This window comes from Mesoplodon densirostris, chromosome 5, assembly GCF_025265405.1.
Source record: "Mesoplodon densirostris isolate mMesDen1 chromosome 5, mMesDen1 primary haplotype, whole genome shotgun sequence".
NCBI classification, from domain to species: domain Eukaryota; kingdom Metazoa; phylum Chordata; class Mammalia; order Artiodactyla; family Ziphiidae; genus Mesoplodon; species Mesoplodon densirostris.
Genome location: NC_082665.1, coordinates 122,038,045 through 122,326,402, shown reverse-complemented (window position 1 = coordinate 122,326,402; position 288,358 = coordinate 122,038,045). Strand labels below are relative to the sequence as shown.

General features: G+C 43.4%; 2 protein-coding genes across 3 annotated transcripts; one reads left to right on the top strand and one right to left on the bottom strand.

Annotated features, from left to right (window-relative positions):
- Positions 1-53,377: 53,377 nt before the first annotated feature.
- SH3BP5 (SH3 domain binding protein 5) lies at positions 53,378-134,377 on the top strand. The gene is made up of 9 exons (XM_060099449.1): positions 53,378-53,639; positions 55,356-55,418; positions 81,046-81,174; positions 120,461-120,625; positions 127,240-127,370; positions 129,705-129,747; positions 130,422-130,641; positions 132,261-132,521; positions 132,923-134,377. Exons 1-9 carry the CDS (start codon positions 53,505-53,507, stop codon positions 133,132-133,134), a joined length of 1,359 nt encoding a protein of 452 aa, XP_059955432.1. The 5' UTR covers positions 53,378-53,504; the 3' UTR covers positions 133,135-134,377.
- Positions 134,378-135,261: 884 nt separating this feature from the next.
- On the bottom strand, positions 135,262-173,847 carry CAPN7 (calpain 7). Of its 2 annotated transcripts, XM_060099447.1 has the most exons (21): positions 173,458-173,847; positions 171,079-171,187; positions 166,993-167,150; positions 165,414-165,481; positions 163,227-163,427; positions 161,383-161,469; positions 157,548-157,674; positions 156,680-156,765; positions 155,102-155,195; positions 153,095-153,241; positions 151,776-151,882; positions 150,538-150,658; positions 146,000-146,144; positions 145,772-145,871; positions 145,352-145,487; positions 144,622-144,697; positions 140,688-140,833; positions 139,860-139,922; positions 139,147-139,277; positions 136,510-136,602; positions 135,262-136,416 (listed from the first exon to the last, which is right to left on the bottom strand). In XM_060099447.1, exons 1-21 carry the CDS (start codon positions 173,557-173,559, stop codon positions 136,272-136,274), a joined length of 2,442 nt encoding a protein of 813 aa, XP_059955430.1. In that variant the 5' UTR covers positions 173,560-173,847; the 3' UTR covers positions 135,262-136,271. The 2 variants fall into 2 exon arrangements, with proteins under 2 accessions (XP_059955430.1, XP_059955431.1); XM_060099448.1 differs by lacking the exons at positions 140,688-140,833; positions 145,352-145,487.
- Positions 173,848-288,358: the final 114,511 nt, after the last annotated feature.

The window sequence follows — 288,358 nt, the reverse complement described above, 5'->3', positions numbered from 1 at the left end:
GAGTACAGTATGTCTTTCCATTTATTTGTGTCATCTTCAATTTCTTTCATCAATGTCTTATTGTTTTCCAAGTATCTTCACCTCCTTGGTTAAATTTATTCCTAGGTATTTTATTCTTTTTGATGCAGTTATAAATGGGATTGTTTTCTTAATTTCTCTGACATTTCATTATTACTATATAGAAATACAACAGATTTCTGTACATTGATTTTATATCCTACAGCTTTACTGAATTCATTTATTAGTTCTAATAGTTTTTTTGTGGTGTCTTTAGGGTTTTCTATATATCGTATCATGCCATCTGTATAGTGACAGTTTTATTTCTTTTCTAATTCGGATGCTTTTATCCTTTTTTTTTTCTTATCTGATTGCTCTTGCTAGGACTTCCAATACTATGTTGCATGAAAGTGACAAGAACGGGTATTCTTATCTTGTTCCTGATCTTAGAGAAAAAGATTTTAGCATTTCACTGTTGAGTATGATGCTGGCCATAGATTTGTATATATGGCCTTTATTATGTTGAGGTGTGTTCCCTCTATACCCACTTTGTTGAGAGTTTTTACCATAAATGGGTGTTGAATTTTGTCACATGCTTTTTCTGCATCTATTGAGATGATCAAGTGATTTTTATCATTCATTTTGTTAATGTGGGTGTCATGTTGATTGATTTGTGGATATTGAACCATCCTTGCATCTCTGGAATAAATCCTACTTGATCATGGTGTATGATTCTTTTACTTTATTGTTGAATTTGATTTGCTAATATTTTCTTGAGGATTTTTGCATATATTTTCATCAGGGATTTTGGCCTATATTTTTTTTTGGTAGTGTCTATCTGGTTTTGGTATCAGGGTAATGCTGGCCCTGTAATGTGAGTTTGGAAGCATTCCTTTCTCTTCAGTTTTTTGGAGTACAGTTGACCCTTGAACAATATGGGGGTTAATTCACATATAACTTATAGTCGGCCCTCCATATTCAGGGCTTCTCCACATACGTGGATTCACCCAAACACAGGTCATGTAGTACTGTAGTATTTACTATTGAAAAATATCTTCATATAAGTGGACCCATGCAGTTCAGACCTGGTTGTTCAAGGGTCAACTGTAGTTTGCAAAGAATAGGTATTAACTCCTTTAAAAGTTTGGTAGAATTCACCTGTAAAGCCATCTGGTCCTGGACCTTTGTTTTTGGGAATTTTTAAATTACTGATTCAGTTTCATTACTAGTGGTCAGTCTGTTCAGATTTTCTAATTCTTCTTTATTCAGCCTTGGCAGAGTGCATGTTTCTAGGAATTTATCCATTTCTACTAGATTGTCCAATTTATTGGGGTGTAATTGTTTGTATTAACCTCCTATGATCCTTAATATTTCTGTGGTGTCAGTTGTAACTTCTCTTTCATTGCTGATCTTATTTATTTGAGCCCTTTCTCTTCTTTTCTTGATGAGCCTAGCCAAAGGTTTATCAATTTTGTTTATTTTCTCAAAGAACCAGCTCTTAGTTTCGTTGATCTTTTATTTTCTTTTTTAGTCTCTATTTCATTTATTTCCATTCTGATCTTTATTATTTCCTTTCATCTGTTAACTTTGGGCTTTGTTTGTTCTTCTTTTTCTAGTTCCTTTAGGTGTAAGGTTAGATTGTTTATTTGAGGTTTTTCTTGTTTCCTGTTGGAGATCTGTATCACTATAAACCTCCCTCTTAGAAGTGCTTTTGCTGTGTCCCATAAATTTTGGAACGTTGTCTTTCCATTTTCATTTGTCTCAAGGTATTTTTTGATTTCTCTTTGTTTTTTGTTGACCCATTGGTTGTTCAGAAGTATGTTGTTTAGCCTACATGTGTTGGGTGAGTTGCAGTTATTTCCTTGTAGTTGATTTCTAATGTCATACCATTGTGGTCAGAAAAGATCCTTGATGTGATTTCAGTCTTCTTAAATTCTCTGAAACTTATTGTGTAGCCTGTCATGTGATCTATCCTGGAGAACGTTCCAGGATAGATCTTGGAAAGAATGTGTATTCTTTGAAAAGAATGTGTATTCTATTGAATAGAATGTATATTCTATTGTGTAGAAAAGAGTGTGTATTGAAAAGAATGTGTATTCTATTGTTTTCTGGTGGAATGTTCTGTAGATATCTATTAAGTTCATCTGGTCTAATGCATCATTTAAGACCAATGTTTCCTTATTGATTTTCTGTCTGGATGATCTATTCTTTGATTTAAGTGGGGTGTTAAAGTTCCGTACTATTATTATATTGCTCTCTGTTTCTCCCTTTATGTCTGTTAATATTTGCATTTTGTATCTAGGTGCTCCTACAGTTGGGTGCATAGATATTTACAAATGTTATAGCCTCTTGTTGGGTTGATTATTTTCTCACTTCGTAATGCCCTCATTTTTCTCTTGTTAAAGTCTTTGTTTTAGAGTTTATTTTGTCTGATGTAAGTATTGCTACCCTAGCTGCCTTTTTGTTCCTATTTGCATAGAATATCTTTTTCCTTCCCTTCATTTTCAGTGTCTGTGTGAGATCTGAAGTGAGTCTTTTATAGGCAGCATGTATATGGGTCTTGTTTTTTATTCATTCAGCTACCTGATGTCTTTTGATTGTAGCATTTAGTCCATTTACATTTAAAGTTACTATTGATAAGTATGTACTTATTTGTCATTTTATTAATTCTTTTAGGGTTTTTTTTTTTTTCTTTTTTTTTGCGGTATGTGGGCCTCTCACTGTTGTGGCCTCTCCCGTTGTGGAGCACAGGCTCCGGATGCGCAGGCCCAGCGGCCATGGCTCACGGGCCCAGCCGCTCCGCGGCATATGGGATCCCCCCAGACCGGGGCACGAACCCGTATCCCCTGCATCGGCAGGCGGACTCTCAACCACTGCGCCACCAGGGAGGCCCTAGGGTTGTTTTTATAGCGATTTTTTGTTCCTTTCTTCTTCTTTTGCTCTCTTCTCTTGTGATTTAATGACTATCTTTAGTGGTATGTTTGGATTCATTTCTCTTTTCCTACGTGTCTATCTGTCATACGTTTTTGGTTTGTGGTTACCATGAGGTTCATATATAACAATTTGTGTACACAGCAGTCTTTTTTAAGTTGATGGTCACTTAAGTTTGAGTGCATCCTAAAAGCACTACATTTTTACTACCCTCCCCATCACATTTTTTTTTTTTTTTTTTTTGCGGTACGTGGGCCTCTCACTGCCGTGGCCTCTCCCGTTGCGGAGCACAGGCTCCGGACACGCAGGCTCAGCGGCCACGGCTCACGGGCCCAGCCGCTCCGCGGCATGTGGGATCTTCCCGGACCGAGGCACGAACCCGTGTCCCCTGCATCGGCAGGCGGACTCTCAACCACTGCGCCACCAGGGAAGCCCCTCCCCATCACATTTTATGTTTTAATGTCACACTTATATCTTTTTATTTTGTATATCACTTAACTGATTATTTTAGACATGATTTTACTACCTTTGTCCTTTAACCTTCATACTAGCTTTATAGGTAGTTGATCCACTACCTTTTCTATATGTTTGCCTTTACCAGTGAGATTTTTTTTCTTTTATAATTTTCTTGTTTCTAGTTTTGGCCTTTGTTTTCTGTTTAAATAAGTCCCTTTAACATTTTTTTTGTAAGACTGGTTTAGTGGTGATGAACTCCTTTAGCTTTTGCTCATCTGGGAAACTCTAAATCTCTCCTTCAAATCTGAATCATAACCTTGCCAGGTACTCTTGGTTGTAGGTGTTTCCTTTCACCACTTTAAATATATCATTCCAGTCCCTTCTGGCCTACAAAGTCTCTACTGAAAAATTAGTTGATAGTCTTTTGGGTATTCCCTTGTATGTAACTAGTTTTTCTCTTACTGCTTTTAAGATTCTTTCTTTATTTTTAACCTTTGACATTTTAATTATAATATGTCTTGGTGTGGATCTTTCAGTTCATTTTGTTTGAACCAGTTCATTTTGTTTCATCCCTGGACTTGGATGTGTTTCCTTCCCCAGTTTAAAGAAATTTTCAGCCATTATTTCTTCAGATAGGTTTTCTGTCCCCTTCTGTCTCTCTCTTCTCCTTCTGGGATCCCTATACTGTGAATGTTAGTATGCTTGATGTTTTCCCAGAGATCTCTTAAACTATCCTCATTTTTTTAAAGTCTTTTTTCTGTTCCAGTTGGGTGATTTCCATTACCCTGTCTTCCAGATTGCTGATTCATTCCTCTGCATCCTCTAAACAAGGGGTCCCCAACCCCTGGGCCATCCACAGCCTGTTAGGAACTGGGCCACACAGCAGGAGGTGAGTGGCAGGTGAGAGAGCAAAGCTTCATCTGCTGCTCCCCATCGCTCGCATTACCGCCTGAACCATCCCTCCCCACCCCGTCCATGGAAAAATTGTCTTCCACAAAACTGGTCCCTGCTGCCCAAAAGGTTGGGGACCGCTGCTCTAAACTGCTGTTGATTCCCTCTCATGTGTTTTTCATTTCAGTTATTATATGCTTCAGTTCTGACTAGTTCTTTTTTATATTTGTATCTCTTTGTTGAAGTTCTTACTGAGTTCGTCCATTCTTCTCCCAATTTGGTAAGCATATTTGTGACTATTATTTTGAACTCTTTATCTGGTAAGTTGATTATCTCTGTTTCGTTTAGCTCTTTTTCTGAGGTTTTGTCTTGTTCTTTCTTTCAGAAGGTATTTTTCATCTCCTCATTTTGCCTAACTTTCTGTGTTTGTTTCTATGTATCAGATATATCAGCTGTGTCTCCTGGTCTTGAAAGAACGGCTTTACATAGAAAGTGCCCTGTGGAGTTCAGTGGCACAACCCTCTCCCTGCCATCCCAGTCACCAGAGCCAGGTGCTCCAGTGGTATTCCCTGTGTGGGCTGCATGTGCCCTCCTATTGTGGTTGGGCCACAATTGATGTGAGCGTGCTGGTGTGCAGGGCTGGCCCCCGGAGCAGAAGCCACTTTGGAGGGGCCTGGTTTCAGCTGGGGCCACCCACCAGGTGTGGTGGGGTGGGAGCCTTTAGGTGGGACAGGTCCTCGGGATCACTGTGGTGGGGTGCATGGTTTTAGCTAGACTGATGGAGAGTGATAGATATGGCGCCTGCCAGCACTGGCCCAGCTATGTGGAAAACCAGTTTTAAAAAATCGTGTCTGCCAGCACTTCCATCCCCGGAGAAAGTTCCACCAGATCCCTACCTCTGCAACACACATCCTAAGATCAGTCAATGAATCTTTTTCTTGTATGACCCAGGCGCTTTTCAAGCTGCTGCCTCTGCACTGTGGCATAAGGCCAGTGAGTTTGTACACGAGTCTTTCAAGAGTGGAGTATCAATTTCCCAATGCCCTCTGCTGTCCCAGATGTAAGCCCTGCTGGTTTTCAAAGCCAGACATGGGGACTCATCTTCCCAGTGTAGGTCCCCCAGGTTGAACAGCCCAGTGTTGGGCTTGAACCCCTTGCTCCTCAGCAGGGAACTCCGTGGTTGTGATATGCCTCCTGCTTGTAGGTTGCTGCACCAGGGCTGTGGGTGCTGACTAGACTGCATCTCTGCTCTGCTTACCCATCTCTGTGTGGCCTTTTCTTTATATCCTTAGTCATAGGAAATCTGTTCTGCTCATCTTTGGGCCATTCTCAGAGATAGTTGTTCTATATGTAGTTGTAGTTTTGGTGTGTCTGTGGGAGGAGTTGAGCGCATAAGCTTCCTACTCTTGCATATTGATCTGGAACTCAGTAATTGAAACATTTTACAATCCCACCAGTTGGAACAAGGATTCCAATTTCTCCATATCCTTGGCAACACTTGTTATTTTGTGTATTGTTGATAGTAGCCATCCTAATGGATGTGAGGTGATATCTCATTTTGATTTTGATTTATATTTCTCTGATGATTAGTGAAGTTGAATATTTTTTCCTATGCTTATTGGTCATTTATATATCACTTTTGGGAAAATGTCTCTTCCAGTCTTTACCCAATTTTAATTGGGTTATTTGACTTTTTTGTTGTTGAGTTATAGGAGTTCTTTATATATTGTAGCATCCCCTTTCGCTGGAATCCCTTCTTGGTTTTACAGTGGCCTGGGTGTTGTAGCTTCTCAGCTGGTCTCTAGAGTTCTCACAGAGGTATTCTGTTTCATATGTTGTAGGTGTCTCTGTGGGGGAAGGAGGGCCTGTAGCTTCCTAGTCTGCTATCTTGCTGATGTGACTCTCATAGGAAAATGTTTTTAGGATTTTAATAGAATGTTCATGTTCGTAATGTTAAGTTAAAAAAAGAAAATCCAAATATAAAATTATACAGTCTGTTCTGAACTATGTAAAAATATTCATAGAAAAAATACTGGTAAGAAATTCAGTACCATAAAATGTTACTACTTTTCTGTACTCTCAATATTTTACAACAAATATATATATATATATATATATATATATATATATATATATACATACTTTTATAATCAGGGAGGGGAGGAAGGCAATTAAATAAAACAACCAGGAGCTCAGAGGTAGACTTGGGGGTCAGATTAGGAAAGGAGCCTTTGTATTCAGTGATCCAAAGAGCAGAGAAATAGTGCTCTGAGGGCATGCAGGGTAGAGTTAGGAAAAAAGAACAGAATAGTGCAATAAGAGGAAATGAGTAGAACTCAAGCCAGTACCTTTGGGACAGAGAGGTGGGGAGAAAAAAAGTGACCTTCTAAGTCAGCCAAGATGTCTGAGGAGTTGACACTGGAACATCCCCACTAGAGGCATACTTTGAAGGGGAAGACTTCTGCCCACTCTGACATGGTCTATGCCCTTTAAACATAAGGGTTGGCACAAGGCAAGGGAACCACAGGGGAAGAGAAAGGGGAAATACCAGGAATTTCAGGCCTTCATGTAATGACAGTCCAAAGGTGCCTAACTTGAGGAAATTCCCCAAAGTAGGGTGACCAGCGATGCCAGTTTGCCAGGACTGTCCTGGCTTTAGCATCACAGTCCTGTATCACAGGACCCTCAGTACCAGGTAATCTGGACAATTAGTTACCCTACAAGCCATACTCTTACACACACACACACACACACACACACACACACACACACACATGGATACCTAGCTTTGGCAGACCTTTGAGGTAACTGAGAATGAATTCATCTTTTATTAGACCCTTCTCCAGTGGACAGTTTGGTGGAACTCCATTAATGAATGAGTACTTTTTTTAAAATTTTTTTTTATTTTTTATTTTTTGCTTTATAACAAATTTAATGAGTTATACATATACATATGTTCCCATATCCCCTCCCTTTTGCGTCTCCCTCCCACCCTCCCTATCCCACCCCTCCAGGCGGTCACAAAGCACCGAGCTGATCTCCCTGTGCTATGCGGCTGCTTCCCACTAGCTATCTACCTTACGTTTGGTAGTGTATATATGTCCATGCCGCTCTTTCACTTTGTCACAGCTTACACTTCCCCCTCCCCATATCCTCAAGTCCATTGTCTAGTAGGTCTGTGTCTTTATTCCTGTCTTACCCCTATGTTCTTCATGACATTTTTTTTTCTTAAATTCCGTATATGTGTCAGCATACAGTATTTGTCTTTCTCTTTCTGACTTACTTCACTCTGTATGACAGACTCTAGTTCCATCCACCTCCTTACAAATAGCTCAATTTCATTTCTTTTTATGGCTGAGTAATATTCCATTGTATATATGTGCCACATCTTCTTTACCCATTCATCCGATGATGGACACTTAGGTTGTTTCCATCTCTGGGCTATTGTAAATAGGGCTGCTATGAACATTTTGGTACATGTCTCTTTTTGAATTATGGTTTTCTCAGGGTATATGCCCAGTAGTGGGATTGCTGGGTCATATGGTAGTTCTATTTGTAGTTTTTTAAGGAACCTCCATACCGTTCTCCATAGTGGCTGTACCAATTCACATTCCCACCAGCAGTGCAAGAGTGTTCCCTTTTTTCCACACCCTCTCCAGCATTTATTGTTTCTAGATTTTTTGATGATGGGCATTCTGACTGGTGTGAGATGATATCTCATTGTAGTTTTGATTTGCATTTCTCTAATGATTAAAGATGTTGAGCATCCTTTCATGTGTTTGTTGGCAGTCTGTATATCTTCTGTGGAGAAATGTCTATTTAGGTCTTCTGCCCATTTTTGGATTGGGTTGTTTGTTTTTTTGTTATTGAGCTGCATGAGCTGCTTATAAATTTTGGAGATGAATCCTTTGTCAGTTGCTTCATTTGCAAATATTTTCTCCCATTCTGAGGGTTGTCTTTTGGTCTTGTTTATGGTTTCCTTTGCTGTGCAAAAGCTTTTAAGTTTCATTAGGTCCCATGTGTTTATTTTTGTCTTTATTTCCATTTCTCTAGGAGGTGGGTCAAAAAGGATCTTGCTGTGATTTATGTCATAGAGTGTTCTGCCTATGTTTTCCTCTAAGAGTTTGATAGTGTCTGGCCTTACATTTAGGTCTTTAATCCATTTTGAGCTTATTTTTGTGTATGGTGTTAGGGAGTGATCTAATCTCATACTTTTACATGTACCTGTCCAGTTTTCCCAGCACCACTTATTGAAGAGACTGTCCTTTCTCCACTGTACATTCCTGCCTCCTTTATCAAAGATAAGGTGACCATATGTCCGTGGGTTTATGTCTGGGCTTTCTATCCTGTTCTATTGATCTATCTTTCTGTTTTTGTGCCAGTACCATACTGTCTTGATTACTGTAGGTTTGTAGTATAGTCTGAAGTCAGGGAGCCTGATTCCTCAAGCTCCATTTTTCGTTCTCAAGATTGCTTTGGCTATTCGGGGTCTTTTGTGTTTCCATACAAATTGTGAAATTTTTTGTTCTAGTTCTGTGAAAAATGCCAGTGGTAGTTTGATAGGGATTGCATTGAATCTGTAGATTGCTTTGGGTAGTAGAGTCATTTTCACAATGTTGATTCTTCCAATCCAAGAACATGGTACATCTCTCCATCTATTTGTATCATCTTTAATTTCTTTCATCAGTGTCTTATAATTTTCTGCATACAGGTCTTTTGTCTCCTTAGGTAGGTTTATTCCTAGATATTTTATTCTTTTTGTTGCAGTGGTAAATGGGAGTGTTTCCTTGATTTCACTTTCAGATTTTTCATCACTAGTATATAGGAATGCCAGAGATTTCTGTGCATTAATTTTGTATCCTGCAACTTTACCAAATTCATTGATTAGCTCTAGTAGTTTTCTGGTAGCATCTATGTATAGTATCATGTCATCTGCAAACAGTGACAGCTTTACTTCTTCTTTTCCGATTTGGATTCCTTTTATTTCCTTTTCTTCTCTGATTGCTGTGGCTAAAACTTCCAAAACTATGTTGAATAAGAGTGGTGAGAGTGGGCAACCTTGTCTTGTTCCTGATCTCAGTGGAAATGGTTTCAGTTTTTCACCATTGAGGACGATGCTGGCTGTGGGTTTGTCATATATGGCCTTTATTCTGTTGAGGAAAGTTCCCTCTATGCCTACTTTCTGCAGGGTTTTTATCATAAATGGGTGTTGAATTTTGTCGAAAGCTTTCTCTGCATCTATTGAGATGATCATATGGTTTTTCTCCTTCAATTTGTTAATATGGTGTATCACGTTGATTGATTTGCGTATATTGAAGAATCCTTGCATTCCTGGAATAAACCCCACTTGATCATGGTGTATGATCCTTTTAATGTGCTGTTGGATTCTGTTTGCTAGTATTTTGTTGAGGATTTTTGCATCTATGTTCATCAGTGATATTGGCCTGTAGTTTTCTTTCTTTGTGACATCCTTGTCTGGTTTTGGTATCAAGGTGATGGTGGCCTCGTAGAATGAGTTTGGGAGTGTTCCTCCCTCTGCTATATTTTGGAAGAGTTTCAGAAGGATAGGTGTTAGCTCTTCTCTAAATGCTTGATAGAATTCGCCTGTGAAGCCATCTGGTCCTGGGCTTCTGTTTGTTGGAAGATTTTTTATCACAGTTTCAATTTCAGTGCTTGTGATTGGTCTGTTCGTATTTTCTATTTCTTCCTGATTCAGTCTTGGCAGGTTGTGCATTTCTAAGAATTTGTCCATTTCTTCCAGGTTGTCCATTTTATTGGCATAGAGTTGCTTATAGTAATCTCTCATGATCTTTTGTATTTCTGCAGTGTCAGTTGTTACTTCTCCTTTTTTATTTCTAATTCTATTGATTTGAGTCTTCTCCCTTTTTTTCTTGATGAGTCTGGCTAATGGTTTAACAATTTTGTTTATCTTCTCAAAGAACCAGCTTTTAGTTTTATTGATCTTTGGTATCGTTTCCTTCATTTCTTTTTCATTTATTTCTGATCTGATTTTTATGATTTCTTTCCTTCTGCTAACTTTGGGATGTTTTTGTTCTTCTTTCTCTAATTGCTTTAGGTGCAAGGTTAGGTTGTTTAATGAATGAGTACTTTTATGCAAAATAGATAAAGGTATTTATCTGGGCAAATGCAGCTAGAGTGTAGCTTGGGGTAGTACCTTTGTGTAGAAGGTGCCCTCTGGCAGACAGAGCTCCTCTCTAGGGTACACAGCTTGGCAAGCAGAGCTGTGGCTGTTTTCTAGGCTCCCATCTTCTTAGCGGGTATTTTTATGTGGTACACAAACCACACAATCATTGGTGGTGGGCAGGCCTGCCACTCAGACTCCAAAGGATTTGTTTTCTGTCCCAGATGTCTCTAACATCAGCAACGCCAGAAAAAAGGAAACACTTTCATATTCACTGAACTATATATTTATTTTTTTGCCTAGGGACTTTGTCTGCCATGCGTGTAAAATCTAAAATAAACACTGGATTTAAAATTTTTTTCACACATAGAATAAGGACCTACTGAAAATAGATGAAAAAGAAATAAAAAGACATCTGGAGGGGAAATGCTGTAGCCAAGGATGAGACTAAAGGTGGAACTCAGCCCTTTGATGTGTTTCTCTGATTCCAAGGAGAAGGAATTCATCCATATGCACAAGCATGGAGACTACCTGTTTCTTTTCAGCAGGCCCTTGGCTCAGTCAGTGCTATAAAGGTCACCTTGTCAGACCTTCACTACGTCTTTCTCCTTTCAGGCCTCTGATAAAATGTATGGTTAGACTTTAAAAATATGTTTTCTATGTCTCTTCTATATTTTCCATCTTTTTATCTCTTGTAACGACACTCTGGATCATTTCTTCAGATCTGTCTTCCAATTCTCTAATTCCTTCTTCAGTTGTATTTATTTTTCTGTGAAGCTTCCATTGAGGTTAGTATGTATGTATGTAGGTATGTATTTTGGTTATTGCATTTTTTTTTGTTAGAAGTTCTACTTAGTTCTGGGAAGACTATGTCACATGATGGAGTTTCCTATTCCCAAGGATATCAACAAACCTGCCTTGTTAATTTGCCTTGTTGAATTATTTGAGGCTTATATTGAAGGTTCCTTCCTTCAAGAAGTATTTGCATTTGCTCCTGCAAGGTATATAGAGGCACCAAGAGTCTCAAAACACCTTCAACCAAATTCAAGGATTGATATTCCCTGACCCAGACAATTAACAGTGTCTACCATATGAAGAAATGAACCAAGGAAATGAGAGAAACACACGCACATTTAATATGGAAGATGGGAGCATGCTGCAGCCAGAGGCTGTCCCTGGGATTGCAGTCTATAGGATGCACTTAATTTCTTCTGTGTAGCAGCAGCAATTGTGTCAACAAGGGCAGGGAGAATAGTGAACTCCCAGGAGAATACAGACATGGTGGAAGCCTGCCAGAAATCAGTCAAACCGCCCCAAACAGCAGGCAGAACACTGTCAACAGAGGAAAATTTTGGGGTCCCCCAGTGCTCACCTGATTGGCTAGAGCTCCTAGTGAGTCCTCCAGGACTTGTTGTGTAGAAATATCAGCATCATTATGTGATGTGAATGTCTCAGACATGCCAGTCCATGGAAGAAAGGCGTTTGCAAGCTGGGGATTGGGGGCTTAGATTTGGGACTTTTTTTTGTTGTTCTAAATGATATGTCATCATCATGGAAGGATCACTTCCTCACTCTGGGCCTTGGTTTCTCCAGCTGTGAAACAACAGCATTGTGTTTGATCACTGTTTCCCAGTTTTTAATGGTCACACAAATCCCCTAGGGATCTTGTTAAGCTGTGGGTTTTGATTCGGTGAGTCTGGGATGGGCTCTGAGATTTTGTGGCTGTATAAGAAGTTCCCAGGTGATTCCAGTACTGATCCATGGCCCACAGTTTGAGTAGAAACTTTTAACACAAACTCTAAGCTCCCCTCTCAGGTGGGTCTAGGCAAATAAGGATGCTTTGGAGCCTTCGGAGGCTTGCTGGTTAAACAAGCCTCCTCCTCCCTGATGGGATGATATTTCAGGGCTGGGCAGGGTCACCTTCTCTAGGAAGCGTTTCTTGGACTCTCTGTCCTCAGTGCCTCTGACCCCCAAGCACTTTGATGTCTCCCGGATGGCAAAACCCTGTCTCCAGTATCAGCACAGTGCCTGGCACAGGTGAAACTCAATTATGTTTGAGATATAAATGAATGGAAGGACAAAATAAATTTAATGGTGGGGTAAGGCAGTTGGGGGCAGGGGGTGACTCAGCATATTCCTGACCAGGCCTTAAAAGCCAGGTCTCTGTTTATTCTCAGAATTGCAAATATCCACTTGTCTCCTGTTATTATCTGAATTGTGTCTCCCACCCCACCCCACCCCCACCCCACCCCCACCCCAATTCATGCACTGAAGCCCTAGCCCCTGATATGACTATATTTGGAGACAGGGCCTTGAAAGGGCTAATTAAGATTAAATGAGGTCATAAGGTGGGACCCTAATCCAATAGGACTGGTGACCTTATAAGAAGAGGAAGAGACACTGGGGATATGTTTGAAGAGAAAAGCAAGAAGGCGGCCGTCTGCAAGCCAGGGAGAGGGGCCTCGGAAGAAACCAAACTGCTGGCACCTTCATCTTGGACTTCCAGCCTCCGGACTGTGAAAAGATAAATGTCTGTTGTTCAAGCTGCCCAATCTGTGGTGCTTCATTTTGGCAGCCTGAGTTGATGAACACGACTCTTGGAATGAATCAAGCCTCCATTTCTAGGCCAACTGCCTCTACGTTAACAGGAGACCTTCCACCCACAGAGATTTCCCTCTGGGTGTGCTCAGCAATTTTCAGCCGTCCCAGAGACCAGGAGAGGAGAACCTCCTCTGGGCTAGGTCATTTTTGTCGGAAGACCAGATAAAAGGACTGTGCCAGATGGAATTTGTGATACCTCCACTGCTGGCTGGTTCTTTTTTTTTTTGCGGTATGCGGGCCTCTCACTGTTGTGGCCTCTCCTGTTGCGGAGCACAGGCTCCGGACACGCAGGCTCAGAGGCCATGGCTCACGGGCCCAGCCGCTCCGCAGCATGTGGGATCTTCCCGGACCGGGGCACGAACCCGCGTCTCCTGCATCGGCAGGCAGACTCTCAACCACTGTGCCACCAGGGAAGCCCTGCTGGTTGGTTCTTGGTGGGACACATTTGAACCCCAAGACGTGACTTTCAGCTGCCACATGCTTGCCTCACCCCTTCCTCTCGGTGGCTGTACCCGGATATTGTCTGGACCTCCTCAGCCTGGTTCCTGCCTTTCCACATTCTACTCTGTATCTCGGGGGCTGGCCGCCTGGAAAGTGCATTTCCCGAACTTCCTTGCCAGCTGGGTTCCTTGCCAGTTAGGTTCTGCAAGTGCAGGGCAGCAGTGTGAGGTTGATTGGAACTGCAGGAGGAAGGAAGAAACCTTTTTTCTTCCTGTTTATGACATCAGCAGCTGTGCTGAGGGGTTGTGGGCTCTGCACTGGTGGGTGCTGGGGTGGGGCAGCAGTGGGGGGCTAGGTGACCACAGGCTCCCCAGCTCTGGTGGCAGTTTCAGTAGCATGAACCAGTGGCTTTGGCTTTTTTTTTTTTTTTTTTTTTTTTTTTGTGGTACGCGGGCCTCTCACTGTTGTGGCCTCTCCCGTTGCGGGGCACAGGCTCCGGACGCGCAGGCCCAGCGGCCATGGCTCTCAAACCTAGCCACTCCGCGGCATGTGGGATCCTCCCGGACTGGGGCACGAACCCGCGTCCCCTGCATCGGCAGGCAGACTCTCAACCACTGCACCACCAGGGAAGCCCCGGCTTTGGCTTTTTACTCAACAGGAGAGGCAGTGATTTTTTTGTTGTTTCGGCTGTGCTGTGCAGCTTGCAGGATCTTAGTTCCCCAATCAGGGATCGAACCCAGGCCCTTGGCAGTGGGAGCATGGAGTCCCAACCACTGGACTGCCAGGCAATTCCTGAGAGGAAGTGATTTTAATGGTCGGGGCAGTGGCAGCCACACTCTTGATGTGTCAGTGGTGAATGAGGGCGTGCCTGTGGGCTCTGCGTATAGCTACCCTCCCCCCTTTCCTCTGTGTTGCACGTATGTCAGAATTTCCTTCCTTTTTTAAAAAATTTTATTTATTTATTTTTATTTATTTATGGCTGTGTTGGCTCTTCGTTTCTGTGTGAGGGCTTTCTCTAGTTGCGGCAAGTGGGGGCCACTCCTCATCACGGTGCGTGGGCCTCTTACTATCGTGGCCTCTCGTTGTGGAGCACAGGCTCCAGACGCATAGGCTCAGTAATTGTGGCTCACGGGGCTAGTTGCTCCGTGGCATGTGGGATCTTCCCAGACCAGAGCTCGAACCCGTGTCCCCTGCATTGGCAGGCAGATTCTCAACCACTGTGCCACCAGGGAAGCCCAGAATTTCCTTCCTTTTTAAGGCTGGATAATATTCCATTATATGTATATGCTATGTCTTGCTTATCCATTTATCTGTTGATGGACACTTGTGTTACTTCCACGTTTTAGCTGTTGTAAATAATGCTGCTATGAACATGGGTTTGCAAATATCTCTTTGAGACTCAGCTTTCACATCTTTTGGGTATACACCCAGAAGTGGATTGCTGGATCATACGGTATATTTTCAAGTTTTTGAGGAACCATATTGTTTTTTACAGTGGCTGTACCATTTTACATTCCCACAAATGGTACATGAGTTCCAGTCATTGGTTTCTTAATAACAACACTTCCTCCTTGGGACCATGGGAAAAAGGTGTGAACATCACAAAAGCGGTCTGAATATAAAAGGCCTTGGGTGCCTTATACATCATTCACATTTGGTGATGTTCTTAAGTTGTTGAACTGTAGGAGTTATGCTGAGGACATAGAGGCGATGTATCTTCTACCTCTGATTGGGCTTCTATCAGAGGTGTAAGTCATATGCCTCTCTGGGCCTCTGTTTCCCCATCGGTATATAAAGTGATTGAATTATCAATACATAGCATTAAGCATAATTGAGCTCGGAAACTGTTTCTGAGATTGCCTCTTTGGTAGCATGTCTTAACAGAGTCAAAAGCTCAACTCAAAAACTGGAGAAATGATTGGAGTCATTGGGAGTCTTTGGCAGGGTCTCAAACTGGAAACTCAAGGATCAGTCAGCCCACAGATGTTTAGCTGATTGGATGAATATTTTTTAAACTATTGATTTTGAATTGCTGTAATTACAGATACAGGAGAGTTTAAAATCATGAAGGAGACTGTTAAATGTCACTCTATGGTAGCAAATTTGAAAACCTAGAAAAAAGATTTCTCACAAAATGTAAAATACCAAAAATTGGCATAGGAAAAGGTGGAAAATTTAAATAAATCAGTTATTATAGAAGAGATTAGAAATGTAATGAGATTTGATGTTGAAAAGGCATCAGGATGAAATGGCTGCATAACTGAATTTTATCTAACCTTTAAAATACAGATAATTACCATGTTATTCAAATCCTTGCTACTCAAGGTGTGGTCCATGGGCCAGCAGCATCAGCATCCCTGGGAGCTTGTTTGCCCCCATCCCCACCTACTAAACTAAATTCTGCATTTTTTTTTCTAAATAAATAAATTTATTTATTTATTTTTGGCTGAGTTGGGTCTTCACTGCTGCGCGCGGGCTTTCTCTAGTTGCCGTGAGCGGGGGCTACTCTTCGTTGCGGTGCACGGGCTTCTCATTGCAGTGGCTTCTCTTGTTGCGGAGCATGGGCTCTAGGCACACGGGCTTCAGTAGCTGTGGCACGTGGGCTCAGTAGGTGTGGCTCGCGGGCTCTAGAGCACAGGCCCAGCAGTTGTGGCACACGGGCTTAGTTGCTCCGCGGCATGTGGGATCTTCCTGGACCAGCACTCGAACCCGTGTCCCCTGCATTGGCAGGCGGATTCTTAACCACTGCGCCACCAGGGAAGTCCTAAATTCTGCATTTTAACAGGAGTTCACTCACCTAGAGAGGTGATGGCATGTATATCAGTGATTAAGAAGCACTGGGCTAGGGCAGTGGTTCTCAACCCTGGCTGAATATTGGAATTATCTGAGGAGTTTTAAACATACTGGCATTTGAGTCCCACCCCCAGAGATTCTGATTTAATTAATCAGGTGCATTGCCTGGGCATCTGCACTTAAAAATACTCCCCAGATGATTGAAAATCAGAGATTTAAACTGGGCCGTAGAACAATATGGAAAGCTTTAAGAAATAAAGCTGACAAAGAATGTACCCACAAAGCAAAAAACAAAATGAAACTATAGACAAATCTCATTTATGAGTAAAAATAAAATCCAGTAGTGATAAAAATACAGTAAGACCAAGCAGAGTTTATTTCAGGAATACAAACAGTAGTATGCTGGTTTAATAACCAGCTCTCTGGGAAAGATTAAAAAGGCCTGATTTGTAGCATTTGTCAATTCCTGTGGTGTAAATACTCCTACTAAGACTAATTTTAAGCATAGTTAATTTTAAGCTACCACCATGACCTGAACTGGCTTGAAAATTCCTGAAAATTAAACAACTGGCTCTCACAATCTGATAAGAGCTCGCTGACTCACACCACTGGAGGTTGATTCAAAGTTAGGAAATCCACCAATGAATCCATTCTGTCAGTACATTAGAGAAGAGTAACACGTGACATTAAAGAATGTCCCATCACAAGTGCACTCAGGATGGGATGTCTCAGGTGGGCTCCATCTCCACACAGGCCCAGGCCTTATCCCTGTGTTGTCTCTTACCTAACTGGCTTCACTCGGGTGCCCGACCTGCTGGTCCCTGAAGACATGTGACTTTCTGACACCTGCTTGGCTGACAGGATGGGCCTAGCCCAGACTTGCTGGGGCCACTATGCCCCTGTGGTCCTGGCAAGGCCCAGGCTTGATCAGGTCCTTTGGAGGTGGGTGATGAAGACGTGAGTGTCACCTCTGTTTTTCAACAGGCAGATCTGGCAGGAGAAAGTGCGCTGCTTCCTAAATCCTCAGACATCCTGCTTCAGACAAGGTTGCCCTTTCCCAACCCTGAAAGGAATAGAAGAGAGAAGGCAGGGGCCCACCTAATGTCCCTGGGAAACGGGATGGGTTTCCTGCCCCTGCAGCGTTCTTGGCTAGTCTTCATGTGGTTCATGTACTCCGCCCTGCATTTCCTTGCTTCCTTGGCTTAATCATGCCAGTCCATTTCTCCTTCTGGAACTATGAGCCTCTGATATCGTTCTAGTAAGTTCCCATTTTATTGAGATACCCAGAGTCCATTTTCATTGCTGCTGAACTATTCCTGGACAACACCATCACTCTTAACTGAGAGGGCTGCCTAGTGCAGGAGTCCATACTGGTGTTCACGTCAGCTGTGCTGACAATTACCAAAGTCATTTTCTGGGCCTTGTAATAGGATTCGGTGGCAGTGGGATCATCAGCAGCTTCTGGGTTTGCCAGCTCTTCCAGGTCACCTTGTGGTTTCAGGGATTCCTAAGGAGCTCCTGGAATCACTGTGCTGTGCGGAGTCATTGCCTCTTATATTCCGGGGAGAACGCTGGCCAGCCTGTGAGCTCTCCTCCACACACTGCCCTGTCCACCTTGCAGGAACGATGGCGAGAAGCTGGCAGGGACTCTGCCACACGAGCTTGTGTATTCTCAGTGGGACAGGTTTTATTTATTAATCACCAAACAAATAATGATTGAGCACCTATTAGGGCCACTTTGTGCTGGGGACAGAGCAGTGAACGAGTTGGATGTAAACCCCTAAGCCCTGTATTTCATCAGGGGAAGGGAAAATGAACAAAAAACAGACTAAAAAAAATCAACAGGGCTTCCCTGGTGGTGCAGTGGTTGAGAGTCCGCCTGCCGATGCAGGGGACACGGGTTCGTGCCCCGGTCCGGGAGGATCCCACATGCCGCGGAATGGCTGGGCCCATGAGCCATGGCCGCTGAGTCTGCGCGTCCGGAGCCTGTGCTCCGCAACGGGAGAGGCCACAACAGTGAGAGGCCTGCGTACCACACACACAAAAAAAAAAAAAAAAAAAAAATCAACAAATGAGGTGATCTTCGGTGGGCATAAGGATATGGAGAAAGTAAGAATGTACAGGCACAGAGAGGGGGCGGGAGAGAGCTCCTGTGGCTCAGAGAGTCAGGGAAGGGAATTGTGGGGAATGAACTGATCTGAGAGCTGAGTGAGGGGAAGCACCGGCCCTGTGAGGACAGGCAGGAAGAGCTCTGCAGACCCAGGGAGCCGCAGAGGCCGTGAGGGGCGTGGACTTGGAGTGTCTGGGGAGCCAGTGTGCGGTGTTGTTGTGCAGGGCCTGGGTCACCCAGGGTCTGGGTGCCGAGCACTGGGGAGGTGGGATTCGGCTTCTCATGGAAATAGGGGTGGGGGCTGGGAGGCAGGGAGGTTGATAAGATCTGATCGGGGCTGCAGAGGTCGCTGTGGCCGCAGTGTGGAGAAGGGACTGGGATGGCACAGCCAGAGGCAGGACACGGGCTGGGAGGCCAGGGACGCCGGCCACGGCAAGCCATGGTGACGCCAAGCCGAGCTTAGTCATCTGAGCTCGCTCCTCAAAGACACCTCCACAGTCAGAACCGTCGCTGCAGCCCAGAAACACAGCAGTCACCTACCAGAACAAAACAACAACAACATGTATTTATGCTGAAACAATAGTAATTACAGGGCAGCTCCTCTTCAGGCCATCCCTGCTGACTCCTGATCGCCCTGACAGCCCACTCCTGCAGGCGTGGGATCTGCTCAGCCCACCTGCTCTGGCTTTATGGGCCGCTTGATCTCCCCAGGCCTCGGCCACCTCTGCCCGCCTCTCCCCCTGCTAGCGTGGTGGACCTCCACTGCTGACTTGTCATCATGCAGTGTCAGAGGTGCGGGGAGCAGACAGATTTTTTGAAATAAGAGTCACATACTACAAATTACTTGATTGCTTTGACGTAACTAGGTTATTTATCTCCAATCCTTTATCATTCTGGAGGAATGTGTCCACTCGTTCCTTTATCCATTTATTCATTCATTCAGTCAACAGGTATTTGTTGAAGCACGACTATATGCCACCTGGCTAGGAGCTGGAGATACTGAGGCAAGGGCACCGAACCCCCCAGGGGCATGGCCACCTGCAGATTTCACTGCCACTGGCTCTTCACTGGGCACCAACACTAACCAGACTTTCAGACCACAGAACTACTCTCTCTCTCTAGTAGAAGGAAGGAAATGAAAATTCTCATTTATCATTTACTCTGCGCCAGATACTGTATAAGGTGCATCTACACACCTAACCTTGTAACATCCTGTAAAATAGGTTTGATTGTTCCCATATTTACTGATGAGTATACTGCAGCTAGAAGAGGTGATACTGTCTGCATGCTGTTATATAGCCAGTGAGTAGCAGACCCAGGCCTGCAACCAGCTTTACTTGGCTGAAAAACCCATGCTCTTTCCACTTCACCATAGTTAAAATGTAAAGAAGTAGATCAAACTCAAAAGGGAAAAACTTGAGCACATGCTCAGGCCCTCCTGAGTCAAAGAAGAGTTTGAGGACAAGAAGGAAGTCAGGGGTAATAAAGTCCCAACAGCAACCAAACAATTGTGAAAACAATAGTAACAAACACAAAGGGAGAGCATGGAAGAACCCAACCAGCTGTTTCATGTCACAGAGTGAGTCATCCCTGAAAGACTTCAGAGGAAGATGAGAAAATGGATAGGTTGTGGAATAATTACTCACTTGAACTTACTGCGAGGCAGAGTCCTTCCAGATGCGGTGTATTTAGCATTCAGCTGCCTGAGGAGGTGGGAGGAGAGCTCTCCTGGGACTTCTGGTTAAAGTCAGCCAAATGGTGCCCTCATCTCCGGGTCAGGAAGAGGAGTCCTAGGTGCCTGGGTACTTGCACCCACTGGATTATTGGCAGGCCAGGGGGTAGAAGAAACAGGAGAAAGAGGACAGATTTTTTTTTAGGAATGTCCATTTTTCTTAAAAATTTGAGCAAAACCAATGACATTACTCTGATAACAAATGTTAATGTATTATGAAAGAGACAGCCAGTTTTACAGGAAATTTGAAGATAACACATTTTCAAGGAAGTTTCATGATCTGGGTGGATCACTTCAAGCTTTGTTCCCAGACTCCTAACGATCCATTATCTTTGCTGGCAAATACTGAGATAGTCCACACGGTTATCTCAAACCTATGTCAAATCAACTACCCATGTCCCACCCTCAAATTAGTTTTAAACAACATTAACTGAATTCTCATTCTGGGCTAGATATTCTGCTGGGTCCTGTTTAAGACGAACAAGGTATTGTTCATGTAGTAAGCCAGAATGTATGCCCACAGTAACTATAACATCACGTGTTACTTATGCTATGGTAGAGGCATGTGGAAAGAGTTATGTGCGCTCAGAGGAATGATTAATTTTACCTGGGAGAGGGACCATGGCGGAAGACTTTGCACAGAAGTTTCATCTGAAGGGAAAGGATTCTGCCATGGGGCCCTTCCTCATTCCAGGCAGAGGAAGCAGGGAATTTACTGCAGCTGGGGTGTAAGGAACATGGGAATCACTGGCCGGGGGTTAGTAAGGTAAATTGTTGGGTTCAGATCATGCAAACCTTGAATGTCATCCTGGGCGTCCTAGACTTTATTCCAGAGCCAATGGAGGGCAGGCATTGAAAGGTTTAGAATGGGTGAGAAATACAATCAAACCTGTGTTTTAGGAAGTTAATGAAGGTGGAGGGTGACTTGGAGGGAAGAGGTCTTGTAATTCAGGTTCTGGAGCCAACCACTGAGGTCTATCCTGAAACAGCCTCTTGGGCAGCTCAGCCCATTCCTGTCACAGACAGATTTGACACATTTACGGAGCACATTGCAATGTGTAATCACCCCTATAGGATGAAGGTATGTATTGCTAGGTTACAAGTTGTGGTAAGATTTTGATAAATGCATTTCAATATAATTGGTTTCCTTTGTAATCTTATATGTTTTCTTTTATGCACTTAAAAATATTGTTTTGAGGGCTTCCCTGGTGGCGCAGTGGTTGAGAGTCCACCTGCCGATGCAGGGAACACGGGTTCGTGCCCCGGTCCGGGAAGATCCCACATGCCGCGGAGCGGCTGGGCCTGTGAGCCGTGGCCGCTGAGCCTGCGCGTCCGGAGCCTGTGCTCTGCAACAGGGGAGGCCACAACAGTGAGAGGCCCGCGTACCGCAAAAAAAAAAAAAAAAAAAAAAAAAAAAAATATATATATATATATATATATATATATATATATATATATATATATATATATATATATATTGTTTTGGGGACTTCCCTGGTGGTCCAGTGGTTAAGATTCCACACTTCCACTGCAGGGGGCACGGGTTCGATAGCCGGTTGGGGAACTAGGATCCCACATGCCGTGAGGTGTGGTATATTGTTTTGGGAAAGAGTCTGGACTTCACAGACTGCTAAAACGGTTCATGGTCAAACGTTCGAAGATATTACATAGACCGTCTTCTTTCCTTTCTCCACATGTAGTAACTCCCCAATCAAGCGAGCATTTATCAGACACCTCTCACTGGCTCAGGCCTGTGTCAGAGGCTTTACTCTGAGGATCTGGAGCCAGGCTGCCCGGGGTTGGAATCCTGCTGCTGCCTTTTCTAGGCAGCAGAAGTTAACTTTCACCTCCTAGTTTCCTCCTCTGTAAATGAGGACAACAGTAGTACTCACTTCAGGGGGCTGTTGTGAGAATGAGATCAGCTAATGCGTGTAAAGCTCTACACAGTGTCCAGCCTCCTAGTCCCAGACCACAGTGTGTTTATAGTAGAATTAGGGGGACATGATGACATCAGGTGACACTGCTCAAGAACACAGCCGCTATTTGGTGCGACTCTCATTGTTTTCATTTCTCTTTTCTGGGTCTTCCTAAGGATGACCTGGAAAATTCTGCTAAAAAAATAGCAAGTAGTCATAGAATCCCTTTAAAGTCTGTATTTATCTAAAATTTGTGTAGCTGTCTTAGTTGAGCTCCCACCAAAAGTGGACCCTGAGGTAAAGGATTTGTGGCAAGTCATCTTTGGGAAACGATCCCAGGAAGCAGAGCGGGAAGCGGGCAAGTGGGGGAGAGAAGAGAGCAAAGCTGAAAAGGGGGAGTTAACGAGCAGGTTGCCCATGAGGGCAGTGGGGCCTCAATCCTGCTGCGGCCCCTCTGAGAGGCTGTGCAGAACACGCGTCCAGCTGTCCCACTAGGGTGAGGGCCGGTGGGCTCATTCACCAGCTCCTCTCCCTCATCTCTGAGGCTGGCCTGGGGATCTTGTGTGCCGGCCCAGCCAGCTGCTGTGGCAGAAGCAGCCCGCAGGCGGCCACATGGGTGCCCGAGGGAAAGGCCAGTGTGTGCGGAGTTGCCTTCCAATGCCGAGGGGACCACACGGAAGGGCCCGGCCGGTGCTGCTTCAGTGGGGATGGCGAGGAAAACACACCCTAGTCTGCAAAAGAGACAGGAAACAGATGAGTTTTCCCTTTATTTGAATAAAAATGTTACTGAAGGAGGTTTGATCCCAGCCTGCATCTTTCAACTCCTTCCTGCCCACCCCTTGTTGTCACAGTCTGTGATTTTCACCCGAGGTTCCTGAGCAATTTTTGTGTGATTTGGTGTGTTTATCAGAAATCCCAGCCACCCACACTTCAAAGCCCACATATTATTGTGGGTAAACTTGTCAGGGATTTGAAGTGGGGGGAGAGGGTTGTGTCATAATTTATTCATTATTTTGGTACCTGCTTATTAGCAAAGAAAATTGAGTCCCTGGAGTGATTCTTCTTTGCTGTTGTCTGTTAATCGAACGAACACCAGGACTTGCAATGTAAAATCTTAGGACCGTGGAATGTTAGATTCCTCTGGTTAGATTTCAATGTAAGTAGAGCCATAAGAGCTCGCACTTCTTTGAATAAATGAGTGACTGTCACAGTGTTAAATTCCATAAAAAGCAGTTACATCTGCTCAGTTTCCAGGTGAGAGACCATGGATGCTGGGGAGCAAATTTATCATCGTTATTTTAAAAAGCACTCAGTAAAGGAAAAGAACTGTAGAATATCACATTTTTATCTATACTGTGAGTACAATAATGTATGAATTATGTAATTTTATGGGCAAGAACAGGAAGGTAAAATGGGGAAATGAATATGGTTTTGCCAATACAGTTCATTTTATTTTTAAAACAGAAGGAGGAGAGGCCAGCAGTAACCTATCATCACATCCCAGTGTGACATGAAACTCTCGGTGTCCTTTTATTACCCTCGGCAACTTTCCTAGGCTCAGATCAAATTACTGAGGAATTTCCCCAAATTTCCTACCACCCATTTCTGTCTCGTCTAAAAGTAGGCCAAAAAACCAGGGCTGGCCAGAGGGGCACTGCAAACACGGATAAACCTGGAAACCAGTACGCTAAGTGAAAGGAGCCAGACACAGAAGACCACATATTGTTCATCCCATTTATATGAAATTTCTGCAAAGAGGAGATACTATGGATATGGAAAGCAGATCAGCAGTTTCCTAGAGGCTGTTGGGAACAGGAATTGAGTATAAAAGAGCAGGAGGAAAATTTCCAGGGTGATGGAGTTGACCTAAAACTGTATTGTGGTGATGGCTGCATAGCTGTGTAAGTGTAGTACAATTCATCAAATTACGAATTTTATGATATGTAAATTATACATAAAGCTGTTTGAGAGAGAAAGAGAAGGAGAAAGGGAGGGAGGGAGGGAGGGAGGGAAGGAGGAAAGCACTGGGAATTGTGCACTGCTACACCATTTCTAAAATGCAAAAAAAGGTTAGACAACAACTTCTGGTTACTGTGGGGTAGAAAAGCTCCCTGCTGGACGAGTTATAACACCTTCACTCGCAAGTAACATCCAGCAGCCCCTGCACATAAACCTTTACCCCCAACATGCACTCGAGGGGAAAACTGACCTGTTTTGCAAGGGAACTTCAAGACAAACCTCCTGCCCTCCCCTCCAACAGACTGCCTGCCCCTCGGTCCCTTCGGAACAGATGAGCCAGCGCAGCACTGTCCCCTGGAAACACAAGGGGAGCCACATGTCTGTACTTCTACATTTTCTGGTAGACACATTAAAAAAGAAAGAGATGACATTAACGTTCATAATATATTTTCTTTAACCCAATGTGTTCAAAGTATGATCATTTCAGCATATCATCAATATAAAAATTATTGAGATGTTTTACATTCTTTTTTTCATACTAGATCCTCAAAATCTGATACGTGTCCAACAGCACATCTCAATTTCGAACAGCTGCATTTTCAAGTGCTGGAAAGCCACAGGTGGCTATTGCCTTGGACAGCACAGGCCTAGAGACATCCTGTTGATCATCCAGAGACTTCAGATTGTTTGAGGAAAGAATGGTTTTCATGCAGACTTCCACTGCTAATTAAACAAACAAACAAGGAAAGGTATATGTTGGATTGTATAAAACCATACTCATCTCTGTGATCCTCATTTTTTAAAAAAATTAATTTTTCATATGGTCCTGAAGAATTTTTTAATGTACTCAGTGAGTTTCATTTTCAGGTCTTGGCAGTTAAATCCCTATGGTCAGCACACATGGCAGTGTTTAAAATTAATATTGCAAAGGAGGCATTTTGAGACTAGGAATTATGAAGCAAGGATTTTAGTTAAGATTAAAGGTATGTCCTTTATCAGGAACCTGCATTCTGTCCTCGCAAGGGAACAGCTGTGATGATCTACAGTAATAAGTCTGATTATTGTAATTATTGAACTCTAAATATCAGCCATCTAGAAATGACGGCATCACAGACCATCTCAACCTACAGGTTGAAAGGGTCTCAGGTGGATTTTTTTGGTTTGGTTTGATTAGGGGTGAGATAGAGGTTGTCCAGTTTGGGATAATACAACCAGTTAAAGTACTGTCAAGATTCTTACAATATATATTCATTGATGGGTTCTAGTCTTCTGTCTCATTACAGGAGAATCTGATTAATTCTACAGTATTCGCTGTCCAAATTTGACAGTTCTACCTGGAGCTAACTACGCAGCTCTCTTGTGGAAATAAAAATTATTCTGCTGCTGGAGCACCTGAAAAAATATTTCTTTTCCCAGAAACACAAGAACTACATTTTCCCTGTCAACTCACAAATCCAAATAAGAATAAAGCAACCTCATAAAATCAGCTGGAGGAAGGCAAGTGATTGTTTGATTTCTCAGTTATTGTTGATTGTTCTTGGAAATCCCCCTTCGCTAATGGTGACCTTTTGTTCTGCTCTTCCTTTCCGTGGGTTAAAATTGTGCCCTTGGGATGCAGGTGTGTCCCTATTGGGCCCTATTGGACTGCTTTTTATCCCTGTCTCCTTCTCCTCATTTCCTGCCATACAAATAGCCCCACAGCCAGGGATGGTCTTGTCGTTAGAGCCACGGGCTGATTAGGGGTGTCGTTCCATGGCAGGCCCCTCACACAAATGTGGGGATGGGATAGAGGCCTTCACCCTTGGTCCCTGCTGTTGATCTAGACCACCTCCCCTTCACAAGTCTGCTCTGCCCACTTGTTCTCTGACCCTGTAACCTCAATTCAGGCCTCCCAGGCCTCCGTGGTCTGCTTGGAACATTTGTCTCTCCCTCAACCCACAGCCTTTTCCATTCACATCTTCCACACTAGGGCCGGGGATGTGAGATACATCCACGCCCAGGATCAGCCAGGCTGTCCTCCCCTGGCCTATGTCAAGAGTCAACCTGACAGCCTCACTTTGTTACCAGTGGGCAGAGCTGAACCCCACTTCTTCAGCTTCTGGGACACTCCTCTTCCCAACAGTGCAGCTTCCCTTTTTGTTCTTGTTCAGCAAAGGAGCAACTTTATTTCTGAACATTCAAGATAAACACACTCCCATCATGCTCACTGATGCATGTTTTAGTTTAGGTTCTCCCCCAAACAAACCCTCAGCAGAGACTTGGGTCTTGGGTGCAGGTAGCCTTTTGGGGAGGGGACCCGGGAGGTAGGAGAGAGGGAGTGGGGTAAGAGGAGAAAAAAGCCAGTAAAGGCTGTGTGCATCCACTCGTTATTGTCATGGACGTCAGGGGCGCCCTCTTGCTGGGGACCCTCCAAGGAATGGTGTAGAATGTCTTCCAGCATTGTACCCCTGAAGAACCAGAGACTGAGGCCACCGACTTTCCGTCCACCCCAGTGGTTGAGGGTTGCCCTGGGAATATTAACACCCCCTGTTCTTCGGGCTGCCAGTGTAAGGGCAAAGTGAACTATCGAAGCTTCAAAAAGCCCTGAGGAAGGAGCTCAAGGTGGGTGCTGGTGGTGTGCACAGAGAATGTCCCCTCAACTACAGCTGAAACCCTGGAAGGCCAGAGGGGAAGTGGTGGAGAACACAAAAGCACTGGCTTTTTCACGATCCTCCTCACCCCCTCAAAAAAACAAAACCCAAATATGTTTAAATGGAAATGTCCCCACAACCTGATGTAGCTTCTGCAGCTCTTTCTTCATTTCAAGAGAATGGAATCCTCTGGGCCTCCCTGGTGGCGCAGTGGTTGAGAGTCCGCCTGCCGATGCAGGGGATGCGGGTTCGTGCCCCGGTCTGGGAGGATCCCATATGCCGCGGAGCGGCTGGGCCCGTGAGCCATGGCCGCTGAGCCTGCGCGTCCGGAGCCTGTGTTCCGCAACGGGAGAGGCCACAACAGTGAGAGGCCCGCATACCGCAAAAAGAAAAAAAAAAAAAAAAAAAAGAGAATGGAATCCTCAAAGACAGCCAGCTTACACATGGTCAGGTCAGGGCCAAAGCAAGGGCCCTTTCCGCTGGAGGGCCTAGTCTTCTAACTCCTGTCTGTTCTTAAGTTAGATGTGTTTCAGTAGCCAAAGTCAGGCCAAAACGATGGTGATCCCTAGCCCTGTCGTCACCCTTCATCAGTCTATAAGAAGCTGACTCAGAGTCACACGGGGCTTGGGGATAGAACCTACCCCTCCTGTGCAAGCTGTGGTTTGGGGAACATTCAAAGCCAAGCTTCAAAGTGGCCCAAATGGGGACTGCCCTTATTTCCACAGCAGAGCAGTCCCCACAGTGACATCTTCAAATGTAGAGACGACGACGAGGGGAGAAGTTCCTCGTCTTTGGGGCAACCAAAACAAGTCCAGATGGCTGCTGAGGACTTCAAGTCTGGGAAGAGGAGAGCTTGGGGAGCTTAGCAAGGAGCCCTTGGGTGCTGCTTATGGGAGACACTTAACGTCAGCAGATGACCTTCTAAAGCCTGTGACTTTTGAAGATAAACTTGCTTAAAATTACGCTACTAATCACAGGATTCCCAAAGCATCAAGGTCATTCTTAAAACAGACACACAGACAAGCTGGACTGTAGGATAGGATTACCCAGGAGATCTGGGACCCTTCATAGTCATGGCATAGCTTGGCCTTTTTAGTAAGGGTTGGGTGTCCTAATAGATACTGTCCTTCAGCTGCCATTTATTGTACTCAGAATGCGTACACAGACCTTTATTTATATTAGCTTGTTTAATACATGACAGCAAAGTAGATCTATTATCACCGGTTGGCAGATGAGGCCACGGTGGCTTACGGAGGTTAAGGACCCACTCAGGGTCACACAGGCTCATAAGCAGCAGACCTGGGATTCTAAACCGGGCCATGGGCTAAGACAGCGATGTGGCTCGTGTATGATTGTACATACCCCTTTCTATGATCCGGGAAAACCGGCACCCTAAAGGATCAGCCTGCACCTCTATAAAATAGGATGGCAAACGGTTCAGAGCTCACATTTTGGGGTCACATCATCTCTTCGAAGACCCTCGGGGAATAGAATTAGATACAAAATTATCTCTGTGTCTTCTTTACAGTCTGTGATTAAATAGTTTAAAAAATAACAATAGGTTCTGTGTACATGAATGTGTGAGTGTTTTGTCCTGGATGTTTGTCATAAACGTTTCCCAGAAAAAAAAAATTGAAACAAAAATGATCCTTTGTATCCTTCTGCAAGATGCATTTGTGTCCCAATTTCAGAAATCTGCTTATCCTTTGGGCCACACATTTGTATTTGGCAACAGATTTCAGAAGTTTGTATGAACTAGCTTCCTTGGGAAAGTGAGGAGGGAAGAACTGTGTGTCCCACCCAGCAGAAATGAAACTGCTGGCCTTATGGGTTTGCAGCCTTCTGACAATGGGGAGAAACCCATGAAAATCTACACTCGTCTCTCTGTGGCTGCAAGCTTTCTTTTTCATTTTGGTTTTTCTTGAATCTCTATGCATGGATCTCTGTTTTGCTCCGTCCAACTTCCCAATGAACTATCAGGGAGAAATGCCTCATTAGCATCACAGACAAGTGATGAGCTGGCCCAGAGTAGGCGTTTCATGGAGCCAAAGCTCCACAGCATTGAAAGGGACTTTCAAGGCCATGAGCCTGCAGTGGAAATGCGTGGTTTTGACTCACTCGTTAGCAAAACTCGTCAGAAGAGGTCTCTATGTATTTGCTGTCTCCACTGGCCCACATCCCATGTTTTCCTTAATCCCGTCCAGTCAGTGTCCAGGACCCCTACTCACTGAAATTGGTCTGGTCAAGGTTTCAGACAGACCCCCTGTCACCGAATTTGGTGGTCACCTCTCTGTTCACCTGTCCCTCCACCACTCAGTGGCATTCAAGCCAGTGGACCACTCCTTCCCATCATCTCCCGGCTCCCTCCTGCCTTCCCAGACACTCCTTCTTAATCTCTCCCTTGATTTCCATGCCACAGACTGGCCTCTGGTTCTTGCCCAGCCTAGGGCTCTCTCCACACCACTTCCCAGGAGGTATTTCTTCCCGGCTTCTGGCTTTCAATACTATCTATTTACGGATGATTCTCAAACTTGGACTCTGAGCTCTAGACTCAAGTGTTTAACTGCTTACATGACTTTGCCTCTTGGATGCCTGACAAACATCTCAAATTTAGTATGTGCAAAACAGAACTCTTGAACACTCATTTCACCCAAACTGCTCCTCCCTGAGCCTTCTCCATTTTTGTTAATGGGACCACCATTGGCCCAGTTGTTTAAGCCAAAACTTAGAAGTCATGTTTGATTCCTCTTTCCTCTCATCTCTGTAGCCAATGGCTCAGCAAGTCCTGTGGGCGTCCTTTTCTCAACATGTGTGCCAAATTCATCTTCTCTTGGTTTTTTACTCTGTCCTTCCTCATCTGGATGGTTGCCATAGCCTGCTACTGGTTTTCCCGTGTTCACTTGTATCCTCCTATAATCCATTCCCAGAGCAGATCTTTTAAAAATGGAGGTCAGATCATGTGACTCACTGGTTTAAAACCCTCCAGTGGCTTCCTGTGACTTAGAATAAAATTCAGATATCTCACGAAGACGTATAAGGCACCCCCTGACTTAGCCCAGGGGTTGGCAAACTTTCCTGTAAAGGGTTGGGTAGTACTTATTTGGGGCTTTGTGAACCGTACGGTCTGTGTTGCAACTTCTCAGCTCTGTTGGACCATGACTGCAACTGTAGACAATATGGCAAACAAATGAGTGTGGCTGGGTTCCAAGAAAACTTCATCTACAAAAAAGGCAGTGGGTTGGATTTGGCCTGTGGGTCACAATTTGCTGACCCCGATCTATTATCCTGTTTCTGCCTTTCCAACCCTGTCGCACACCACTCTGCCCTTCACTGTGGCCAGCAGGGCCAGCTGGGATAGAAAGTCTCCCGAAACGGCTACCACCAGTTCCTTTGGTCCCTACACACTAAAGCCACAACCCCTGAATATGCTGGCCCTACCACTACTTTGGCCGGTGGAAAGTGGTGGGAGGGATGTTCTAGGGCTTCCAAGCTGAGGATTTAAAAAAATTGGCAGCTTCCACCTCCTGTCCTGGAGTCCAGCCACCATGCTGTGAAAAAACAAAAGCCACACGGAGAGGCCACACGTAGGAGAACGGGGTTCTGGGCCATCATCCCAGAGGCCCCCCAGCCGTGTGAGCGAGCCACCTTGGAGATTCCAGCCTTTAGATGACCGAGGTCGACTGGAGTCACACGGAGCAGAGAGCTGTCGGGTGAGTCTGGTCATTTCACAGACTGTGAGAAAGAAAATGGTTAGCACCTTAAGCCATTAAGTGTTGGTGCTTTGTCTTACGGCCATGGATAATGGAAACAACCGGCTTTCTTTCTGTCCCTCAAACCCATTCTTCCATCGGCACCAGCTGGTCTCTCTGCCTGGAGCACACCTCCCCCAGGTCTTCACGTGGCTGGTCCTTTTCATCCCTCAGTTTGGCCTGTAGCACCTCAGGTTTTGTTATTGTTATTGTGGTTATTGTTGTTTCTTTTGGAAAGTTGCCCTTTCTTTGCTCAGGCTGTGCGGCCAAACCCCCACTCTTTGCATCCCCCCATTGTCTGGACTCCAGAATCAACTTGCAGTAAAGGCCAAGCCAATCGGTCGTTCTCCCTCTCCCCACCCAGGCCCCCCAGCCTCAGTTATTGATTCAGGGATGGACGTGTGACCCAAGTCAGTTCAATAAGAGTCAGTCCCAGGAATTGTGGGTGAGGGTTGTTAGGCAGGTTTAACTCAAGCCTGGAGCTGCTGGTGCCCAACTGTCCACCACAAGGGGCAGGCCTGTCTGGGAACAGAGCAGACGCAGGGGAGAGCAGGGAGGAGAGGTGGAGATGGTGAGAGAGACGCCCGGATCGAGCCATACTTGACACTCGAATTTCCTTGGATTTTTTTTTTTTTTTTTTTTTTTTTTTTTTTGCGGTATGCGGGCCTCTCACTGTTGTGGCCTCCCCCGTTGCGGAGCACAGGCTCCGGACGCGCAGGCTCCGGACGCGCAGGCTCAGCGGCCATGGCTCACGGGCCCAGCCGCTCCGCGGCATATGGGATCCTCCCAGACCGGGGCACAAACCCGTATCCCCTGCATCGGCAGGCGGACTCTCAACCACTTGCGCCACCAGGGAGGCCCTCCTTGGATTTTTAAGTTACACAAACCAGTACATCTGCCACTCCACGGTCACCCCTCCCTTCCTTTCTTAAGTCAGTTTGAGTTGTATTTCTGCCACTTGCTCAATTATTTGACTCACCCTCCACCATCTCCACCAAGGGTTAGGTTAAGCCATATGAAATTTCTGTTCTTGTAGGTCAAAAATGACTGAACATCAGTAATTTCATCTGGCTAACTTATTTGAACAACTCCAGAGACAGGAAAATCACTACCTATTGTGGCAGCTCAACTGAAAATTAGATAAACTTAACTGACAGAAAATTATTTTTCTAAAATGAAAATCCATATCCCTGTCCCTTCACCTTCATCTGCTGCTCTCCTCTGAACACACTTCACATTTAGCATGGCACTTGACTGCAGACTCCAGGAAGGAGTCTCCCTTAGTTGTCTTCTCTCTAGACGCAGTACCTTCAGTAATGCAGCCTACAGCATCCAAATCTTTTCAAAAAATGTTATGTCTTAAGCCATGTTTCTCCATTTTGTTCTAGTTTATTTCAGACTAAGTTCAGGACCTTATATTTAGCCCCAGTGAATTTCACTCTGTTCTCTATGTCCCACTTACCCTAAAGGCTTCTGCCCCTGCCTGTTAGGTCAAAGTCTTGGTGAATTACTTTCTCTATAGTTGCCATAGTACAACAACACAATGGAAATCCAATGCCACGATTCGTATGAATCATGGTTGTACAGTCTGGGTATCCCTTCCAGCCTTGTGTATCCTGCAGGTTTGAAAAGCATGCCTTCTCTATATTCAGCTGAGTCATCACTACAGATGTTGAAAGGGACAGAGCTGAGAGTCAAGCCCAAAGGAGTATGTGTGGTTGGACAATGATCCATGAGGTATTGGGCTTGGTTGTCCAGTCAGTCACTACTTCTCTGACCTGGGCTAGCAACTGCCCATTTCTCAGTGTGTCTGTAGGAAGTCACATGACACCAGCTAAGTGTCTTGATGAAACACATAAGGGGCTCCTCATTACTGGGTATGCATGATCCCATTCCTGAAGGTAAGTAGAACCGTGTGTTATTTGGGATAGGCGAAGCCACGGTAGTAAACAGACCCAAATGTTGAATGGCTAAACACAGTGGAATTTTGTCTGTAGCTTAGGTAACAACTCAGGCACTCAGGTTGGTACTCTCTTCCGGGCAGCCCCTCTGGGACCTAGGTTCTCTCCACCTCATGGGTCTGCCATTCTCCAGGGCATCACTGTCATCTGTATCCAGCCCAAAAGAGCAAAGGGCATAACGTGGGAAGTTTTTGTGGGGCAGGCCTGAAAATGCCGTATCGCTGCTGCTCACTTACTCAGCAAAACCATGTTCAGCCAAACGGGTGGTAGGAAAATGCTGTTTAGCTAAGTGCTTAAAGAAAGGGAGAATGGATTCGGTGAACAGCTGGTGGTCTCCACTATAGGTAACTACGTCCTCATGACACAAGATTAATCACTAAAAAACTGACCTCATGCACATTCCTTCCTTTTAAAACCAAGCTTGTCCCTGTCTATTGGGTTGAAATCTTTGTCCAGTATCCCCTCTAGAGTTGTCAAGCTGCAACAACATAATGCAAGTACAAGGCAAATAACATCAAAATTGATGGCAAAGTGAAACTGTCGGTCTTGCAAAATAAGTTAGATTTCAAGATTAGGAAAGCTATTTTGGGGAACTGCCCTCATCATTTGAAAAGCCATTAACAAATGAGGAAATGGTAGTGTTAGATCAGAGAATGAGGATGAGGACCAAAAAGACACCATGAGAATGATATTAACATCAAAAGGGTAAGAGAGACAACTGGAAAAAAATCAAACGCCTCAAGTATTTTTGCCGAAGTTATGCTGTTTATGATTGTGCTGTTAAAGTCAAATCTTAATTGAAGAATTTCATATTATGTGATATTAAAAGTTTATCAGAAAAATATGCCCCCCCCAAAAATCCTCAAAGACGGCAGAGGAGTAAGAGGACATGGAGTTCATCTCTCTCTGCAGATGCATCAGAAGTACATCTATAGACTTAACAATTCTCACAGAATACCACCTGAAAACTAGCAGAAGACCCTGGACACCAGAAAGGACTATAACAATCCCTGCATAACTGGGTGGGACGGAAAAAGAAGGGAGAAGGAGGAGGAGAGGAAGTGGGATGGGACCTGCACCCCAGGGCAGGGGAGCTGAAGTAGAGGAGAGATTCCTGAATTCGGGGAAACCCCCTCTCCACTGGGGAAACCCCCGATGGGGAACTCGATTGGGACAGAAGGCAAGCATTTGAGGCTGTCAGAAGACGCTGAAACGGCCGATCTGTGGCAGACGGGACAGAGTGAGACACAGACGATCTGTACCGGGGCTCTAAGTGTCCCGACTGGACGTGTGTTCACAGGTGTGCAAGCGGGCTGGGAGCTGGCGCATGGGGACTGGAGAACAGGCCCAGAGTGAGAACTGCTGTTGGCTGTGGGGAGACGGACTGAGGGGACGGGAGGGAGGAAAGCCGCAGCAGGGAATGCCTACGGAGGAAGACAGGACTGCCATGGAAGCAGGCCCTATTGCTGAGTCACACGCGGGGGAGGAGCCACTATTGTAGTCTCTCTCTCCCTACACGCCAGCGCCTGCTGAGGACAATAAAAGAAGCCCGCTCAGGGCTGCCTGTTGCACGCTGGTTGCCGAGCAATAAAATAAAGCTCCCTCAGAGCTGGCCCTCACATGCTGGCTGCAGGGCAATTAAAAGAATAAACCCTCTCAGGGCTGGCCCTGCGCGCCTACTACCAGGTGCCAGAAAAACCTCAGCCAGGACTGGCCCTCACAGGCCTTATGCCGAGCACCAGAAAAGGCCTCACTTGGGCCACATCTCTTGCACCCGTGGCTGCCGGCTTCCTTGCGCATTTGGCGCTGCCCGAGCTCTCACAATCCAAGCAGTCATACCACCTCTGTGCCCTGTCCTCACTGGGGCAGACCCAAGAGCTCCAAGGCAGCTTCTGGACCAGACTCCTGTGGGTGAACCACACGCAGAGGTGGGGATAAACCAAAGCTGAACCCCAGGGACGGGGTGACTGAGGAAGAGGATTGAAAATCTTTTCATCAGCTGTACAACCTTCAGGTTAAATCCCCACGATCAGCTAGGTAGACCCTGCGTCTATGGAATATCTGTGTAGACAATGAGTATTCCCATGAAAGAAAAAGGTCTAGCTCTGGCAGCTGTGGACTTTGGGGGCAGCACACTCAGGAACTGGGCCAAATCAGAGTCTGAGTTGTCCCCACAGGCACCACAGCAGGTCCAGAGAGCAGCCCAGAGGCAGGACAGCCTCTTGGGGAGACGGAGGTGGGCTGTGGCTCACAGCGTGTGCAAGGACACTTACAGCGGAGACCCCAGGGAAACATAATTATTACTATTAATTTTATTATGTTTTGATTCATTCTGTTGTTGGGTCTGACTTCTTTTGTTGTTGTTTTTTCTTTCTTTTTTTGTTTGTTGTTGTTTAAGTACTCTTTTTATTTAGTCTTCTGGGATCTTCATGTTTCATAACATTTTTTATTGTTTTTTAAAATATATTTCTATTTTTACTTTGCTTTTCTGTTGTTCTGTGTTCTTTTCCCTATTTTTTTCTTCTTTTTCTTTAATATGTTTTTAATTTTTTTATACTTCCATTTCTATTTTGCTTTTCTGTTGTCCTGTGTTTTTTTCCCTTTTTATTTTATTTTATTATTTTTTTAAAATCATTTTTATTGGTTTGTTCTGTTTCCTTGCTTTATTCTTCAGTTGGCACACTGCTATGGTTTTGTTTATAGGTTTTCTGTTTTTGTTAGTTTTGGTCCTAATTGATTTCATTTTTGAGTTCTTCTATTTGTTTGGTTGTTCTCTTGCTTTTTGTTTTACCTGGTTCTGTTTTTGTTCCTCTTGCCTGTGTGTGTGTTTGCTTGTTTCTGTTTTTGTTTGATTTTGTTTCTACCATTTCTCTGGGGTTTTGTCTTTTTTTTTCTTTAATATATTTTCTATTTTACTTTTTTGTATTTATATATCTATGCTGCTTTTCTGTTGTTCTATCTTCTTTCCCCTTTTTCTTTTTCTTTTTTTTAAAATCATTTTTGTCAGTTTGTTTCTTTGCTTCATTCTTCAGTTGACACTGCATTGTTTTTGCTTTTTGGTTTTGCTTTTTTGTCAGTTTCCTATTTAATTGTTTGATTTCGTTCTTGAGTTCTTTTGTTTGTCTGGTTGTTCTCTTGCATTCTGTTTTATTTGGCTCTGTTTTTGTTTCTTTTGTGTGTGTGCATGTTTCCTTGTTTTGTTTTCTTTTGACTTTACTTTTTATCATTTGGGGTTTTGTTAGTCTTTTTCTTTTTTTTAAATCTCCTTTATTGCAGGGATGAGAGACTTGTGGGGTCTTGGTTGCTTGACCAGAAGTCAGGCCTGAGGCTCTAGGGTGTGAGCACCAAGTCCAGGACGCTGGACCACTGGAGAATTCCCAGCCCCAGGGAAGAATAATGGCTGAGAGCTCTCACAGAGGCCTCTATCTGAATCCAAGACCTGGCTGCACCCAACTGCCAGCAGCTCCAGTGCTGGAGGCCTCACACCAAACCAACAAACAAGACAGGAACACAAACCCACCCATCAGCACACAGACTACCTAAAGTCATACTAAGCTCACAGACACCTCAAAGTATATCACCTGACATGGCCCTGCTCATCAGAGGGAAAAGACTCAGCTCCACCCACCAGAACGCAGGCACCAGTCCCTTCCATAAAGAAGCCTACACAAGGCACTTCCCTGGTGGCACAGTGGTTAAGAATCTGCCTGTCAATGCAGGGGACACAAGTTCAAGCCCTAGTCCGGGAAGATCCCACATGCCGCAGAGCAACAAATCCCATGTGCCACAACTACTGAACCTGCACTCTAGAGCCTGTGAGCCACAACTACTGAGCCCATGTGCCACAGCTACAGAAGCCCATGTGTCTAGAGCCTGTGCTCTGCAACAAGAGAAGCCACCACAACGAGAAGCCTGCACACTGCAATGAAGAATAGCCCCCGCTCACTGCAACTAGAGAAGAGTCTGCACGCAGCAATGAAGACCCAATGCAGCCAAAAATAAATAAATGAATAAATAAATGTATTTTTTAAAAAAAGAAAAAGCCTACACAAGCCACTGGATCAACCTCACCACTGGAGGCAGAGAACAGAAGCAAGAGGAACTACGACCCTGAAGCCTAGGGAAAGGAGGCCTCAAATACTGTTAATTAGACAAAATGAGAAGACAGAGAAATATCTTGCAGGCAAAGGAGCAAGATAAAATCCCACAAGACCAAATAAACGAAGAGAAAATAGGCAAACTACCTGAAAAAGAATTCAGAGTAATGACAGTAAACATGATCCAAAATCTCAGAAATAGAATAGAGAAAATACAAGAAACATTTAACAAGGACCTAGATGAACTAAAGGGCAAACAAACAGTAATGAACAATACAATAACTCAAAAATACTCTGGAAGGAGTCAATAGCAGAATAACTGAGGCAGAAGAATGGATAAGTGACCTAGAAGATAGAATGGTGGAAATAACTGTCACAGAGTAGAAGAAAAAAGAATGAAAAGAATGGAGGAAAGTCTCAGAGACCTCTGGGACAGCATTAAGCACACCAAAGTTTGAATTACAGGAGTCTCCAAAGAAGAAGAGAAAAAGAAAGGGTCTGAGAAAATATTTGAAGAGATTATAGTTGAGAACTTCCCCAACATGGGAGGGGAAATAATCAAGTTCAGGAAGCGCAGAGAGTCCCATAGAGGATAAACTCAAGGAGAAACATGCCAAAACACATATTAATCAAACTAACAAAAATTAAACACACAAAAAAAATATTAAAAGCAGCAAGGGAAAAATAACATACAAGGGAATCCCCATAAGGTTAACAGCTGATCTTTCAGCAGAAACTCTACAAGCCAGAAGGGAGTGATGAAAGGGAAAAACCTACAACCAAGATTACTCTACCCAGCAAGGATCTCATTCAGATTTGATGGAGAAATCGAAAGCCATACAAATAAGCAAAATTTAAGAGAATTCAGCAGCACCAAACCAGCTTTACAACAATGCTAAAGGAACTTCTCTAGGCAGGAAACAAAAGAGGAGGAAAAGACCCACAAAAACAAACCAAAACAATTAAGAAAGTGGTAATAGGAACATACATATCAATAAGTACCTTAAATGTAAATGGATTAAATGCTCCCACCAAAAGACACAGACTGGCTGAATGGATACAAAAACAAGACCCATATATATGCTGTCTACAAGAGACCCAATTCAGAACTAGGGACACATACAGACTGAAAGTGAGGGGATGGAAAAAGATATGCCATGCAAATAGAAATCAAAAGAAAGCTAGAGTAACAATACTCATATAAGACAAAATAGACTTTAAAATAAAGACTATTACAAGAGAAAAGGAAGGACACTACATAATGATCAAGGGATCAATCCAAGAAGAAGATCTAACAATTGTAAATATTTATGCACCCAACATGGAGCACCTCAATACATAAGGCAATAAGGCAAATGCTAACAGCCATAAAATTGTCAGTAACTCAATAGTAGTAGGGGACTTTAACACCCCACTTACACCAATGGACAGATCATCCAAACAGAAAATAAATAAGGAAACACAAACTTTAAATGACACATTAGAGCAGATGGACTTAATTGATATTTGTAGGACATTCCATCCAAAAACAACAGAATACACTTTCTTCTCAAGTGCACATGGAACGTTCTCCAGGATAGATCATATCTTGGGTCACAAATCAAGCCTTGGTAAATTTAAGAAAATTGAAATCATATCAAGCATCTTTTCCAACCACAATGCTGTGAGACTAGATATCAATTACAGTAAAAAAAACTGTAAAAAATACAAACACATGGAGGCTAAACAATATGCTACTAAACAACCAAGAGGTCACTGAAGAAATCAAAGAAGAAATCGAAAAATACCTAGAAATAAACAACAATGAAAACATGATGACCCAAAACCTATGGGATGCAGCAAAAGCAGTTCTAAGTGGTAAGTTTATAGCAATACAATCCTACCTCAACAAACAAGAAACATCTCAAATAAACAACCTAAACTTACAACTAAAGCAATTAGAGAAGAAGAACAACAACAACAAAAAACAACCCAGGGCTTCCCTGGTGACGCAGTGGTTGAGAGTCCACCTGCCGATGCAAGGGACACAGGTTCGTGTCCCGGTCCAGGAAGATCCCACATGCTGCAGAGCAGCTGGGCCCGTGAGCCATGGCTGCTGAGCCTGCATGTCCGGAGTCTGTGCTCCACAACAGGAGAGGCCACAACAGTGAGCAGCCCGCGAACCGCAAAAACAAACAAACAAACAACAACAAAAAAACAAAGTTAGCACAAGGAAAGAAATCATAAAGATCAGATCAGAAATAAATGAAAAAGATATGAAGGAAACAATAGCAAAGATCAATAAAACCAAAAGCTGGTTCTTTGAGAAGATAAACTAATTGATAAACCATTAGCCAGACTCATCAGGAAAAAAAGGGAGAAGACTCAAATCAACAGAATTAGAAATAAAAAAGGAGAAGTAACAACTGACACTGCAGAAATACAAAAGATCATGAGAGATTACTACAAGCAACTCTATGCCAATAAAATGGACAACCTGGAAGAAATGGACAAATTCTTAGAAATGCACAACCTGACAAGACTGAATCAGGAAGAAATAGAAGATATGAACAGACCAATCACAAGCACTGAAATTGAAACTGTGATAAAAAATCTTCCAACAAACAAAAGCCCAGGACCAGATGGCTTCACAGGCAAATTCTATCAAACATTTAGAGAAGAGCTAACACCTATCCTTCTCACTCTTCCAAAATATAGCAGAGGGAAGAACACTCCCTAACTTATTTTACAAGGCCCCTATCACCCTGATACCAAAACCAGACAAAGATGTCACAAAAAAAGAAAATTACAGGCCAATATCACTGATGAACATAGGTGCAAAAATCGTCAACGAAATACTAGCAAACAGAATCCAACAGCACATTAAAAGGATCAGACACCATGATCCAGCAGAGGAGTCCCAGGAATGCAAGAATTCTCCAATATACGCAAATCAATCCATGTGATACACCATATTAACAATTTGAAGGATAAAAACCATATGATCTTCTCAGTAGATGCAGAAAAAGCTTTTGACAAAATTCAACACTCATTTATGATAAAACCTCTCCAGAAAGTGGGCATAGAGGGAACCTAACTCAACATAATAAAAGCCATATATGACAAACCCATAGGCAACATCATTCTTAATGGTGAAAAACTGAAAGCATTTCCACTAAGATCAGGAAAAAGACAAAGGTGCCCACTCTCACCACTATTATTCAACATAGTTTTGGAAGTTTTAGCCACAGCAATCAGAGAAGAAAAAATGTAAAAGGAATCCAGATTGGAAAAGAAGAAGTAAAACTGTCACTGTTTGTAGATGACATGATATTATACATAGAAAATACTAAAGATGCCACCAGAGAGCTACTAGAGCTAATCAATGAATTTGGTAAAGTAGAAGAATACAAAATTAATGCACAATAATTTCTTGCATTCCTATACACTAACAATGAAAAATCAGAAAGAGAAATTAAGGATACACTCCCATTTACCATTGCAACAAAAAGAATAAAATACCTAGGAATAAATCTATCTAAGGAGGCAAAAGACCTGTAGGCAGAAAACTATAAGACACTGATGAAAGAAATTGAAGATGATACAAACAGATGGAGAGATTTACCATGTTCTTGGATTGGAAGGATCAACACTGTGAAAATGACTATACTACCCAAAGCAATCTACAGATTCAAAGCAAGCCCTATCAACTTACCCATGGCATTTTTCACAGAACTAGAACAAAAAATTTTACAATTTGTATGGAAAGACAAAAGACCCCAAATAACCAAAGCAATCTTGAGAAAGAAAAATGGAGATTGGAGGAATCAGTCTCCCTGACTTCAGACTATACTACAAAGCTACAGTAATCAAGACAGTATGGTACTGGCACAAAAACAGAAATATCAATAATTGGAACAGGATAGAAAGCTCAGAGATAAACCCTCACACGTATGGTCACCTTATCTTTGACAAAGGAGGCAAGAATATACAAAGGAGAAAAGACAGCCTCTTCAATAAGTGGTGCTGGGAAAACTGGACAGCTACATGTAAAAGAATGAAATCAGAACACTTCCTAACACCATACACAAAAATAAACTCAAAATGGATTAAAGACCTAAATGTAAGGCCAGACACTATAAAACTCTTAGAGGAAAACATAGGCAAAACACTCTATGACATAAAGGTCCTTTTTTACCCACTTCCTAGAGTAATGGAAATAAAAACAAAAATAAACAAATGGAACCTAATGAAACTTAAAAGCTTTTGCACAGCAAAGGAAACCATAAACAAGGTGAAAAGACCACCCTCAGTATGGGAGAAAATTTTTACAAATGAAGCAACTGACAAGGAATTAATCTCCAAAATATACAAGCAGCTCATGCAGCTCAATATAAAAAAAAAAAACCCAATCCAAAAATGAGCAGAAGACCTAAATAGACATTTCTCCAAACAAGCCATACAGATGGCCAACAGGTGCATGAAGACATGTTCAACATTGCTAATTATTAGAGAAATGCAAATCAAAACCACAATGAGATATCACCTCACACTGGTCAGAATGCCCATCATGAAAAAATCTAGCAACAGGGGCTTCCCTGGTGGTGCAGTGGTTAAGAATCCACCTGCCAATGCAGGGTACGTGGGTTCGAGCCCTGGTCCAGGAAGATCCCACATGCTGTGGAGCAACTAAGCCCATGCGCCACAACTACTGAGACTGTGCTCTAGAGCTCACGAACCACAACTACTGAGCCCGCATGCCACAACTACTGATGTCTGCACGCCTAGAGCCTGTGTTCTGCAACAAGAGAAGCCACCGCGATGAGAAGCCTGCACAACAAAATGAAGAGTAGCCCCTGTGAGCCACAAGTAGAGAAAGCCTGCATGCAGCAACAAAGACCCAACACAGCCAAAAATAAATTAATTAATTTAAAAAAATCTAGAAACAATAAATGCTGGAGAGGGTGTGGAGAAAAGGGAACCCTCTAGCACTATTGGTGGGCATGTAAACTGATACAGCCATTATTGAGAACAGTATGGAGGTTCCTTAAAAAACTAAAAATAGAACTACCATATGACCCAGCAATCCCACTACTGGGCATATACCCTGAGAAAACCATAATTCAAAAAGACTCATGTACCACAATGTTCATTGCAGCACTGTTTACAATAGTCAGGAAATGGAAGCAACCTAAATGTCCATTGACAGATGAATGGATAAATAAGATGTGGCACATATAAACAATGGAATATTGCTTAGCCATAAAAAGGAATGAAATTGAGTTATTTGTAGCGAGGTGGATGGACCTAGGATCTGTCATACAGAGTGAAGTAAGTCAGAAAGAGAAAAACAAATATTGTATGCTAATGCATATATATGGAATCTAAAAAACAAGTACCGATGTACCTAGTGGCAGGGCAGGAATAAAGACACAGATGTAGAGAACAGACTTGAGGACATAGCGGGGGAAGGGTAAGCTGGGACGAAGCGAGAGAGTAGCATTGACATATACACACTACCAAATGTAAAATCGATGGCTAGTGGGAAGCTGCTGCATAGCACAGGGAGATCAGCTCAATGTTTTGCGACGACCTAGAGGGGTGGGTTAGGGAGGGTGGGAGGGAGGCTCAAGAGGGATGGGAAATGGGGATGTATATATGCATATCGCTGACTCACTTTGTTGTACAGCAGAAGCTGGCATGGCATCATGGAACAATTATACTCCAATAAAGATGTAAAAAAAAAATCCTTGTCAGTTGACTGATCATTTTTGTGGTGGTGAGTATTGCTATTCTGATGAGCTGGTGGCAATACTCTTTCCTGGCTTCTCCAAGGCCCTGCCTCTAGATGTTGGTGTGCTCCCAGCTTCATCCTGGTCCTTTCCCCTTCAGCATCCCCCCTGTCCTAAGTGATCTCATCCAGTTCCATGGTTTTAAATATCATCCATATGCAGTTGACTCTCAAATTTATATTTGTGGACTTGGCCTTCAGATGTGTATCCTCCTATCTACTTGACATCTGCATGTGTGCGTTTAGTGGCCTCTCAGAATTAGGTGTCCAAAAACACACCTCATTTTTTAAATAAATAAATAATTAATTAATTGTTTTTGGGTGCATTGGGTTGGTTGCTGTGTGCGGGCTTTCTCTAGTTGCGGTGAGCAGGGGGTACTCTTCTTTGCGGTGTGTGGGCTTCTCATCGTGGTGCCTTCTTTTATTGCGGAGCACGGGCTCTAGGCATGCAGGCCTCAGTAGCTGTGGCATGCAGGCTTCAGTAGTCGTGGCTCGTGGGCTCTAGAGCACAGGCTCAGTAGTTGTGGCTCATGGGCTTAGTTGCTCCGTGGCATGTGGGATGTTCCCGGACCAGGGCCCGAACCCGTGTCCCCTGCATTGGCAGGTGGGTTCTTAACCACTGCGCCACCAGGGAAGCCCACACACCTTTTTTTTAAATTTATTTTTTTGAAGTATAGTTGAATTACAATATTTTATTAATTTCTACTGTACAGCAAAGTGATTCAGTTTTTATATATTCTTTTTCGTATTCTTTTCCTTTATGGGAACCGAATATATTTCCTTGTGCTATACAGTAGGACCTTGTTGTTTATCATTCTGTATATAATAGTTTGCATTGGCTAATCCCAAACTCCCACTCCACCCCTCCCCCACCCCCTGTCCCCTTGGCAACCATAAGTCTGTTCTCTATGTGAATCTGTTTCTGTTTCATAGATAAGTTCATTTGTGTCATTTTTTTTAGATTCTGCATATAAGCAATATCATATGATATTTGTCTTTGTCTGACTTACTTCACTTAGTATGTGAATCTCTAGGTCCATCCATGTTGCTGCAAATGGCATTGTTTTATTCTTTATTATGGCTGAGTAGTATCCCATTGTATATACGTACCACATCTTCTTTACCCATTCCTCTTGTCAATGGACATTTAAGCTGCAAAACATACCTCTTTTTTTTTTTTTTTTGCTGTACGTGGACCTCTCACTGTTGTGGCCTCTCCCGTTGTGGAGCACAGGCTCCGGACGCGCAGGTTCAGCGGCCATGGTTCATGGGCCCAGCCGCTCTGCGGCATGCGGGATCTTCCCGGACCGGGGCACGAACCCGTGTCCCCTGCATCGGCAGGCGGACTCTCAACCACTGCGCCACCAGGGAAGCCCCATACCTCTTGACTGCAAACCTTTTCCTCAAGTCTTCCCTGTCTCGCTCAGTAAATGGCAGCATCTTTCAGCCACTTCTCACATCAAAATCTCAAGAGTCATTCTTAATGCCTCTGCCTCCGTCCGTTCCCACGTGTTGGATTTGTCTTCAAAATACATCCTCAATCGACTCACTCCATTTACTCAGCCTAGCCATGTCTCTTGCTGGGGCCCCCATGACAGCCTCCTAACTAGTGTTCCTGCTCCCCCTGTTGCCTTCATGGCCATCCCATTTCCACAGAGAAGCCATGGTCATCTTTTAAAAATACAAAATGGATCTTGCTATTCCTCAACTTCAATCCCTCCAGTGGCTTCTCATCACATTTATAATAAAATCCAAACTCTTTCCTGTGGCCTCCCAGGCCCCACATCATCTGATATGTGACCATGGTCATTTCAACACCCCGTCCTCCCTGTTCACTCTCTGGCCATCTCAAGGGCTGTCCAGCCAGCTCCCTGCTCAGGGTCTGTGTCACCCTGATCACTCTTTCCTTCAGAGTGTGGCTGCCCCACTCCTCCTCCTCATCAAATCTCAGCTCAAATGTCATATCCACAGAGAGCCTTCTCCATCTCCTGTCTGAGGCAGCCTCCACCCTCCAGCCTCTTTATTTGGTTTTCCTGTTTTTTGTTGCTCATCATGGCAATTATCATTATCACTAACTGCAACTATTTTGTTTACTTATGTATTTAATTTTTTTCCCTGTCTTCCCTTAGACTATAAACCACAATGAAGGCAGGAATTTTGTCTCATTTGTTCACTGCTGGGTCTTCATTGCCAGAGGCCATCACATAACAGATGCTTGGTAAATATTTGTCAACTAAATAGTCTTTAAAAGAGAAGAAAAAACGTATTTTCATAATTTTAAGTTTATTTTGCAGGGTAAAGCCCCAATAAAAGTCTTTTTTTCATTATTTAATGTGAAATTTTGGTTTCCTTTATAAGTGGGTTTATTTAAGTGGCCTTTTCCTCTAACCAGTTATCTTTGAATAATGAAGATATCCTGTCTTGCGTATTTCCTTCCTTGGCTAGACTAATAAACTTGAATAATAAGGAAGGGAGGGCAAGGCTGACATAATTTGTTCTTGGTTAACCCAAGCTAGATCACAGTGATCAATCATTTTTCTTCTGGGGCACAGAAATGACCTTTCCCTTTAAAATCCATTCTAGAATCACGCCTGCAATCTGTTATACTCACTGCTTTGCAGTGTATGGAACCCTCTTTTTTTTTAATGGAACACTTTTTTCTGTCTCCATGATTCTGGCACCATTTAAAGGACCTTGGCATCAGGTCCTTTAAGACCACAGATAAACACTGAAAGTTTCCTTGCTGGGTTCTCTAAGTACTCTGGCCTATAGTCCATCTGGGTCAAGACACTTGAGCTTAATTCAATTTAGGACACAAATAAAGGTTCTCATTAGAGGGGAGCAGCCACAGTGCAAGACAATTTGGCAATACTATATACCGATGTCACCAAGTCACAGAATTAAACAGATGCCTTGTGATCTGGAGGCCCTGATCCCTTTCAAAGAACTGGATTCTACGGCTCCTTGAGTTCTGAGAACCAGTCATCTGGGGGCGAAAAGCATTGTTGAAGGGTTTGAGGTCTGCTTTAGAGTTCTCTTCCCTCTTGCTGCGTGCCGTGGTCCTTTCGAGTTCGTAGGAAGAGAAGGGAGGGTGGGAGGAAGGCAGAGGGAACCTGCATCTCCTCGTCAGCTTACAGCATCGCCTTAGTGCCAGGGTGTGGCCTGTGAGACTGAGCAGGTCGGCCTCCAGGGCTCTGAGGCTAACATATCCTTTCCAGAGGGTCAGCCACTCCTCCCATCTCTGGATTCGCCAAATAGAGAAGTGTGAGTTCTCTTGTACTGCCTGGATTTTAACTGCTGCCTCCAATTTACAGAGCACTGTGCCAGCCAGACAACACGTGCCCTCCAGTCTGATCCAGCCAGGAGCTCCCAATTTGCCACCTCTGACATAAGGCAGCAGGTAAAGATGGCAGGGTGGCCAAGAGAAGATGCTGATGTCAATTTCTTCAGCCACTGCCACCAGGATGTGGTGTGAATGCAGATCCACTCTTCCTTAGTCCAGAAGAGCAGTTCCTATTTTATAGGGGTTAACAAGCAGATGCAAATAATTTTTAAAAAATCCATGTTGCAGGGAATCTTCATTTAAATGGCATTGAAGTTTGACAGGAAGAGCCTTAGTTTCACAGGAAGGAACCCCGTGATTGCTTCCTTGGGGCACAAGTTTGGTGGGGACGTGTCTCCCCAAGTAGGAAGACCCTATGACTTTGTCACCTCCATGTTTGGGGCCCTCAAATTGGCACCTGGAATTGTGCATCCATGTCAGAGGTGCTTAAAAACATATTGAATTCATTTTGCTGACCACTTTCAGCTTGCAGATTTCACTTTTAAAGACATTTTAAAAAATCTCTTGTGTAAAATACCTGTTCCCTCAGGTCTAAACCATGGGGCAGAGGAAGAGAAGACAAAGGAAGCACCATGAATTAAAGTTTTGTCTGGGGACTTCCCTGGTGGTCCAGTGGATAAGACTCTGAGCTTCCAGTGCAGGGATCCCTGGTCGGGGAAATAGATCCCACATGAACGCCACAACTAAGAGTCCACATGCTACAACTAAAAGATCCCGTGTGCCGCAACTAAGACCTGGTGCAGCCAAAATAAAAAATAAATAAACAAATATTAAAAAAAATAAAATAAAGTCTCGTCATGTGCCGGTAATTCTGTAAATACCATTTTATTTAATCTCCACCTCTCTGATCGGGAGGCACCGGTGTGATTACCCTTATTGTACAGGAAGGATATTAATGTTCAGCTTGTCTAAAGTCAGCTCACAAAGGGTTCATCTGGGATTTGAACCCAGTTAAGATATCATTTTTGTCATTGCAGCTCTCCAGGAGCCCCACCAAAAGAAGAGATTTCCACTGCACCTCTGTTTCCTGGAGGCCCCCAGTGTCAGGAATAAAACCGGTGTGATCCTTGCAGACCAGGTGAGCTGGACCCCACTTGCTATGGCAGGGAAGTGTATTGAGGCCATAGGAAAGGTCTTCCAAAGAGTTTTGTTCAACCCTTGGGTAACCTGGATCCCTATTTCCAAGTACAACAGAGAGTCGAACTGTCAGGGTTTTCCCTTTAAAATCCATATGTTCTAAAAAAATGATAATTTATTATCTTCCCAGCCCAAACTTCTATAGCATAGGTGCCAATTAATGGTGTCATCCAGTCCCTCAAACTGGAAAGTTTGGAATCATCTTTGACTCTTTCCCCTCCTTCCCTCCCTCCCTCCCTCCCTCTCTTCCTCCAGATCTTACCAACCACCAGGTTCCATTAGTCTCAGGTCCATTCCCATCTTTCTATCCCTTGATTCAGGGATGGATCATCACTCCCTGGAACTATTTTAACAGCCCCTGCCTCACCCCCTTATGCCCACCCTTCCCGTTTGATCCAGCTTAGATCCCATGAGCCACCATTAAATCCCTACACCTGCTGTCACCCATGATTCCCTCACCCCTCTTCCCCACCACTGTGGGAACCCAACATAATCCCAGCCCTGGTGAAATCTTGCGTTCTTACTACTTTCCACCTGTATGCTGACGCTGAAGTTGGGTAGGCAAAACCATTCATCCTGTGATGAGTGGTCTCATTGAGAATCTCCAGCCACAGATGGGTCCTCAGTGCAGCCTGACAATTATAATATATTCCCCTGGGCACTCACTTCCCAGCTCTCCTGGGTAGCCATTCACATCTCTCCTCTAACCGCCAAGGTTGCTCCAATGCCCCCCATGCCCCCCTTATTCACAGCCGATGACCTTGCTCACAATTTCACTGAGAAAAGGGCAGTAACCAGAAGAGGCATCCTCATCTCCCAGCCTAACTCTCTTGCTTTCTCTCCCACCAAGCTCCTGGGACCCCTACACATGCTTCAGGCGCTGGAGTGCTCTTCCCCAAAGGGACGGGGGGTTTGCTCTCTCATTTCTTTGGGGTCTTGACTCAAAGTGCCCTTCTCAAGGAGCCTTCTCCATAACCACAACAGCACCCCTCTTTCTCTGTCCATCTCCTACTTGGCCCTTGGCCCTGATCACCCTGACCTATTATACATTTATCTCCATGACAGCAGGGAGGTAGTGTCTTTTGTTCATAGTGATACCTTGGCCTCTGGTATAGTGTCTAAAACATACTAAGTACTCAGTTAATATTTGTTGGATGAATAAATGGACAAACGAGTGAACAGCATCTCATTGTCTATGGTCTGTAGTTCAAAGGTTGAGCCTGTCACTCATGGCCCTTGAGGACCTGCCCCAGACTCTACTTTAGGCTTCATCCCCTGCCCCTTCCAATTCCCACTGTCCCTCCTGGGTCCCAAGTTGACATGGTCTCTCTCTCCGCTATTCCTGACCGGTCCACCCCCTCCATGATTTCCCCATGTTATTGCCTATCTGGGAAGCCCTTTCTTTCTTTCTTTGGCAAAATCCTCCTCCCTTGTTTGAGGAAATTCTGTTTATTATTCAAGGCCCAGTGTCATCTTCTCTGTAAAACCACGCTGGCCCTTGCAGGCAGAAGATGGGATGACCTCTGTGTTCCCATAGAGTGTGACACAGCCCTTTACAGCAGCCAGGAGGGAAAGGGCTGCTCCTTCAGCCAGGTGAATGGTCAGCACTATCCCTCATTCTGCCCTAAACTCCATCCAAGCTCCCTGAGGTCAGCAGACCTCCTTACTTCCTCTCAGGCCTCCACTCCTTGGTGTTCATGAGTTTGGGGGAAAAGGTCACGTTTCTCTTTTCACAAAAAAGGCCGAGAACATTTTAAACACAGTTAGAGACCCTCTCTTCACCTGAAGACAGGAATGTGAGGTCCCTTGAACATGGCAGGATTTTCTTTGCGTGTTTATTAAATAAACCCAAGTTTCTTTCCACACCTATGGAAATAGAAACATCCCCAAATGCTCACTCCAACTGGGGGACTAAATAAGGAGAGGGTCTCCCTTTGCTGGACACTTGCTTGCTTTATAATTCAGGGAGGAGGAGGCTTGGATGATAAATGTGTGACACCAGTGAGGAGGTGGGGTTACAAAAGGAGAGGTTGACATTAATCCCATGAAAGAAACCAGATCATGACAAATAAGGACCCAATATGGAGAAATATGTAAACCTAGGTTCATCCTGCCAGATACCTTTTTCCTCCTTCTTTCTAAATGTCAGCCCACTGCGCTGGAAGAAAATCTTCAAGGAAGATTTTCAGCTTGAGGAAGTGGAGGGGCAGGGAACAAACACATATTTCCCCCCAGTTTAACCACACTACAAGGAGATAGTAAAAATAAATTGAACAGTGTGGACAAAGAATGTTGCAGCCATCAAGTCATCAGCCCTGCTGGCGAACCCTGAGGGGATTCAGGATGGAGAAAACCAGGGTACTGGCCCTAGATAGTTACTATGCACATCTAAGGAATAATTTCAATGAGCCCAGACACTTGCATCTTCACATACATAGAAAAGCATGAAAATCATTAACTTGAGATGTCTGTTTTTGTGATTAGCAGTCATCTTTTGATGTTTGGCTACGTGTTTCCCCCCACCCCCAGCAAAAACTTTTAAATGTCCTGGCTTCCCCCACCTCTTTGGAGCAGTTCCTTCAGAGCTGCCTGAGAGGCTGCCTCCCGGGCTATAGTCCTCAGGACGTTCCCCAAATAAAACATAACTCGCAACTTTCAGGCTGTGCATTTTTCTTCAGTGGACAACAGGGAGTATGTCTCCTAGTAAAGCAGTCCTCAGGATTCTGCTAAGATGTTGGCCATCCCCACTTTGCCCACATCACGCACCATGTGATCAGGCTGCCAAAAATCACAGCTCTGGTACAGGTGTGCCCCCCACCACTCGGGACCTCCCAAAGCCTGGCAAGCAGAGGCATGTTCTCAGAAACCACATCACACACAAGGCACTAAAAAGCTGACTGTTTCTCCAAAGGGGCAATGTTATAACTGGGTGATGAATTCTTCATAGGAATTGACAAAATATAGATCCCAGGAAATAACCATACATAAGCAGCACCTTATCTAATGATCTCAATCACTTAAATTATTAAATTATATTTAAAGTCTTTTGAAATGGACAAAAATGTACTGTGCCCCAAATACTCCACCAATGGGGTCTTGGGAGGGGTGATGAATCTTTTGAGTGAAGGAGGCAGTGGAACATTTATGGAAATAAAAATGGATAACTCAAACTGGAGGATATGTTTCCTCTAGCTCAGTGGTTCTCAAACTTTTTGTTGCTAGTACTTCTTTATATTTTTTTAAGCCATTGAAGATCTCAAAGAGCTGTTGTTTATGCGGTTGCATCTACAGGTGGTTACTGTGTAGAAATTAAAACAATTTTTAAAACTTTTTAAATTAATTCATCTAAAAATAACAACACATTCACTACATGTTAACATAAATATCATAATTTTATGAAAAATAACTCATTTCCAAAATGAAAAATAAAATTGTTTCCAAAACAAAACAAATAGTGAGAAGGGCATTGTTTTACATTTTTGCACATCTCTTTAACAGGTGGCTTTAGCAAGACGAAGCTGGATTCTCGTATCTTCTGCATTCAGTCTGTTGTATCATGTGCCATGTAACTTCTGGGAAACTCCAGTGAATACTTGTAAGAGAATGAGAGTGGGAAAAGCAAGTCTTGTCTAGTATTTGTCTAAAACTAGTTTTGATCTCATGGGCATCCTGAAAGTTCTCAGAGAACTTCAGAAGTCTCCAGCCCATACCTTTAGAACCACTCATCTAGATCAATATGGCAGCTAAAATAAATACTAAGCATTTGCTTGGGTTACGAGCCACTTACATGGCTTGCCTTCTTAGTATGTGAGGTAGTCAGAAGTATAAGATTGCCCCATTTCCTGCCCCCTGCTGTACATATTCCTGTAAAATGTGGGAGCTTGTAAATATGATGGGACAGTCACCACCATGATTAGGTTGTGAATATGGCACAGTTGACCTTATTCTGTGTGGACCTGACCTAATCAAGTGAATCCTTAAAAGGGACTGGGCTTTTCCTGAAGAGTAGATTGTAGTGTGAGATGGACTCAACCCAAGGAAATTCTCTGCTGCTGGCTTTGAAGATGGAGGGGGCCATGTGGCAAGGAATTCAGGTTGGCCCTTGGCTGAGAGCAAGGAAATGGGGACCTTAGTCCTACAACCACAAGGAACTGAATTCAGCCAGCAACCTAAATAAGCTTGGAAGGACTTTTTCCTCAGAGCCTTCCGAAAGGAATGCAGCCTGATCAACACCCTGGTTCAGTCTGGGAGACTCTGAGCAGAGAAGCTAGTCACACCCTGCCTCAACGTCAGGCAAGCTAGTCACACCTTGCCTCAACATCAGGCCTACAGAACTGTGAGGTAATGAACAAATGCTGTTTTAAGCCACTAAATTTGTGGTAGCAACAGAAAACTAATACAGTATGCATTATTTTTAATTTATTTTAGAATTACACAAATAATCATAAATACATCCTCCTTGTAAAAAATGAAAACATTATCGAGAGATTAAAAGTTCCCTTTGCCATGCCCAACCCCATCCTAGCCAATCTTGGGCCCCTCCATACTGCCTTTTCCAGGGCTAGCCACTCTTTGTTGGGTATGAATCTTCCTTCCAGACCCTTTTCTATGCATTGATGTGCATTTGTATGTGTCAATAGAAATATATAGTACTGCTATGGTTTATTTATTTTCCTTATTTTAACTTTAGAACATCATGCTATAGCTGGCCCAGGTCTTCTAAAAATAAAACAACAAAAGTCTACAGTGATATTCAGTGTTCAGGAGCAGTTTCCCTACATCCCATAAAGGCATTTTTTTAAAAGAGACTACATTTTATTTATGTATTTATTTTTATTATTATTATTATTATTGGCTGTGTTGGGTCTTTGTTGTTGCACAGGGGCTTTCTCTAGTTGTGGCGAGCAGGGGCTACTCTTCTTTGCAGTTCACGGGCTTCTCTTGTTGCGGAGCATGGGCTCTAGGCACGTGCGCTTCAGTAGTTGCAGCATGCAGACTCAGTAGTCGTGGCTCGCGGGCTCTAGAGTGCAGGCTCAGTAGTTGTGGCGCATGGGCTTAGTTGCTCCTTGGCATGTGGGATCTTCCCGGACCAGGGATCAAAACCGTGTCCCCTGCATTGGCAGGCGGATTCTTAACCACTGAGCCATCAGGGAAGTCCCCCCATAAAGGCATTTTGAACCACCCTATTGCTCTTAGATCTAAGCTTAAACAGTAATGTAATTTGGAGGCTATTGTTTGAATGGTGATGATGAGGTTCCACCACTTGGGAAGCATTTAGAATCAGGGCTGACCTCACTTGTTTTCAACCTCTGTCTCAGTCTGTGACTCTTAATGGCCATCTTGACCCTGCCTTCATCCATCCCTGAAAGATGAAAAGCAACTATGTCTTTAGCAGGGAACTTGAGAACATCTCACAAAAGAACTGCTGACTTTCACTTGATTTAAAGAACAGTGAACAGGTGTGACCTGTTCACAACCAAACCCATGGTGTACACCTGTGTTACCTCCAGGAGACAAGCAAGCTCCTGTGATGGTGGACCACAGTGCCAGAGTGTATAGGGTGGAACCTTGCCCAAGGAGTAACCCCCCCCAACTTAGCTTTTCATAAAACCATCATAAGCACGTTTCCCAAGGTTGGCTTTAATGACAGGCTCTCGGGAAGAAGCTCCTTTCTCAAGCAAGTCTGCCCTCCGAACTCACAGAGCCCACAGGCCACAAGCTTCTGTGTAGAAAGTGTGTATGCTCTGCATTTTTGTAGTGAAGGAGACATTAGCAATGGCCAGTGGCAATGTCCTTGCTTGCTTTGCTAAGGTCATCTGACCTTCCGCTCTCCTGACATCACAGTGGCCCTGCCATTTCATAAAAGCACAAACATTCCCCTTATTCTTTGGCTTTTTGTGATGTTGAATTTGCCAGGCAAGTTCTGGCTCTCTGCTCGTTCAGGGTGGGCAGGAAACCTCACCAGTTCACAAATCCTTGGATGGCGCGTGCCCATGAACAGGGGTTGCACTCGCATCTCCTTGAGAAGGGTGTACTGGCAGGCACCCACTCACCACGCACATCCCTGATCAATGGATTTTCCATGCTTCCTGCCTCTTCAGGTAGGGCCATCCCGCAACTGTGAAAGCACAGGAGCTTGCGTATGGAGCTCTGCTCAGTGGGGACCACAGCCTTTGGGCAAGGAATCCACGCAAGGAGCTGCAGCTGGCTCCCTTCTTTGTTCTTTTGTGTCTATGTAAGCATGTTTCAGTTCCCTTTTCTGGGGAAATCTTCAGGTACACACATTTCCCCAGGTTAACCCAAGGGGACAAAAGCGCTTTGAGTGTACACAGGGGTTTGAGTGAGTCTTGAAACTGGTCCAGGGTCACTGAGTACAAGCTTCTAAAGGTGCCTTCAGATGGTGGGAATACCCCAAACTTTCCTTGCATGCAGTCAATTGCCTTAGCAGAGGAGGGAGGGAGAGAAAAGCACCTTGACACCAGGCGGCCGACGTTGGGCAAATTGTGATCTAGTCGGGCTGCTATGGTAAAGGGGGGTGAGGGCTCCCCCATTTCACCACCCTCACGTGTTCCGGGAGTGAGGTTTTGTGACGGAGCCCCAGCTATCCCGGCCGGCCGGCCGGCCAGGTCTAGAGTCGGGGCCGCGCAGAGCCGGCGGGCTGGGGGCGGAGCGGGCGGCGCTGCGCTGACGGCCACGGCGGAGAGGGGGCGACCGCGCCCACTTCCTCCTGAGCTGGGCCCGGGAACCCGCGGCGGCGAGCGGCGCCTTCTGAGGGCGCCGGGCGGTGGCCAGACGGCTCCGGCCCAGTCTGCGGCCGACACCCCCGCGCTCCCAAGTCCGCCGCCCGCATGGACGCGGCGCCGAAGCGGAGCCGTCCGGAGGAGCCGGCCGAGCTGCCGCCGCCAGCCCGGGACTCGGAGGAAGAGGAGGAGGGGATGGAGCCGGGGCTGGAGGAGGAGGAAGAGGTGGACCCCCGGATCCAGGTAGGGCGCGCGGGGGTGCACAAGGACCCCGGCATCTGCAATGAGTCCACCTCGCAGCCGCCTCCCCCAACCCCCACCGGTGCTTGAGCCCGGGGGAGGTGGCAGCGTAAGTCCGGGGCTGGAGGAGAGGGTCTGAGAACCCGGTTTCCCCCGGTTCCTGGGAGGCTGCGGTGCCCGCGTGGACGCAGCCTGACTCTATCGCCGGGATTCCCCGGCAGGATCCGGGGGTCGCAGCAGCGTGCCCAGCGCTGCGGGCGGTTGCGCAACAAAGAGGAAAGGGGGCGGGGGCGCCACGCCGGCGTCTGGGTACCCGGCCGGGCTCGCGGCGCCGCGGGCTTTGCACAACCTCCGGGCTCCGGGAGCCGGGCCGGCCGCTTAGGCGCGGGCTCCCGGGGCGGTGGGCGTCGTCGGCCCCTGCAGGTGGGCGGCCACCCGTGCCTGGGGGTCGGAGCCTCCTGCTGGCAGAGGTGCCCGGCCTGAGCCATCTCCTTTCTCCTCTGATTCATTGTTAGCAAACCGAAGGGCTTATTGTCACCACTGGCTCAGCTCTCCGCTTGGCCTCAAGCGGTTTAAAACCCAGCTTTCCCTCCATATGAGGTCGGGTGTGAACAGAAATCTGGGACAAGCGGTGCGCATAGCTGACGCGCGAGAAGGCAAGAGGGTTGGCCCGGTTCCTGTGCCTCCATTTCTCTGGGAGATGATTAAAAACGATTTCCAAGCCGAGATCTCGGAGTGACAGCTTAACCTCTTCACCCTCCAAGCAAAAAGCACATCACATAGCTTTCGAAGACCCGTTTTTCTACCCTTTCCATAAAGCTGTTTTTTATTTATTTTTTATTTTAAATATTGCTTTTCAGCATGTGCTGCAGTTTCTGGAGACTTAATTGGTTTTTAAGCTCGCAGATCAATTAAAAGCTCATTTAACTCAGCTGTTGCATTTAAATGAATTGTTATGGCAGGTTAGCAAGATAAAAATCAGGTGGAAAAATCTTTGCATTAGGAATTCTATTAAAATCAGTTCGGGCTACTCAATTTTCTTTTCTTGGCAGGGGAATTCTGTTCACAAGGTCCTTTGTTTGCTGAGTAAAATGAGTTAACTTCACGCTGGGCACTTTTTTTAACAAAATGTCAGTGTGTAAATGTTTATTTAAAGGATCAGGATTAAAGCTAGTTTTAGTTGTTTGTTTTGTAAAACAGCCAGGTAGGTTGAATAACTGGCAGTTTGAAAAGACTTTTCATTCCTACAGAAAAATACTCAACCATGGATGAGATAATGCCAGAATTGTACCCTTGATTTAAATTATTTCATTGGGTTTATACTTTAGGCTTGGCTTTGTTTTCTTTTATTATCTTTTCTGCAAAATCCTTGCTCTAAAGCAGAAAGCATTGTTTTGATTCAGCCTCTAAACCATTTGTAACAGGTGGGTTTACCTGAAGGCACATACCTGGAATAGATAATTGACCTTCTAAGAGAAGACAAATTCCTAGGACCTTAAAGTCATTTTCAAAAAGACCACCATCAAGAAAAAGGTTTCAGAAATGCTGACATTCATTTGTTCTTCCAGCCAAGGCTCAACTGTTTTCCTTGAGAATTACCACTGACTCGTTCCTCTTCCTACAAATTGTGCCAGAGTAATTTGCAGGTACTGGGGCTGAGTCATACTGGCAACAAAAGACAAATCCCTGAATCTTTTCTCTGTCCCTTTTCTTCATCAGGGGGAACTGGAGAAGTTAAATCAATCCACGGATGATATAAACAGACGGGAGACTGAACTTGAGGTACGGAAAGCTGGGTCTCTTTTCTCAGTGAAGTGGCGTCTGTCCCGCTGACCCCAGGCTGGTTCATTTTGTTTTAATAGCTGGAGGGTGGTTGCTGGCATTCCGTCCTCGAAGTTGAGCAACAGCCTGCTGCTGCCTGACAGAATAAATTACACCACTGAGGCCAGCTTGTGGGTGGAACACGTGTGGATCCAGTTTCACGTGGTTTTCATCATGGAAGCTCCGAGGGGCCCAAACCAAGGGCATTACACACGCTTAAGCCCTAAAGTTAATGTGTCTGTGGAAAAGTTAAAAGGACTGAGGGGAAAAGTAGCTGTGCTCTTTAATGGACAAGAATGAATGAGCTCACAAAATCTTTTAAATATTTTAGGGCAGCTCCTTACACTGGTACTTGGAAATATTGTGTGTTTCCTCAGAAAGACTTAGACTTGTTTGACTTTCCGGCCCTAATCATTCACCCCCCCTTCCACTCCCCTGCTTTTTTTTCTTTATTGTCTGCTTGTGCATAGAATATAATGATCTTAATGGTACCGAAAAGCTGTTTAGACTGGGAAGGGCTTTCCTGCTGGGAAGAATCTTGGGAGCCGAGAACTTGATTTGAATTTCATGAGCATCTTCCAACCTGAGTGTAAACAGATTAGCATTCTTCACAGCTCCCACTTAGTCCGCATCCCTTTTCAGCACTGGTTGGTTTTACCATCCATCAAATTTGAACAACCCCTGCTTTTGTCTGAGGGCTGTGGGAGGACCCGTTTCTGTAGCAGGAGGAATGGCAGGGAAGGTCAGCGGAAGGGGCAGGACACCGCTGGTCCTTAGAGTGAGGGGGTGGGAGATAGGAATGTAATCTTACCAGCAACACCCTGGCAACCTTGATTTCTGCCTGCTTGTCGAGGCCCTGGAGGTACTGTGGCCCGGAGGGTTAAAGCTAGTTTTCTGAGCTGTGTGTGAAGCGTTCTTGCTCTGTTCTGATTACAGGTGTCTGTGAACACACTTCTCCCCCAGGTGAAGTACAATCTGTGTGTTTAAATTTTTTCACTTACGATGAATCAAGTTTCTTCGTTGGGCAATTGAAATCTCTCAGAATCTCGCATTTGTAATACATTCAACAACAAAACCCCTACCATTTCTGTCAGGATTTGGCATTTCCAAAGTGCTTTTTACAAGCTTTATCTCCTTCCTGCCTGTCGCAGCAGGCCAGAGCTGTGCTGTCCAGGATGGCAGCCTTTTGCCACATGTGGCTATTTGAATTTAAACTTAAATTAATTACAGTTAAATAAGATTAAATTTCACTTCCTCAGTCACAGTAGCCACGTTTCGAGGGCCCAGTAGGCACTGTAATGGACAGATCAGAAAAGACTCCCATCATCATAGAAAGTTCTACTGGACACTGTGGGCCTGGCAGGTAGGGACCGGCAGGGACCACCTCTTCTTCAGGGAAGGACACGGAAGCACAGCGTCCTCACAGTTCAGCGACATGGCAGAGCCTGGTCATTTTCCAGGTCCCCTCCAGCTCTTGTATTCTATCCCAAATATGAGCAGACAACTTAGAAATCGTTGTTTTTTTTTTTTTTTTGCAAAGTACTGGTTTATTCATTCAACACATATCTGTAGACCTGCTCGATACTGGCCCCTGTTATGGTGGTGCTCCCCTTCTGAGGGCACAATTGTTTCATCTCTTAACTCTTTTCAGCCTTGATTTCTGAGCCCTCTTTTGGAACACACTTAGGTCTTTGTGTGTCACAGGAAGCCACGGGACAGGTGTTTCCTGCCTGCCTCTGGAGAGTATTAGCCAGTAGCCGAGAGAGGTGGTCAGGGCTGGCCTGTGTCACTGGCTGCCCTTTCCATGGCATTATTATAACCCAGGTGTACTCAGACAAGTATAGTGCCAAGCTCTGTACGTCATGAAAACTTCCTAGCAGCCACGCTCAAAAGCAACAGGAAACAGGTGAAGTTAATTTTAATCTAGTTCCTTTAACCCAGAATGTCCAAGATACAATAATTTCAATATGGAATCAATACAATCATGAATGAGATGTTTTACATATATTTTTGTACCAAGTCTTGGAAATCTTGTGCATCTGTTACACCTAGAGCACGTCTCACTTTGGACCAGCCACGTTTCAAGTGCACAGGAGGTGCACGTGGCCCTGGGCCACAGTGGGCGTCTAATCTGTGGGGTTTCAGCCTCCTTGCAGGCTCTCTGGATGCTTGTCATGATCCCAGAACCCGCCAGGGACCTTGTGGCCGTGTGTGTGGTGGGCTGTGTCCCTTCAGACGGGCACTGGCCACCCACCTTGTGTTAGGCACTGTGGCCCCTGCAGATACAGGTAGATATGGGTACAAGACAGAGGCTTTGCCTCTGGGAGTTGACGTTTCAGGTTGGGGTGAGGCGTGGAGGGTTGGCTAGTACTTACTGATTGTGATGAGTCCAGTAGAAGAGTGATGTGACAGAGGAGTCTCCAGAAGACACCTGAGCAGAAGCCTGCTGAGCAAGGGGGCCCGTGTGTGGAGTGGCAGATGGAGAGAGCAGTGGGGATGATGGCGGGGGCGGGGAGGGGATGCCAGAGGACGCGGGGCAGGAAGCAGCCACCTTAGTATATGATCAGTTGTCCTTATTCGTGGTAGTTTTCACTAAGGTCGCCGTGAGCCTTGAATTAGTGAATACTGAGCCGTGGCTCCCAAGGGAGATGTTGTGACCAGCGGCTTTTGGGAACTTAAACCTCATTAGGCTCCTGTGAGCCTCTGGTCCCAACACCTTCATCCACTGATCAGTACGTAACCGTGTGTTATGTGTGTTTTTGTTTAAAGACACCTTACTTAATGCGTATTGTTGGTTGAACTTGGCCATCAGCACCATGGCTCAGCCTGATCGAAGCTCATTTAACACGTGTTTTCTCCATAATGCTCACCACAGCTTTCCTGGGCTTAGGACACTAGCCAGCACTTCAGCACTAGGCTTGAGGGCTGTTTTAAACAGCCAAATCACCAACACAAAGCACAAAAGTGCAGAAAGCGTGGCACTAAATGGACTGTGTAAAGGATGTTTGTTTACAGCATGAGAGCTGGACCAGGGTGGCGGGCGTCTGTTCATCCTCCCTGGAAGCCACTCTGTGCAGGTCCACAAATGACTGTAGAGCAGCACGGTATTGATTTTGGCATCAGTTTTAGTGAGTAAGCAGATTCACAAATTTGGGATCCACAAATAATGAGGACTGACTGTATATAATTCACAGCCACTAAGGGAGGGTCTTTTGCTGTCTGCATTTCCTTTCCTTTGCTTTTTGATTATGGTCTGCAGGGCCCAACACCCCTCCTGACTTTGAGTGATTAAAGCAGATTGGCGACCCCAATGTTCATAGCACTATTTACAATATCCAAGATATGGAAGCAACCTAAGTGTTCATTGACAGATGAATGGATAAAGAAGATGTGGTACATATACACAGTGGAATATTACTCAGCCATAAAAAATGAAATAATGCCATTTACAGCAACATGGATAGATTTGGACGACATTATGCTAAGTGAAATAAGGCAGACAAACACTGTATGATAGTGCTTATATGTGGAATCTAAAAAATACAACCAACTAGTGAATATAACATAAAAGAAACGACTCACAGATATAGAAACAAACTAGTGGTTACCAGTACAAAGTATTGGGTGTAAGAGAGGCTCAAGGAGGTATTGTACAACACGGAGAAAATAACCAATATTTGGTAATAACTGTAAATGGAAAGTATCCTTTCCAAATTGTATAAAAAAATTGAAAAAACAACGAATTGGTGACCAGTTTGTGGCGCAGTTGCCTCTGGGCAGCCGCAGCTGAGGTGTCAGCTGGGATTCGCCCTTGGATCCCATTCCGTGTCTCGGCAGTTTAAATGGGAGATGACCAAAGGTGTCTGATGGCTGGCCTGTTGTCAGGCAGACAGCTGCCCCTTCCCATGACCACGGTTTGCCTCTGACCTTGTCTGGATGGCATGGTATCCCCTTGGCACTCTGATTTGTGTTGAGAGAGCCAGCCTTTTCAAGCTGTTGAAGGGAGTAACCTTTTAACCAGAGAGGCTCTTGGATATAAGCCTGATGTTTCAAGTTAAGAAAGCACATGTATTTTCCCACAGGCGCATTGGTTAGTCAGCTTTAATTATTAACTCATGGAGTTATTTCTTGAGCATCTACTATTTGCTTCCGTGAAAGCCCATCTGGAGGGAGCGAGCCTCGGGGCCTTGTGTGGGAAGGGCGTTCCAGCAGCGGGAACAGCCAGTGCTAAGGTGAGAGAGAGAGAGGCTTGGCCCGGCCCAGGACCAGCCAGGGGGGGCAGTGCGCTGGGGGTGGGGAGAACGATGGATGGAGAGAGATAAACAGGTCATTCAGTGCCCAGCAGCCCTGCCAGGTGGGGCAGTCCAGGTAAATGTGCTGATGCCCTTTTACAATGCGTACCCAATAGAGCGATCTCTTCTCAAACGTTTGTTAAAACAAGAGGCAGCACAGAGAGTTTCTAAATCATTTTAATCAAGATTTGTAATAGTCCATGCCAGTTATTTATTTTTTACTATGATGTGTAGTGTTTTTGTATTCCCCCTGCTCCCTCTGAAGGCGGGCTGTTCTAGGGTGTGAAATGGTCCAGGAGGAGGGGGAAGGACACAGCCAGGCCTAGCTGTCCACAGACAGCTTTCCTGGCTCTGAGTAATCAATCACAAGCCGACTTTTCCACCCTGTCCTTCCCTGGGGGGAGGGAAGGGAGGTTGATTGTAAATGGCCGTGCGCTTCCCCTCAGTGCTTGGGTGAGGGCGGTTTGAAAAGCATTTGATTCTGGACATCTGTGTTCCTCAGACTCGCATAAGGCCTGCACCCAGAATCTGCCTTTGCCCCAGAAACCAGCAAACATTTTCTCTTAAATTAAAAAAAAAAAAAAAAAAAAGAAAGAAATTAAAAAGAAGACTGTCCTGAGCTTGGAAACCCGGGGGAGGGGGTGGGGGAGGGGGTGAATTGGGAGCAGCCTGGACTCGCTTGTAATGAATTTTTCACACAAGTCAGGGGGAGAGAGATTCTTTTCTGAGAGGACAGTGCCTGTCACATCTTAGCACTTTCCCCTTGAAAAGAGAGAGAGAGAGAGAGAGAGAGAGAGAGAGAGAGAGAGAGAGAGAGAGAGAGAGAGAGAGAGAGAGAGTGTGTGTGTGTGTGTGTGTGTGTGTGTGTGTGTGTGTGTGTGTGTGTGTGTGTGTGTGTGTGGTGGTGGTGCATGAGTGAGGCTGGGATCTCTTTTGTAGCCAGGTTAGATCTAGTTTGAGGAAACAGTGGCCTGGAGGCGTTCATGGAACCGGCACTGAGGGCCCCCTGCGGGCTGAGTCCTGTGTGGGGTTCTCGCCTTGCGGGGGTGGGGGGGCGGTGAGGGGGTCCTGGATTCAAGCCTTGGCCACAGAGCGAGGGACCCGGGCAGGGTCTTGGGAGCCGGAGGACGCTTTGCTGCAATAGGGGGTATTGGAGTCGAGGCCTTGCAGCCTGTGCAGTGCTAGGGGCAGGAGCATTGTTGATGGGACCCTTTGTTCATTGGCTGGTTGTAAAGATCAACACACTTGAGGTCTTTACTGGGCCTCCTGGGCCCCTGAGCTGGGGCTACTTCTGTCCCCACAGCTCTGACCTGAAGTTTGGCCATTGGAATAGTAGGCCTTAGGGCTTCCTGCTTGGGTGGTGGTCCCCACACTGCTGCTTGGATGTTGGGGGACAGTGACTTTTGACGCAGCAGTTGCACTTGTAAGAATTTATTCTAAGGGGTTAACTGGGCAAGGATGCAGGTCCAACAGTGCTCACTACAGCATTGTTTAAAAATGTTGGAAAAATTGTGAGTCTGCGTGACTGTCAGTAGGGGGTTGAGGAAATAAATGAATACCAAGCCCAGGCGTTAGCTAAGAGAATCCAGGCTTTTAGATGATGACACAGCTTGTTATTAACCTAGAAAGGCATCTGAATGGAAAACAGGTTCCAAAAGCTTGGAGTCATGATTTAGACTCATGATGCTATTCTAAAATATATGTTTATAAGCATAAAAATATCAGGAAAGGATTACATGCCAGTTATATCTGGTGAGAGTTGAGTAAGACGTATTCTCTTTCTACTTTTCTATATTTTCTGAATTATTTGCACTGAATTGTATTACTTTAGAGTCAAGGGGGAAAAAACCCAAAGTCATGGGGAAGGGGTGGGTGGAGGGACGTCTTGGCATCAGGTGACGTGGTTAGAACCCGAGCTCTGCTGACTTTTGGGGGCACTTGCCCCTTTGGAGCCTGAGTCCCCTCGTCTGTGAACTGGCGTAGTTATTCTTCCTGGGTGGCCTGGGGGACAGGAGGAGACACTGTGTGAGGGAGGGCTTTGCTAGCTGCACAGCCTGGGTGAGGGAGAGGCTTCCTGCGTGCGGGGATGGCAGCGAGCGCCGGGGACCGCCGGATGCAGAGAAAGTTCCATCGAGATGTGCATTGGAGCCAGGCCCACCGCAGCTCTGCCCTCTTCCCCTCAGGCCCTGCCATGACGTCTCTTTGTCAGAGACCGGCTCTGGGCAACGGGCCAGAGAGAGGGCTCGTAAGGCTAGGATTACAGCAGGGTGGACTCTGCAGTCTCTGGAGCAACAGGGCTTTGCTCTGTGGCTGGTCTGCAGGGTGTGGAAATCGGTTGTTTCCCTGCATGAGCCCTGCTGTGTTAGGCTGTCTTCTCCTGGTATTTGCCTGGCACATAATGGGTGCTCAGTAGATGTTTGAGTGGATGAATGTCCACAGGTTACCCCTTCGTGGCTGTGTGACCTTGGGCAAGTTACTTAATGTCTCTGGGCCTCAGTTTCCTCATTCCACTGCTGGTGCGTAGTAAGCCACGAATAAACATCATTGCTGCTGTTACTGCAGCAGGGCAGGTGAGGGCCGCAGCGTGGTGGGTACTTGCAGGAAGGACTTGTGTCCATCCTGGAATGTCTTTTCTGCTTGTTTTTGTCTGCTGTTCAATAATAATGATAGCTAATGATAATAACAATAATAATAATAAATGCCTACCATGTACCAGACCCTGTTCTAAGCACTTTGCATAAAGTCACTGAATGCTCAGCACGACTTTCTGTGGTAGATACTATCATCCCCATTTTGCTGATAACAAAACTGAGGCCTGGAGTTCAAGTGTCTTGCTCTCGAGGAGTTGCCCAACTGTGCTGTTGATATCGTCTATTGACGTTCTTTGTTGTGGGGGGCTGTCTTGCCCACTGTAGGAGGGTTAGCAGCATCGACTCACTAAAGGCCAGTCAACCCCACCCCCACCCCCCAGTTGTGACAGACAAGCATGTCTCCAGACTTGCAAGTGTCCCAGGGGAGGGGGGCAGAGTTGCCCCTGGTGGTGAACCAGTGCCCTAGAGTAGTGCCATCAAAGTGTGGTCTTTGCAGCGCGGGACCAAGCTGGAATTGCAGAGTCTTGGGCCCCACCCAGACCTGATGACTCAGAATCTCTCCAGGGGTGGGGGGGAGGCGGGGTGGGGGGGGTGGCGGTGCCCAGGAGTCTGTCCTCACCGGCACTGGCAGCCTCACGCATATCCATTAGGCTGTGTTCTGGTCATTTGTGTATTTGGTTCCCCCCAAGGGACTAGGCCCCTGGAGGGAGGGGCTTGGCCTCCCCATCTTTGTGCCCTAGTATCTCATGCGGTGCCTGCACACAGGGGTACGATGAATGTTGGAATGAATGGCTGGAGTTTGTGGTTAGAACCAAACACCTTGTGGACTCGTGGCTCTTGGCGTTGCCATACACAGTGTCCTGCAAAACCGGCAGGTCCCTTTTCCCTAGCGCCTGCTCTGGAAATGCACTGGTCCCTGGGCTTTCCTTAGGCAGGGCCAACCCTGGGCACAATGGCAACACTGCTAAAGCACAACCTGTGACCTCCTTCCCCTCCCCTAAGCCCTCACTCCCAGAGGTCTTAGCTCATGGAGGTATAAGATTCTGCCCTGCTTGGAGATGCCAGGGTTTGAAGAGTGTTTTGCATTAAAATAGGACGACATGTGTAGTTGTGGACCCATGGCCATGATCTATTTAGTGGAAAAAAAATCTAGTGGGGGAAAACATATAAAGCTATGTGTAGAGTATATGTAAAATCATATATACATACAGTAAAAGAACATGTATATTTAACAGAAAAAATGTCTAGAACAGAGATATTCATAGTGTGGTCCACAGGCTATGATCTGCTTGTTACCAGTTAAGGTGAAGTATGCAGAGAAATTGAGAGTAAGACTTTAGAAATTCTTCTCTTTAGCAGTTTGACATTGCTGTGACATCCAAGTGGCTTTTCACTTTTCTAGTTTATTTTTGTTGTATTCTACAGAAGTGTTGATTCATGTTGGTTGGTGATGGAGTAGAGGGATGCATTACCACAGAGTCTGAGAAGTATGTACCCTCAGATGTTACTAGTGGGTAGTGCTGGTTGCTAAGAATGCTGGTGAGTTTAATTTTTCATTTCTTGATGTTTTCTGAATTATTTGCAATGACCATATTTTATCATTTTCATAGGCAGGGCATGAGGGTGGAGAACAAAGCACTATTATAAAAAGATGTCTTTATGAGTCAAAGAGATGAATGTCTTTGGAAGGAATTTTAGGAACGATGAAGGCTGCTGGGAAAAAACTTTCAGATTGGTAGTCCCTGCCCTAATTGTAGATAAACGCAGATGTTGGTGGGTTTGCTTGCTGAATTACTGTATTGTTAAACTCTCATGTGGTAATTCACGGAGCGATGAAAAGTGCCTTAAAGGCATTTTAGAATTGTCTGCAGTCAAGAGACCCTCATTTATGAAAATACAAAACAATCACCAAGATAGAACAGTGGGAAACATTCCAAATATTAAGAATATTTAGATATTCAAACTTAGTTACTATATGGATTTGAGTAGTAGCATCCTTTCTACATGGATAAAGACTTGTGGGCACATATAAGTGGGCGTCATTCACTGTAGTCACTTAGGCAAAATGATATTAGTGTGGGCTGTTGGCTAGAATATAGAAATAACTGTCAATATTGAAATGGAGTCTACTGCTTTAAAAAAATCAGATGTGTCTTTCTTTTAAAGACCAGTGAGATAGTATGTAAACTTTCCTGGCCCCTTAGCTGGCACCATTGTTGGAACACAGGCCATTGCTGTTGTAGTACAGTGACATGACTGTGTCCCCATGTTTATCCGGGATACCTTCCCTCTGACTCCAGGGTGTCTAGGGGTGTCCCCGCCTCAAAAGAAGACAGGCTCTGAGGGTTGGCGGATCCATTGTTGTCCCCACGGTTGATAGAATCTTCAGATACCCTTGTTGGCAGAGAGCTGTGGTCCCTGTGGGCTGCAGCCTTTTAATATTGAGCTGTTATTTTTCCTTCTGAGCGTTTATGGTAGGAACTTTGAACATAGCGGTGTATTTGTATGTGTGTCGGCTGGATGAATTAAACATCTACTGAACCTCATCCTTTGGCAGCATCCCCGGTATCTTCGCCCAGCCCTCTTTTCCGAGAGTTACTTAATCTGCCTGTTGCCACATGGATGCTTCTAACAGTAGAGACTGTATCCCTTTTATGCAACACATCTTAACCAAGAGTCTGACGATAATTTGCAAATTTGCAAAAGCACTCTTAGAGAGCTCAGAGAATCAGCCTCTTTCATTTCCTTAAAGGAAGATGGAAAACAATTTCATTCTATTTTTGCCTGACTTTTTTCCTTTGCTGTGTTTTGCTGGAATATCCAAGAGATATTAATGTTTGCTCTGACAGAAAGAAACTTCCAGCAGGGAGACAATGACAGGAACATCCGCTGTTTATTCTCACTGCAGCCAAACCCACTTAATGTAAACGCATACTCTGTGGCATCAGACTCACCCGAAGCATGATGAACGGGGTTCGGGTATGTTCGTCCACCTGACCCTTTTGTTGCCAACACGCAAAAGACTTCAGCTTCATTCTGATAAGATATGAAACCTGCAGATTTGATGTTCTCTTCCCTGGTTTTTGGCTTTTTTAAAAAAAATTATTTTTGGCTGCGTTGGGTCTTCATTGCTGCGCGCAGCCTTTCTCTACTTGCGGCGAGCAGGGGCTACTCTTTTGTTGCATTGATTCTCATTGCGGTGGCTTCTCTTGTTGCAGAGCATGGGCTCTAAGTGTGCAGGCTTCAGTAGTTGCAGCACAGGGCTCAGTAGTTGCAGCACGCAGGCTCAGTAGTTGCAGCACACAGGCCCTAGAGTGCACGGGCTTCATTAGTTGTGGCACGCGGGCTCAGTAGTTGTGGCTTGCGGACTCTAGAGCGCAGGTTCTGTAGTTGTGGCACATGGGCTTAGTTGCTCCGCGGCATGTGGGATCTTCCCAGACCAGGGATCGAACCTGTGTCCCCTGCATTGGCAGGCGGATTCTTAACCACTGTGCCACCAGGGGAGTACCAGCTTTTGGGAAGAAGAGATGAAACGAAGATGTCCTTCCTTGTGGTTCTGGTTGCTATTTCTACCTAATGAATTACCCCCCAAACTACTTTACCCCAAATCAGATGCTTTATGTTGCTCATGATTTGTTGGGTCGGGAATTTGGAGAGGGCTCTGCAGGATGGTTCTCGCTGGAGGAGTCTCGAGCAGTTGCAGGCAGATTTTGGTTGGGGTGGGGTAGGGTGCTCATCCGAATGCCCCACAGGACTGGATGTCCGAGGAGGCCCACTCCTGTGTCTGGCCATGGATACTGGCTCTTGGCTGGGGGCTCAGCTGGTCGGTGGTCAGTGTTTACATCCGACCGTCCCAGCACGGCGGTCCCAGTTACTCTGACCTCCTCATGGTGCCTGGCTCCCCGCAGTGGGCATCCCAAGATGACCAGGTGGGAGCATCCCAGCTTTGGAAGTCCCATAGCAGCACTTCTGTGGTATTCTGCTGGTCCAAGCAGCCATGAGCCTGCCCAGGTTCAAGAGGAGATGGCCCAGATGCCATCTCTTGATGGGAGCAGTCCTAAAGCATTTCCAGCCCTGTTTTAGAATGGCCACACTCCTGGTGGTGATACAGAGACTGACTCGTTCTGAGGCCCACAGGATGTCCGTTTGGTTCGTGAACAGCCACATTTCACAGTGCCTTGCCGAATTGCTTTAACAGTTAACCAGCCAGCAGAGCAAGGACTTTGATTTGTACTGTCAATAACCCTTAAACTAGCCAGCGACAACTAAAGCAAGAGGGAGCAGTTTTGAGCAAGGACTTTGATTCGTACTGTCAGTAAACCTTAAACTAGCCAGCAACAATTAAAGCAAGAGGGAGCAGTTTTGAGCAGTGCTATGGGTCTTGCGATAGGGAATTCTTTGCTTTGCCTGTTTCTTAAAAATGTTGTCTGAGAGAATATTATGCCGTGGCTTCAATGCCTATTACAGAAAATTAGTGGAGCCTAGAGTCCCCAAAGTACAATAGCTAAAGTACAAACACTTTATAAATTCAGGGGGAAGGTTCTTAAGCTCCTTGGATAGCTCTTGAGCGCTGCTTTCTTTCCCTGCCACGGGTTTTGCTAGCGTCCCCACTGCAGAAATAGGATCCTGGTATTGCATGCATTTGCTGGAAATTGGATCCACTCCCCAAGTTGGAACTTGTTCAAGCAAATCATACTTTGATGCTGTGAACCTTGGGATCAAAAAAGCATAGGAAAACTTGTTTTGGAGCTACTAGAGGAAAAGCATGGGCTTGGGAGTTCAGGAGAGCTAGGTTTGAATTCTCCCCCTGCCTCTTCATAAGCTGTGCAGTCTTGGCAAGGTTTTTAGCTTTTCTGGGTTTTTCATTTCCTGCTGTCTAAAGTGGGAAGAGCAATACCTATCTTGCAGGGTTGTTAAGGATTAAATAAGGTCATGGCTGTAAAGTGCCTGGCACAGTACCTAGCATATAAAACGTTCAGCCAGCTTCGGTCCTTCCCTTTCTAACCATTGCTATTTATTGAATAACAACACCTGCGTAAAAGTCACGATTATTTATCAAAAGCATTGTGCTAAGTAGTTTGTATAGTTTATCCTGTTAGTTCTCAAAACTAACACAATGTCTTGAGGACATTGATGAGACATGGAGATTGAACCAGTTCTCACGGGTCACATGGCCAATGGGATGAGGACCCAAGATTTGAATCCAGGAGTCTGAGGCTGGAGCCCATGCCCTGAAGTAGTTTTTAATATGTGTGTTTGTGGGTGTGGAGGCTCTATCTTCTGAGGTCCTCACCGAGGCTGGTGAGATCAAAGAATGCTGATCTAGAACATAGGGGACCAAGTGTTCAGTCTTTGCCCTGACACTCGCCAAATACACATCCTTGGGAGAGGCTTCAGTTTCCTCCTTTGTGAAATGGCAGCCTCTCAGCTAAATGATGGGCAGTGGCTTTTCCAGCCCTGATATTGAATGACCGAGATTAAAAAAAAAATTTATTTTATTGAAGTATGGTTGATTTACAATGTTGTGTTAATTTCTGCTGTATAGCAAAGTGATTCAGTTATATATGTATTCTTTTTCATATTCTTTTCCATTATGGTTTATCACAGGATATTGAATATAGTTCTCTGTGCTGTACAGTAGGACCTTGTTGTTTATCCATTCTCTATATAATAGTTTGCATCTGCTAATCCTACACTCCCAATCCATCCCTCCCCCATACCCCCTTGGCAACCACAAGTCTGTTCTCTATGTTTGTGAGTCCTCACAAACTTTTGTAGATAAGTTCATTTGTGTCATATTTTAGATTCCACATGTAAGTGATACCATATGGTATTTGTCTTTCTCTGTCTGACTTTCTTCACTTAGTATGATAATCTCTAGGTCCATCCATGTTGCTACAAATGGCATTATTTCATTCTTCTTTATGGCTGAGTAGTATTACATTGTATATATGTACCATGTCGTCTTTATCCATTCATCTGTCGATGGACATTTAGGTTGTTTCCATGTCTTGGCTATTGTGAGTAGTGCTGCTATGAACATTGGGGTGCATGTACCTTTTTGAATTACAGTTTTGTCCAGCTATATGCCCAGGAGTGGGATTGTTGGATCATATGGCAGCTCTATTTTCAGTTTAAAAAAATTATTTATTTACTTGGCTACGCTGGGTCTTAGTTGCGACATGCGGGATCTTTGTTGCCGCGTGCAGGATCTTCATTGTGGCATGCGGAATCTTTAGTTGCGGCACGCGGGATCTTTTTTAGTTGCGGCATGCAGGATGTTTAGTTGCGGCATGCGGGATCTTTAGTTGCAGCATGTGGGATCTTTAGTTGTGGCATGCGGGATCTAGTTCCCTGACCAGGGATCGAACCCGGGCCCCCTGCATTGGGAGCGCAGAGTCTTAACCATTGGACTACCAGCGAAGTCCCTATTTTCAGTTTTTTGAAGAACCTTCATACTGTTTTCCATAGTGGCTGCACCAGTTTACTGGAATGATTGAGAGTTTGATTTGAATCTAGCCACATGCTGAATGAGCTGAGTCTCCCTCAGTCTTGATGATGGGGAAATACAAAACATTGGTCAATCTGTGCTGCAGCCAACTTAAAGTTTGATCTTTATTGAAGCAATACTTGCACATAGTTGAAGAAAAGCCCCTGAGAAAATGAAAGTCCTCTGCCTCATTCCTCCCCACCCCCAGTTCTGCTAGAAGCAGCCACTTTTCCTGTTTTTAGCCACTTCTTCTGTGTTCTTCCGTGTCTCTTAAACCAATGGCAGTGGATTTTTACTTTGTTTCCTTTGCATCCTTTGTCCTACGTTCTTTCCGTTCTGTTCGGTGAGCTGCAGTCAGAAGGAAGGTCCTCCAAGAGGAGCAAGGCAGCAGCTTGCCTGGAGTGCTGGGAGGGGGGTGCGTGCTTTCCACCGAGGCCTCACTGCCTGGTCCCTCGAGCTTCCCTAGGCCGGGCCGTGAACTCACCATTGCCCTATGCTGACACTCATGTTAATTATAAAACAGACCTTGTATTGCATAGCTGCTTGATGGGTGGCTGAAACATCACCCCTGATAAATGTTCTCATTAATTGTATGATCCGTCTGAAATCTAATACATGCACATTTTTTTTAATAGGAAGGCCTATTTTATTTTATTTATTTATTTTGGCTGCATTGGGTCTTTGCTGCTGCGTGCAGGCTTTCTCTAGTTGCGGCAGGCAAGGGCTACTCTTTGTCGCAGTGTGCAGGCTTCTCATTGCAGTGGCTTCTCTTGTTGCAGAGCACGGGCTCTAGGCCCACAGGCTTCAGTAGTTGAAGCACGTGGGTTCAGTATTTGCGACATACAGGCCCTGGAACACGCCGGCTTCAGTAGTTGCGGTGTGTGGGCTCAGTAGTTGCGGTTCTAGGGTACGCGGGCTTCAGTAGTTGTGGCGCATGGGCTTAGTTGCTCCACAGCCTGTGGGATCTTCCCGGACCAGGGATCGAACCCATATCCCCTGCAGTGGCAGGCGGATTCTTAACCACTGGGCCACCAGGGAAGTTCCCCTAATATTTGCAAATGTTTGAAAAAAAGTGAGTCTTAAAATTGAGGAAATATGTTAAGCCTTTCGGTGCAGACAGGGAGATAGTTCACTCGTGGTTGAACTCCATAAAATGCCTCAGTTTCAGCAATTCTGCCTCCTCTCACACAAAGAATCTTGTGGGTTTAAAATCATGTGTTTGGCTCTGAATGAAAAAAGCAGCGGGTCCTGTCAGCCGTCTCAGCTCTGCTGTGTATGTGTGTGTCACTGTGTGTGTGAGAGAGTGTGTCTGTGTGTGCATGAGTGTGCCTGTGTCTTTCTGTGTGTGTGTGTGTGTGTGTGTGTGTGTGTGTAGGGTGGTTATGTAGCTTCTGTCCCTCCTCCTGGGCCTCATACAGTTGACCCTTGTGCCCGAAGACTAAAGGGCTGTTGGGTTTTCTCCTTTGCGGTGCTTTGGACCTTAGGCTATTTAAACGTATTTTTTGTAATTGGTTAGATTCCATCCTGGTGGCTCCTGCCTCTGTAACATCAACAAAAAAGGTGAATTGAAAGTGAGTCTTTCCCAGTGACAGACATTCTACCCAATAACTAGTTCATATTATTGAAAACTATCAAGACCATGAAAAACTGAAGAATGCTTCCAGATTAGGGAGACTAGAGAGAGATTGACAGTAGATGCCGTTTGAGTCCTGGACTGGATCCTGGACCAGGAAAAATATCTTTTTCCCTTTGCTGTAAAAGACGTTGGTGGGACAGTTGATGCAATTTGAACAAAGTCATAGACTGGATTAATGGCATCGTGTCAGTGTTAATTTTCTGATTGTGATCGTCATACTCTGGTTCTGTGAGAGAATGTCCTCATCTTTAGGAAATACACAGTGAAGTATTTCAGGGTAAAGGGACATCAAGTCTGCATCTTACCCTCATTTTTTCCAAGTCTGAAATTATTTTAAATTTAAAAAGTTGAAAAAAGAGCTTTTTCCTTATTCCCAGACCTACCAACTGCCTTAACTCGGCCTCCAAATGGCTGTGGAATCTTCATGCTGTACGAAACTGGGTGGTCCAGTGCGGGAACAGCTGCGGGGGCTGCTTGTGCTCTGGGAGACCGGAGTGGGTCTGCACCTGCTTGTTTGGAAACATCCCTCTAGTCAGATCAGAACTCTAGAGCACAGCCTTTCTGCCTGGGAGTAACTTGGTTCCACTTAGGCCTAAAAAAGCTCTCAGACCCTTGATAACCTCGGAAGAGGCCAACTGGCCCCAGGAAACCATGCTGACCAACCATCTTTTCTTACTTTCCTTTTCTCCTCTCTCAGTGGAAGGAAGCTCTTGGTGGCCCAGAACCAGGACAGATGGTGTGGTGCTGTGGAAAGAGGAAGCAGGGCTGACCTTGTCACCAAGGCTGCCGAGCTGCACAGGGCCTGCCCCTGGGTCTGGAGCTGGGGTGGAATCCCCTACACTTTCTTCCAAACCACTCAAACGGCTTAAATAAAAGGCAGGAGTTTCCTTCATGAACCCCAAGGGTGGGGACGACGTTGTAGAGCCTTGAGCAGGGACACCAAGAATCCCAGCATCGTTATTCACAGTCCTCACTCTCAAAGGTGACTTTGCCAAAGGTTGGTAAATGATGGGGCTGTGTAATTGCAGAATTCGGGTCGGGAAGCAGGATCATCGCCCGCATCCCTCCTCTGCTGCCTCCTCTTCTCTCGTTTGCTTTCTCTTCCCTCTCGGTCAGCTCTCTCTGTGCCCCCATCTCTCCCCACTCTGGCTTCCTCCGTTTTGTCCCCTGGGAGAGGGTCTTGTGTCAGAAGCACAGCAGCAGGGCTCTGCTTACGCATGAGGCACAGTCCCCACAGAAGGTGGGCTTGGCAGACGCCTCAAGAAGCCTCTGCCTCTGAAGTTGGGGGTTTGAGGTGGGAAAGAAAGCGGGGGTGGAGGGAGGGAGCTAGGCAGAGGTCCCCGGTAGTGACTCTGCTGCGTCCAACTCGGAGGCCCTGGTACTGTCTTCCCCTTCTTTCTTTTCCGTGCACATTTCCGTCCCTTTGCAGCTGTCTTCACCAGGCTCCCTGGTTGGATGAAACTCGCTGATGGGGAATTGGGCCTGAGGGGTGCTGGGCAGGGAGGGGTTGTGGTCCTCACGGGGCTGGCTCCAGCCCCCAGGGGGCTCCTGCTCTCGCCCCCCCTTCTCCACCTCTGCCTCTTCTCTGCTCCTGGGCCCTCTTGCCTCGGCCTTTCTGGTTTGGCTCCCCAGGTCCCGGCTCTGCCCTGGCGCCGTCTTTCCACTTCTGCCTCTGCTGCAGAATTCCTGAAGGTGAAATCAGATTGTCCTGGCCGCCCTTCTCACAGGGCTGTGACAGCCGCTCCTTGTGGCAAGAAAAACCAGGCAGAGGCAAGGAGACAAGGCAGCAGAAGGACCCGGGAGCGTGGCGTGATCTCTCCAAGTGGAGAGCGGGGTGAAATCTGGGGTCCAGGAGCTGGACCTGTGCTGTCCGGGATGGCAGCCACTAGCCCCATGGGGCGATTTGAATTATACTTTAAAAATTAAAATTTGGGCCTCCCTGGTGGCGCAAGTGGTTGAGAGTCCGCCTGCCGATGCAGGGGATACGGGTTCGTGCCCCGGTCTGGGAGGATCCCATATGCCGCGGAGCGGCTGGGCCCGTGAGCCATGGCCGCTGAGCCTGCGCGTCCGGAGCCTGCGCGTCCGGAGCCTGTGCTCCGCAACGGGGGAGGCCACGACAGTGAGAGGCCCGCATACCGCAAAAAAAAAAAAAAAAAAAATTAAAATTTAATACAAAATTCAGTTAGCTGCACTAAGCACATTTCAAGTTTTCATTTAGTCGCCTGTGGCCGGTGGCCTCTGTAGTGAGCTACACAGATACAGAACATCTGCATTGTTGCAGAAAGTTCTAGCAGCCAGCCCTGGAGGGCACTTGATCCCTTTCACCGAAGCTCTAGGAAAGTGGTTTCTTTGTGTGTTTTAGTAGCTACCACAAGTGCTGTTAAAGAATAGATTGGATGGGTGGGGAAAAAACATGATTTGTAGTCACATTAAAAACATTTCAGGTACCTTAGAATTGGTCAGGAAGTTGGAGTGTTTCCGGGGGTGCCTTTCATCGTGGAATTCTGGAACATTCCTGATACAGAGACTTTACATCCCAACTCTCTCGTTCTTCTGCCTCTGTCATAATTTTTGCCTTATTCTAGTTCTTATGTACTGTTTATTCTGTATTTTCCTTTACATGGATTCACATTCGTACTTAAGTTTGCTTGAAAATGAGACTTCATGACCAGAAGTGAAAAGTCATCAAAGGGAAATAAATTTGTTTCAAGCAGGCTTTTTTTTTTTAACAATTTATTTTATTTTTTATTACTTTTTAAACATCTTTATTGAAGTATAATTGCTTTACATTGTCGTGTTAGTTTCTGCTGTATAACAAAGTGAATCAGCTATACATATATCCCCATATCTCTTCTCTCTTGCGTCTCCCTCCCACCCTCCCTATCCCACCCCTCTAGGTGGTCACAAAGCACCGAGCTGATCTCCCTGTGCTATGCGTCTGCTTCCCACTAGCTATCTGTTTTACATTTGGTAGCGTATATATGTCCATGCTACTCTTTCACTTCAGTGAAGAATCATATGGACGTGCCCAACTCATAGGGTCCCGCTTGCTGACTTTGTAGAGCAATGCTCTTTGGTTTCCAGTGGGTTTATTGTTTTGCTTATCAAATTCTAGCAGAATCCCTTTGGGGAAGGCTCTGAGCCTGACTAACTCCCCCTTTCTTAAAAAGGAGATTAGCAAATGTGAAGAAGGGCTATGAAGAGAGAGTGACCCCAAATGGAGGCTTTCTCCTTGGGAAAATCAGAAGGAGTAAAGGAAGGCCTGAGAAGGCATAACTGCTTCTCTGTTACTGAAAATACACTGGTGTTTCCCTCCAGCAGGGTCTCTGCAGGGCAGCCCTGGGGCAGGGTGTGGTTTGGTGGCACCAGCTGACCCAATGCTTTTTTTTTTTTTTTAAATTGGGGTATAGTTGTTTTACAATGTTGTGTTAGTTTCTACTGTACAGCAAAGTAAAGTAGAGTTCCCTGTGCTATACAGCAGGTTCTTATTAGCTATCTATTTTATACATCTTAGTGTATATATGTCAATCCCAATCTCCCAGTACATTCCCACTGCTTTCCCCCCTTGGTGTCCATACATTTGTTCTCTACATCCGTGTCTCTATTTGTGCCTTGCAAACCTGACCCGATGCTTTTGGGCCTGAGGTTCCTTTTACACTCCTGTGATCACTGAGCATTTCAGAGAGCTTTTGTTTTTTGTGGGGAACATCTACGATGTCTGCGTGTTAGAGATTAAAACAGAGTTGTTTTAAACACTTGTATTCATTCATTAAAAATGACAGTAATAAGCCTATTGCCTGTCAGCGTAAAGAATATATCTTTTCAAAAATAACTATTTTCCCAAACCAAAAAAAATTCGTGAAAAGAAAGCTGTCATTTTATTGTTTTTATGAGTCTCTTTCATGTCTGGCTTAATAGAAGAGCTGGATGCTCATTTCTGCTTCTGCATTCTGTCTCTTGATGTCACTGCTCAAGTAGTCTCTGGAAACTCCACTCAACGCTCATGAGAGAATGAAGGTGAAAGAGGCAAATTAAGTCGAACTCAATTATGAAAATGGTTTTGACCTTGCAGACTCCCAGAAAAGGTCTCAGGGAGCCCCCAGCCCCTACCCCCGTGTTCCCTGGACCAGACTTTGGGAACCAGAGGTGAAGGGAAAGACACATGGAACTTAGGACTAGTGGTCTGTGCTCCTGACGCTAGCCTGACGCTCCCCTGCATGTGACCTTAGGTCAAGCCAGCACTTCTCCCCTGGGGCTGAGGTCTCTTATCTGGAGACTAGGGACCACCCTTCTTGCTGAGCCTGGCCATCCTGTCCTACAGGGTCCTTGTGAGTCTCAGATCATGCCTGTGAAATCTTTCCATGAGCAGAAAGCAGTGTATTTATAAATGGCATTACTAGGGATCTTTTGAAGTTTGATGTCATCTTTAATTTGTAGGACAGTTATTTTTAAAAACTGACATTGCGTCCTAATCTCGCTTGGTTCTGGGGACACCTTTGTGAAGGGGAGAGGCTGCCCTTCTCAGCTTACAGGCGAGATCATCGAGGCTTGGGTGAGTGGATTGGCCAGAAAACAGGATTGTCCCCAGGGTGGTGACCCCTGCCTGCTGTTTCCAAGGCACACTGGTGCTGGTTTCGCGGGGCTGAGGTTCTTGTCTGATACGGGGCTGCATCTTTGACACACTGACGTATTCAAACAGGGAGACTGCCACCCTCAGCAGTTCTCCACGTGAATAAATTTCCCTCAGTCTCAGTCACCTGATGGATGTGACACAGTTTTGAGATTGGAAGATCTGAGGCCTCATCCAGGCCGAGGGAGCCCTTTTAGAACTCCTTCAAGTGCTGATCTAAAAAAAATCAGCTGGTAAACAGCCCTGGCTGGTATGTGGCTTATTTTTGTTGACTGGTGGAAGCTCTGCTCGTTCTCCTGAGGTGTTTGTACTTCTGAACTGCTTCCCTCCATGGATCACTTACTGTAGGGAAAACAGCCATCTCTCCTCCCTGGACACTCCTGGAAGCAGCCCCCATTCTGATCTTGGGAGACACATTTGCCTGTAATTGTAGGAGACAAAGAACCACGGCCGAGTCTTTTCTCGCACTAGGAAATAAGGCAAAAAACACAAGTTCAATTGTGGCCAGCTGGCCTTAAGATGGATTGAAAAAAAAAAAAAAAGAAATACTTTATACAGGGTAGGTTGAATTAAGTTCCCCAGACCCTGCTCCTTATAAGCATGGCTTTATTATCAGGGGCAGAAGCCCTCCAGCAGTTACCTGTATTTAGTTTCAGTGGTTTGCCACATTAGAGACTGTAGATTGACTTTCCCCTCCCTGAATACATTAATGTGACTACCTTAAGGCATACAGTATTTTTCAGTTTTTTTTAAAGGCTTAATTCAGTTGCAAATGATAGAAATTCAATTCCAACTAGCTTAAACACAACATAAAGCAAGGGGGGACAATTGGGTGTGTGTGTGCACTATTTTGGCTCTAGGAGAGTGGAGTATGGGGTTAGACTGTAAAGCATTGCTAGGTCCAAGAGCTCAAAGTGTCATGGGACTCCCTCCCTGCCTTTGGCAGGCTCTGCCCTCATGGTGCCAAGATGGCTGCCGTCTGCTCCAGCTTTCATTCCGTCTTCTCAGCCATCTCAGTGCAAAAAGTTCCTCTAATAGTTTCAGAAAAGTCCCAGAATGAAATCTTAACTGGTTCTGATCAGTCCCGTGCCCTCCCTCAGCAATCACTGAGGCTAGGAGTATCCCCAACTGATTGGCCAGGCATGGGACCAGTTCTGGGACCAGGGTGAGGCCTGGGAAAATCAGGGCTATTATGTTGGGTAGGCAGGAAAGGTTTTGGTTTGTGGGCTCCCACACTCCAGTATTTGTAGTGAATTATTACTCAGGTAGCCATGAGTAGCCATGAATTATTACTCAGGTAGCCATCCCTTTGTGGGATGGTACCAGAACTAGGCCCACTCTTTTATCAGGAAGAAGGCTGGCTTTATGTTTAGCTTTTAACACGTCTTGGATGAATAAGTTGTTGGTGCTTGGCTGTCAGCCAGCCATGCGTCATCCTCTCTGGCAACACAGCCTCTTTTATAGAGGGAGACGCTGATGTCAAATCATATTTCCTGGGCCCAACACCCTTTGATGGTCACACGCTTGACCAGGCTGGTGGTCCCTGAATCTGCCGACCAGACTCACATGAAGACCCCAGTCCACTCTTTGGTAAAACCCAGATTTGATCTGGTGATGCCTCTGCTTAAAAATCCACCGTGATATTTTACTACAATTTTAAAAAGGGCAGAAAACAAAATAAAACAAACAACACTCTCCCCCCACCCCATCCCCATTTATTTCTCCCTTAGAGGCAATTTAATTGATCAGTTTAACATATTTTAGCTGATTATTTAGGTATTTACATCTGTGACTCTAGTGGCATCTTTAGGATTCTCTGTGTATAGTATCATGTCATCTCCAAACAGTGACAGTTTTACTTCTTCTTTTACAATTTGTAGCCCTTTTATTTCTTTTTCTTCCCTGATTGCCATGGCTAGGACTTCTAAAACTGTGTTGAATAATAGTGGTGAGAGTGGGCACCCTTGTCTTGTTCCTGATCTTAGAGGAAATGCTTTCAGTTTTTCACCATTGAGAATGATGTTGGCTGTGGGTTTGTGGTTTATGGCTTTTATTATGTTGAGGTAAGTTCCCCCTATGCCTACTTTCTGGAGAGGTTTTATCATAAATGGGTGTTGAATTTTGTCAAAAGCTTTTTCTGTATCTACTGAGATTATCATGCGGTTTTTATCCTTCAAATTGTTAATATGTGTATCACGTTGATTGATTTGCGTATATTGAAGAATCCTTGCATCCCTGGGATAAACCCCACTTGATCATGGTGTCTGATCCTTTTAATGTGCTGTTGGATTCTGTTACTTCTGTGACTCTAAACAGTAGGCTTTGTGTGGCTACTTCTTGACTTCTTAGTTTTAGTTCTTATCTGTGGACACCCCCTATGGAAGATGAGGCTTTAGTCTCCTTCCTCCTGTGTCCTCCTCCACCCCTGTCCCTCCCAGCGGGACTGCGTTGTAGTCAGTGTTCGGAGTTTACACTGTTGCAGCTAGGAAAGCTCTGTTCACAGCCATGCCGTCCAGGGAACGATGAGAACTTTTGTTTTTTGTGGTAGAGAATTCTTCAAGCATTGCTGACAACAGGCACGTGGCAAGTAAATTGAGACTCACACGAGAAACCCACCCTGTCTCCCATTGTGTGTGGGATAGAGTTCAAAGGCCTCAGTGTGGCTCACGTGCCTTTCCTTCCTCTGTCCCACCAGCCCTCCCACCTGCCACCCTTCGCTTTGCTGGTCCCTCGATGCCCCCTTCTCTGGTGAAATCCTTCTTCGTCCAAGGCCTGGCTGGAATGGTGCTTTCTCTGGGTGTGTCCTTCCTGGTTGTGTGTTCACTGCAGTGTGTAGACTGAGGTCTTAGTACTTATCACACTGCACAGTGCTTATTTATTTACTGCTTGGGTTTAAATCTTGGCCGTGCTGTTTCCCAGCTTTGCGACCTTCGGCAAGCTCCCTAGTTGCTCTGTGCCTCAGTTTCCCTCTTTGTAAAATGTGGATAAAAACCATAGCACCCGCAGGGGACTATACTCAAGATTTTGTAATAACCTATAATGGAAAAGAATCTGAAAAAGAATAGATATATATGTATAGCTGAATCACTGTGGTGTACACCAGAAACTAACACAACATTGAAAATCAACTATACTTCAATTAAAAAAAAAAAGGAACAACCATAGCACCTACCTGGTAAGGTTGTTTGTGATTGCATATGCTGATGGAATGAAAGCATCTGTAAGTGTCTGCCCCAAGGGAAACTGTCCATCTGTTCCCTGTACCCGCCTCATGCAGGCAGGTGGCTTATATTCACTGGTACCCAGAATAGCTCTGGGCAAATCAGAAGTCTCTGAGGGCCTGGCAGGGGAGCTCAGTGAGTGAAGCAGGCTGGATGTGGCTCCGGCACAGGGCGTGGGGGCTGGAAAGGACAGTCTCCAAGGGGTGTCTTCTCCTTTACTTCTAGCCAGTGGTTGCCAAGTAGGAATGGGGGCCCAGTTTTGCCAGATCATCTGATTAAAAAAAATTTTTTTTTTTTTTTTTTACGAGAAATGTGAGCATCCGCATTTAAAAAAATATACGATTTTTCCTGACATTTGGTACACAGCGTAGAGGCTGAAGGCCCTAAGCCTGTGGGCCCATAGGCCACTGGTTTGGAGCACAATTCTCATTTCCCAGAGGAGGTGCAGAGTGATGGCGTGACCTGCCCTGGGTCACACGCTGACTGATTTGGCCCCTGGTGTTCCCACCTGTGGTCTGGACATGGTGCTGGCCCCTCCCCCGCCAGGGTGCTGAGTGGGAGGATTCAGCCATGTGTGTAGGTGCGTCTGCCAAGCCTCTGCCCACACAGGGTAGCAGGTTATTCCCGCCCTCACGTCAGCTCCCCCTGCCTCAGAGCCACCCCCTTGGTGGTGTTTAATAGGATTGTGGGTCTCTTTTTATGCCGGGGGAAAAAAAAATTGTGTGCATTTATTGAGTACCTGCTGTGTGCCCAGGAACTAGTAGGTGTTTCACGTTTGCATTCTCTCTTATTCCTTCCAGCAGCCCTCCCTATGAGATGGAAAGTCACCATTTTATAGGTAATAAAAATTATTCATAAGGAAGTTACCTGATGGGGGCCTCACAGAAAGAGGTTTAACCAGGATTAGATCCATCTCTCTGATAAAAATCCCGAGCTCTAGACAACATGTTACCTCCCACGTACAGGAAGTCAAGTCTAACAGAAGCTTGGTGGAGCTTTGCTTGTCCCTGGCGGCCTGCACGCATCTGTGGCGCTTCCTCTGGAGGACAAGCCTAGTCTTGTTCTGTCTTCGGCAGCTGTAGCTGTAGCACGTGACTGCAGGCCTGGCCAGATAGGAGGGAAGGCAGAGAAAATTAGGATGATGAGGAGGATACAGGCCTGGGGGAAGCAGCCAAGGCCTCTGTCAGAAGTAGGATGGGGCTCAGGAGCTGAGAAGCTCCCATACAAGACCATGTCTTCATATGCTGCAGCCCTGGCACTTTCAAACCCATCTAGAAAACCCACGGTATGAGATGATGGGGGGAAGGAAATTAGAAGTGATCGGGGCCTTCCTCACCCCCATGAGCCATCCCGTTGGCCCAAGAGGCCCATATAATTTTAGGTTTAGAAATAGTTTTCAGATAGTGAGGCAGCCTCTTTGTAGCCAACAGAGCACACGTGTTTTACCAGCAGTGTGGCCGGCTGCTCTTGGGGCCGCCCCATGGCTGGTGATCATGTGTTGTTCCTCCTTCCCTGGGCACCCACTTCCCCCTCAAACGCACGCACACACCCCGAGGCATGGCTGTGACAGGCCAGTGCCCGAGGGCAGAGGAGTAGAGGGGAGGGACGTGGGGTCTCTGAAGCCCTCACCCACCGTCCAACATGGCCTTCTAGACCTGGGACTAAATGTTGTCTTTTTAATTTTTTTTCCTCCTTGTGGCATCCATGGATCTGGTTTCCTGACTTTCACAACGTGGTTAAACCCTGGCACCGCCCACCTGCCTGTTCTTCTCTCCCAAACTCTTATCCAGGCCACCTTGCTCGTGACATCCCTGGGAGGGGTGGCCGCCCTTATCTCTAGCCATTCTCCGCATTCCAGACGTACAGCTTCCATCAGTCTCTGGAAAATGCCACACTGCTCCCTCCCCCCACCCGGGGGGCGCTGGTCTGCCACCTGCTTTGGACTCAGTATTTTCCCTCCTCCCCAGGTGCCCATCCATGATTCAGGCTTCTGTGCAGATAGTAACCCCTGGAAGTTTCCTGCGAGTCTCCCTCTAACCTCGCCCCCCTCCCCCCGCCCGCCCGCCTGACCTGGCCTGGTGAGGTTCTCTGCTCTGGGTTCCACGGCACCTGTACTGGTCCCATCCTGGCTCAGACCCCCTGGGATGGGCTGTAAATGCCTCCCTCACCCACCAGACTGGAAGTGCCCTGAAAGCAGGGACCAAGGCCTAGCACAGGGCCTGGCATGTGGGAAATCTGTACCCGCTGTTTAATGTTGACCATGCTACACGGGTGGGGACATCATGAGAGTGTAGCAAATGGTGCCATCATTAGGGAGTGAAGCTGCCAGGGGTGGCCGGACTGGGCATCTTCCCCTGGATGGAGCCTTTCAGTCTAACCTGCACTGTCCAATGAGGTAGTCACTGGCCACACTGTTTAAATTTAAATATAGTTACTTAAAATGAAATAAGTTAAAGACTTAGTTCGTCAGTCTTGCTAGTCAGTGTCAAGTGTTCAGTAGCCATGTGTGGTCAGTGGCTGCCATACTGAGCAGTGCAGCTCATAGGACACTCCAGCATCGTGGAAGTTTCTCTTGGATGGTGGTGCTCTAGACACCATCTTGTAAAGGCGTGAAATCAGGGGCTTGTAGGCCGAGTGGAGGCCCTTCTGGGTGCTTCTGGTTAACTAAAGCAGATTTCCGCACGTTCCTTCTTAAGCCTGAACTGTGTCCTCAATTTCCTGTCTGCAGGACATTCGTCAGAAGTTCCGCTCTGTTCTGGTTGAGGCAACGGTGAAACTGGATGAGCTGGTGAAGAAAATCGGCAAAGCTGTGGAAGACTCGAAGCCCTACTGGGAGGCACGGAGGGTGGCGCGGCAGGTAAGCTCTCCTGCTCTGCCCATCACCCCGCCCCGCGCCGTGGGTGCACCTCTGACTCGTGGGCCTCCTGCTGAAGCTCAGGGGCATGGGACAGCCGTGGCTTTGTCCACAGGTGCGTTTGGAGTCAGCCCCTTGTTTTCCTCCCCACTGCAGGTTGCTTTCACTCCTGCTCTTGGTACTATTAGTAGGGTAAGCATGCTGGCATTTGGATGCACCTACCAGGGGCTGCTGCCTTGCTGCTGGAACTGGTACCCAGGTCCACCTCCCAGGCGGCCGGACCAGAGGCTGTGCTTAGAACATCGGGCTTGTCCTCCGCCCTCCCTGATGACTGCCTGTTGGACAGCAGGGGGAACGCTCCCCCCACTCATATTCTCCTCCCTGGTTTGGGAGAAATTAGCTATCTGCTTCTCTTGGAACATTGGTTCTTTGTCCTGAGAGCCCAAATAGGCAACAGAGGAACCAAGACCAGAAAAGGGGCGGCAGAGGGGCTGTGGTCAGGCGACTGCCGGGGCTGCTGGTTTCAGAGTGTCTTCCTTGGATCGTCACCGATGTGGGGACTTCCCAGCCTGAGTTGCAGGCCCTGTGAATGGGAAGGAAAAGAGCTTCCAACACATGGTGGTACCTGCTGTGTGCCAGGCCCTGGGCTGGGGGCTCTCACACCCCTTGGCCCACACGGGGGCTTCCTGCTCAGGTGACTCTTGAGCAGCTGGTCCCAGTTGAGTTCCTGTCCCTGCTGTGTGTTATGAGACAGAAGATGCTGCCGCCTCCCAGGGTCTCTACCTGTAAGCAGCTGCTCAGTGAGTGCAGGTACCACGGCAGGCCCCCACTGTGTGTGCGCAGTGTGCTGTTGGGCTGGGGTGGGGTGGGGGGAGGCGATGGGAAAGTGAGCCCTTGGGAAGCGAAGCCCCAGCAATGTGTTAAGGCGGGAGCCATCGAGGATAAGGGGCCAGGACTTGGGCATTCCTCTTCCTTGCCCCGCTCCGTGCACCCCTCAGATTTCTAATCAGGGATCCCCTTGACGCTTTGGTGGTTCTGCTGAGATTCTAGCTACGTATTTGGGTTTTGCACTCTGAATGCTGAACTGAGCTTCCTCGTTGGAACCTGCCAGATAATGTGGCCTTTGTTCCTAGACAGACCAGCTGCCCAAAACCCTTCCTTCCCTGTCCTGCTGCCCTGGGCTGTACAACATCCAAGTGCCCATGACTTGTTGGCCTGCAACAAGCCTGAGCAGCCGTCCTTCTCTCCGCCTTCCTCTGGGCCCCACCCAGGCTGTAGCTTTCTAGAGAGAAGGAGCCCTTCTCCAGAAGGTGCTCACCAGTCCCCAGAAGCTCCCCAACCCTAAGGCATCCTCCCTCCAAAGTGCCCTGTGCCACAACCTTCAAAGTGCCCCACGTTGGCGATGTGTCTCACCCACCATAGCCCAGGGTGGTAGTGGTCTTGACCTTGCAGTGAGAAGGGTTCTGGTTAGGTTTGAGGAGAAATTTCTGATAATTTAATGTAAACATTGGGTCCGTGCTGAGGAGGTCATGAAACCTCCTCTTCTGAAAGTCTTCAACACTTGAATTTATGGTCCCTTTGAGGACACACATAAAAACATCCATGTCCCCATGCCGTGGGGTGATTTCACAGTGGTCTGTGAAAGCATCCCCTTGGAGCCTCGGCAGTGGCTTCCCCATGGGAGTTTCCCCACTGGGTCCCCTGAGCTCAGATTTTGGAGCAGAGCTGGTAAAGGGACCTTTGCGTTCAGGGGCCTCTGGAGGTTGGCCGTTTGGCCATCAGCCCCTGCTGATGGGCCTTACCCTCCTTTGGCTGAACGGATGTCATATATGCTCCGACCTCAGAGTCTTGAACTTGCTGGTCCCCCTGTTTGTTGCTGTCTCGACCACAGGATTTGCATGGTCCACTCCACCTCCTTCAGCTTTCTGCTCAGATGTCACTTTATCAACAAGGCCTTCCTGGGCTAACATTTAAATGACAACTGCCAGCCCACCATCTCTGCCACCCCAGCCCTCATTCCTTGATTGGCTTTTTCTTCATAGCACTTCTCACCCCCGACCTGTTATTGTTTACTTGTTTATAGTAGTGAAACTCCACAAATTCCCAGACAGGGAAGTTGGTCTGTTTGGGTCATTGCCAACATACAGAAGGTGTTCAAGTCTTGAGGAAACAAACAAATGAACCAATGAGTGAATGATGAGGTTGACCAGATGTTCCTCCCGGCCTTCCGTTGGCATCCTGAGCTTTCCTTCTCCATTGCCGCTTTACTCACAACTTCTTCCCTGCTGTGTGCCCTCTTCCCTGCAGAGGGATGGGAGCATGACTGGCAAATCCAGCTTCATCTGGGTTGGGTTCATTCAAATCTCATTTGGTGGGTGGGTCCCCAGTTAGGTGTGACACAACTGGAATAGATTTCACACCACTCCCTTTTTGTTCTTCACCCCAATCCTCTTTGATGGAAAAAGAGGTAGGAAGGAGGGAGCTACGTTGGGAGGGTCCCACTGCTGGACAGCAGTGAAGTGTGGCTTTGCGCCTTCCTCTCATCTCTTGGTCAGTGAGGACAATTACCGTACAGTTACTGAGTCCCGTGGGCAAGCCACTGAGTCATCAGGCCTCATCAGGTGATACAGACTCTGGGGCTGAGTGACTCTCCGTCAGCTGGCAGAGCCCAGGATGATGTTGAGGGAATCGTGCCTGGCATTATGCCTGCAAACCCCCCTTAAACTCCTGCCTTCTCGCAGGTGGGCAGGAAGAAGGGTAGAAAAGGCTCAGAGTGACCCCTACCCCTTAGCCCCAAGGGACCTTGTTGGTCTCTGGCCGAGGAACTGGAAGGGCTCTCAGAGGCTGAGGCTGGGTGAGGATGTCACTTTTTATCTCTGTGGATGGTGGGCCGTCTGGGCTTGGCCAGGAGGCTGAGTCTGTCTCTGACCTTTCTGGTGGTGAAGGGGACGGGGCCTCCCCCTAGCTGCTGCCAAGTGGGGCTTCCTGTTTTCTTCCTCTGGTCTTACCCCCACCCCTTCCTTTCTATATATACAAACCCCTCTGACTGTGTGTAGCTGGGATGGTCTCTGAGAGTTGCCTTCAAAGCGTCTCCTCCAAGTGTGTCTCATGAGGCACTGCGTTCTCAGAGCCTCAGCATCCTTGTCTCTGTGGAAACAGTGATCTGAAAACAGTGAAACAGTGATGGTCATGGACCGTGAGAGTCCTGAGGTGTCCTTAGGACTTAAATGAGCTAATGTTTGATGATGGAATCCCTGTATGATCTTAGATTTTGGTTTCACTAAAAAAAGATTGTAGAAAATTCAGAAAATAGACAAAAAGAAGAAAATAAGTCCCCACACCTTCTGTTAATACTTGATGTATACCTCCTTTAAAAAACAAAAAAGAAGAGGTAATACTGTAGTGATGGTTTTATAATGTCTGGAATGCTCCTGTCCATCCATCCAGAGTCTCAGCGAACAGCAGAGACTTACAAAGGAAAAGACTTCTACAGCTTGGTTTTCCATAAAGAGTTTACAAAGACTTGTGATTGTTGGGCCAGTAGGAATTGTGTCTGATCATCAGAAATTTGCACTGACTTTATTGTTCCTGATGTCAACTCATTTTCCTACCAGGAGTCGGATCCAGTTCTGTGATCTTGAAAACCCAATCCACATTCCGCCAGGAGTGGGCCGAGCACTTGTTTTGTCTCCTGGGCCAGGTGGGGGCAGGAAACTGGCTTTGATTTATTTGAGGGTTTCGTCTGTGAGCCAGAGCTTGTGTTTAACGTGGCTTTGACATATCTGCCAGCCCATCTGGCCTTCAGTGTGTGGCAGGGGACATTCTGAAGGGGGGTGGGTGGGCGTGGAGCCCGTGTGACTCAGCAAACTTGAATGGCAGAGAGTTTCTTGCTTCCTCTGCTCCCTGTATTCTAACTAGTCCAACAGTGGCCCCGGGCCTGTCATTTTATCACTGCCAGTCCCAACCCTTGTGCTTTTTTTCCTTTTTAAAAAATGGTGGTAAACTGTATTTAGCATAGGATTTACCGCTTAAACTGCTTTTTTTTTTTTTTTTTTTTTGCGGTACGCGGGCCTCTTACTGCTGTGGCCTCTCCCGTTGCGGAGCACAGGCTCCAGACGCGCAGGCTCAGCGGCCACGGCTCACAGGCCCAGCCGCTCCACGGCATGTGGGATCTTCCCGGACCGGGGCGCGAATCCGTGTCCCCTGCATCGGCAGGCGGACTCTCAACTACTGCGCCACCAGGGAAGCCCTTAACTGTTTTTAAGTACACGATTCAGTAGCATTAAGTACATTCACATTGCTGTGTAACCCTCACCACCATCTGCCTTCAGAACTTTATCATTTTCCCAACTGCAACCCTGTACTTATTAAATAATACCTCCCCACTCCTCCCTTACCCCCAGCCTTTGGCAACCACTGTCCTACTTTCTGTCTCTGAATTTGACTCCTCTAAGTACCCCATGTAAGTGGAGTTGTGCAGAGTTTGTCCTTTTGTGACTGGCTTTTGTCACTTAGCATAATGTCTTCAAGGTTCATCCATGTTGTAGCCTGTGTTGGAATTTCATTCCTTTTTAAGGCTGAATAATATTCCACTGTATGTGTAGATCACATTTTGTTATTCATTCATCCATCGGTGGACCTTCAGATTTTTAAATGATTGGAATGTGTCAGGAGACTTTGGAACCCTGAAGGGCAGCATAAATGCAAAATAGTGAGGGTTATCCAGTGCTGACAGTTGCCTGTTTTGTGTTTATGGGATCAGGTAAGTCCACGTGCTTTAATCTCCTTTGGGGAAGTAAGTGGTTGGGGAAATGTTTGAAACTCAGCTGACTTAACTGTAGGACCACTGGCAAAGCTTGGCCTCTGAGCCAGACTACCTGGCTTTTAATCCCAATTTACCACTTAATAGCTATGGGACCTCTGCAGGTTACTTAATGTTTGTGCTTTAATTTATTCATCTCTAAAATAGAATTGTGTATCAGTTAGTTGTTGCTATGAAACAAACCAAACTCAGTGGCTTAATACATTTATTTAGCTCATGATTTTGCTGGGCAAGCTTTCTGAACTCAGGTTTTGGCTGATCTCATGAATGTGCAGTCAGTTGGTGGGTTGGCTGGGGGCATTGGCTGATCTGGGATGGCTTTATCTATCAAGCAGTTGACTTGTTGTCAGCTGAGGTGTCGGGTGGCTGGACCACGTGCATCTCATCCAACAAGCTAGTGTGGGCTTCTTCATATGGTGCTGGGATTCTAGGAACAGAAACGCCAAGCCCTTTCCAAGCCTCTGCTTGCATCACATTTGTTAATGTCCTGCTGGTCTGAGTAAGTCACATGGCTCGTCCAAAAGCAAGAGGCAGGGAAAAAATAAACTCCACCTGCAAAAATACCTGCAAAGTATTATGGCCATTTTTGCAGTTTACCACAGTGATTAAGTTAGTTCATGTAAAGCATTTGGACGAAAGAAAATGAATGTTAAGTTATCATTCCAGATGTATTTTTCTATCAAATATTATATCTCCAAGGTGAATCTGCTATGTTAAAAAACAAAACAAAAACACCACCGCCACTGCAAAAAAATACCCTGTGGGTGGAAGAAGAAACAGTCCTCTGCTGGCTGGGAGGGGATATGGAAGATGTAGAGACAGAAGGGTGACCCCAGGCAGGGGGGTACATACCAGTTTGCTTGTGAAGATAAAATGTGGCAGAGGATCGAAAATGATGATGAGGGGATAGCTGACTTACCTTGCGACTGATGGAAAGCCCTCCAAGCCCAAACGGATGAGTGGCGGGGACCTTGAATGGAAGGGAAGTCATGTTTCCAATGAAAGGAGTAAGCCAAATATGTCGGATAATCCCCTGAATTCTTATGTGAATCACTATTGTAGTCTTCTGTTGTTGGGAAATCTGGACATTGATTTTGTTTACAGAAGACCTTCCCTAAGTGGAGAACAGGAAGCCTGGGCTTTGCAGAGATGGGACGAAAATGCAAGTGTATGTCAATACAGGTTATACTCTACTTGTCCATGAATTTTTTTTCTTCTAATTCATTATTTTCTTTCATTTGACAAATATTTACAGTGTTCCTACTAAGTTTCATGTACTATTTTAGCCACTTATCAAGAACAGAAGAAAGACTCTGTCCTGTAGAGCTGACAGTCCCCTCTTAGCAGTCTTATAAAAGTTGTGTGGGATGGAATGTTTGGGGCAAAAGTAGAATCTTTGTTACTGATCTGCATTCGTGTGTGTGTGGGGGGGTGGGGGGTGGGGGGGGTTCTTCCCCCTTCATTTGAGAAATGGAGTGAAGCATTGCTCCCAGGGAAACAGGATTGTTCCTGAGAGCCTCTGGTCACAATTTCATCAAACACAACTTTGTTTTATGTATGTTTCTCTTTAAAGACACCTTCTTTAATCTATATGTCTTATGAATAATCAATTCTATACACTGTTTCTTTACAATGAAACGCTAGCCCAGAAGGGATGAACATTTCCCTGCCCCTGGGTGACAGAACCGAAAAATTCTCTGGCTTTCAGCCCCACACCGTGTTGTGCTTCTGTCGTGACCTCTCAGGCATTGTTGCCACACATTTAGCCGCGTTTCCACGGCTTCATCTTGCACTACAGACTTGACGTTAGTGCTTACTGGAGCAGCGTCTTATACGGATCTGCACATTTCCTCTTCCTTTTTCTGGATTTACCGTATTGTTGATTCATTAACAGTGAACTCATGGCCAACGGCATGATGACTCACGCCTGGAAGCAGCTCATCTAAAACACGTATTTTCTCTGTAAGGCACGTCACAGCTGTCCTGTGCTTAGGGAGGACCCCAGATGGCACTCAGCACTGGGCTTGGGGGACACCTTAGAGAGGAACCAGCAACGAAAAGCACAAAAATGTGAAAAACGTGGCACTCAGTAGACCGTGAGAAGGATGGGTGTTTGCAACCTGACAGCCGGAACAGAAGGCAGGGGGTCCTCTCTGCTTGGCCTCAGCTGGCATCGTGCACATCAAGACTCACATCTTTTTGCTTCTCTGGGCTGGTCCGTGGATGACTCCAAAAGGGCAGTAAATACTGATTTTGGGGTTACAAATAAATCGTAGCGGGCAGGCAAATTCACAAATATGGAATCCATTGAATGATGAGGATCAACATACTCAACAAGTGGAGAGCCCAGTGGGGAGGACCATCTGTTAGAGAACAGGTATAGATGGCACAGGTGTAGACGGTGTGTGGAGGAGGCCGGTGGAGTGAGGTCACGGTGTGTGTGCGCATGTGTGTAAAGCTTTGGAAACATACCTGAGCCCCTGAGTATGTGAGAGTCTGGGTCAAGGACAGAGGAGCCGCAATCTGAGGGTGGAGCCGGCATGGACAGGACCTGGCCTGAGTCCGTCAGCTCCAGGGGTGTACGGTGGGGCCTCGGGCAGCTGAAGGACCAGGCAGGGAGGGAACCGCATGGCCCGATGAGGGAGGGTGCAGCCTCAGCCTAGCCTCCTGCCTGGGTAGAGTAGCCACGGTGGGCTCAGTTGTGTTGGAGAAACTGATGGGGCCCTGATGCCACATGTCGGGTCCGTACTGGTGGCAGCTCCGCCTGGAGGTCCAGCGGTGTCTCAGGCACCACGTGTCCCCATAATACAGGTGAGGAAAGTAGCCTCGCAGCCCAGAGACCATCACTCGGGCCTTCACATGCGCCTTTCCCGTGCTGTGATCTGATCTGGGAGGACGTGGAGGGGGCTGGATCGGATTCAGTGGTTAACCAGCTGCCAAGAGTGAGTCATGAGAACTCCAAGGCTGTGACCCGAAGAGGCAGCAGGCAGTTGAAGCGCAGTCGGGTGTAGCCCTGGGAGAAGGTGGTGAGCTCCTCCTCCCCTAAAAGTTCTAGCAGCACCTGGTGCCCGAGTGGGAGCCTCACAGTGATGCAGGCATGTTGCAGGGGGGCGCTGGGCGTGTACAGCACCGAGGTGACTGTTTCCGGGAAGACAGGGTGTGGACAGAGCCATCAGAGGTCAAGGATGGAGGGGAGGAGGGGAAGGAGGGTCGTTGTAATGCTCTTTGTACACCAGGCACTTTCCCAAGCACCAGGGCAATACGTTTTTGTTTTTTTTTTTTTTTTTGCAGTACGCAAGCCTCTCACTGCTGTGGCCTCTCCCGTTGCGGAGCACAGGTTCCGGACGCTCAGGCTCAGCGGCCATGGCTCACGGGCCCAGCCGCTCCGCGGCATGTGGGATCCTCCCGGACAGGGGCACGAACCCGCGTCCCCTGCATTGGCAGGCGGACTCTCAACCACTGCGCCACCAGGGAAGAAGGGCAATACTTTTAAAAAACCTTCTGCAGAGGAGGAAACTGAGGCTTAGAGAAAGTCAGGTTATCAAGGGGCTCCCACGGCCCTCATTTATTCGGATCTGTGGGGTGCCTGGGCCTGCAGGGGTGGGTCCCTTATGGACATGAACCCACTGGGGCCTGACAGAGGGTGGCCAGGCGATGGTATCATTACTGCCGTCACACGGAGGGGACAGTAACTAAGACTTTGGGAGGTAACAGAACGTGCCCAGACCACAGACCCCGTGGAGAGGAGTGAAGATTTGAAACCCCATCTCCCTGCTTCTGGCTGTTGCCTGCAGCCTGGTGCTGGCCCTCTGACGGTATTTAGGGACTGTTGGAAGCCTGACCACACCCTGACACGTCTTATGGGAACAGGTAAGAGGAATAATCAACTCGTAGGGCTAAGGAGAGATGGCTGGGCTCGTCTGCAGTTATTTCCCTGCCTTTGCTGCCCTGGGGCACCTGGGAGGCTCTTGCCAAGTCATCGGTGGCCCTTTGAAACTTCTTCCCCTCCTGGGACCTGAGTGCACTTTCGTCCTGCTTCCCTCTTTCCCGGTCACTTTTGTTTCTGCTGAGCCTGTGCCTGCCTGGGTGGCAGCTGTCTGCGTGAGGAAGGCCGGGTCAGTGACGTCCGCCCCTGTGATCCTGGTCACATTCCCACTGGGCGGCCACAGGCCAGTTCCTGGGAACTGTATCACCCAGGTGCCCGGGCTGAGGGCAGGCCACTGGGTGACGGCGGCACCTGTCCCAAAGCAGAGTCCCTGGTGATTTACGGCAGGAGGGAGATGTGCTATTTACTCTCCTTGGCCCGCAGGACCGCCCTGCCTTGCAGTCTTGGCTGGAGATTCTGGGGAAGAAGCAGCCGCATTGGGAGGCCTAGAATCTTGCGTCAAGATGGAGTCAGTGGGGAGACAAGGGGCAGCCTCTGACCCAGGGTGAAGGCTCCTGACGTAGAACAGGTCTCGAGGCTTCCAGAAGGACCCACCCCGCTTTGGAGCCGTTGCCCCTCCTGCTGGGCTGGCTGTGCTTCAGGCATCCTCCACTCTCCCATGACTGGAGAGGGAGTGCGGCTGATCTGAGGTTTTCTCTTCTGTGGTGCGAGGACCACCTGCATTTGACCCCTTCCTGCCTGGAGGGCAGCAGGAAGCCAGGAATGGGGCTAGTGGCCAGCGGGGTCTCAGCGGGGCAGTATGATGCTGGGGGTGCTGCTCCTGCGCCCCCTGCCGATGCCTGGTCTGTTGGGGGCTTCTCAGGGACAGTCCCCTTTTCCTTTCAGTGGCCTTTTGCTGAGGCCTGGCTGATTCCCGTAAGTGCTGCTTGAAGCTGACAGATGTGGTTTGTCACCGCAGGACAGCGGTTGGAGGGGAAGCAGGATGTGGAATTCTGTACCGAATCTGAAACCATGAGGCTCCTTGGATGTTTCTCTTTTTCTTTTCTTTCTTCCCTCCCCTGCCTCTGTCCCCCACTCCATCTATTATCAATAAAATCAATGAAATTGCTGCTTCCGCATGGATCGCCCTTCCCTCCCCCTCCTGTAAACCACTGGCATTCCCTAGAGGGAGCAGCAGGGTGACTGATTTCTCAGTTGAAGAAAATCAGAGCATGGGATGTATTTCTGCTACCAGTTTTGTCAACACGGGTAGGCCTCTTATGTTGCCAGGCAACAGGGTTTGGTCCCCAGCCAGCGGTGATGTTTCTCTTGAACGTTTTGACTTAGCTTTCCTCGCCTGGGGACACCCCCTGCCCACCCTACTTTCTTCCTTTTCTCTCCCCCTTCCCAGTGTGACTTCATGTCCCCGCTTGCCTTCTAGGAAAACTTCCCCCTGAGAATTTGATGGACTTTTTCACGCTGAGAAGTGGATGACTGATAAGGCTTCGAGATTTATGGTCTTTGGATGTTCAAATTGTTCTGCTTAGAAATACTCCCATAGCTTGGGTTTTTCTGCTTCCTGCCTGGTGGGATGGCTGATTCCCAGCTTGGGACTCATCACACAGGGGGAGCTTCTTGAAATGTGTGTAAAGGAACCATGCCCATCACACCAAGAGGGAGGTGCTGAGGAGTCCAGGCCATAGAGGAGTTTTCATTTCTGCCTGGTGAAAGATCCTTGTGGAGTTTAAGCCCTAAAGGTAGGGTCAGCAGATAGAATACAGGACACCCAGTTCAAGTTGAATTTCAGATCTTTTTTTTTTTTTTTACATCTTTATTGGAGTATAATTGCTTTACAATGGTGTTAGTTTCTGCTTTATAACAAAGTGAAACATATACATATGTTCCCATATCTCTTCCCTCTTGCGTCTCCCTCCCTCTCACCCTCCCTATCCCACTCCTCTAGGTGGTCACAAAGCACCGAGCTGATCTCCCTGTGCTATGCGGCTGCTTCCCACTAGCTATCTACCTTACGTTTGGTAGTGTATATATGTCCATGCCTCTCTCTCGCTTTGTCCCAGCTTACCCTTCCCCCTCCCCATATCCTCAAGTCCATTCTCTAGTAGGTCTGTGTCTTTATTCCTATCCTGCCCCTAGGTTCTTCATGACATTTTTTTTCTTAAATTCCATATATATGTGTTAGCATACAGTATTTGTCTTTCTCTTTCTGACTTACTCTTCACTCTGTATAACAGACTCTAGGTCCATCCACCTCATTACAAATAACTCAATTTCGTTTCTTTTTACGGCTGAGTAATATTCCATTGTATACATGTGCCACATCTTCTTTATCCATTCATCCGATGATGGACAATAGGTTGCCTCCATCTCCTGGCTATTGTAAATAGAGCTGCAGTGAACATTGTGGTACATGACTCTTTGAATTAAGGTTTTCTCAGGGTATAGGCCCACTAGTGAGATTGCTGGGTCGTATGGTAGTTCTATTTGTAGTTTTTTAAGGAACCTCCATACCGTTCTCCATAGTGGCTGTACCAATTCACATTCCCACCAGCAGTGCAAGAGTGTTCCCTTTTCTCCACACCCTCTCCAGCATTTATTGTTTCTAGATTTTTTGATGATGGCCATTTTGACTGGTGTGAGATGATATCTCATTGTAGTTTTGATTTGCATTTCTCTAATGATTAATGATGTTGAGCGTTCTTTCATGTGTTTGTTGGCAGTCTGTATATCTTCTTTGGAGAAGTGTCTATTTAGGTCTTCTGCCCATTTTTGGATTGGGTTGTTTGTTTTTTTGTTACTGAGCTGCATGAGCTGCTTGTATATTTTGGAGATTAATCCTTTGTCAGTTGCTTCATTTGCAAATATTTTCTCCCATTCTGAGGGTTGTCTTTTCATCTTGTTTATGGTTTCCAAAGGAGGCAGGAATGTACAGTGGAGAAAGGACAGCCTCTTCAGTAAGTGGTGCTGGGAAAACTGGACAGCTACATGTAAAAGTACGAGATTAGAACACTCCCTAACACCATACACAAAAATAAGCTCAAAATGGATTAAAGACCTAAATGTAAGGCCAGACACTATCAAACTTTTGGAGGAAAACATAGGCAGAACACTATGACATAAATCACAGCAAGATCCTTTTTGACCCACCTCCTAGAGAAATGGAAATAAAGACAAAAATAAACAAATGGGACCTAATGAAACTTCAGATCGTTTTTTTTAAGCATCACTCTGTCCCATGTTAACCTTGGGACACACTTCACTGAAACAGATTATTTGTTTATCTGAAATTCAAATGGGCCTGGGAGTCCTGTATTTTTATTTGCTAAATCTGGCAGCCCTGCTGAGGAGGGAAGTTGTGGTCTGAGTCATCAGCGAGGTGGAGAAAGTAGTTTCAGAGTCGGCCGCCCCTTTTCGGGGCTCCTGAAGTCACAGCGCTCAACCATGGAGAGTTGTGGTCTGCACCTTGCCACCTGGCAGATACAGGACAGGTGCTTGTGCTAGGATTCCAACTGACTATAATGCACTCAGCTTGGTGCTTCTAGGAGGAAATGGGGTTCCTAAGAGAGGTGCCTGAGGCTGACATTTTTTTCTGTCCCTTCCTGACCCTCCCTAGCTTGATGGCTGCATTCCGGAAGGGCCTCATGGGAGGCCACACCACTGGGTTTCCTCTGAAGGACCTTCCAGAAGGTGAGCTCCCCAGCTGTCCTTCCTCCGCTGCTGGGTGTCAGCCTCCCTCCAGCTCTCTCCCCTTCCCCATCCCGAGTGCCTTTATTAGTTAGTTTGGTCACTTATTCATTTGCTTATTTATTCATTTTTCCATTTAGAACTTCCTTAGGCACTAGAGGAAAGGGTGCCTCTTTGCTTCAATTAAGGCAGTGATCAGCTGGCTTTAGGAAGCCTCACTTTGAAGAAGTGGTTTAAATGGAAGTAAAAAAAACAAAATACCATGTGTTCATCAATTTGTTACTGGCCCCAAGTGCATTCCACAGCCTTTTGGCAAAGCACTGTACTGCAGAGAAGGTGCTGGGCCTTTTTTATTTCTAAAAATCATGGTGTATCTTCTAAGTTCTCTCATTCTTTGAATTTAAGTCTCTTGATCTCAGGCTCAAGCCAACTGAGCGAAGCTTCTCTTTATACAGAGACGACTGGGAGGTGTTTTCACACTGACCCTGGGCACTCAACCAGGGTGGCTGCAGGCAGCTGTAGGGGGCTCTCCTGAGAGCAGTTGTTGGAAAGAAATTGACATGTGAGGCAATGTATTAGTTTAGGTAGGTTCCTCTTCCATCTGGCTCCACCCCAAGCCCATAAAAAAATATACAAATGAACTTCTACAACCTAAAATTCTGAAATTTGTATTGCCTTGTACACAAAATAATGGCCTCATCCTGTAGCAGCCAGTAATTGCATTTTGCTGCAAGTAAGGCAGGGCTTAAAAACAGTGGCCGAAACACAAGAATACTTCCTCTCACCTGAAAGAAGACCTGAATTAGGCAATCTAGGTTGATGCCATGAGTCCAGGGTCATCTGAGATCCAGTGTCGTATTTATCGCTCAATCCTAGTGTGTGAGTCCCATCCTCGGAGTCACCTCATGGTGCAGGATAGCTCCAGACGCTCAAGCCATCTCATCTGTATTTCAGGAAAAGAGGAAGGGGAAAGGACGTATGCCCCTTGTATTTGAAAGAGTCTACCCAGAAGTCCAGGCAACACGCTGCTTCTCTTTCATTGCTGGTTCTCTCATTCTTTGAATTTAAGTCTCTTGATCTCAGGCTTACAGCTGAACAAAGTTTCTCTTTGTACAGAGAAGAATGGGAGGTGTTTTCACACTGACCCTGGGCATAGTCATGGGTAGCAAGAAAGGCTTGGCTTGGAGCGTTTTAGCTAGCAGGGTTGTTTCTAAGGATGAAGAGAAGCATGGATACTGAGAGGCAGCTAACTACCTCTGCCATGTCTTTGCTGTGGTTTATTCATCTTCTAGACAGGCTCTTGGTTGGAAAGACTTAGAGGTGGGCAAATGTGACCCATAGAGCAGGCATAGGACTCCTCCGAGGAGGGAACTGCTGCAACCCCTGTATCTCTCTGCTCCATCACTTCTGTCCCTTTCTGCTACATGGGAAACTTCCTTTCCTTTGCATTGTGTTGGAGTCCTAGGAGAAAATGCTAGCTTACCATAAAGGAAGGTGTGTGTGTGTGTGTGTGTGTGTGTGTGATTTCGTCAGTCACAGAATCTATTCATACCTTCTTTTAACACACACTCATTAAACGACTCATTTCCCATCACCCCTTCTTGGTGGAAGCCCTCATGTCTTGCCTGGATTGTTGAAATTGCCTTTTTCCATTGGAATTCTGCCTCTCCCAGTCCCCCTTCTCCACTTCTCCCCCATAACCTCCCAACTCAGTCTTGGCAAAGTCAGTTTTGCTGATAATCCTGCTCAAAAACTGTAGTGGATGTGCTGCTTAATTTTATGTGTCAACTTGGCTGGACCACAGTGCCCAGATACATGGTCAAACCTTATTCTGAATGTTTCTGTGAGGGAGTTTACTGGATGAGATTCATATTTACCTCTGTGGGATTTGAGTAAGCAGATTGCCCTCCATGGTGTGGGTGGGCCTCACCCAATCAGCTAAAGGCCTGGCTACAACGGAAGACTGCCCTCCCCCAAGCAAGAGGCAGTTATGCAGCAGAGGTCTGTGGACTTGACCTGAAGCATCAGCTCTGCTTTGGGTCTCCAGCCTGCTGGTCCACCTCACAGATTTTGGACCTCCAGCCTCAAAAATAATCATATGAGCTAATTCCTTAATATAAATCTCTTTCTATACATAGATCTTCCTCAATTTATGATGGGATGACATCCTGATAAATGCATCATAAGTTGAAAATATCATGGGTCAAAAATGCATTTGATGCACGCAGCCTCCCGGACATCCCAGCTCAGCCCCGCCCACCTCACCCGTGCTCAGAACACTCACATGAGCCTGCACGTGGGCAGAACCCTCTAACGCAAGGCCTAGTTTATAATAAAGGGTTGACTCTTTCATGGAGTTTATGGAATACTGCACTGAAAGGGAAAAACAGAATGGAGTGCGGGTCCGGATGGTTGTCAGTGTATCGGTTGCTCACCCCCGTGACTGGGGGCTGCAGCTGCCCTGCCCAGGATCAGAGAGAGGGTCGTATTGCACGCTGGTCCCCCAGGGAACAGTCCACCTTTGAAGCGTGGTTTCTACTGAATGCATATAGCTTTTGCACTGTCATAAAGTCGATAACTTAAAAGTTGAACCGTCGTGAGTCAGGGACCGTCTGTGTATACACAGCTCACTGGTTCTGTTTCTCCAGAGGACGCTGCCTGACACAGCGCTTCTTCTGTCTCTGGTGACACGCCCAGGTCTGAGCAGAGCACCGCGTGCGCCCGCCTCCGCCGCTCCTCACAATTGCTGGCCGCATCGCGTTGTTTCAGTCACAACCTCTGGGTACGTCATGGGGTGTTTTGCATCTGCGCACACCCTATCCTCTTTGCCTGTGATGTTTTCCTCCCCAGACTGACTAGGTCTGTGAGGTTCAAAACAGTGGCCAGTAGCCACGCGTGGCTACTTAAATATAAATAATAAAATGAAATACAACCAAAAGTTCAGTCCTTCGGTCTCACCAGCCACACTTCAGATGCTCACTGGGCACAGGTGGCCGATGATGGCTGTTTGGGGACAGTGCAGACGGGACATTTCCATCGTTGCAGAAAGTTCTATGGGAAGCTTTTGCCCTTCGCCTGATGACCTGATAAAATGAAGGCACAGGTCAGTGCACCTTCTTGAGACTCTTGCTGCAGGCCCCCTCCCGCTCTAAGCTTTCCTGCAGCTTTGCTTTGAGAATTGGATGAAAGTTGTGATGTCGTCCTCTGGGGACACACGGATATGCACGGGGTTGTATACATCATAATCACAATTTCAAGGTGATCGTCAGCTCCCCTTAAGGGTGAATAACAAACCCACAGGACAAGTTTGTCCTGTGGGTTAATAACCACGAGCTAATACTACGTCATGCTTGCTGGTGTAACAGCTGACACTTCTGTCCCACTCGCGCACGCCTGTTCTGAGCACTTTACGTGTGTTAACTCACTTGCCCCTCAGATCAACCCCACAAGGTGGCTTCTGTTGTCCATATTTTGCAGATGAAGGAACCAAGGCACCGAGAATTAAAGTGCTCAGGGTCACTCACCTAATGATCCAGGCAGCCCGCGTCCCGCGTCTGGGGTCCTCACCTCTCCAACGAGGGCTGAGAACCCTGACTGCCCGCCCTGAATCTGAGCTCCTTGATGACAGAAATCGCATCTTATCTTTTTGACCTTTGCAGGTCTTCATGACGCATGGTGCATGGTAGAAGTGAAATGATTGCTGGGTGGGAGGAGGGTGCTGGGACTACCTGAGTTATACAGCGGCTTAAGGCAAAGTTGTCACGGCCCTGAGACCTTGGATTCTTCCCCTGGGTGTCTTTTCCTTTTTCTTTCTTCTTCCAATGGCTGTGGTTTGTTCCTGATCCCCTAGGGCTGGGAGAGGCCCCGAGTCCCTCAGACCTGCTTTGCTTGGCAATACCAGATGGAAAGCCAGCGGGTGTCCACCTGGCCTCCCCAAGCCGGGGGCCCCGCTGCACCCTGGCCCTATCACAAGGCCATTCCTGTCTTTCTCAGAGTGCCCTAGGTGGCTTGAAGTGGCGTGGGCTCTGAGGCCTGGGTGTGCTTGCTTCTGTGCCCTGTTGCAGTGATGGCTTGCTCTGGCCCTGGCTGGGGGCTGCTGGCTTTTCCATATACCGAGCTAGGTGGGAGGTGTGCTGTGCCTACTCTTATTTATATTAGGCCATTGTTTTCATCTGTGTCCTCCTGACCTTGAGTTCTTTTGGGGTTCATCTTGCCGGTGGTAGTTAAAATTAAGCCAACTCATGCTAACCCAGAGACAGAAGATGAGTTGGAGGGGAAGGGGGTTGACCTTTCAGTGAATCAGTTGCTCCTCTGGCTGTGCTTCAGTGTCCCAGGCAACCCCTGGTGCCAGATGATCCAGGGCAGGCTGAAACCTGGAGAAGGTGGGAAGGGGGCAGCCAAGGTCCCTGGCTGATGAAGGGCTTGGAATAGCTCCTGTTTCCAAGTCACCGCCCTGGTGGCGGAGACTCACAGACGTACAAAACATCACTGCCTTCAAGGAGTTAGCAGTCTTGTCAAGAAGGCCAAGTGAAGGATAAAATAATTCGAGATACGTTGTCAGTATGTTCGTATGTTGGACAGTTTTCAAAGTGTTAATAACGTGGCAAACTGTTGAAATATAAGTATAGAAGTTTGGTCCTGTGAATTCAGAGGGTAAAATTTCACCTGGCAACAAATTTCCCGAAGACCCACTGGGACCTGAGTTATATATCAGTCAGCTTGGAGGAGGTGAGGTCGAGTAGAAGGGGAATTATTTAGATCTCAAGAGAATGACATTCACATCACACGATTTAGTGTATACAGTGAAGTCCTTATTCAGGTGAGTTTTCACATCACGTAAACGGGCACTTCCGAGGATTTGTGTGCCCAGAGAGATCAATGTCTCCTTTGATCTGGAGCCACAGAAGGAGAAAATTACAAGGTGCATTTGGATGACTGACCACCAGGAAGTTGTTTGTGGCTTATCATTTGTACCCTAGCTTGGTACCTGAATTAAACAGACTACACTATTAAAATAAGACATTTCTTAAATGTCTGCCATGTACTGACCACTTGGCTAGGTTTTGGGAATTAAAAGTTCAGGAATGGTCTCCCCGTCACTAGGGCTCCCCGGGTCACTGGGTGATACTCTGTAGAGAGATCATGGAAACTCCCTGTGAGCTTTTCTGCTGTGGCACCAACTCTGAGGGCCCTCAGCCCAGAGGACTGACCAGGTGTCTCTGGTCACCAGCATGTGTTGGGGGCCCAGGGGTTGAGTTGTCCTATTGTTCCCCCTCCTCCCTGTCTCCCTTCATGGCTCCTTTGTGGGTGTCTTCCAGCCCTCCAGGCCAAGAGTAGAAAGCTTTGCGAATCCTCTTCCCAACCATCCATCTTTAGTTGCCAAGTAAGTTGTGTGAATGGAAGTCACTTTGGAATGGGCATGTCCCCTGCCCCCATTAACAGCAGCCTCTTGGGCGTGAAGCCAAGCAGCTGTGTGATGGAGGCACTGGCTGGGGGGAGGCCAGTCCTGGCCAATGTCAGGAAGCTTTCCAATTGAGAAGCCCCTTTTGTGGATCCCAGACTGGCGGGGAAGGGGCCCTTGACAGATGCTCCCATTGTATCTTCTGAGTATTTCTTATCTCAGAGGCAGGAGGAATGTTTTTTGAGTCCATTTATTTTAATAGTATAGAAGCTGGAAATGCCTTTGGAGCCCATTCGGTCCTTGGTACAGAGCTGGGGGTGGGGAGCTTGGCCGGGACTTGTCCAGCTTTGGATGCTCTACAGAGAGAATGTCTTGGCCAGAGGGCTGGGCAAAGTGAATGTGCAGATGGCGTTGTAGAGACAGTTTGTCAAACTGAGGGTGGCCCGGTGGGTTCCGTGGTTTCTCATCAGGGTCTAGAGACATCTGTCTTCTCAGCCTCCCCGCTGGACAAGTGGAGTAATACAGGGTCTGTGCTGGTGCTTTTCCTCTTCTAGGGCACTGCAGTCATGGGACCTGGGTCCGAGCCTGGTCTCCTTTCTTCCCTCCCTCCCTCCCTCCCTCTCTCCCTCCCTCCCTCCCTCCCTCCCTCCCTCCCTCTCTCCCTCCCTCCCTCCCTCCCTCCCTCTCTCTCTCTCTCTCTCTCTCTCCCCTTCCCTCTCTCCCTCCCTCCCTCCCTCCCTCCCTCCCTTTCTTGTATAGTTGATTTACAATGTCATGTTAGTTTCAGGTGTACAGCATAGTGGTTCAGTGATACATATATCTGTGTATATAGATATTCTTTTTGAGATTCTTTTCCCTTATAGGTTATTACAAGGTATTGAATATAGTTCCCTGTGCTATGCAGTAGGTCCTTGTTGTTTATTTTATATGTAGTCTATATCTGTTAATCCCAAACTCCTAATTTGTCCCTCCCTCCCCCCTTTCCCCTTTGGTAACCATAAATTTGTTTTCTATGTCTATGTGTCTGTTTCTGTTTTGTAAATAAGTTCATTTGTATCATTTTTTAGATTCCACATGTAAGTGATATCATATGGTATTTGTCTTTCTGTGTCTGATTTACTTCACTTAGTATGATAATCTCTAGGTCCATCCATGTTGTTGCAAATGGCATTTCATTCTTTTTTATGGCTGAGTAATATTCCATTGCATATATATATATATATATATATATATACCACATCTTCTTTATCCATTCATCTGTTGATGGACATTTAAGTTACTTTGGTCTCCTTTCTTTCTAGCCACGTGACCTTGGATCAGTTCCTTAACCTCCGTTTCTTTGGGTTTCAAATGGGTACAGCAATACTTACCAACAGGGCTATAGGCTAGATTCCGTAGGTGAATACTGGTACAGCAGGAGTTTAATAAACACCCTTGACCTGGTTCCTTTTATCCTTTCGGCAGTAGAAGTGAGGTGCAGGGCAGGGCAGGGCTTACCCAGGTTTCTGCAGTTTGGTTTCTGCCCTCCTTGGAAGTGCTTTGTGCTGATAATGTGCTTTGTCATTGTTAAGTGGGTGCCCTCCCCACTCCCCCCATCTCTGCGAGGGACAGAGAAAGAGCCGAGGGTTTTAAATCACAGCAGAAAAGATCAAGACTAGAGATGAGAAATTCTGGACAGCCGGAGTGGTTTGGCCACTAACGGGATGGGGGTGGGGGGCATTGTTGGACGCCACCACATTTTTGGTAAGTTGCTCACATGGGCAAGGTGGGTTTTGCAGGGTCAGGAGCCTTTCCAGTCTTGTAAACCTGTCTCACACTTGGCTAAAATTTGGGCTCTTTACCTCCCCTCATTGGCAATCCTACCGGTGTTTTATTTATTTTAAAATTTTATTTATTTATTTATGGCTGTGTTGGGTCTTCGTTTCTGTGCGAGGGCTTTCTCTAGTTGTGGCAAGTGGGGGCCACTCCTCATTGCGGTGCACGGGCCTCTCACTATCGCGGCCTCTCTTGTTGCGGAGCACAGGCTCCAGACGTGCAGGCTCAGTAATTGTGGCTCACGGGGCCAGCTGCTCCCTGGCATGTGGGATCTTCCCAGACCAGGGCTCGAACCCGTGTGTCCTGCATTGGCAGGCGGATTCTCAACCACTGCGCCACCAGGGAAGCCCAGGCATTTTATTTTATTTTTTTAAATTTTTATTTATTTTATTTATTTAGCTTAAAGTTTGCCTTCAGTGAGGAGCACCTTTGACAGAATACCTTTGGTTTCCCTAATCTTTCAGTGAGTAGCATTCTCTTGAGTTTTGTGATTACGTGGCAGGTAAATAGCAAAAGTGATAACTGATGAACCAAAGCCTTCAAAAAACATTTCTTTACCACGTTTTATTATGGAATGTTTCAAGTGTGCACGGAAGTAGAGAGACTATCAGTGAACCCCAGGCACCCATCACCAGCATCAGCAGCAACATCTTGCAATCCTGTGTTCCCCACTGTCCCCAGTTTTAATGGTAAAGCTGTTCACAGATACCGTATCACTTTACCCATAAATACTTAAGTGTTTATCTCTAACAGATAAGAACCTTTAAAAGATCACATTTTCACAGCTAACAAAATGAATAACAGTTCTTTTTGTATCATCTCATGCCCAATCCTTTTTCAGATTTCCCTGGCTATTTGAACAATGCATTTTTCTTATGATCGGTTTAAAGCATTTGACTAGAAACAGTGGTTATATTTTGATTTGATAAATAGTGTGGGCCTCTCCTTTCCCCTCACGTGATGCCCTTACTCAACCCAGTGACATAATTTTGAGTGTGAGGAAAGAACTATGTGGTAGATAAATAGCAAAGTAACAGCTGATTAAGAAGTGCATCAGGAAGCAATTTTGTAAGCTTTTTATTATGGAAACTTTCCAAATATATACAATAAAGATGACAGCAAAAGCAAAATAGCTCAGTGGTAAACTTACCTGCTGATGGACTGTTTGCACATGTCTGAGCCAGACGCTGCGTTCCAGACCGCGGCCTCAAAAATCCTGCTGTAACTACATGTCTTCTCTAGTGGGAACCAGGCTCCCTGGGAGATAAGAGAGGCCTTGCCCTTTCACCTCCAGTCTGAGACATCCAGTGACTTGTTCAAGGTTGAAGACCCAAGACAATGGTCATTGTTGGCGCTGGGAGTGTACCCTGGTGCTCCCAGTTCTTTGGACGCAGGACGGTGCCTCACAGCGGCGCAGCTGTGCCAGGCGATCAATGCCAGGTCTGTGCAGGGCAGGGAAGGTTTCTTTCGTCAGCACTGTGGTGTGTTTAGAACCGGGGGCCCTGGGATTGGAGAGCTGCAAGGGGCGTGTTTGTCCACGTGGTCCCGGTGGGCCTGCCTTCTGGAGAGCAGGCCCTGGAGATGTTGGCAGCTCCACTCACAATCCCCAGGTAGAGGGAGGGCTGTGCCCACAGAGGCAGAACGGGCTGAGGGCCAGCCAGCCACCCGGCTCCCTGCCGGAGAGAAAGGAGAGGAGTAGGAGGTGAGAGCAGGGACAGAGCTCTGCCAAGGCAGCTGCTGTCTTCGGGGGTGAGACTCTGGCCGTGGCTGAGCGGAGGGAGATGCCGTTCCTCATCCTGGCATCCCGATTCTTCACCCACCCACCTCTCGGCTCCCATGCTCCCTCTTCCCCATGGGAAACCAGCAGCCGCTCGTGAGCTGTGAAGGGCTGTCATGAGGCATAATTACAGAGCCCGGGGCTCTGCCCACGCAAAGCAGCCCCCTCCCCTCCCCTCCCTCAAAACCTCGGGCCATGGTCAGGCACCCTGTCGTGCCCGGGGTCTGTGCTCTTTTCCAGGGAAGCTTCCCTGACGGGCACATGTGTCTTTCTGACCCCGAGACTTGGAGATGCTGTGCTTCTTGTGTCCTGGGAATGACCTGGTGGGGGGTGGGGGGCGGTTTGGGGACAAGGCAGAGACAGAAATAAATGGGAGGATTCGCGGGGAGGAAGGTACAGCCCTGCTGAGTCTGGGGAACCCTCCACAGCAGAGAGGCTCCCCGAGTGAGCACGTATTTGAGGAAGTTAGAGGTGGTATGTGACTTGTCCCTTTGAGCAGGCCAGTTTACTTGTTCGGCTCTTGATTTCGCTTCTGTAAAACAAAGCGGTTGGTCTCTGTTGTTTTGTCTCCTCGAGCCCAAAGACTTCGTGATTCGACCCCCGTGGGCCAGGGGTCTGGGCGTGGTGGTAGCTCCCGGCGTGCTGCTGGGTCACGAGGGCCTTGGCCTTGGGCACCGTGCCCTGCCTCAGGCCTGCCCTGGACCCACTCTTGCCAGCTTGGAGCCCAGCCACGTGAGCATGGGAGCAAGAGGGAGCCCAGGGGGTGGATGTGGAGGCACTTTTCTGGCTGGGGAGGGGGGCGCAGAGAGAGGCTCGGCATCTGTTGGGGCCCAGCAGCGGCAGCAAGCATTTGATTTGGGGGCCCGCGTGGGATGTGCCGCTCCCGGAGACCCCGCCACGCGTGGCTGGCAGGCTGGGTGAGCCACAGTGATCGTGCAGGGGGAGCCGAGCGTGAAGGTCAGAGATGGCAGCGGCTGGCCAGCCTTGACCTGCTGACTTGGGCTAAGAGCCCCATGCCCTCCCTCCTGCCAGCAGCTTTTGGCTGGACCGGGGACCGTCTGTAGGGAGGCAGATGGTGCCTACCTGAGGCCGAGGGACAAGTGGCAGGTGAGTGAAGCGGGAAGCCCCCGGGTGTGATGTGGACGTGTGTGCTGGGCCCAGAGGTCAGGCGCAGGCTGATGCCTCACACAGGAGACAAGCAAGGTGGGCTCCATCCCAGATGAACCTCCCGGAAGCCCCCAACCGAAACCCCTGAGTCAGACCCAGCTCTGGTCACTCTGGGGCCCTGGATGACTAGGGGAAGTGGGAATTGTCCTGCCAGAAACTGGGTCATAGCACCCTATTGAGTGGCTGGGCCTTCCCCGCACCCAGGGTCTCACCACAGTGTACCTCCAGGGTTCCTTTATGACAGGTTTTTAACTGTATGATTATTTATAAAACAGAGCAGGAACAAAAATGCTGCTTTAAAATTTTTTAAAAAATTTTATTGAAGTATAGTTGATTTACAGCATTGTTAATTTCTGCTCTACAGCAAAATGATTCAGTTATACATACGTATACATTCTTTTTCATGCTCTTTTCCATTATGGTTTATCACAGGATATTGAATATAGTTCCCTGTGCTATACAGTAGGACCTTGTTGTTTATCCATTCCACATGTAATAGTTTGCATCTGCTAACCCCAAACTCCCAATCCATCCCTCCCCCACCCTCCTCCCCCTAGGCAACCACAAGTCTGTTCTCTGTCAGTGAGTCTGTTTCTGCTTTGTAAATAAGTTCATTTGTGTCATGTTTTAGATTCCACATATAAGTGATATCACATGGTATTTGTCTTTCTCTGACTTGCTTCGCTTGATATGATAATCTCCAGGTCCATTCACGTTGCTGCAAATGACATTATTTCATTCTTTTTAATGGCTGAGTAATACTCCGTTGAATATATGTACCATGTCTTCTTTATCCATTGAATATATGTACCACATCTTCTTTATCCATTCCTCTGTCAATGGACATTTAGGTTGTTCCATGTCTTGGCTGTTGCAAACAGTGCTGCAGTAAACATAGGGGTGCATGTGTTTTTTTGAATTACGGTTTTCTCTGGGTATATGCCCAGTAGTGGGATTGCTCGGTCATATGGTATCTCTATTTTTAGTTTTTTGAGGAACCTCCATACTGTTCTCCATAATGGCTGCACCAGTTTATATTCCCACCGACAGTGTAGGAGGGTTCTCTTTTCTCCATACCCTCTCCAGTTGTTATTTGTAGACTTTTTAATGATGGCCATTCTGATTGGTGTGAGGTGGTGCCTCACTGTAGTTTTGATTTGCATTTCTCTAATAATTAGCAACGATGAGCATGAAGATGCTATTTTTTTTTTTTTTGCGGTACATGGGCCTCTCACTGTTGTGGCCTCTCCCGTTGCGGAGCATAGGCTCCGAAAGCACAGGCTCAGCGGCCGTGGCTCACGGGCCTAGCCGCTCCGCAGCCGTCCCCTACATCGGCAGGCAGACTCTCAACCCCTGTGCCACCAGGGAAGCCCGAAGATGCTGTTTTTTTTTTTTTTTTTTTTGCGGTATGCGGGCCTCTCACTGTTGTGGCCTCTCCCGTTGCGGAGCACAGGCTCCGGATGCGCAGGCCCAGCGGCCATGGCTCACGGGCCCAGCCGCTCCACGGCATATGGGATCCTCCCAGACCGGGGCACGAACCCGTATCCCCTGCATCGGCAGGCGGACTCTCAACCACTGCGCCACCAGGGAGGCCCTGAAGATGCTGTTTTGATGAACACAAACCAGAGATTGTGGTTGGTAGCTGAGACCTTCCACCAGCCTTCATTCATTGTTGGCCAGTGTCTAGGCCAGCCTGTCCAGTAGAACTTCCTGTGATGCTGGAAATGTTCTGTGTCTGCACTGTCCAGTGTAGGGCCACCAGTCACATGTGACTCCTGAGCCCTTGAAATATGACTGGTGCAACCAAGGAACTGAAAACCTAATTTATTTCATTGTAATTAAATATAAACAGCCACCTGTGGCCAGTGGCTCCTGTATAAGACATGGAAGATCTAGAGAATAGTAAGTAGGTAATTGCAAATGAGAATCGTTTTTTTCTTTACTTTTTATTATAGGAAATTTCACATATATACAAAGTAGAGTAGTGTAGTGTAGTCCTATATACCCTTCATGCAGCTTCTATAATCACTAACCCATTGGCGAGTCTTGTTTCGTCTTTACCTCCCCACACCCTGACCACCCCAGCTCTCACTTCTGTGTTATTTTGAAGCAGATAATAGCTTTTTAATTTTTGTTTTTAAACAGCTCATCTTTAACCCCAGGACAGAGCAAAACTATTTGACCTTGATGTTTTCTCATCCCTTGGGACTCTTGACATTCTGATTTATTGATGAGCCTTCCACGAAACCAGCTGCAGGCCCTGTATGATGTCTCTTAAGACTGCTCACGGCTTCCTCGTATTTCTCTAATGAGAAATATGCACCATGGATCTTTCATGTAATTTGTAATATATATTGTTTAATATGTTTTATATTATACAGTTTAATATATATATATATATTTTACTTCTTATTGCAGTATAATTGCTTTACAATGGTGTGTTAGTTTCTGCTTTAAACAAAGTGAATCAGTTATACATATACATAATGTTCCCATATCTCTTCCCTCTTGCGTCTCCCTCCCTCCCACCCTCCCTATCCCACACCTCTAGGTGGTCACAGAGCACCGAGCTGATATCCCTGTGCTGTGCGGCTGCTTCCCACTAGCTATTTTACGTTTGGTAGTGTATATATGTCCATGCCACTCTCTCGCTTTGTCCCAGCTTACCCTTCCCCCTCCCCGTATCCTCAAGTCCATTCTCTAGTAGGTCTGCGTCTTTATTCCTGTCTTACCCCTAGATTCTTCATGACATTTTTTTTCTTAAATTCCATATATATGTGTTAGCATACAGTATTTGTCTTTCTCTTTCTGACTTAACTTCACGCTGTATGACAGACTCTAGATCCATCCACCTCACTACAGAAAACTCAATTTTGTTTCTTCTTATGGTTGAGTAATATCCCATTGTATATATGTGCCACATCTTCTTTATCCATTCATCCGATGATGGACAATAGGTTGCTTCCATCTCCTGACTATTGTAAATAGAGCTGCAGTGAACATTGTGGTACATGACTCTTTGAATTAAGGTTTTCTCAGGGTATAGGCCCACTAGTGGGATTGCTGGGTCATATGGTAGTTCTATTTGTAGTTTTTTAAGGAACCTCCATATTGTTCTCCATAGTGGGTGTACCAATTCACATTCCCACCAGCAGTGCAAGAGTGTTCCCTTTTCTCCACACCCTCTCCAGCATTTATTGTTTCTAGATTTTTTGATGATGGCCATTTTGACTGGTGTGAGATGATATCTCATTGTAGTTTTGATTTGCATTTCTCTAATGATTAATGATGTTGAGCATTCTTTCATGTGTTTGTTGGCAGTCTGTATATCTTCTTTGGAGACATGTCTATTTAGGTCTTCTGCCCATTTTTGGATTGGGTTGTTTGTTTTTTTGTTATTGAGCTGCATGAGCTGCTTGTAAATTTTGGAGATTAATCCTTTGTCAGTTGCTTCATTTGCAAATATTTTCTCCCATTCTGAGGGTTGTCTTTTGGTCTTGTTTATGGTTTCCTTTGATGTGCAAAAGCTTTGCAGTTTCATTAGGTCCCATTTGTTAATTTTTGTTTCTATTTCCATTTCTCTAGGAGGTGGGTCAAAAAGGATCTTGCTGTGATTTATGGCATAGAGTGTTCTGCCTATGTTTTCCTCTAAGGGTTTGACAGTTTCTGGCCTTACATATAGGTCTTTAATCCATTATGAGCTTATTTTTGTATATGGTGTTAGGGATTGATCTAATCTCATACTTTTACATGTCCCTGTCCAGTTTTCCAAGCACCACTTATTGAAGAGGCCGTCCTTTCTCCAGTGTACATTCCTGCCTCCTTTATCAAAGATAAGGTGACCATATGTGCGTGGGTTTATCTCTGGGCTTTCTATCGTGTTCCATTGATCTATATTTCTGTTTTTGTGCCAGTACCATATTGTCTTGATTACTGTAGCTTTGTAGTATAGTCTGAAGTCAGGGAGCCTGATTCCTCTAGCTCTGTTTTTCGTTCTCAAGATTGCTTTGGCTATTCGGGGTCTTTTGTCTTTCCATACAGATTGTGAAATTTTTTGTTCTAGTTCTGTGAAACATGCCATTGGTAGTTTGATAGGGATTGCATTGACTCTGTAGATTGCTTTGGGTAGTAGAGTCATTTTCACAATGTTGATTCTTCCAATCCAAGAACATGGTATATCTCTCCATCTATTTGTATCATCTTTAATTTCTTTCATCAGTGTCTTATAATTTTCTGCATACAGGTCTTTTGTCTCCTTAGGTAGGTTTATTCCTAGATATTCTTTTTGTTGCAATGGTAAATGGGAGTGTTTCCTTGATTTCACTTTCAGATTTTTCATCATTAGTGTATAGGAATGCCAGAGGTTTCTGTGCATTAATTTTGTATCCTGCTACTTTACCAAATTCATTGATTAGCTCTAATAGTTTTCTGGTAGCATCTTTAGGATTCTCTATATATAGTAGCATGTCATCTGCAAACAGTGACAGCTTTACTTCTTCTTTCCCAATTTGGGTTCCTTTTCTTTCTTTTTCTTCTCTGATTGCTGTGGCTAAAACTTCCAAAACTATGTTGAATAAGAGTGGTGAGAGTGGGCAACCTTGTCTTGTTCCTGATCTCAGTGGAAATGGTTTCAGTTTTTCACCATTGAGGACAATGTTGGCTGTGGGTTTGTCATATATGGCCTTTATTATGTTGAGGAAAGTTCCCTCTATGCCTACTTTCTGCAGGGTTTTTATCATAAATGGGTGTTGAATTTTGTTGAAAGCTTTCTCTGCATCTATTGAGATGACCATATGGTTTTTCTCCTTCAGTTTGTTAATATGGTGTATCACATTGATTGATTTGCGTATATTGAAGAATCCTTGCATTCCTGGAATAAACCCCACTTGATCATGGTGTATGATCCTTTTAATGTGCTGTTGGATTCTGTTTGCTAGTATTTTGTTGACAATTTTTGCATCTATGTTCATCAGTGATATTGGCCTGTAGTTTTCTTTCTTTGTGACATCCTTGTCTGGTTTTGGTATCAGGGTGATGGTGGCCTCGTATAATGAGTTTGGGAGTGTTCCTCCCTCTGCTATATTTTGGAAGAGTTTGATAGAATTCGCCTGTGAAGCCATCTGGTCCTGGGCTTTTGTTTGTTGGAAGATTTTTTATCACAGTTTCAATTTCAGTGCTTGTGATTGGTCTGTTCATATCTTCTATTTCTTCCTGATTCAGTCTTGGCAGGTTGTGCATTTCTAAGAATTTGTCCATTTCTTCCAGGTTGTCCATTTTATTGGCATAGAGTTGCTTTTAGTAATCTTGCATGATCTTTTGTATTTCTGCAGTGTCAGTTGTTACTTCTCCTTTTTCATTTCTAATTCTATTGATTTGAGTCTTCTCCCTTTTTTTCTTGGTGAGTCTGGCTAATGGTATATCAATTTTGTTTATCTTCTCAAAGAACCAGCTTTTAGTTTTATTGATCTTTGCTATTGTTTCCTTCATTTCTTTTTCATTTATTTCTGATCTGATCTTTATGATTTCTTTCCTTCTGCTAACTTCGGGGTTTTTTTGTTCTTCATTCTCTAATTGCTTTAGGTGCAAGGTTAGGTTGTTTATTCGAGATGTTTCCTGTTTCTTAAGGTAGTGTTGTATTGCTATAAACTTCCCTGTGAGAACTGCTTTTGCTGCATCCCATAGGTTTTGGGTCATCATGTCTCCATTGTCATTTGTTTCTAGGTTTTTTTTTTTTTTTTTTTTTGCGGTATGCGGGCCTCTCACTGTTGTGGCCTCCCCCGTTGCGGAGCACAGGCTCCGGACGCGCAGGCCCAGCGGCCATGGCCCACGGGCCCAGCCGCTCCGCGGCATATGGGATCCTCCCAGACCGGGGCACGAACCCGTATCCCCTGCATCGGCAGGCGGACTCTCAACCACTTGCGCCACCAGGGAGGCCCTGTTTCTAGGTATTTTTTAATTTCCTCTTTGATTTCTTCAATGATCATTTCGTTATTAAGTAGTGTATTGTTTAGCCTCCATGTGTTTGTATTTTCTACAGATCTTTTCCTGTAATTGATATATAGTCTCATAGCATTGTGGTCAGAAAAGATACTTGATACAATTTCAGTTTTCTTAAATTTACCAAGGCTTGATGTGTGACCCAAGATATGATCTATCCTGGAGAATGTTCCATGAGCACTTGAGAAAAATGTGTATTCTCTTGTTTTTGGAATGTCCTATAAATATCAATTAAGTCCATCTTGTTTAATGTATCATTTAAAGCTTGTGTTTCCTTATTTATTTTCATTTTGGATGATGTGTCCATTGGTGAAAGTGGGGTGTTAAAGTCCCCTACTATGAATGTGTTACTGTCGATTTCCCCTTTTATGGCTGTTAGAATTTGCCTTATGTATTGAGGTGCTCCTATGTTAGGTGCATAAATATTTACAATTGTTATATCTTCTTGGATCGATCCCTTGATCATTATGTAGTGTCCTTCTTTGTCTCTTCTAATCGTCTTTATTTTAACTGATATAAGAATTGCTACTCCCGCTTTCTTTTGATTTCCCTTTGCATGGAATATCTTTTTCCATCCCCTCACTTTCAGTCTGTATGTTTCTCTAGGTCTGAAGTGGGTCTCTTGTAGACAGCATATATATGGGTCTTGTTTTTGTATCCGTTCAGCCAGTCTGTGTCTTTTGGTGGGAGCATTTAATCCATTTACATTTAAGTTAATTATCGATATGTATGTTCCTATTCCCATTTTCTTAATTGTTTTGGGTTTGTTATTATAAGTCTTTTCCTTCTCTTGTGTTTCTTGCCTAGAGAAGATCCTTTAGCATTTGTTGTAAAGCTGGTTTGGTGGTGCTGAACTCTCAGCTTTTGCTTGTCTGTGAAGGTTTTAATTTCTCCATCAAATTTGAATGAGATCCTTGCTGGGTAGAGTAATATTGGTGGTAGGTTTTTCTCCTTCATCACTTTAAATAGTCCTGCCAGTCCCTTCTGGCTTGCAGAGTTTCTACTAACAGATCAGCTGTTAACCTTATGGGGATTCCCTTGTGTGTTATTTGTTGTTTTTCCCTTGCTGCTTTTAATATGTTTTCTTTGTGTTTAATTTTTGACAGTTTGATTGATATGTGTCTTGGCGTGTTTCTCCTTGGTTTTATCCTGTATGGGACTCTCTGTGCTTCCTGGACTTGATTAACTATTTCCTTTCCCATATTAGGGAAGTTTTCAACTATAATCTCTTCAAATATTTTCTCAGTCCCTTTCTTTTTCTCTTCTTCTTCTGGAACCCCTATAATTTGAATGTTTGTGCGTTTAATGTTGTCCCAGAGATCTCTGAGACTGTCCTCAGTTCTTTTCATTCTTTTTTCTTTATTCTGCTCTGCAGTAGTTATTTCCACCATTTTATCTTCCAGGTCACTTATCTGTTCTTCTGCCTCAGTTATTCTGCTATTGATCCCTTCTAGAATATTTTTAATTTCCTTTACTGTGTTGTTCATCATTGCTTGTTTCATCTTTAGTTCTTCTAGGTCCTTGATAAATGTTTCTTGCATTTTCTCTCTTTTATTTCCAAGATTTTGGATCATCTTTACTATCATCATTCTGAAGTCTTTTTCAGGTAGATTGCCTATTTCCTCTTCATTTGTTAGGTCTGTTGGGTTTTTATCTTGCTCCTTCATCTGCTGTGTGTTTTTCTGTCTTCTCATTTTGCTTATCTTACTGTGTTTGGGGTCTCCTTTTTGCAGGCTGCAGGTTCGTAGTTCCCATTGTTTTTGGTGTCTGTCCCCAGTGGCTAAAGTTGGTTCAGTGGGCTGTGTAGGCTTCCTGGTGGAGGGGACTGTGTTCTGGTGGATGAGGCTCAATCTTGTCTTTCTGGTGGACAGGTCCACGTCTGGTGGTGTGTTTTGGGGTGTCTGTGGACTTATTATGATTTTAGGCAGCCTCTCTGCTAATGGCTGGGGATGTGTTCCTGTCTTGCTAGTTGTTTGGCATAGGGTGTCCAGCACTGTAGGTTGCTGGTCGTTGAGTGAAGCTGGGTGCTGTTGTTGAGATGGAGATCTCTGGGAGATTTTCACTGTTTGATATTACGTGGAGCTGGGAGGTCTCTTGTGGACCAATATCCTGAAGTTGGCTCTCCCACCTCAGAGGCACAGCAGTGACGCCTGGCTGGAGCACCAAGAGACTGTCCTCCACATGGCTCAGAATAAAAGGGAGAAAAAGTAGAAAGAAAGAGAGAGAGAGAGAGAGAGGAAGGAAGGAAGAAAGGAAGAAAGAAAGAATAAAATAAAATAAAGTTGTTAAAATAAAAAATTATTATTAAGAAAAAAATTTTTTTTAAAAGTAAAAACAAAACAAACAACAAAAAAACGGACGGATAGAACCCTAGGACAAATGGTGAAAGCAAAGCTATATAGACACATACACACTCACAAAAAGAGGAAAAGGGGAAAAAATAATAAATCTTGCTCTCGAAGCCCACCTCCTCAATTTGGGGTGATTCGTTGTCTATTCACGTATTCCACAGATGCAGGGTGCATCAAGTTGATTGTGGAGATTTAATCCGCTGCTCCTGGGAGAGATTTCCCTTTCTCTTCTTTGTTCTCACAGCTCCCGGGGTTCCCGGGGTTTGGATTTGGCCCCGCCTCTGTGTGTAGGTCACTTGAGGGCATCTGTTCTTCGCTCAGACAGGACGGGATTAAAGGAGCAGCCGCTTCGGGGACTCTGGCTCACTCAGGCCGGGGGGAGGGAGGGGTACGGAGTGTGGGGCGAGCCTGCGGCGGCAGAGGCCGGCGTGATGTTGCACCAGCCCGAGGCTCGTCATGCGTTCTCCCAGGGAAGCTGTCCCTGGATCGTGGGACCCTGGCAGTGGCGGGCTGCACAGGCTTCCAGGAGGGGAGGTGTGGATAGTGACCTGTGCTTTCAGAGAGGCATCTTGGTGGCTGCAGTAGCAGCCTTAGCATCTCATGCCCGTCTCTGGGGTCTGCGCTGATAGCCTCGGCTCACGCCCGTCTCTGGAGCTCCTTTAAGCAGCTCTCTTAATCCCCTCTCCTCGGCACCAGGAAACAAAGAGGGAGCAAAAAGTCTCTTGCCTCTTCGGCAGCTCCAGACTTTCTCCCGGACTCCCTCCCGGCCAGCCGTGGCGCACTAGCCCCTTCAGGCTGTACTCACGCTGCCAACCCCAGTCCTCTCCCTGCGCTCCGACCGAAGCCTGAGCCTCAGCTCCCAGCCCCGCCCGCCCCGGCGGGTGAGCAGACAAGCCTCTCGGGCTGGTGAGTGCCGGTAGGCCCCGATCCTCTGTGCGGGAATCTCTCCGCTTGGTGGTGTGCTCTCCTCCGCGGCTCCGAAGCTTCCCCCTCTGCCACCCGCGCAGTCTCCACCTGCGAAGGGGCTCCTAGTGTGTGGAAACCTTTCCTCCTTCACAGCTCCCTCCCACTGGTGCAGGTCCCATCCCTATCCTTTTGTCTCTGTTTTTTCTTTTGCCCTACCCAGGTACGTGGGGGAGTTTCTTGCCTTTTGGGAGGTCTGAGGTCTTGTGCCAGCGTTCAGCGGGTGTTCTGTAGGAGTTGTTCCACGTGTAGATGAATTTCTGATGTATCTCCACACTCTGGAACAGCACACTCCGGAGACCCTCCGTTCGAAGTGCTCTACAGTTTAATATTAACTGGTAACGGCTCAAACTGTACATCGTAACATTTGGGACTGATTAAATATTGTTGTCCCATATGTTCAACACATTTTTAGATCTGCAAAAAATTGGTCCAGGAAAACTGAGTTTGACAGAAATAATGGAAAACTCCATGGCATTGGCTGTATAATGAGTAAAGTTTGTGGATGAAACTGCTCAATGGCTCAAATTGATTTGAAATTGAAAAGAACTGATCCTAATGAAAATAATTTTGACTAAATAAAAATGAAATAATTAGGAACATTGGATATGAAAAATAATCAAGGAACTAAATGGACTTCTTGGCATTCTCTCCAGGAAATGCTTCTGATTAAAATGTTTGTGTCCAGGACATTCTCAGGGTCACAGTGGCCAATGCCCATCTCTGGCCATTCTTCCATTAACCTCAGACAGGCTTTAAAGGGCGTGGAAGGAGGAAGTTTTCAGAATTGAAAGTCTCAGACTCTGGCAACTTCCCATCCCTGGGATTGTTCAGAACACTGGCGGACAACGAGAGCTTGAGTGAAACTGAGAACACATGCCCTGTGTCCTGCCCACTTTGATGTTCATCCTGATATCCCTCCCTCGCTGGGGATCTTTGATCTTCCTGAGATGGCTTGGAGAGGCATCTGTGGCTTTTCTCCATGAGCTTCTAGTTGGGGGATGGATCCTCCCAGCAGCACATGCAACAGTCACCATAAAGGGGCAAGGACAAAATTGTACCTTCTTTTTTAAACAGGCAAAGACAGGGAGCTTCCCCCCAGCGGATGTCCAGTGCAGCAGGCACCTTGACCTCGTCCTGCTCTCCTGTGGGGTGGGGTCATCCCAGCCAGAGTACTCGGGCCGTAGAAGGCGGGCCTCCCTGTGGTGCTCTGCGGCCCATGGCCACCGAAGGACCGTTGCTGCCCTCACACTCTGGACGGCCTCTGCTCTCCCCAGGCTGGTGACTTTCTGATCGTCTTTAGGAGGCAGTGGGGCACCCTGTGTTCATTTCACGCCCAGGTGTCCCGAGGTTTCCGGAAGCCTCTTGTTGATCCGTGATTGTTCCCATCGAGCACTGGGGGGCGCGTGCAGATGGAGCCCATTGGTTCCCAAGTAAACTCAGAGAGTCCCTTTGGGTTTCAAGTGCTAAAGCCGTTCATAGCGAATAGGGAAAGCCATCTAGAGGCCTGTGACCTGAATGGGAGTGTGCTTTTGATAGATGAGAAATTGTGACTGCCCCATGCTCCCCTGGGAGTGGGGTCCAAGTTGTTTCCAAGAGCAGGTGAGGGAACAGGGTTGGGGTGCAGGAGAGGTCACGCTCAGAGAGCTTTCAGCATCAGCCTCTAGAGACGCCACCATCTGCTCCCCGGCTCCTGACTGGGAATGAGCTCAGCTCTTACACCAGGGATCCCACATCCCTTACCCCCTCATTTGCACTCTGGAAGGGAAACGTGGTCTCCTTGGTGGCTGACATCTTTTCTCCCTGCAAACCCCCTAGCTGTCCCCATCTATTTAGCAGTGGCCAGTGTGGCCCTGTGATTAGGGAGGAGAAGTAAGAGGGACCTCGCTTGGGCTTCCCTAGTGGCACAGTCGTTAAGAATCTGCCTGCCAATGCAGGGGACACGGGTTCGAGCCCTGGTCCGGGAAGATCCCACATGCCATGGAGCAACTAAGCCTGTGCGCCACAACTACTGAGCCTGCGCTCTAGAACCCACAAGTCACAGCTACTGAGCCCGCGAAGCCCGTGCGCCTAGAGCCCGTGCTCTGCAACAAGAGAAGCCACCGCAATGAGAAGCCCGCGCACCGCAATGAAGAGTAGCCCCCGCTCATTGCAACTAGAGAAAGCCCGCGCGCAGCAACGAAGACCCAACACAGCCAAAAATAAATAAATATAAACAAACAAACAAACAAATTAAAAAAAAAAGAGGGACCTCGCTTGACCAGCACCTCTTGGTCAGGAGTGTGTAGCCCAGTGTGTGGTATTTGGTAGAAGTTTAGCAGGAAGGCAGTGGGTCAGGGTTTGAATCTGGACCCACCCTTGCTATCTGTGTAACCTTGGGCAACTTCTTTAACCTTTCTGAGCTTGGTCTCCTTTATAAAGTAGGGATGACACTTGGACGACCTCACAGAGTAATTTTGAGATCTAAGTGAGACGTGTCCCAGAACACCTTATTATATATTATACTCAGAATAAATGCTCCAATAGTAGCTGCTATGATTTTCTTCGTAATCATCTAAATCCACACTTAGGGTTTGTTAGGAGTCAGGTACTGGGTTAGTCTCGTCTTGAAGGCTTTCTGCGTAATCTGGAGCCACCCCTAGCTAGAGCATGGCTTTGGGCAGCCGAGTGACATGACCCCTACTCTTTTTCAGTTTCTGCAGCTCACTGGCTGGTGTGAATCCCAGGCAGGGGCGCAGTCCTACACAGTTTGAGCCGCCATCTGGTCTTTGGTCCGTCAACAGCTCCTCTGGCTGTGTATCATTTATGGGTAGACTGTCCACTTGCCCCACGATCATGTCATTGGCAACGTTACCCAGGATGCAGGCACCTTGTTGTAGAGCAGAAATAGCCCCACCAAGGGTTGGGGGCTCTGCTTTCTTTCCTGGCTCTGGCCAGCTACCAAGTAGCTGTGTGATATTTAACAGGTGGCCTTGCTTCTCTGGGCCCTCCTTTGAAAAATGAGGCGTTAAACTGGATGGCCTGCAAACCTCCTTCAGCCTTCTACCTCTGTTGCAACCAGCGCAAACATCCGGGTGCTCTTGTTCCTTCCTGAGGCCGATTGTGGGCTGGCGTGGAGTGGAGTGAAGGCCATGGCCGTGGCCTCGACAGTGGCCGGCCTCTCCACCCTCTCCCCCTTTGTTTGTGACACCGTGGGAACCCACTTATCAAATCCATTCACGAGCAGCCTTTTAACACTCTCCCCGTGGCGCTGTTTCCGTGAAAGCCATTAGTGTTCACGAGTTATGAAGATATTTCACCTTTTTCCTGTGTCGCATTGTGCAGCTCCAGCCTGGTTCTGCTAACATCTCCTCCTCAGCGCTGTGTCGGGCAGGCCTCAGCTCTCTGGTTTGCTAACTGGGTTTCCCTGCCGTGCGTGAGCCCCGCTGGGCCGTGTGCGCACTTGGGGAGCCTGGGAGTATAGGGCCCTTATTCAGATAATGTATTAATACCAGGGCCTGGGTCCTTTGTTGGAGTTCGAAGGTAAAACCTAGTTGGCTGGGCTAAAGATTTCTAGGTATCATCTTCATATGATGGTGAGAGCCAGATATAGCCTGCTCTTTTCTTGGACTCTTAAGTTGGCTTCTGATTTTTGAGGTTTCGTGTTCCTGTTAGGAGGCTGAGAAGTAGCCTCTGAGTTAAGCCTCCTCGGTTAGACATGGGTGTGAGCTCTTGGATGCCTCCTGTGCTCCGTGGTGCCTGGTGCCTGACACCCTCTGCTTCAAGAACTCTCCCCTAAGAAACCTTGGACTAATCACTCTCTCTTTCCAACGTTCCCATGTGCTTTACACCCATCACTTGTCACTGTCTGTCTTGAATTGGAGTTTGTAATGAATGTGTCTGTTTACCCGACTGAGTTGGAACCCCTTATGTTGGTGTGAACCCCTCCTCCCCAGAACTCAGCGCCCAGGAGATGCCTCATCAATGTCCAGAGGCTCGTGTCCTGCTGTGGGGGGTGTGTGATGGCATGCTACCCTCCCCACCTTGTGTGCACCTGCCTGGTCCTTCCTTGTGTGTGTGGGTTTAGAAAATGTTTTATGAAGTGCCTTACAAAGAGGCCATGTGCTTTGGGGTTCTTTAGGAAGCCCCAAAGTTGTTTCCTTGGGCTTAACAGTTATAAAATAGGCTGTGAGCAGCCTGAAAGAAGTTGAGGGAGATCTGACCAGTCTATGCGGGCTGCTCTAGTCATGTCTATCAGGTTTACAGAATAGCCCAGCTGTGTGGAGGGGAAGATGTGTTATCATTTAGGTTTAGATTTGGCTGAACAGAACAGAAAACCTCCAGAAAACACTGGCTTGAATATGAGACTTTATTTTCTCTGTCATGTAAAAAGTCAGTTCAGGGCAGGGACCTAATTTACTGTTCCTTCATCCTTAAGAGAGTTGCCTCATGATCCAAAAAGGCTGTTGAAGCACCAGCTGTCATATTAACATCACAGATGGAAAGACAAAGGAGCTCTCCTGAAAGTCTCACTCAGTATCTATTTGTATCTCGTTAGCTAAAAGTTAGTAACAGGAGTACTAGCTAAAAGTTAGTAACAGGGGTACAAGCCTCACTCAATATCTATTTACATCTCATTAGCTAAAAGTTAGTGACAGCTGGGAAGGAGGTTTTAGCTGGGACATTGCCTCACCTGGAGACATGGGGGCTCTATTTCCAAGAAAGATGCAGCGAATAGACAGTACAGAACACGGGCCCAACACTTACTTGAATGAATGAATGAGTGAGGGGATAAGTGATGGAGAGATGCCATCTGGGTTAAATGTATACCAAACCCTCATATTAGCAGAATCCACAATATGACAAGGAAAGCACATTTCTGATACCACAAGAGGGACAGAGCCTTGAGGAAACTTCAGAAACTCCCCAGGGACTCAAAAGAGAGCATGTTGTACAGGGCCGCTTCAGATGGGCATCCTCTTTCCCCTCTTTGTAGGGGTCTGGTTCCCTTATTTGGAACACAGCAGATGCATAGCAGCGGGTCAGTAGGGGCTGGGCCTGGGTCACGGCAGCCACATTTCAGAAGGTTCCCATGAGGGCATCTGTTTTTGGCTTGTTTGAAGAAAGAAAAGCTTCATTACTCAAGCAGGGAGACGTGGCTGAATTGAAATACTAAACTTTCCTTAAATACAGATCCCTTCTTAGAAAATGTTAGAATCCTGTGAGGTTAATTATGGTCTGATGGTCCTGGTTTGAAGCCTGGAGGTGGTCTGTGGTTCAGTACGGCTTCTCAGTGCCAGGTGCCCTCCAGCACGCCTGGGCAGGTGAGGGCCCCCGAGGGCTGTCCTCACACTGGAGAAGCACGGTGGACCTGGAGCTCGGGCTCTGGAGCAGTGAGTGTGCTGCTGACAGCAGGTGGTGCTGTCTTCTCAGTGGTTTGTCCTAGAGGGCGGCCCCTGGTCCCCACTGTGTCCCTGAGGCACAACTGTGTGGTCCCAGGGCCACACAGTGGGTCTGCAGCAGGTAGGTCCCCTGGTTGAAGCTTTAGCCTGGCATTCATTCACAGCCTCTGTTCTTGACTCTCTTCTTTTTTTTTTTTTGTGGTACACGGGCCTCTCACTGTTGTGGCCTCTCCCGTTGCGGAGCACAGGCTCCTGACGCGCAGGCTCAGCTGCCATGGCTCACGGGCCCAGCCGCTCCGCGACATGTGGGATCTTCCCGGACCGGGGCACGAACCCGTGTCCCCTGCATCGGCAGGCAGACTCTCAACCACTGCGCCACCAGGGAAGCCCTTGACTCCCTTTTAAAACCTTGATGGGAGCTTTTGTCAAGCCTCCTACAGACACTGTTTCATAACTCTGCTTCCTCCAGGCCCCCCACCAACCCTCATTTTCAGACCATCCCCATCTCCAGCCCTCAGTTCGGGATCATCCTCATTTAAGAAGCCGTCCTGGATTCCCTCCATGGGAAGAAGTTTCTCCTTCATGTTCCCTCACTCTGTTACTTCTGAATGTCCACTCCATCCCCAGTTCGGCTCCCTGACCAGGTTGTTGTCGCCTGAGGGTTGGGTCGGGTGTGACCCGCAGTTACACGATCACAAAGATGGAGGGGGCACCAAGGGGTCACACAGCTGTCCCTCACCCTGGGGGCTGATGGGCTCCAAGTCTGATTTTGTTCCTCTCGACTGTCTTTGAAAAGTGTCCTTGGCCTGTGGTATCCGAAGACTTCCTCTCAATCATGTGAGACTCACTCTTGGAATGGGTGTGGGCCCAGATGTTCCCCCCACCTCCTGGGTCCCAGGGACTGCCTCGGGGGTGTCCCCCAGTTTATGTAACTGACTGAGGGATCCGGTTAGCCAGGGGTGCGTGGGAGGCTGCAGCGGGCCAGCATCTGGCAGCGGCTTGCCTGAACCCTGGCGGGGAGCTCAAGGTGGGCCTGCTGAGAGCAGTGACAAGGATTTGCTGCAAATTCCTGGTGCAACCTCATGGCCTACTCCTGGGGGACGCGTTTCTACTGCATGAAAACAACAGAATGCGAGTCAACTATGTGACTTACAATTTTCTAGTCCCAGTAAAAAATTTAAAAATAGCAGGTGGAATTAGTTTTAAATAATACATTTTAACCCCTTAGGTACAAAATATTGTCATTTCATCATGTAATCAACATGTTCGTTATTAAGGAGATCACAGTCCTCTTTTTGTTCTAAGACTTTAAAATGTGGGGTGTTTTACACTCAGTTTGGATCAGTGACGTTTCATGTTCCCGATAGTCCAGGCTAACAGGGCTCTGCTGCCGCTTCTGTTGATTCTCCCACTTGAAGTTCCCTGAAAGCAGGGACAGCATCGTGATGATCAGGGCCTTCCCCCAACCCATCGCAGGTGTCGGCGCGTGTGGTTTGAGTGGGGGCCTGTCCCGCAGGGTCACCGCACGGGGAGGCTGGGCCTCGGAGCGGCTGGAGTCTGGTCACAGCTGCGTGAGCTCAGGGACGGCCCTGGCCTGTCGAAGCCACTGTTCCCACTCAGAATGACGCTGTTGGACAGTAATCTCCGGGGCTTTTCTGATTCTCACGTGCTGTGAGCTGAACCATGTGTCTGGGCAGGGGTGCTGCTGGGGACACTGATACCCTTGGCCGCATTAGCAAATGAGATCATCTCTGTGAAGGGCCACGGTCGACACTGTACCCACCACGGATGGGCCAGTTCGCTGCCTCTAACTCTGACCCAGAGCCTGCATGTTTATCTGGTATGTTGGGTCCCGGCTGTGAAGACCCTCCACTCCCCCATCCAGCGTCCACACAGACCTGCGGGTGCCCGGCCTGTTTCCAGGCTGCCCAGGCAGAGAAGGACAGGACTTGTCCAGGCCCTCGGGACGCCCACCTTCTGGAGGGTGTGATGAGCCAGCGGGAGCCCCTGCTGTGTCCGAGGCCTCATGAGGTTTCTCTCTCGCTCAGGCGCAGCTGGAAGCTCAGAGAGCCACGCAGGACTTCCAGAGGGCCACCGAGGTGCTCCGCGCCGCCAAGGAGACCATCTCCCTGGCCGAGCAGCGGCTGCTGGAGGATGACAAGCGGCAGTTTGACTCGGCCTGGCAGGAGATGCTGAACCACGCCACCCAGAGGGTATGAGTCTCAGCGGAGTGCATCCGTGGGACCAGGGCCGGGCTGGGCTTGCGCCGGGGTGCGCGCCTCTGCTTTGCGCCTGCCTGTGGGCAGGGGCCGGGGGGGTGGGGCATGCGTCTGCTTGTGGGCGTGGGGTGGGGAGAGGGGCTGGGCTTGCGTCCGCCTTGGGTTCCAGTGCGGCCTCGGGGTGCAGGTGCCCATCAGACCCAGACTCCCCGCTGGTTTCCCCAAGCAGAGGAAACAGACCCCCAGGCATATTGAGCGTCACAGGTGGTCATCTCCATGGGGTCTCAGCGGGCCTGGGACTGAGCCATAGGCCGCGATGACAGTCACCCGGTGACAGGCGTACCTGCCCCTTCCCTGTCGTTTGAGGTTCGTCTGGGTCAGATCACCCTTGACGGTCCCGAATGTGGATGGGGCTTCCCCGAGGGACCCGATCGTTCTCCAGAGTCCCCTCCCTCTGAGTCCCAGGGGACTGGCTGGGTTTGGAGCCCTGGGTGGAGGACCTTGATTACTTGCTGAGCCTGGACTCAGGGGTGGGTGCCAGTTGGTGAGAAGCGGAGGCCATGGCAGATGAGGCCAGAATACAGGGGGTGCACAGGCTGGCCTTCGGGCTGGGCTGGGGTCTGGGGACCAGTGTATGCACAGGAAGTGGGCTTTGACTCCTAGGTTTGGTGCCATCATTGTTTGGCCCTTTACCAGCTCCCACGATCTGCCCTCTGGCCACATTGCTGAGAATCAGAAGTGGTGGGTATAGCTGGACTTGTCACCTCTTTCCTCCCCTCCTCCAGCTGGTTTTCTGTGGGGAGGTGGGTGAGGCCTTGGATGAAGGGTGATGTAGCGGGTGGGAGCTAGTCTGGACTCCCTGAGAGGCCACCTGCGGGGCTGGAAGAGAACCTTTTCAATGTCACCGGCCACGGTGGCTCAAGTCCTGGGGGACCTGATAATTAAAGATGGCCGTGTGCTTCCTTAAATGGAATGCCTGACACCCAAACGGCTTGGACTTAGTGTCAAATGCAGGTCGACTCTGTAGCACCTCCCCTGAACCCTGGGCTCCCGGCCGGGCTTGTGTGGCCTGGGGCCTCCTGCCACCTAGTGTACACGATGCTGGGAGAGCCAAACACAGCTTTCAGGGTCCACTGGGGAAACGCCAAAGGGGAGGTTGGAAATCTTGGAAATTTACAAGCCACAGCCTGACAGAGTGAAAAGGACAGGAAAAAAAAAAAAAAATTAGAGTAGCTCCTTCCGAGAAATTAGCTGAAGGCCTGCCTTTCTTTCCTGCCCTTCTTCGACCCCAAACAAGATCCAAATCAAGCTAGTCAGAATCATTCAAAAATCACTTAATCTGTTCTTTAAAAAACAACAAAATGGGTTTCTGCTTTTTTTTTTTTTCTTCCTTCTACTCTTTAAGTCCTGGGACCATAGTGGATGGTGAGCGGCAGTCCGGGAGAGGTGTCCTCAAGACCTCCACATCCCATGACTCCGGAAGCACCATTCACACCAGTCTTTGGGCATGGTGCTTCTTGAGGTTGTGCAGTGTGCAACTTGTGGGGCTGTACCAAACGGCCCTGGGCCTCCTGATGTCGCATGGGGCTCCTGAGGTCCCGGGGAGGGTCATCTGATGTGTGCTCTCACTGAGGTCACTGTAGGTTTCTTGGTCATGGGGTTGTAACCCCTGCAGCTGAGCAGATTTTCTGGGTCACAGGCCAGGATTTCCACCCTGGGGCTGCTGTTCCTCTTCCCTAGATTCCTCCCCAGTTTTATGGGCCTCAGATGCTGCTCCTTGACCTGATGATGGGGAAGGAGAGTTGGAAACTGACACCAGCAAGAGACAGAGCCCTTGGCAGAGCTGTCCTCGACCATGTCCCCATGTCACTGAGAAATTCAGCCTGGAGGGGGCACGCTCCAGGGATGTGACGGATGGTACAGATGCTCGTGTGTGGCTTTTCTGTGAGCCGCCCCCTGATTGAGCATGCTCCCCAGGCCATGCGGGCCTGGCAGGCTCAGCTTCCTGAGTGCTGGTGGACAAAGACAATGAATGGTCTAGAATATGTCCCCGGCCTTGGCTGACTTCTGGATCCTCCAGGAAGCCTGTTTCTTCAGGAGAAGGGAGCGTCATCTCACCCTCTTCTCCTGAAGAAACTGCCACGTAAGAGTCTAGAGAAAGATGCAGAGCTCAGAAAGGTCCAGGCTGTCTTGAGGAAGTGGCAGTGCTTTGGGCTGTGTGACCTCCACCCCAGGCACAGTAGAAGGACCCTGGGGTCCCCACATTCCTTACCTGAGGCCATCCGTGTGTCCCTTCTGTTCCTTCAGACTTAGGGTGACAGCGGGCAGCCCCACTTGGAGCCACGCTGGAGCCCCGGGGTCTCTCTTGTTAGGCCACATGCAGTGCCCCGGGCAGGGACCGAGCAACAGTTCTGCGCTCAGAGCTGGGATCAGCAGGGCTTTGGAAGCCGCGACGCACTTGAGTGGCCTTCCTGGGGACGTGGCGTCCCTGCTGCTCCCACTTGGGCTTTAGGCAGCTGAGGCCCCTCCAGCTTCACCCGGTTTGGCCGCGGAGCAGCCCTTCTAGGGAGGAGGTGTGGGGAGGCATGAATTGTCAGGGACCAGCAGCTCCTGGAGAGGAAAGCCCTGGGGGCGTGGGTCTGAGCCCTGGGATGCACATGGCCAGCTTTTCTGTGCTGGTGGGCATGTACCACCCGTCCCCCAAGGCCCTGGGAAACTACCTCCTTGGCCCTGTGCACCCAGGGCTGCAGGAGGAATCAGAAATCAGCCTGAATGGGCCGAGGATCTGAGGAGACCATGAAGCCACCTTCCCGGGAGCGGAGGACCCTGCTCTTAGCTCCGGGCTGTTGGGCATGAGGGTGGATGGCCTCGAGGTTGGGAGAGCCAAATGTGAGGCAGAGGAACCGGGCTGGCTGGACGTCTCCTGGTCGGTTGAGCTCATTCTGCTGGCAGGGGACCCAGCCTGGCTGGCAGTGCCCGTTGGTGTCCCTGTAGGAAGTATCTGTTTGAGCATCTTCTGTGTGTTGCTGTGAGCAGAGGGCCTGGGCTGCCCTGCGGCTCCCAGGAGGGAGCCCGTCAGCACTGCTGGGCCCCATTCTGTCTATTCTGCTGACCCAGGGGGAGGCCTGTGGCTTCTCAGGGTCCCGAGCACCAGCAGTGGCCTCCCCACATGCTTTCTCCAGGGCCCGCTACCTGCTGCCTGCCTGGGCCTTGGTGCTGCGGCTGTTCTGGTCACTCAGGCCTCACGCCTGGGGCCTCAAAGCCTCTCATTGGGCAGCAGCGGGTGGTCAGTCCTTGGGCGTTTGGAGCCGGCCCGGGGCGGGGGCCAGGAGCGTGTGTCTGTGGGTTTTGGGAACCCCAGGGATGCTGACTTCTTTCTTAGTCGTTAGAATCCGCAGAGGCCAGTGCACCCAGAGGTTAGCACAGAGCCCGTGGGTCAGCCCCGGGACATGGTCCCCCTGGGGAAGAGGGGCCCAGGGCTGTTGGTGCCCAGACAGTGATTTCTCCGGGAACCTGCCAGCTCTGGGGAAGGAAGCGGGAAGCTGAGCGCTGCCCGCGGAGAGTGGACGGGTGGCTCTGCTAAGCACCCCCAGCCCTAAGTGCTTCCCCGCCCACGCCCTTTCCCCCAGCACCCCACACCGAGCCCCACAGCTCAGCCTCTGCTGCCGGCCCCCACCCACCCCCGTGGGCCCGGTGGCCCCGACAGCCTGGATCCCAGCTGCCCGAGTAGCGTGGTGCTGCTGGGCGTCTGCCCCGTGAGGCTGGAGGTCCGGGTTTGGTCTCCAGTGTGCTCTGTGCACACAGTAGGTGCTTAATCAGAGTACGCAGCTCTGAGTTGAATATGCTGGTGGTAAACTGAAGAGCGCGGTGCTGAGTGGGGGCTCAGGGGCCCAGAGTCCAGGCCAAATATCTGTCAGCCCAGCCTTCGCGGAGGTCTGGGCGCTGGCGCCCCAGGGCTGGGTTGCACGTGCGTCTGGCCATCTTGAGGTCTGCAGGGACATCTGCGTTGTGCTTCCATTTGTGGCTTCCACCTTCTCAGCATCCGCCCTTATCCCCCCATTCCTTTCCCACCCCTGGGCACACAGTCCACGGCTGGTTCCATGTTTCAGGGGCTGCTTGGTTACCTAGGAGACGTAACCAAGGTGACCTGCTTGGGGACTTTCTCCCTAGAGGCGGGAAGCGGAGTGGGGACTCTCCTCTGAGAGCAGAGGATTATGTGCACGTGGGGTTGGGGGTCAGGACGGGGGATGGTGGCTGGCCTGCTGGGGCTGAATCGGGACGGCGTCCTCGCTGCTGCCCCAGTCTGCGCTGGCAACGTCGCCAAGTGCTCGGAGCCTTCCGAGTGTTTAATTTGAGGAAGCTTTTTGCAGGCGAAGGGCCAGGGAAGAACAAGGGCCTGTGTGCAGCCGGTGAGAGCCCTGCTTCCTGCAGGGAATGCTCTGTATTGTAGCCTCAGATCACAGCTTTTGTAGATCGTCTATTCAAAATGCTTTCAGACGGGTCCTGAAAGGTGAACCCTGCATTGAATCCTCTTGCAGTGGAACAGGTCACCACGATATGTTGCCTTCATCTGTCTGATGTGCTTGGGTCCTGCGTGTTCATAAAGGTTACACCAGTAAATCCTTAAAGCTTAAGATTTAAGACAAGACTGAAGAGTTACTACCATTTCCCTAAGTGACCAAGCTGGGGAGGTTTTGAGTGCATTTTATGTCACTGTGACATCTTTGGTGTTAGAAGCCAAGGGGAAGGGTTCTCCGGAGCCCCTTGCTCTTGATTGAGAGGTCATTTTAGCAAGCCTGTCACCACATGCCAGCTTGTCTAACTTCCCTATTTCCATTCTCTGACTTTGTTTTAATTCTGTTTTTAAAAGTATCTCAAGCATTAAAACCATTGTTTAAAAAAAAAACATTATTAAAAGATATACATTTTAAAGAAGGTAAAGGGTGAACTCTGATAAGTATAAAGTGTTCTCCTGTCAAAGATTTTATTTAATTCATTAAGGATGGAACTAATAAGATGTTACAGCTCTTTCAAAGGAGAATTCCAAAAACACACGCATACAGAAGTTTAGGAATGCTGAAATGAATTTACAAGATACAGAATTGGTCAGTATTTACAGGGCAATCAATAATCAAATGCATCTCTACTGGACACAATCTTCATTTGTAGGGGTAAGAATCATTTATGCTACTGTCAGTGTTCCCCAACTTACAGGGTCATAAAATAGCTCCAAGACAACGAAAGGCAGAGATAACCTGGAAGGGGGCAGGACACCCAGACAGGACAGGACACCCAGTCGTTTTATGCTCATATCAAAGTCTTTCAGAATTTTTCCTGACACTTAAAAAACTCCTTATTATAAGTGCATAAGTAAACTTCCCCGGGCTGACCGTGGCTGTTGCCTGGAGGGGGTGATGGACCGCTGGCTTCCTCCTGGGTGGTGTCCTCCTACAGCTGTCCTGCTGGGCCTGAGACAGTGAACCAGTGGCCTGAGGGCCCTCGGGGCTCCTCCCTGCTGCTCTTTGGGTAAAATAAAGCACGGCCCTCTCGCCCCACCTCACTGCTGCCTTTCCGGTTCATCCCGTAACACTTGGGTGAGTTGTAAGTAAAAGATGAGAAGGAAGTTGTGAGCCGCTGATGTGGCCTAAACTGCTGTTTATCTCCTGCATCATCTCTCCTCCCAGCTGGGCTTGTTCTGATGCTTTTTAGGTGATGGGGGAGAGAACCAGCACCGTCCCTGTTTCTAGGAATGTGCCTTTGAGCTGCCATGGAGGGCCCTTGATTGTTGGGTTTTGAACTCATTTTTAAAACCAGAATCTGCCACCAGAACGCTGACTGGTCACAAATTTTTGTAAACCCCAAAATCTGTTCAGTTTGACCCTCTGGATCCTGGATTCTTGTCCACCAGCTAACTCAGGATATTTGGGAAGGGGCCAAACAGCCGAGGTCACCATTGCCTTGCCTTGCCGTCCTGACGTGCACATACCTACCTGGCTTTGTAGGGCTCCCAGGTCCCTGACGTCTGAGTTCCCGCTGGTACCGCCTGCCTGAGAGCAGGAGGAACCTGCGGTGGCTACTCAGAGGAAGTGGACGTCAACTGAATCAGAGAATGTTTCTTTTATTTTTCCCCTCTGATTTTTTGTTTTTCCTTCTCTTCTTTCCTGCTCATTGCCTCAGCCGATCTATTTCATCTTATCTGACATGATTTTTCCAGAATAGATGAATAGGGAAAAATCATCCTGTTCTCTTTGGAAGTTCATTTAATCTTAGTCTGCCCACTAATTTCCTCAAATAATTTTTTTTCATTTATTTTAAAAAATTTTTATTGTAGTTGATTTACAATGTTGTGTTAGTTTCAGGTGTACAGCCCAGTGATTGTTTTATATATATACATATATATTCTTTTCATATTCTTTTCCCTTATAGGTTATTACAAGATATTGAGTTTAGCTCCCTGTGCTTTACAGTAGGTCCTTGTTTATCTATATTATATATGGTAGTGTGTATATGGGAATCCCAAATTCCTAGTTTTTTTAAATGACATAAGTAATACCCCAACAAGGGACCATTCTGGGTTTGACCGGGCTGACCTCTGCTGTCATTTGAAGGTCATGGAGGCAGAGCAGACCAAGACGAGGAGCGAGCTGGTGCACAAGGAGACGGCGGCCAGGTACAATGCGGCCATGGGCCGCATGCGGCAGCTGGAGAAGAAACTCAAGCGAGCCATCAACAAGTCCAAGTGAGCCTGGGCTGCTGCTTGTTTCCTCTTCCTCATCTCCTCAACCTTTTCTGTGGCCCGCCCCACCAGAGCCCCCTGCCCAGGCTACCTGTGGCCCAACCCCCTGCCCCGGTTCTCTGTAGTCCCCCAGGGGTGGGGCTGCTCCGACCTGGGAGATCAGGAAGAGGAATTTCAAGAGCAAACCATTAGCTGGCCCGTGGGCCGGGGCAGGGCTTTGGGAAACCAGGGCATGCCCTTGGCTCTGTGGCTGATGGTGTGGATGAGGCCCTGTCCCTCATTACCTGTCAGCACAATGGGGTGAACTATGTACATAATACACATCCTTGTAGACCAAGAGCTGATGAAATGGAGCAAGACTGGTTTCTTTTCTTTCTTCCCTCCCTCCCTCCCTCCCTCCCCCTCTCTCTCTCTTTCCTTCTTTCCTCCTTTCTTTTCTTTCTTTCACAGGATATTTATTTCAAAAGTTTCTTATAATGTTACCAAGTTGAAGCTCACTCCGCTCACCACACGACAGGCCAATAAATCAGGAGATGAGGTGTTGAGGCAAGGAATACAACTTTATTCAGAAAGCCGGCAGACCGAAAAGATGGAGGACTGGTGTCCCCCAAAACCATCTTTCCGGGGTCTGGATGCCCGTTTCTTTTATAGAACAGAGAGGGGGAGGAAGTGAGGAAGTGAAGTAAAAAGGCCATTAGTTGTGCCTGGCTTGGCCAGCATTGGGGAGGGGTTGTGTTAATTTCTTCTTTTCTGCAGCCATTCTCAGGTGGGCAGGGTCAGATTGTCTCCCTGTGAGATGAGCAAAGGCACTTTAACATTCAGGCAGAGGGGCAGGGTCCCCTGAGGCAGGCCATTATGTGTGATTATAATAACAAAAGCAACGAAAAGCAAAGGTTAAAGTCAAAGAAACAGATCCAACATGGAGTCAAAACTGGCTCTTCCCTGTTGCAATTATACCAAACACTAGGAACAGTTAATTTGTCCAACAACATAGTCTTTGGTTAAATAAGTCTTGACACTTCCAAACACTGGAATAGTTTAGAGCAGTTAAAATAATGACATAGATTCTGTCTTCATTAGTCTATAAATATGTTCGTAATATTTATATGTAATAAAGGTAGGCCGTAAGACAGCACTGAAAGCACAATTCATCTTATTACTGACACACACAGATGGGCCCGAAGGAATTATTTTTTTTTGATGTATGTATTTTTTATTCAAGTATAGTTGATTGGGCTTCCCTGGTGGCGCAGTGGTTGAGGGTCCGCCTGCCGATGCAGGGGACACGGGTTCGTGCCCCGGTCCAGGAGGATCCCACATGCCGCGGAGCGGCTGGGCCTGTGAGCCATGGCCGCTGAGCCTGCGCGTCCGGAGCCTGTGCTCCTCAACGGGAGAGGCCACAATAGTGGGAGGCCCGTGTACCACACACACACACACACCAAAAAAAACAAGTATAGTTGATTTACAGTGTTGGGAAGACTGGTTTCAACGGAGCTTTTCTTCCACTTTTCTCACTATCACTCCTATATGTTGTCATAGGACAGTGATCCTGGGGACTAGTCCCAGCTTTACTCACAGTTGCTGGGCCTCCAAGCAAAGAGACAGGACCTGGAATGGCCTAGACCCCACAGCCAGAGACAGACCCCGAGCTCATGGAGGCTGAAGGGCTCAAGAATAAAGTATTGTCAACTCCTCATGCTCAGACACCCGAGTTCCTGAAAGAGCCAGCGTCTTCCCGCTGACCCAGAACCCACGACCCGTAGAATGTTGGCCTTTCTTGTCCTCTCTCTTGCCCGTGACCTGGCTGGGTCTGCACGCTGTCCAGTCCCCCTAGTCCTGCACAGAGTCCAAGAGGCCGGCCTGAGCCCCTGTCCTTGTGGCGGCCCCGCTGTGCTCAGTGGGGGACGGTGGTGCCTCTCCCTTCTCCGGGTGAGCTCGGCAGAGCTGGTGTGTGTTGATGCAGCTTCTTCTCAGCCTCATCCGCTAGGCATCCCTAGGAGAGGAGGTTGGGCCACCTTAGCTGCTGGGCACACCCTATGTGGCCTTGAACAGCCCCCCAGAGAGGACAGTGAGCCAGGGTTTGGGGCCCTGGGATACGTGTGCATGTGTGTGGGTTTCCCGTGTCTTGAGATAGGCCTTCTGGCAGCTTGGCCCTGGGGGAGCATCTGTATCCGTCAGGCCCGGGAGCTGGGAGCACCCCCTTATCTCATGGCTCATCAGAGCTGAGTAAATGTTGGAGGGTGGCCTGGCCAGCTGCAGCCACTGCCCCCTGGAGACCCCGTGGAGTTTTGGGGGGGCACTGCTATCGTGCTCTTATGTGTTTCCTTCCTTCTACAGGCCTTACTTTGAACTCAAGGCGAAGTACTACATGCAGCTTGAGGTACGTGTGGCCTTTGGCTTTGAAGCAGATCGGAGTTTTCTGCCCTCAAAGCCCCCCTTTCTGTAGTGGGCTTTCAAATGGCCCCATGGCTGCCAGTGAGGGGGACACGTTCTTGACCAAGTCTTCAGCCTTCAGAGTGGTCTTGCTGCCTCCTTAGTGCTCTCTGACGCCCTCTGAATCTGCTTCAGTCACTTTCCATGTTGTACTCGGTTAGTGGTTCTCAGTAGGGCCCGGGAGCTTGCTGGCAGTGCAGATCCCCAGGCCCACCCCAGACTGACTGAACAGAGACTCTGCAGGTGGGGACCAGCCATCTGGCTTTTAACACACCCTCCAGGGGGTCCTGATGCACCTCAAGTGTGAGGACCACAGCTCCCGGATCAGATGGCTGGAGTGTGGGACTTCTGTGGGACCTTCACTCCCCCTGCTGCTTCCCTGATGGGCTTATTCCCAGGGGTTGCTCCTGGGTATAGAGCCTAAGCTGTCACCTGGCTGGGAGTTGGGGGGTGGTGGCTACTCTCACATCTGGTGCGTGGAGAGCTGTGGAAGGGGATCAGGGCCCCAGTCATGTCTTGAGAGTAGAGTGATGGGCGCAAATGTTTGAACCCGTCACTCAAGAGCGTTGCCAGGCCGGCGGGGGTGGCCTCACTCACAGAGCCTCCCGTTCTTCTGAGCAGCAGCTGAAGAAGACGGTGGACGAACTGCAGGCCAAGCTGGCCCTTGCGAAGGGCGAGTACAAGACGGCCCTGAGGAACCTGGAGACGATTTCGGACGAGATCCACGAGCGGCGGCGCTCCAGCGCCATGGGGCCCCGTGGGTGCGGTGTCGGGGCCGAGGGGGGCAGCCCGGCTGCCGAGGACCTGTCGGGGTGCAAGCCCGAGCCTGACGCTGTTTCTGGTGAGTCAGGGGCACGTGTGCAGCTAATGCGCCCTGCTTCCTGGGGCCTCCCCCGTTGGTGGGACACTGTGTTCACCAGGATGCTACTGAGCATCCTCAGAGTCAGGATTCTGTGGTTAGATAAGTTTGGGAAATGTTACACTTTCACCCCTTGAGATTCCAAGTACATGTCAGGGCACTGACGTCTCTGAGAAGTCCCGCAGGGAAGAAGAGTCGTCTGGAATAGGGACTTGGGAATCAGATTTGATTCAAGTCCTGACCTTCCCACTCTGACTAGTACGTGACATGGGCCAGGGTGTAACTTCCTGTTTCTTCCCATGTAAAGCGGGGGGCACATGAAGGTCCCTGTTGTCCACTACGGAGAGCGGTCGTCAGGATTAAATGAAGGGGCACCGGCCTCCAGTGGTCACCGCACATGTGTCCGTCCTTGGGGACCTGTTTCCCAAGGACCACCCCTGGGAAATGGATACAGAGGGTTGTGGTGGCTCCCTCTGTCAGTCCAGAAACCTCCCCCAGCACTGTCTCTGCGCACATCCTTCTTTGTCTTTTCTGTGGAATGATGGCTGTTGGCCCTTCCCCACACTCCTCCCTTGGGTGTTCCTTAATTCAGGCAATAAACGTTCAAGTGCCAGGCCCCAGGTAAAAGAAGAGGAAACTAATCTGAGCAACAGTGATGTGAGTACTTGAGTATACATCATCTCATAAACCCTGTGTGGAGAGGAACATGAAGCTCAGAGAGGTTAAGTACCTTGACCAAGGCTACACAGCAAGTAGTGGAGATGGGATTTGAACTCAGAGCTGAGCCCATTTTCTGTGCTCAGCATTACAGTACTTCTCGTGGATGATCATCTATGGGATGCTACAGGCTGTTTTTAAAGCAGAGGGAGGAGGAAAGGGGAGTGGGATCACATGTGGGCTGAGGGGGAAATAGTTCAAAGCTGAGGCGGCTTTCAAACCGTGAGAATGACGTGTCTCTGGGCCTTGGTCATAATGGTCCACAAAACAAACGAGGCACAAGCTACAGAGCACTGTAAGGGAATTGTGTTCTTCTGGGGCCAGTAGTGATCTAGCTGGGCTCCGAGCACGTCTTTTATGAGATCACAAGTTACTCAGAAGATGGTCCCAGCAGACACTCCACGCAGGGCTGTTGCGTCCAGCAGCTTCTGCTGCCCATGCCGTGGAAGGAGGCAGCCCTGAAGCCTGGCTGGCTTGGTTCAGGGTGCGTTAACGCAGACCAGCCCTCTTCCAGTGCACGGGGGAATCTGTTTGGGGGGCTGGGGTGGATAAAACTCCCCATCTGTGGCTGAATTCACCTTCCACCTTCAGGCAGTGTCTGGTGACGCTCACTTCTAGGGCAGGGGCTGGAAAGTGATGGTAAGGACACTGACTATCCATGGGGTCCAGCAGCTTCCCTGCAAGGTGCTCTGGAGTCTGGTCACGCGAGCTCAGGACGGCCACGTCACTTTTCTCCAGTGCCCTGATCCTGGGATCAGGTGGCTGGACCCTGCAGCTGCCAAGCCCCGTCTAGCTCCTGCCTGCAGCGGACGCATCTGGAGACGTGTAAGGAACTAGGTGGCTGTCTGTCAGGCCTGGGTGATGGCTGTTCTCTCTCCTCCTAGTGGCTTCCGAGGCCTTCGAAGATGACAACTGCAGCACCTTTGTGTCTGAAGACGATTCGGAGACCCAGTCCGTGTCCAGCTTCAGCTCGGGACCCACGAGCCCGTCGGAGATGCCCGAGCAGTTCCCCGCAGCCGTGAGGCCTGGCAGCCTGGACCTGCCCAGCCCCATGTCCCTGTCGGAATTCGGGATGATGTTCCCGGTGCTGGGCCCCCGCAGTGAGTGCAGCGGGGCCTCCTCACCTGAGTGCGAGGTGGAGCGAGGTGAGTTGAACCCCCTGCCCGGGGGAGCCCGCCCCGGAGGCCGTGCTCAGGGCCTCGGTGTACATGCTGTGGTGTGGCGGCCTGAGATGGCGCCCAGCTCCACTCCCAACCTGCTTCCTTCTGTATCTCCCATCACAAGAGTCCTCTTGACAAGCACCTGCTAGAGAGGTTTCTGTTTCCCAGCTGTTACATGAGCGTGACAGATTTCATCTGCAAAGATGAGGGACATATACGGTTTCCCGCGCAACGAAAGCAGTAGGCAGTCCTGTGATGAAAGTCCTTGTGTGATGCGCACAGTGGGGCCACACTGGGAGTCTGGAGGTTGAGCCGGCTGACTGGCTGGGGCCCAGGGGACCCTTGGGATTGTCGGTACTCACCCCGTGATCTTTGCGTTTCTACAGGAGACAGGGCGGAAGGGGCAGAGAATAAAGCAAGTGACAGAGCCAGCAACCATCGGGGTCTCAGCAGCAGCAGCGGTGACAGTGGTGAGAGCGCGAGCAGCACATCCCCCGAGGGCCACGCCTTGGAGGACAGGATGCGGCAGCTGTCCCTGCAGGGTTCGAAGGGCAGGGACAGGGTCAACGCGGACATAAACGTGGTGCAGGTTGGCTGATCTGCTTGGACTCTGGCCCAAGCGCATATCACTATTTAGACATGAAACTGTATGGAGAACAATTGTGCCAATAATCATTTAATATATGCCAAATCCCAAGCATTGCCTCTAAACTGCACTAATGACGTTTCAGTGAGCTTGAGAGCTGAGGATGTTTCTTCTGGGTAAGAGCTCTCAGGCTGGTGTTTTTCAGCACAGAGTCGTTGCAGGTGGGCTGTGACGAGGCCCACGGCCTTTGTGGAATGTCCCGTCAGTGCTGTGGAAGCAGTAACCGGTTCCCCGGGAAAAATCCCCGAGCCGGGAAAGGGGCCGGGGAGCTGAGCCCCAGCGGGCTCAATGGCTGGCTCGATTGGGAAAATGGCCTTGTTCTCTCCTTTATATCCCAGGGGATCTAAAGGAAAACAAGTACACAAGACAAAACTCAAATATTCAGAACGACACCTTTTCGGCCCAATGAAGGCTTAAAAAAGAAAAATCCAAGGACACAATTCATTTTCATCATCTCTGGTTTTCAGAGGGGGCTTTTTAAAAAGTGAATTTGCTGGGACACCCATTAAAATCATCTTCTGTAAAAGGTCACCAAGAGCTGCACTTTTGGGGGTGGGAAAGGTGAATGCTGGTGTGGGGATGGGGAGGGGGACGAGGGCAGCAGGGGCCTGTCACAGAAGGGGGTTCATGTCTGTGGAAGAAAAGCTTCTATAGCGTAAACCTCATCCTACCGGCCCAGGGGACTTATTCTAAGAGAAGTGCATGGGGAATGGTTGCCAGTGTTGTTCTAGATTGACAAGGTGTTAATTTCTCTGTAGGCTGTAACTTTAAAAATAAAAAATTATTTAAGGGTTATGCTGCACTAGTATTTCTTAGAGGAAATTGTTCCTTACAGCTAGGAAAGGGAGGAGGCACATGTTGGCAAAGGCTGTTAAATAGAAGCAATGGTGTCTGTTATGCTAAATGTAAGTGTTCTATTACTGCTTTTCTTGTTTTCATGGTTACACATATTTAGAGCATTGTATTTGTCCTTTTTTGTTAAGAAAACTTAGCGTTTCTAAAAGAAAAAAAGCAATCCCATTCAAGTTGCTCATTAAGTCTGTCAAGCTTATATATTTGTCATTCGTGTAAATCCCTTCATACTGTCCTGTTTTCTCCTTTTTTAACGACTGATACAGTATCCTAATTACAAGGTTATTTTGTACTTGTCTTAATACCTTGAGTGTAATAAAAATGGCTTAAGAAAATGTCTTTCTGTGACTTCAGATAAGAAATCCTGATGTTGCCTAAATCTTCCAGACAATCCTCTTGCCATAAGGAAGAGCATGGAATGCAGTGGTCATCTGTTCTTATTTTCAGTTAAGGTCCTGGATCCTAACAATTTAAGCCCTGATTACCAGGTTTGAATTAGAATTCCACTTCTGCTGCTACTAAAGCTGAGCAGTACGGAGACGCAGTGGCAGGAAAATAAATAAAGATGAGGTGCTTATGCTGGAGGCCTGGTTCTCCTGTCTGTGGCACCTGGGCATCTCCTAGGTCTCAGCCCCAGAGGTTGATTAGTGATTCAGGTATACCTGGGCACTGGACTTCGAAAAGCTCCCCAGTTGTTTCTATTCTCTTTCTATATTGGTCCAACCAAAATTAATCTTTACTTGTACATCGTGAGTTCTATTTAGAGCTCTGTTACAGAATTCAACATTACAATATAGTAAATTGTTTATCTAGGTCTCCTCCATTGGATTTTGAGGGCAGGGATTAGGTCTTAGTTTGCGTCCCGTATAAGATCTTTAACACAAAAGGTTCAAATCATGTTTATAATAAATATACCTCTTATGCTTTAGATTTTTCTTTAAAAAGTAATAGAAAAGTAATCCACCTAAAATATGCTAAAAGTGAAAGCACTATTTATCAAAGTGAAATCTCACTATCAATCACTAGTACAATCTACCACTATCCTGAATGTAAAAGAACAGACTTTTTTTTATAAAAGTGTGAATTTTCCTGCAAGTAATGAGTTCTGTTTTAGATGGAACATACCACATGAAGTCCTCTAATAATTTCTCTAGGTTAAACTATGCAGTTTCCATAAGTATAAACAAACATTTTATTTCAATTAAAGATAATAGAAATACAAAAGAAGTTTTAAAAATTAGAGATGATGAAAAATCCCACTGTGTTAATTTTTAGATCTTTAAAGTCTTAAGCATCATTCTACTCTGATGAATTTTTATGTAAACAACTGGGAATTTATACGTAACAGTATCTTGACAATTTTTTCAAACGCAACCCAATTACCATATATTAAATCCTCAATTGTGTTTTCTTTAGAGTGATGTTACCATAAGAACACTGAACTACAGAGCAATTTAAAAAAGACTATACAAACTAAATTGTAATGTCTTCAATGTCTCAGACTACTACTTTCATCAACCTGATAAAAACTACACTGATGAATATACCTCAGTTCTCTTTACATGAGTCAATGGGAGACAGGTATCTAACTTCAACAACCTTCATTCTTAAGCATGAGCATCTTCATGCTAAGTTAATTAGTATTAAAACTTTATCCTTTCATAACCTATGGGCAACAGTAAACATTTAAAGCCATAAATAATGCAGAATTAAAAATCTCATGGTAACATTCATTTGATAATTAGGTGCCCAGGATGTACAGGAGACTCAGGACACAAGCAGGTCTACCTTAACAACATGCTCTGCCAAGAAGACAACATAACATAAATACTTCAGAATATTATCCCAGCCTACTGTTCCACTCAGTGAGTGAGTCTACACCCCTCATTTTCCTCGTCTGGTCTCGGTTCCCTCTTAGCAAGGGCATCTGTCTCAGTGCTTGACTGAGCCTAATCTTTAAGCATCTACACTTTTTTGTACAATGTGGCCCCTAAATGCAAGCCCACTCCATATATACACAAAACCATGTAAATGGTACTTCCAAGTGACATAGGGTAATTCTGACTACATACAATTCTCACCACACACCCTGACTTCAGCACCAGACTCCACAGGAACGTTTTTAGAGATTTAATTCTGCTCTGATGATTGTGTTCAGTGTCCTGGAGATCTGTGTCCTCACTTGAAGAGATGATGTTTGGTGAGTATAAGATCCAGCTATTGCTGAGGTTTCTCTGTCACTGCAGTTGTGTTGTCTTGATGGGGATAATACTATTGAAGTCCAAGAAAAACGGTCCTTCTTGTTTAGGCAAAAAAGTACTGGGAATGATATTGTAGATCCCAGCAGGTATATTTTCTAGTTCCAGGTAGCAAAACCCACACCTATAATCAGGGAAAATGAGAACAAGGTTTTCAGGTGATGATGCCACAGAAAGTAAAGTGTAAATTAGATAGCAATCAAAATGCCAACATTACCTGTAGTCACCACTAGATTTCCTCTGAAAGCCATGGGGACCAGGGTCTCCCACCACAGAAACTGTTACAACTTCAAATCCAACACTATATTGCCTAGCAGTAAAAAAGAACAAATTATTACTGTTATTAAGTCGTCTCAAACACATACCCAAAATAACTATACCTAAAGTGCAGATGGACCATTAAATCAAGTACATGCTTCTAAAGCTTCAGTAGGAGGAAACAACACTCTGAGACGCATACTATTTTTACTCTTAATTACAGAAAACTCCATTTATGTTTTTAAATTGATGCCATAAAGATTAATATTCTATTAAACTTACTTTAGAAGAGACTATTTTTACCACAGGCTCTCAGAGAATAATGTTAAATTTAAATGATAAAATAGTGTATTAGGCAGAAAATGTAGAACAGGAGAGGACCCTGAAATAAGATCTAAATTTACAGAAATAATTAGCATATGGTACACATGGCATTCCAAATCAGTAGGGAAAGGATTACTTATGTAGGTGGTGATAAGGTGACAAAAGCTTAGAAAACAAATTGTTAAACTGTATTTCACACCAAATATAAAATACATTCCATATGGACTTAAAAAAATAATGTGAAAAATAAAACCATAAAAGAACTAGAAGAAAATACAGTAAAAATTTATTTGATATTAGGGTGACAGTTCCTGCCCACAGCAAAATAAACCAAAAGAAACAGATCTGATTATAAAGAAAAATTTTTTTCTATGTGAGAAAAAAAATTAATCTGGGAAAAATACCTGCAAATATGTGAAGGAGTTAATACCTTTACATACGTACCCTTATTCACGCTTACAATTAAGAAAAACGTGACGAGTCCAACAGAAAAATGGTCAAAAGACATGAATAAATATATGAATAAAGGAAAAAATACACATCGTCAATAAACATTTTTCCATATTCAAGCTACATGGTAATGAAATACAAAAGGGCAATTAGGTACCTTATTTCACTTATCAAACTTGGTAAAGGCTTTTAAAATGATGTGGAAAAATAGCTTAGTCTTATCTAAAGGATTATTAGCTTCTTTCGAAATAGTCTGTAATTACAGGAAGGCAAAATTAAGCCTAGTTTTATTTAGAAGCTAGTACTATTTTTATTTGTATTCTCTATTTTTTAAACCTTTTAAAATTGTGAAATAGGGCCTCCCTGGTGGCGCAGTGGTTGAGAGTCCGCCTGCCGATGCAGGGGATACGGGTTCGTGCCCCGGTCTGGGAGGATCCCATATGCCGCGGAGCGGCTGGGCCCGTAAGCCATGGCCGCTGGGCCTGCGCATCCGGAGCCTGTGCTCCGCAACGGGAGAGGCCACAACAGTGAGAGGCCCGCATACCGCAAAAAAAAAAAAAAAAAAAAAAAAAAAAAAAAAAAAAATTGTGAAATATAACACAGTGCACATAAAACAAATAGACAGCTTAACAAATAATTCATAAAGTGAACAAACACCTGGGTTACCCCCACCTCAGGCAACAAAACCCTCTCAGCACCGCCAAAGTCCCTGTGTGCTCCCTTCTGATCACCGCCTCTGTCCCCCAGAGCTAACTTGCCTGGTGATCACTTTCCTGCTTTGTCTATAGTCTGACTACCTAAGTGTGCATCCTTCAGCAATAGTTTAGTTTTACCTGTTCTTGACTTCATACAAGTGGAAGTCAAGAACAAGTAAACAGTCACATATCCTGTTATGTGGCTTCTGTCGCTCAGCCTTGCTCCCAAGACTTACCCATGCTGTGGGGAGCTGTAATTTATTTTCATTGTTATGGCGGACTCTATTACTGTATGACTGTTTTATAATCTTAAATGCCACTGATGAACACTGGCTTTTCTAATTTTTGGCTCTTACACAATTTATTGGCCATTTGGATTATTTCTCTTATGACATGCCTATTCAAGTTTTTGTTTATTTTTATTTTTTAAAAACTGCAGACTTGGGACTTCCCTGGTGGTCCAATGGTAGAGAATCCGCCTTACAATGCAGGGGACACGGGTTTGATCCCTGGTCAGGGAACTAAGATCCCACAGGCTGCGGGGCAACTAAGGCCACATGCCACAACTACTGAGCTCGTGCGCCTCAACTAGAGAGCCTGCGTGCTGCAAACCACAGAGCCCATGTGCCCTGGAGCCTGTGCGCCACAACTAGAGAAGAGAAAACCTGCATGCCACAACTACAGAGAAGCCCATGCGCCGCAACGAAAGATCCCACATGCCTCAACGAAGATCCCGTGTGCCGCAACTAAGACCCGACATAGCCAAAAAAAAACCCCAAAAAACAAAAAAACTGCAGACTTTTTTCTTACTAATGTAGGATATTTACAAATCTTTTTATGTGCTCTTTGTGTCTTAAGTCTTTCCTTATCCTGAGGTTCTTATCTCCTGTATTAGTAATCCACCTGGAATTGATTTTTAGATTGGATGTGAGACATGGGTCTAATCACCCTTTTGGTATGTGGATATTAATTATTGTAGCACCATTATTGAATGGTGCCCTTTCCTCACTCCTCTTTAATCATAAATTAAGTGTCCACACATATATATTTTTTAAAACCCTATTCTGTTCCACTAAACTCATTTTTAATATAACATGATTAATTTAAGAAAGTTATTTATCACAAACCTTGGTCCTCTTAGCTCGATCAGTAGTGGCCCAGTCTTCTCTATATGGAATTGGTAAATGGGGTTATTTTTGTGAGTCTCTTGGAAATTTCCACATCCTCCGGCACTCTGACCACTCCACTTTCCATTAATCTAATAAAACAAAGCTTTTGTATTAACAAAACTTCACATTCTGTAATTCTACTTTAAAGACAAAATTCCTTTGCATCTTAAAAAAAAAAAAAAGAAAAAAAGCAATTCTCCACTGTGGCTGCATCCTCTCTCTACAGGCTTTATTGCCACAGGCAGCCAGCATCCCTCTCCAAGTCAGCCCGGCTACTTTGCTACTCTCAGCCCTGTCTCCAACTCTCAGCCTTCAAGTCTGCCCTGCCAAGAATTCTCCCTAAAATCCTCTTCCACACGTCCAGACCGCCCTGCAGAGTCAATCTCAAATTCTGCTTAAGGCCTTCCCTACTGACCAAGGTTTGTATTAGTCTTCTTTCTCTGAATTAATTTTTTCCCACAGAATCACTTAACGGTGCTCACTGAAGAGCTTGTATTCCAACCCAGACTGCAGACTATTTACATTTCCCTTGTAGTCCTGTCAAGTCCCAGAATGTTTTACTTTGTAAGAAACTGTTAAACATGAAAAAAAAAAAATGAGAAAAGGAGAAAAAGGAAAGGGAATTCTAAGATTTCAATGAGATTATGACCCAGAGAAAAAAATTCTCTTACCTGCTTTGATATGGTATATGGTGAAGGAATCTTTGAAAAAGTAAAGCTGCATGCTGAGTATACCTAGAGTAAAAAAAAAAAAAAAAATTATTATAGTGATAAAATTTATGCTTATAAAAACACTAAAGTGATGAAAGAATGTTTTGGAAGACTAAGAAATTAGTTGGCATATATAATAGTCCTGATTCTGTAGGCAGCCTGGCATCAGGGCAGGAATAAACAACTGCGGGTTGGGCAGCTAAGGCTCTGTCTGCTGCTAACTGTATGACTCAGGACATACCACAATCTCCCTAGGCCTTGGCTTCTGCATGTGAAGAATGAAGGGGTGAAAGCAGCTCCCAAAGTCCCTTTTGTCACTAAAAATCTATTCAAATTGAGCTTCTTGACTGATCTACCACAAACAAATCTATGCAGAACAAAATTACAATGACCTTCCCAGCTACCTGAGAGCCATGTTTATAGGCAATCGATTTCCTTTCACTAAGTTCAAGCTCTTCTTTTTTAATTCAATAAAAGTATTATGTAGACTAAAGGAACTTTTATTGCTCTGTGAATTTATTAGTCCAACATACCAAATTACCTCAGGACTAAACTACTACTCTTAAAACTAAAATGTTCAAAATGTTATTCAAAATAAAAATTTTACTATTCAAAAGCATTATTTTCTGCATGAAGCATCATCATAATACTGAATTGTTATACAGATAAACACACTCAACAATATACAGATCAATCTTTATAAATAAACCTTTTTTGTAGATAATCCCACTTACAAAGCAGAGACGTTATGTACTTTCTATTATTGTTCTGTCGTGTTGGTTTACTTACCCGGACTGTGTAATGGATTGTGTTCTGTTTTTCATACTGAGAAACCACTAATGTAAAGGTATGGGTCCCAGGTGTGGTTAGCTTTATCTTAGTCAAATAATGAGGGCTGTTAATTCGAATCCCATCAATGTACGGAGGTGGGTCAGCTGCAAATAAACAAGTAGCTTTACAGAAGACAGGACTTTATTTTCTTTAGTTTTTAAGTTTTATGGTTGATGTAGGAAAAATAATTAAATGGATGGACATCCCCTTAATTAATTCATCTTTAAAATATATTGTACTAAAGAATTACAATTTCAATTTAAAACTTTACAATTAAGCAATTTAAAACTTTAAAATGAAATAGTTTCTAATAAGTAAAAAGAGATCTTTTGGAATATATCCAATGAGGTATATGATAATCCCTGCTATTTGCCCTGTTTTATTTTTCTCTCCTGGTAGAGGATTTTAAAATCAAGATTAACTTTTTTTCTTTTAAGGAAATTTTTAAAAAAGATACAAAGAAGTAAACATATATATATGTTTATATATATATATATATATAAACATATATATATAAAAGTAAACATATATATGTTTATATATATAAACATATATCTATTTCCCACCACTCCGAATTAAATTAACATATTTTTTGTCACACTAGCTTCTTTATAAAACAAAGTTCCTTATAACCACCACCCTTAATAGTCCATTCCACTCTGATGGACTTGATGGGCATCCTTTCAGACTTTCTCTCTCTCTCTCTCTCTCTCTCACACACACACACACACGAGCATGTATCTAAAAAAACAGACAGTATATGTCTTATCTTTCATTTTTCACTCAAGTTTTGAGATCCATGTTGATCTACATAGATAGTTTATTCCTTTTAAATCCATGTGTACAGTATTGTATGTCATCATATGAATAGAACATACTTTACCTATACTCCCCCATCTAGTTATTCAGACAATGTGGAGATTTGGATTATTTCCAATATTTTGCTATCACACACAATGCTGCCTGTCATATTCTTTCACAGTCTCATGAATTAAGGCTGATACAATAAAATCATTTCATGCATGTCAATTAAGTCATTTAAGATCAATGCTATATCACTGAGGTTATTTAGGAACGCTGAATATTTATAATGTAATTTGTAGAAAAAATTTTAGTATCTCAAACAGGTAATAAGTCTCTCAAGCTTAGAGGTGGTGCGATCTAGTGTGAAGGGGAAAAGAATGGGCACGTCTGTGGTCCTGAAAGGTGTGACCTACGTCTCAGTTTACTCTCCTGTCAGATGGAGAACAGTCTGATTTACCTCAGAGTATTGTGATGAAAATAAAACTAGAAACCAGAAAGTATCCTGAAATGGCAAAGTCACTATGTGTAAGAGAAGAAGCATTGTTTTTAAAAAAATCCAAGTACAAAGAGTAACAAGGTGTTTGAAATTCAAAAGCCATGTAACATGTTAATGCTAGGAATATACTCACAAAATTGGTGCTTTTTTGGTTATATAATGACCAACATGAAAAATGGAAAATTTAGCTAGTTTAACTTGACATTTATCATTGGACCTACCGTGTGCCATGCACATCCCAGAAAACCTTGGGATACCCTCAATGCAGCATAATGGGGAAGAAGGCCATGTTTTCCTATGATCAAGCAAAACGAAACTGGACAAAACCACTTTTGATCCCATCTCCCCCATCAGTGCCCATTTCTCTGCACAGCCTTTTTTTTTTTTTTTTTTTTTGTGCGGTACGCGGGCCTCTCACCGCCGCAGGCTCCCCGGCCGCAGAACACAGGCTCCGGACGCGCAGGCCCAGCGGCCATGGCCCACAGGCCCAGCTGCTCCGCGGCACGCGGGATCCTCCCAGACCGGGGCACTAACCCGCGCCCCCCGCATTGGCAGGCGGACCCCCAACCACTGCGCCACCCGGGAAGCCCTGCACAGCCTTCTTGAAAGAATGGTCAGTGATTGCTTCCTTACCTCAGGCCCTCCTCAATCCACTCCACCTGGGCTTCCAGCCCACCTCTTGCCAACTCTGTTCTTGTCAAGGCCAACGATGCTGCCAGGGCGCTAGGTCTCTTCTCTAGCCTAATCTCACTGGACCTCAGAAACAGCAATGGGTGGAGCTGTCCACTCTTTCCTGCATGGAGTATTTTCTTCCCTTGGGTTATGTGAAACCTTACTCTGTCTCGTCAGGTACTCTGTTCAAATTCTTCTGTGGTAACTTGCCCTCTGCTCAACCGTAAGATGCAAGAGTCCAAGGGCCAGGTGCTGGGTGTTTGTCTCTGAACCTACAACTCTCTCTGTAGGTGATTTATGTACAGTCCTACCTTCAAATGCCTTCCTTATCCCGACTCCTCCGTCTGTACCTGCGGCCCTACCCTTGTCCCAGAATTCTGCTCAAAACCCCAACTGCCTACTTGGCACCTTCACTTGGAGAGCTAACAGGGACTTCAAATTTAACAAAACCAAAAATTAACTTTTGATTTTACTCCACAACAATTCTGCTCCCTCCCCTGCTCCCACCAACATTTACACCTCAGTCAATGTTACACCTTTCTATGGCTCAAGCCCAAAACACAGGAATCATCCTTGACTCCTCTTTGACCACACATTAACCCAAGTCCTGACAACCCTAACCAAACCCAAATCTGTCCACTCCCCATCTCCACTTCAGCACCCTCAGTTCAAACCACCGTCACTTCTCACATAAATAAAATCACCTAACTGGGTTCTCTGCTTCCATTTTTTGTCCCCTCCAATATATTCTACAAAGAATTTTCTTAAAAAAAAAATCAGATAATGCCATTTTCCTGATTAAGACCCCCCAAAGATTTCCCATCGCACTTAGAGCAAAATCCAAACCCTTTCCTGGGCTGACAGACCTCCTGTGATCTAAGCCTGCAAACCTCTGACCATTTCTGTGATACCACACTGCCCAGGCCTCCTGGCCTTTCTTCTGTTCCCAGAAAACACCTATCTTTCCCTCATTTTAGGGTCCTTGCACTTGCTGTTCCCTCTGCTTATAATGCCTTTACCTCTACTTCTAATGCTTTTTCCTCTACTTCTTTGCATGACTGACTCCTGTTCGTGATTCGGAGATCCTCTTATCTCTTCTCAAAGAGGCCTTCCATGGCCACCCAACCAAAGTAACCAGTGTGACCCTATGCATTTCTTTACAAATATGTGTCACTATCAGGTCTTTTTTTTCTTATTGTTTGTCTCCCAAACTAGAATATCAACTAACAGCTCCTATCATGAAGTGATAAAAATTTTTTTTTTTAATGTGAAAGCAAAATGGTCTCAACACAGTATGTTAATGCCTTAGGGAAAGATTTACTTTGCCTGGCAGGAAGGTTATCACAGAGAAAATAACATAAACTGGATCTTAACCACATTCATCACACAGAATAGGGTAAAAGAAGTATGTGGGCAGAGGGCAGGTAGAAGAGATTCTCGGCAGAAGAAACTGTGTGAAAACAGGGGCAACAACAGCATGGTGTGTTCAGGAGAAGCCAGACCCACTGTGAAATGCTGGGGCGTGAGATAAAGGGGGACAGGGACAGCGAGGTGAAGGCCGGAATATAAAAAGCCTTAGACATCAACCTGAACAGCTTGGATTTTATCCAAGAGTCCATGGAAAACCACAGAATTTTTGATCAGGGAAAAAAGATAGGATTTAAATTTTAGAAATAAAGCTCTGACAGCAATGTGCAAGACTGTAGAAATCCCAAATTCCAGAGGTCTCTAAATTAAAAATAAATCAAAACAAAACACACAAGTAGCATAAATACCTACCCATCTGTTTAAGTAGTTTCTATTAGTCTATCAGTATAATTATTAATTTCTGCATATTATCTACATAAAACTTGTCATTTTCAAATTAATCACACAAATAGAATTTTAATGTTTGTTTGAATGTCTGTTTACTAAACATACCTGGGTAATAAACTTTTTTCCCATCAGTCTTGTACACAACCATTGTGATAAATTCTCGATTATTTGCAAAATCATCCTAAAAGCACAAAGAATCCAATATGGTTAGGAAAATGGGCTCAAAATGCTCCTGTGTGTGTGTGTGTTTGTGTATGGAGGTGGGGAGGGGAAGGAGATTATTTCTATGTTTAAGAACATTTCTATTTAGTGTTATTAAAAAATGTCATTTTTCTGAATTAAATTGTCATTTCAATAGATGACCATATTGTATGAAGCAAGATACTAAAAAAACCACTCTAAAGCCATTAAAATTATGGTTACCCTTTATAAAATCAGGTGCAATGAATCAACATTTCCAAACCCTCTTTAGCATATTTTTATGTTAATATTGTTAAGCTCTAAGCATATAGAATCAACACTAAAACCCTCTCTAGCATATTTTATGTTAATATTGTTAAGTTCTAAGCATATAGAATCAACACTAAAACCCTCTCTAGAAAGCATAAACTCCCTCATATTTTTCTTCATAGATGATTTTTGAACGAGATTTTAAGTGTATAATTATAAATGACCAATTTCCTTTGAGGAAAATACTCATTTATCTAAGTAAACACTATTTTCAAGCCACCTATATAAATGAAACAGGCTGGTGATCAAGTTACCTATCTTGCTCACAATGGTTTAATTATATTTAAAAGAATTTTTGTATGGGATATAAGAAGGGTATCAGTACCTTGTCTGTTATGTGCCTACTAAGCAAAACCCAAACTGCAGCGCCCCCTTGTGGACACTGCACCTCCAACTTGTACTGGGGATTGTTGGCCAAGCTATAGGCATCTTTCACAGGTCCTTGCTTAGCATCCCAAGTGCTAAAGGACAAAATCAACAAAGAAAGTAGTAATTAAATTTCTCATAGAGCTAAACTGAAATTCTATTTTTGTTTTGTGTTTCAAATACAATTAGGTTATCGGGTTTTCTTGTTTTTTAAATTTTTGGCATAACCAAGAAGCATATAAAGTGAACAACTGTTACACAATAGTCATCTGTGGGCATGACAAAAAGAGAGAATACTAGTCTTCCCAAATAATTTCATTTTAAATGAAAAAAGGGAGACTACTATAAAGTATATTCTGAAATGTGCAAAAAAAGTTACCTGTGAATACATGTTGATTCTTTAAAAAGACTTGGATTCCAACTCAAATAAATCACATCATAATACTGGCAGAGATCATCCCAGGAGATCCAAAATATTCCTGAAAATCAGATGTCTTTGTTAGTCTAAAAAAAAATCTTAATGACTTGTCAGTTAAGTACATTTCACACTGTTAAAGCATGTTATTTATTTAAAGATCAAATATTATTAAATTAAAAAGATATTTACCATTGTCTATTTTCTGAGCTGTTCGAGGATCAAAGTTTAAACACTTTTGCAACTCTGGGGTCCAGTTTTTTACATCGTTTTCGCTATATCTTCCTTTCCAACGTAAATGACTCCAAGGATTTTTCAGTTGGATAAATCGCAGACCCTATTTAAAAAACCAGGAGATAACGAAGTTGCAAAACAGTTTTACCATATTTTTATTAGTTATATCATTCTCCAAGCGAGGATGCAATTTGAATACTTATCCATTCTTTTCCCTACAAATAAATTTGAAATTACTATCCTTTAATCGATACTTCCCCAAATCCCATATCTGATCAAAAACTATAAATGGCTACCTATCCCTAGAGCTATGCTGTCCATATGTAGCCACTAATCACACGTGATTAGTTATATTATAATTAAGTTGGGACTTCCCCGGCAGTCCAGTGGTTAAGAATCTGAGTTCTCAATGCAGGGGGCACAAATTTGATCCCCGGCTGGGGAACTAAGATCCCTCATGCCTCATGGCGCAGCCAAAAAAAGAAAAAAAAAAAAATTGGTATCATTTAATTCAGTTTACAAATCAGTTCCTTAGTCACAGTAGCCACATTTCAAGAGTTCGAGAACCAAGTGTACTAATGCATCGCACAGCACAGACACAGAACACTGCCATCATCACAGGAGGTTCTACTGGGCTGCCCTGCCTTAGAGAATCGAGTCCTTCCTCTCACAACCCCACAAATGATCCTTATTCAATTTCACCTCTAAATGCTTTTGCTCATACTGCTCCTGTTTCTGGAAGGCGCTCTCTGATCCCTTTTAACTACTCTTCTTTTCAGATCCTCTTTAGCTTCGTTCTCCACTGTCTCTCAGTGAACACTGAAGCAATGAAAAGAACACGAACTCTGGAGTCATAATGAAATGGGACCAAATTCCAGCTCTACTATTTAGCAGCTTTAGGGGCCTTGGTTTGTCATTACTCTCTCTGAGCTGTTGTGAAGATTAAATGGAGTAACATATGCAAAGTTTCTAGCACTTAGCAACTTCCTTCTCATTTTAATTACTACCTCTCCTTTAAAGTTCACAGTGCTAACAATCTGTATTACGTTAGTTTACAACAAATAATATCCTATCTTATATCGTTTCCTACTTGTGCAAATGCAGGAGTCTTGTCTCCCCAGTGTGACTATAAACTCCTCGAAATGGTAACACTGTTATCCTTTTTCAGACGTCTCCACTGAGTTTATGGAACACAGTATGCGCTCAGTAAATACTGGGCATGTCTACAGAGTTGATTACATTAATTCAGAAAAACAAAAGAGCCTGTAAATCCAAAAGATTTGTCTTATTTCAAGGAGTCAACTTAGAAAACTGTGCTCTTTTTCTAATGATGTCACAAATCAAACTATTTGGAAGACATTTGAAAAAAAAAACATTCCTTTGCTATTTCAAATGTGCCAAATCATGGCCTGGGGAAGATGTGGTTTCTGGACGTAAGCCAGACTAATTACTCTCAGGCCATATTCCCTAGAATCTCATTAATACAATTTCTGTTCTCAATCTCTTCTACACCACTTGTGCCTCACCCTGCCCCCGCCACACATCAGCCAACAAACATTGAACTCTTAACTCCTTTCTTTTCATAAAACCTATTTCTACACGAGCAGGAAATCTCCTTATTTCAGGACTCTATCACTTCTTAACGGAAGGAGTATACATATAAAGGAGAGGAAATTGCTGCTAAGCTTTTCAGAGGCAGGTCCCAGGTATCACTGACATTCAAGGGCACTTTTGGTTGGAATGTAAATTGGGTCCAGTCATTATGAAAACAGTATGGAGATTCCTCAAGAAATTAAAAATAGAACTGTCATATGATCAAGTAATTTCACTTCTGGGTATCTGTCCACAGAAAACAAAAACACTAATCCAAAAAAGACATACCCACACCAATGTTCACTGCATCATCATATACAAGAGCCAAGATATGGAAACAACCTATGTGTCCATTGATGGATGAATGGATAAAGAAATTTGGTATACATATATACAGTGGAATGTTAGCCATAAAAAAGAATGAATTCTTGCCATTTGCAACTACATGGATGGACCTAAAGGGTATTATGCTAAGTGCAATGTTAGAGAAAGATAAATACCATATGTCTTCACTTATGTGTGGAATCTAAAAAACAAAACAAATGAACAAACAACAAAACAGAAACAGACTCATAGATACAGAGAAAAAACAGGCGGTTGCCAGAAGGGAATGGGCTGAGGGGGATGAGTAAAATAAGCGAGGGAGATTAAGAGGCAGAAACTTCCAGCTACAAAATAAGTGAGTCATGGGGATGAAATGTTCAGCACTGGGAATACAGTCAATAATACTGTAATAACTTTGTATGGTGACAGATGGTGACTTATTGTGGTGATTATTTTATAACACGTAGAAATATCACATCACTATGCTGTGTACCTGGATCTAATGCAGTATTGTACATCTATCATACCTCAATTTAAAATAAAAAATAAAATGTATAAAAAAAAAAACAAGCAGCCTTAATCATTACAGAATAACTGACACATGGGATTGATACTGTGTAAACAATGTTAACTGATTTTTAACAAGGCTATTATTTGAAATGTTTACTTTACTGAAATTTAACAACTTTTTAATGTTTTGTTTTCAAGTCAAACCACAGATACCTATTTTTCTCTTAAATATGTTGTTTTTCTAGTTTCCCTTGAACAATCATAATAGTCTTATTACTTGAAGTAAATGATACATCTTTACAGAAATTTTCCTCATATTCAAGCTTACTTTCATATTGACTGTTTCATTATCTAAATTTAAATCTCTTGCCAGACACATTCATTAACACCTATCTCAAAGGATGTTCTAACAATAAAATTGTTACTAAATAATAGCAACTGTTATTCCCAATGTTTTAATTGGTGTTTGTGGCAAACTACATTCCTGAAACAAACACAAACCTCTCAGCTTATTCAATTCCACATAAATTTTTATATTTTTTGCTTTATGTAGTCAATATTTATGCCACTTTAAAAGGAAGAGACAATTCTACACAGAATGTTTGGAGGCACCACAATGGGGGCAGATTTAGAAAGCTTGGAGACTATAATTTTTTTTTTTTTTTTTTTTTTTTTTTTTTTGCGAAAGAGAGGCATGGACATATATACAGTACCAAACGTAAGGTAGATAGATAGTGGGAAGCAGCCGCATAGCACAGGGAGATCAGCTCGGTGCTTTGTGACCGCCTGGAGGGGTGGGATAGGGAGGGTGGGAGGGAGGGAGACGCAAGAGGGAAGGGATGTGGGAACAGATGTATATGTATGACTGATTCACTTTGTTATAAAGCAGAAACTAATAAAAAAAATACTCAAATTAAAAAAAAATAAAATAAAATAAAAGGAAGAGACAATTCTACACAGAATGTTTGGAGGCACCACAATGGGGGCAGATTTAGAAAGCTTGGAGACTATAAATTTTTTTTTTTTTTTTTTTTTTTTTTTTGCGGTACACGGGCCTCCCACCATCATGGCCTCTCCCGTTGCGGAGCACAGGCTCCGGATGTGCAGGCCCAGCGGCCATGGCTCACCGGCCCAGCCGCTCCACGGCATGTGGGATCTTCCCGGACCAGGGCACGAACCCGCGTCCCCTGCACCGGCAGGCGGACTCTCAACCACTGCGCCACCAGGGAAGCCCAAGACTATAAATTTTTAAATGTTGCAGCAGGTCCCAATTGTCTTTGTAATTCATACAGTTCCATGTGCCACATAAGAAAATCAGACTAATTAATACACAGTAGTACTCTGTTCTTGCTGATTAATCACTACTTCTTTCTATAAGTTTAAACAGAAGAAACTGGAATACACTGCTAGTTAAACTTTCCAGTAACTAGACAGCTTAGTTTCTATACCATCAAGGAAAAAGAGTCCTTCCTTAATAATTTTTGTATCTTCTAATCCATAGAACAGATCTATTTTTCAGTGAAAAATAACTAATCAATAACATGAGAAGTAATGAAGTCAACCATGCCAACACCCACACACAGAAAAAGGGTCTGAAAAAAGCCTCATAGCATGCAAGGGCTGTTAGGAAAACACCTGCAAACCCATGGGCATGTTTCCTATTCATAGGTATCCTCTTATTTTTCGTCCGTGCACAGCTCTTCACTGAATGTCTACTATGCACTATAGCCTGACACTGCGATTGACCCCCAATGCCAACAGACAGCCCAGAACCTTGAGGGACATGTTTGCACTTCGACCCTGCTACTTTTATGGGGAAAAAAAAGAGGCATACAATGTTCCTGTTCTGTCATCAATATCTGTGCTGCTACTGTCATTACATTTCCCATCTTTTTATTCATAATTTCCAATGGTAGAGGTCAAGCGTTTAATGTAGTAGGTGGAATGATTTTAAAACTTGGCCTAAACCTTGATTTGTCAGTATTTAAAAGGCTCATGCATCACTTGGAGTCCTTGCAATGTCTTACTAGCACACAAGAAAAACAAGGGAAACAAATGTAAGGCAAAACCTTGAACTCTCTGATGTCCAACACGGCGTATGCGTGTGTGGGAACCAGGCCCCACCTCTCGCCTTCAGCTTCAGTCATCACTCCAGTGGATGCGGTGATGAGGACGTCCCCTTTGTGAAACCTGGAATGGACCCAACAGACCAATGATCAAAGGAAAACACATCTGTACTCTCAGATCACACCATCTTTCCTTTAGCCTCATGGTTTACATGAAAATCTCCACAAAGTGGAAAACTTTTCTAGAATGGGCTATTCCCAACAGCCCCCAGAGAACTTGTAACAAGTACATTTCTATTTTACAGCAAATCAGAAAAACTACCACATTTCTTTCTTTTCCCTCCCAGTTTTAGACAACTTAATTCTCAGGTAGAAACCTATCAATGAAGGCAAATAAATGCTACATTTTCAAATGATTTACAAATAAAGGTGAAGATGTGAAATACCAAATGTATTTTTCCCAAAGCCACGTCCTTTATCAAATCAGTGAGATTTCTGGTTTCAGTACTGAATGTGTATTATTGTACAGTTTTCCAGTTCTTCATGTGGATTATCCATTTAAGGCTTAAGGTATCTTCCTCTTTATGTTCTCACCCTTCTCTCTTCCCACCTTCCCTCAAATTGGTAAGTATTCAGGAAGTACAAAATTACATATTCTAGATTCAAATGTTTGGATTACCTACCATCTGGATTAACTGTTAAGTATCAGTGAGGATGACTGAGGGCTGGCTGGAGCGAGTGCATAAAGTGAAGTCTATTTTAAAAACACAACTTCCCTAATAACTGAAAATGACAGCCTCTGCAATATCCATTCTAAATAAGACATGAAGTTTTTATTTTTTTTAACTTTTTAATAGATTTATTTATTTTTTATTTATTTTTAGCTGCGTTGGGTCTTTGTTGCTGCGTGCAGGGTTTTTCTAGTTGCGGTGAGCGGGGGCTACCCTTGGTTGCAGTGTGTGGGCTTCTCATTGCGGTGGCTTTTCTTTTGCGGAGCACGAGCTCTAGGCGTGCGGGCTTCAGTAGTTGTGGCTTGTGGGCTCTAGAGTGCAGGCTCAGTAGTTGTGGCGCACGGGCTTAGTTGCTCTGAGGCATGTGGGATATTCCCGGACCAGGGCTCGAACCCGTGCCTCCTGCATTGGCAGGCAGATTCTTAACCACTGCACCTCCAGGGAAGTCCCAACATCAAGTTTCTAAATAGCCTCTTTTAGTACAAAAGACAGAGACAGAGAAATGTTTACCTTTGATAAAGCATTCGGAAAGAATTATCCTTACTGAAAGTCTGGCTGTCTGAATGCATGGCGATCCTTTCTGGTATCCATCCAGTCAGTGCGTGAAGATCAATATTCTGCAACATAAACACAGGACTGTCAACGTGGTTTTCAAGCTCATAAATAAATCCCCAGGGTAGCTATTAAATCTCATTGATCTGATATGACGATTCTGATAGAAATAAATCAGAAGGTAGTTAAGTTGTTCTCTACCAGTAATAAATCTCTTATTTAACTCAAACTCCTACCTGGATTTAAGCACAAGCCTCTCTTCTTACAATCTGTGCTGCTTTTCCTGAATTCAAAGAATTGTTTTACTGATAAATATGATGAAAACTCAAAACGTTTAACAGAAAAACCTGCTTTGATGATGATGATGACAGTCACTCACCATTTACTGAGTTTTTACAATATGACAGTCACCTTTCCTAACATTTTACATATATGCTCATTCCTTCTCTCTTTAAGCGGACTGGGTAAATCAACAGGCAATGGATTAGAAAGCTAAACTAAAAATATTTGAAGGACAGAACAACTGAACATGGAGGCTGGGAAGAAATTTTAACATCCTATTACCTTTAACTATGAACTATACACTCTTTGACTAGCATTATAAGAACCAGAAGGATGAAGGAGGCTGGGTACTAGGCAAGGATACTAACCAGGTATGAATAATGGGTGATTTGCATATATTACTTCATTTAATCTTTACAGTTCTTGAGAGGTGAGTATTATCCTCATATCACAGACAAGCAAAGAGGCTAAGAAAGGGTAAATACCTTTCTAAGGCAACAGGCTGATTAGTGTTACAATTCAAAGTCATGCTAGTCTGAATAATTTCTGGCATAAGGCCGGTGGTTTACAACTAAAGGACACTGGCATATACCTTGATTTTACAGGTTAAGTTGTGTTAAGGTTGGGAAAAACTAACTCCAAACTCCTTGAACCTGAATTTACAAATCAAAAAAAAATATACAAGGATGACAATATGATATATCCCTTTGATCTGCAGAGGCTTCTCTGGAAAGGTACACTGTATTTAACTGGCCATATATCCCACCAGAACAGTAGACACATACACTTTAGGCTTTCCTGAACACCCAATCTATACAATGTGCAAATAACCTTACAAAAGAAAATATGTACTCCCATGATAAGGTGATTGATCAACATTTTTCAGGGGTTGATAATGTTTTCATTTAAACCAAATATATCATCTATAATCTTTCAAACTTAAAATAGTCATATCAGATAGCAAAAGTCTGTGCCTGGATCATCTTATTACTTACTGAATTGGATCCTGGGAAATCATATCCTCCCATGACTTTCATGTATGCTTTTTCTATGAGAGAAACCCATAATTCACTTTTGTTGTTAGAATAAGAACAGAGTAATTCTCCCTTATGATCCACAGGTAACTGGTCATCAATTATCACCTGGAGAAAGAGAACATTAATTTCCTTAGGTGGTACAAAATATCTTAAAATCCTTCCTATCAAAAAACCTCCACACCTTTCATACTGATAAAATAAAAGGCATGCTATGCCTATTGTTAAGGTAATGATAGTTTCATATTTCTAGAATCTGATCAATTATAAAATGTTTTGTGATGTCTTTCTTCAGGTTGACAAGTTCATCTCCTTGTCAGGTATTAACTTGGAGCCAATTGGTTGGTTAAATGTTATGGATCCACCAGCAAAATCGTTAGAAATTCTAGAAATGTATGCTATATCTAAAATAATTACAAAAGGGCTTCTCACTATTAAGCTAAATAACAATATTAACCTAAACCTGCAGAAAGATTCATGCTGTGTTTAGTTATAAAATATTATGGCTAAAAAATACATTTAAATAGTACAGAAATATAGAAGTAATCACCACAAAGATACGGCTTCTAATTCACATTATAGTGATTTGGGAAACAAGAGGGTAAGAAGAATTTTGATCTAATATTAACAGAAGAACTATGCAACTGCATTTTGAAAGATTCTTTAAACAAGAAGTTATCTTAAAATTATAGTTCAGAAAAACCACATCCACAATCATTTTGTTTAGTTTTTAAGAAATCAGCTAGAGCAGTGGTTCTGAAAGGGTGTTCTCAGACAACAGTATCAGCATCATCATCGCCTAGGAACCCGTCAGATATTCAAATTCTGGCCTCCTCCGAAGACCTACTGAATCAGACACTTCAGGGATGGGGCCCAGCAATCTTTTTTAACAAGCTCTCCAGGTGATCCTGTGCACAATACAGTCGGATTATCATTCAACTACAGAGCAACTTCTCGGCTTCTCACAAGGGAATCACTAGGGGATCTTGTTTAAATGCATATTCTGATTCAGCAGGTCCAGGATGAGGCCTAAATTCTGCGATTCTAACAAATTCCCAGGTGATGCTAATGTTGATCCCTGGACTTCCATGAGTCGACAGGAGCTAGAGAATCCTAACAACACAAGGCCCTTACAACATGGTTCGGAATCCTTAAAGAAATTAAAGATGTGAAATTTATTTATTTATTTATTTATTTATTTTTGGCTGCGTTGGGTCTCCATTGTTGTGCGTGGGCTTTCTCTAGTTGCAGCGAGCGGAGGCTACTCTTGTTGCGGTGCATGGGCTTCTCATCGCTGTGGCTCCTCTTGTTGTGGAGCACAGGTTCTAGGCACGCGGGCTTCAGTAGTTGTGGCATACGGGTTCAGTAGTTGTGGCTTGCGGGCTCTAAAGCACAGGCTCAGTAGTTGTGGCACAGGGGCCCAGGTGCTCCACAGCATGTGGGATCTTCCCGGACCAGGGATCGAACCTGTGTCCCCTGCACTGGCAGGTGGATTCTTAATCACTGCGCCACCAGGGAAGTCCCAAGATGTGCAATTAAAAACTATGTATATATTTCACAAAGGAAAACAATATTAAAGGTATCTTACATCTCAATTTATGACTATACACTTAAATTGTTCTGACCTAACAGACTTAGTATGTCTGATATCCTTTTAATCAAAAAGATAATTAACAACCATCAGATTTAAATTCATTTTAAGCATTAGCAATCATTAGCTCAATGTCACTTCTGGGAACTTTCTGCAAATTTTCCCAAACCCATTTTTTTAAAAGACTTTATGCTTGTCATGATTTTTATTTTTAATTACTACTGATGATCTTATTGTAGAAATATGTATAATATCACAGAGTCAAAATCAACTAAACTGACTTTTAAAATGTTTATACAAATAACATTTCTTAATGATTCTACTCAAGAGCCAAAGGTGGGGAAGAGAGAAGGGGCTGATATGGGAGAAACATTCACCTTTCTAGGGACACCATTGAGGTGAAGTTTTACCATATACTTTCCACATGGGTTGTACTCTGGCTCACCATCCTTATTCTGAGGGTAAATTATGCTTTAATAAGGAAAAGAAAGAGTGAAATACCAACATTAATTTTCAATATAAACTACCATGCAGAATATTACATTTTATTTAAACATATGCTATTGTCTTAGAGATTTTATAAAAATAAACATAAGAATATTTGTCTATAATAGGCCTGTAACAGAAAAAGAATTTTACCCTAGTCAAAGTGCTTATTCAATATAAATAAATGAAGAAAATATCTTATGCAATCATACAGAGCATACATTTTACAATATTCTGAAAAATGCTCAGTTTTAAATTATACACTATAATAAATTTTCTATTAAGTGGATATATTTTAAGCCAGTTAAAATAATCTACTTTTGTCCCCAAGACATAAAGAGAAGACCATTTCAATTAACCACAACTAAGGAAATTATAACTCTGACAGAGATAAAGTTAGCAGAACTCTGATAAAGTACACAAAATTATCTAGTAAGAAACCTGTAGAAACTATCAGTATCAATTTTCTTTCACAAACTGAACATTATTTACTTACACGGTCTGTTTATCCAATGGCAAACGGCTTGAAACTAAGGTCTGTATCTAATTCATCTTTGTACTTTCAGGACTTAACAAAAACCACTCGGGAAGAGTTGTACAAAAAAATTATAATGCTTAATTTTTACAATGAATAATTTTAAGGTAATAAAACTTTTTTTTTTTTTTTTTTTTTTTTTGTGGTACACGGGCCTCTCACCGTTGTGGCCTCTCCCATTGCGGAGCACAGGCTCCGGACCCACAGGCTCAGTGGCCATGGCTCACGGGCCCAGCTGCTCCGCAGCATGTGGGATCTTCCCGGACCGGGGCACAAACCTGTGTCCCCTGCATCGGCAGGAGGACTCTCAACCACTGCGCCACCAGGGAAGCCCGGTAATAAAACTTTTAAAAATTGAAAGAAAAAGTATTTCCCAGTACCATTTCAGTACATTCTAAAGCAGTTTTAGCCAACAAAAATGTTATTTTATATTTCATACGTTATATTTTAAAGTCTTATTTAACCCAATATATCAAAAACGTTATGATTGCAATAAATAATAAATATAAAAATTTGAGATATTTCCCAAGAGACATTTTTTGTCGCTAAGTTTTCAAAATCTGATCCATTTTACACTTATAGCCTATCTGAATTCAGACTAGCCCATTTTAAGTATGTAATATCCACATATGGCTTATGGCTACTACACAGTACAGTACAATTATAAATATAATATGATTTTAATTTGACCAATTTCATTTATTTCAAAACATATTTATTTCATTTATATTATTCTAACTATATGTGCATATGTTCTTAGACTGTCTTAACAAATCTTTCCATACTCACAAACCATCTGCTTGACACACAAGGGCCATAATATTCTAAGTGATATGCCCTCCTCACTTTCTGTGCAGATAAAGCCCAAGCTTTTAATTTCTAGTTAAGAGACAATCTTATGAAAAGGGCTAAAGGGACAAATATAAAATTTTACCTGGTAATCAACTTCTTATTAAATCGTCTTTCATAAGCTGCACTGATAGCCAGTGATGCCACAAACGAACAATCTGATACTATTGTCTGTTAAAAAGAATTTATTAATACATTCATTTATTCATGCAATTTCAACATTACCGCAATATTTAAGCATTGCATCTAGAGCCTAACTTTTTACACTAAATATCTTGACTGTTGCTTGAACAGGAAAATAATAAATAGAAATGCCATAGCACCAACTAACACATGTTTTGTTCCAACAAGTCCTAGGAAAAACAAAGTATTTCAATTAAGTTAATTTAGAATAATTAAATATGGATAAAAAGCATACTCAATTGAATCACATTCTTTTTAATGACAAAAAATTATGAGCATTTAAAAAAAGTTGGTTTACTATAATATGACCAATTAAAATGAATATGCACATCAAAAGATTTGAATCAGAGTATTTCAGGACCATTATTTTTATACTCGTGTGGAAAACATCTGTGACTTCAATGCTCAAATGTCATTAATAAACTTTACAATAAAGTCACAGAGTTGTTCTACCACTGAAGTGTTTTAAATAAGCCCAATACCTTTCTATCTTTCCTATCTATTCTCTTATCAAAGGTGAAATTCAGATTCTCAACTTTCTCATCCACAAGCATGTATCAGTAAATAGGATGTATATAAAAATCTGTAACTGTTCAACAGTTATCACATCTCAGTATGTCTAAGTCAAAGTATGCAGGATGAATAATTTTTCCAATTATACTAATGCATCTAAATATATAATAAAAATCTAAGAAAAAACGGCAAATGCATATTAAAATTACTTTAAAATGTTGGCTTTTCATATAAACTAATACAAAGTAAAAGTTTACCTGCTTTATGCTGAAACTAGACACAGTATAAATCATTGTAGGATTGTTGGTGAGGTCTTCTGGTCGTACCCATTTAGAAAATGTAGCTTTTTGTTTAGGTGATAATGGTAGCTTGCCACATCGATCACTGAGGTGATAACAAAAATTAAATAATAATGATAAAATTAATCTTAAAAGATGACTCAAGAGCAAAATTAAATTTCCTAGAGAATTTTTTTTGGTACAGTGATCACAGCTAAACTATATAATCCTAAAAAGCCCTCTGGTCAAATCTGGCTCTTTACATTTAACCTTGAATCCAATCTGATTATCCTCTTCAATTAAAAAAAAATGTACATAGATAACTGAAAACAGAAGAGCAACCTAAACTCTTTTATATTTATTTTAAGAATATACTTTAAGAGCTTAATTTAGCATGGTTATATTCAAGAAATTCAGTTTCAGTAAAATGGAGCCATTAACAACAATACAATCTGATTCATTCAAAAGGACCGAGGAAGCTACAGATCTTTATGCTGGCTCTTGACAAACTCTTCTCTGTAAGGCTAATAATGAGAGCATCTAATTACTGAGTAATAAACATGTGCCAGGCATCACACAAAAGTATTTTACATACATAATTCATTTAATCTTCAAAACAATTCTATTAAAGCAAATTTTCTGATAAAAGCTTTAAGTGATTAAATAACTTGCAATGTCGAAGAGCTAAGAAGTAGAAGAAAGGGTATGTGAATCCAGGTCCCTGGTGCCAAATCCACCATCTTACCCATTACCCTCTACTCACACTGTGTAAGGAATATACTGTGTAATATTTCTGCAAAATTGACGTACAGCACAAAATTTTAAAAATCTACCTTTCTTCAAACTGCCTCTAGAGCAAGGGTAACAAATCTTTGGGTTTCAAAAGATTTCTGGGATAATATAAGTTGTATGGTATGCAAACTGAAAAAATATAACTTTTTTTTTGAGTCTGTTGATAGACATTAGGAGAAAGAGAGTTTTGTGGTCAGATGGGATCTGAAAACTCGTTAAAGTATTGGTTTTTCTCATTGGAAGGACATCTCTAAACCTTTAATAAGCCAATGTTTACTGGAACTCTCTTAGAGCAGAATATGGTATATAACACTTCTCAAACGTTTTTGATGATCATCTCATACATCTCATAGAGCCACTGGTGTTCTAGGCAACATTTTGGTACCTGTGTAATATCAGGACCTGACTAAACAGACAGTGAGCTGGGTGAATTGAGAAGAATTTAAAGACAGCTATCATAAAACTTTTAGGAGAAAAAATAAGGCTGAGTCAAATCTAACCTGCCATATAAACCAGAATTCAGTAAATCCAAGACTCCTAAGTATCTGTTCTCTCAAGTCACCACTAAATCAACAAATTCAATGCTTATTTCTTAGAACTTTAAAAATATTTTATAAATATAATGTTTATTATAATACATGAGCAGAAAAGAAAAAAATTTAGTCACCCAATCTTTCTAACCAAAGATTCATACACTGGGGAGCTTTTAGCCATCAGTCTGCTATCTCTGAATTTTAAAATGTTTACTGTTACTTTTTCTTCTGATTATTCTTACTGTAAAATAATCCAGAAAACAAGAAAGGAAAAATCTTGCCAGTTAGAGCATTTAATTTTACTTGATTTTTCTTAAAATTTAATTAACTCAGTAAGTATTCACTGAGCACCTGCCACATGCCAGACACTGTGCAGGCACACGTTCTCTGTCCTCATGCAGCTTATGGTCCCGTGTGGGGGACAAGCACAGAGCAAGGGGTCACACACACAATGTAAAATCCGAACTCTGACAAGTGCCATGCCTAAATTAAGGGAGTTGGTACAGTTATATTTTTCTGTTTCCATTACATTGTAAGCATTTTCCCACATTACTTAATTTCTTGAAAACTTGATTGTTCATGATTGTACAAAATTCTTCTTAGGGACATTCTGTTGTATGAGCACTAATAATATGATTTATCTCAATCTGTTACACAAAGACTAGAAGTTTATATCTCTACTTCGATATAACCATTTAAGAGCATTCTAGAATAACTGATTCACATTTTCATAATTATAATATTGATGAGTATCTTTTATATAAATATTCGACTAGATCTGTAAATATTTTTTAGAATTGGTTTCTTGAACTGAAATCACTGGGCACAGGGGTATAAACATTTTTAAAGTATGTGAAATGTATAGCCAAATTATGTAATATAACTTAGTATTTAACACAATAATTATGTTCTAATAGTTAATCCTTATTATATAGTGCTTGCTACAGAACAAGAACCATTGTAAGTGCTTTATATTTTATTAACTCATTTAACCATCACAGTAACACCATGAGGTGGATTCTATTATTACTTTAAAATCTGAGACAGATTAAAAAACTTGCAGTGTCACACAGGATATGACGCTGGAGAGCGTGGGTCTGGATTCTGTGCCCTTAACTTCAGTGCTGTAAGCTTCTTGGATATAAACAATTCCTAGATCCAAATCAGTCACTAGCATCACACGGGTGCCTGAGGAAAACGTTATGCTGATAACTTACTGGCTTTGAGATGTTTAACTTCTGCCCATCCAAGAAGAGCAAAACACTAGAAATGAGAGAGCAGCTCTTGTGTTCTTTATAGTCTTTATATGTTCTGTACACAATAAGCATTCAACTCCCTGATGCTTTCTGATAATAAATACAATATAACATGCTCACTGCAGAAATTTTGAAAAATAAAAATGTTTAAAAAAGTAAATCACCTAATTTTGCTGCTTAGAGATAACCACTGTGAACATTTTGATGTATAACTTAACATCATGTTTTTCTATATATCTATAAACACAAGAAAAGAAAAATAAAATTTGGATGTTATATATAATTTTCTATCTTTTAAAATTCATATATCGCAAGCGTTTTCCCTATATTCTACAGACTTATTTTTTGTGGAGAGCATAATATGTAATATAATAATATGGACATGCCATTATTTAATCACTCCCATATCTCTGGATACCAACTTTGTTTCAATAATTTTCTGCTGTAACAGACACTTTGGTAAGTGCTCTTATTATATACATCTTTGACCGAATTTTAGTTTCCTTGGGAAGGCTAGAAGCTGCGAGTCCTGAAACAAACAATGGTTTTAAGGTTCTTGACATAAGCTGCCACTGTCCTGGCAGGCTGTGCTAACACTTTCATAATGAACCCTTTTCTTGAATTGGACCTTCTTAGTAAACAACAACCCCGTCATCCTATTCCACCTTTCCATTCAACATCTCTGCTGACTTGCCTTTCTGCTGTGATCCAACACCAACTCGGCAGATATTTACCCACTACTTACCTTGTGCCAGGTACCGTGTCAGACACTATGAGTATAACCTTAGGCAAAAGTAGGCGCGCGTGCGTCCCGTCACCAGGGAAGGGTCGGAGGCACTCTCGCGATGCTGCCACACCTCCTTCCCACGGCCACACCTCTTTCCCAATCGAATTTTTTTATTACGCATTTTAATTTCAAGCCTATGGATTTAATAGGACTCCAGAGGATGGGAAAAGTACTGAAAAATCAAAATAATTTTGAAAGTAAACATTGCAGGGCCTCCCTGGTGGCGCAGTGGTTAAGAGTCCGCCTGCCGATGCAGGGGATACGGGTTCGTGCCCCGGTCTGGGAGGATCCCATATGCCGCGGAGCGGCTGGGCCCGTGAGCCATGGCCGCTGGGCCTGCGCATCCGGAGCCTGTGCTCCGCAACGGGAGAGGCCACAACAGTGAGAGGTCCGCATACAGCAAAAAGAAAAAAAAAAAAAAAAACATTGCAGTAGTGCTTACTTACCAGAAAGGCATTGGGTAAGCAAAACGTTCCCTCAGATCAATGTTCATGAAAGGAACATATTCCATACCATTTATTTTTGACGTTGTCCTAAAAAATACAAGAAAAAAATATAAAGTAGGTGTTCAAGTCTACCTTAATTACCAATTTTATTTAAACTTCTTAAAATTCAAATGACAAGGTATGGTACTGTAATAAAATTAAACTCACCACCTCATGTAATGTTGATAAGTTTATTTGAACAAAAATTTTCACGAAATAGTTGAATACCAGAAAATAACTAGTCCAATTAAATTCAATCAGAGTTATTCTTTTAAGACTAACATCCTTTACAACAAAACAACTGTCTCAAGATAGGGCTACACTAGAGGTACTGAAAGTGTCACCAGGACACAATGCAAATTGTTTCCTAAGCCCAAAGAGAGAAAGCAATTGCTTAGTTATTTGGGGATTTAAAAAACATAACATTTACAATTCTGGGAAATATGTTCTTTATATTTTCTGGTTATGAGACTAAGGAATGGGTAGTGAAGAAGGTAGTGGCACAGATAACAGTTATGGCCTCTTGACAAATTTAAGAAATGTGACTTGTAGTAGTTTTGCATGTTCTCTTCCTGTTTTGTTTATATGTTTACTTGCATATATTAGCTATTTCCTTCTGTTTCTTTCCCTCCTTTCATTTAGAAGGAGTTGCAGGGTAACTTCACAATTTAGTCTCTAGGTAACAATGTACAATGAAACAATGACTGAATTGGAGGGACTAATTAATACAGCGGGTGATGAACACAACATCTGTGTATCCTCATCTTGAGATGGTGAGAGCTGTTCACTTGTATGAAGGACAGCTGCATCTTGTTAGGTAGAAACATAGAGCAGTTCTGTAGTAGTGCCGAATTTCAAACGTGTGCAGAAGGGAGCATGTGGATGCTGAGTAGCCAAAGTTCTGGACTGTCACTAACTTGTCTCTCCGGTCCAAAACCACTCTTTTTGTCCTCCTTTGTGTTGTGCTGGTTCATATGCATTTCTTCTAGGCAAAGAGAGCCAGATTAGTAGGAGGAGAATTAAAATCTTTAGCAGGAAGAGAGAAAAATGCCCTCAGGTGGCTGCTAAAGAGGAAGGAGCCCTTCTAGCGCAACTTCAGCAAACTAGAAAGAGCAACCTCATGAAGCGCGCAGCTCCAAGCAGGCTGATCTCCTTCAAAGCCCAAGTGAAGAGCAGCTGCACTGGCTCAGAAAGCGATCAAGGATTTCCACAGCCTGTTGTTCTTTTATATTTTTAATATCCCCTGAGGCTGCTTCCAGACACTGAGCGGGCTTCCCAGCCCAGGTGTTGGCAAACTTTTTCGGTAAAGGGTCAGACAGTATCTAGTTTTGGCTTTGCAGTGAGGTCTCTGTCACATATTCTGGGGTTTTCTGTTTTCTTTTTTGCAACCCTTTAAGGAAATGTAAAAAAACCATCCATAGCTTAAGGCTGCCCTTTGCTGACTCTGGCCTAGACTGCTATTTCAAGGTAACAATTAGGGCTCTGGTCACAAGGTGGAAGAGATGATGAATGGTCTGCCGTAGCTCTACTTTGCCCCATAACCTTTATTATTCAATTTTGAAGAATGCTAAGATTTTCAGAAAAAAATACATCTAGCGGAAATGAGAATACTCAAATATATTGAAGAAATTTTAACCATTTCAAGTTGTGACTATGTGACAACATAATTTATAATTACATAGTAACAGCACGACACATTATACCAAAGATGTGACTACGACTCAGCAAAACTAATGAGAGTAACATTACCTGCATTGATTATGTTAACTAAACTGTTCATTACAACCAATCATAAACTGATTTACCTGAGAACTTCTATTTCTTCTGCTGTGTATCTCTGTCCTTGTGCATCACATGACTGTGGACTTATAAATGGCTGAGGTCTTTCAAGGAAGGGATTAGTTCCTAGTGGAAAATGTGCTCTCACTGGAGGTGGCTTCGGTTTAATATTCATTGCCTTGATTTTGCATGATGGCTTTGTTAAAGGCTCACTCAATGCTTCTGCTCTACAATAGAGAGAGGTACAGAAAAACCGTTCTAGTTTTTCTTCTCACATTTAAGCTTTCCAGAACATAAAATTTACTTCAAGAACCAGTCAAGCATCCCTAATGTAAAGTTAGTATATAAAATTCCTACATACTAGTCAACAGTTCACTACTTATGCTACTCCCAAAGGTAAGTATTTTTGCAAACAACATTTTATTGACAACATTAATTGAGCACTTATTGCATGTCAGATCCTACGCAAAGTAAGGGGGATACAATAATGTATGAAACACAAACCCTACTCTCAAGGTGCTCCTAGTATTGTGGGGAGAGAGACAATTGCATCAAAAGTGAGATGCGAGGCTGGAAGTACCCTATGCAAGTGAACGCACAGTAGAAATTACTGACTTGATGGGAAGCGGGTGAGTCAGGGAACATTTTTCCAAATTGACATTTGAGCTGCAGAAGAATCCACCTGGGGAGCAAGGAAGGGTTCTAAGCAGGGAGAACAGCATGAGCAAACGTGTAACAAGCTAAGGTAATTTCAAAAGAATAGACGGGGCCCCTGTGAACAGTACAAATGAGAGGCAGCAGGAGATGAGAGCAGTGGCAGGGACTGGATCACGGAAGGCCTCACATGGTATTTAAGGGAATTTTGACTTTACTCTGTCAAAGAACTAACAATCTAAAAAACAGAAGTTCTTAATCTAAGGTCCTTATATGAGATTTAGGAGTCTTGTTAACACTCTGAAATTATATGCAAATAAAATGTTAAGTTATCTTTTCCGTACAGTGTGTCCATTCTTTAGAAGAGATCCTCAAAAGAGCCTGTGACTGACCCACGCCCCTGCGCTGAGGATGCACTCAGAGAGTACTAGATGGGTTACTCACATAGGTAATAAAAGCCATCTATGATTCTGACTGGGGAAAGAAGTAAAAATGGAGAAGATAGCTATGTGTCGAGTGCCCGTAACTGCATGAATTTGGAGAAACAGACTAAATGTTAGCTGATGGTAATGAAAAGGGGGATAACCGCTATACCTCAATAAAAAAGAAGGGCTGGGGGGTAGCACAGCTACCTAGTCTGGGCCTCAAAAGGAGATATTTTATTAATTCACGCTATAACTATAAATGCCAGTCCACCCTTTTCCTTTGCCTATAATGCTTTGTCTATACAAGAGGTATAATTCTTTTGTGCAAATACATTCATTATTTCTCAACAAGTATCTACTGAGCACATATTGTATGTCTGCCCTCTGCTAGGTGCTTGGTTTCAGCATTGAACAAAGACAAAATTCTCTGTCCTCAAAGAGCTTATATTTGGGGGACAGAGGTTAGAAGGGACACAGACATTGATAACAAATATGATAAACTGGGAAATTTCATACACCTTAGAAAACAGTAAGAGTTACAGGAAAGAATATGAGAACAGACGAAGCCGGATGAAAGGACTGGAGGAGATTAAATTTTAAACAGAATGGTGATGGCAGGCCTTATTGAAAAGTTGACATTGGAGCAAAGACTTCAGGGAGCTACACACATGTATCATTTGAGGCATCTGCATGGCTGGCTCACTCTCAGTTTCTCCATTTCTAGTAGTAGCTCTGCAAGTTCTCTCTTTGGAAGTCTGATATTCAACGACAGAAGGGAGTCTACCATTTCAAATACCATAATCATTTTTGTTTTAGACACAACAAAAACTAAATAAAATATTTCTTGACTGAGTTGTTATTTTTTGAGTTTAAAGCAGGGATGAAGACACAGAGATGAATAAGATGTTCTCTGTTCCCCTAAGGAGTTCACCATCTAATGAGCCAAAATGACATGTAGAAAAAAGCAGCAGGGAACTAGAGAGAGGTAAATTCACTCAGAGGAAGAAGGCAACTTTGCTCTGGATCTCAGGTTTGTTACCACGAGCTCCACCACACGTTCAGATAAACCTGTCGCACTGAAGTAACACAGTATGCTTCCATCCACGGATAAGAACTCGAGGGGCCAAAACTCACCTGTCTAGTGCCTGTCGTGCCAACTGCTTCAGTTTGTTTTGCAGAGTTTTATCAGCGGTTTCATAAGACTTAAAGAGAAAGAGAGACAGATGTTCCAAAGCATAATTATTAATTTGCCTGATCCATATTTCTAAGCAAAAAAAAAAAAAATTACAATGCACATTACACTTCTTAAAATTATGAGAGAATAAACCAAGACACTTTATTTTTGTCCTTAAAGGTATCATTTAAATTGTGTTGAAAACTCGTCACTGAGGTAAACCCTAACACCACTTAATTTGGACAGGTGGTAAGTGGAACACAACCGTATAATCACAGTGCCACAGAAGACCTGGCAGCAGGAACCCCAGAAGACCAGGGCTACTGTACTAAGTGAAATAAGTCAGCAGGAGAAAGACAACCACCTTATGCCTCCATTCATATGTGGAGTCTAAAAGACAAAACAAATAAACAAACAAAATAAAACAAACTTATAGGTACAGAGAACAGATTAGTGGTTTCCAGAGGGGAAGGGGGTTGGGGGACGGGTGAAATGGGCCAAGGGGGTCAACTGTATGGGGATGGAAGGTAACCAGACCTGCGGTGGTGATCACTTTGCTGTGCATACAGATGTCGAATTATAATGCTGTACTGTGCACTGAAACTTACATAATTAAAAACAAAAAACCCAGCACTTACCCATAGTCTCAGGTAACTACAGAAATGAGGCTAGATAGTTCCTCTGAATAAAAGACCTTGGACAAAGAGCCGGCCCTCTGAACAATGCTGAGAACACCACTCTCTACCACGTCACATCCTCCTGTCAATGTGCTGCTCTTACGCACTAGATGCCCCGGAGAGCTAACAGGCCCACCGGGCTCCTCGGGAAGCAGTAAAAACCGCTCAACATGTAGACTCTATACTGCAAATTAATAAAGCTCTCCCAAACCACTAACTTATTTCTTAGTGTATGAAATTGAAAAAAAGGGGGAAGTTTTATTTTTTTGTGTGATGAACCAAAGTCATTTTTTCCCTTTTTTTTTTAAATTGAAGTATGTACAATGTTGTGTTAGTTTCAGGTATACAAAAAAGTGATTCAGTTATACATATATATCTGTTCTTTTTCAGATTCCTTCCCATTATAGGTTATTACAAGATATTGGGTATAGTTCCCTGTGCTATACAGTACATCTCTGTTGTTTATCTATTTTAAATACAGTAGTGTGTATTTATTAATCCCAAACTCCTAATTTATCCCTCCCCCAGGAAGTTTATTTTAAATTCACAGAATGTGATGGTGAATTCTTCCTATAATAAGTTAATTTTAGTTATAGGGGTATAAAAAGGTCAAAAATGGTACCTATAATTTAAAAAACAATTGCCAAGGGACTCAATCTCAATACTGTCAAATTTTTAACAAGATGTTAAAGTCCATTATTAATTTTCTATTCTTCACTATCTTTTAATGAGTAACTTAGTTACATGTATAATAACAGGATAATTTTTTTTCTTTAAGGAATTGTTAAGTAAAACTCACTAGTAAGGGGAGAAATTTCTTAGCATAATTCCACCAAACTTAACTTGTAGCTATTATACATACGGTTTTCAGACAGAGATCTACAGCTTCTGTATACAGTTCTATAGCATCTTCAACATTCCCTTTTTCATCTTCATCAAAAGCTTGTGTAACAAGGAAATGGGCACGCTCTAAGTCCAACTGATGTTTTGATTTCAAAGGATCCGCAGTCTTTGACTGAACTAGGATAGGAAAAAAAAGCCACACAGAAGAACTAGCATAGCAAGAAAGCCACATACCTATCTATGTATCCAGGGAACAACATACCATCTTAATACATTCTTTACCAAAACTCTATAATCCTTCATTTAAAAAGCTTAGCAAGGTCAAAAAAAAAAATCCTTAAAAAAATTTCCCCTGAATTTCTCTGTCCCTACCAGCACTTTCTTCATTTAAAAAATAAAACATAGGAGTTCTCTGCACAAAAAACAAAACTGAAACTTGGAAAAGACTAAATCGAAAGAAACTCAATTATGTTTTAAGGTAATTTAAATTTTTATTCAGTATAGACAGTAATTATACACTAGGCCTTGATGATAAAATGCATGCTGTTTCCTATTCATCTGGGTCCAGAATAAGCTATACTTTTACTGCTCTTTGAAATAAGTGCTTCTGTTTGTTTTTAATATAAAGATATGTATCCATAAGAGACCTGCATCTAGAATATATAAAGATCTCTTACAACTCAATAATAAAAGGACAAACCCAATTTAAAATGTGTGTGATGATGATGTCATCAACTTGTGTCAACTTGACTGGATCACAGGTTACCCAGCTATTTGGCTAAACAAGATTTCTGAGTAGCCTGTGAGGATGTTTCTGAATGAAAGTAGCATTTGCATTGACACTGAAAGCAGACTGCCCTCCCCAGTGTGGGTGGGCATCATGTAATCCACTGTGGGCCTGAAGAGAACAAAAGGCAGAGGGGGAGAATCTGCCCTCACTGCAGGACTGCTTGAGCTGACACATTGGTCTTCTCCTGACCTTGGACTGGAACTCACACCATCAGGTCCCCTGCTTCTCAGGCCTTTGGACTTGGACTGAACCACACCACTGGCTTTCGTGAGTCTCTAGCTTGCAGAGGGCAAACAGTGGGACCTCTTAGTCTCCGTAATTGCATGAACCAATTCGTGATAATAAATCTCTTTATGTACATCCTACTGGTTCTATTTCTCTGGAGAACCCTGACTTATACCATGGGCAAAGGATCTGTATAGCCATTTCTCCGAAGCAGATATTCAATGGCCAAATGGCACGTGAAAAGATGCTCAACATCATTTGCCATCAGGGAAGTGCATATCAAATCCACGAAATAAGATACCATTTTATACCCACTGGATGGCTAAAATAAAAAAAGACAGAAAATAACAAGTATTGATAAGGATGTGAAGGAAATAGAATATTGCTGGTAGAATTGTAAAGCGGTATAGCCACTGTGGAAAACACTTTAGCAGTTCCTCAAAAAGTTAGACATAAAGCTACCACATGACCTAGCAGTTCTACTTGTGGTTATATATCCAAGAGAACTGAAAACATATGTCCACACAAAAACTTAGACACAAGTGGTCATGACAGCATTACTAATAACAGACAAAAGGTGGAACCAAGCCAATATCCACCAACTGATGAATGGATAAATAAAATGTGGTATATTAATACAATGGTGTATTAACCATAAAAAGAACTGAAGCACTGATACATGCTACAAAATGGATAAACCCTGAAAACATTATGCTAAATAAAAGAAGCCAGACACAAAAGACCACATCCTGATGACTCCATTTACATGAAATGTCTAGAATAGGCAAATCAGTGGAGACAGAAAATAGATTAGTGGTTGCTAGGGCCTAGGGTGTGGAATGGGGAGTGACTACTAATGGCTAAGAGGTTTCTTTAAGGGTGACAAAAATGTTCTGAAGTTAGATAGTGGTGATGGTTGCACAACTCTGGGAATACACTAAAAACCACTGAACTGTACACTGTAAAAAGTTGAATGTTATGGTAGTGAATTACATCTCAATAAAACTGTTTTTTTAAAAAAAGTTTTATATTTTGTTTGTCTCAAAATTGTGTCTGATCTTTTAAAAACTGTAACCCTCGGTAACACCTCTCTAAAGTATGTATTAATCCCATTTATTAAATGAATGTTAACATATTTAGCTCAAGGATTCTCAGCCTTGGCACTACTGATATTTTCGACTGGATAATTCTTTGCTGTGGATGGTGCTATGCATTATAGGATTTTCCCTGCAGCACTATCCCTGCCCTCTACCCAACCAGATGCTAGTAGTATACTGCAGCCCCACCCCGGCATAAACACCAAACATCTCTCCAGACATTGTCAAACGTCTCCTGAGGGGCAAAACCGATTCTACTTGAGAATAACTATCGAGCCTAAGGTTTCACAGCTACAATGGAAGGGTAGGGACTCAACTTAGATCTTTTAATTCCAAGTCTTGAGTTTCTTATACTCCACTGGTGAATTTCAAACTGGGTTACCTCTCCCCAACCCTCAAGTCAAGCCATCTCTCAAAGTCTCTTGACTGTCAGCAGACTTTATCTGTTTTAAAAATTGGGATTCTGAACAAGATTTTTATTTGATAAAGGACTCTCCCGCTTGAAATAATCATTAAGTAAACCATTTAATTCTCTACAGATTACATGCCATTTATTGAACGAAGTAGGTCGAAAAACCGGCAAAACATTTCATGTATATTATGCTTTACAAATCCTTTTTGAACTTTACTTCTGTTTCACTGACAAGTTTTCATTCTTCAAGAGATTAGGGCTGTCTCATTCTGTGCCTGAGTATCATATAAACATCACATTTATAAATTTTAAAACTTCATTCACTTAGCTGGGAAAATGAAGTGCCTCTGAATTCCATGGTAGTTTGAATACATGAAACAGTATAACTTTGTGTTAAGTGAGGCCCTGGCACACAGGCAGCCCACTTTTCAATGCGTGCGATTTCTGAGCACCGTCTTAGAGGAAAGTGCCATGTCTGTAAGGGGACTGTCGTAACGAGGAATCCAGCGATCAAATCTACTTCATCCTAACTATGAGCTTGTAACTGCTCATATCTATTCAGAATGAGTGGTAGAAAGTAGCACAAAGTCCATCAGAGAATGCTGAATAAGACTCCTCTAAGCTTGTGGCTTTATTACACAGCCACAGAAAAAAAGGGGTTAAAAAGAGTCCTCAGTGGCATGAATGCATCCCTAAAACAAAATGTCAATAGATGATCATTTTCTTTCCTACCACATGAACACCAGGTTTCGCCAGGAACCACTTACCTCTAACAGAACTGCGATCATTAAGCCTGTGAACTTGTTTCACAGCGTTTGCAAAAATAACTACAGGTTGTTCCAGGTCTCTGCTTACATGTCCCTTTTCCAAGATATGGTTTAAAACAGGAGTTTAGCTAAGGTCTTGAGGTTGAGGATATCGATATAGTAAAGACTGTGAACCCACTGTTGAAGTCTTCAGACACTGAAGAGGAGGAGTCATTTAATTTTAATAGCAGGAGAGGGCATGTGACAGATGTTTTTATTTATTTATTTTTATTTTTATATATATATTTTTGCGGTACGCGGGCCTCTCACTGTTGTGGCCTCTCCCGTTGCGGAGCACAGGCTCTGGACACGCAGGCTCAGCAGCCATGGCTCACAGGCCTAGCCACTCTGTGGCATGTGGGATCTTCCCGGACCGGGGCACGAACCCGTGTCCCCTGCATCGGCAGGCGGACTCTCAACCACTGCGCCACCAGGGAAGCCCGTGACAGATGTTTAAAAGCAGATTTTAACAGGGTCCTAATACTGGCTCTGCCAATGATACACTGTTCGAATGTAGATAGTTCATCTCTATCCTTTGGGAAATTAGGGTATCAGACTATATCACCTCTAAGGTTCCTCTTCACAGATTTATCACATATTTCCACATTATGATTTTCAAAGATGTGATTACCAAAAAAGAAATGAGCAGCAACCAAGTGAGGATCAAGAATCAAAGATGAAAACAAAAAGGAAAGAGAAACACAGGGGAAAAGTAAGATGTGATGGGACAGGAGAAAAAAAAATACAGTGACATGGTTAGTAGTCCTTTACCAACCTGCTGAATGTAAAGCCTGCACTCTTTCCAGATACTCATTTATTTTTTCTTGAATATGTTCTAGGCTTGATCCTGCCATCTCAGCATAAATTAAAGCTTGTGCAGCTTCCTAAAAATAAAAAAAAAGAATTCAAAGGAATCTAACAGATCAATTACAATTTGAATTTTCTTTACCACTTCCTAACTATTGGTTTCTATGAATGACAAAACAAGAATGTCTTTATGATACCAGTAATTTTTTTCGTAAAGTAAATGAGTTATATATTCCTTTACTACTTTTTTTCAGTTCTCAATGCTCTCTTTCTCCTACTGTTGAAAATTTATGAAGTCAAATAGAAGGGGTTGATTATAAGTATTTTCTTAGAATAACTGTGATTTATATGTTCTCCGTTTTCCTTTTTCTTTATGCAATAGGTCAGACTTGAAATTATGTACTGTGAAAAGGTGAATTGAGTCTAGAAAGCATTAGAACAGATAATACCCGATACAATTAAATTAAATATCAATAAAAGATTATAAGAAATTATAAAGGTTAAATATCTCACAGTGGAAAGAAAATTTTTTTCTCCACAGAAAATATTGTCAAAGGGGGACACATTTTAAGGCAGATTTCAGTTGTATGAAATAAACTTATTTTAATTAAGAAAACCTGGATTTGTCTTCCAGTTATTCCATGACTTCCTCAGCCAGTTAGGCTGTGCTGGCGAGTGAAAAGCCTCCATTCTCACCATCACCATTCCAGGAGGGTGACCAACGGTACCAACACACAAGAACCACAGAGAGACTTTCCCAAGTACCACCACCTCCCCTGCAGTAATCTAAGCGTGTGCACTTCAAGGAACCTCACGCCTTGTTATCTGGATCCAAAGAAGCCATCTACTGAGCATCACTTTTTGAATCCAGTTATTGGAGCAGGACTTGTTTCCCCGAACCTACAAAATCAGTAAGAAGAGTACAGTTCTGATCCACATGGAAATTGGGGGTAGAAAAGATATGTTTTCCTCATATTCTGCAATTCAGATATTTCAGGGGAGGAAAATGTAACTGTACATGTAAATATTAAAACTAATTTTTTTAATTGTTGGTATCAACTTTATTTGGCTCATTTTGCTTACACCTGAAAGTGATTAACAATTAAGGAGTCCCTAATAGAACAGCATGAAGGCAGAAAACACTAAATATCTGATACAGTTTACATAAATAGCTCCTAGAAACGCAACCACTTTCTGATTCTCTCAAGGAAAAGAAATTCTTCATAACAACATGCATGTAATCCTACAGCAAAACAAGAGGCACTGTACAGTACTTCCTTTCGCTTTAAAAAAGCTATTTTATATGGCACTATTTTTACCTATGAACATTTGTCAGTTATTTCAGAAAACTAATAAAACAGTTTTACTTTTAAAGAAATACCGCCGTCATGAAATTGTCAAAAAAAGAGTCCAAAAAGAATGATTCTGAAAACATACCCAAAGTCTCTAAATACAGATTATAAAATGAAGGCAATGAAATATTAATCTGAGAAAAGCAAACCACGCATTATTGACAGCATATAGGTTTATGGAAAAAAAATTACGACTACTGTATTATCAAATCCTTTCTAAAAGAAAAGATGGCAATGTCAAGAGGATACAGCTATCTGCACGGGGAACCGGAGGGGTGTGTTTGCAAATGCTCTGGATTGGGGAGCAGGCGGTGGACTGTGAGCTCCTACTCTGATTTAATATTTCTGGCCCCAGTAATTTATCCAAAAGAAATATCAAAGAAACGTGTAAAGCATTAGCTATAAGGGTATTATGATGCTGAAGATCCATTATGAACATAAAATGGCCAGAAGAGTTTGTAAATAAACTATGGCACACCCACATAATGGAATACTATACATCTATCATTAACAAGTTTATACTATGAAACTTTAAAAAAAATTCAAAATTTTTTAAAAGTTCAAATGAAAAGAACAGATTTTAAAAAGTATAAACAGTCTGATCCAAGTTTGTTTTTTTAAAAAGGTGTGTACACACACATGCGTAGAAAAACAAAGATACGTAGATGTCAAATACTAGGATACGCGATGTTTTACTCTTTTTTGATTGACTTTCTGCGTTCTTCCGTGAGCACTGTTTCCGTGTACATCCGTGACGGTGAGAAGCTGCGAGCTGACAGTCCAGCTCCGCCGCCGCCCTCAGGAGCGGTCAGCTGGGGACTCGCCGGCCAGGACCGACCCCAAAGCGGCGACCAAGCCCGCCGCGGGACGGACCCTGGGGCGGGGGCAGGCCTGACCCCTCAGCCCGGCCACCGCCCCGAGAGGGACAGCGGGACGGGGGACAGCCACGCCGAGCGCGCCCGTCCCCTCGGCACCTGGACCCGTCCCCGGCCCACCTTGTAGTAAAACACGGCCTCCGAGTAGCGGCCCTCGTGGTCGCGCTGCACCGCCAGCCGCGCGAACTGCACCGCGTCCCGCTCCAGCGCCGCCGAGTCCATGGCTGCCACGCGCCGAGGACCCCCGCCGACCGCCGCGCGCCCGAGGGCCGGGCGAGGACCCCGGCCGCACGGAAGGAGCGGCGCAGCTCACTTCCGGCGGCTGAGAGAGGCCGGCGACCGGCCCCTCGGCAAAACTCCGACTCCTAGCCCGCGGGCAGCCTCGCTCCGCGGCCGCCGCATTCCCTGTCCCGCCCACCGGCCACACTGCGCAGGCGCAGCCGGGCCGGCGCAGGTGTTTCGGTATCCTGGGCTGCCGGGCTCACCAAAGGGTGCGGGAAGGCGCGGGCGGTGGGCAGGGCCCGGCTTGCGCGGTGCCGTGTGCACGTGACTGCCGGGGCGCTCGGGATTGGGCAGGCAAAAGAGGTGCCACGTCTGAGAGGCTGCCGGTTTCGCAGTCTGCCTGTCCGGGCAGTGACTGTGGTGCCTGTTGCTGGCCAGGCTGGGAGGAGGGACGCATGCGCCTCCCGGAACATTTCTCCCCTCTTGAGTGTAAAGAGAAGGTGAGCAATGCTTCCCAGCATCAACTGAGATGACATTTTTTTAAAATTAGGGAAGTGAAGTAAGGATATACGATTCTAATGTGATACTTTTTAATAACATTTATATCCACAAGCTGAGTCTTAATTAACAGATGCATGCCCCAGCGTATGGTATTGATTGAATTGTCAACAAACAAGGTAATGCATTTTCCCGTGTACTTCTCCTTAGGTTAACTTAATGCTGTTGTTATTAAATACTCAGTTAGGTGATTATTTCATTAATGTCTCTCTCTCTCCCTTAAAACTCTGAATTCAGAAATAATAAAAATAAACTAGTGAGAGGCTCCACAATATGGATAAAACTCAAAATTCACACTAAGTCAAAGAAGCAAGACACAAGAATACAGACTGAGCGACTTTGTTTACAAGGAACACTAGCAAAGAGGAATCTAATCAATAACGTAAGAAATCGTAAGGGAGCCATCGACTAAAACTGCCTGCCTTGGCGGGGCACCGTAACACCTTTGCTTCAGTCTCCCACCTCAGGATGCTTCAAAAGAACACAGAACCAGTGAAGGGCCCACAACCAACCCAGGGAAAATCCAGGAGGGGCCAAGAAGCAGAGGAGACACCAGTCCATAAGATGTCTTGCCAATCTCCCCAGAAATCCTCGCGCTGGAAACCATCTTGACTGAAGGATGCACCAGGAAGGGCCCTGAGTTGGACCAAATGAAGGCAAAAGCAAGATGATTGGCCAGAGACAACCACAACCCAGAAAGCTAACTGCACCACCATAAAACCTGAGACTGCGAGCCATGAGGCAGAGCAGTTCTCCTGGGTTCCCTTACCCTGCTGCTGTCCGCCTGAGGGACCCTTTCCAATGAAGTCTTTTGCTTTGTCAGTGCTGTGTCTCCTCGGACAGTTCATTTCCGAGTGTTGGACAAGAGCCCACTCTCTCGCCCTCAAAGAGATCCCATCCAGTGACAAAATCACATCAATGGTTGGGAAGGGATAAGGGAACCTTTGGAGGTGATGGAAATGTTTTGTATCTTGTTGGTGGGTGATGTCAAAATGTACATCCATTTGTTAAAAACCATCACACTGTACATTTTAAATGTGTGCTACTACCCTATTTACAATAGCCAAGATGTGGAAACAACCTAAATGTCCATCAATAGATGAATGGTTAAAGAAGAGGTGGTACATATATATAACGGAATAATACTCAGCCATAAAAAAGAGTGAAATAATGCCATTTGCAGCAACATGGATGGATCTAGAGGTTATCATACTAGGTGAAGTCAGAAAGAGAAAGACATACACCATATGATATAACTTATATGTGGAATTTAAAACACAACACAAATGAACATATCTACGGAACAGAAACAGCCTCCCAGACATAGAGAACAAACTCGTGGTTGCCAAGGGTGAGGGGGGGTGGGGGAGGGAAGCATTGGGAGTTTGGGATTAGTAGATGCAAACTATTATATATAGAATGGGTAAGCAACAAGGTCCTACTGTATATAGAAACCATATGGAAAAGAATATGAAAAAATATATGTATATATAACTGAATCACTGCTGTACGGCAAAAAAAGATAAATGCATGCTTCTAATTTTTCTTAATTACACCTCAATAAAATTGTTTTAGTAAGTTGGCCTGCATTTAAATGGGACTCATTTCTTAATTAATTTAACCATTTCTTCACATTTTGTGAAGTTAATTGTAATAACTATCTCATTGGACTGTTGTAAAGAGCATAGGTGGAGAATTTGACTCTGCCTGGCACAAAGATGGTTCCCATCATTAGCTACAACAGTTTTATAACTGAAGCAGGGATGGTTTCTGTCTTCACCAGTTTTATCCCAGAATTAAGTGCAAGCTTTGGCCCAGAGCAGGTGTTGGATAAATATTTCAAAATGCTGAGTGAGTGAACTCCCCAACTAAATATACTCAATGTGCCTTCCCCCATCTTTATTCTAAAGAATGAAATAGAAATTCCTTAACGCAGAGTAGAAGGTCCTTCAGAACAGGAGCTCAGGGTGTGTTCCCAAGGTGTCTGCAGCCACTGTCTGGCAGGAACTGATCCCCAAGTTACAGCAGATGAATGCAGTTTTACTCGCTCATAAGAGGACTTCTGTGTCTAATGTTCCCCTCTCATTTCAGCTTATAGAATTCCTAGCCCACCTCGAAGGGGGCTTTTCTAACTCTCCCAGGCAGTTGTGACCCCTCCTGGTACCTGCTCATTTATTCCCTTACTCCTTGTTCACTTATTCTCTGAACACTGGATGCCTGCTTGGTGCCAGGCACAGAGTGACACATTGAAGATACAAAGACAAATGAGAGAGAGTGAGATAAAGCTGGGTAAAAGCAAGTCGAAGCTTTAAAGTATCTGCAGTCTTTAACAACATTGAGACTTCCAATCCATGAACATGGTAAACCTCTCCACATATTCAGGCCTTCTCTCATTGCTCTCAGCAATGTTCTGTAGGGCACAGGTCTTATACAACCATCTTTTGACAGATTTATCTCCAAGCATTTAGTATTTCTGATGCTATTTTAAATGGTGTTGTTTATCTAGTTTCAATTTCCAATTGCTTTTGCTAGTATATAGGGATAGAGTTGATATTTATATATTGACATTATATTCTGCAATCACGGATTATCCAGAAAACCCTGGAGTGAGGTGGTGGAGCCTCATGACAGCTGCCTCTGGGGAATGTATGCCAGTATGTCCAGTAGCACTGCCACCTGCTCTGCCAGGTCTGTGATACTTACCAGGGCAGAATTTGCCCAACGTTAAGCACTCAGAGGTGCTTGGTCAAAATGCCCTCATCCTGCAATATGGGGGCCCCCACCCTCCAGAGAGCTGGGAGAGACTTAGGGAGAGGGGTGAGTTCAAGAAGACTGGCCACACCTCTGTTCAGGAAGCCCACACTGTTGTTGTTGAATCTGTGGCTCCCTTCTTACACATGGCTTCACAGGAGGAAGCAGCAAAGCATCCTTGTGAAATCCAGCCTTGCAGAGGCTAATGGAAATAGCACCATCTGAGCCACTGTAAGTAGAAAACAGAGTTGTAGTAGTAGTAATAGTAATAGTAGCAATAGTGTAATACTACTACTAGTAGTAGTACTATTACTCGTTTTTAAAGCTGCTAACCCAGTAATGGTAATTTATTACTTCAGTCAACAAATAGTAATTCTGTTGGCCAGTGGGGATCAAAACAAAATGACCAAAACAGCTCACTCTGTAGTGAGTAAGACATGCATAAGCCAACAGTTCAAACAGCCTTTAATAATTGCTGAGAGAGGGGTAAGTCAGGGGCTGGGAGGGCCAGAGGAGCAGCATCCAAATCAGCCCAGTGGATGCTCACATCGCGTCCCAGAGGAAAGGATGCTTGAATTTGTCAACCGAAAAATTAATGCAGCAAGCTGTGAATAAGAAGAATTTATCTGGGGTCTTGTTTAGTGTAGCCACCTTCATGAATGTCTTAGCTGGATCCTCTAGATAACTTGCTACAGCTTCTACATCAGCACTTGCTGCTTCACTTTGCACTTTCATGTTATGGAGATGGCTTCTTGCCTTAAACCTCATGAACCAACCTCTGCTAAGCTTCAACCTTTTCTTCTGCAGCTTCCTCACCTCTCTCAACCTTCATAGAAATGAAGAGAGTTGGGGCCTTGCTCTGGATTAGGCTTTGTCTTAAGGGAATGACGTGGCTGGTCTGATCTTCTATCCAGGCCACTCAGACTCTCTCCATATCAGCAATAAGGCTCTTTCACCTTCTTATCATTGGTGTGGTCACTGGAGCAGCACTTTCAAGTTCCTTCAAGAACTCCTTTGCTTTCACCAATTTGGCTGTTTGGCACAGGAGGCTTAGTTTTCAGCCTATTTGGGCTTATGACGTGCCTTCCTCACTAAGCTTAATCATGTCTAGCTTGGATTTAAAATGAAGATGTGTGACTCTTCCAATTACTTGAACACTTAGAGGCCATTGCAGGGCTATTAATCGGCTGAATTTCAGTATTGTTGTGTCTCAGGGAATAAGGAGGCCCTGGGAGAGGGAGAGAGAGCAGTCAGAACACACACAACATTTATGGATTAAGTTCGCCATCTGATATGGCACAGTGTGTGATGCCCCAAAACAATAACAATAGTAACATCAAAGATCACTAATCACAGGGCTTCCCTGGTGGCGCAGTGGTTGAGAGTCCGCCTGCCAATGCAGGGGACACAGGTTCGAGCCCTGGTCTGGGAAGATTCCGCATGCCGCAGAGCAGCTAGGCCCATGAGCCACAATTACTGAGCCTGCGCGTCTGGAGCCTGTGCTCTGCAACAGGAGAGGCCGCGATAATGAGGGGCCTGCGCACTGTGATGAAGAGTGGCCCCCGCTCGCCGCAACTAGAGAAAGCCCTCGCACAGAAATGACTACCCAACACAGCCATAAATAAATAAATAAATAAATAAATTAAAAAGATCACTGATCACAGATCACTGTAACAAATATAATAATGAAAAATTTGCAGTATTGTGAGAATTACCAAAATGTGGCAGAGACACCAAGTGAGAAAATACTGTTAGAAAAATAGACTTGCTCGACGCAGGGTTGCCACAAACCTTCAATTAGTAAAAAACACACTATCTGTAATGAGGTCTGCTATAATGGAAAAATGAAATAATATTCTTTCCCACAAACAGCGCTCTGTGACCTCCCACATGGGAAGAGCAAAACCATCATTGGATCCTGGTTTCTTGTTAGAGTTGCTCACGAGTATGATCAAGGACCAGTTTTTCAAATCATTGACAGATTGGGGACACTGGAACTAGAAACAGACAACAGAGTATTCTGAGGGAAAATTGTATAAAATGAGTTTTATTTTCCAACAGATATGATTATTTTGGCCCATTTGAAATATTAGGTTTAACTCTATGAAATTGCCATTTTTGTAGGTCAAAAACAGTTGAATATCTGCTGCAATCTTCAATTTCCTATGGTTCAACCTGATATACATATATATCTCCTAATTATTTTTATATCCCAAAATGTATATATATACTATTTACTTCTATATATTCCAATTATATATCTTAAATTAAATATATATTTCAATTATATACATGTATCTTAATTTTATACGTCTTAACTATATATAAATAATATATTAATTGAATATATATGTAATTTACATATTATATATAGTAGCTTATATTATATATAGCTTAAGTATATATAATATGTAAATTACATATGTTCAATTAATCAAATATATACCTAAAATTAGAATATATATATATATATATAAATATATACACACACACACTATTAGAAGATATACAAAATTAGAATGTGTATGTATATATATCATATATACACGTGTATACAGATACCCTAATTCTGTCTCTCTATTCTAATTTTTAAATATATCCTAACTATATATACGTATCTTCATTTTATTTATACACATTGTAAATTTATTTGTATATATTTAATATACAAATTTCATAATCCTAATTTTACATATCTCCTAATTTTATATAATCCTAATACTTTACGCATCCTAATTACATACACACACACTCATATGGTCCTGAATTTGAAGTCTGGCTGGCAATAAAAATTGAGAAAGTGCTTGTTTGGACACAGGATTACATTGCCATCTCACCAAACAAACAAACAAACAAACAAGCATATCAAGAACTGAAAACCAAACAAAAAACAAACAAAAAGGGTTTGTAGGACAGTTCATCCTGTTTATTGCAAAGCATTACCAGCCACAATAGATCTGTGAATTTCTGAGAGCACTCTGTCACCATGTGTTTCCATGTGACACTGCACCTGTAAGGCATAGTGGCAGGTTACCACACAGGTGTTTATGGTCACTGATTTTTCTTTCAATGAACAGTTATTTAAAACACCTCCCATGATCCTTAAAGACCACAGTGATTCCCAGTCCCAAGCTTCCCTGGGGCTCTATGGGGTTTATAGTTCCATCCCTGAGGCAAGAAATAGGTACAAGGGAAGCAGGCTGGTGGTAGACAGCTGAGTTGAAGAGAGATGCCCTGCTAACTGGGGCAGCCACTGCTCAGCTCTAGAAAGTTCAAGGGAATGTGGGCCCAGAATTTTTTTTTTTAACCAAGAGAAGCCAGAAATTCAAATTTTAGTGTGAAAATCTCTGGTTTTTAAATGAACACAGATTCCAGTGTTTTTCTAAACACTATGACCCAACAGTGCAGATCTGCAGGCTACCTTGGGCCCACATCTTGCCATTTTGATCCTGTGGCTTGTACTTTATTTCCCTTCATAATTGTAGAGGGGTCTCAGGGAGGATGTGGGTGACTGCTGACAGCTGTGGATGCAGTAGTGTGTGGAAATGGGAACAGCCCTCCTCTCACAGGCTTTTGGTCTCCCAGGGGACACAGACTTCAATTAAAAAAAAATCCACTAGTGAATGAATAGTTACAGATGGAGTGCTCCAAAGGTAATTAACTCCATCCTGTAAGAGCTTTTTCAAGAAACTGACCTTAACTAGGCGGTCAGCAAAGACGTCCCTCCAGATGGAGGGACCTGCTTGTACAGTGGCCCTGTGACAAGACTGAACAAGACTGGGCAGAAGGCTGGTGTGGCTGGTGCAGAGAGCGTGAGAGGGTCAAGGAGCACTAAGAGGCCAGGGAGGTCGGGGGGCAGGCACTGACCATGCAGGGCCTTGTTGGCCAAGCTAAGGGTTTGGATTCTGTCTTAACCCTCAGTACACCATAAGGACCACTAGACCCAATTTTAGTTTCTGAGTTGCTTTCTGGAGGAATTTTAATTATTTGTAGGGATTGATATTTCAATGACTTCTATTCTTCATTAAAGTTGTTCCAAGGAACGAAGAAAAAATTTCCTATCTACTATCTATCTACCTATCTATCTATCTATTCATCCATCTATCTAAAATCTATCATTCTATTTAGCAGTTATCATATGGGTCTATTGGATCTTTTTAGAGATCACAGCTACCTTTTAGTAACTAAGCAACCTTTGGGGATCTTTTTCTGTGTGTTATAATATTTTGCTATTTTGTCATTCTATAAATTACTTAATTATTAATAATTCCAATCTATGCTTAAGAAATACTAAGATAACAGGAAAACAGAAGAAGGATGGAATGCATAAATCAATGAAGTAATAATGAAATAAATCCTCACTATTACATCACCCTTCAGTTTTCTCATTGCATTGCCAAAGTACTGCATCATCTCTCAAAAAGGTATAAAAGAAGTCAGGAGAAACCATCTTTGTAGGGCAGTTCTGGTTTTTTTTTTTTTGTAATTAAACTTTTATTTTGAGATAATTTTAAATTACTATGCTGTTGTAAGAAATAATACAGAAAAATCCCATGTACCCTTTACCCATTTTCTTCCAATGGTAACATCTTGCAAATCTATTGTACAATATCTGAACAGGAAATTGGCATTGTAACAAAACAGCAACCTTACGCTTTCAGTTTTCATGGAACAAAGTCGAGAAGTCAGAATTTTAAATTTCCACCAGAATAGCAAAGATAAGAAAATTGACAGAGAAAGTTGCGTCACAATTTTTGTTATGATTTTCTAGTTTGCAAACCTGAGCACACTGCTTAACATCTCTAAGCCTCAATTTCCTCATCTAAATGGGGACAAATGAGCTGACATAGATGGGGATGTTAGTACCTCCCTCGCTAAGTTTCTGGAAGATTGAATGAAATAAAGCCTTTAGCACAGCGACTGGCAAATATGAGATATTTGACCAAGCTCTGTCCTGCTCCACTTGACTGTACTCATTCTTCTGGCTGTTTCAGGAAATGGTCTGTCAGTTCAGGGGCAGAACGTGTGGTCCTGGAACAGTCTTGCCTCTGAGCTGCTTGGAATCCCACTTCCTGGGGACTGATCACTGTGGGGAAACAGAAGCAACAACAGCATCATCTGAAGAGCTCCATTGTTAACAGACAATGTGAGTGTTTATCAGGTCCTTTTCTTATAGTCTATGAGTGCAGGTCTACCGTCCTTTATCACATCCTTGGAGTCAGATGTGTTTCAGAATTTGGAATTCACAGGACACAACCCCCTGAGAGTTCTGATAAGGAATTGGAAGCCCAGATGTTACTGAATCAGGTCTGCCTGCTCACCACTCAAAGATCAATACTCAAGAGAGTGACAGATGTTGGTAGAAAGGAAAAATGCTTTTAAGCAGAATGCCAGCAATCTGGGGAGACGGTGGACTCAGTGTCCCCAAAAACCACCTCTGAAGAGTTTGTTCGAGTATGAAAGTTTTAAAGGGAAAAAGGGAAGTAATCTTGAGGCAGGAGATAGATGGGGCCCAGGCTGAGCAGCTGGAATCTGTCTCCTGTGGACAGATACTTCAAGACGAAGATAATGACAGGATCAAGGAGGATCTGAGTCCTGCTTTGATACAAGATAAAGAGAGCACATATTTCTCATTCTTGAGGTCAAGGAGACCTCCCACCCTACACATGCGCAGAAAGGTTCCTCAGGGGTCAGAGAAGGGAGGGGGCGCCAGGCCATAATACATTCTGTCAACTTCCGAGAGACCCTCACGCTGGAATCCATCTTGGCTACAAGATGTGTGTGCACACAGGGGAGGACCCTGAGCCAGACCAAATATGAACTCAAAGCCAGACAAAGCAAGATGATTGACCAGAGGAAACCCAGAAGAACTGCCCTGATATAAGTGAGTTAACCCACCCCAAAAGCACGTGGCTCTTTTTCTGAGCCCACCTGTGTGTCTATCCACACATACATTTCTTCTCCTAATAAACACTTTACTTGTTTCGTTGCTTTCCATCTTCTTGCTGAATTCCGTCTTCAAAGCAGACAAAGAGCCAGGGCCCTACTCCTAGCTACTAGTCCCTGGTGGTCTAGTGGCTAGGATTTGGCACTTTCATGGTCTCAGCCTGGGTTCAATCCCTGGTTGTGGAACTGAGATCCTGCTTCAAGCCACTGCAGACCACCCGAGATCGATCTCAGTTAACCATTGAGATAAGGGGTCAGAGTCGTTGCCATCCCCTACTGCGTGTAGGCTTGTCAGCTCCTCGGGGTTTTCCTCTAGGTGTTATCTTGTTCACACAGTTTGGTCACACGGTTTGTTTGTGAGAGTACTGAAGGGGAAGGTAGGGAAGAGATCTGGTCATATGTCAGTTACTTATTCTTCATTCCTAATTCTCTGATCTGTGGAAAAAACCAACAAGTTAGCAAGGTATTGTGTGATGAAAAGATTTGAAAGGTGTGCTTGGGCCATAGCTGAGTAGAGCATGGGGGTGCCTCGTTTAAAAGTTAGTGACAATCTAGCTTTGCTAAAGTGACAAGGAAAGGGGCTTCCTGCTGAGGTTGGTTTCCGGCAAAATGCTGCTTACACAGACACAGCTGGATTTCAGAATAAATGTGGACTATAGCTGTGTGCCCCCCTTCCCCACCTGCTTTTGAATGGGATTTTCTGTAGTGACCATCCTACAGCTGTCTTGCTCTTGTCTGTTGGATGTGATGCGGGAGGGAGAAGGAAGCCGATTACTTGTCTCTTTAATCAACAGCTCTCCAATACAAAGGACTCTTATTAAAGGAGCAGCACCCAGTGAATTGCACCCAATGAGTCTCATCTACACCTGAACCTGATGTAGATGGTGAGATCAAGCTGATGCCATCCTGGCTGAAGACAGGTTACTCATATGGACCAGTTTCCACCCAGGCCCTCCAGCAAGTTGCTCTGATAGGATGCACATCCCCGTGCAACCACACCCTCTGCAAAGAGACCTGCAGCTTAGCCTTCCAGGGCATGTGGCCCTTGCCTAAATTTCTCAGTTCCTTCTTGTTCATGTTCTCTCAGCCCTACAAGCAGTAACGGCTTTCTGCAGTTGCTACTGTAAGTAGATAGATTAGAGGGTCCCCAGAGAAAGAGAACCAGCAGGGCTTTCTTGACAAAAGAAAACACACTTTTGGCCTAAGCTATTTTGGGTCCTAAGCCTGGCCTCAGTGCTTGCCCTTGAACAGGTCTCAGTAATTAATGATCTTAAGGGAACAAAGGAAGGCAGGAACAGAAAAAAAGCAGTCAAACAATAGTGTAGTGATAAAGCAGAGTCCTAGTTCCTTCTCAAGGGATATCCATAATAATATATCTTTGAGTCCTGCTGGAACTCAGGCCCCCACCCAGGAGGAGGATGGAATGATGACGTTGACCCTCCTGACTTCAATCCACTAAAGCTTGGACTCTGTCAACCTTTGCCCCAATTCTATGCTGAATTCTCCTCTGCTCAAGCCCCCTCATGAATATGCATGTACCCTGAGCTTAAAACTTCCTCAGTTTTGCTGTTCATGGAGCCACTGCTTGGGGAAAAGATCTCTGGTGTTCTCCTTACTTGCTGTAAGTAATAATAAATCCTTCCTTCTCCTGATCTTTGGCTTGTTTGTGTCTATTGGCTCAACACCCATCAAGAGGCGAACCCAGTTTTTGGGTAACACTACTTCCATAGGACTGAGAACCCTTAAAAATAATCCCTTTTAGTAGTCTACCTCCTTTTAAGAGCTAGCGTTTCTTCACATTTAATTTCCCTATTCAAATTACTTGTATGGTTTCTATCTCCTAATAACTTCTATCTCATAATTAAAATGTTTTTTTATTATACAATGTAGTTAACTCTGCCAACTGATTGTAGGATCCGGAACAAGGAAAGAATACATTGTTTCCAGTAAAGTAGGTAAAGTTTCTTGGGACTAGAAGACAGTATTCTCATTGTTTCTGTAGTTACAGCATCCATCTGGCTGATGTCTAAAATAGTATCCACAATCCCTCTCTGGGTAGCCACTTACAAGTGCTTCCACTCTACAAATTCCCAGAGGTGTGTAGACTGAAAAAAAAAAAGCACAACCTAAAAGTCGAGAATTATGTTTTATTGGACAGACTTTTTGAGGACTTAAGCCTGGGAAACAGCCTCTCAGATAGCTCTGAGGAACTGCTCCGCAGAGGTAAGGAAGGGGCTAGGATGCATAGGCGTTTTTGCAACAACACACAGGTAGTTGGAACATCAAAAGATTACTGTTATTTAAAGAAAAACCAGACATCTCAAGTTTATTAGTTTAGTGCTTTTCTATGTATGGGAACAGGCAAGATTCTGGGCTCATTGAAATCATTCCTTAGATATGCACCTCAGCTACCTGGGACCAGTATCCTGCTTTTCTCCATCCTGAATCCTCTCAGGGTGCACAGTCAGGGGTGGCTGCAGTGGCTGATGGCTTGACAGCTTGATGGCCGCAACATCCTTTGCTTACTGATATGGCAGCCGACCTTCCTCGTCCACAGGTGAAATGTGTAATGATATCAAATTAAGGAAGTTTATACTTTTCTGATGATCTCAACCTGGTTTATTAAGTAGAAACTGAAAATATGATTGTTTCCCCCCCTTTCCAAAGAAATTATATTTTGCTATAGCAGATATTCCTATTATCCAATAGGTCGCAGTTGTGTCGGTTTATACAAATTTTTTCCTAGGCATGGGGGACCAGGTAATATGAGCAGAATGTAAAACATCAGCAGGAAACAAAAGGCAAAGCTCTCAGATGGCTACCACCCAGCCAGGAGCCTTTTCAGCTCCATTTTAAACAAATTGACAATGAACACCTGCAGGATTTACACACTACTTGGTAGGTTGTACCTCTTCCTGTGCTGGCCCTAAGTAAGAGAAGCCACTGGCTCAGAGAGAATGGAGATTCCACCTGCTTGTCTCAGAATGCCACCCAGGATTCCCACATGGTGTTTTCGTGCATTTACAAATATCCTCTGAGGCAGTCTCTAGACATCCAGGGAAACCTGCCAAGATGATTATTTCAAAGTAACAATGATCTCTTTTGTTAGGGCTTTGGTGACAAGGTTGTTTATGTTCTGAGTGACCTACTCACAGGCCTGTGTTTCCCCATAAGGCTTCAGTGCTTAATTTTGCAGAATACCAGGTTTGCCAGAAACATGTATCATGTCTAGAAGGAATGCATACTACAGAGTATTAGAAGTAACAAATTTTATAACAAATGCTGGACAGGGTGTGGAGAAAAGGGAACCCTCCTACACTGTTGGTGGGAATGTAAATTGGTGCAGCCACTATGGAGAACAGTATGGAGGTTCCTCAAAAACTAAAAATAGAGCTGCCATATGATCCAGCAATCCCATTCCTGGGCATATATCTGGACAAAACTATAATTAAAAAAGATACATGCACCCCTATGTTCATAGTGACAGGGACAGAGTAAAGGAACAAAATAGGTGATTTAATAGTTAATCCCACTAGGGGACTTTAAGTAAAGAAAAAAGTATGGGAGTCCCCTATAAGTTAATGATCACACAAGAAAGCAGGTTTGCTTAACCACAAAACCAAGCAGGCTTGCTTAGCAACAAAACCGTGCAACAGAAGCATGAGACACGCCCCAAAACAATAAAACAATGGTGGCATGATACCCACATCCTGCCCAGTGAGCTCAGTAAGTTAATGATTCCTAGGACACACTCCTCTGCGTGCACTAACGACAAAAGTGTAAGGAAAGGGTGATGTTATACTAAACCCTGAGATGATTTACCATTTTTAGCATATGTTACCGCCTTTTGCTCATTTCCATTGTGCCATGACAGACTGGGCTTGACCATGTAAGGACAAGAAAACTTCCCTACCTGATATGGAGGAGAAGCTGATGATGGAAGCGTGACATCTACTCAAGACTGAGGAAGAAGGTGGTCTTTTCCCCCTCCCCTCTTTTCCTTTGATTATAAAACTGTAGCTCACTAAGTTCTAAGTGGCACCCTCTCGCCCGCCCGCTTGTACATCCCACAAGCACCCTGTTCTAATAAATCATTTCTTATCTATCACTTTGCCTCTTGCTGAATTCTTTCTGCACTGAGACAAAGGACTGGAACTCCTTAGAGGCCCCCTGAAATGCTACCTAGCAATTTCAATAGCAACACTACTTACAATAGCCAAGATGTGGAAGCAACCTAAATGTCCATCAACAGAGGAATGGATAAAGAAGATGTGGTACATATATACAATGGAATATTACTCAGCCGTTAAAAAGAATGAAATAATGTCATTTGCAGCAACATGGATGGACCTAGAGATTATCATACTGAGTGAAGTAAGTCAGAGAAAGAGAAATATCATATGATATCATTTATATGGAGAATCTAAAATGCGACACAAATGAACTTATCTACGAAACGGAAACAGACTCACAGACATGACATAGAGAACAGACTTGTGGTTGCCAAGGGGTAGGGCATGTGGCAGAGGGATGGACTGGGAGTTTGGGATTAGCAAATACAAGCTATTATATATAGAATGGATAAACAACAAGATCCTACTGTATAGCACAGGCAACTGTATTCATTATCCTGTGATAAACCATAATGGAAAAGAATATGAAAAAGAATATGTGTGTATATATATATATATAAAACTGAATCACTTTGCTGTATAGCAGAAATTAACACAACATTGTAAATCAACTATACTTCAATAAAATAAATTTTTAAAAAGTAACAAATTTTATCAGTTTATTTCAGATTTTAACTATAGGATAATATAATTTTGAATTACATAATAGCAACACTGTACACTATGACTAACGTCAAAGTAGGACAAACCTAATGAGGACAAAATTACCTGCCTTTGATATGTTAACAAAATTCTTCATGTCAGTGAGTCATCAGCTAGTTCCTGACTTACTGAGCATTTCCATTTTTTTCTCCTGTCTCCCTGTGTCCTGGCGTGTCACATGGCTGTGGACTTTTACAAGACTTTTCAGGAAGGAACTAGATAGTAGAGGAAAAAGTGATCTCATGGGAGGTGGTGTTCCTTTAACATTTGTTGACTTGATTTTTTTAAAAGAACTGTCAATGTTTCTCCTGTAAAATGAAGGGGAAAGTATAGGCAGAGAAAAATGTTATTTTCTTCTCACATTTAAACTTTCTGGGAAATCAAGTTTACTTCAAGGCCCAAACAAATATCCTTAGTAGAAGAATTAATATATAAAATTCATATGCATCTGCCACCATCTCACTGTTTAAGCTATTTCTAAAGGTTAGAAAACTATCTCTGTAAACAGTATTTTATCAACATCAGTTGAGCATTAATTATATTCCAGATACTATGCAAGGTGATAGGGGTACAATGTGGAAAACAGAGACTCTACCCTGAAGGTGTAATTTCACAGTTTTGTGGAAGATGACAGACATTTAAGCAAACAGTTGTATCACAAAGTACCAAATGCGAGGCTAGAAGTATCACATGCGAGCAAATGCACAGCAGAAATTATTGACTTAATGACAGGAAGAGGGTGAATCAGGGAACGTTTTTCCAAATTGACATTTGAGCTGCAGAGGAGTCCACCTGGGGAGCAAGGGAGGGTTCTAAGTAGAGAGAACAGGATGTACAAATGTGCAGACGAGTTAAACAGCAGAACGAGCTAAGGTAATTTCAGAATGGACAAAGCCCTTGTGAACAGTGCAAATGAGAAGCAGCAGATGAGACCAGTGGCAGGTATTGGATCACAGAAGGCCTCACATGGTATGTAAGGGAACTTGGACTTTGTTCTATGGAAGAAATAATAAACTAAAGAACTGACCCTCTTAACCTGGGGTCCACATACCGCTTCAGGAGTATTGTGAATACCATGAAATCAGATGCAAATTTTGTTGATAAACATTTTCCCTGAAAAATAGTCCATAATTTTTAAGATCCCCAAAGAGGCCCATGACTACATCCTCCCACCGGGCAACATTAGGCTGCCCTCAGAGAACACTGGCTGGGGTATCCACGGAGGTAGTAATGTCATCGGTGACTCTGCCTGGTGACAACAACGTGTCGAGTGCCCAAATCTTCGAGTCCGAGGAAACAAACTAAGGTTTGAGATCTGATAATGATGAAAAGGAGGGGTGTTCTACCTCACAGAAGTGAAAAAGAGAAGGGCTGGTGGGGTGAAGCTACCTAGTCAGAACCTCGGAAGGAAACAATCGTATTAATTCATGCAATAAATACAAACGCCATTTCCACTCTTTTCCTTTGCCACCAATGCTCCTCAATTTCTCTATTTTTGGCAGACCTCTCCTCTTTGGAACAGTTGAAATATGCCTGGTCCAAACTGAGATGTGCTGCAGTATAAAACTTATACGAGACCTCAAAGACTTAGTACAAAAGAGAGTGTAAAACATCTCATTATCTTTTATGTTGATTACATGTTGAAATGATATTTAAAATATATTGGATTCAATAAAATACATTTTAAAAATCAGTTTCACCTGTTTGGTTTCCTTTTTAAATATTTGTTCTATGGAACGATATTTCTACTAGAAAATTTAAAATTACACAGGTGGCTGATGAAAGAAATTTTCACACATTGAGGTATGGGGAAGTCATTCTGGCTTATACATGATTTAACTAGCATTTTATGCTAACTAGAACAGCCTGTTTGTCACCTATCAAACATACATTATTCATCTGCTTTAATTTTTAAAGAAAAGTGGGCATTGACCAGAAGTAAAGAATGTCTATGTTAAAAATAAAGATTAAATGCCTCCCTTCCTGGGACTCCAATGCTGGTCCTCCTTTGATGATAAGACTCCCTTCCCAGGTGCCAAGGACACGCTGACTTGCTATGTATGTGCTGGTCCGTTTTGTTTTTCAGCACTGAAGGAATGTACTCCTGACTTGTTTAACGTTCTTTTTCTGACAAGATATAAAACTGTGCTGAAAACTGTGCTTCTCTGGAGCAGTTCCTCAGAGTTATTTGAGAGGTTGTATTCCAGGCTGTAGTCCTCAGTTTGGCTCAAAGAAAACTCTTTTCGGGCTTCCCTGGTGGCACAGTGGTTAAGAATCTGCCTAATGCAGGGGACACAGGTTCGAGCCCTGGTCTGGGAAGATCCCACATGCCGCGGAGCAACTAAGTCCGTGAGCCACAACTACTGAGCCTGCGCGTCTGGAGCCTGTGCTCCACAACGGGAGAGGCCGTGACAGTGAGAGGCCCGCGCACCGTGATGAAGAGTGGCCTCCGCTCGCTGCAACTGGAGAAAGCCCTCGCACAGAAACGAAGACCCAACACAGCCAAAAATAAATAAATAAATTAAAAAAAGAAAACTCTTTTCTATTCCTATTATAGATTGCTTATTGATTATTTCCATTGACATGGCTCATATTATATTTCTGTTAGCAGCATTATCCTAAGACATTCCATTAGTGCATTTCAGACTGTAACATTTGCTTTTCAGGCAACGTCTTGGTGATATTCTGTTCGTATGTCACATTTTGGGTTCTCAGGGAATCAGATGAAATTAGTTGAAATGGACGAAAAGGAGTCTTACTTGGAACGTTTGTGAAAGAGAATGGGAGGAAGAAAGATTGGGAAGGGGAGCCATCAGCCTGCCGTGTAGACCTGACAAAGTCTCTTCCAATCTAATGGGGACACCGAGCAAATACTGCTCTGGAGATGTGTGCCACTTTGGGCACAGATGGCCAGGCCTTGTATTGCTGCCTTGCTTGGTTATTGGTTGGGGGCTTTTCCAAGAAGAGCATGACCTCCACTGAGAGCTGAAGCAGGTGTGACGGGGTTAACACCTGGAGGCTAGGGGCTAACCACATTTCTCAGCTGGGCACTGAGTTCTTTCTTGTTGTTCTGAGCAGAACATCTCTGTGTTCACCAAATTATGGGTTTTTTTCTGTTTTGTTTTGTTTTTGTTTTTGTTTTAACATGAAACATGCACACACACATACATCTTGGCAAGTGATATACAATGAATATTCATAACCCCTTGGAAAGTGATATACTATAAATATATATGTATCACTTTCCAAGATCCCCTCCCTCAATTTCCAGGGATTGCTATAAGGGTCAATAGTCTGAACAATTTCATACAACATTTAATAATAACCACTCTTTTGCTAGTATATCCAGCTCCAAATTACATATGCCCTAAGAATTCTAATTTGCCTAGTCTTTAAAAAATTTAGCTATAATAATCATTTAGAAAAGTGCACCAGTCTTTTGTGTATAACTCAATAAATTTTTACATTTGTGTGCACCCATTTAACTGCACCCAAATTAAAACAGAAAACATCTTCAACATCCTAGGAGACTCCATTGTGTCACCTTTTAGGCGGTATCTCTCTTCACCCAGAAACGACAACTATTCTAACTTGGTTCATTGTAGATTAGTTTTACCTGTTCTTTAATTTCATGCTGTTGGAGTCACGTAGTTATGTGCTCTGTTAGTCTGGTTTCTTTAACTCATCATTATATCTTTGAGATTTATCTATATTTTTGAATGTACAGTATCAATGGTTTATTCCTTTAAAACTACCGTATGCTATTCATTTGTGTAATGGCATAATATATTAGTCCATTTCATTCTTGTGGCTGTGCCGCCTGGCTTGTGGGATCTCAGTTCCCTGACCAGCGATTGAACCCAGGCTCTGGCAGTGAAAGCGCTGAGTCCTAACCACGGGACCACCAGGGAACTCCCATCTATTCCATTCTTGAGGAACATTTGGTTGTTTCCAGTTTTGTGCTATTGTGAATAAAGTTGCTAGGTACATTTTCTACCTAGCTTTTAGTGGACACAAGCACTATTTCTCCTGAGTATATACCTGGGAAGGGAATTGCTGAATCAGAAGGAATGCATATGATCAGTTTTAAAAACATTTTTCGCAAGTGGTTGTAGTAATTTACATACCCATAAGCCACGTGTGAGTTCCAGTTGCTCCACATTCTCACCGACACTTCATATTGTTGGCCTATTAATTTTAGTCATTCCAGTGGGTTCTAATTTAGATTTTTTAGTTCTCCTGATCTAGTCCCAGTGAGTGGGTAGCCAAGCCACCAACACTGTGGGGTATGGTTGATCTCTAGTTTTGTGCACTTTTTCCTTTATCAACTTAACACTCACCTGGGATGGTTAAATGTGATTAAGGAGATGCTTCGTTTTTTTGTAAGAACTCTTTTGTTAGCTCCCCTTTATCACCTAGTCTCTGTTCTGTGGCTTGCAAGAATTCAGGACTGGCAGACTGACAGGTAGTTCTAGAGCAAGGTCAGTGAGTATGCTTTTTCCAAGTCTAGAAAATTCTCTCATTAATGTAGATATTAGGAAACTGCCATTTTTTTCTGTTCACATTAAGGTTCTGTTTATTGATGATAACTTTAAGTAAATCATTAGTATTTTATTTTATTTTTTACTGAAGTATAGTTGATTTACAATGTTGTGTTAGTTTCAGGTGTACAGCAAAGTGACCATATATATATATATATGTGTATATATATGTGTGTGTGTGTGTGTATATATATATATATATATATATATATATATTCTTTTTCAGATTCTTTTCCCTTATAGATTATTACAAGATATTGAGTATAGTTCCTTGTGCTATGCAGTAGGTCTTTGTTGGTTATCTATTTTATACAAAGTAATGTGTATATGTTAATCCCAAGGGACAAATCAGGAGTTTGGGAAAACTGCCATTTTTGTAGCCTCATGAAAGGAGGGTTGTGTCTGTTCTTGCTCACCACTGCATCTCAGGGATCAGCATTTGCATCCTCTCATTGGTGAGACACCCTAGAATGATGGGAAGGGTTAAAGAAAGCACAAACCAAGGGTTCAAACCCAGCAGGGTGTGAGCTTAATGTAGTCCACAGATGCCTGATGTCAGCTCATGGTATTTAGAAATAATTAGAATTAGTTGTTATCTAAAAACCAGGGATTTTCAAACCAACACTTGAATTTCTGGTTTTTCTTGGAAAAAACATTCTAGGCCCATATTCTCTTCTTGGAGCAACTGTCTAGGGCTGAGCCATGCTGCCCCAGCTCTGTGGGACGTGCACTAACTCCCATCCTCCAACCAGCATGCTTCTCACTGACATCCTTTGCCTGGGGGTGGGTGGAGCTAAAGTGCCCTGAGTGTCCCAGGGAGGCTTCAGACTGGAAAACCCCTGCTTTGAGTCTATCCCACTGTGAGGTTCACGGCAGGTGGTCAATAAATGTTTATTAAATGAATAAACAAGGGACCCCAAGTCCTCCCCAGGACAACATGCTGATACTCACATGTAGCTCTGCAAGGAGACACACAGTGGTGCTGTGCTCTCAGAAATCCACAAGCACCTGCCATGCAAACAAAGTGAACATCAGTCCTGATCTTCCTTACTGGCCAGACTGAATTCCATCTGCTGTGATAGTGCGCACGTAACCTCAATGATATAAATATATCATAATTTTACATATATCCTGCTGTATATGTCTTTATCTACACACACACACATGCATATACAATACGGGAGTTTAAAATTAGAAGATACATAATTAGATGTATATATACATATATTTAAGTAACATATATGTGATTAAAATATATATGATTTGTACATATAGAAGGATTATATAATAGAATACACAGCTAAAATTAGATGTATAATTAATATGTAATATCTATTAAAATATATAGTTAGGGCATGTGAAATTAGGGCATAACCTTGGATATATATTTAATATTTATAAAAAATTAAGATGTATGTAGAATTTTATATATTTAATATAACTTGGGCTTCCCTGGTGACGCAGTGGTTGAGAGTCCGTCTACCGATGCAGGGGACGTGGGTTCATGCCCCGGTCCGGGAGGATCCCACATGCCACGGAGCGGCTGGGCCCGTGAGCCATGGCCGCTGAGCCTGCGCGTCTGGAGCCTGTGCTCTGGACAGTGCTCCGGTATGCGGGCCTCTCACGACAGTGAGAGGCCCGCATACCGAAAAAAAAATTAAAAATTTCAAACATATAGCAAAACTTAAAAAATTCAAACACAAACACCATTTTTTCCTATTACACAGCAATATTGTTAGTTTCAAATTAGCTGGGCTATTAGGACTGTCAGTTACCATGAAATAAAAATGATTCTACATGTCAAACTCAAATAGAAAATGTCATGCAATACATAAATCACTAACAGGCCTCTGGTGCAGAGAATACATATATACTTATCACCGAGATTCACCATTAACATTTTAATATAGTTATTTAATCCCATATCCATCCCTCTACCCACCTATTAATCTATCTTTTTAAGAAGTATTTTAAAGTAAATTATAGACATCAGTACACTACTCCCTAAATACTTCAGTATGCATATTAATTTACTAGAGTTCAAGAAAATGTTTATTTTTATAAAGCACTTCAAGAACAGTTCTTATTAAATTGATCGGGATTAGATTTTGTGTGCAATTTTTAGATAACTGGGGCTATGTCTATATTTAAATTCACTGAATAAACATAGGGATGGTGAAGACTACTAGGTGTGGGGTGAAAGAATTAAATATTGGCTGAGAATTATTCCACAAGATCTACAGGGGAAAAATCTATCACATTTTTATTCTCTTTTGTATGGATCTTCAGAGGCTAAGAAACAAGGCTGGGGTATACAAAATAGAGAAGGATTCTTTTTGTGTTTTGGCCCCTGAGTGTGTAGCCCTCAGGCCATCACAGAACTCTGTCTGGGAAATGTTTGTAGTGCTGGGTACATTGAAGCCAACTAGATCACTCATCCTAGGGTAAGTCAGCTGCCATGTCATGAAGACACTCAAGCAGCCCTAAGGAGAGATCCATGTGGCAAGAAATTGAGGCCTCCAACTGCAGCCAAGTTAGTAAGTCATCTCATAAGTCAAAAGATTTAATTTTATTTATTTTTGATTGTGTTGGGTCTTCATTGTTGCACAGGGCTTTCTCTAGTTGTGTCGAGCAGGGACTATTCATCATTGCGGTACACGGGCTTCTCCTTGTGGTGGTTTCTCTTTTTGTGGAGTATGGGCTCTAGGTGCATGGGCTTCAGTAGTTGTGTCATTCAGGCTCAATAGTTGTGGCTTGCAGGCTCTAGAGCACAGGGTCAGTAGTTGTGGCACACGGGCTTAGTTGCTCTGCGGCATGTGGGATCTTCCCAGACCAGGGTTTGAACCCCTGTCCCCTGCATTGGCAGACAAATTTTTATCCACTGTGCCACCAAGGAAGTCCAGTGTGCTCCTTTTTAAACCTAGTCTGTTTTCTTTATTTTCTATCTTAACTATTCTGTATTAAATTAAAAAAATAATACTCCTTTCTACCCCTCCTCTTGGTATATTATATATGAAGTATGTCTTATTTATTAATCTCAAATTTTCAGCATACTTTTAAGAAGTAATCACAATGTCAAGTGTTTAATATCTTTCACTTCCACCTTGAAAAGCATGGATATTAAAGTGCTATTATAATTACCTTCCCTAGTCTATATTTTTTACTTTTTGTTATGTATAAAAAACAACTAAAAACATGCACGGTTTGTATGAAAATGACAAATTTCAGAAAATTCAGAATCTGAATACACGCTATACCTAGTTTCCAGATAAAAACACAGAAAATTTCCAGACACTCAGAGGCCCCCTGGTCCCATTCTAGTGGTTCCCCTTAAGGTTTACTATTGTTTCAGTATGTAACAAAAAGATCACTTGACCTGTATTTTGTATTTTATATAAATGTTATGACATAGTATAACCACTTTTGGACAGGGCTTTTTTATTCCTTATGTTGTTTGTGAATATACCTATATGGTTGCCTGTTGTGATCATGTATTGACACTGTTGCATAGGATTCCATAGTGTAAACATTTATCTACTAAGTAATTTATTCCAATGTGTATTAAAATATGAGTGATTTTTAGTTTGTGTCTGTTGAGAATAGCACTGGTATATAAATTCTAGAACTTGAGCTTTGGTGGTATGTGTATAAATTATTGTTCAATATACATGTAGTAGTAAAATTTTTGAGTCATAGCTTTCATGCGTTTATCTTTTTAGATACTTCTAAATATTTTCAAGATATTTCAAGATATGAATTTTCATGCTCAGCAGCAGTGAATGAGATTCAAGGATTACACACATTCTTGTCAAACTTGATAATACCTGTCGTTTTCATTTGAACTTTGTGGTTCGTGAGTGATAATTCCAAGGATTGCTTTTGTTTCATTTAATTGACTACTAAGAAGCCAAGCATCTTTTGATATGTTTACTTAACATTCTGTACTCTCTTTCTTGAAATATCTTTTGGTATATTTTCCCCCTTTTTGCTCTCACATTATCTTCTTATTGAAGACTGTTTTTTTTTAAACATCTGAAGACTTCTTATTTAGGAGTTTTTTTATATGTGCTTGATATGAGTTCTTCTCTCTTTCTGTCTCTCCTTCTCTTTCTTTAGATGATTGTCAGTTTTTAATGTTAATAACATCTAATTTGTTATTTTCCTCTTTATTTACTTATTTAGTCATATTTCTATTTATTTATGTAGTCTTCTTATCTGTAGTAGAGCACATTATTTATTCTAAACCACAAAGATGTTTTTGTTTCCTCAATAAATCTAATTATTAAGCTTTAAATTTAAGTTAACTTTCTAAACTAAATATGTTGTATCATAGTGAAAATTAATTTTTTCTAGGACAGCTGAAAGGTTACATTTATTCATAAAATATTGTATTCAACTTTCTTTTCATTTGCTCCTACCTCTCATTGATTCACAGAGGTAAACATCACTTCATCCATGGATTTGACTTTTCTCTGATGTCTCATGGTCATTCTCACCAATTCTTCTTACCTCCTGAAATCTTTAGCAATCCCATTATTCCACAAAAGCAAAAACCTTCCTTGGGCCTTTTTCCTCAGAAGATTGATTATTCCCACATTTTAAATGGGAGATTTCAGTAAGTTAGAAAATGCCACAAGGGTCTCTCTCTCTTTTTTTTTCACATCTTTTATCAGCCTCTGCTTGCACTCTCTGTTCAAAGATTTTTGTACAGCACATTGATGGAAGATTCCAGTTGTTTCTCTCCCTGGGGCAAAAGAAAGATTGATTACCTGACAAATAAAATAAAGACAGTGTCTTGCTCTGTTCAAATGTTGGACAGTATTGCTTGCGTCCTACTTTAAAAGTTTCAGGTGACTGAAGCTTAAGATTCCTAAGCTTTAATCCATACTTGCACCATGCACAGCACCCAACAGGACTGCTTTACATAACCCCATGAGACTTTTGTGTGCAAGTGGAACAGATAAAAATATAAAACTATTGCTGTCTGTGTCATAAAAATGATTTTTTGTCTCACTTAAAATATTTTTTTGTAAAATCAAAAACCGTGTCAGGCTAAAATATTCAAATTTCAAATATGGTAAATCTAAGATCCTTCAAATTTCTTTCCAGTATTGGTGATGATGGGCGCCACACGAGATATGACTTCATTAAACAGAATAGGTAAGATTCCTTCATAGACCTGATTGGAGACTATGAAAATAATCCCTGGAAAAATTTGGACATTCTCTAGCTCTCCAGTATTGGGTAAGATGATAGTAAGGGCTCCTCATTGTCCTATATGTGAATGCAGATCAATTGTGAGAGGTAGGGATAAAACAAGCAGCCTACATATACTTTATATTTGTTTGTTGTACTACTAGTAGAAAGAGGAAGGGTCAACATATCACCATGGTTGATACAGGAAATAAGATGCTTGAAACTACACAGAAATGTACCTGCTTGTATTGTCTGTGCAGTTACCCTCTCTTTTGGTGTGCCCTGATACCTACCTCAACTTATGTACCAACTCCAGCAGCATTAAGCAGAAATCCAAAGAAATCTATTCTTTGGAATTATGAGGAAGGGAAGACTCGAAAATTTTATAGCATGCTCTATACAAGTCTACACGTCACCATCCTTATCTATGTCATGCCATGCATGAAGCGTCAGTAGGTTCAGGGTATTCTGGAAGCACCAATGTCTGTGGGGTTCATCACGGGTGCATTCATGGGCAGTAAAACGAAGGGCCTTATCTTGGTCACTTTCTCAATGTTAGTAGCTACAAAAAGAAGAGGACAGCAGACATCTTCGGGAGAAGAGGCAACATGAAATGAAATGTCTTAATTACTCTAGGCACCCTCTCATGATAGCCTCCCATAGCTCCTCGAATCCCTACATACTTGCATGAGGGATAGTATAATATTACTGGAGCGTGTGACTGCAGATTAACATTATTTTTATTGAAAAAAAAGTAGGTTCAAGTGATAGAGTTTGAGAAGGATTCACAGTGTGAGGGAAACTATTGTAACAATGTGGACAGAACCCTTTGGATGGATTCATCATGTTTTTGTTTTTGTTTTTTTGCTGCTTCAGCATCTGTAATAGAGATTGGTGTGTTCCATGATGCATTCCTGCTTCTTATAAGTTTTAGATGGAATACCCCATTAGGAAGAAGTGCACGTAAGGAAGATTAGTGAGTCAAACTCCTCTGCCCTCTGTCAGCAGTGGGTGCAAAGGGATTTAGACCAAGCTTTCATCCTTTGCTGTGCAAACTTTTCACTATATGAATGATGTTTTGTTTGTTTGCAATTCAGGAGCCTTGGTCTCAATATCCCTGTTTGAAAAGTGTTATCACATGTCTGCCAGAAAGAATTGCTGATGACACTGGAAAAAATTGAGGGTTATCCTTAACAATTAAGGGTTTCTTAGCAACCTGGATGGACTTAGAGATTGTTATACTGGGTGAAGCAAGTCAGACACAGAAAGACAGATATCATATGATATCGCTTACATGCGGAATCTAAAAAAAAAACCATAGAAAAGAACATATTTACAAAACAGAAATAGAGTCATGAATATAGAACATAAACTTACGGTTACCAGGGGATGAGTTGGGGAGGGATAAATTGGGAGAATGGGACTGACATATACACACGACTATATATAAAATAGACAAGTATTGGTATGGACCTGCGGTATAGCACAGGGAACTCCACTCAGTGCTCTGTACTGGCCTATATAGGAAAAGAATCTTAAAAAAACACAAGGGTTTCAGGATTATATAATAAATATATATGTGCAAAACCTTTAACATGAAAGGAAAAATAAATTAACCATGTGGTCCCTGTTATCGTATAAACATTTTGTGCCTCTAGTTTTCAAATTTTGAAAACCAGCTCCCTTGTTGATGGTATTAGGAGGTGGGGCTTTTGGGAGGTGATTAGGTCATGAGGCCAGAGACCTGAAACATGGGATTAGTGACCTAATAAATGTAGCACACAAAAGATTTTATGCCCATTACATCATTTAATTGCAGAACCAGAAGACCCACATTATGAACCAGAAATTTGGCCCTCACCAGGCACTAAGTCAGATGGGAACTTGTTTTTTTAATTAATTAATCAATCAATCAATTAATTAATTGTCTGCTTTGGGTCTTGGTTGTGGTGCGCAGGCTACTAATTGGGTGGCTTCTCTTGTTGCAGAACACGGGCGCTGGCGTGCGGGCTTCACTAGTTGTGGCACGTGGGCTCAGTAGTTGTGGCTTCCCAGCTCAAGAATGCTGGCTCAGTATTTGTGGCGCACGGGCATAGTGGCTCTGCAGCATGTGGGATCTTTTCGGACCAGGGCTCGAACCTGTTTCCCCTGATTGGCTGGTGAATTCTTAACCACTGCGCCACCAGGGAAGCCCTAAATATGTGACTCCGTTTCTCTTCTTTAATTAGTTCATGTGCAGCCATTTTTAGATTCCACCACTAAGTGATATCTTATGATAAATCTCTTTTTCTGTCTGACTTATGTCACTTAGAATGATCGTCCCTAAGTCCACCCGAGTTGTTACAACTGGCTTTATTTCATTGATTTCATGGCTGATTAACATTCCACTGTACATAAGTACCACATCTTCTTTATCCGTTTTTCCTTCCAAGTACATTTAGGTAGTATCCAAGTCGAGGCTCTTGTAAACAGAGATGCACTAAAAGTTGGGTTCGCTGTGTCCTGCCGAATTTTGTTTTTCCCAAGACATACGCCCATGAGTGGAAGTGCCGTATGCTCAGCTCTGTTTTTTAGATTTTTTAGGAAACACAATACATTTCTCCAGAGCTGCCATTGGCAATTTACATTCCTAACGTCAGCAAAACAGGGCTCCCTTTTCTCCACGCCCTGTCCTGCTTTTCTGGTTTTTACACTTTGTGATGATGGCCGATCTGACTGATGCGAAGTGTTGATATTCATTGCCCACCTGTTTGGTTGGCAAACAAGTGAGTATGCGTTTTTCCTGAATATATTCAGAAAAAACGTATACGACCTTTTTGGCCAAATGGATCATTGGCATAGTTCAACCGCTTTTCATGTGCTTTAACTGCGAGTCCAATCTACCTCTTGAAATCCCTCTCTGCAATTCTGCCTTGCTTTCAAGTCCTTTTCGATGACTTACTTCACGACATTTTTCGATGATAGATATCCTTTACAACCCTGAAGGTTTGAAAATTACAGGGCCCTGAGGTGGATTTTTCATATTTTGTGGGGAACAGGCCACAAAACAGCAGCATTGCTTAAAACCCTATTCTGATTCGGGGGGCAATGTGAGCCTTTGGTCAAATCCTCTTCCTGTTGGAAATTAGAGTGGCACGTGCCTGTTGAAAAACCTAGGGCTTGTCTCTTATTGGTTCCCCCCATTCGGCTTCATTCTCTGGACAAATTCTAAACGGTGTGAAACTGGATGTTGAAGGTGCTAATTTCCCCAAGTGGGGAGATTGTTAGGAAAGAGGCTCGACGCGGGAAGCCGACCACCAAGAGATGAGGATATGAAGTGCCTTTTCCAAACTCTTCCCGGTCACACAGTGTACCATACTCTGGGTGTCCAATGCATCTTTTAGCTGTAGGACGAGTCCCCTGCCCCTGGAGATTTGGGACCTATGGAAGGGGGACCAAGCATATTACAGTAAAGGGGCTGCATTTGCTGACCCATCCTCACCAAGCCTCTCAGCCCCACGAGTATCCAGCCTTAGGTCCCATCCAACTCTGGGTCTAGATGTATTCAGTTGAGGTCGCATCACAGCCCCTGAACGAATTCTGTAAGAATTTATCTCTCATTCACTGTCTTTTTTTTTGGAATTTATTTTTATAATGGGGTGTAGGTGATTTTCAGGGCTATGTTTCTTGCTGCTGTACATCCACTTGATTCACTTACAGAGAGACGTCAATAAATTCTTTTTCTGATTCTGACCAGTCGTATATAATCTTTTCCGGTGTGTGGTGTGCTGCGTCCCGTCCTTTGAGTTTTAGTGTAAGCCTTGTTGATTGCCTATTTGGTCTATGGAACAGTATCTGTGCTCATTTCAAACTCCTAGTTTATGCCTCACCTCAACTGATCTTTGCACTCTAGCAGTCATAAGTGTGTTTTCTAAATGTGTGATTCTGTGTCTCTTTTGACATTTAGTTCATGTGTCACAATTTTGATATTCCACCTATAACTGATATCTGATGATAAGTCTCATTTTTCTGTCTGACATGTCACTGAGAATGATCGTACCTAAGTACACCCAAGTTGCTGCAACTGGCCTTATTTCATTGATTTCATGGCTGAGTTATATTCCATTTTACATAAGTATTACATCTTCTTTATCCATGTTTTCCTTCCAAGGAGATTTCGGTTGTATCCAAGTCATTGAAGAAGTTCTGCCCCTTTCCATGTGCTTTCGAGGCGAGACCAATCTTCCACTTGAAATCCCATTCCTGCAATTCTGCCTTGCTTTCAAGTCCTTTATCGTAACTTACTTCAAGGCATTTTTCCACGTTAGGTATGTTTTACAATGCTGCAGGATTGTGAATTGCAGTGCCCCTGAGCTCCACTTTTCAACTTGTTTCTTTGGGAACTGGCCACCAAACAGCAGGATTGCTTCAAGCCCTATTCTGGTTCTGAGGGCAAGCTGAGCCTTTGGGCAATTCCTCTTCCTCATTGGAAATTAGAGTGGCATGTGCCTGTCCAAACACCTAGGCGTTGTCTCTCATCGTCCCCCCCTTTCCATTTCATCCTCCAGACAAATTCCAAAGTGTGCGAAAGAGGGTTTTGAAGGTGCTGACTTCCCCAAGTGGGGCGATTGCTAGGAAAGAGGGTGGAGGTGGGAACCCCAGCACCAGGAGATGAGGAGATGAGGAGATGAGGTCGTTTTCTCAAACTCTTCCCTATCTGAAGGTGTACCGTCCTCTGATGTCCCATGCATGTTTTAGCTGTACAAAGGGTGGCCTGCATCTGGAGATTTGGGACCCATGGTATCAGGACCAGGGAGTATTACTCTAAAGGGGCTGCATTATCGAACTCATGCTCACCAAGCCTCTCAGACCCACGAGTGTCCAGCCTTAGGTCTCACCCATCTGTGTGTTTAGATATGCTCAATCCACCTTGCATCCCAGCCCGTGAATGAATTCTGTAGGAATTTATCTCTTACTCAGTGTCTTTTTCTTTTTTTTTTTATAAGGGGGTGTAGCTGATTTTCAGTGCTGTGTTTCTTGCTGCTGTACATCCACTTGATTCATTACAGAGAGACATCAATAAATTCTTTTTCTGATTCTTACCAGTCGTATATAATCTTTTCCGGTGTGTAGATTGTGCTGAGTCCAGTCCTTTGAGCTTTAGAATAATTTTTGTTGATTCCCTATTTGGTCTATGGGACAGTGTCAGCTCATTTCAAACTCCTGGTTTATGCCTCACCTCAATTGACCTTTGCAGTCTAGCAATCATAAGTGTGTTTCCTAAATGTGTGATTCTGTGTCTCTTTTGTCATTTAGTTCATGTGTAGCAATGTTGATATTCCACCTATAACTGATATGATAAGTCTCTTTTTCTGTCTGACTTATGTCACTGAGAATGATTGTACCTAAGTACACCTGAGTTGCTGCAACTGGCCTTATTTCATTGATTTCATGGCTGAGTTGTATTCCATTGTGCATAAGTATCACATCTTCTTTATCCATGTTTTCCTTCCAAGGAGATTTCGGTTGTATCCAAGTCAAGGCTCTTGTAAACAGACCACTAAACGTTGTGGTGTCTGTGTCCTGTCGAGTGTTGCTTTTCCCAAGATATATGCCCATGAGTGGAAGTGCCGTATGCTCTGTAGCTTTGTTTCTGAGATTTTTTTGTGAAACACAATACACTTCTCCGGAGTGCCGTTGGCAATTTACCTTCACACAATCACTGTAAAAAGGTTCCCTTTTCTCCATGCCCTATGCTGCATTTCTGGTTTTTTACACTTTGTGAGGATGGCCTTCGGAGTGATGTGAAGTGATATCTCTTTGTAGTGTTGATTTGCACTGCGCGCCTCTTTGGTTGGCGAAAAGGCACATAGGTGTTTTTCCTGATATATGTTCAGGAAAAACGCATACACCCTTTTTGGCCAATGGCATCGTTGAAGAAGTTCTATCCCTTTACATTTGCTTTCATGGCGAGTCCACTCTACCTCTTGAAAACCCCTTCCTGCAATCCTGCCTTGTTTTCTTGTCCTTTTTTGTGAGTTACCTCAAGACATTTTTCCAGGATTGCTTCCAACCGTATTCTGGTTTCGGTGGCAAGCTGAGTCTTTAGTCAATTCCTCTTCCTGATTGGAAATTAGAGTGGCATGTCCCTGTTCAGGCACCTCGGGCTCGTCTCTCATTGTTCTCTCTCTTCCCCTTCATCCTCCAAACAAATTCCAAACTGTGAGAAACAGGATGTTGAAGGTGCCGACTTCCCCTGGTGAGTAGATTTTTAGAAAAGAGGCTGGAGGTGGGACCCAAGCACCAGGAGATTAGGAGAGGAGGTGCCTTCTCCAAACTCTTCCTGATCAGATGGTGTACCATCCTCTGTGTGTCCCATGCATATTTTAGCTCTAGGAAGGTTCCCCTGCACCTGGAGATTTGGGACCCTTGGAATGGGGCCAGGCAGTATTATTCTAAAGGTGCTGCGTTTGCTGGCCCATCCTCACCAATTTTCTCACTCCACGAGTGTCCATCCTTAAGTCCCATCTATCTGTGGGTCTACATGTGGTCAATCCAGGTTGCATCAGAGACCCTGAAGGAATTCTGTAAGAATTTCTCTCTCTCTCACTGTCTTTTTGTGTGTGTGTGTAATTTATTTTTATAATGGGGTACAGCTGGTTTTCAATGTTGTGTTTCTTGCTACTGTACATCTTCTTGATTCACTTACAGATAGACCTCAATAAGTTCTTTTTTAGATCCTTACCAGTCGTATATATTCTTTTCTGGTGACTAGAGTATTGTGAGTCCAGTTCTTTGAGCTATAGAGTAGGTCTTGTCAATTAGCTATTTAGTTTGGAACCGTACCTGTGCTAATTTAAACCTCATGGTTTATGCCTCACCCCACCTCACCTTTCACCTTTAGCAGCCATAAGTATCGTTTCTAAATGTGTGACTCTGTTTTGTAATTTAGTTCATGTGTAGTCATTTTTAGATTCCACCTATAAGTGATATCTCATAAGTCTCTTTTTCTGTCTGACTTATGTCACTTAGAATAATAGTACCTAAATCCACACGAGTTGCTCCAACTGGCCTTATTTCATTGATTTCCTGGCTGAGGTATATTCCATTGTCTGTAAGTACCACATCTTCTTTATCCATTTTTCCCCCCCAAGGACATTTATGTTGTATCCAATTTGAGGCTTTTGTAAACAGAGAAGCACTAAACTTTGGGGTGCTTTTGTCCTGCAGATTTTTGGTTTTCACAGGATATACACCCATGAGTGCAAGTGTGGTATGCTCTGTATCTCTGTTTTTCAAAATTTTTAGGAAACACAGTACACTTCTGCAGCCTGTCCGTTGGCAATTTACATTCCCACCATCAGCGTAGCAGGGTTCCATTTTCTCCAAGCTCTGTCCTGCATTTCTGGTTTTTACATTTTGTGAGGATAGCCCTTCTGACTGATTCGAACTGATACCTCTTTGTAGTGTTGATTTGCATTGCCAGCCTGTTTTGTTGGCCAAAAAGGGCGTATGCGTTTTTCCTGAATATATTCAGGAAAAACGCACACGCCCTTTTTGGACAACTGCGTTATTGGTGAAGTTCAGCCGCTTTTTCATGTGCTTTAATGGCTAGTTCAATCTACCTCTTGAAATTCCTTTCCTGCAATTCTGCCTTTCATTAAAATCATTTTCCATGACTTACCTCAAGACATTTTTCGATGATAGGTATTATTTTAAACCCTGCAGGTTTGTGAATTGCAGTGCTCCTGACCTCCATTTTTCAACTTGTTTCTTTGAGATCTAGCAACAAAATAGCAGCATTGCTTCAAGCCCTATTCTGGTTCCGGGGGCAAGGTGAACCTTTGGTTAATTCCTCTTACTAAATGGAAATTAAAGTGGCATTTTCCTGTCCAAACACCTAGGGCTTGTCTCTCATGGTTCTCCCCCTGGCCCTTCATCCTCCGGACAAATTCCAAACTGTGCGAAACTGGATGTTGAAGGTGCTGACTTCGTTAAGTGGGGAGATTGTTCAGAAAGAGGCTGGTGGGGGTAACCCGAGCACCTGGAGATGAGGAGATGAGGTGCCTTTTCCAAACTCTTCCCAATCAGATGGTGTACCATCCTCTGGGTGTGACAGGCGTGTTTCAGCAGTAGGAAGGGTCCTCTGCAAGTAAGGGGAACACCAGGGATCTTTCCAAATCAGTGTCTCCCAGAACCCCAAAACTGGGGAAGTTTTAAGCTACGGGTACATGCGTGTATGTTCATGAAGGACCTTGGGCAGTACACAGAGTCCAAGCATTAGATGATTGAGGGTCAGAAGCGGTCACCATCAGCCTCCCTTAAGTTACATTTTATCTGGCCTTGGTAGATGATATAGATATACATATCTATTTTTTCAGATTCTTTCCCCTTATAGGTTATTACAAAATATTGAGTGCAGTTCCCTGTGCTATACAGTAGGTCCTTGTTGATTATCCATTTTATACATAGCATTGTGTATGTCAATCCCAAAATCTTAAATTATCCCTCCCCGCACCTTTCCCCTTTTGTAACAATATGTTACAAGATTTTATATTCCTCAGAAATGGGGGAGCTGAAAGAATGGTATAATTTTCAATGGAAAAGCATTCAAAAGAAGATTGAAGCTTCAGCCAAGATCATTAGATGTACATCCTTGGAAAACAATCACTTAATTTCTCTAAACTTGACCTGACAAATAAGACAAAAACTCTCCACTGAACTTGCTTATGATCAAGTGATGGAAATATCAAATGGAAGTGTTAGAAACATCTTATTTTACACGAGCCTTATACACTGCTCTACGTTCATTACAGTTTGCTTCACACATCTGTTCACTGAAGTTACAATGTTCTCAAATTCTGTTACTGATCCTCCAGAATGGGCCCCAACAAGGGTCCCCCTGCCCAGTGTCATTGGAGCCAACAGATCGAGACTGAGTTTGGTTCAGAAGCAAAGGAAAACTTTATATTTTGATCAGAGAATGGAGAGGTGAGAGCCTGTGCTCCCCTGCGGGCTGTGGGCCGGGCTGCTGTGTAGGGATCCCGGCAACATCAGCGGGAGGGAGTGGGTGGAGCTCTCGAGGGCCGTGTTGGTGGAGCTCAGGCTCTATGTCGCGGAGTCTGCACGGGGCCCCGCGAGCTGAGGTGTCGACCCAGCCATTCTGCACTAGGAAATCGGGTCTGAAGTGCCGGGTGTGGGACCTCTGAATGAGGAACCCTAGGAGCACGTGAAATTAGACAAAGCACAAAGGAAAAAAAGGTTAGACTTTATTTTATTGCCCAGATTCTATTTTTTTTTTTTTTTTTGCGGTATGCGGGCCTCTCACTGTTGTGGCCTCCCCCGTTGCGGAGCACAGGCTCCGGACGCGCAGGCTCCGGACGCGCAGGCTCAGCGGCCATGGCTCACGGGCCCAGCCGCTCCGCAGCATATGGGATCCTCCCAGACCGGGGCACGAACCCGTATCCCCTGCATCGGCAGGCGGACTCTCAACCACTTGCGCCACCAGGGAGGCCCCCAGATTCTATTTTTATCTCCCAGGAATTTTTCATGGGCTTTGCCGATGACAAACCCCTCCTCTGCATTTTGTCCCGTTCCTCATTCTTGGGGCGCTGAGAGTGCAGACCCCTCTTCTGTAACTGCTTTGTGCTGAGTGGGGAGTCCTCATACTCGGGGCGGGGGGAGGGGCAGAACTTCTCCCCAGCAGCCTCCAGGTGAGGTTGATTGTCCCCCGGCCTCCTGCCTCACTGCTCGTCCGCCTGAGCACCAGCATTGGAAGTGTTATAGATTCTAATGACCTTTAAGGGTCCAGAAAAGAGATGCGCAGAGACGCTGGGGGGGCAGGTTTTACCCCGTCCCACATTTGCTCGGCGACCTTAGGCTGACGGTTTCTGCCAGCCTAGATGCTCTGACCAGTAGTCTGCGCTTTCTTTAATTAGGCCCCTGAATTAACGTACAAACAGCACCAGGTGTCAGAGCCCTGCCTGCTCAACTCCCAGACAGTCCAGGGTCGGTGGTGATCCAGGACCATGACGGCCACTGAGTCAACGGCCTTTTGAAGCAGCCAGGAGTCCAGCCGGTCTTACTGGCCGCTGTCACCACAGTGTCTGTAGGCTTTTCTATGGTGAAAGCGTGATATACGGTTCCCCCGCCAAGCTTATTAGCTCCCCTCTGGGTGCAGTAAGTCCTGCAAGCAGTAGTCTGCTCTTTCGGGGCACACTGTTGTTGTTTTCTGAGAGAAACTCCAGGTCAAGTGATGGTCACACGAGTCGTCATGGGGTCCCATTGCCCCAGTTTGTCTCTCTGGAGGTTGGAGTTGGAGGGCCTCCTCTCTCAAGGTCTGTGTGTCCACGGAGCGACCCCTGTGACTTCAGGGCATGGTGGGTGGTTAGGATCACCACGTGGGGTCCTTTTGCCTTGGGAGGGAGCTGGCCTTGCGGGCTGCTGATTTCCAGGTTTTTAGCTACCCCCAGTATCCTGGCCGGATGGGGTGGCGGGCCAAGCCCTTGGTGACCGTAGCTTCTCCTACCTGGATGGCATACTTGAGTTGTTACAGTTCAAGTGGTCCCAGTTTTTGCACTAATACTCCAAGGGCGATTCACCTTCTACCTGGAATGTAAAGGTCAAAGAGTTTAGCTAAATTAGGGAGGTCCAGGGCAAGGGTCTGAATTAACTGCTCTTTCCATTCTTGAAAGGCCGCTTCTGGATTCTGTTCAAAAGGATCATCATCTTTTCCTGTCAGTGTTTCATATAGAGGCCCAGCTATTAGACTGTAGTTAGGGATCCAGATGCAGCAAACCCCGGCCTCCCCAGGAACCCTAAGCTGTCTTCTAGTTTTAGAAGGGGTAAGGCTGCAAATGGCTTCTTCTCTTTCCTGGGATGGGCTTCTCCGACCTTCCATGAGAATGAAGCCCAGGCAGGTCACCTTAGTCTGTGATATTTGAGCCTTTTTCTTGGACACCTTCTATCCTTTATTGGCTAGGTAGTTCAGAGGCCTCCTTAGTAGGGCTGGCGAGCAGAATGTTGTCTGCATATTGAAGGAAGGTTCCCTTCTCCAGAGGTAGATCTTTTAGGTTTTAGTTAAGTTTCCCCAAAGATGGTGTGGGAATTTTTGAACCCTTGGGGCAGGACGGCCCCAGCAGTATTGTCTTCGTTGTGTGTTGAGTCCTGCCAATCACAAGCCAAAATTTCTTGTGACTCTAGGACTAATGGAATACAAAGGCATCATCTAAGTCTAATACAGAATACCACGTCCTGGTGGATGGTAGAATGACCAGCAGGGTGTAGGAGTTAGGAACTACTGGATGTATATTCTTGGTGGCTTCACTGACTGTCCTGACGTTCTTTACCAGTTACCCAGTAACCCTTGGGGCTCTCGTGGTCAGGCCCCTTCCAGGATATGGAGCTCACCTGGGCAGTTACCCAGCAGCTCACGGGGCTCTCGTGGTCAGGCCCCTCCCAGGATATGGAGCTCACCTGGGCAGGTACCCAGCAGCCCACGGGGCTCTCGTGGTCAGGCCCCTACACGGGTATGGAGCTCACCTGGGCAGGCACCCAGCAAGTCTGGGCACACAGGAACCGTGCACATAGCCCTCATTGCAGAGCTCCCCAGCCCACCTGTCGGTCAGAGCTGACTCAGCGCACCTCAGAGCAGGACTTGAACTAACAAACAGCAGCTCCGACAGGTCTGTGACCCTGGGCATCACTCTGTGCGGCCTCCCTCTGCCTGGTCCTCCAGAGGCTTCCACTGCAGCCGGGGCACCAGGCCTCTGTCGCCACCCAGCACCCCTCCTCTCCCTGACTCCTGGGTTCCTCTCATTAGGAGAGGGTCTTCTTGAAGTTGTCTCCCACACATGGGTCAGATACAATGATTAGAAAACAAGCCAGAGCTGCAGCCCCTTGTCTCTCCCGACTCTCAGGAGCCCACACCTGTTCCTTGTACGTGGCCAGTGCAGCAAGGTCCATTTTCTGCAAATGTGAGCCGCTGAGGGGTGAGGATTGGCTGACCTGAGCAGCCTGACCCTGCCTGCCAGCCCTCCCCAGGTGTGCCTGGGTTGAGGTCAATATAAACACCGCTCCAGGCAGCAAGAGCCCCTGCAGCTGTGCCTGACGCCATATTCTCTGCCCCGTCAGCAGTCTCGGGGCTGGGCTGGTGGGAGGGAGTGAGGGACCGTGACTTTGTGGGTCGCCCAGTGTGAGTGGGGCTCTGCTGGACTTTCTGCAGGAACTGCCGGGCTGCCACCTGCTAAAGAAGAGGATGTGTCACCCATACATGCCGCTGGAATTTCTCCCTGGGCAGAGGTGAGGAAGGAAAAAAGCAGTGGGGGCCGGGACAGGATGGGTATCTCAGGCAGGGAAATGGAAAGCTTCCAGGAGAGCGTCTGGGGCCAGGACCATCCTGGCTGTCCTGCAGGCACCAAATCGGCCTGCGTGCTGTCGCTGGTGTGGCTCCACGGCCCTTCCTCTAGGCTTTCAAGTCCTTGTACATATTCAGGTGTTTTACCTGGGAAGGGTGGGAACAGTTCAGCAGCACCTGTCCTGGGGCTCAGCTCACGTTTACTCACAGACACCTCGACACGGTCCCCCAGCTTTGCAATGAGGACGCTCCTTGCGGGGGGGGCCTGCTGGCTGCATGGGAGATGATTCCCCACCTGTGACCAACTTCAGAATTGTTTACCACTGGAGCAAGTGCCCTCATAGGGTTTTCCTCTGTATAACTGGTGGGTTCTGTTTTTTTTTCTTTTTTTCTTTTTTGGTTCAAGGTAGATTTTATTCCTCTTTTTTGTATTTATAGATATAAGCATGGAAATAATTCATTCATATAAATACATCTATGCGAAGGGAAGAACTTTTTTTCTGTTCTATTTTTTATAATTTTATTTATTTTTTTTAATTTTTAAATTTTATTTATTTTTTTATACAGCAGTTTCTTATTGGTTATCTATTTTATACATATAAGTGTATATATGTCAATCACAATCTCCCAATTCATACCCCCCCACGGCTTTCCCCCCTTGGTGTCCATACGTTTGTTCTCTACATCTGTGTCTCTATTTCTGCCCTGCAAACCGGTTTATCTGTACCATTTTTCTAGGTTCCACATATATGCATTAATATAAAATATTTGTTTTTCTCTTTCTGACTTACTTCACTCTGTATGAAAGTCTCTAGATCCATCGACGTCTCTACAAGTGATCCAATTTCATTCTTTTTATGGCTGAGTAATATTCCAGTTTATATATGTACCACATCTTTATCCATTTGTCTGTCTGTGGGCATTTAGGTTGCTTCCATGTCCTGGCTACTGTAAATAGAGTTTCAATGAACATTGTTGTACATAACTCTTATTGAATTATGGTTTTCTCAGGGTAAATGCCCAGTAGTTGGATTGCTGGGTCGTATGGTACTTCTATTTTTAGTTTTTTAAGGAACCTCCATACTGTTCTCCCTAGTGGCTATATCAATTTACATTCCCACCAACAGTGCAAGAGGGTTCCCTTTTCTCCAATAAATGCCGCTCTAGGATTTATTGTTTGTAGATTTTTTTGATGATTGCCATTCTGACTGCTGTGAGGTGATACCTCACTGTAGTTTTGATTTGCATTTCTCTAATGATTAGTGATGTTCAGCATCCTTTCATGTGTTTGTTGGCAATCTGTATATCTTCTTTGGAGAAATATCTATTTAGGTCTTCTGCCCATTTTTGGATTGGGTTGTTTGTTTTTGTGATATTGAGCTACATGAGCTGCTTGTAAATTTTGGAGATTAATCCTTTGTCATTTGCTGCATTTGAAAATATTTTCTCCCATTCTGATGGTGGTTTTTTCGTCTTGTTTAGGTTTTCCTTTACTGTGCAAAAGCTTTTAAGTTTCATTAGGTCCCATTTTTAAATTTTTGTTTTTATTTCCATTTCTCTAGGAGGTGGGTCAAAAAGGATCTTGCTGTGATTTATGTCATAGAGTGTTATGCCTATGTTTTCCTCTAAGAGTTTTATAGTGTCTGGTCTTACATTTAGGTCTCTGATCCATTTTGAGTTTATTTTTGTGTATGGTGCTATGGAGTGTTCTAATTTCATACTTTTACTTGTAGCTGTACAGTTTTCCCAGCACCACTTACTGAAGAGACTTTTTTATCCATTGTATATCCTTGCCTCCTTTGTCATAGATGAGTTAACCATAGGTACGTGGGTTTATCTCTGGGCTTTCTATCCTGTTCCACTGATCTATATTTCTGTTTTTGTGCCAGTACCATACAGTCTTGATTTCTGAAGTTTGTAGTATAGTCTGAAGTCAGGAAGTCTGATTCCTACAGCTCTTTTAATTTCCCTCAAGACTGCTTTGGCTATTCGGGGTCTTTTGTGCCTCCATACAGATTTAAAGATTTTTTTGTTCTAGTTCTGTAGAAAATATCACTGGTAATTTGATAGTGATTGCATTGAATCTGTAGATTGCTTTGGGTAGTATAGTCAATTTCACAATATTGATTCTTCTAATCCCAGAGCAGGTTTCATACCTCCATCTGTTTATATCAACTTTGATTTCTTTCAGCAGTGTCTTAAAGTTTTCTGAGTACAGGTCTTTTACCTCCTTAGGTAGGTTCATTCCTACATATTGTATCCTTTTTGTTGCAATGGTGCGTGGGATTGTTTCCTTAATTTCTCTTTCTGATATTTCATTGTTAGTGTATAGGTATGCAAGAGATTTCTGTGCATTAATTTTGTATCCTGAAACTTTACCAAATTCATTGATTAGCTCCAGTTGTTTTCTGGTGGCATCTTTAGGATTCACTATGTATAGTATCATGTCATTTGCAAACAGTGACAATTTTACTTCTTCTTTTCCAATTTGTATTCCTTTTACTTCTTTTTCTTCTCTGAATGCTGTGTCTAGGTCTTCCAAAACTATGTTGAATAATAGTGGTGAGAGTGGACATCCTTGTCTTGTTCCTGATCTTAGAGGAAATGCTTTTAGTTTTTCACCATTCAGAATGATGTTTGCTGTGGGTTTGTCATATATGGCCTCTATTATGTTGAAGTAGATTCCCTCTATGCCCACTTTTTGGAGACTTTTTATCATAAATGGGTGTTGAATTGTGTCAAAAGCTTTTCCTGCATCTATTGGGATAGTCATATTTTTATTCTACAATTTGTTAATATGGTGTATCACATTGATTGATTTGCATATATATATATATATTTTTTTTGTGGTATGCGGGCCTCTCACTGTTGTGGCCTCTCCCGCTGCGGAGCACAGGCTCCGGACGTGCCCGCTCAGCAGCCATGGCTCACGGGCCCAGCCGCTCCGCGGCATGTGGGATCCTCCCAGACCGGGGCACGAACCCGTGTCCCCTGCATCGGCAGGCAGACTCTCAACCACTGCGCCACCAGGGAAGCCCAATTTGCGTATATTGAAGAATCCTTGCATCCCTGGGATAAACCCCACCTGATCATGGTGTATGATCCTTTCAATGTGTTGTTCAATTCTGTTTCCTAGTATTTTGTTGAGGATTTTTACATCTATATTCATCAGTGATATTGGTCTATAATTTTCTTTTTCTGTAGTATCTTTGTCTGGTTTTGGTATCAGGGTGAAGGTGGTCTCATAGAATGAGTTTGGGAGTGTTCCTTCCCCTACAAATTTCTGAAGAGTTTGAGAAGGTTTGGTGTTAGCTCTTGTCTAAATGTTTGATAGAATTCACCTCTGATGCCATCTGGTTCTGTACTTTTGTTTGTTGGAAGATTTTTAATCACAGTTTCAAGTTCATTACTTGTGATTGGTCTGTTCATATTTTCTATTTCTTCCTGGTTCAGTCTTGGAAGGTTATACCTTTCTAAGAATCTGTCCATTTCTTCCAGGTTGTCCATTTTATTGGCATAGCATTGCTTGTAGTAGACCCTTAGGATGCTTTGTATTTCTGTGGTGTCTGTTGCAACTTCCCCTTTTTCATTTCTAATTTTATTTTTATTTATTTATTTATTTATTTATTTTGCGGTACACGGGCCTCTCACTGTTGTGGCCTCTCCTGTTGCGGAGCACAGGCTCCGGATGTGCAGGCTCAGCGGCCATGGCTCACGGGCCTAGCCGCTCAGCGGCATGTGGGATCTTCCCGGATCAGGGCACGAACCCGTGTCGCCTGCATCGGCAGGCGGACTCTCAACCACTGCGCCACCAGGGAAGCCCTAATTTTATTGATTTGAGTCCTCTCCCTGTTTTTCTTGACTCTGGCTAAAGATTTATCATTTTTATTTATCTTCTCAAAGAACCAGCTTTTAGTTTTATTGATCTTTGCTATTGTTTTCTTTGTTTCTATTTCATTTATTTCTGCTCTGATCTTTATGATTTCTTTCTTTCTACTAACTTTGGGTTTTGTTCTTCTTTCTCTATTTCCTTTAGGTGTAAGGTTAGATTGTTTATTTGAGATTTTTCTGGTTTCTTGATGTAGGCTTGTATTGCTATAGACTACCCTCTTAGAACTGCTGTTGCTGCATCCGACAGGTTTTGGATCATCATGTTTTTGTTGTCATTTGTCTCTAGGTAGTTTTTGATTTTCTCTTTTATTTCTTCAGTGATCTCTTGGTTATTTAGTAACATATTGTTTAGCCTCCATGTGTTTGTGTTTTTTACGTTTTTTTCCCTGTAATTGATTTCTGATCTCATAGCATTGTGGTTGGAACGGCTGCTTGATATGATTTCAGTTTTCTTAAATTTACTGAGGCTTTATTTGTGACACAAGATGTGATCTATCCCGGAGAATGTTCCGTGTGCAGTTAAGAAGAATGTGTAATCTGCTGTTTTTGGATGGAATGCCCTATAAATATCAGTTAAATCTATCTGGTCTATTGTGTCATTTAAAGCTTGCGTTTCCTTATTAATTTTCTGTCTGGATGATCTCCATTGGTGTAAGTGAGGTGTTAAAGTCCACCGCTATTATTGTGTTACTGTTGATTTCCTCTTTTATAGCTGTTAGCAGTTGCCTTATATATTGAGGTGCTCCTATGTTGGGTACATATATATATTTATAATTGTTATATCTTCTTGGATTCATCTCTTGATCATTATGTAGTGTCCTTCCTTATCTCTTGTAACATTCTTTATTTTAAAATCTATTTTATCTGATATGAGTATTGCTATACCAGCTTTCTTTTGATTTTCATTTGCATGTAATATATTTTTTCCATCCCCTCACTTTCAGTCTGTATGTTTCCCTAGGTCTGAAATGGGTCTCCTGTAGACAGCATATATATGGCTCTTGTTTTTGTATCCATTCAGCGAGGCTGTGTCTTTTGTTTGGAACATTTAATCCATTCACGTTTAAGGTGATTATCGATATGTATGTTCCTATTACTATTTTCTTAATTGTTATGGGTTTGTTTTGGTGGGTCCTTTTCTTCTCTTGTGTTCCCCACTTAGAGAAGTTCTTTAGCATTTGTTGTAGAGCTGGTTTCGTGGTGCTGAATTCTTTTAGCTTTTGCTTGTCTGTAAAGCTTTTGATTTCTCCGTCAACTCTGAATGAGATCCTTGCTGGGTAGAGTACTCTTGGTGGTAGGTTCTTCCCTTTCATCTCTTTAAATTTATCATGCCACTCCCTTCTGGCTTGTAGATTTTCTGCTGAGAAATCAGCTGTTAACCTTATGGGAGTTCCCTTGTATGTTATTTGTCATTTTTCTGTTGTTGCTTTCAATAATTTTTCTTTGTCTTTAATTTTTGTCAATTTGATTACTATGTGTCTTGGCATTTTTCTCCTTTGTTTTATCCTGCCTGGGACTCTCTGTGCTTCGTGGACTTCGGTGGCTATTTCTTTTCCCAGGCTAGGGAAGTTTTTGACTATAATCTCTTCAAATATTTTCTCAGGTCTTTTCTGTCTCTCTTCTCCATCTGGGAACCCTATAATGCGAATATAGTTGCGTTTAATGTTGTCCCAGAGGTCGCTTGGGGTGTCTTCATTTATTTTCATTCTTTTTCTTTATTCTGTTCCACAGCAGTGATTTCCACCTTTCTGTCTTCCAGGTCACTTATCCGTTTTCCTGCCACAGTTATTCAGCTACTGATTCCTTCTAGTGTATTTTTCATTTCAGTCATTGTGTTGTTCATCTCTGTTTGTTCATTCTTTAATTCTTCTAGGTGTTCCTTAATTCTTCTAGGTCTTTGTTAAGCATTTCTTGCATCTTCTCGATCTTTGCCTCCATTCTTTTTCCAAAGTCTTGGATCAACTTCACTATCATTATTCCGAATTATTTTTCTGGAAGGTTGCCTATCCCCACCTTATTTCATTGTTTTTCTGGGGATTTATCTTGTTCCTTGATCTGATATAAAGTCCTCTGCCTTTTCATTTTCTCTATCTTTCTGTGAATGTGGTTTTCCTTCCACAGGTTGAAGAATTGTAGTTTTTCTTGTTTCTGCTGTCTGCTCTCTGGTGGATGAGTCTATTTTAGATGCTTGTGCAAGCTTCCTTATGGGAGGGACTGGTGGTGGGTAGAGCTGGGTGTTGCTCTCTTGGGCAGAGCTTTAATCTACTTGTCTGTGGATTAAATGGGACTTTAATAAAAAGTTTAATCCACTTGTCTGCTAATGCATGGGGCTGGGTTCCCTCCCTGTTGGTTGTTTGGGCTGAGGCGAACCAGCACTGGAGCCTACCTTGCTCTTGGTGGGGCTAATGGCGGACTCTGGGAGGGCTCACACCAAGGAGTATTTCCCAGAACTTCTGCTGCCAGCGTCGTTGTCCCCATGGTGAGCCACAGCCACTCCCCACCTCTGCAGGAGACCCTCTAAAACTAGCAAGTAGGTCTGGTCATTCGCCTACGGGGTGACTGCTCCTTCCCCTGGGTCCTGATGTGCACACTACTTTGTGTGTCCCCTCCAAGAGTGGAGTCTCTGTTGAGACTCTGAGTCTCTGAGTTCAGTTGAGACTCTGAGACTTGGAGTGGAGTCACACAGACTCTGGGTCCTGTGAAACTTCGATGCTTTGTGGTTCTAGAAATCCTATAGGAGAAGGTCCACAGCAGGTGAAGCTAATGCTGTCAGTAGAGGTGGTGAAGCCAAAGATCTGCAGTTCTGATGAGAGGTGCCGATGTACATACAGGACAAAATCATCTCGTGTGAATGTAGTTCAGGCACGTTTAAGATGAACGCAGTCATGTTAATGCCTAACATCTTCTATCTTGTGCCTCACCTCAGGGACCCCCTCCTCAGTTCCTGAGGCTCCTGTAAGTCATGTACAGGGGAATGGAGAGTGGGCTATGTCCAGTCTGAGTTCTGAGTTACCCTGTGTGTATCTTAGGATACTTTGCATTTCTGTGGTGGCTGTTGTAACATCATCTCTTTCATTTCTGATTTATTTGGGCCCTCTCTTTTTAAAGAAACATACTACTGTTGTATTTTATTCTTTTTTTTTCTTTTTTTTTTTTGCGGTACGTGGGCCTCTCACTGTTGTGGTCTCTCCCGTTGCAGAGCACAGGCTCTGGATGCGCAGGCTCAGCGGCCATGGCTCACGGGCCCAGCTGCTCCGCGGCATGTGGGATCCTCCCGGACCGGGGCACGAACCCGTGTCCCCTGCATCGGCAGGCAGACTCTCAACCACTGCGCCACCAGGGAAGCCCCCGTATTTTATTCTTTACAGAAGTTTAATAAGTGTTTGACCTGCTACCCTTACTCTATGTATACTTTTTGCAGTGAGATTTTTACTTTTCTTTGTTTTCTTGTTACTATCAATAATTAGTGAGACTTCTTTTAAGCTACCTTCAACATTGCTTATAAAGCTGCTTTAGTAGTGATGACAGAGCTTTAATGGAATTCGTGTTCTGGTTGTAAATTAGAATGCAATGTGCCAGCAAAAAGCCCCTTAAGTTTATGTCTCATTACTTCTTGTTCTTTTTTTTATTATTTAATTTTAATTTTATTTTTTATGAGAGCAAATTTGATTAAAATGTTTTGTTTGTTCTAGGTGTGCAAGATATGGTTCTTTTACACATATACATGTATCTATACTTCTTCAGATCGTTTTCTCATGTAGGTTATGACACAATGTTGAGTAATCTTCTCTTAGTATTCTGTAGGTCTTTGGTGATTATGCATTTCACATGTATTTCTATATCTCTGTTATACCCAATATCGTAATGTATCCAATCCTCACACCTTTCCATTTGGTGAACCATAAGTTTGTTTAATGAATCTGTGATTGCATTTCTCTGTGGAAATGTCTTCATTGGTATCAATTTTTAGCTAACACCTATAAGTGACCTTATAGGATATGTGCCTTTTGCTCTGACTTAGTACAATTCGCCTGATGACCTCTAGAATCATCTATGGTGCTGCAAATGACATTGTTTCATTTTTTCCCTAGCTAATATTCCATCTGTACATGTACCAGTTCTTCTTTGTCCACTCATCTGTTGATGGACTTTTTGGTTGCCTCCATGTCTTGGCTATTGTAATAATGCTGCAATGCACATTTGCCTGCCTGTGTCTTTCCAATTCTGTCTTCTTATGTTATAGGGCCAGGAGTGGGCCTCCTGTATCATATGGTATCTCAGGGATTAACTTTTAAAGGCGCAACAATTCTGTTCTCATTAGTGGCTCTTTACAGGTTACATCCCACTTAAAGTTGAGGTTATGCATTTCTCCACAACACCTTCAGCGTTTATTGTTTGTAGTTTTATTGCTGATGGATATTCTGAATGGTGTGAGCTGATACCTCTTTGTGGTCGAATTTGCATGTGACTCATAATCCATTGAAATTGAGCTTTAAGTCATGTCCTTTTTATTTTTCAAACTGTGATTACAGCTTAGTTCTTCAAAGTGTTTTCTTAATGTTTGTGTTACATTTTGAAATTTATTGGCCATTACCTCCCTCAAGACATTTTGAGGGCAGGTTTCATTTACAGCCCTGCAGTAATTGTTCGCATGAAGTGACCATTAGCACAAGCTTTAAAGCTGCTTTTGCAGGTAATGGCCGAAGTGTGGCAGCCTTTCTTCATTCCCCATGCTGGTACTAGGGAAACAGACCTTCCGGCCAGTGGTGTTCCTTGGTTATAAATTAGAGTGGAATGTGCCCGAATAAACCCCCAAAAGCTGATGTCTCCTTACTTTTGTTTGTTTTTTAAAATTTAATTTATATTTTTATTAGAGTAATATTCCATTGTGTATATAGACCACTTCTTGGTGCATTCCTGTGTTGATGGACATTTTCGCTGCTTCCAAGTGTTGGCTATGGTACATATTGCTGGAGTGCAAGATTGCCAGCCTGTGACTTTTTGATTCTCATTTTCTCAGGTGATAGGCCCAGCAGTGGGTGTGACTGACTGACTAGTAGCTCAATGTTTACCTTTTCAAAGCACCTCCATTGTGTTTTCATTAGTGGCTCTTACCACGTCCCCCCTTAGAACTGAGGGTACGCATTTCTCCACAATTTCTTCAGCATTTATTGTTTGCAGCATTTTTGCTAATGGCCATTCTGACTGCTGTGACCTGATAGCTTTTTGTAATTTGGGATTGCATGTCTTTAAAAGTTCCTAAAATTCATCATTTTTCCATGCCCTTTTCTTTTCTGTTAAAAAAATGTGAGTACAATATATCTCTTGAAATTGCCCTCTTGGAATGTTACCCTCTTTTGAATTTTTGGTCGATATTCCACCCCAGGAACTTTTTGGAGGGCAGGTGTCATTACAGAACTGCAAGTTTGGTGAATATTTAGAGACCATTAGCACTGGGTTTAAAGCTGCTGTTGTGCAAAACGGCCACAAGGAGGCAGCATTTCTCCATTCCCAAATCTGGGTATTAGGGCAGCAGAGCCTTTCTGGAAGTCTTGTTCGCAGGTTGTAAGTTAGAATGGAATGTGCCAGGAGAAACTCCCATAAGTTTATGTCTCATTACGTCTTCTTGGTTTTTAAATTTTTTTAATTGGGGTAATGATTAGAATATTGTTTGTCCAGGTGTACAAAATCTGGTTCATTTGTACAATATGTATGTCTATTGATGTGCAGATCTTCTTCCCATGTAAAATATTACAGAGTGTTCTGTAGACCTACCTTGCTATACGGTCGGCCTTTTTGATATATGTTTATAATATGTATTTGTATACGTATGGTAACACTAATATTAGTTTATCCTTTCCGCACACCATTCCTTTGAGATAAGCATACTTAATTTCTAAATCTGTGAGTATATTTCTCTGTGCACATATGTTCATTTGTGTTAGTTATTAGATAACGTCTATAAGTGATATCATAGGATATAGGTCTTTTGCTTTCTGACTTACCTCATGTTCTGTGATTATCTCCAAGCTCATCTATGGTGCCTCAAATAGCAGTGTTTCATTGTTTTCCATGGCTAATATTCCATTGTATACGTGGACCACTTCTTCTTTATCCATTCATCTGTTGATAAACATTTTTATTGCTTCACTGTCTTGGCTATTGTGAATAAGGCTGCAGTGCAGATTTTGCAGGCCAGGTCTTCTCGATTCTAGTCTTCTCAGTTGAGAGGCCCAGTGGTGTGACTGCTGGATTGAATGGTACCTCAATTTTTACTTTTAAACGCAGCTTCTTGCTGTTCTCATTATTGACTCTTACCACTTTACATATCACCAGAGCTAGAGGGTACACAGTTCCCTAAAACCCCTTCAGTATTTATTGCTTGTAAAAGTTTTGCTGATGGTCAGTTGACTGGTGTGAGTTGAAACCTATTTGGAGATTAGATTTGCATGAGTGTAATAATTCCTGAGGTTGAGCTATTATCCATTTTCCTTTTCTATAATGACTGTGAGTAAAACTTACACCTTCATACTAACTTCTTGAAAACTTTGCCTGTTTTGAGTTTTTTTGGCCATTCCTACCTCAGCACAATTTTTTATGTCAGGTTTCCTTTACAGCCCTGAGGCCTTGTGCATGTTAAGTGACCATTAGCTGTTGGTTTAAAGCCGCTCTTGAGGGAAACGGCCACAAGTCGGCAGCATTTCTACATTTCCAAATCTGGGTTTTGGGCAACAGAGCTTTCCTGGAAATCCTGTTAGTAGGATTCAAATTAGAGTGGAATGTGCCAGGGGAAACACACAAGAGCTTATATCTCCTTACTTGTTTATTTTTTTAATTTAATTTTTATTAGGTATCAGAGCAAATTTGATTAAAATGTTGTTTCTCTTAGGTGGACAGAATCTGGTTTATCACACCAATGTATCTGAGTTTTCATCTTTGGATCCTTTACGGTATAGGTTATTACAAAGGGTTGAGTAGACCTCTCTTGGTATTCCATAGGCATTTTGTGATTATATATTTCATATGTATTAGTACATGTCTGTTAACCCCCTTATCATCATTCATACATTCCTTACACCTTTCCATTTGGTTAAACAGAGTATTTTTCTTAATCCATGTTTTTCCTTCTCTTGGAAATAAGTTCATGAGTATTGATTTTTAGGTAACACCAAGAAGTGATGTCATACGATATGTGTCTTTCAGTTTCTTTCTTACTTCAAGTTGGGTGATTTTCTCTAGGTCCTTAGATGGTGGTGCAAAAGGCACTGTTTCATTTTTTTCCATACCTAATATTCCATTGTTTACATTCACCACTTCCTCTTTTTGCATTTTTCTCTTGAAGGACATTTTGGTTTCTTCCAAGTCTTGGTTATGTTATATGTTTCTGCAGTGCAGGATTGTCTGCCTGTGTCTTTTCCATTCTGCTCTGCTCAGGTGATAGGCATATCAAAGGACCTACCAGATCACATAGTACCTCAATTTTAACCCTTAAACGCACCTATGTTATGTTCTCACTACCGGTTGTTACCAGCTTCCATGCCCCCAGCATCTAGAGAGTACACAGATCTCTGAAAGCACTTCAGCGTTTATTCTTTGTAGACTTTTTGCTGAAGAACATTCTGACGGCTGTGAGGTGAACATTTCTGTATTTGAATTTCCATGGCTTTATTAATTTCTGATGTGGAGCATTTTTCAGTTCCCTCTTATTTTAAAGGAAAAGAAAAGAAAAGAAATGACAAAATGTGCATAAAGTGTGACTCTTGAAATTGTCTTCTTGAAATGTTGACGTCTTTTGAATTTACTGATCGATTTACGACCCCAGGATTTTTTTGATGGCAGGTGTCATTTACAGGCCTGGAAGTATTTTGAATATTAACTGACCATTAGGCTCTTGTGTGAAACGGCCAGAAGGCGGCAGCACTTCTCCTTACCATATCTGCTTACTAGGGCAGAAGAGTCATAATGGAAGTTGTGTTGTAGGTTGTAAATTAGAATGGAATGTGCCTGGAAAGCCCCCTTATGATTATGTCTCATAAATTCTTGTTCAGTTTTTTAATTTAATTTTTATGTTTTATCACAGCAAATTAGATTACAATGTTTTGTTTGTTCTAGGTGTGCAAGATGTGGTTCTTTTACACATATACATATATCTATTCTTCATATCCTTCTCCCATGCACGTTATGACACAAAGTTGAGTAGTCTACTCTTGGTGTACCATAGGTCTTTGGTGATTATATATTTCACATGTGTTTGTATATCTCTGTTAACCCCAATATCGGAATTTATCCAATCCTCACACATTTCCATTTTGTGAACAGTAAGTTTGTTTAATGAATCTGTGATTGCCTTTCTCTGTGGAAATATCTTCATTTGCATCAATTGTGTGAGTACAATATACCTCTTGATATTGCCTTCTTGGAAGGTTGCCCTCTTTTGAATTTGTGGTCCATTTGGGACCCCAGGATTTTTTTTGGAGCAGGTGTCATTTACATGCCTGCAACGAGTGTGAGTATTTAGTGACGATTAGCACTGGGTTAAAAGTGGTGTTGTGGGAAACGGCCACAAGGCGGCAGCATTTCTCCATTCCCCAATCTGGTTACTAGGGGAGCAGAGCCTTTCTTGAAATCCTGTTACTAGTTTGTAAATTAGAATAGAATGTGCCAGGGAAAAGCCCCTGTAGTTTACGCCTCTTTACTTCTTGTTCTTGTTTTAATTGTTTTAATCGGGGTAATGATTAGAATACAGTTTGTCCTAGGTGTCTACAATCTGGTATATTTGTACATCATATATACCTATTCATGTACAGATTCTTTTCCCATGTAAAGGATTACAGAGTGTTCTCTAGACGTCCCTTGCTATGTGCTTGGGCTTTTTGATATATGTACTTAATCTGTATTTGTATAGGTATGGGAAACCTAATCTTAATTTATCCATTGCCACCACCTTTCCTTTTAGATATGCATAGTTTCTTTTTCAAGTCTATGTGTGTCTTTCTCTATGGAAATATGTCCATTTTTCTCAGTTCTTAGGTCACACCTGTAAATGATATCATAGGATATATGTCTTTTGCTTTCCACCTTACCTCATGATCTGTGATTATCTCTAGGCTCATCTATGGTACCTCAAAGAGCAGTGTTTCATTGTCATCCATGGCTAATATTCCATTGTTTACATGGAACACTCCTTCTTTATCCATTCATCTGTTGATGGACATTTAGATTGCTTCCATGTCTTGGCTATTGTGAATAAAGCTGCAGTGCAGCTTTTGCAGCCTGTGTCTTCTAGATTCTGGTCATCTCAGGTGAGAGGCAAAGCGCTGGGCTTGCTGCATCGAATGGTAGCTCAATTTTTACTGTTAAATGCTGCTCCTTTCTGTTCTCATTATTGGCTGTGAGCACTTTACATGGCACCAGCAGCTAGAGGGCAAACAGTTCTCAAAAACCACTTAAGCATTCATTATTTGTGGACATTTTGCTGAGGCTCAGTCGACCTGTGTGAGTTGAAACCTTTTTGTAGATTAGGTTTGCATGAGTGTAATAATTCCTGAGGTTGAGCTTTTATCCATTTTCCTTTTTTTGGAAAGACAGTGAGTAAAACTTACTTCTTAAAACTATCTTCTTGAAAAATTTGCCTGCTTTGAATATTTTTTGGCCATTCCCTACTTCAGCAGAATTTTTTTGGTGTAGTGTCCTTTAAAGCCCTGAGGCCTTGTGAATGTTAAGTGACCATTAGCTGTGGGTTTAAAGCCACCCTTGCAGTAAACAGCCACAAGGCGTCAGCATATCTACATTTCCAAGTCTGGTTTTTGTGCAAGAGAGCTTTCCCGGAAATCGTGTTAGTAGGCTTCAAATTAGAGTGGAATGTGACAGCACAATCCCCTAAGAGCTTATATCTCCTTACTTGTTGTTTGTTTTTTTAAATTTAATTTTTATTAGGTATCAGAACCAATTTGATAAAAAATGTTGTTTCTCCTAGGTGGACAGAATCTGCTTTATCATATCAATGTATGTGTGTTTTCATCTTTGGATCCTTTCTGGTGTAGGTTATTACAGAGTGATGAGTAGACCTCTCTTGGTATTCCATAGGCATTTTGTGATTATATATTTCATATGTATGAGTACATGTCTGTTAACGCCCTGATCGTAATTCATACATTCCTTACACCTTTCCATTTGGTTAAACAGAGTTTTTTTTTCTTAATCCATGTTTTCCCTTCTCCTGGAAATAAGTTCATGAGTATCAATTTTTAGGTAACACCTAGAAGTGATGTCATAGAATATCTGTCTTTCAGTTTCTTTCGTACTTCAAGTTGGGTGATTATCTCTAGGTCCTTATATGGTGGTGCAAACGGCACTGTTTCATTGTCTTGCATGGCTTATATTCCATTGTTTACATTCACCCCTTCCTCTTTGTGTATTTTTCTGTCGATGGACATTTTGGTTTCTTCCAAGTCTCGGCTATGATAAATGTTTCTGCAGTGCAGGATTGCCCGCCTGTGTCTTTTCCATTCTGCTCTGCTCAGGTGATAGGTGCAACAGAGGACCGACCAGATCACATGGTAGCTAAAATTTTAACCTTAAACGCACCTCCGTTATGTTATCACTACCGGGTGTTACCAGATTATATCCTCCAGCATCTAGAGGATACACGGTTCTCTGAAAGCACTTCAGCATTTATTCTTTGTAGACTTTTTGCTGAAGAACATTCTGACGGCTGTGAAGTCAACATTTCTGTATTTGGATTTTCATGGCTTTATTAATTGCTGATGTGGAGCATTTTTCAGTTCCCTCTTATTTTAAAGGAAAAGGAAATACAAAATGTGGGTGAAGTATGCCTCTTGAAATTGTCTTCTTGAAATGTTGACGAGTTTTGAATTTACTGGTCGATTTACGACCCCAGGATTTTTTTTTGATGGCAGGTGTCATTTACAGGCCTTCTAGTATTTTGAATATTAAGTGACGATTGGCCCTGTTGTGTGAAACGGCCAGAAAGCGGCAGCACTTCTCCTTATCAAATCTGGTTACTAGGGCAACAGATCCATAATGGAAGTTGTGTTGTAGGTTGTAAATTAGAATGGAATGTGCCAGGAAAAGCCCCTTAAGATTAGGTCTCATTACTTCTTGTTCGTTTTTTTAATTAATTTTTATTTCTTATCACAGCAAATTAGATGACAATGTTTTGTTTTTTCTAGGTGTGCAAGATGTGGTACTTTTACACATATACATGTATCTCTTCATCTTCAGATCCTTTTCCCATGCAGGTTATGACACAATGTTGAGTAGTCTTCTCTTGGTATGCCGTAGGTTTTCGGTGCTTCTATATTTGACGTCTGTGTGTGTATCTGTGTTTACCCCAATATCTTAATGTATCCAATCCTCACACCTTTCCATTTTGTGAACCATAAGTTTGTTTAATGAATCTGTAATTGCATTTCTCTGTGGAAATATCTTCATTGGTATCAATTGTCAGGTAACACCCATAAGAGATATGATAAGATATGTGTCTTTCGCTTTCTCACTTACTACAAGTTGCATGATTACCCCTAGACTCCTGTATGGTCCTGCAAATGGCATTGTGTCATTTTTGTCCTTAGCTAATATTCCATCTGTACATGTACGCGTTCTTCTTTGTCCACTCATCTCTTGGTGGATGTTTTGGTTACTTCCATGTCTTGGCTACTGTAATACTTCTACAGTGCAAATTTGCCTGCCTGTGTCTTTCCAATTTTGTCTTCTTAGGATGTTGCCTGAGGAGTGGGCCTTCTGGATCATATAGTAGCTCAAGGTTTACCTTTTATAGGCCCCTTCAGTCTCTTCCCATTAGTGGCGCTTACCAGGTTACGTCCCATTTCAAATTGAGGGTATGAATTTCTCCATAACCTCTTCAGCATGAATCCTTTGTATTTTTTTGTGGATGGTTATTCTCAGTGGTGCGAGCTGATACCTCTTTATGGTTGGATTTGCACGTGCCTCATACTCCCTTGAAACTGAGCTTTCAGGCATGTCCATTTTTTACCAATCTGTTATTACAGCTGACTTCTTCAATTTTTTTTCTTGAAGTATGTGCCACATTTTGAAATTTTTTGGCCTTTACCTGCGTCAAGACATTTTAATGACAGTTTTCATTTCAGCCCTGTAGTACTTGTGCATATGAAGTGCCCTTTGGCACAGATTTCAAAGCTGCTGTTGCAGGCATCGGCCAGAGTGCGGCAGCATTTCTACGTTGCCCACTGTGTTACCTAGGGAATCAGACCTTCCTGCCAGTGGTGTTGCTCAGTTATCAGTTAGAGTGCAGTGTGCCCTGATATAACCCCTAAGGCTTATATCTCCTTTGTTATGTTGGTTTTGTAAAGTTAATTTATATTTTTTAGAGGAGTAATATTCTATTGTGTACATGGACCACTTCTTGTTTGTGCAATCCTCTGTTGATGGACATCTTCATTGCTTCAAAGTGTTGGCTGTGGTACATATTGCTGGAGTGCAGTGTTGCCATCCTGTGACTTTTGATTCTCATTTTCTCAGGTGATAGGCCCAAGAGTGAGGATGATTCATTGACTGGTAGCTCAGTGGTTACCTTTTCAAAGCACCTCTATTGTGTTTTCATTCGTGGCTCTTACCATGTCCCAATGAACCCCGAGGGTATGCATTTTTCCACAACCCCTTCAGCATTTATTGTTGGCAGCATGTTTGCCGTTCTGACTGGTGTGAGGTGATAGGTTTTTTGTAATTTGGATTTGCATGTCTTTAATAATTCCTAAGATTCAGCATTTTCCCACACATTTCTCCTTTCTTAAGAAAAAAAAATTGTGTGAGTACAATATACCTCTTGAAATTGTCTTCTTGGAAGGTTGCCCTCTTTTGAATTTGTGGTCCATTTGGGACCCCAGGAATTTTTTTGAGAGCAGGTGTCATTTACATGCCTGCAATGAGTGTGAGTATTTAGTGACGATTAGCACTGGGTTAAAACTGGTGTTGTGGGAAACGGCCACAAGGCGGCAGCATTTCTCCATTCTCAAATCTGGTTACTAGGGGAGCAGAGCCTTTCTTGAAATCCTGTTACTAGTTTGTAAATTAGAATGGAATGTGCCAGGGAAAAGCCCCTGTAGTTTCCGCCTCTTTACTTCTTGTTCGTTGTTTTAATTGTTTTAATCGGGGTAATGATCAGAATACACTTTGTCCTAGGTGTCAACAATCTGGTACGTTTGTACATCATATATACCTATTCATGTACAGATTCTTTTCCCATGTAAAGGATTACAGAGTGTTCTCTAGATGTCCCTTGCTATGTGATCAGGGCTTTTGGATATATGTACTTAATCTGTTTTTGTATAGGTATGGGAAACCTAATCTTAATTTATCCATTGCCACCACCTTTCCTTTTAGATATGCATAGTTTCTTTCTCAAGTCTGTGTGTGTCTTTCTCTATGGAAATATGTCCATTTTTCTCAGTTCTTAGGTGACACCTCTGAGTGATAATTCATAGGATATATGTCTTTTGCTTTCCAACTTACCTCATGATCTGTGATTATCTCTAGGCTCATCTATGGTACCTCAAAGAGCAGTGTTTCATTGTTATCCATGGCTAATATTCCATTGTTTACATGGACCACTCCTTCTTTATCCATTCATCTGTTGATGGACATTTAGGTTGCTTGCATGTCTTGGCTATTGCGAATAAAGCTGCAGTGCAGCTTTTGCAGCCTCTGTCTTCTAGATTCTGGTCTTCTCAGGTGAGAGGTAAAGCGTTGGGCCTGCTGCATCAAATGGTAGCTCAATTTTTACTGTTAAATGCTGCTCCTTTCTGTTCTCATTATTGGCTGTGACCACTTTACATGGCACCAGCAGCTAGAGGGTACACAGTTCTCAAAAACCACTTAAGCATTCATTATTTGTGGACATTTTGCTGAGGCTCAGTCGACCTGTGTGAGTTGAAAGCTTTTTGTAGATTAGATTTGCATGAGTGTAATAATTCCTGAGGTTGAGCTTTTATCCATTTTCCTTTTTTTGGAAAGACAGTGAGTAAAACTTACTTCTTAAAACTATCTTCTTGAAAAATTTGCCGGCTTTGAATTTTTTGGCCATTCCCTACTTCAGAAGAATTTTTTTAGTGTAGTGTCCTTTAGAGCCCTGAGGCCTTGTGAATGTTAAGTGACCATTAGCTGTGGGTTTAAAGCCACCCTTGCAGTAAACAGCCACAAGGCGTCAGCATATCTACATTTCGAAGTCTGGTTTTTTGTGCAAGAGAGCTTTCCCGGAAATCGTGTTAGTAGGCTTCAAATTAGAGTGGAATGTGACAGCACAATCCCCCAAGAGCTTATATCTCCTTACTTGTTGTTTGTTTTTTAAATTTAATTTTTATTAAGTATCAGAACCAATTTGATGAAAAATGTTGTTTCTCCTAGGTGGACAGAATCTGCTTTATCATATCAATGTATGTGTGTTTTCATCTTTGGATCCTTTCTGGTGTAGGTTATTACAGAGTTATGAGTAGTCCTCTCTTGGTATTCCATAGGCATTTTGTGATTATATATTTCATATGTATGAGTACATGTCTGTTAACGCCCTGATCGTAATTCATACATTCCTTACACCTTTCCATTTGGTTAAACAGAGTTTTTTTTTCTTAATCCATGTTTTCCCTTCTCCTGGAAATAAGTTCATGAGTATCAATTTTTAGGTAACACCTAGAAGTGATGTCATAGAATATCTGTCTTTCAGTTTCTTTCATACTTAAAGTTGGGTGATTATCTCTAGGTCCTTATATGGTGGTGCAAACGGCACTGTTTCATTGTCTTGCATGGCTTATATTCCATTGTTTACATTCACCCCTTCCTCTTTGTGCATTTTTCTGTTGATGGACATTTTGGTTTCTTCCAAGTCTTGGCTATGTTAAATGTTTCTGCAGTGCAGGATTGCCCGCCTGTGTCTTTTCCATTCTGCTCTGCTCAGGTGATAGGTGCATCAAAGGACCTACCACATCACATGGTGGCTAAATTTTTACACTTAAACGCACCTCCATTATGTTATCACTACCGGGTGTAACCAGATTATATCCCCCAGCATCTAGAGGGTACACGGTTCTCTGAAAGAACTTCAGCGTTTACTCTTTGTAGACTTTTTGCTGAAGAACATTCTGACGGCTGTGAGGTCAACATTTTTGTATTTGGATTTTCATGGCTTTATTAATTGCTGATGTGGAGCATTTTTCAGTTCCCTCTTATTTTAAAGGAAAAGGAAATACAAAATGTGGGTGAAGTATGCCTCTTGAAATTGTCTTCTTGAAATGTTGACGAGTTTTGAATTTACTGGTCGATTTACGACCCCAGGATTTTTTTTTGATGGCAGGTGTCATTTACAGGCCTGCAAGTATTTTGAATATTAAGTGAAGATTGGCCTTGTTGTGTGAAACGGACAGAAGGCGGCAGCACTTCTCCTTACCAAATCTGGTTACTAGGGCAACAGATCCATAATGGAAGTTGTGTTGTAGGTTGTAAATTAGAATGGAATGTGCCAGGAAAAGCCCCTTAAGATTAGGTCTCATTACTTCTTGTTCGTTTTTTTAATTAATTTTTATTTCTTATCACAGCAAATTAGATGACAATGTTTTGTTTTTTCCAGGTGTGCAAGATGTGGTACTTTTACACATATACATGTATCTCTTCATCTTCAGATCCTTTTCCCATGCAGGTTATGACACAATGTTGAGTAGTCTTCTCTTGGTATGCCGTAGGTTTTCGGTGCTTCTATATTTAACGTCTGTGTGTGTATCTGTGTTTACCCCAATATCTTAATGTATCCAATCCTCACACCTTTCCATTTTGTGAAGCATAAGTTTGTTTAATGAATCTGTGATTGCATTTCTCTGTGGAAATATCTTCATTGGTATCAACTTTTAGGTAACACACATAAGTGATATGATAAGATATGTGTCTTTCGCTTTCTCACTTACTACAAGTTGCATGATTACCCCTAGACTCCTGTATGGTCCTGCAAATGGCATTGTATCATTTTTGTCCTTGGCTAATATTCCATCTGTACATGTATGTGTTCTTCTTTGTCCACTCATCTCTTGATGGATGTTTTGGTTACTTCCATGTCTTGGCTACTGTAATACTTCTACAGTGCAAATTTGCCTGACTATGTCTTTCCAACTTTGTCTTCTTAGGATGTAGCCTGAGGAGTTGGCCTTCTGGATCATATAGTAGCTCAAGGTTTACCTTTTATAGGCCCCTCCATTCTCTTCCCATTAGTGGCTCTTACCAGGTTACGTCCCACTTCAAATTGAGGTTATGAATTTCTCCACAACCTCTTCAGCATGGATCGTTTGTATTTTTTTGTGGATGGTTATTCTCAGTGGTGCGAGCTGATACCTCTTTATGGTTGGATTTGCACGTGTCTCACACTCCCTTGAAATTGAGCTTTCAGGCATGTCCATTTTTTCCCAATCTGCTATTACAGCTGACTTCTTCAATTATTTTTCTTGAAGTATGTGCCACATTTTGAAATATTTTGGCCTTTACCTGCGTCAAGACATTGGAAGGACAGTTTTCATTTGCAGCCCTGTAGTACTTGTGCATATGAAGTGCCCATTGGCACAGATTTCAAAGCTGCCGTTGCAGGTATCTGCCAGAGTGTGGCAGCATTTCTACGTTGACCACTCTGTTACCTAGGGAAACGGACCTTCCTGCCAGTGGTGTTGCTCAGTTATAAATTAGAGTGCAGTGTGCCCTGATATACTCCCCAAAGGCTTATGTCTCCTTTGTTATGTTGGTTTTTTAAAGTTAATTTATATTTTTTAGAGGAGTAATATTCTATTGTGTACATGGACCACTTCTTGTTTGTGCAATCCTCTGTTGATGGACATCTTCATTGCTTCAAAGTGTTGGCTGTGGTACATATTGCTGGAGTGCAGTGTTGCCATCCTGTGACTTTTGATTCTCATTTTCTCAGGTGATAGGCCCAAGAGTGGGGATGATTCATTGACTGGTAGCTCAGTGGTTACCTTTTCAAAGCACCTCTATTGTGTTTTCATTCGTGGCTCTTACCATGTCCCAATGAACCCCGGGGGTATGCATTTTTCCACAACCCCTTCAGCATTTATTGTTGGCAGCATGTTTGCCGTTCTGACTGGTGTGAGGTGATAGGTTTTTTGTAATTTGGATTTGCATGTCTTTAATAATTCCTAAGATTCAGCATTTTCCCACACATTTCTCCTTTCTTAAGAAAAAAAAATTGTGTGAGTACAATATACCTCTTGAAATTGTCTTCTTGGAAGGTTGCCCTCTTTTGAATTTGTGGTCCATTTGGGACCCCAGGAATTTTTTTGAGAGCAGGTGTCATTTACATGCCTGCAATGAGTGTGAGTATTTAGTGACGATTAGCACTGGGTTAAAACTGGTGTTGTGGGAAACGGCCACAAGGCGGCAGAATTTCTCCATTCTCAAATCTGGTTACTAGGGGAGCAGAGCCTTTCTTGAAATCCTGTTACTAGTTTGTAAATTAGAATGGAATGTGCCAGGGAAAAGCCCCTGTAGTTTCCGCCTCTTTACTTCTTGTTCGTTGTTTGAATTGTTTTAATCGGGGTAATGATCAGAATACACTTTGTCCTAGGTGTCAACAATCTGGAACGTTTGTACGTCATATATACCTATTCATGTACAGATTCTTTTCCCATGTAAAGGATTACAGAGTGTTCTCTAGACGTCCCTTGCTATGTGATCAGGGCTTTTTGATATATGTACTTAATCTGTATTTGTATAGGTATGGGAAACCTAATCTTAATTTATCCATTGCCACCACCTTTCCTTTTAGATATGCATAGTTTCTTTCTCAAGTCTGTGTGTGTCTTTCTCTATGGAAATATGTCCATTTTTCTCAGTTCTTAGGTGATACCTCTGAGTGATAATTCATAGGATATATGTCTTTTGCTTTCCATCTTACCTCATGGTCTGTGATTATCTCTAGGCTCATCTATGGTACCTCAAAGAGCAGTGTTTCATTGTCATCCATGGCTAGTATTCCGTTGTTTACATGGACCACTCCTTCTTTATCCATTCATCTGTTGATGGACATTTAGGTTCCTTCCATGTCTTGGCTATTGCGAATAAAGCTGCAGTGCAGCTTTTGCAGCCTGTGTCTTCTAGATTCTGGTCTTCTCAGGTGAGAGACAAAGCGGTGGGCCTGCTGCATCGAATAGTAGCTCAATTTTTACTGTTAAATGCTGCTCCTTTCTGTTCTCATTATTGGCTGTGACCACTTTACATGGCACCAGCAGCTAGAGGGTACACAGTTCTCAAACACCACTTAAGCATTCATTATTTGTGGACATTTTGCTGAGGCTCAGTCGAACTGTGTGAGTTGAAACCTTTTTGTAGATTAGATTTGCATGAGTGTAATAATTCCTGAGGTTGAGCTTTTATCCATTTTCCTTGTTTTGGAAGGACAGTGAGTAAAACTTACTTCTTCATACTATCTTCTTGAAAAATTTGCCTGTTTTGAATTTTTCTGGTCAATCCCTACTTCAGCACAATTTTTTTAGGGCAGTGTCCTTTAAAGCCCTGAGGCCTTGTGAATGTTAAGTGACCATTAGCTGTGGGTGTAAAGCTGCCCTTGCAGTAAACAGCCAGAAGGCGTCAGCATATCCACATTTCCAACTCTGTTTTTTTTTTTTTTTTAATTTATTTATTTTTGCTGTGTTGGGTCTTCGCTTCTGTGCGAGGGCTTTCTCTAGTTGTGGCAAGTGTGGACCACTCTTCATCGTGGTGCGCGGGCCTCTCACTGTCGCAGCCTCTCTTGTTGCGGAGCACAAGCTCCAGACGCGCAGGCTCAGTAGTTGTGGCTCACGGGCCTAGTTGCTCCGCGGCATGAGGGATCCTCCCAGACCAGGGCTCGAACCCGTGTCCCCTGCATTGGCAGGCAGATTCTCAACCACTGCGCCACCAGGGAAGCCCTCCAACTCTGGTTTTTTTTGTGCAAGAGAGCTTTCCCAGAAATCGTGTTAGTAGGCTTCAAATTAGAGTGGAATGTGACAGCACAATCCCCCAAGAGCTTATATCTCCTTACTTGTTGTTTGTTTTTTAAATTTAATTTTTATTAGGTATCAGGACCAATTTGATAAAAAATGTTTCTCCTAGGTGGACAGAATATGGTTTATCATATCCATGTATGTGTGTTTTCATCTTTGGATCCTGTCTGGTGTAGGTTATTACAGAGTGATGAGTAGGCCTCTCTTGGTATTCCATAGGCATTTTGTGATTATATATTTCATATGTATGAGTACATGTCTGTTAACGCCCTGATCGTAATTCATACATTCTTTACACCTTGCCATTTGGTTAAACAGCGTATTTTTTTTCTTAATCCATGTTTTCCCTTCTCCTGGAAATAAGTTCATGAGTATCAATTTTTAGGTAACACCTAGAAGTGATGTCATAGGATATCTGTCTTTCAGTTTCTTTCTTGAAGTTGGGTGATTACCTCTAGGTCCTTAAATGGTGATGCAAATGGCACTGTTTCATTGTTTTCCATGGCTTATATTCCATTGTTTACACTCACCACTTCCTCTTTGTGCATTTTTCTGTTGATGGACATTTTGGTTTCTTCCAAGTCTTGGCTATGTTAAATGTTTCTGCAGTGCAGGATTGCCCGCCTGTGTCTTTTCCATTCTGCTCTGCTCAGCTGATAGGTGCATCAAAGGGCCGACCACATCACATGGTAGCTAAATTTTTACACTTAAACGCACCTCCGTTATGTTATCACTACCGGGTGTTACCAGCTTCCATCCCCCCAGCATCTAGAGGGTACTCAGTTCTCTGAAAGCACTTCAGCAGTTATTCTTTGTAGACGTTTTGCTGAAGAACATTCTGATGGCTGTGAGGTGAACATTTCTGTAGTTGGATTTTCATGGCTTTATTAATTGCTGATGGGGAGCATTTTTCAGTTCCCTTTTATTTTAAAGGAAAAGAAAATACAAAATGTGGGTAAAGTATGCCTCTTGAAATTGTCTTCTTGAAATGTTGACGAGTTTTGAATTTACTGGTCGATTTATGACCCCAGGATTTTTTTTTGATGGCAGGTGTCATTTACAGGCCTGCAAGTAGTTTGAATATTAAGTGATGATTGGCCGTGTTGTGTGAAATGGCCAGAAGGTGGCAGTACTTCTGTATACCAAATCTGGTTACTAGGGCAACAGATCCATAATGGAAGTTGTGTTGTAGGTTGTAAATTAGAATGAAATGTGTCAGGAAAAGCCCCTTAAGATTAGGTCTCATTATTTCTTGTTCGTTTTTTTAATTAATTTTTATTTCTTATCACAGCAAATTAGATGACAATGTTTTGTTTTTTCTAGGTGTGCAAGATGTGGTGCTTTTACACATATACATATATCTCTTCATCTTCAGATCCTTTTCCCATGCAGGTTATGACACAATGTTGAGTAGTCTTCTCTTGGTATGCTGTAGGTTTTCGGTGCTTCTATATTTCACGTCTGTTTGTGTATCTGTGTTTACCCCAATATCTTAAGGTATCCAATCCTCACACCTTTCCATTTTGTGAAGCATAAGTTTGTTTAATGAATCTGTGATTGCATTTCTCTGTGGAAATATCTTCATTGGTATCAATTGTCAGGTAACACCCATAAGTGATATGATAAGATATGTGTCTTTCGCTTTCTCACTTACTACAAGTTGCATGATTACCCCTAGACTCCTGTATGGTCCTGCAAAAGGCATTGTGTCATTTTTGTCCTTGGCTAATATTCCATCTGTACATGTATGTGTTTTTCTTTGTCCACTCATCTCTTGATGGATGTTTTGGTTTCTTCCATGTCTTGGCTACTGTAATACTTCTACAGTGCAAATTTGCCTGCCTGTGTCTTTCCAATTTTGTCTTCTTAGGATGTTGCCTGAGGAGTGGGCCTTCTGGATCATATAGTAGCTCAAGGTTTACCTGTTATAGGCCCCTCCAGTCTCTTCCCATTAGTGGCTCTTACCAGGTTACGTCCCACTTCAAATTGAGGTTATGAATTTCTCCACAACCTCTTCAGCATGTATCGTTTGTATTTTTTTGTGGATCGTTATTCTCAGTGGTGCGAGCTGATACCTCTTTATGGTTGGATTTGCACGTGTCTCACACTCCCTTGAAACTGAGCTTTCAGGCATGTCCATTTTTTCCCAATCTGCTATTACAGCTGACTTCTTCAATTATTTTTCTTGAAGTATGTGCCACATTTTGAAATTTTTTGGCCTTTACCTGCGTCAAGACATTGGAAGGACAGTTTTCATTTGCAGCCCTGTAGTACTTGTGCATATGAAGTGCCCATTGGCACAGATTTCAAAGCTGCCGTTGCAGGTATCCGCCAGAGTGTGGCAGCATTTCTACGTTGCCCACTCTGTTACCTAGGGAAACGGACCTTCCTGCCAGTGGTGTGGCTCAGTTATAAATTAGAGTGCAGTGTGCCCTGATATACTCCCCAAAGGCTTATGTCTCCTTTGTTATGTTGGTTTTTTAAAGTTAATTTATATTTTTTAGAGGGGTAGTATTCTATTGTGTACATGGACCACTTCTTGTTTGTGCAATCCTCTGTTGATGGACATCTTCATTGCTTCAAAGTGTTGGCTGTGGTACATATTGCTGGAGTGCAGTGTTGCCATCCTGTGACTTTTGATTCTCATGTTCTCAGGTGATAGGCCCAACAGTGGGGATGATTCATTGACTGGTAGCTCAGTGGTTACCTTTTCAAAGCACCTCCATTGTGTTTTCATTCGTGGCTCTTACCACGTCCCAGTGAACCCTGAGCGTACGCATTTTTCCACAACCCCTTCAGCATTTATTGTTTGCAGCATGTTTGCCATTCTGACTGGTGTGAGGTGATAGGTTTTTTGTAATTTGGATTTGCATGTCTTTAATAATTCCTAAGATTCAGCATTTTCCCACACATTTCTCCTTTCTTAAGAAAAAAAATTGTGTGAGTACAATATACCTCTTGAAATTGTCTTCTTGGAAGGTTGCCCTCTTTTGAATTTGTAGTCCATTTGGGACCCCAGGAATTTTTTTGAGAGCAGGTGTCATTTACATGCCTGCAATGAGTGTGAGTATTTAGTGACGATTAGCACTGGGTTAAACCTGGTGTTGTGGGAAACGGCCACAAGGTGTCAGCATTTCTCCATTCTCAAATCTGGTTACTAGGGGAGCAGAGCCTTTCTTGAAATCCTGTTACTAGTTTGTAAATTAGAATGGAATGTGCCAGGGAAAAGCCCCTGTAGTTTACGCCTCTTTACTTCTTGTTCGTTGTTTTAATTGTTTTAATCGGGGTAATGATCAGAATACAGTTTGTCCTAGGTGTCAACAATCTGGTACGTTTGTACGTCATATATACCTATTCATGTACAGATTCTTTTCCCATGTAAAGGATTACAGAGTGTTCTCTAGACGTCCCTTGCTATGTACGTTTGTACGTACATATATACCTATTCATGTACAGATTCTTTTCCCATGTAAAGGATTACAGAGTGTTCTCTAGACGTCCCTTGCTATGTGATCAGGGCTTTTTGATATATGTACTTAATCTGTATTTGTATAGGTATGGGAAACCTAATCTTAATTTATCCATTGCCACCACCTTTCCTTTTAGATATGCATAGTTTCTTTCTCAAGTCTGTGTGTGTCTTTCTCTATGGAAATATGTCCATTTTTCTCAGTTCTTAGGTGATACCTCTGAGTGATAATTCATAGGATATATGTCTTTTGCTTTCCATCTTACCTCATGGTCTGTGATTATCTCTAGGCTCATCTATGGTACCTCAAAGAGCAGTGTTTCATTGTCATCCATGGCTAGTATTCCGTTGTTTACATGGACCACTCCTTCTTTATCCATTCATCTGTTGATGGACATTTAGGTTCCTTCCATGTCTTGGCTATTGCGAATAAAGCTGCAGTGCAGCTTTTGCAGCCTGTGTCTTCTAGATTCTGGTCTTCTCAGGTGAGAGACAAAGCGGTGGGCCTGCTGCATCGAATAGTAGCTCAATTTTTACTGTTAAATGCTGCTCCTTTCTGTTCTCATTATTGGCTGTGACCACTTTACATGGCACCAGCAGCTAGAGGGTACACAGTTCTCAAACACCACTTAAGCATTCATTATTTGTGGACATTTTGCTGAGGCTCAGTCGAACTGTGTGAGTTGAAACCTTTTTGTAGATTAGATTTGCATGAGTGTAATAATTCCTGAGGTTGAGCTTTTATCCATTTTCCTTGTTTTGGAAGGACAGTGAGTAAAACTTACTTCTTCATACTATCTTCTTGAAAAATTTGCCTGTTTTGAATTTTTCTGGTCAATCCCTACTTCAGCACAATTTTTTTAGGGCAGTGTCCTTTAAAGCCCTGAGGCCTTGTGAATGTTAAGTGACCATTAGCTGTGGGTGTAAAGCTGCCCTTGCAGTAAACAGCCAGAAGGCGTCAGCATATCTACATTTCCAGCTCTGTTTTTTTTTTTTTTTAATTTATTTATTTTTGCTGTGTTGGGTCTTCGCTTCTGTGCGAGGGCTTTCTCTAGTTGTGGCAAGTGTGGACCACTCTTCATCGTGGTGCGCGGGCCTCTCACTGTCGCGGCCTCTCTTGTTGCGGAGCACAAGCTCCAGACGCGCAGGCTCAGTAGTTGTGGCTCAAGGGCCTAGTTGCTCCGCGGCATGAGGGATCCTCCCAGACCAGGGCTCGAACCCGTGTCCCCTGCATTGGCAGGCAGATTCTCAACCACTGCGCCACCAGGGAAGCCCTCCAACTCTGGTTTTTTTGTGCAAGAGAGCTTTCCCAGAAATCGTGTTAGTAGGCTTCAAATTAGAGTGGAATGTGACAGCACAATCCCCCAAGAGCTTATATCTCCTTACTTGTTGTTTGTTTTTTAAATTTAATTTTTATTAGTTATCAGGACCAATTTGATAAAAAATGTTTCTCCTAGGTGGACAGAATATTGTTTATCATATCAATGTATCTGTGTTTTCATCTTTGGATCCTTTCCGGTGTTGGGTATTACAGAGTGATGAGTAGACCTCTCTTGGTATTCCATAGGCATTTTGTGATTATATATTTCATATGTATGAGTACATGTCTGTTAACGCCCTGATCGTAATTCATACATTCCTTACACCTTGCCATTTGGTTAAACAGAGTATTTTTTTCTTAATCCATGTTTTCCCTCCTCCTTGAAATAAGTTCATGAGTATCAATTTTTACGTAACACCTAGAAGTGGTGTCATAGGATATCTGTCTTTCAGTTTCTTTCTTACTTCAAGTTGGGTGATTATCTTTAGGTCCTTATAAGGTGGTGCAAACGGCACTGTTTCATTGTTTTCCATGGCTTATATTCCATTGTTTACACTCACCACTTCCTCTTTGTGCATTTTTCTGTTGATGGACATTTTGGTTTCTTCCAAGTCTTGGCTATGTTAAATGTTTCTGCAGTGCAGGATTGCCCGCCTGTGTCTTTTCCATTCTGCTCTGCTCAGGTGATAGGCACATCAAAGGACCTACCACATCACATGGTAGCTAAATCTTTACACTTAAACGCACCTCCGTTATGTTATCACTACCGGGTGTTACCAGCTTCCATCCCCCCAGCATCTAGAGGGTACACAGTTCTCTGAAAGCACTTCAGCGTTTATTCTTTGTAGACGTTTTGCTGAAGAACATTCTGACGGCTGTGAGGTGAACATTTCTTGAGTTGGATTTTCATGGGTTTAGTGATTGCTGATGTGGAGCATTTTTCAGTTCCCTCTTATTTTAAAGGAAAAGAAAATACAAAATGTGGGTAAAGTATGCCTCTTGAAATTGTCTTCTTGAAATGTTGACGAGTTTTGAATTTACTGGTCGATTTACGACCCCAGGATTTTTTTTTTGATGGCAGGTGTCATTTACAGGCCTGCAAGTGTTTTGAATATTAAGTGACGATTGGCCCTGTTGTGTGAAACGGCCAGAAAGCGGCAGCACTTCTCCTTACCAAACCTGGTTACTAGGGCAACAGATCCATAATGGAAGTTGTGTTGTTGGTTGTAAATTAGAATGGAATGTGCCAGGAAAAGCCCCTTAAGATTAGGTCTCATTACTTCTTGTTCGTTTTTTTAATTAATTTTTGTTTCTTATCACAGCAGATTAGATGACAATGTTTTGTTTTTTCTAGGCGTGCAAGATGTGGTACTTTTACACATATACATATATCTCTTCATCTTCAGATCCTTTTCCCACGCAGGTTATGACACAATGTTGAGTAGTCTTCTCTTGGTATGCCATAGGTTTTCGGTGCTTCTATATTTCACGTCTGTTTGTGTATCTGTGTTTACCCCCATATCTTAATGTATCCAATCCTCACACCTTTCCATTTTGTGAACCATAAGTTTGTTTAATGAATCTGTGATTGCATTTCTCTGTGGAAATATCTTCATTGGTATCAATTTTCAGGTAACACCCATAAGTGATATGATAAGATATGTGTCTTTCGCTTTCTCACTTACTACAAGTTGCATGATTACCCCTAGACTCCTGTATGGTCCTGCAAATGGCATTGTGTCATTTTTTGTCCTTGGCTAATATTCCATCTGTACATGTACACGTTCTTCTTTGTCCACTCATCTCTTGATGGATGTTTTGGTTACTTCCATGTCTTGGCTACTGTAATACTTCTACAGTGCAAATTTGCCTGCCTGTGTCTTTCCAATTTTGTCTTCTTAGGATGTTGCCTGAGGAGTGGGCCTTCTGGATCATATAGTAGCTCAAGGTTTACCTTTTATAGTCCCCTGCAGTCTCTTCCCATTAGTGGCTCTTACCAGGTTACGTCCCACTTCAAATTGAGGGTATGAATTTCTCCACAACCTCTTCAGCATGGATCGTTTGTATTTTTTTGTGGATGGTTATTCTCAGTGGTGCGAGCTGATACCTCTTTATGGTTGGATTTGCACGTGTCTCATACTCCCTTGAAACTGAGGTCTCAGACAGGTCCATTTTTCCCAATCTGCTATTACAGCTGACTTCTTCAATTATTTTTCTTGAAGTATGTGCCACATTTTGAAATTTTTTGGCCTTTACCTGCGTCAAGACATTGGAAGGACAGTTTTCATTTGCAGCCCTGTAGTACTTGTGCATATGAAGTGCCCATTGGCACAGATTTCAAAGCTGCCGTTGCAGGTATCCGCCAGAGTGTGGCAGCATTTCTACGTTGCCCACTCTGTTACCTAGGGAAACGGACCTTCCTGCCAGTGGTGTGGCTCAGTTATAAATTAGAGTGCAGTGTGCCCTGATATACTCCCCAAAGGCTTATGTCTCCTTTGTTATGTTGGTTTTTTAAAGTTAATTTATATTTTTTAGAGGAGTAGTATTCTATTGTGTACATGGACCACTTCTTGTTTGTGCAATCCTCTGTTGATGGACATCTTCATTGCTTCAAAGTGTTGGCTGTGGTATATATTGCTGGAGTGCAGTGTTGCCATCCTGTGACTTTTGATTCTCATTTTCTCAGGTGATAGGCCCAAGAGTGGGGATGATTCATTGACTGGTAGCTCAGTGGTTACCTTTTCAAAGCACCTCTGTTGTGTTTTCATTCGTGGCTCTTACCACGTCCCAATGAACCCCGAGGGTATGCATTTTTCCACAACCCCTTCAGCATTTGTTGTTTGCAGCATGTTTGCCATTCTGCCTGGTGTGAGCTGATAGGTTTTTTGTAATTTGGATTCGCATGTCTTTAATAATTCCTAAGATTCAGCATTTTCCCACACATTTCTCCTTTCTTAAGAAAAAATAATTGCGTGAGTACAATATACCTCTTGATATTGTCTTCTTGGAAGGTTGCCCTCTTTTGAATTTGTGGTCCATTTGGGACCCCAGGATTTTTTTTGAGAGCAGGTGTCATTTAAATGCCTGCAATGAGTGTGAATATTTAGTGACCATTAGCACTGGGTTAAAACTGGTGTTGTGGGAAATGGCCACAAGGTGGCAGCATTTCTCCATTCCCAAATCTGGTTACTAGGGGAGCAGAGCCTTTCTTGAAATCCTGTTACTAGTTTGTAAATTAGAATGGAATGTGCCAGGGAAAAGCCCCTGTAGTTTATGCCTCATTACTTCTTGTTCGTTGTTTGAATTGTTTTAATCGGGGTAATGATCAGAATACAGTTTGTCCTAGGTGTCAACAATCTGGTATTTTTGTACATCATATATACCTATTCATGTACAGATTCTTTTCCCATGTAAACAATTACAGAGTGTTCACTAGACGTCCCTTGCTATGTGCTCGGGCTTTTTGATATACGTACTTAATCTGTATTTGTATAGGTATGGGAAACCTAATCTTAATTTATCCATTGCCACCACCTTTCCTTTTAGATATGCATAGTTTCTTTCTCAAGTCTGTGTGTGTCTTTCTCTATGGAAATATGTCCATTTTTCTCAGTTCTTAGGTGACACCTCTAAGTGATAATTCATAGGATATATGTCTTTTGCTTTCCAACTTACCTCATGGTCTGTGATTATCTCTAGGCTCATCTATGGTACCTCAAAGAGCAGTGTTTCATTGTCATCCATGGCTAGTATTCCGTTGTTTACATGGACCACTCCTTCTTTATCCATTCATGTGTTGATGGACATTTAGGTTGCTTGCATGTCTTGGCTATTGTGAATAAAGGTGCAGTGCAGCTTTTGCAGCCCGTGTCTTCTAGATTCTGGTCTTCTCAGGTGAGAGGCAAAGCGGTGGGTCTGCTGCATCGAATGGTAGCTCAATTTTTACTGTTAAATGCTGCTCCTTTCTGTTCTCATTATTGGCTGTTACCACTTTACATGGCACCAGCAGCTAGAGGGTACACAGTTCTCAAACACCACTTAAGCTTTCATTATTTGTAGACATTTTGCTGAGGCTCAGTCGACCTGTGTGAGTTGAAACCTTTTTGTAGATTAGATTTGCATGAGTGTAATAATTCCTGAGGTTGAGCTTTGATCCATTTTCCTTGTTTTGGAAGGACAGTGAGTAAAACTTACTTCTTCATACTATCTTCTTGAAAAATTTGCCTGTTTTGAATTTTTCTGGTCATTCCCTACTTCAGCACAATTGTTTTAGGGCAGTGTCCTTTAAAGCCCTGAGGCCTTGTGAATGTTAAGTGACCATTAGCTGTGGGTTTCAAGCTGCCCTTGCAGTAAACAGCCAGAAGGCGTCAGCATATCTACATTTCCAACTCTGTTTTTTTTTAAGTTATTTATTTTTGCTGTGTTGGGTCCTCGCTTCTGGGCGAGGGCTTTCTCTAGTTGTGGCAAGTGGGGTCCACTCTTCATCGCAGTGCGCGGGCCTTTCACTGTCGCGGCCTCCTTTGTTGCAGAGCACAAGCTCCAGACGCGCAGGCTCAGTAGTTGTGGCTCAAGGGCCTAGTTGCTCCGCGGCATGTGGGATCCTTCCAGACCAGGGCTCGAACCCGTGTCCCCTGCATTGGCAGGCAGATTCTCAACCACTGCGCCACCAGGGAAGCCCTCCAACTGTGGAATTTTGTGCAAGAGAGCTTTCCCAGAAATCGTGTTAGTAGGCTTCAAATTAGAGTGGAATGTGACAGCACAATCCCCCAAGAGCTTATATCTCCTTACTTGTTGTTTGTTTTTTAAATTTAATTTTTATTAGGTATCAGGACCAATTTGATAAAAAATGTTTCTCCTAGGTGGACAGAATATGGTTTATCATATCCATGTATGTGTGTTTTCATCTTTGGATCCTGTCTGGTGTAGGTTATTACAGAGTGATGAGTAGGCCTCTCTTGGTATTCCATAGGCATTTTGTGATTATATATTTCATATGTATGAGTACATGTCTGTTAACGCCCTGATCGTAATTCATACATTCCTTACACCTTTCCATTTGGTTAAACAGAGTATTTTTTTAAACCATGTTTTCCCTTCTCCTGGAAATAAGTTCATGAGTATCAATTTTTAGGTAACACCTAGAAGTGGTGTCATAGGATATCTGTCTTTCAGTTTCTTTCTTACTTCAAGTTGGGTGATTATCTTTAGGTCCTTATAAGGTGGTGCAAACGGCACTGTTTCATTGTTTTCCATGGCTTATATTCCATTGTTTACACTCACCACTTCCTCTTTGTGCATTTTTCTGTTGATGGACATTTTGGTTTCTTCCAAGTCTTGGCTATGTTAAATGTTTCTGCAGTGCAGGATTGCCCGCCTGTGTCTTTTCCATTCTGCTCTGCTCAGGTGATAGGTGCATCAAAGGACCTACCACATCACATGGTGGCTAAATTTTTACACTTAAACGCACCTCCGTTATGTTATCACTACCGGGTGTTACCAGCTTCCATCCCCCCAGCATCTAGAGGGTACACAGTTCTCTGAAAGCACTTCAGCGTTTATTCTTTGTAGACGTTTTGCTGAAGAACATTCTGACGGCTGTGAGGTGAACATTTCTGGAGTTGGATTTTCATGGCTTTATTAATTGCCGATGTGGAGCATTTTTCAGTTCCCTCTTATTTTAAAGGAAAAGAAAATACAAAATGTGGGTAAAGTATGCCTCTTGAAATTGTCTTCTTGAAATGTTGACGAGTTTTGAATTTACTGGTCGATTTATGACACCAGGATTTTTCTTTTTGTTGGCAGGTGTCATTTACAGGCCTGCAAGTATTTTGAATATTAAGTGACGATTGGCCGTGTTGTGTGAAATGGCCAGAAGGCCGCAGCACTTCTCCTTACCAAACCTGGTTACTAGGGCAACAGATCCATAACGGAAGTAGTGTTGTAGGTTGTAAATTAGAATGGAATGTGCCAGGAAAAGCCCCTTAAGATTAGGTCTCATTACTTCTTGTTCGTTTTTTTAATTAATTTTTATTTCATATCACAGCAAATTAGATGACAATGTTTGTTTTTTCTAGGCGTGCAAGATGTGGTACTTTTACACATATACATATATCTCTTCATCTTCAGATCCTTTTCCCGTGCTGGTTATGACACAATGTTGAGTAGTCTTCTCTTGGTATGCCATAGGTTTTCGGTGCTTCTATATTTCACGTCTGTTTGTGTATCTGTGTTTACCCCAATATCTTAATGTATCCAATCCTCACACCTTTCCATTTTGTGAACCATAAGTTTGTTTAATGAATCTGTGATTGCATTTCCCTGTCGAAATATGTTCATTGGTATCAATTTTCAGGTAACACCCATAAGTGATATGATAAGATATGTGTCTTTCGCTTTCTCACTTACTACAAGTTGCATGATTACCCCTAGACTCCTGTATGGTCCTGCAAATGGCATTGTGTCATTTTTGTCCTTGGCTAATATTCCATCTGTACATGTATGTGTTGTTCTTTGTCCACTCATCTCTTGATGGATGTTTTGGTTACTTCCATGTCTTGCCTACTGTAATACTTCTACAGTGCAAATGTGCCTGCCTATATCTTTCCAATTTTGTCTTCTTAGGATGTAGCCTGAGGAGTGGGCCTTCTGGATCATATAGTAGCTCAAGGTTTACCTTTTATAGGCCCCTCCAGTCTCTTCCCATTAGTGGCTCTTACCAGGTTACGTCCCACTTCAAATTGAGGGTATGAATTTCTCCACAACCTCTTCAGCATGGATCGTTTGTACTTTTTTGTGGATGGTTATTCTCAGTGGTGCGAGCTGATACCTCTTTATGGTTGGATTTGCACGTGTCTCATACTCCCTTGAAACTGAGCTCTCAGGCATGTCCATTTTTTCCCAATCTGCTATTACAGCTGACTTCTTCAATTATTTTTCTTGAAGTATGTGCTACATTTTGAAATTTTTTGGCCTTTACCTGCGTCATGACATTGGAAGGACAGTTTTCATTTGCAGCCCTGTAGTACTTGTGCATATGAAGTGCCCATTGGCACAGATTTCAAAGCTGCCGTTGCAGGTATCCGCCAGAGTGTGGCAGCATTTCTACGTTGCCCACTCTGTTACCTAGGGAAACGGACCTTCCTGCCAGTGGTGTGGCTCAGTTATAAATTAGAGTGCAGTGTGCCCTGATATACTCCCCAAAGGCTTATGTCTCCTTTGTTATGTTGGTTTTTTAAAGTTAATTTATATTTTTTAGAGGGGTAGTATTCTATTGTGTACATGGACCACTTCTTGTTTGTGCAATCCTCTGTTGATGGACATCTTCATTGCTTCAAAGTGTTGGCTGTGGTACATATTGCTGGAGTGCAGTGTTGCCATCCTGTGACTTTTGATTCTCATTTTCTCAGGTGATAGGCCCAACAGTGAGGATGATTCATTGACTGGTAGCTCAGTGGTTACCTTTTCAAAGCACCTCTATTGTGTTTTCATTCGTGGCTCTTACCACGTCCCAATGAACCCCGAGGGTATGCATTTTTCCACAACCCCTTCAGCATTTATTGTTTGCAGCATGTTTGACGTTCTGACTGGTGTGAGCTGATAGGTTTTTTGTAATTTGGATTTGGATGTCTTTAATAATTCCTAAGATTCAGCATTTTCCCACACATTTCTCCTTTCTTAAGAAAAACTAATTGGGTGAGTACAATATACCTCTTGATATTGACTTCTTGGAAGGTTGCCCTCTTTTGAATTTGTGGTCCATTTGGGACCCCAGGTTTTTTTTGAGAGCAGGTGTCATTTACATGCCTGCAATGAGTGTGAATATTTAGTGACCATTAGCACTGGGTTAAAACTGGTGTTGTGGGAAACGGCCACAAGGTGGCAGCATTTCTCCATTCCCAAATCTGGTTACTAGGGGAGCAGAGCCTTTCTTGAAATCCTGTTACTAGTTTGTAAATTAGAATGGAATGTGCCAGGGAAAAGCCCCTGTAGTTTATGCCTCATTACTTCTTGTTCGTTGTTTGAATTGTTTTAATCGGGGTAATGATCAGAATACAGTTTGTCCTAGGTGTCAACAATCTGGTACTTTTGTACATCATATATACCTATTCATGTACAGATTCTTTTCCCATGTAACGGATTACAGAGTGTTCTCTAGACGTCCCTTGCTATGTGCTCGGGCTTTTTGATATATGTACTTAATCTGTATTTGTATAGGTATGGGAAACCTAATCTTAATTTATCCATTGCCACCACCTTTCCTTTTAGATATGCATAGTTTCTTTCTCAAGTCTGTGTGTGTCTTTCTCTATGGAAATATGTCCATTTTTCTCAGTTCTTAGGTGACACCTCTAAGTGATAATTCATAGGATATATGTCTTTTGCTTTCCAACTTACCTCATGGTCTGTGATTATCTCTAGGCTCATCTATGGTACCTCAAAGAGCAGTGTTTCATTGTCATCCATGGCTAGTATTCCGTTGTTTACATGGACCACTCCTTCTTTATCCATTCATGTGTTGATGGACATTTAGGTTGCTTGCATGTCTTGGCTATTGTGAATAAAGGTGCAGTGCAGCTTTTGCAGCCCGTGTCTTCTAGATTCTGGTCTTCTCAGGTGAGAGGCAAAGCGGTGGGTCTGCTGCATCGAATGGTAGCTCAATTTTTACTGTTAAATGCTGCTCCTTTCTGTTCTCATTATTGGCTGTGACCACTTTACATGGCACCAGCAGCTAGAGGGTACACAGTTCTCAAACACCACTTAAGCTTTCATTATTTGTAGACATTTTGCTGAGGCTCAGTCGACCTGTGTGAGTTGAAACCTTTTTGTAGATTAGATTTGCATGAGTGTAATAATTCCTGAGGTTGAGCTTTGATCCATTTTCCTTGTTTTGGAAGGACAGTGAGTAAAACTTACTTCTTCATACTATCTTCTTGAAAAATTTGCCTGTTTTGAATTTTTCTGGTCATTCCTTACTTCAGCACAATTGTTTTAGGGCAGTGTCCTTTAAAGCCCTGAGGCCTTGTGAATGTTAAGTGACCATTAGCTGTGGGTTTCAAGCTGCCCTTGCAGTAAACAGCCAGAAGGCGTCAGCATATCTACATTTCCAACTCTGTTTTTTTTTAAGTTATTTATTTTTGCTGTGTTGGGTCCTCGCTTCTGGGCGAGGGCTTTCTCTAGTTGTGGCAAGTGGGGTCCACTCTTCATCGCAGTGCGCGGGCCTTTCACTGTCGCGGCCTCCTTTGTTGCAGAGCACAAGCTCCAGACGCGCAGGCTCAGTAGTTGTGGCTCAAGGGCCTAGTTGCTCCGCGGCATGTGGGATCCTTCCAGACCAGGGCTCGAACCCGTGTCCCCTGCATTGGCAGGCAGATTCTCAACCACTGCGCCACCAGGGAAGCCCTCCAACTGTGGAATTTTGTGCAAGAGAGCTTTCCCAGAAATCGTGTTAGTAGGCTTCAAATTAGAGTGGAATGTGACAGCACAATCCCCCAAGAGCTTATATCTCCTTACTTGTTGTTTGTTTTTTAAATTTAATTTTTATTAGGTATCAGGACCAATTTGATAAAAAATGTTTCTCCTAGGTGGACAGAATATGGTTTATCATATCCATGTATGTGTGTTTTCATCTTTGGATCCTGTCTGGTGTAGGTTATTACAGAGTGATGAGTAGGCCTCTCTTGGTATCCCATAGGCATTTTGTGATTATATATTTCATATGTATGAGTACATGTCTGTTAACGCCCTGATCGTAATTCATACATTCCTTACACCTTTCCATTTGGTTAAACAGAGTATTTTTTTTAAACCATGTTTTCCATTCTCCTGGAAATAAGTTCATGAGTATCAATTTTTAGGTAACACCTAGAAGTGGTGTCATAGGATATCTGTCTTTCAGTTTCTTTCTTACTTCAAGTTGGGTGATTATCTTTAGGTCCTTATAAGGTGGTGCAAACGGCACTGTTTCATTGTTTTCCATGGCTTATATTCCATTGTTTACACTCACCACTTCCTCTTTGTGCATTTTTCTGTTGATGGACATTTTGGTTTCTTCCAAGTCTTGGCTATGTTAAATGTTTCTGCAGTGCAGGATTGCCCGCCTGGGTCTTTTCCATTCTGCTCTGCTCAGGTGATAGGTGCATCAAAGGACCTACCACATCACATGGTGGCTAAATTTTTACACTTAAACGCACCTCCGTTATGTTATCACTACCGGGTGTTACCAGCTTCCATCCCCCCAGCATCTAGAGGGTACACAGTTCTCTGAAAGCACTTCAGCGTTTATTCTTTGTAGACGTTTTGCTGAAGAACATTCTGACGGCTGTGAGGTGAACATTTCTGGAGTTGGATTTTCATGGCTTTATTAATTGCCGATGTGGAGCATTTTTCAGTTCCCTCTTATTTTAAAGGAAAAGAAAATACAAAATGTGGGTAAAGTATGCCTCTTGAAATTGTCTTCTTGAAATGTTGACGAGTTTTGAATTTACTGGTCGATTTATGACCCCAGGATTTTTCTTTTTGTTGGCAGGTGTCATTTACAGGCCTGCAAGTATTTTGAATATTAAGTGACGATTGGCCGTGTTGTGTGAAATGGCCAGAAGGCCGCAGCACTTCTCCTTACCAAACCTGGTTACTAGGGCAACAGATCCATAATGGAAGTAGTGTTGTAGGTTGTAAATTAGAATGGAATGTGCCAGGAAAAGCCCCTTAAGATTAGGTCTCATTACTTCTTGTTCTTTTTTTAATTAATTTTTATTTCATATCACAGCAAATTAGATGACAATGTTTTGTTTTTTCTAGGCATGCAAGATGTGGTACTTTTACACATATACATATATCTCTTCATCTTCAGGTCCTTTTCCCGTGCTGGTTATGACACAATGTTGAGTAGTCTTCTCTTGGTATGCCATAGGTTTTCGGTGCTTCTATATTTCACGTCTGTTTGTGTATCTGTGTTTACCCCAATATCTTAATGTATCCAATCCTCACACCTTTCCATTTTGTGAACCATAAGTTTGTTTAATGAATCTGTGATTGCATTTCCCTGTCGAAATATGTTCATTGGTATCAATTTTCAGGTAACACCCATAAGTGATATGATAAGATATGTGTCTTTCGCTTTCTCACTTACTACAAGTTGCATGATTACCCCTAGACTCCTGTATGGTCCTGCAAATGGCATTGTGTCATTTTTGTCCTTGGCTAATATTCCATCTGTACATGTATGTGTTGTTCTTTGTCCACTCATCTCTTGATGGATGTTTTGGTTACTTCCATGTCTTGCCTACTGTAATACTTCTACAGTGCAAATGTGCCTGCCTATATCTTTCCAATTTTGTCTTCTTAGGATGTAGCCTGAGGAGTGGGCCTTCTGGATCATATAGTAGCTCAAGGTTTACCTTTTATAGGCCCCTCCAGTCTCTTCCCATTAGTGGCTCTTACCAGGTTACGTCCCACTTCAAATTGAGGGTATGAATTTCTCCACAACCTCTTCAGCATGGATCGTTTGTACTTTTTTGTGGATGGTTATTCTCAGTGGTGCGAGCTGATACCTCTTTATGGTTGGATTTGCACGTGTCTCATACTCCCTTGAAACTGAGCTCTCAGGCATGTCCATTTTTTCCCAATGTGCTATTACAGCTGACTTCTTCAATTATTTTTCTTGAAGTATGTGCTACATTTTGAAATTTTTTGGCCTTTACCTGCGTCATGACATTGGAAGGACAGTTTTCATTTGCAGCCCTGTAGTACTTGTGCATATGAAGTGCCCATTGGCACAGATTTCAAAGCTGCCGTTGCAGGTATCCGCCAGAGTGTGGCAGCATTTCTACGTTGCCCACTCTGTTACCTAGGGAAACGGACCTTCCTGCCAGTGGTGTGGCTCAGTTATAAATTAGAGTGCAGTGTGCCCTGATATACTCCCCAAAGGCTTATGTCTCCTTTGTTATGTTGGTTTTTTAAAGTTAATTTATATTTTTTAGAGGGGTAGTATTCTATTGTGTACATGGACCACTTCTTGTTTGTGCAATCCTCTGTTGATGGACATCTTCATTGCTTCAAAGTGTTGGCTGTGGTACATATTGCTGGAGTGCAGTGTTGCCATCCTGTGACTTTTGATTCTCATTTTCTCAGGTGATAGGCCCAACAGTGAGGATGATTCATTGACTGGTAGCTCAGTGGTTACCTTTTCAAAGCACCTCTGTTGTGTTTTCATTCGTGGCTCTTACCACGTCCCAATGAACCCCGAGGGTACGCATTTTTCCACAACCCCTTCAGCATTTATTGTTTGCAGCATGTTTGACGTTCTGACTGGTGTGAGCTGATAGGTTTTTTGTAATTTGGATTTGCATGTCTTTAATAATTCCTAAGATTCAGCATTTTCCCACACATTTCTCCTTTCTTAAGAAAAACTAATTGGGTGAGTACAATATACCTCTTGATATTGACTTCTTGGAAGGTTGCCCTCTTTTGAATTTGTGGTCCATTTGGGACCCCAGGTTTTTTTTGAGAGCAGGTGTCATTTACATGCCTGCAATGAGTGTGAATATTTAGTGACCATTAGCACTGGGTTAAAACTGGTGTTGTGGGAAACGGCCACAAGGTGGCAGCATTTCTCCATTCCCAAATCTGGTTACTAGGGGAGCAGAGCCTTTCTTGAAATCCTGTTACTAGTTTGTAAATTAGAATGGAATGTGCCAGGGAAAAGCCCCTGTAGTTTATGCCTCATTACTTCTTGTTCATTGTTTGAATTGTTTTAATCGGGGTAATGATCAGAATACAGTTTGTCCTAGGTGTCAACAATCTGGTACTTTTGTACATCATATATACCTATTCATGTACAGATTCTTTTCCCATGTAACGGATTACAGAGTGTTCTCTAGACGTCCCTTGCTATGTGCTCGGGCTTTTTGATATATGTACTTAATCTGTATTTGTATAGGTATGGGAAACCTAATCTTAATTTATCCATTGCCACCACCTTTCCTTTTAGATATGCATAGTTTCTTTCTCAAGTCTGTGTGTGTCTTTCTCTATGGAAATATGTCCATTTTTCTCAGTTCTTAGGTGACACCTCTAAGTGATAATTCATAGGATATATGTCTTTTGCTTTCCAACTTACCTCATGGTCTGTGATTATCTCTAGGCTCATCTATGGTACCTCAAAGAGCAGTGTTTCATTGTCATCCATGGCTAGTATTCCGTTGTTTACATGGACCACTCCTTCTTTATCCATTCATGTGTTGATGGACATTTAGGTTGCTTGCATGTCTTGGCTATTGTGAATAAAGGTGCAGTGCAGCTTTTGCAGCCTGTGTCTTCTAGATTCTGGTCTTCTCAGGTGAGAGGCAAAGCGGTGGGTCTGCTGCATCGAATGGTAGCTCAATTTTTACTGTTAAATGCTGCTCCTTTCTGTTCTCATTATTGGCTGTGACCACTTTACATGGCACCAGCAGCTAGAGGGTACACAGTTCTCAAACACCACTTAAGCTTTCATTATTTGTAGACATTTTGCTGAGGCTCAGTCGACCTGTGTGAGTTGAAACCTTTTTGTAGATTAGATTTGCATGAGTGTAATAATTCCTGAGGTTGAGCTTTGATCCATTTTCCTTGTTTTGGAAGGACAGTGAGTAAAACTTACTTCTTCATACTATCTTCTTGAAAAATTTGCCTGTTTTGAATTTTTCTGGTCATTCCTTACTTCAGCACAATTGTTTTAGGGCAGTGTCCTTTAAAGCCCTGAGGCCTTGTGAATGTTAAGTGACCATTAGCTGTGGGTTTCAAGCTGCCCTTGCAGTAAACAGCCAGAAGGCGTCAGCATATCTACATTTCCAACTCTGTTTTTTTTTAAGTTATTTATTTTTGCTGTGTTGGGTCCTCGCTTCTGGGCGAGGGCTTTCTCTAGTTGTGGCAAGTGGGGTCCACTCTTCATCGCAGTGCGCGGGCCTTTCACTGTCGCGGCCTCCTTTGTTGCAGAGCACAAGCTCCAGACGCGCAGGCTCAGTAGTTGTGGCTCAAGGGCCTAGTTGCTCCGCGGCATGTGGGATCCTTCCAGACCAGGGCTCGAACCCGTGTCCCCTGCATTGGCAGGCAGATTCTCAACCACTGCGCCACCAGGGAAGCCCTCCAACTGTGGAATTTTGTGCAAGAGAGCTTTCCCAGAAATCGTGTTAGTAGGCTTCAAATTAGAGTGGAATGTGACAGCACAATCCCCCAAGAGCTTATATCTCCTTACTTGTTGTTTGTTTTTTAAATTTAATTTTTATTAGGTATCAGGACCAATTTGATAAAAAATGTTTCTCCTAGGTGGACAGAATATGGTTTATCATATCCATGTATGTGTGTTTTCATCTTTGGATCCTGTCTGGTGTAGGTTATTACAGAGTGATGAGTAGGCCTCTCTTGGTATTCCATAGGCATTTTGTGATTATATATTTCATATGTATGAGTACATGTCTGTTAACGCCCTGATCGTAATTCATACATTCCTTACACCTTTCCATTTGGTTAAACAGAGTATTTTTTTTAAACCATGTTTTCCCTTCTCCTGGAAATAAGTTCATGAGTATCAATTTTTAGGTAACACCTAGAAGTGGTGTCATAGGATATCTGTCTTTCAGTTTCTTTCTTACTTCAAGTTGGGTGATTATCTTTAGGTCCTTATAAGGTGGTGCAAACGGCACTGTTTCATTGTTTTCCATGGCTTATATTCCATTGTTTACACTCACCACTTCCTCTTTGTGCATTTTTCTGTTGATGGACATTTTGGTTTCTTCCAAGTCTTGGCTATGTTAAATGTTTCTGCAGTGCAGGATTGCCCGCCTGTGTCTTTTCCATTCTGCTCTGCTCAGGTGATAGGTGCATCAAAGGACCTACCACATCACATGGTGGCTACATTTTTACACTTAAACGCACCTCCGTTATGTTATCACTACCGGGTGTTACCAGCTTCCATCCCCCCAGCATCTAGAGGGTATACAGTTCTCTGAAAGCACTTCAGTGTTTATTCTTTGTAGACGTTTTGCTGAAGAACATTCTGACGGCTGTGAGGTGAACATTTCTGGAGTTGGATTTTCATGGCTTTATTAATTGCCGATGTGGAGCATTTTTCAGTTCCCTCTTATTTTAAAGGAAAAGAAAATACAAAATGTGGGTAAAGTATGCCTCTTGAAATTGTCTTCTTGAAATGTTGACGAGTTTTGAATTTACTGGTCGATTTATGACCCCAGGATTTTTCTTTTTGTTGGCAGGTGTCATTTACAGGCCTGCAAGTATTTTGAATATTAAGTGACGATTGGCCGTGTTGTGTGAAATGGCCAGAAGGCCGCAGCACTTCTCCTTACCAAACCTGGTTACTAGGGCAACAGATCCATAATGGAAGTAGTGTTGTAGGTTGTAAATTAGAATGGAATGTGCCAGGAAAAGCCCCTTAAGATTAGGTCTCATTACTTCTTGTTCGTTTTTTTAATTAATTTTTATTTCATATCACAGCAAATTAGATGACAATGTTTTGTTTTTTCTAGGCGTGCAAGATGTGGTACTTTTACACATATACATATATCTCTTCATCTTCAGGTCCTTTTCCCGTGCTGGTTATGACACAATGTTGAGTAGTCTTCTCTTGGTATGCCATAGGTTTTCGGTGCTTCTATATTTCACGTCTGTTTGTGTATCTGTGTTTACCCCAATATCTTAATGTATCCAATCCTCACACTTTTCCATTTTGTGAACCATAAGTTTGTTTAATGAATCTGTGATTGCATTTCCCTGTCGAAATATGTTCATTGGTATCAATTTTCAGGTAACACCCATAAGTGATATGATAAGATATGTGTCTTTCGCTTTCTCACTTACTACAAGTTGCATGATTACCCCTAGACTCCTGTATGGTCCTGCAAATGGCATTGTGTCATTTTTGTCCTTGGCTAATATTCCATCTGTACATGTATGTGTTGTTCTTTGTCCACTCATCTCTTGATGGATGTTTTGGTTACTTCCATGTCTTGCCTACTGTAATACTTCTACAGTGCAAATGTGCCTGCCTATATCTTTCCAATTTTGTCTTCTTAGGATGTAGCCTGAGGAGTGGGCCTTCTGGATCATATAGTAGCTCAAGGTTTACCTTTTATAGGCCCCTCCAGTCTCTTCCCATTAGTGGCTCTTACCAGGTTACGTCCCACTTCAAATTGAGGGTATGAATTTCTCCACAACCTCTTCAGCATGGATCGTTTGTACTTTTTTGTGGATGGTTATTCTCAGTGGTGCGAGCTGATACCTCTTTATGGTTGGATTTGCACGTGTCTCATACTCCCTTGAAACTGAGCTCTCCGGCATGTCCATTTTTTCCCAATCTGCTATTACAGCTGACTTCTTCAATTATTTTTCTTGAAGTATGTGCTACATTTTGAAATTTTTTGGCCTTTACCTGCGTCATGACATTGGAAGGACAGTTTTCATTTGCAGCCCTGTAGTACTTGTGCATATGAAGTGCCCATTGGCACAGATTTCAAAGCTGCCGTTGCAGGTATCCGCCAGAGTGTGGCAGCATTTCTACGTTGCCCACTCTGTTACCTAGGGAAACGGACCTTCCTGCCAGTGGTGTGGCTCAGTTATAAATTAGAGTGCAGTGTGCCCTGATATACTCCCCAAAGGCTTATGTCTCCTTTGTTATGTTGGTTTTTTAAAGTTAATTTATATTTTTTAGAGGGGTAGTATTCTATTGTGTACATGGACCACTTCTTGTTTGTGCAATCCTCTGTTGATGGACATCTTCATTGCTTCAAAGTGTTGGCTGTGGTACATATTGCTGGAGTGCAGTGTTGCCATCCTGTGACTTTTGATTCTCATTTTCTCAGGTGATAGCCCTAAGAATGAGGATGATTCATTGACTGGTAGCTCAGTGGTTACCTTTTCAAAGCACCTCTATTGTGTTTTCATTCGTGGCTCTTACCACGTCCCAATGAACCCCGAGGGTACGCATTTTTCCACAACCCCTTCAGCATTTATTGTTTGCAGCATGTTTGACGTTCTGACTGGTGTGAGCTGATAGGTTTTTTGTAATTTGGATTTGCATGTCTTTAATAATCCCTAAGATTCAGCATTTTCCCACACATTTCTCCTTTCTTAAGAAAAACTAATTGGGTGAGTACAATATACCTCTTGATATTGACTTCTTGGAAGGTTGCCCTCTTTTGAATTTGTGGTCCATTTGGGACCCCAGGTTTTTTTTGAGAGCAGGTGTCATTTACATGCCTGCAATGAGTGTGAATATTTAGTGACCATTAGCACTGGGTTAAAACTGGTGTTGTGGGAAACGGCCACAAGGTGGCAGCATTTCTCCATTCCCAAATCTGGTTACTAGGGGAGCAGAGCCTTTCTTGAAATCCTGTTACTAGTTTGTAAATTAGAATGGAATGTGCCAGGGAAAAGCCCCTGTAGTTTATGCCTCATTACTTCTTGTTCGTTGTTTGAATTGTTTTAATCGGGGTAATGATCAGAATACAGTTTGTCCTAGGTGTCAACAATCTGGTACTTTTGTACATCATATATACCTATTCATGTACAGATTCTTTTCCCATGTAACGGATTACAGAGTGTTCTCTAGACGTCCCTTGCTATGTGCTCGGGCTTTTTGATATATGTACTTAATCTGTATTTGTATAGGTATGGGAAACCTAATCTTAATTTATCCATTGCCACCACCTTTCCTTTTAGATATGCATAGTTTCTTTCTCAAGTCTGTGTGTGTCTTTCTCTATGGAAATATGTCCATTTTTCTCAGTTCTTAGGTGACACCTCTAAGTGATAATTCATAGGATATATGTCTTTTGCTTTCCAACTTACCTCATGGTCTGTGATTATCTCTAGGCTCATCTATGGTACCTCAAAGAGCAGTGTTTCATTGTCATCCATGGCTAGTATTCCGTTGTTTACATGGACCACTCCTTCTTTATCCATTCATGTGTTGATGGACATTTAGGTTGCTTGCATGTCTTGGCTATTGTGAATAAAGGTGCAGTGCAGCTTTTGCAGCCCGTGTCTTCTAGATTCTGGTCTTCTCAGGTGAGAGGCAAAGCGGTGGGTCTGCTGCATCGAATGGTAGCTCAATTTTTACTGTTAAATGCTGCTCCTTTCTGTTCTCATTATTGGCTGTGACCACTTTACATGGCACCAGCAGCTAGAGGGTACACAGTTCTCAAACACCACTTAAGCTTTCATTATTTGTAGACATTTTGCTGAGGCTCAGTCGACCTGTGTGAGTTGAAACCTTTTTGTAGATTAGATTTGCATGAGTGTAATAATTCCTGAGGTTGAGCTTTGATCCATTTTCCTTGTTTTGGAAGGACAGTGAGTAAAACTTACTTCTTCATACTATCTTCTTGAAAAATTTGCCTGTTTTGAATTTTTCTGGTCATTCCTTACTTCAGCACAATTGTTTTAGGGCAGTGTCCTTTAAAGCCCTGAGGCCTTGTGAATGTTAAGTGACCATTAGCTGTGGGTTTCAAGCTGCCCTTGCAGTAAACAGCCAGAAGGCGTCAGCATATCTACATTTCCAACTCTGTTTTTTTTTAAGTTATTTATTTTTGCTGTGTTGGGTCCTCGCTTCTGGGCGAGGGCTTTCTCTAGTTGTGGCAAGTGGGGTCCACTCTTCATCGCAGTGCGCGGGCCTTTCACTGTCGCGGCCTCCTTTGTTGCAGAGCACAAGCTCCAGACGCGCAGGCTCAGTAGTTGTGGCTCAAGGGCCTAGTTGCTCCGCGGCATGTGGGATCCTTCCAGACCAGGGCTCGAACCCGTGTCCCCTGCATTGGCAGGCAGATTCTCAACCACTGCGCCACCAGGGAAGCCCTCCAACTGTGGAATTTTGTGCAAGAGAGCTTTCCCAGAAATCGTGTTAGTAGGCTTCAAATTAGAGTGGAATGTGACAGCACAATCCCCCAAGAGCTTATATCTCCTTACTTGTTGTTTGTTTTTTAAATTTAATTTTTATTAGGTATCAGGACCAATTTGATAAAAAATGTTTCTCCTAGGTGGACAGAATATGGTTTATCATATCCATGTATGTGTGTTTTCATCTTTGGATCCTGTCTGGTGTAGGTTATTACAGAGTGATGAGTAGGCCTCTCTTGGTATCCCATAGGCATTTTGTGATTATATATTTCATATGTATGAGTACATGTCTGTTAACGCCCTGATCGTAATTCATACATTCCTTACACCTTTCCATTTGGTTAAACAGAGTATTTTTTTTAAACCATGTTTTCCCTTCTCCTGGAAATAAGTTCATGAGTATCAATTTTTAGGTAACACCTAGAAGTGGTGTCATAGGATATCTGTCTTTCAGTTTCTTTCTTACTTCAAGTTGGGTGATTATCTTTAGGTCCTTATAAGGTGGTGCAAACGGCACTGTTTCATTGTTTTCCATGGCTTATATTCCATTGTTTACACTCACCACTTCCTCTTTGTGCATTTTTCTGTTGATGGACATTTTGGTTTCTTCCAAGTCTTGGCTATGTTAAATGTTTCTGCAGTGCAGGATTGCCCGCCTGTGTCTTTTCCATTCTGCTCTGCTCAGGTGATAGGTGCATCAAAGGACCTACCACATCACATGGTGGCTAAATTTTTACACTTAAACGCACCTCCGTTATGTTATCACTACCGGGTGTTACCAGCTTCCATCCCCCCAGCATCTAGAGGGTACACAGTTCTCTGAAAGCACTTCAGCGTTTATTCTTTGTAGACGTTTTGCTGAAGAACATTCTGACGGCTGTGAGGTGAACATTTCTGGAGTTGGATTTTCATGGCTTTATTAATTGCCGATGTGGAGCATTTTTCAGTTCCCTCTTATTTTAAAGGAAAAGAAAATACAAAATGTGGGTAAAGTATGCCTCTTGAAATTGTCTTCTTGAAATGTTGACGAGTTTTGAATTTACTGGTCGATTTATGACCCCAGGATTTTTCTTTTTGATGGCAGGTGTGATTTACAGGCCTGCAAGTATTTTGAATATTAAGTGACGATTGGCCGTGTTGTGTGAAATGGCCAGAAGGCCGCCGCACTTCTCCTTACCAAACCTGGTTACTAGGGCAACAGATCCATAATGGAAGTAGTGTTGTAGGTTGTAAATTAGAATGGAATGTGCCAGGAAAAGCCCCTTAAGATTAGGTCTCATTACTTCTTGTTCGTTTTTTTAATTAATTTTTATTTCATATCACAGCAAATTAGATGACAATGTTTTGTTTTTTCTAGGCGTGCAAGATGTGGTACTTTTACACATATACATATATCTCTTCATCTTCAGATCCTTTTCCCGTGCTGGTTATGACACAATGTTGAGTAGTCTTCTCTTGGTATGCCATAGGTTTTCGGTGCTTCTATATTTCACGTCTGTTTGTGTATCTGTGTTTACCCCAATATCTTAATGTATCCAATCCTCACACCTTTCCATTTTGTGAACCATAAGTTTGTTTAATGAATCTGTGATTGCATTTCCCTGTCGAAATATGTTCATTGGTATCAATTTTCAGGTAACACCCATAAGTGATATGATAAGATATGTGTCTTTCGCTTTCTCACTTACTACAAGTTGCATGATTACCCCTAGACTCCTGTATGGTCCTGCAAATGGCATTGTGTCATTTTTGTCCTTGGCTAATATTCCATCTGTACATGTATGTGTTGTTCTTTGTCCACTCATCTCTTGATGGATGTTTTGGTTACTTCCATGTCTTGCCTACTGTAATACTTCTACAGTGCAAATGTGCCTGCCTATATCTTTCCAATTTTGTCTTCTTAGGATGTAGCCTGAGGAGTGGGCCTTCTGGATCATATAGTAGCTCAAGGTTTACCTTTTATAGGCCCCTCCAGTCTCTTCCCATTAGTGGCTCTTACCAGGTTACGTCCCACTTCAAATTGAGGGTATGAATTTCTCCACAACCTCTTCAGCATGGATCGTTTGTACTTTTTTGTGGATGGTTATTCTCAGTGGTGCGAGCTGATACCTCTTTATGGTTGGATTTGCACGTGTCTCATACTCCCTTGAAACTGAGCTCTCAGGCATGTCCATTTTTTCCCAATCTGCTATTACAGCTGACTTCTTCAATTATTTTTCTTGAAGTATGTGCTACATTTTGAAATTTTTTGGCCTTTACCTGCGTCATGACATTGGAAGGACAGTTTTCATTTGCAGCCCTGTAGTACTTGTGCATATGAAGTGCCCATTGGCACAGATTTCAAAGCTGCCGTTGCAGGTATCCGCCAGAGTGTGGCAGCATTTCTACGTTGCCCACTCTGTTACCTAGGGAAACGGACCTTCCTGCCAGTGGTGTGGCTCAGTTATAAATTAGAGTGCAGTGTGCCCTGATATACTCCCCAAAGGCTTATGTCTCCTTTGTTATGTTGGTTTTTTAAAGTTAATTTATATTTTTTAGAGGGGTAGTATTCTATTGTGTACATGGACCACTTCTTGTTTGTGCAATCCTCTGTTGATGGACATCTTCATTGCTTCAAAGTGTTGGCTGTGGTATATATTGCTGGAGTGCAGTGTTGCCATCCTGTGACTTTTGATTCTCATTTTCTCAGGTGATAGGCCCAAGAGTGGGGATGATTCATTGACTGGTAGCTCAGTGGTTACCTTTTCAAAGCACCTCTGTTGTGTTTTCATTCGTGGCTCTTACCACGTCCCAATGAACCCCGAGGGTATGCATTTTTCCACAACCCCTTCAGCATTTGTTGTTTGCAGCATGTTTGCCATTCTGCCTGGTGTGAGCTGATAGGTTTTTTGTAATTTGGATTCGCATGTCTTTAATAATTCCTAAGATTCAGCATTTTCCCACACATTTCTCCTTTCTTAAGAAAAAATAATTGCGTGAGTACAATATACCTCTTGATATTGTCTTCTTGGAAGGTTGCCCTCTTTTGAATTTGTGGTCCATTTGGGACCCCAGGATTTTTTTTGAGAGCAGGTGTCATTTAAATGCCTGCAATGAGTGTGAATATTTAGTGACCATTAGCACTGGGTTAAAACTGGTGTTGTGGGAAACGGCCACAAGGTGGCAGCATTTCTCCATTCCCAAATCTGGTTACTAGGGGAGCAGAGCCTTTCTTGAAATCCTGTTACTAGTTTGTAAATTAGAATGGAATGTGCCAGGGAAAAGCCCCTGTAGTTTATGCCTCATTACTTCTTGTTCGTTGTTTGAATTGTTTTAATCGGGGTAATGATCAGAATACAGTTTGTCCTAGGTGTCAACAATCTGGTACTTTTGTACATCATATATACCTATTCATGTACAGATTCTTTTCCCATGTAAACGATTACAGAGTGTTCACTAGACGTCCCTTGCTATGTGCTCGCGCTTTTTGATATACGTACTTAATCTGTATTTGTATAGGTATGGGAAACCTAATCTTAATTTATCCATTGCCACCACCTTTCCTTTTAGATATGCATAGTTTCTTTCTCAAGTCTGTGTGTGTCTTTCTCTATGGAAATATGTCCATTTTTCTCAGTTCTTAGGTGACACCTCTAAGTGATAATTCATAGGATATATGTCTTTTGCTTTCCAACTTACCTCATGGTTTGTGATTATCTCTAGGCTCATCTATGGTACCTCAAAGAGCAGTGTTTCATTGTCATCCATGGCTAGTATTCCGTTGTTTACATGGACCACTCCTTCTTTATCCATTCATCTGTTGATGGACATTTAGGTTGCTTGCATGTCTTGGCTATTGTGAATAAAGGTGCAGTGCAGCTTTTGCAGCCTGTGTCTTCTAGATTCTGGTCTTCTCAGGTGAGAGGCAAAGCGGTGGGTCTGCTGCCTCGAATGGTAGCTCAATTTTTACTGCTAAATGCTGCTCCTTTCTGTTCTCATTATTGGCTGTGACCACTTTACATGGCACCAGCAGCTAGAGGGTACACAGTTCTCAAACACCACTTAAGCTTTCATTATTTGTAGACATTTTGCTGAGGCTCAGTCGACCTGTGTGAGTTGAAACCTTTTTGTAGATTAGATTTGCATGAGTGTAATAATTCCTGAGGTTGAGCTTTTATCCATTTTCCTTGTTTTGGAAGGACGGTGAGTAAAACTTACTTCTTCATACTATCTTCTTGAAAAATTTGCCTGTTTTGAATTTTTCTGGTCATTCCCTACTTCAGCACAATTGTTTTAGGGCAGTGTCCTTTAAAGCCCTGAGGCCTTGTGAATGTTAAGTGACCATTAGCTTTGGGTTTCAAGCTGCCCTTGCAGTAAACAGCCAGAAGGCGTCAGCATATCTACATTTCCAACTCTGGTTTTTTGTGCAAGAGAGCTTTCCTGGAAATCGTGTTAGTAGGCTTCAAATTAGGGTGGAATGTGACAGCACAATCCCCCAAGAGCTTATATCTCCTTACTTGTTGTTTGTTTTTTAAATTTAATTTTTATTAGGTATCAGGACCAATTTGATAAAAAATGTTTCTCCTAGGTGGTCAGAATCTGGTTTATCATATCAATGTATCTGTGTTTTCATCTTTGGATCCTTTCCGGTGTTGGGTATTACAGAGTGATGAGTAGACCTCTCTTGGTATTCCATAGGCATTTTGTGATTATATATTTCATATGTATGAGTACATGTCTGTTAACGCCCTGATCGTAATTCATACATTCCTTACACCTTTCCATTTGGTTAAACGGAGTAATTTTTTTAATCCATGTTTTCCCTTCTCCTTGAAATAAGTTCATGGGTATCAATGTTTAGGTAACACCTAGAAGTGGTGTCATAGGATATCTGTCTTTCAGTTTCTTTCTTACTTCAAGTTGGGTGATTATCTTTAGGTCCTTATAAGGTGGTGCAAACGGCACTGTTTCATTGTTTTCCATGGCTTATATTCCATTGTTTACACTCACCACTTCCTCTTTGTGCATTTTTCTGTTGATGGACATTTTGGATTCTTCCAAGTCTTGGCTATGTTAAATGTTTCTGCAGTGCAGGATTGCCCGCCTGGGTCTTTTCCATTCTGCTCTGCTCAGGTGATAGGTGCATCAAAGGACCTACCACATCACATGGTGGCTAAATTTTTACACTTAAACGCACCTCCGTTATGTTATCACTACCGGGTGTTACCAGCTTCCATCGCCCCAGCATCTAGAGGGTACACAGTTCTCTGAAAGCACTTCAGCGTTTATTCTTTGTAGACGTTTTGCTGAAGAACATTCTGACGGCTGTGAGGTGAACATTTCTGTAGTTGGATTTTCATGGCTTTATGAATTGCTGATGTGGAGCATTTCTCAGTTCCCTCTTATTTTAAAGGAAAAGAAAATATAAAATGTGGGTAAAATATGCCTCTTGAAATTGTCTTCTTGAAATGTTGACGAGTTTTGAATTTACTGGTCGATTTACGACCCCAGGATTTTTTTTTGATGGCAGGTGTCATTTACAGGCCTGCAAGTGTTTTGAATATTAAGTGACGATTGGCCCTGTTGTGTGAAACGGCCAGAAAGCGGCAGCACTTCTCCTTACCAAACCTGGTTACTAGGGCAACAGATCCATAATGGAAGTAGTGTTGTAGGTTGTAAATTAGAATGGAATGTGCCAGGAAAAGCCCCTTAAGATTAGGTCTCATTACTTCTTGTTCGTTTTTTTAATTAATTTTTATTTCTTATCACAGCAAATTAGATGACAATGTTTTGTTTTTTCTAGGTGTGCAAGATGTGGTACTTTTACACATATACATATATCTCTTCATCTTCAGATCCTTTTCCCGTGCAGGTTAGGACACAATGTTGAGTAGTCTTCTCTTGGTATGCCGTAGGTTTTCGGTGCCTCTATATTTCTCGTCTGTTTGTGTATCTGTGTTTACCCCAATATCTTAATGTATCCAATCCTCACACCTTTCCATTTTGTGAACCATAAGTTTGTTTAGTGAATCTGTGATTGCATTTCTCTGTGGAAATATCTTCATTGGTATCAATTTTCAGGTAACACCCATAAGTGATATGATAAGATATGTGTCTTTCGCTTTCTCACTTACTACAAGTTGCATGATTACCCCTAGACTCATGTATGGTCCTGCAAATGGCATTGTGTCATTTTTTTCCTTGGCTAATATTCCATCTGTACATGTACACGTTCTTCATTGTCCACTCATCTCTTGATGGATGTTTTGGTTACTTCCATGTCTTGGCTACTGTAATACTTCTACAGTGCAAATTTGCCTGCCTGTGTCTTTCCAATTTTGTCTTCTTAGGGTGTAGCCTGAGGAGTGGGCCTTCTGGATCATATAGTAGCTCAAGGTTTACATTTTATAGGCCCCTGCAGTCTCTTCCCATTAGTGGCTCTTACCAGGTTACGTCCCACTTCAAATTGAGGGTATGAATTTCTCCACAACCTCTTCAGCATGGATCGTTTGTATTTTTTTGTGGATGGTTATTCTCAGTGGTGTGAGCTGATAGCTCTTTATGGTTGGATTTGCACGTGTCTCATACTCCCTTGAAACTGAGCTCTCAGGCATGTCCATTTTTTCCCAATCTGCTATTACAGCTGACTTCTTCCATTTTTTTCTTGAAGTATGTGCCACATTTTGAAATTTTTTGGCCTTTACCTGCGTCAAGACATTGGAAGGACAGTTTTCATTTGCAGCCCTGTAGTACTTGTGCATACGAAGTGCCCATTGGCACAGATTTCAACGCTGCCGTTGCAGGTATCCGCCAGAGTGTGGCAGCATTTCTACGTTGCCCACTCTGTTACCTAGGGAAACGGACCTTCCTGCCAGTGGTGTGGCTCAGTTATAAATTAGAGTGCAGTGTGCCCTGATATACTCCCCAAAGGCTTATGTCTCCTTTGTTATGTTGGTTTTTTAAAGTTAATTTATATTTTTTAGAGGGGTAGTATTCTATTGTGTACATGGACCACTTCTTGTTTGTGCAATCCTCTGTTGATGGACATCTTCATTGCTTCAAAGTGTTGGCTGTGGTACATATTGCTGGAGTGCAGTGTTGCCATCCTGTGACTTTTGATTCTCATTTTCTCAGGTGATAGCCCTAAGAATGAGGATGATTCATTGACTGGTAGCTCAGTGGTTACCTTTTCAAAGCACCTCTATTGTGTTTTCATTCGTGGCTCTTACCACGTCCCAATGAACCCCGAGGGTACGCATTTTTCCACAACCCCTTCAGCATTTATTGTTTGCAGCATGTTTGACGTTCTGACTGGTGTGAGCTGATAGGTTTTTTGTAATTTGGATTTGCATGTCTTTAATAATCCCTAAGATTCAGCATTTTCCCACACATTTCTCCTTTCTTAAGAAAAACTAATTGGGTGAGTACAATATACCTCTTGATATTGACTTCTTGGAAGGTTGCCCTCTTTTGAATTTGTGGTCCATTTGGGACCCCAGGTTTTTTTTGAGAGCAGGTGTCATTTACATGCCTGCAATGAGTGTGAATATTTAGTGACCATTAGCACTGGGTTAAAACTGGTGTTGTGGGAAACGGCCACAAGGTGGCAGCATTTCTCCATTCCCAAATCTGGTTACTAGGGGAGCAGAGCCTTTCTTGAAATCCTGTTACTAGTTTGTAAATTAGAATGGAATGTGCCAGGGAAAAGCCCCTGTAGTTTATGCCTCATTACTTCTTGTTCGTTGTTTGAATTGTTTTAATCGGGGTAATGATCAGAATACAGTTTGTCCTAGGTGTCAACAATCTGGTACTTTTGTACATCATATATACCTATTCATGTACAGATTCTTTTCCCATGTAACGGATTACAGAGTGTTCTCTAGACGTCCCTTGCTATGTGCTCGGGCTTTTTGATATATGTACTTAATCTGTATTTGTATAGGTATGGGAAACCTAATCTTAATTTATCCATTGCCACCACCTTTCCTTTTAGATATGCATAGTTTCTTTCTCAAGTCTGTGTGTGTCTTTCTCTATGGAAATATGTCCATTTTTCTCAGTTCTTAGGTGACACCTCTAAGTGATAATTCATAGGATATATGTCTTTTGCTTTCCAACTTACCTCATGGTCTGTGATTATCTCTAGGCTCATCTATGGTACCTCAAAGAGCAGTGTTTCATTGTCATCCATGGCTAGTATTCCGTTGTTTACATGGACCACTCCTTCTTTATCCATTCATGTGTTGATGGACATTTAGGTTGCTTGCATGTCTTGGCTATTGTGAATAAAGGTGCAGTGCAGCTTTTGCAGCCCGTGTCTTCTAGATTCTGGTCTTCTCAGGTGAGAGGCAAAGCGGTGGGTCTGCTGCATCGAATGGTAGCTCAATTTTTACTGTTAAATGCTGCTCCTTTCTGTTCTCATTATTGGCTGTGACCACTTTACATGGCACCAGCAGCTAGAGGGTACACAGTTCTCAAACACCACTTAAGCTTTCATTATTTGTAGACATTTTGCTGAGGCTCAGTCGACCTGAGTGAGTTGAAACCTTTTTGTAGATTAGATTTGCATGAGTGTAATAATTCCTGAGGTTGAGCTTTGATCCATTTTCCTTGTTTTGGAAGGACAGTGAGTAAAACTTACTTCTTCATACTATCTTCTTGAAAAATTTGCCTGTTTTGAATTTTTCTGGTCATTCCTTACTTCAGCACAATTGTTTTAGGGCAGTGTCCTTTAAAGCCCTGAGGCCTTGTGAATGTTAAGTGACCATTAGCTGTGGGTTTCAAGCTGCCCTTGCAGTAAACAGCCAGAAGGCGTCAGCATATCTACATTTCCAACTCTGTTTTTTTTTAAGTTATTTATTTTTGCTGTGTTGGGTCCTCGCTTCTGGGCGAGGGCTTTCTCTAGTTGTGGCAAGTGGGGTCCACTCTTCATCGCAGTGCGCGGGCCTTTCACTGTCGCGGCCTCCTTTGTTGCAGAGCACAAGCTCCAGACGCGCAGGCTCAGTAGTTGTGGCTCAAGGGCCTAGTTGCTCCGCGGCATGTGGGATCCTTCCAGACCAGGGCTCGAACCCGTGTCCCCTGCATTGGCAGGCAGATTCTCAACCACTGCGCCACCAGGGAAGCCCTCCAACTGTGGAATTTTGTGCAAGAGAGCTTTCCCAGAAATCGTGTTAGTAGGCTTCAAATTAGAGTGGAATGTGACAGCACAATCCCCCAAGAGCTTATATCTCCTTACTTGTTGTTTGTTTTTTAAATTTAATTTTTATTAGGTATCAGGACCAATTTGATAAAAAATGTTTCTCCTAGGTGGACAGAATATGGTTTATCATATCCATGTATGTGTGTTTTCATCTTTGGATCCTGTCTGGTGTAGGTTATTACAGAGTGATGAGTAGGCCTCTCTTGGTATCCCATAGGCATTTTGTGATTATATATTTCATATGTATGAGTACATGTCTGTTAACGCCCTGATCGTAATTCATACATTCCTTACACCTTTCCATTTGGTTAAACAGAGTATTTTTTTTAAACCATGTTTTCCCTTCTCCTGGAAATAAGTTCATGAGTATCAATTTTTAGGTAACACCTAGAAGTGGTGTCATAGGATATCTGTCTTTCAGTTTCTTTCTTACTTCAAGTTGGGTGATTATCTTTAGGTCCTTATAAGGTGGTGCAAACGGCACTGTTTCATTGTTTTCCATGGCTTATATTCCATTGTTTACACTCACCACTTCCTCTTTGTGCATTTTTCTGTTGATGGACATTTTGGTTTCTTCCAAGTCTTGGCTATGTTAAATGTTTCTGCAGTGCAGGATTGCCCGCCTGTGTCTTTTCCATTCTGCTCTGCTCAGGTGATAGGTGCATCAAAGGACCTACCACATCACATGGTGGCTAAATTTTTACACTTAAACGCACCTCCGTTATGTTATCACTACCGGGTGTTACCAGCTTCCATCCCCCCAGCATCTAGAGGGTACACAGTTCTCTGAAAGCACTTCAGCGTTTATTCTTTGTAGACGTTTTGCTGAAGAACATTCTGACGGCTGTGAGGTGAACATTTCTGGAGTTGGATTTTCATGGCTTTATTAATTGCCGATGTGGAGCATTTTTCAGTTCCCTCTTATTTTAAAGGAAAAGAAAATACAAAATGTGGGTAAAGTATGCCTCTTGAAATTGTCTTCTTGAAATGTTGACGAGTTTTGAATTTACTGGTCGATTTATGACCCCAGGATTTTTCTTTTTGTTGGCAGGTGTCATTTACAGGCCTGCAAGTATTTTGAATATTAAGTGACGATTGGCCGTGTTGTGTGAAATGGCCAGAAGGCCGCAGCACTTCTCCTTACCAAACCTGGTTACTAGGGCAACAGATCCATAATGGAAGTAGTGTTGTAGGTTGTAAATTAGAATGGAATGTGCCAGGAAAAGCCCCTTAAGATTAGGTCTCATTACTTCTTGTTCGTTTTTTTAATTAATTTTTATTTCATATCACAGCAAATTAGATGACAATGTTTTGTTTTTTCTAGGCGTGCAAGATGTGGTACTTTTACACATATACATATATCTCTTCATCTTCAGATCCTTTTCCCGTGCTGGTTATGACACAATGTTGAGTAGTCTTCTCTTGGTATGCCATAGGTTTTCGGTGCTTCTATATTTCACGTCTGTTTGTGTATCTGTGTTTACCCCAATATCTTAATGTATCCAATCCTCACACCTTTCCATTTTGTGAACCATAAGTTTGTTTAATGAATCTGTGATTGCATTTCCCTGTTGAAATATCTTCATTGGTATCAATTTTCAGGTAACACCCATAAGTGATATGATAAGATATGTGTCTTTCGCTTTCTCACTTACTACAAGTTGCATGATTACCCCTAGACTCCTGTATGGTCCTGCAAATGGCATTGTGTCATTTTTGTCCTTGGCTAATATTCCATCTGTACATGTATGTGTTGTTCTTTGTCCACTCATCTCTTGATGGATGTTTTGGTTACTTCCATGTCTTGCCTACTGTAATACTTCTACAGTGCAAATGTGCCTGCCTATATCTTTCCAATTTTGTCTTCTTAGGATGTAGCCTGAGGAGTGGGCCTTCTGGATCATATAGTAGCTCAAGGTTTACCTTTTATAGGCCCCTCCAGTCTCTTCCCATTAGTGGCTCTTACCAGGTTACGTCCCACTTCAAATTGAGGGTATGAATTTCTCCACAACCTCTTCAGCATGGATCGTTTGTACTTTTTTGTGGATGGTTATTCTCAGTGGTGCGAGCTGATACCTCTTTATGGTTGGATTTGCACGTGTCTCATACTCCCTTGAAACTGAGCTCTCAGGCATGTCCATTTTTTCCCAATCTGCTATTACAGCTGACTTCTTCAATTACTTTTTCTTGAAGTATGTGCTACATTTTGAAATTTTTTGGCCTTTACCTGCGTCATGACATTGGAAGGACAGTTTTCATTTGCAGCCCTGTAGTACTTGTGCATATGAAGTGCCCATTGGCACAGATTTCAAAGCTGCCGTTGCAGTATCCGCCAGAGTGTGGCAGCATTTCTACGTTGCCCACTCTGTTACCTAGGGAAACGGACCTTCCTGCCAGTGGTGTGGCTCAGTTATAAATTAGAGTGCAGTGTGCCCTGATATACTCCCCAAAGGCTTATGTCTCCTTTGTTATGTTGGTTTTTTAAAGTTAATTTATATTTTTTAGAGGGGTAGTATTCTATTGTGTACATGGACCACTTCTTGTTTGTGCAATCCTCTGTTGATGGACATCTTCATTGCTTCAAAGTGTTGGCTGTGGTACATATTGCTGGAGTGCAGTGTTGCCATCCTGTGACTTTTGATTCTCATTTTCTCAGGTGATAGGCCCAACAGTGAGGATGATTCATTGACTGGTAGCTCAGTGGTTACCTTTTCAAAGCACCTCTATTGTGTTTTCATTCGTGGCTCTTACCACGTCCCAATGAACCCCGAGGGTACGCATTTTTCCACAACCCCTTCAGCATTTATTGTTTGCAGCATGTTTGACGTTCTGACTGGTGTGAGCTGATAGGTTTTTTGTAATTTGGATTTGCATGTCTTTAATAATTCCTAAGATTCAGCATTTTCCCACACATTTCTCCTTTCTTAAGAAAAACTAATTGGGTGAGTACAATATACCTCTTGATATTGACTTCTTGGAAGGTTGCCCTCTTTTGAATTTGTGGTCCATTTGGGACCCCAGGGTTTTTTGAGAGCAGGTGTCATTTACATGCCTGCAATGAGTGTGAATATTTAGTGACCATTAGCACTGGGTTAAAACTGGTGTTGTGGGAAACGGCCACAAGGTGGCAGCATTTCTCCATTCCCAAATCTGGTTACTAGGGGAGCAGAGCCTTTCTTGAAATCCTGTTACTAGTTTGTAAATTAGAATGGAATGTGCCAGGGAAAAGCCCCTGTAGTTTATGCCTCATTACTTCTTGTTCGTTGTTTGAATTGTTTTAATCGGGGTAATGATCAGAATACAGTTTGTCCTAGGTGTCAACAATCTGGTACTTTTGTACATCATATATACCTATTCATGTACAGATTCTTTTCCCATGTAACGGATTACAGAGTGTTCTCTAGACGTCCCTTGCTATGTGCTCGGGCTTTTTGATATATGTACTTAATCTGTATTTGTATAGGTATGGGAAACCTAATCTTAATTTATCCATTGCCACCACCTTTCCTTTTAGATATGCATAGTTTCTTTCTCAAGTCTGTGTGTGTCTTTCTCTATGGAAATATGTCCATTTTTCTCAGTTCTTAGGTGACACCTCTAAGTGATAATTCATAGGATATATGTCTTTTGCTTTCCAACTTACCTCATGGTCTGTGATTATCTCTAGGCTCATCTATGGTACCTCAAAGAGCAGTGTTTCATTGTCATCCATGGCTAGTATTCCGTTGTTTACATGGACCACTCCTTCTTTATCCATTCATGTGTTGATGGACATTTAGGTTGCTTGCATGTCTTGGCTATTGTGAATAAAGGTGCAGTGCAGCTTTTGCAGCCCGTGTCTTCTAGATTCTGGTCTTCTCAGGTGAGAGGCAAAGCGGTGGGTCTGCTGCATCGAATGGTAGCTCAATTTTTACTGTTAAATGCTGCTCCTTTCTGTTCTCATTATTGGCTGTGACCACTTTACATGGCACCAGCAGCTAGAGGGTACACAGTTCTCAAACACCACTTAAGCTTTCATTATTTGTAGACATTTTGCTGAGGCTCAGTCGACCTGTGTGAGTTGAAACCTTTTTGTAGATTAGATTTGCATGAGTGTAATAATTCCTGAGGTTGAGCTTTGATCCATTTTCCTTGTTTTGGAAGGACAGTGAGTAAAACTTACTTCTTCATACTATCTTCTTGAAAAATTTGCCTGTTTTGAATTTTTCTGGTCATTCCCTACTTCAGCACAATTGTTTTAGGGCAGTGTCCTTTAAAGCCCTGAGGCCTTGTGAATGTTAAGTGACCATTAGCTGTGGGTTTCAAGCTGCCCTTGCAGTAAACAGCCAGAAGGCGTCAGCATATCTACATTTCCAACTCTGTTTTTTTTTAAGTTATTTATTTTTGCTGTGTTGGGTCCTCGCTTCTGGGCGAGGGCTTTCTCTAGTTGTGGCAAGTGGGGTCCACTCTTCATCGCAGTGCGCGGGCCTTTCACTGTCGCGGCCTCCTTTGTTGCAGAGCACAAGCTCCAGACGCGCAGGCTCAGTAGTTGTGGCTCAAGGGCCTAGTTGCTCCGCGGCATGTGGGATCCTTCCAGACCAGGGCTCGAACCCGTGTCCCCTGCATTGGCAGGCAGATTCTCAACCACTGCGCCACCAGGGAAGCCCTCCAACTGTGGAATTTTGTGCAAGAGAGCTTTCCCAGAAATCGTGTTAGTAGGCTTCAAATTAGAGTGGAATGTGACAGCACAATCCCCCAAGAGCTTATATCTCCTTACTTGTTGTTTGTTTTTTAAATTTAATTTTTATTAGGTATCAGGACCAATTTGATAAAAAATGTTTCTCCTAGGTGGACAGAATATGGTTTATCATATCCATGTATGTGTGTTTTCATCTTTGGATCCTGTCTGGTGTAGGTTATTACAGAGTGATGAGTAGGCCTCTCTTGGTATTCCATAGGCATTTTGTGATTATATATTTCATATGTATGAGTACATGTCTGTTAACGCCCTGATCGTAATTCATACATTCCTTACACCTTTCCATTTGGTTAAACAGAGTATTTTTTTTAAACCATGTTTTCCCTTCTCCTGGAAATAAGTTCATGAGTATCAATTTTTAGGTAACACCTAGAAGTGGTGTCATAGGATATCTGTCTTTCAGTTTCTTTCTTACTTCAAGTTGGGTGATTATCTTTAGGTCCTTATAAGGTGGTGCAAACGGCACTGTTTCATTGTTTTCCATGGCTTATATTCCATTGTTTACACTCACCACTTCCTCTTTGTGCATTTTTCTGTTGATGGACATTTTGGTTTCTTCCAAGTCTTGGCTATGTTAAATGTTTCTGCAGTGCAGGATTGCCCGCCTGTGTCTTTTCCATTCTGCTCTGCTCAGGTGATAGGCGCATCAAAGGACCTACCACATCACATGGTGGCTAAATTTTTACACTTAAACGCACCTCCGTTATGTTATCACTACCGGGTGTTACCAGCTTCCATCCCCCCAGCATCTAGAGGGTACACAGTTCTCTGAAAGCACTTCAGCGTTTATTCTTTGTAGACGTTTTGCTGAAGAACATTCTGACGGCTGTGAGGTGAACATTTCTGGAGTTGGATTTTCATGGCTTTATTAATTGCCGATGTGGAGCATTTTTCAGTTCCCTCTTATTTTAAAGGAAAAGAAAATACAAAATGTGGGTAAAGTATGCCTCTTGAAATTGTCTTCTTGAAATGTTGACGAGTTTTGAATTTACTGGTCGATTTATGACCCCAGGATTTTTCTTTTTGTTGGCAGGTGTCATTTACAGGCCTGCAAGTATTTTGAATATTAAGTGACGATTGGCCGTGTTGTGTGAAATGGCCAGAAGGCCGCAGCACTTCTCCTTACCAAACCTGGTTACTAGGGCAACAGATCCATAATGGAAGCAGTGTTGTAGGTTGTAAATTAGAATGGAATGTGCCAGGAAAAGCCCCTTAAGATTAGGTCTCATTACTTCTTGTTCGTTTTTTTAATTAATTTTTATTTCATATCACAGCAAATTAGATGACAATGTTTTGTTTTTTCTAGGCGTGCAAGATGTGGTACTTTTACACATATACATATATCTCTTCATCTTCAGATCCTTTTCCCGTGCTGGTTATGACACAATGTTGAGTAGTCTTCTCTTGGTATGCCATAGGTTTTCGGTGCTTCTATATTTCACGTCTGTTTGTGTATCTGTGTTTACCCCAATATCTTAATGTATCCAATCCTCACACCTTTCCATTTTGTGAACCATAAGTTTGTTTAATGAATCTGTGATTGCATTTCCCTGTTGAAATATCTTCATTGGTATCAATTTTCAGGTAACACCCATAAGTGATATGATAAGATATGTGTCTTTCGCTTTCTCACTTACTACAAGTTGCATGATTACCCCTAGACTCCTGTATGGTCCTGCAAATGGCATTGTGTCATTTTTGTCCTTGGCTAATATTCCATCTGTACATGTATGTGTTGTTCTTTGTCCACTCATCTCTTGATGGATGTTTTGGTTACTTCCATGTCTTGCCTACTGTAATACTTCTACAGTGCAAATGTGCCTGCCTATATCTTTCCAATTTTGTCTTCTTAGGATGTAGCCTGAGGAGTGGGCCTTCTGGATCATATAGTAGCTCAAGGTTTACCTTTTATAGGCCCCTCCAGTCTCTTCCCATTAGTGGCTCTTACCAGGTTACGTCCCACTTCAAATTGAGGGTATGAATTTCTCCACAACCTCTTCAGCATGGATCGTTTGTACTTTTTTGTGGATGGTTATTCTCAGTGGTGCGAGCTGATACCTCTTTATGGTTGGATTTGCACGTGTCTCATACTCCCTTGAAACTGAGCTCTCAGGCATGTCCATTTTTTCCCAATCTGCTATTACAGCTGACTTCTTCAATTACTTTTTCTTGAAGTATGTGCTACATTTTGAAATTTTTTGGCCTTTACCTGCGTCATGACATTGGAAGGACAGTTTTCATTTGCAGCCCTGTAGTACTTGTGCATATGAAGTGCCCATTGGCACAGATTTCAAAGCTGCCGTTGCAGTATCCGCCAGAGTGTGGCAGCATTTCTACGTTGCCCACTCTGTTACCTAGGGAAACGGACCTTCCTGCCAGTGGTGTGGCTCAGTTATAAATTAGAGTGCAGTGTGCCCTGATATACTCCCCAAAGGCTTATGTCTCCTTTGTTATGTTGGTTTTTTAAAGTTAATTTATATTTTTTAGAGGGGTAGTATTCTATTGTGTACATGGACCACTTCTTGTTTGTGCAATCCTCTGTTGATGGACATCTTCATTGCTTCAAAGTGTTGGCTGTGGTACATATTGCTGGAGTGCAGTGTTGCCATCCTGTGACTTTTGATTCTCATTTTCTCAGGTGATAGGCCCAACAGTGAGGATGATTCATTGACTGGTAGCTCAGTGGTTACCTTTTCAAAGCACCTCTATTGTGTTTTCATTCGTGGCTCTTACCACGTCCCAATGAACCCCGAGGGTACGCATTTTTCCACAACCCCTTCAGCATTTATTGTTTGCAGCATGTTTGACGTTCTGACTGGTGTGAGCTGATAGGTTTTTTGTAATTTGGATTTGCATGTCTTTAATAATTCCTAAGATTCAGCATTTTCCCACACATTTCTCCTTTCTTAAGAAAAACTAATTGGGTGAGTACAATATACCTCTTGATATTGACTTCTTGGAAGGTTGCCCTCTTTTGAATTTGTGGTCCATTTGGGACCCCAGGTTTTTTTTGAGAGCAGGTGTCATTTACATGCCTGCAATGAGTGTGAATATTTAGTGACCATTAGCACTGGGTTAAAACTGGTGTTGTGGGAAACGGCCACAAGGTGGCAGCATTTCTCCATTCCCAAATCTGGTTACTAGGGGAGCAGAGCCTTTCTTGAAATCCTGTTACTAGTTTGTAAATTAGAATGGAATGTGCCAGGGAAAAGCCCCTGTAGTTTATGCCTCATTACTTCTTGTTCGTTGTTTGAATTGTTTTAATCGGGGTAATGATCAGAATACAGTTTGTCCTAGGTGTCAACAATCTGGTACTTTTGTACATCATATATACCTATTCATGTACAGATTCTTTTCCCATGTAACGGATTACAGAGTGTTCTCTAGACGTCCCTTGCTATGTGCTCGGGCTTTTTGATATATGTACTTAATCTGTATTTGTATAGGTATGGGAAACCTAATCTTAATTTATCCATTGCCACCACCTTTCCTTTTAGATATGCATAGTTTCTTTCTCAAGTCTGTGTGTGTCTTTCTCTATGGAAATATGTCCATTTTTCTCAGTTCTTAGGTGACACCTCTAAGTGATAATTCATAGGATATATGTCTTTTGCTTTCCAACTTACCTCATGGTCTGTGATTATCTCTAGGCTCATCTATGGTACCTCAAAGAGCAGTGTTTCATTGTCATCCATGGCTAGTATTCCGTTGTTTACATGGACCACTCCTTCTTTATCCATTCATGTGTTGATGGACATTTAGGTTGCTTGCATGTCTTGGCTATTGTGAATAAAGGTGCAGTGCAGCTTTTGCAGCCCGTGTCTTCTAGATTCTGGTCTTCTCAGGTGAGAGGCAAAGCGGTGGGTCTGCTGCATCGAATGGTAGCTCAATTTTTACTGTTAAATGCTGCTCCTTTCTGTTCTCATTATTGGCTGTGACCACTTTACATGGCACCAGCAGCTAGAGGGTACACAGTTCTCAAACACCACTTAAGCTTTCATTATTTGTAGACATTTTGCTGAGGCTCAGTCGACCTGTGTGAGTTGAAACCTTTTTGTAGATTAGATTTGCATGAGTGTAATAATTCCTGAGGTTGAGCTTTGATCCATTTTCCTTGTTTTGGAAGGACAGTGAGTAAAACTTACTTCTTCATACTATCTTCTTGAAAAATTTGCCTGTTTTGAATTTTTCTGGTCATTCCCTACTTCAGCACAATTGTTTTAGGGCAGTGTCCTTTAAAGCCCTGAGGCCTTGTGAATGTTAAGTGACCATTAGCTGTGGGTTTCAAGCTGCCCTTGCAGTAAACAGCCAGAAGGCGTCAGCATATCTACATTTCCAACTCTGTTTTTTTTTAAGTTATTTATTTTTGCTGTGTTGGGTCCTCGCTTCTGGGCGAGGGCTTTCTCTAGTTGTGGCAAGTGGGGTCCACTCTTCATCGCAGTGCGCGGGCCTTTCACTGTCGCGGCCTCCTTTGTTGCAGAGCACAAGCTCCAGACGCGCAGGCTCAGTAGTTGTGGCTCAAGGGCCTAGTTGCTCCGCGGCATGTGGGATCCTTCCAGACCAGGGCTCGAACCCGTGTCCCCTGCATTGGCAGGCAGATTCTCAACCACTGCGCCACCAGGGAAGCCCTCCAACTGTGGAATTTTGTGCAAGAGAGCTTTCCCAGAAATCGTGTTAGTAGGCTTCAAATTAGAGTGGAATGTGACAGCACAATCCCCCAAGAGCTTATATCTCCTTACTTGTTGTTTGTTTTTTAAATTTAATTTTTATTAGGTATCAGGACCAATTTGATAAAAAATGTTTCTCCTAGGTGGACAGAATATGGTTTATCATATCCATGTATGTGTGTTTTCATCTTTGGATCCTGTCTGGTGTAGGTTATTACAGAGTGATGAGTAGGCCTCTCTTGGTATTCCATAGGCATTTTGTGATTATATATTTCATATGTATGAGTACATGTCTGTTAACGCCCTGATCGTAATTCATACATTCCTTACACCTTTCCATTTGGTTAAACAGAGTATTTTTTTTAAACCATGTTTTCCCTTCTCCTGGAAATAAGTTCATGAGTATCAATTTTTAGGTAACACCTAGAAGTGGTGTCATAGGATATCTGTCTTTCAGTTTCTTTCTTACTTCAAGTTGGGTGATTATCTTTAGGTCCTTATAAGGTGGTGCAAACGGCACTGTTTCATTGTTTTCCATGGCTTATATTCCATTGTTTACACTCACCACTTCCTCTTTGTGCATTTTTCTGTTGATGGACATTTTGGTTTCTTCCAAGTCTTGGCTATGTTAAATGTTTCTGCAGTGCAGGATTGCCCGCCTGTGTCTTTTCCATTCTGCTCTGCTCAGGTGATAGGTGCATCAAAGGACCTACCACATCACATGGTGGCTAAATTTTTACACTTAAACGCACCTCCGTTATGTTATCACTACCGGGTGTTACCAGCTTCCATCCCCCCAGCATCTAGAGGGTACACAGTTCTCTGAAAGCACTTCAGCGTTTATTCTTTGTAGACGTTTTGCTGAAGAACATTCTGACGGCTGTGAGGTGAACATTTCTGGAGTTGGATTTTCATGGCTTTATTAATTGCCGATGTGGAGCATTTTTCAGTTCCCTCTTATTTTAAAGGAAAAGAAAATACAAAATGTGGGTAAAGTATGCCTCTTGAAATTGTCTTCTTGAAATGTTGACGAGTTTTGAATTTACTGGTCGATTTATGACCCCAGGATTTTTCTTTTTGTTGGCAGGTGTCATTTACAGGCCTGCAAGTATTTTGAATATTAAGTGACGATTGGCCGTGTTGTGTGAAATGGCCAGAAGGCCGCAGCACTTCTCCTTACCAAACCTGGTTACTAGGGCAACAGATCCATAATGGAAGCAGTGTTGTAGGTTGTAAATTAGAATGGAATGTGCCAGGAAAAGCCCCTTAAGATTAGGTCTCATTACTTCTTGTTCGTTTTTTTAATTAATTTTTATTTCATATCACAGCAAATTAGATGACAATGTTTTGTTTTTTCTAGGCGTGCAAGATGTGGTACTTTTACACATATACATATATCTCTTCATCTTCAGATCCTTTTCCCGTGCTGGTTATGACACAATGTTGAGTAGTCTTCTCTTGGTATGCCATAGGTTTTCGGTGCTTCTATATTTCACGTCTGTTTGTGTATCTGTGTTTACCCCAATATCTTAATGTATCCAATCCTCACACCTTTCCATTTTGTGAACCATAAGTTTGTTTAATGAATCTGTGATTGCATTTCCCTGTTGAAATATCTTCATTGGTATCAATTTTCAGGTAACACCCATAAGTGATATGATAAGATATGTGTCTTTCGCTTTCTCACTTACTACAAGTTGCATGATTACCCCTAGACTCCTGTATGGTCCTGCAAATGGCATTGTGTCATTTTTGTCCTTGGCTAATATTCCATCTGTACATGTATGTGTTGTTCTTTGTCCACTCATCTCTTGATGGATGTTTTGGTTACTTCCATGTCTTGCCTACTGTAATACTTCTACAGTGCAAATGTGCCTGCCTATATCTTTCCAATTTTGTCTTCTTAGGATGTAGCCTGAGGAGTGGGCCTTCTGGATCATATAGTAGCTCAAGGTTTACCTTTTATAGGCCCCTCCAGTCTCTTCCCATTAGTGGCTCTTACCAGGTTACGTCCCACTTCAAATTGAGGGTATGAATTTCTCCACAACCTCTTCAGCATGGATCGTTTGTACTTTTTTGTGGATGGTTATTCTCAGTGGTGCGAGCTGATACCTCTTTATGGTTGGATTTGCACGTGTCTCATACTCCCTTGAAACTGAGCTCTCAGGCATGTCCATTTTTTCCCAATCTGCTATTACAGCTGACTTCTTCAATTATTTTTCTTGAAGTATGTGCTACATTTTGAAATTTTTTGGCCTTTACCTGCGTCATGACATTGGAAGGACAGTTTTCATTTGCAGCCCTGTAGTACTTGTGCATATGAAGTGCCCATTGGCACAGATTTCAAAGCTGCCGTTGCAGGTATCCGCCAGAGTGTGGCAGCATTTCTACGTTGCCCACTCTGTTACCTAGGGAAACGGACCTTCCTGCCAGTGGTGTGGATCAGTTATAAATTAGAGTGCAGTGTGCCCTGATATACTCCCCAAAGGCTTATGTCTCCTTTGTTATGTTGGTTTTTTAAAGTTAATTTATATTTTTTAGAGGGGTAGTATTCTATTGTGTACATGGACCACTTCTTGTTTGTGCAATCCTCTGTTGATGGACATCTTCATTGCTTCAAAGTGTTGGCTGTGGTACATATTGCTGGAGTGCAGTGTTGCCATCCTGTGACTTTTGATTCTCATTTTCTCAGGTGATAGCCCCAAGAGTGAGGATGATTCATTGACTGGTAGCTCAGTGGTTACCTTTTCAAAGCACCTCTATTGTGTTTTCATTCGTGGCTCTTACCACGTCCCAATGAACCCCGAGGGTACGCATTTTTCCACAACCCCTTCAGCATTTATTGTTTGCAGCATGTTTGACGTTCTGACTGGTGTGAGCTGATAGGTTTTTTGTAATTTGGATTTGCATGTCTTTAATAATTCCTAAGATTCAGCATTTTCCCACACATTTCTCCTTTCTTAAGAAAAACTAATTGGGTGAGTACAATATACCTCTTGATATTGACTTCTTGGAAGGTTGCCCTCTTTTGAATTTGTGGTCCATTTGGGACCCCAGGTTTTTTTTGAGAGCAGGTGTCATTTACATGCCTGCAATGAGTGTGAATATTTAGTGACCATTAGCACTGGGTTAAAACTGGTGTTGTGGGAAACGGCCACAAGGTGGCAGCATTTCTCCATTCCCAAATCTGGTTACTAGGGGAGCAGAGCCTTTCTTGAAATCCTGTTACTAGTTTGTAAATTAGAATGGAATGTGCCAGGGAAAAGCCCCTGTAGTTTATGCCTCATTACTTCTTGTTCGTTGTTTGAATTGTTTTAATCGGGGTAATGATCAGAATACAGTTTGTCCTAGGTGTCAACAATCTGGTACTTTTGTACATCATATATACCTATTCATGTACAGATTCTTTTCCCATGTAAACGATTACAGAGTGTTCACTAGACGTCCCTTGCTATGTGCTCGGGCTTTTTGATATACGTACTTAATCTGTATTTGTATAGGTATGGGAAAACTAATCTTAATTTATCCATTGCCACCACCTTTCCTTTTAGATATGCATAGTTTCTTTCTCAAGTCTGTGTGTGTCTTTCTCTATGGAAATATGTCCATTTTTCTCAGTTCTTAGGTGACACCTCTAAGTGATAATTCATAGGATATATGTCTTTTGCTTTCCAACTTACCTCATGGTCTGTGATTATCTCTAGGCTCATCTATGGTACCTCAAAGAGCAGTGTTTCATTGTCATCCATGGCTAGTATTCCGTTGTTTACATGGACCACTCCTTCTTTATCCATTCATGTGTTGATGGACATTTAGGTTGCTTGCATGTCTTGGCTATTGTGAATAAAGGTGCAGTGCAGCTTTTGCAGCCCGTGTCTTCTAGATTCTGGTCTTCTCAGGTGAGAGGCAAAGCGGTGGGTCTGCTGCATCGAATGGTAGCTCAATTTTTACTGTTAAATGCTGCTCCTTTCTGTTCTCATTATTGGCTGTTACCACTTTACATGGCACCAGCAGCTAGAGGGTACACAGTTCTCAAACACCACTTAAGCTTTCATTATTTGTAGACATTTTGCTGAGGCTCAGTCGACCTGTGTGAGTTGAAACCTTTTTGTAGATTAGATTTGCATGAGTGTAATAATTCCTGAGGTTGAGCTTTGAGCCATTTTCCTTGTTTTGGAAGGACAGTGAGTAAAACTTACTTCTTCATACTATCTTCTTGAAAAATTTGCCTGTTTTGAATTTTTCTGGTCATTCCCTACTTCAGCACAATTGTTTTAGGGCAGTGTCCTTTAAAGCCCTGAGGCCTTGTGAATGTTAAGTGACCATTAGCTGTGGGTTTCAAGCTGCCCTTGCAGTAAACAGCCAGAAGGCGTCAGCATATCTACATTTCCAACTCTGTTTTTTTTTAAGTTATTTATTTTTGCTGTGTTGGGTCCTCGCTTCTGGGCGAGGGCTTTCTCTAGTTGTGGCAAGTGGGGTCCACTCTTCATCGCAGTGCGCGGGCCTTTCACTGTCGCGGCCTCCTTTGTTGCAGAGCACAAGCTCCAGACGCGCAGGCTCAGTAGTTGTGGCTCAAGGGCCTAGTTGCTCCGCGGCATGTGGGATCCTTCCAGACCAGGGCTCGAACCCGTGTCCCCTGCATTGGCAGGCAGATTCTCAACCACTGCGCCACCAGGGAAGCCCTCCAACTGTGGAATTTTGTGCAAGAGAGCTTTCCCAGAAATCGTGTTAGTAGGCTTCAAATTAGAGTGGAATGTGACAGCACAATCCCCCAAGAGCTTATATCTCCTTACTTGTTGTTTGTTTTTTAAATTTAATTTTTATTAGGTATCAGGACCAATTTGATAAAAAATGTTTCTCCTAGGTGGACAGAATATGGTTTATCATATCCATGTATGTGTGTTTTCATCTTTGGATCCTGTCTGGTGTAGGTTATTACAGAGTGATGAGTAGGCCTCTCTTGGTATTCCATAGGCATTTTGTGATTATATATTTCATATGTATGAGTACATGTCTGTTAACGCCCTGATCGTAATTCATACATTCCTTACACCTTTCCATTTGGTTAAACAGAGTATTTTTTTTAAACCATGTTTTCCCTTCTCCTGGAAATAAGTTCATGAGTATCAATTTTTAGGTAACACCTAGAAGTGGTGTCATAGGATATCTGTCTTTCAGTTTCTTTCTTACTTCAAGTTGGGTGATTATCTTTAGGTCCTTATAAGGTGGTGCAAACGGCACTGTTTCATTGTTTTCCATGGCTTATATTCCATTGTTTACACTCACCACTTCCTCTTTGTGCATTTTTCTGTTGATGGACATTTTGGTTTCTTCCAAGTCTTGGCTATGTTAAATGTTTCTGCAGTGCAGGATTGCCCGCCTGTGTCTTTTCCATTCTGCTCTGCTCAGGTGATAGGTGCATCAAAGGACCTACCACATCACATGGTGGCTAAATTTTTACACTTAAACGCACCTCCGTTATGTTATCACTACCGGGTGTTACCAGCTTCCATCCCCCCAGCATCTAGAGGGTACACAGTTCTCTGAAAGCACTTCAGCGTTTATTCTTTGTAGACGTTTTGCTGAAGAACATTCTGACGGCTGTGAGGTGAACATTTCTGGAGTTGGATTTTCATGGCTTTATTAATTGCCGATGTGGAGCATTTTTCAGTTCCCTCTTATTTTAAAGGAAAAGAAAATACAAAATGTGGGTAAAGTATGCCTCTTGAAATTGTCTTCTTGAAATGTTGACGAGTTTTGAATTTACTGGTCGATTTATGACCCCAGGATTTTTCTTTTTGTTGGCAGGTGTCATTTACAGGCCTGCAAGTATTTTGAATATTAAGTGACGATTGGCCGTGTTGTGTGAAATGGCCAGAAGGCCGCAGCACTTCTCCTTACCAAACCTGGTTACTAGGGCAACAGATCCATAATGGAAGCAGTGTTGTAGGTTGTAAATTAGAATGGAATGTGCCAGGAAAAGCCCCTTAAGATTAGGTCTCATTACTTCTTGTTCGTTTTTTTAATTAATTTTTATTTCATATCACAGCAAATTAGATGACAATGTTTTGTTTTTTCTAGGCGTGCAAGATGTGGTACTTTTACACATATACATATATCTCTTCATCTTCAGATCCTTTTCCCGTGCTGGTTATGACACAATGTTGAGTAGTCTTCTCTTGGTATGCCATAGGTTTTCGGTGCTTCTATATTTCACGTCTGTTTGTGTATCTGTGTTTACCCCAATATCTTAATGTATCCAATCCTCACACCTTTCCATTTTGTGAACCATAAGTTTGTTTAATGAATCTGTGATTGCATTTCCCTGTTGAAATATCTTCATTGGTATCAATTTTCAGGTAACACCCATAAGTGATATGATAAGATATGTGTCTTTCGCTTTCTCACTTACTACAAGTTGCATGATTACCCCTAGACTCCTGTATGGTCCTGCAAATGGCATTGTGTCATTTTTGTCCTTGGCTAATATTCCATCTGTACATGTATGTGTTGTTCTTTGTCCACTCATCTCTTGATGGATGTTTTGGTTACTTCCATGTCTTGCCTACTGTAATACTTCTACAGTGCAAATGTGCCTGCCTATATCTTTCCAATTTTGTCTTCTTAGGATGTAGCCTGAGGAGTGGGCCTTCTGGATCATATAGTAGCTCAAGGTTTACCTTTTATAGGCCCCTCCAGTCTCTTCCCATTAGTGGCTCTTACCAGGTTACGTCCCACTTCAAATTGAGGGTATGAATTTCTCCACAACCTCTTCAGCATGGATCGTTTGTACTTTTTTGTGGATGGTTATTCTCAGTGGTGCGAGCTGATACCTCTTTATGGTTGGATTTGCACGTGTCTCATACTCCCTTGAAACTGAGCTCTCAGGCATGTCCATTTTTTCCCAATCTGCTATTACAGCTGACTTCTTCAATTATTTTTCTTGAAGTATGTGCTACATTTTGAAATTTTTTGGCCTTTACCTGCGTCATGACATTGGAAGGACAGTTTTCATTTGCAGCCCTGTAGTACTTGTGCATATGAAGTGCCCATTGGCACAGATTTCAAAGCTGCCGTTGCAGGTATCCGCCAGAGTGTGGCAGCATTTCTACGTTGCCCACTCTGTTACCTAGGGAAACGGACCTTCCTGCCAGTGGTGTGGATCAGTTATAAATTAGAGTGCAGTGTGCCCTGATATACTCCCCAAAGGCTTATGTCTCCTTTGTTATGTTGGTTTTTTAAAGTTAATTTATATTTTTTAGAGGGGTAGTATTCTATTGTGTACATGGACCACTTCTTGTTTGTGCAATCCTCTGTTGATGGACATCTTCATTGCTTCAAAGTGTTGGCTGTGGTACATATTGCTGGAGTGCAGTGTTGCCATCCTGTGACTTTTGATTCTCATTTTCTCAGGTGATAGCCCCAAGAGTGAGGATGATTCATTGACTGGTAGCTCAGTGGTTACCTTTTCAAAGCACCTCTATTGTGTTTTCATTCGTGGCTCTTACCACGTCCCAATGAACCCCGAGGGTACGCATTTTTCCACAACCCCTTCAGCATTTATTGTTTGCAGCATGTTTGACGTTCTGACTGGTGTGAGCTGATAGGTTTTTTGTAATTTGGATTTGCATGTCTTTAATAATTCCTAAGATTCAGCATTTTCCCACACATTTCTCCTTTCTTAAGAAAAACTAATTGGGTGAGTACAATATACCTCTTGATATTGACTTCTTGGAAGGTTGCCCTCTTTTGAATTTGTGGTCCATTTGGGACCCCAGGTTTTTTTTGAGAGCAGGTGTCATTTACATGCCTGCAATGAGTGTGAATATTTAGTGACCATTAGCACTGGGTTAAAACTGGTGTTGTGGGAAACGGCCACAAGGTGGCAGCATTTCTCCATTCCCAAATCTGGTTACTAGGGGAGCAGAGCCTTTCTTGAAATCCTGTTACTAGTTTGTAAATTAGAATGGAATGTGCCAGGGAAAAGCCCCTGTAGTTTATGCCTCATTACTTCTTGTTCGTTGTTTGAATTGTTTTAATCGGGGTAATGATCAGAATACAGTTTGTCCTAGGTGTCAACAATCTGGTACTTTTGTACATCATATATACCTATTCATGTACAGATTCTTTTCCCATGTAAACGATTACAGAGTGTTCACTAGACGTCCCTTGCTATGTGCTCGGGCTTTTTGATATACGTACTTAATCTGTATTTGTATAGGTATGGGAAAACTAATCTTAATTTATCCATTGCCACCACCTTTCCTTTTAGATATGCATAGTTTCTTTCTCAAGTCTGTGTGTGTCTTTCTCTATGGAAATATGTCCATTTTTCTCAGTTCTTAGGTGACACCTCTAAGTGATAATTCATAGGATATATGTCTTTTGCTTTCCAACTTACCTCATGGTCTGTGATTATCTCTAGGCTCATCTATGGTACCTCAAAGAGCAGTGTTTCATTGTCATCCATGGCTAGTATTCCGTTGTTTACATGGACCACTCCTTCTTTATCCATTCATGTGTTGATGGACATTTAGGTTGCTTGCATGTCTTGGCTATTGTGAATAAAGGTGCAGTGCAGCTTTTACAGCCCGTGTCTTCTAGATTCTGGTCTTCTCAGGTGAGAGGCAAAGCGGTGGGTCTGCTGCATCGAATGGTAGCTCAATTTTTACTGTTAAATGCTGCTCCTTTCTGTTCTCATTATTGGCTGTTACCACTTTACATGGCACCAGCAGCTAGAGGGTACACAGTTCTCAAACACCACTTAAGCTTTCATTATTTGTAGACATTTTGCTGAGGCTCAGTCGACCTGTGTGAGTTGAAACCTTTTTGTAGATTAGATTTGCATGAGTGTAATAATTCCTGAGGTTGAGCTTTGATCCATTTTCCTTGTTTTGGAAGGACAGTGAGTAAAACTTACTTCTTCATACTATCTTCTTGAAAAATTTGCCTGTTTTGAATTTTTCTGGTCATTCCCTACTTCAGCACAATTGTTTTAGTGCAGTGTCCTTTAAAGCCCTGAGGCCTTGTGAATGTTAAGTGACCATTAGCTGTGGGTTTCAAGCTGCCCTTGCAGTAAACAGCCAGAAGGCGTCAGCATATCTACATTTCCAACTCTGTTTTTTTTTTAAGTTATTTATTTTTGCTGTGTTGGGTCCTCGCTTCTGGGCGAGGGCTTTCTCTAGTTGTGGCAAGTGGGGTCCACTCTTCATCGCAGTGCGCGGGCCTTTCACTGTCGCGGCCTCCTTTGTTGCAGAGCACAAGCTCCAGACGCGCAGGCTCAGTAGTTGTGGCTCAAGGGCCTAGTTGCTCCGCGGCATGTGGGATCCTTCCAGACCAGGGCTCGAACCCGTGTCCCCTGCATTGGCAGGCAGATTCTCAACCACTGCGCCACCAGGGAAGCCCTCCAACTGTGGAATTTTGTGCAAGAGAGCTTTCCCAGAAATCGTGTTAGTAGGCTTCAAATTAGAGTGGAATGTGACAGCACAATCCCCCAAGAGCTTATATCTCCTTACTTGTTGTTTGTTTTTTAAATTTAATTTTTATTAGGTATCAGGACCAATTTGATAAAAAATGTTTCTCCTAGGTGGACAGAATATGGTTTATCATATCCATGTATGTGTGTTTTCATCTTTGGATCCTGTCTGGTGTAGGTTATTACAGAGTGATGAGTAGGCCTCTCTTGGTATTCCATAGGCATTTTGTGATTATATATTTCATATGTATGAGTACATGTCTGTTAACGCCCTGATCGTAATTCATACATTCCTTACACCTTTCCATTTGGTTAAACAGAGTATTTTTTTTAAACCATGTTTTCCCTTCTCCTGGAAATAAGTTCATGAGTATCAATTTTTAGGTAACACCTAGAAGTGGTGTCATAGGATATCTGTCTTTCAGTTTCTTTCTTACTTCAAGTTGGGTGATTATCTTTAGGTCCTTATAAGGTGGTGCAAACGGCACTGTTTCATTGTTTTCCATGGCTTATATTCCATTGTTTACACTCACCACTTCCTCTTTGTGCATTTTTCTGTTGATGGACATTTTGGTTTCTTCCAAGTCTTGGCTATGTTAAATGTTTCTGCAGTGCAGGATTGCCCGCCTGGGTCTTTTCCATTCTGCTCTGCTCAGGTGATAGGTGCATCAAAGGACCTACCACATCACATGGTGGCTAAATTTTTACACTTAAACGCACCTCCGTTATGTTATCACTACCGGGTGTTACCAGCTTCCATCCCCCCAGCATCTAGAGGGTACACAGTTCTCTGAAAGCACTTCAGCGTTTATTCTTTGTAGACGTTTTGCTGAAGAACATTCTGACGGCTGTGAGGTGAACATTTCTGGAGTTGGATTTTCATGGCTTTATTAATTGCCGATGTGGAGCATTTTTCAGTTCCCTCTTATTTTAAAGGAAAAGAAAATACAAAATGTGGGTAAAGTATGCCTCTTGAAATTGTCTTCTTGAAATGTTGACGAGTTTTGAATTTACTGGTCGATTTATGACCCCAGGATTTTTCTTTTTGTTGGCAGGTGTCATTTACAGGCCTGCAAGTATTTTGAATATTAAGTGACGATTGGCCGTGTTGTGTGAAATGGCCAGAAGGCCGCAGCACTTCTCCTTACCAAACCTGGTTACTAGGGCAACAGATCCATAATGGAAGTAGTGTTGTAGGTTGTAAATTAGAATGGAATGTGCCAGGAAAAGCCCCTTAAGATTAGGTCTCATTACTTCTTGTTCGTTTTTTTAATTAATTTTTATTTCATATCACAGCAAATTAGATGACAATGTTTTGTTTTTTCTAGGCGTGCAAGATGTGGTACTTTTACACATATACATATATCTCTTCATCTTCAGATCCTTTTCCCGTGCTGGTTATGACACAATGTTGAGTAGTCTTCTCTTGGTATGCCATAGGTTTTCGGTGCTTCTATATTTCACGTCTGTTTGTGTATCTGTGTTTACCCCAATATCTTAATGTATCCAATCCTCACACCTTTCCATTTTGTGAACCATAAGTTTGTTTAATGAATCTGTGATTGCATTTCCCTGTCGAAATATCTTCATTGGTATCAATTTTCAGGTAACACCCATAAGTGATATGATAAGATATGTGTCTTTCGCTTTCTCACTTACTACAAGTTGCATGATTACCCCTAGACTCCTGTATGGTCCTGCAAATGGCATTGTGTCATTTTTGTCCTTGGCTAATATTCCATCTGTACATGTATGTGTTGTTCTTTGTCCACTCATCTCTTGATGGATGTTTTGGTTACTTCCATGTCTTGCCTACTGTAATACTTCTACAGTGCAAATGTGCCTGCCTATATCTTTCCAATTTTGTCTTCTTAGGATGTAGCCTGAGGAGTGGGCCTTCTGGATCATATAGTAGCTCAAGGTTTACCTTTTATAGGCCCCTCCAGTCTCTTCCCATTAGTGGCTCTTACCAGGTTACGTCCCACTTCAAATTGAGGGTATGAATTTCTCCACAACCTCTTCAGCATGGATCGTTTGTACTTTTTTGTGGATGGTTATTCTCAGTGGTGCGAGCTGATACCTCTTTATGGTTGGATTTGCACGTGTCTCATACTCCCTTGAAACTGAGCTCTCAGGCATGTCCATTTTTTCCCAATCTGCTATTACAGCTGACTTCTTCAATTATTTTTCTTGAAGTATGTGCTACATTTTGAAATTTTTTGGCCTTTACCTGCGTCATGACATTGGAAGGACAGTTTTCATTTGCAGCCCTGTAGTACTTGTGCATATGAAGTGCCCATTGGCACAGATTTCAAAGCTGCCGTTGCAGGTATCCGCCAGAGTGTGGCAGCATTTCTACGTTGCCCACTCTGTTACCTAGGGAAACGGACCTTCCTGCCAGTGGTGTGGATCAGTTATAAATTAGAGTGCAGTGTGCCCTGATATACTCCCCAAAGGCTTATGTCTCCTTTGTTATGTTGGTTTTTTAAAGTTAATTTATATTTTTTAGAGGGGTAGTATTCTATTGTGTACATGGACCACTTCTTGTTTGTGCAATCCTCTGTTGATGGACATCTTCATTGCTTCAAAGTGTTGGCTGTGGTACATATTGCTGGAGTGCAGTGTTGCCATCCTGTGACTTTTGATTCTCATTTTCTCAGGTGATAGCCCCAAGAGTGAGGATGATTCATTGACTGGTAGCTCAGTGGTTACCTTTTCAAAGCACCTCTATTGTGTTTTCATTCGTGGCTCTTACCACGTCCCAATGAACCCCGAGGGTACGCATTTTTCCACAACCCCTTCAGCATTTATTGTTTGCAGCATGTTTGACGTTCTGACTGGTGTGAGCTGATAGGTTTTTTGTAATTTGGATTTGCATGTCTTTAATAATTCCTAAGATTCAGCATTTTCCCACACATTTCTCCTTTCTTAAGAAAAACTAATTGGGTGAGTACAATATACCTCTTGATATTGACTTCTTGGAAGGTTGCCCTCTTTTGAATTTGTGGTCCATTTGGGACCCCAGGTTTTTTTTGAGAGCAGGTGTCATTTACATGCCTGCAATGAGTGTGAATATTTAGTGACCATTAGCACTGGGTTAAAACTGGTGTTGTGGGAAACGGCCACAAGGTGGCAGCATTTCTCCATTCCCAAATCTGGTTACTAGGGGAGCAGAGCCTTTCTTGAAATCCTGTTACTAGTTTGTAAATTAGAATGGAATGTGCCAGGGAAAAGCCCCTGTAGTTTATGCCTCATTACTTCTTGTTCGTTGTTTGAATTGTTTTAATCGGGGTAATGATCAGAATACAGTTTGTCCTAGGTGTCAACAATCTGGTACTTTTGTACATCATATATACCTATTCATGTACAGATTCTTTTCCCATGTAAACGATTACAGAGTGTTCACTAGACGTCCCTTGCTATGTGCTCGGGCTTTTTGATATACGTACTTAATCTGTATTTGTATAGGTATGGGAAAACTAATCTTAATTTATCCATTGCCACCACCTTTCCTTTTAGATATGCATAGTTTCTTTCTCAAGTCTGTGTGTGTCTTTCTCTATGGAAATATGTCCATTTTTCTCAGTTCTTAGGTGACACCTCTAAGTGATAATTCATAGGATATATGTCTTTTGCTTTCCAACTTACCTCATGGTCTGTGATTATCTCTAGGCTCATCTATGGTACCTCAAAGAGCAGTGTTTCATTGTCATCCATGGCTAGTATTCCGTTGTTTACATGGACCACTCCTTCTTTATCCATTCATGTGTTGATGGACATTTAGGTTGCTTGCATGTCTTGGCTATTGTGAATAAAGGTGCAGTGCAGCTTTTACAGCCCGTGTCTTCTAGATTCTGGTCTTCTCAGGTGAGAGGCAAAGCGGTGGGTCTGCTGCATCGAATGGTAGCTCAATTTTTACTGTTAAATGCTGCTCCTTTCTGTTCTCATTATTGGCTGTTACCACTTTACATGGCACCAGCAGCTAGAGGGTACAC

Coding starts and splice junctions, on each gene's coding strand:
- SH3BP5 (XM_060099449.1), top strand. CDS start 53,505: ATGGACGCGGCGCCGAAGCGGAGCCGTCCGGAGGAGCCGGCCGAGCTG. Junction 120,626..127,239: donor TGAACCACGCCACCCAGAGG/GTATGAGTCTCA, acceptor TGTCATTTGAAG/GTCATGGAGGCAGAGCAGAC. Junction 129,748..130,421: donor AGTACTACATGCAGCTTGAG/GTACGTGTGGCC, acceptor TCTTCTGAGCAG/CAGCTGAAGAAGACGGTGGA.
- CAPN7 (XM_060099447.1), bottom strand. CDS start 173,559: ATGGACTCGGCGGCGCTGGAGCGGGACGCGGTGCAGTTCGCGCGGCTG. Junction 157,675..161,382: donor GCTTACCCAATGCCTTTCTG/GTAAGTAAGCAC, acceptor TTATCACCTCAG/TGATCGATGTGGCAAGCTAC. Junction 156,766..157,547: donor CTAGTTTCAGCATAAAGCAG/GTAAACTTTTAC, acceptor TCTTTTTAACAG/ACAATAGTATCAGATTGTTC.